The sequence below is a fragment of the Arvicanthis niloticus genome, chromosome 6 (genome assembly GCF_011762505.2).
Source record: "Arvicanthis niloticus isolate mArvNil1 chromosome 6, mArvNil1.pat.X, whole genome shotgun sequence".
NCBI classification, from domain to species: Eukaryota; Metazoa; Chordata; class Mammalia; order Rodentia; family Muridae; genus Arvicanthis; species Arvicanthis niloticus.
In genome coordinates, this window is record NC_047663.1 from 12,834,721 (window position 1) to 13,071,161 (window position 236,441).

The 236,441-nt window shown below is 46.1% G+C and overlaps 4 protein-coding genes and 1 non-coding gene across 23 annotated transcripts; 3 read left to right on the forward strand and 2 right to left on the reverse strand.

Moving 5' to 3' along the window:
- The first annotated feature begins 38,515 nt into the window (after positions 1-38,515).
- Positions 38,516-76,074, forward strand: Wipi1 (WD repeat domain, phosphoinositide interacting 1). 2 transcript variants are annotated; one of them, XM_076935557.1, is made up of 13 exons: positions 38,516-38,704; positions 43,247-43,329; positions 45,124-45,293; positions 52,464-52,560; positions 63,884-63,981; positions 64,900-64,992; positions 65,701-65,771; positions 66,361-66,468; positions 69,560-69,724; positions 70,912-71,019; positions 71,637-71,755; positions 72,242-72,342; positions 75,021-76,074. In XM_076935557.1, the coding sequence occupies exons 1-13, from the start codon at positions 38,625-38,627 to the stop codon at positions 75,132-75,134; spliced, it is 1,407 nt and encodes a 468-aa protein (XP_076791672.1). In that variant the 5' UTR covers positions 38,516-38,624; the 3' UTR covers positions 75,135-76,074. The 2 variants fall into 2 exon arrangements, with proteins under 2 accessions (XP_076791672.1, XP_034361551.1); XM_034505660.2 differs by having other exon boundaries at positions 38,518-38,704; positions 75,529-76,074.
- Positions 76,075-76,405: 331 nt separating this feature from the next.
- Positions 76,406-210,169, reverse strand: Arsg (arylsulfatase G). 8 transcript variants are annotated; one of them, XM_076935550.1, is made up of 15 exons: positions 209,847-210,169; positions 199,581-199,890; positions 163,595-163,646; positions 160,440-160,675; positions 158,506-159,405; positions 131,449-131,636; positions 125,338-125,385; positions 121,594-121,705; positions 119,096-119,233; positions 112,007-112,203; positions 110,764-110,844; positions 98,765-98,873; positions 90,091-90,211; positions 84,895-84,985; positions 76,406-77,314 (listed from the first exon to the last, which is right to left on the reverse strand). In XM_076935550.1, exons 5-15 carry the CDS (start codon positions 158,721-158,723, stop codon positions 77,040-77,042), a joined length of 1,578 nt encoding a protein of 525 aa, XP_076791665.1. In that variant the 5' UTR covers positions 158,724-159,405; positions 160,440-160,675; positions 163,595-163,646; positions 199,581-199,890; positions 209,847-210,169; the 3' UTR covers positions 76,406-77,039. The 8 variants fall into 8 exon arrangements, with proteins under 8 accessions (XP_076791665.1, XP_034361550.1, XP_076791669.1 ...); XM_034505659.2 differs by lacking the exon at positions 160,440-160,675; XM_076935554.1 differs by lacking the exons at positions 199,581-199,890; positions 209,847-210,169 and adding an exon at positions 163,779-165,158.
- On the forward strand, positions 149,152-149,261 carry LOC117712118 (U6 spliceosomal RNA). Its single transcript, XR_004607194.1, has one exon. It is a non-coding gene; the product is annotated as a U6 spliceosomal RNA (small nuclear RNA).
- On the forward strand, positions 178,013-200,749 carry Slc16a6 (solute carrier family 16 member 6). 4 transcript variants are annotated; one of them, XM_034505654.2, is made up of 6 exons: positions 178,013-178,105; positions 187,899-188,137; positions 191,612-191,755; positions 193,268-193,396; positions 196,299-197,111; positions 198,273-200,749. In XM_034505654.2, the coding sequence occupies exons 1-6, from the start codon at positions 178,059-178,061 to the stop codon at positions 198,521-198,523; spliced, it is 1,623 nt and encodes a 540-aa protein (XP_034361545.2). In that variant the 5' UTR covers positions 178,013-178,058; the 3' UTR covers positions 198,524-200,749. The 4 variants fall into 4 exon arrangements, with proteins under 4 accessions (XP_034361545.2, XP_034361546.1, XP_076791663.1 ...); XM_034505655.2 differs by lacking the exon at positions 178,013-178,105 and adding an exon at positions 178,189-178,415; XM_076935548.1 differs by lacking the exon at positions 178,013-178,105 and adding an exon at positions 178,215-178,848.
- Positions 210,170-212,712: 2,543 nt separating the features above from the next.
- On the reverse strand, positions 212,713-222,838 carry Amz2 (archaelysin family metallopeptidase 2). 8 transcript variants are annotated; one of them, XM_034506061.2, is made up of 9 exons: positions 222,673-222,838; positions 222,099-222,199; positions 221,543-221,693; positions 220,612-220,894; positions 219,850-220,023; positions 219,624-219,752; positions 215,952-216,115; positions 215,156-215,332; positions 212,713-213,146 (listed from the first exon to the last, which is right to left on the reverse strand). In XM_034506061.2, the coding sequence occupies exons 3-9, from the start codon at positions 221,561-221,563 to the stop codon at positions 212,994-212,996; spliced, it is 1,101 nt and encodes a 366-aa protein (XP_034361952.1). In that variant the 5' UTR covers positions 221,564-221,693; positions 222,099-222,199; positions 222,673-222,838; the 3' UTR covers positions 212,713-212,993. The 8 variants fall into 8 exon arrangements, with proteins under 8 accessions (XP_034361952.1, XP_076791673.1, XP_034361954.1 ...); XM_076935558.1 differs by having other exon boundaries at positions 222,745-222,827; XM_034506063.2 differs by lacking the exon at positions 222,673-222,838 and adding an exon at positions 222,296-222,475.
- Between the last annotated feature and the right edge of the window lie 13,603 nt (positions 222,839-236,441).

Below are 236,441 nucleotides of genomic sequence, written 5' to 3' on the forward strand. Positions count from 1 at the left end.
GGGGGGTTACAGGACGCTGGGAGGACAAGGAGATTCCTGCTGTTTTCCAGCCCTTGGAAGAGGAGAAGGCCCTAGGGGATCTGCCAGAGCTGAGTGCAAGCGGATGCTGGGATGCTTCTGATGGACAGAGTGCACATCCTGTGTAGACCCCCGCAATACCTAGGGTTCCGGGCTCGGCCTGTCATCCGGTCCAGGAAATCTGAGCCTCTATCAAGCATCTGCTTAGCTAATCTGACTGCTGTCTCCTCTAGTGAGCTGCCATCAGTGGAGGCCCCACAGTGCCTACAGAAGCACCAGACATAAGAAAAGACTTCCAAGAGGAGCCGAGAGTTCTGATAATGCCCTATCCTCCCTATCATGCAGGACTGCGTGGTGGGTAGGACAAATCAAGTCATTGACCTAGCAAGAAATCTGAGCTGCATGAAAAAGCAGGAGAAAAAGAGACTTCGTTATTCCTTCAGTCAACTTTCCCCTTAAGTATGTGAAGATGAAAGCAGGAGACAATTTTAGGCATATGTAATTAAATAAATAAAGTGAGCCTAAATAAATACATAAATAAAATAGACCCTCGCCATGTATGGTTCTGAGGAGCTGCAAGTTGTTAACAACCTGGCTCGTGTATGTTCGTTCTAGGGCAATGTGTGTAGAAAATACCATGAATTTAACACTTCATACCAGAAAGGGTTACAATATCTCCTGCATAATTTTCACGCTGGTCCCCAGTTAAGATATTTGGGCTAAATGGTGTTTGGAAAATTCACCTTTTTAAGCCTGTCTTTGTCCCCGGGTACCCCAGACTATGATAAGGGCCCTGAATATTAGTTATGAATACCCCCTGGTAGTCAGAGGAAGGAAGGGGGAAGAGAAGGAAGTTGCTCCCTCTGCAGCTTCTCCCCAGCATGTTGGCTATTGGCTTTTTTTTTTTTCCAGAGATGGGTGGAATGGAAGATGAAGGACCTAGACTCAGTCATATAGACTTTCACCCTCTCCAGTGCAAAGAAAGGCTGATACACTCATCCCTAAGCTGGCAAACGGGAGAGGAAATCTGATAGCACTGAGCATGCCTGGTCATGTTCTGAGGAAAGGGAAAAAAAAAAAAAAAAAAAAAAAAAAAAAAAACACTGCAGATAAATCCAAGTTTGTTTGCAGGCTCTGCCATCTCCAGTGACAAACTTAATCTCCTCGAGACTCATTTTCCTCCATCCCGAAGGGATAACTGGGACTGTATTAACATTGATTAATAAAAGCAAACAAGTGTAAAGCACCTACTACATTTGTAAACTGTCCTAGGTGCTTCAGACAAACTGATAATCATTCTATGATGTTATCGTTTTGGAAAGAACGTGACACAGAAAGACTGTAGTTTGCATGGGTCAAACCCAGGCAGTGATTGTAAACCAACCTCTTTTGCAGCATGCAACACACAAACACACACACACACACACACACACACACAGTGCCCTCCATACAGTGTAGGAAACATTTAATGAGAGTTTTCTTCCTATTCCTCTCCCTTCCTAACTGCAAGGTTAAGTGCCAATGATTTTATGTCCAACATTAGTGTTAACCTTCCTAAGGCAGCTAAGCCAGGTTAGAAGAAGGAAACGAGCAAGCTGGAAGACATTGAGCCTGATGTTTGGAGTAACAGCTGCTTCCCTGCTAAGACCTGGCTGTGTGTCCCCCATTCAGCTGCATGCAGGCACCAGTCCAGCCACCACCGTTTCCTGTGTCAGCCACAATCAACCTTGTTCTGGCTGCCAGATTCTCATATGCTAGGGCTTTAGGAGACAAAAAGGGAAATGGGCAGCGGATAGTTGAGCCCGGGAGGGTTCATCGAGACAGCTGTTGTGAAAATCCAACAGCCTCCGGCTTTCCAAAGGGCACAAATGTGCTTGCAATGTCACTTGGCCACTCTGAGAATACCAACCCACCAATTACATGGCAGAAATAACAGTTGTCTGACTGTAACATCTTTAAGAATTCCCTTCCCCAGAGACCCTTTGCCCTAGACTCAAAAGCTCTGTCATTTATTTTCTTTCAGCTTGTGCCCTTAAGGAGCTTACATTTCTAAGACAGTAAGCTTGTAAGTAAATTTCGTTCTTTGAAACAGAATTCCACAATTGCTATCACAATGGTTTGTGGAACAATCGAGAAAATAATTTCCCTGGGACATGTAATAAGCAAAAGAAAACTGTAGCACAAAAAAAAAAAAAAAATGGAATATGAGAATCTAGAGAGGTGTCTCAATGGTTAAAATCACTTGCTGTTCTTGCAGAAGCTCTGGGGTCGGTTCCAAGCATGCACATTTCGCCTCACAATCTCCTGTAACTCCAGTTCCAGGAGACTTGACACTTCCATAATCCTCAGGTAAGAGACATGTATGGGAGACCTCCAGGCATGCACATTGTATGCATTCAAGCATACAGGTACTCACACATACACCTAAATGGAAAAAAAAATCAGTCTTTCTTTTTTTAGAGAATATGGGCTGGATGGTTCAGTAGGCAAAGTGCCCCACAAGATTGACAACCAGATTTCTTTTTAGCCTCAGTACCCATTTAAATACTGGGTTGACTTAATAGTGTACCTGTAACTCCATGGCTCAGGAAGCAGAGACAGGAGATCCATCTCAGAACAAGTTGACTGGCTGGAATAGTTGAATCAGTAAGGTCTGTGATCAAGCAAGAGACTCTCCATAGATGAGGTAGACAGAGATCGAGGAAGACACCAGAAACAGCTACACACACCACATGCATTTTTAAAAGGACTCCTCTGGTGGGTCACTTCTTAGTGTTTCTTATGCTTAAAGTTCTATTGACTAAACACAGATCCACATACTCCCAATTTCCGAGGAAAACTTTATAGACTGTTGCCACGCAGTTGGGGTATGTACTGGTCTGGGTATTTATGCTTCCTAAGGGACCTTAAGTTATGATTCTGAATAAAACCCAATTCCAGCACACAGCCTGATGCCAAAGGTTGTCTTGTTTTTTTTTTCCCCCCAATGGAAAGTAAGCTGAACTAAAGAGGAATGTTTATCTTGTTCACGTACTGAACCACTTAAAAAAGGATAGCAAGCTTGGGCCTCACCCTAACAAATGAGTTCCAAAGAAAACTATCTTTACCCCAAACATATTTCCATCCAAAATAGTGTATTGAACCCCACCATGCCCAGCAACAAGAAGGAATTACATTAGTGGGGGTTCACCAGAGACTTGGAACCCAGAGGGTATGTGGACAAAGATTTATTTTAAGGAATTGGCTCACACAACTGTGGGAGCGGACAAGTCTCAAATCCACAGGGCAGGTGCAAGACAATCCGGCAGGCTAGACCCAGGGAAAAGCTGATGCTGAGTCTGAAGTCTAGGGTAGTTCACTTCCTCGGTCTTTGGAGACCTTTAACAAAGCAGATAAGGCTCACCCGTGTTATGGCTGGAGGGGATCTGCTTTATGAAAGTCTTTGGTTTGAATGCTTATGATATCTTTAAAGAAAAATTTATGGCATCATCTAGACCAGTGGTTCCCAACATGTGGGTGGCAACCCCTTTGGAGGGTCGACCAAACCTTTCACAGGAGTCACAGATCAGATATCCAGCCAGCAGATGTTTACATGACAATTCATAACAGTGGCAAAATTGCAGTTATGAAGTAGCAACGAAAGTAATTTTATGGTTGGGGGTCACCACAACATGAAGAACTGTGTTAAAGGGTCACAGCGCTAGGAAGGTTGAGACCCACTGGTCTAGACTATAACCTACCCTGGTTAATAACAAGGTAACTCTCACAAGCATGTAGCCAGCAGCCCTGAGCAGGGAACTCAAACAGGGGCCATTGTTTTCAATTCATTGTTCTGACAAGGACTGTGACCACCACTGTGGAGGACAAACACAAACAAATCTCTCCTCTAGAAACTAATGAAGAGAGAAAAGAATTTTTAAAATGACTAAATTTTTCTGTTTTTAAATTTTTTTATTGGTTATTTCATTTATTTACATTTCAAATGTTGTCTCCCTTCCTGGTTTTCCCTCTGCAACCCCCCCATCCCATCTCCCTCCTGTTTGTCTCTATGACAGTGCTCCCCCTACCCACCCATTATTCCTGCCTTAGCACTCTAGCATCCCCTTACAATGTGGTATCTAGCTTCCATAGGACCAAGGGCCTCCCCTCCCATTGATGCCAGATAAGCCCATCCTCTGCTACATATGCAGCTGGAGCCATGGGTCCCTCCATGTGTACTCTTTGGTTGGTGATTTAATCCCTGGGAGCTCTGGGTGACCTGGTTAGTTGATATTCTTCCTATGGGTCCCCTTCAGCTCCTTCAGTCCTTTCCCTAACTCTTCCATTGGTGTCCCTAGGCTTAGTCTGTTGGTTGGCTATGAGTATTTGCATCTGTATTGGTCAGGTGCTGGCAGAGTCTCTCAGGGAATAGCTATACCAGGCTTCCATCAGCAAGCACTTCTTGGCATCAGCAATAGTATCTGGGTTTGGTGTCTGCAGATGGGATGGATCCCTAGGTGGGGCAGACTCTGGATGGCCTTTCCTTCAGTCTTTGCTCCATTTTTTGTCCCTGTGTTTCCTTTAGATGGGAAAAATTCTGGGTTAAAATTTTTGAGATGGGTGGGTAGCCCCATCCCTAAATGCTTGGCTTCAATGTGGGGAAAACAGAAGATTTATTTATTATTGGTAGGAGTACAAATAGGTGCAACCTCTATGGAAATCAGTCTGGGGGGAAGGAAGGAAGGAAAGAAGAAAGGAAGGAAGGAAAGAAGGAAAGAAAGAAGGGAAGGAAGAAAGAAAGACAGACAGTTATATGATCTGGCTATACTAACTCCTGGTCATATGTCTAAATGACTATATCATACTACAGAGATACTTTCTCATCCATATTTATTGCTATTCCATCCCCAACAGTCAGAAATAGAAGCAGCCTAGTTCTCCACCAACTGATAGATGGATAGTAGAAATGTACACATATACTGAATGAAATTTTATTCATCTATAGAGAGAATGGAAATTATGGAAACTGCAAGTAAATTGATGAAGCCAGACCCAGATCCAATGGCAAATGTTCTCCCTCATATGTGGCTATTAACTTTGAACTTTACATATGTGTGTTTGAATTGGAGTACCTATAGAAGACAGGGAACTAGTAAGGGGCCATGCTGGAATTTCGAAAGAAGCAGGGGAGAATATATGTGGTATGAAGGGGGAAAGAGGAATTGGGGATTAAGGATTACGTGGCCTGCACAAGGGAGGGCAGGGTGAAACACTAAAGACCTTTGGAAGGGCCATATGGAAACCTACCATAGACGGTTCCTAAGTTATATACATAACACATATATAAGCAGTTTAAATGAAATGACCTTGTAATCCAGGAACGATGGCTCTCCCACACACTACGACAAGCCATCAAATTAAAACCCTAGCACCAAGTATAGGTTGCCCTTTGCAAGTCATTGCTTGGTATGATTCCATAGACGCCACCACCCAACAGAACACTCAAGGCTGTTTCCATTGTTCTTGGTCACCCTCCAGAACTTAGTGGTAAGACACTGCTGCTGAAGACATCATGAACTTGAGTAATAGGACAGAGAAGAATCAAGCTGTTGCAGACCTGGAAGCTTCATCCCTGCTGGCTAGTTTTCATGGTGCTAGAAGGTTCTATGCACACTCCTGGGGGAGAAAAATAAACAGGCATACCCATCTGCAAACCCAGTGAACTAAACCAACAACAACAACATGACAAGATATGCTGATTGATGCAACCAGGGCATGACTGTTACAGGAGCGACAGACCACTGGCCCATCAGACTTAAGGCCCCTTCCACAGTCATGCCTAGCATTGTTAACTGGGCCAAGAATGGGTGCCTAGCTAGCTCATAGGCCCTGAAGGAGAACTTACTACAGTTATTCTGATCCATGAACATAGTATTAAACTGCTCCTTGAGTACTTCTCTTTATACCCACACATTAGTGCATTTCTTTGCCTTCAGAGAAGTTACTTTTGGCAGTAAGAGGTAATTTATACAGAGACCAACAACTGGTCATCGTGCTGAGAATGAGAGGAGAGTGAGTGGGATTGGATTTGGTCAAAGCACATTATATGACAATCGCCAGCTTTACACTAAACATCTCTGTGTAGTAGTCTCCGTGATGGTCATGGACGAGCCTTAATAAAGAGATCTTAGCACTGGCAACCCTGGAGGAATCTCAGCTTGCAGCCTTAGACTTCCTTGCTCCTGGATTTGGATCTCAGGATGGAATTTTCTCATACTTTGGTGTTGACTGGTCTTCTCCACTTGTCTATCTTCTCTCTCTCTCTCTCTCTCTCTCTCTCTCTCTCTCTCTCTCTCTTTCTCTTCTCGCTCTTTCTCTCTCTCTCATCTGTCTATTTTGTCTCTCTGTCTCTATGTGTCTGTCTGTCTCTTCTATCTGTCTCTGTCTGTCTTTCTGTCTCTGTCTCTCTCTGTATCTTTGTCTCTGTCCCTGTCTCTGAGTGTCTGTCTGTGTGTCTCTTTGTCTATGTCTCTATCTCTGAGTGTGTGTCTGTCTGTGTGTCTCTTTCATCTGTCTGTCTCTCTCTGTCTTTCTGTCTCTGTCTCTCTGTCTCTGTCTCTCTGTCTCTGTCTCTCTGTCTCTGTCTCTCTGTCTCTCTCTTTTGCGCGTGCACGCGTGCGCACGTGCGCACACACACACCACAGAAGGAAGGGGGATAGCCCTGATCTCTGCACTGAGTTTGGCTTTCTGCATTTGCAGTTGGCTTCCTAGCCATGACTCTGGTTTTAAAGACCCTTCACTTCCTCCAGTATCCGTGATGCAGCCTAAGGCCCTACTCCAGTGTCTGCCTGCTCTTTGTCATTTTTCTACCATTTATTAATTGTTCCAGATTGCTCTTCAGCACTGTTTGCAAGTGTGAGGTGTCAGCGGTATGTGATGCATAAGTCCTGGATGCTTGTGACCTATGGCTAAGTTGGTGGCCTTGGGTGGTTAATAGCCAAAATGGAGCCATCGAAGGCAAAAGTGTAAACAGAAGCTATGAGTCACTCTAGCCTTCAAAGTCCAGTTCTCCAAAAACACTAAAACCCAGCAATGCTCAGAGCAGCACAGTCTTAGCATCTGACCCTGTCCATAGATGATCCCTGACTTAGAATGGTTTGGCTAACAGTTTTTCGCTTTACAATGGGCTTAATGGGATGTGAGATACATTTTCAACTTACAACTTATTAAAACATACTTCCATTAAGCTGAAAGCATCTATACTTTAAATCAATACAAATAATATGTCGCTTGTTGTTATATTTTTATTTATGGAAAATGACAAGGCAAAGGCCGTACGTGTTCAGAAGATATGCTGAAGTGTGCTTCTAGTATTTTCTATTCATGGCTATTGACTCTTCAGAGGATAAAGCCCACGGGTACAGAAGACCAGCAAACTGCAAGCTGCTGGGATTTAATGTCACCTGGTTTTAGATTTGAACATTCTAGCTCATGCATGTGTGCCTACCCAGCACTTTGACTTGTTGCCTCTGACAGACAATAAACATCAGGGTTTCCCAGAGAAGGTGGCTCTAAACAAATGGAAAGACACAGGGAGCGTTGGCAAAGGCATCCATCATCATAGAACTCGAGAGTCTGAAGCAGAAACCTAAGGTCATCTAGGGAAATAACAACGCTTCATTCGAGTTTACAGATCCTAATGGCTACAACGTGAGCTTACATCTCAAACCAAACAAACAAAAAGATGATAAAGAGAGAGAAGGAGCCTGTTTTGAGCAGAAGAAGCAAGCATACGCTGAAGTAAGAGGTTCTTAGTGGAGTGCATTTGGAGACCCAAGTCATCCAGTTGAGTGTCAAATTAGAAAAACTGCAAGAGGCGATTTGGTCACTACAATGTAGACAACACTCTAGAGGGTGTACCCTGTGCCTGGAACCACCGTAGTGCTTCAGGTGTGTTACCTCAGCCTATAGGTACAATTTCATGCTCATTTCATAGGTGAGTCATTCAGGTGCCTTGCAGAAATCACATAGATATGGGGTATGAGCCAGGCTTATGATCTTGGCCTTTCACCAGGGAACTACTGGAACCCTTCACAGAGGGGAGGGTCTTGGTGAAAGGGTACGGTAGACAGGCAAGGGGATACCAGCCTAATGACAACAGCAAAATTGAAACTGGGAACCATGGGGAGTTAGCACCCATAGAAGATGCCAACAGGCCTTGGGGCCAGTCTGAAACTGAAGGGGGCAGAAGCATGGTTAAAATTAAGGTCATTTGTCCGGTTTCCAAGAACTAAATAGGGACCTGCCAAGATCCCAGCCAAGGCTGTGGGAGATAAGGGCATGGGAATCGCGCCTAAAAGGCTCAGAGCTATTTGTTACAGGCAGGAACCAGCCTACTAGTGCCAGCCCCAGATAATTATTCAACTTTTTTTTTTTTTTTTGCAATACTAAGACCTAAACCTGAGGCTTCATACATGTTAGGTACATGCCCAGAAGTCAACTGACTAGAACTATGGCTTTGCCACTCACTAGCTATGTGACTTTGAGCATGCGATTAGTCTCTTTAAGTTTCAGTTTTCCCAGTTATGGGATGAGGGGAGAAGAGAGGTATCTTTGTTCTCGGAGCACAGCTCCTGGACACTATATCAGCCTCTTCACAATCATCTGCTCATCCTCTCAGGAACATCCAAGGTGGTAGCCACAGACCCAGAGAGCTCTCCAGACTTAGAGTTAACTGACTAGAACTCGAAGGTCATTCCCTGATAACAATAGTCTCATTTCAAATGTCACTCGTGGGCAGCGGCTTCCATGCTGGACAAGACAGTCCAAGCATATTTGCACGACCAGGGAAGTATCTACAGGACAGTCGTGTCTATGCAGGGCTGTGTTAGCTTTCTCAGCACTGTGACAGGATGCCTGGCACGATTTCAAAAGAGGAAAGATTTATTTTGCTTGGCTTTCAGACTATCACTCCACTGTGACAACAAGGGGCCCTGGTGCAACAACTGACATCCTTGGTGGTCAAGAAGCAGAGCAGAGACGTGGTAAGGAGGGGCCAGGACACAATACAACTGTGAAAGACATGCCCTCCCTTGGTGACCTACTTCCTATAACCAAGACCCACTTTCTACAGTTACCGCCTCCCACTAGTCTATTCAAAATTTGAATCCAGCCCTGGAGGTAATGGTTACACAGAGAAAGGCATTTTCCATGCAAGCCTCACAACCTGAGTTTCATCCCCAGGACCCACGTGGTAAAAAGAGAGAACCAGCACCTACATGTTGTCCGCCAACATGCACATGGCATTCATATCCACACATATGCATACACACACACACACACACACACACATACAGAAACACACACCACCACCACCAGTACCAGCACCACCGTCATCACCATCATCTTCTTCATCATCATAATAATAATTTTTAATCTTTGAATCCATTGAGTTCATCAGGTGAGAGCTTTGATCCTAGGGAACCATCCTCATACAAACACCAAGAAGAACAGCTCACTAATCTCCTAGGCAGTTTTCATCCCAATCAGTTGATAATCAAAATGTATCATCACCGAGATTAACAGCATTTTTTCCCTAAAAGGTCCAGATATTTATTTTAGACTCTGTGGGCATACAGGTCTTACTTATAATTCCTCACTTTTACTATTGCATCAGGGAACAGCTATAGACAAAACAAAAGAAGAGTAAGTTTTGCTACACCCCTATGAAATTATTATATATATATATATATATATATGTGTGTAGTGTATATATACTTTAATCTCTTCTAATTTTTATGTGTTGCAAAATATCACACACATACACAGACACACACTCATATGTGTATATATAAACTAGCCTAGTAAACTGCACAAAACAAGTGGTACATTATAGTTTATATATTTTGTTTAGACTAAGTTACCTCTTTAATGCTGACTTGATGGCTAATCTTCACTCTCAATTACCTGGGATTTTGAATCACCATGGAAATACATTCCTAGGAATGTCTATGAGGGTTTTTTGAGGAAGAATTCATGGAACAGGGAAGATATCCATCACTCCCAGCCCTGAATGAGGACAGCATCATCCCCATGAGTTGAGCCCTGGAGAAAAAGGAGAGAATTAGGTCACCAGCATTGTCTCTTGGTTTCCTGACTGGATACAATATAACCAACTGCCTCAAGCTCCTACCAACCTGACTTCTCCACCATGGAGGACTGCAGCCTCAAAACTGTGAGCCAAAACAGTCCATTCCTCCACTAAGTTGTCAAATATTGTTGTTAACAGCAAACAGTAACTAGTGCAAATATCTAAAAGGCTTCTGATATACCCTCAGGGAGAATGATACAGAAGTTGTGAGTCTGAGTGAACTAGCTCACCAATGAGCAAGAAACATCCATCCCAAAGTGTCACAACCTACTCCTCAAACCTGCGAACATATCGTGATACTTAGAAAATGGAAATTGACACATTAGATGGGTTTAAAAATTGATCATCAGATGACTTTATGATAGATAAATTATCCTGGGTCATTTAGATTAGCCCAAAACAATCAGGGGGCCGTCTCTGTGGAAGAAGAAGGTGCAAGAGCCCGTATCAGAATGAAAAAGCACGAGGAAGACTCATCTTTACAGGTTTGAAGATGAGAGAAAGAATTACCAGCCAAGAAATGCAAGCTCCTACCGGAAAGTGAAAAATGTTATGGTTTCCATTTTAAGTCCCCGCCTCCCAAAGGCCCAAATGCTGAAGCCTTGGCTGATAGAATCTCTTGGAGGAGGATCTGGTAGAAGGAAGTTGAATCATTGCAGTCATGTCTTTGAAGGAGCTATTAGAATCCCAGACCTTTCTCCTCTCTTTGCACTGCCAACATTCTCTACCATGATGGTCTTGCTTTGCCATAGCAATGAAGCCGAGCAATCCAGGGCTGAAACTGTGAATTAAAATAGTTTCCTTCCTTATTAAGCTGATTGATCTCAGGTATTCTGTCTTAGTTACAGAAAGCTAAATACTGCAGAAAAGAATGGGGGTCTTCCTCCAAAGCCTTCACAAACGTATACAACACTCACCAGCATCTTGATCGTAGTCTAGTGAAAACTACTTGGGATTTCTGACTTCCAGAGTCCAGATAATAAATTCATGAGGCTGAAGGCAAGACATGAGTACCACTTGTTACAGCAGCAAAAAGAAACTAATACACAGAGCAGTGTAAGAGCTAAATGTATCGCCTACAGGAGGAGTGAGTGATGCTAACAGTGTATGCCCAACTGTCTTAGTTAGGGTTTTACTGCTGTGAACAGACACCATGACCAAGGCAACACTTATAAGGACAACATTTAATTGGGGCTTGCTTACAGGTTCAGAGGTTCAGTCCTTTATCATCAAAGTGGGAATATGACAGCATCCAGGCAGGCATGATGCAGGAGGAGCTGAGAGTTCTATATCTTCATCTGAAGGCTGCTGGAAGAATACTGACTTCCAGGAAGCTAGGATGATGGTCTTAAAACCCACACCCACAGTGACACACCTACTCCATCAGGGCCACACCTTCTAATAGTGTCATTCTGTGGGCCAAGCATATGTAAACTATCACACCAATGTACACCATTAACACAGAGGCAAGAGATAGGATCCTATTTGAGGGGCAGAGAAGAAGATAAGTTCCCTTAGAAGAACCGTTAGAACCAGACTTTAAGGACAAGCAGGACTTTACCAGGATAATGGAGGAATTGGTAGACTGTAAAGAAGAAGCAGAGGGGTGGGAGCTAGGGTGGGGAGAGTTGTATAGGCAAGGGGAACTAGGTGAGAAACTGAGGCTGGGAGAGAGCACATCACAGAGGGTGAAGAACATTTGGGAACCTCTATAAAGCCTGAAATTACAGTATTATGGGAAGGGAAGGCTCGTAAGAAAGGAAGGGGTGATGGCAGAGCAGATCTGGGAGAATTGAGCTCTGAAAGAAAAAGTCTTTTTCCATTGGAATGCCTATGACCTATTGGCACCTAACAGTTAACAACGCTTCAACAGCAATCCCATTCTATGTAATGATTTATGGTTTGGTAGGCTCACCTGAGCAACCCTTCTGTGACTGCAGTCAATGGATGCTATTCAGCTAGACTCAAGCGAGAGCAGCGGTTCTCAACCTTCCTAAACCCGCGACCCTTTAGTAAAGTTCCGCATGTTACGGTGACCTCCCCCCAGTCATAAATTTTTTTCACTGCTACTTCATAACTGTAATTTTGCATAAACTTTGACTGTTTCGAATGGTAATGTAAGTATCTAGAATGCAGGATATCTGATATGCGACCCTGTGAAAGAGTCGTTTGTCTCCTGCTTTGCTCGTTGCTGCTGTGATAACACACTCAGATGAAAAGCAACTTGGGAAGGAAAGGTGAATCAAGGCAGGAACCTGAAGTCATGCCAGCCTGCTATTACACACAATATTACCTCCAATCCAAGAACCCATCCACAGCCAGGGAAGTACAGCAGAACCATGAATGCCTGCTGGCTCATGCACAGGCTCATACTAAACTAGCTTTCATATACAGTAAGAACCACTGGCCTAGGGAAAAGTGCTGCCCACAGTGGACTGGAGCCTCCCACATCAATTAACAGTCAAGGTAATCTCCCACAGACACACCCACAGGACAGTCTGGTCTGGGTAATCCCTCAGTTGAGACTCCTTTATCAGATGCTTTAATTTGTGTCAAGTTTACTTAAGCTAGCTAGGATACCATAACCTGGGACTCTTCTTTCCAATTGCACCCTTCCCTGTGTGACCTCTTCCACAGGGAGAGTCTAGCTGAATAACATATTTATCTACTTGACATAATTATTTCACTAGTTTATTCTCTCTCGGTCACTTACACACACACACACACACACACACACAGAATGAACATGAGAGCAAGACGATTTTGTTGTTCTCTGTTGTACAAGAGCAGTGTCTGGTTCATAAGGATGATGGTGATGATGATGATGATGATGGTGGTGGTGGTGGTGGTGATGATGATGATGACGATGACAATGACAGGCATGGTTGTGCATACCTTGTAATCCCAAGCACTAGGAAGAATAATACCAGAAGAACATCAGTTTGAGGCTAGCCTAAGATACACTGTGAGCTATGCTGTGAGTTCTAGGGTGCCCTAGGATATACAGAGAGATCCTGTCTTAAAAGGAATGCCAACAAAAAGTGCAACACTTCTTTTTAAAATAAAAATTCTGTTAGAATAACTATAAATATATAATCATTAGCACAGAGAAAAATCAAACAAGATTAATTTAATAATCTGTAATTATGTATTGTTCATTATATACCACTGTGCCAAGGTAAATAAATATTGATCATTCCAGTGGTTTACACTGAACAATTCTAGAATTCAAGAACATGTACTTACTGATAAGGTTTCTTTTCCAGACATTGAATTATAGGTAGTTTTAGTGAGCTCCATTTCCTGGGTTTTGTTAATAAAACAATACTTTGCACTCCCACCACTCTTGGCACATATACATATGTTCATTGTACACATGTGTTGGGCACCAGTGTGTGCGTGTGCGTGTGCGAGTGCGAGTGTGTGTGTGTGTGTGTGTGTGTGTGTGTGTGTGTGCGCGCACACGCATGCGCACACACACACACGCACACACATCATGCATGTAGAAATCACAGGTCAATGTTGAGTGTGTTCTTCAAACTCCTACAGCTTGTTTTTCAAGATAAGGATTCTCTAATTCCTTCAGACTAGCTGGCCATCGAGGTTCAGGAATCCTGTCTCTGTGTCTCTAGAACACTGGAGTTACGGGTGCATGCTGCCATGCCTGACTCTATCAGTACAGTAGATCCAGCCTCATGTCCTCATGCTTGCACAGAGAGCCCTTTACCAATTGGGCCGTCTCCCTCAGCCCAAGAGAATGCTAACGTAAAGCCAAGGTTTGTTTCAGAGCAACAGTCATCCCATGCTGTGTGTTACTTTCTGCAGTGAGCCTACTTCATTCTTATGAGGAAGGGGACTTTTTATTTACAAAAGGGAGGAGGGAGAGAGACTGGGTAAAGGAGGACCCAGAAAATGAAGATGAGACGGAAGACGAAGAAAGGAGCTAGGGAGGAGGAAGAGGAGGAAGAGGAGGAAGAGGAGGAAGAGGAGGAGGAGGAGACAGGGTCAGGAGAGAGGGAGTCTCAGAGCAGAGAGCTAGTGACTCCTGATGCAGTAAATGGACTTCAACCCAAAGACTGTCATGGAACGGTGCCCTGAAAGCTATTTACATTCTCCAGACTCTACTGTCATGGAGACATCAAAAAGTCTCTTGGGGTCTTCTCTGCTTAACTGAAGTATCCATCTGACTCATTAAATTGACTGCAAAATTGGCTGGTTCCCAAGGAACCTTTTCTTTCATTTAGAAACGTCAGCCATCTCTGACTCACCAGGAAGTGGGCTTGGGACTTCAACGCTAAATGCAAAGGATCTGTGCAATGCAATGCATGGATCTGAGTACTGGCTGTCGTGGCACTAGCTCTGTAGACCAGGCTAACCTCGAACTCACAGAGACCTGCCTGCCTCTGCCTCCCGAGTGTTGGGATTAAAGGGGTGTGCCACCATGCTCAGTTTAAATGTCCTTTTTTAAATGAAGAAAAATGTAGTTCTTCAGGCTTTTCAGGTAAAACCGGGCATTGGGGAGACAGTCTACTTAGTAAGGCGCTTAGTGGGTAAGCATGAGGCCCTGAGTTTAACCCCTGTGCCCACATAAAGAGCTGAGAGTAGCTCTGCTTGCCCGTAACCCCAGTACTGGGGAAGAAGACAGAAGGGGTTCCCTGGACTCACTTGGCCAATCTGCCTGGCCAAATCTACCAGCTCCAGGTTCAGTGAGAGACCATGTCTCAACGAAGTGAAAAGTAATTGAGAAAGACATGCCACATCAACCTCTAGCCTATTCACACAGGCACGCACGCACGCATGCACATACGTACGTACGGACGGACCAATGGATGGACGCATGCACACGAGTAATGGAAACATTGTCTTTTCTATTTATACAATCCCCACCCTTGCAAAAGTTTCACATATAGAGTGAAGTCTCCCTTTCAGTGGTGCAGACATTGCCACCTTTTCCTAACACAAGAGGGAAACTGAAAGCTTGAAGCATCCTCTCTCTCTAGAGCCAAAGATCAAAGGGCTGAAGAAACACCGGGCCGCTGAAAGAGAAATTTTTAGACAGCTTAACTCCCCGAGGAGAAACAGATGTCCTCTCTCTCTCCTTTGCCCTCCTCCTGTTACAAAGCAAGCCCACTACCGCAGTATTCCAGCACAACCCAGGGAGGCCCAGGTCTGAGATCTGGATCAAGAGTCTTTCGCAAAATGGCCTTGGGTTTAGAGGCCCGTCATTCCACTCTCCGTTAAGTCAGTCACCATCTCCCGCTCTGCATCTGCACTGAATTTGAGTCCTTGGTTAAAACAAACAAGCAAACAAACATACATCTGCAATGTCTGTTTATGTTCCGCACAGCTTACAAACCAGACTGCTAATGTGTTAGTCGTTATTGGGTGTTGCGATAGAACATCCATTTACTTTAAAGCAAATGCAGCAAATGGCACTTTACTCTAAAAAATTAAACATGATGTCATCCGATGAATCCCCACCTTCATTTACCCAACAAATTTGGGGAGGTTTTTTTTTTTTTTTTTTTTTTTTTTTTTTTGGTTGGTTGTTTTAGTTTGAGCTGTCTCCGTGATCAAGACTCACCCACACATGCTGTCTAAAGCCTGGTGAAAGACGTCATTTTGTTTACCACCCCTTTCTTGCTGACTTGGATGAGAATCCAAAACTAACCCAGACGCAGCTCCCTCAGTGTGAGAAAAAGCATCTGTAGAAGCCATCGTGAGCCTGTGGGGCCAAGTGCTTTTCATCCAGGATCAGGGACAAGTCAAGCTGTCAGCCTCATCACCTCCGCTCAGCACTGCGAGGAAGGTTCTAGTTAGTTCAATAAGGCAAGAACACAAAGTAAAAGGCATCTATATCAGAACAATGATTTTAGGAAAGTTTATACACACCCATACACATATTCACACATGTATATAATATATAAGGTTAGTAACATTGTATAACAATGTAAAACTACAAAAGTTGATTGTAGTTCTATGCGCTAACAATGAAAACCGGACAATCAAACTTTAAAACAATAACCATTCATAATAGCATCCAAACTGTGAAATATTTAGGGGCTGGAGAGATGACTCAACAATTGGGATCACTGGATGCTCTTCCATAAGACCTGGGTTCGATTTTCAGCACCCACCCACACGGTAGCTTACAACCATCAGTAACTCCAGTCCCAGGGGGTCTGAATGCCCTCTTCTGACTTCTGTGTGTGCCAGGCATGCACATGGTTCACAGACATGCAGGCAAACAAAACACTCCTGCACACAAAATAAATACGATTTTAAAATTTTAGCATACTAATGAAAAAATGTAAGATATTTAAAGATAACTCTACCAAATGATTCTTGGCAGATATTGGCAAGTTGATTCTAAGGAACTAGAATTTCTTTAAAACACTCACACACATACACACATGCAGTGGAGATTTGCCAAAGCAATACCAGAAAAAGAACAGAAGCGAAGACTAATATCATATAAGCCTAGCAATAAAATAACATATTACTATTGGCATCAGTATAAACCATTAGATCCAGGAGCTGAATGGAAACCCCATATCCACACTTCTATGGGCATCTAATTGTTAACAAAGGAACTAAGACAAGGGCTGTCGAGGTGGACTAGCTGGTAAAATACTTGCAGTGCAAGAGTGAAGACCTGAGTTCAGGCCCTAGGTGCCACACAAATGCCAGGTAGACCTGGCAGCCTATCTGTAATCTCAAGGCTTGGGAAACAGAGACAGGGGATCCCCAGAGCAAGCTGGCCAGCCCACTAGTTGATCCAGCAGGCCCTGGGTTCAATCGGTAGACCCTGCTCGAGAATGAGCAAGGGAGGTAAAGGATGTCAACCTTGGACCTCTACATACTCACGCACACACACACACGCACGCGCACGCACACGCACACGCACACAGCTATATACATGGGAGCACACGTGCACACAAAAAATAAATTTAAAAATTTAAATTAAAGAACAGACAGAAAGATGATATAATAAGGCAGGGCAGTCTTTCTAACAAGAGATGCTAGAACAATCCATATGCTGAAATTAACATTGGATCCATTTCACACCATATGGAAAAGCCAAAAATTAGAACACAGATCTCCACATAAAACACAGAGGTAAAATGAATACAAAAAGGACACAGAGAAAATTTTCATGACTTTGGATTAGACGGAAGATGTCCCATGTGGAACAAAACGATATGATTTGTTTGAAAACCACATGCCTTTAATTCCAGCACTCAGGAGGCAGAGGCAGGTGGCTCTCTGTTAGTTTAAAAGCCAGCCTAATCTACATAGAGAGTTAAGGGACAGCCAGGGCTACATAGTGAGACCCCATCTCAATAAATAAATAACCATGTGTTTCTGCCACTGTGGTATCTTGCCCAAGTACAAGGAGCCAAGCAACTAGGCTCTGAACCTGTGAGCCAAAATCAATCTTTCCTAATTCAAGCGCTTCTGTCAGGTAATTCAGCCGAAGCAACAAGAAGACAATGACTATGATAAATAATTCATGCAGTAAATTGTCTTTGATGCATGAGAGAAGTTCTTCTAATAGAAAAAGACAGGCACTCAGAATATGAAGAACACATAACATTTCTGATATTGTGATTTTTTTTTTTCAATACTTCAAGGCAGGTCGGTTGTTTGTCTTTTCTTTGTCAGAGACAGGATCTCATGTAGGCCAGAGTGGTCTTGAACTTTTGGTTCCCCTGCCTCCACCTCCCAAGTACTGGGATCACACCATGCCCATCTCTTTGTTGACTGTTTCTAAGAGATTAAAAATAAGATAGAGAGCAGAGAACAGCACACGTAGTGTAGAAATATTTGTGTTAAAAGAAAAGGGAAAGGAAGGGAGGAAGTGGAGAGAGACAAAAGAGAAAGGTAGGGGAGGGCTGATCTGAAGAAATCGCTGGAAGAACTCAGAAGCAATAAGTGTATCTGGGTGAGAGTAGCAACTCTGTAGCTTTCCCCTTTGTGTCTCAGGTGTTCAAAGTAAAATGTTTGCCACAGGCTCATACTTTTGAACACTAGGTGCCTAGCTGGGGGCATTATTTTTAGAAGGTTGTGGAGCTTTTAGGTGATAGAACAAGTAGCTGGAGGAAGTGGGTCCCCGGGATGGGTTGTAACGGTTACAACATGGCTTAACTCCTAACCCAGACTCTCTGCTTCCTGACTAGTAGAGACGTGGGCAGTCTCAGCCACACCGTCCTGCTGAGGTGAACATCCATGGCCTCCCCACCGTGATGAAGCACATCTCCTCGAACCCTGAGCCACAGTAAATCCCTCCTCCCTGGAGTCACTTCTACCAGATATTTTGTTACAACGGTGAGAAAAGTGATTAATGTGTTGTGGTTTTCAGTTCTTAAATTTTCAACCATGTGTGCATGCTATCTATTCCAAATATATCTTTTATAATTAAGAAAGGGGGGGGGGAATGAAGGTTTCTACTCCTTACAATACAACAGACCAGATAGTCTGAAATCCTTCTGCCTACAAAAAATAATTGGTACTGCTAAATATGATATGACCACAAACTGTACAACCAGGCTGGGTAATTTTTAACATCCAGCCAAGCAACCTAAAACATAAGCAAGGAGATTCAAGGTTTGGAAAAATAATTTAAATATTTTTATGTATATGTCTGTATGAGGGTATATGCTGGTGCCTACAGAGGCCAAAACAGGGCACCAGATACCCTAGAGCTGGAGTTAGGAGTGATTATAAGCTGTCCAACATGGTTTCTGGGAGCTGAACTCCCGTTCTCTAGAAGAGCAGAAAGTGCTAACTACTGAGCCATCTCTCCAGCCATGAAATAATATAATTTAAAGGCTTGGCCTCCTAGATAATGGAGAATTCACACTCAGTCATTCTAACTCTTTCTTTTTAAGACTTAGTATTTTTATTTTGTATCTATCAGTATTTCGCCTGCATACATGTACTTACTCTACCATACTGTGCCCGTGGAGGCCAGAATAGGGCACTGGATTCCTCCAGAAATAGATTTAGAGACAGTTGTGAGCTGCCACGTCCATGCTGGGAACAGAACTTGGGACCTCTGAAAGAGCAGCCAGTGCTCCTAACTATTGAGCTACCTGTCTTCCTCAAGGAAAGATAAGGAAAGATAAGCCATGCCCACGCATTCCCATTCTTTTTAGAGCGTGACAAAATGTTTATCAAAACCGATCAGTCCCTGTACACACAAATGCGTTGGGTCATGAGCAGATATCAACAAAAAACCTAGCAACCATGTTCCTTGCAAAATCTAAAATCAACCTTTAAAATATCCAGTAAGGACTGTGGGTGCTACGGCCCCTACGTGGGGCCCGGAGGATGATGAGGGAGGCTTCATCGCTCTGATAGTACAAGTGCCCGTGTCCACCAGCATACCGAGGATCATAAAATAGAGGATCCTAGCAAGCTGGTGGAACCTCAGAATGCATTGAGAATGGGGCAGTAGCTGCTTCCCCCACCTGCACGGAAATTCCTTTGGGTGCCAGCAGCCTGGCACCTCTGCATAGTGACAGTGGGATGGTTGGCTACTCCAGAGCTTTTGTCGGTTCCCCATTGGTCCAAAAGCTGTATAAAAACACTTGCTGCTGCAAAATACGGTATACCTGCATCCTGATGTTGGTCTCCGGAGTTTGTTTCTCAGGTTTCTGACTCCGCCTCTCTCACCCACTTCTGGACCCTGGTTCCCCAGGGTCTCGCTATGTAGCCCTGGCCTGGAACTTACTATGTAGACCAGACTGCCTTCAAGCTCACAGAGATCCATCAACTCTGCTGTCTGAGTGCTGGGATTAAAGGCATTCACCAGCATACCTGGCTGAATATTGTTTCTTTAGATCATGTTGACTGATAAGAAATTTTAATTTATCCATTTAGTTGCTCTGTTGTGCCAAGAATACCAATCTCCTAAATAACTCCAAGGAAGTGCTCTCCGTGTGTCTCCAATAAACACACTATTTGCTTCAAGTTCTTTTCATTAGATTTGGCTCCGTTTAGTTGTGTTGGGGATTGAACCCAGGACCTTGCTCATTCTAGGCAGGTTCTCTACCACTGACCTACTTTTTATTTTGAAACAAGATCTTCACTAAGCTTCCCAGGCTGTCCTCTGGCTTACACTTTGCCTGTGTCCCCTGAGTAGCTTGGATGACAGGCCTGTGCCACAGCACCAGTCTTGGCTAAAAGTTTTAAGCAGTTAATTTTTATCTGATTATGGACCTCCCTTTGCATTACCATCTGACTGAAGATTCTTGTCATTGAATGCCTTGAAATCTGTCAGTCCACTAAAAGATGCATTGATGTGAGGTTGGAGAGATGGCTCATTGGGTAAGAGCACAGGTTGCTCTTCCAGAGGCTCTGGGTTTGATTCCCAGCACACACACAGCTCACAACCATCTGTAACTCCAGTTCAAGGTCAACTAACTCCCTCTTGTGGCCGCCAAGAACACTGCATGCATGTAGTGAGCAGATTACGTGCAGGCAAAATACCCATAAACATTTACTTAATAAAAGAAAAAAAAAATACTTGGCTTTTGAACACTAAGCATCCTTTTGTTACAGAAATAAGTCCAGCTTGTATTTTCAGATTTAAAAACAGGCACTTTAAAACTGTTTTCTTCACTTAGTAAAGCAAATAGGACAACTGAGGGTGGAGACTAGATGTTGGTGTTCTACAGTTTTCTCTTGTTAAGGCACTAATTGGGAAACCTTGGCCCGGAGCTGGTTGACACTGTGCTCTGCTGACCATCACGGGACAGACCGGAGGTTGGCCATCCTACCTTCCGGCTGCCAGCCTTCTCACTATGTGTGATATCAGGCAGCCGGAGATCAGCAGGCCCCTGGGACATTACTGTGTAAGTTATCCAACTCTCAGAATACTTTTGTCCACACAGATAGTGGCCAGGGCAGGAAATCACCTCCTGTCAGCATCGTCTCAGTCTCTCCGTGTTAGGAAGCGTCCTTCGCCTGGTTAAAAACAGCCACATGACAGTCAGCTGCCTCCTCTTCCTCCTCTAACCAGTTAGCATCAGGAAAAAGCAATGTTGATCTGACTTAGTGCCTGTAATCTGGAAGCTTGCCAATGTTTTCTGGTTGAACTGAAGCTGCTTAAGCTATATATAGTTGTATGTAATCTAAAATGAATTTTATAATACGCCCAGTCATATTCGAGAGATTAGCAAGAATCAAAACACTGTTAACGATCAGCTGAGCATGAAGATTTTAAGTGGACATTTCTTTAAGAGTCTTTTTTTTTTCCTTTTTAACAAGTTCTTAAGTTGAAAATGTGCATGTCTTTTGTTTAAAAAAAAAAGATTCTAACAGTGGTGCTAGGGAAATGGTTAAGTACATTAAATAGTTTCCATGCAAGTGTGAGGAGCAGAGTTCGGATCCCCAGAACCCACATAAAATGTTGGGTGGGTGTCCCATGAGTGTTAAAGGCTTGTTCTTCAGTTAGCACTTTGGGAAATTAGGGGACCCTTTAAAAGGTGAGAACTGGTGGATAGGTCACTTCAAGATGGTTGCAGGAGTCCAGTCTGTTCGTCTATTTTACCCTCCTGTCATGCCTCTCCCACAGCATGGACCCAAAACAACAGGATAAGTCTGACGGTGGGGATCCAAGCAAATCTTCCCTCTGTAATAGTTGATGTATCTCGGGCTTTGTTGTAGCTGATTGAAGAGCTAGCTGATGAACACACAGGGAGGGGTGCTAGCTGGGGGAGGCACAGAAGAAGCCTGCTCACTAGTCCTTCACCCATATCAGAAGGCAGTGTGAGTGGGGGGCACGGAAACCCTTCAGATGGTCAGATATGGGCCCCTAGGGACGTCAGGCTCTTGGAAGCATTTGCCACACACCCTGAAAGGCATTGAGCAAGAAAGGATGACAAAGACACTATCTCCTTCTTTCTATCTCTCTTTTGGACTCCAAGTCAGAAAAAAGATGTTGATAAACCAGAGAATCGGGGAGCAGAGAAAAAGCTCCCTCTGGCTCACTCAGTTCCTTTTTATACAGCCCAGACCCCTAATCTGCCTAAGGGATGATGCTGCCCACAGTGGGCTCTGCCTTCCTACAAAAATCATCAACCAACACAATCCCCCACAGACATCTGACCTAGCAATCTGGTTCAGGCAACTGACTGAGTAAAGAAGCCTTGAGTTGAAGAAGTCACCACTCTCTCACTTTCAGACCTTGTACTCTTGCACAAATTATTCAATTGTTTTTTAAGATTTGTTATATATTCTCTATCAAAGTATGCCTACATGAATGTTGAGTGTACTATGTGAATGCAGTGCCCATAGAGGCCAGAAGAGGGCATCAGGCCCCTGGAACTGGAATTATAGAAGGCTGTAAGCCACTATGTGATTTCTGAGACTTGAACTTGGGTCCTCTGCAAGAGCAGTAACTGCTTTTAGCCACTGAGCCCCCTCTCCAGCCCTTATTCCAGTTTTCCAAGTTGCTGTTTCTTTGTCTATGAAGCGAGACTGATAATGCCTACCAGGAAGTATTCTTGTAGAGTAGTGGAAGCCTTCAGAAAAGACAGAGCATCAACACGTAGTTAATAAGGCATTTAAAAAAATCACATTGATTTATACATCGGCAGTTGTGGGGATGGGGTGTGTGGCGTAGTGCACATGCAGAAGTCAAAAGGCAAACTCCACCATATGGGTCTGTCTTAGATTGGGTTTTGTTTTGTTTTGTTTTGATTTGATTTGATTTTTCAAGACAGGGTTTCTCTGTGTAGCCCTGGCTGTCCTGGAACTCACTCTGTAGACCAGGCTGGCCTCGAACTCAGAAATCCACCTGCCTCTGCCTCCTAAGTTCTGGGATTGAAAGCGTACCCACCAATGCCTGGCTTAGATTGGGTTTTATTGCACTGAAGAGACGCCATGACCACAGAAACTCTCATAAAGGAAAACATTTAGTTGGAACTGGCTTAACATCCAGATATTTAGTCCATTACCATCATGGCGGGAAATATGGTGGCATGCAGGTAGGAGAGGGACCTGAGAGCTCTACATCTTGATCTGCAGGCAGCAGAAGGAGACTGCGTGCCACATTGGGCATAGTTTGAGCAGAGGAGACCTCCAAGGCCACTTCCACACCCTCAAACAAGACCACAGGTACTCCAACAAGGCCACGGCTCCTAATAGTGCCACAACCTATGGGTCAAGCATTCAAACATATGAGTCTATGGGGGCTGTACCTATTCAAACCATCATAGGATCCCAGGAATCGAATTCAAGTTGGTAAACTTAGCAGCAAGCATCTTCCAGTGGGCCCATTTCACCAACCATAAGACACATATTTATCACTGTCGTTTTTCTTTGTGTGTGGATTTATTTTATGAGCACAGCAGATTAGTGATTTTGGTTCATTTGTCTACCACTTACAATAGGCATCTTGGCCACCTTTGGCCATCTTGAAGAATATAAACATATTTTAGTACCAAGTAGTAAAGGGCACTGCAGAGAGAAACACACTATGTACTTCCAGGTCACACACTAACTCCTCTCTGCCTATGTTAGTCATTTGTCCCCAGTGTGGTTTTCAAGGCTCTCTGGGACTACCCAAGGGATTTCTCAAGGCATCTGTGAACTCAAAGCACTTCTCAAAGTAAGCCGAGAGGCTGTTTGCCTTTGTCGCTCTTGCCCTTTCACACCCAAGTGTTGCACGCAGAGACAAATGTGAGGAACCATCTGACGTCTATTAGGTCATGCTTTACAGAGATATGCGAGGGTCGGTGGGTCAACGCGCTCGCTGTGAAGTCGGATGACCTAAGCTCAAACCCAGAGCCCCGTACTATGTATGGAAGGAGAGAAAGAAATTCTGCAAATGTCCTCTGACCTCTCAGTGCTCATGTGCACACATGATAGATAGATTAGATAGATAGATAGATAGATAGATAGATAGATAGATAGATAGATAGATAGATGACTGATAGGTAGGTAGGTAGATAGATAGATAGATAGATATTAGATAGATGATAGGTAGATAGATAGGTAGAGATAGATTAGATAGATAGACTATAGATTATAGATAGATATAGATAGATTAGATAAATTAGATAGATAGATGATAGATAAAATTTAAGAATATGCAAAAATGTTAATTGTTTCTTTTCTCTCTTCTTTGGAAACAGAAATAAAACTATGCTATTAACATTAACATATAGTGAGTTTGTTGTTAGTTAAGTGAGTTAATGAATATTTTAGGCCGTGTCAGTTTTACTGTCTGTTTCACTGAACAGTGATGGATGGACATTACCCACAAACAGGTCTGTGGAGCTCTCAGTGCTATTTAAGAGCAAGGAAAGATACGAAAAGGTTACGTGCACTAATATAGTTAAGTGACATTTGTCAACCAAGCTGGTTAAGCTTAAACAAGATCATTGTTTAAGAGAGACAATAGGAGTTCATGAATTGGTTCAGGGTAAAGGTGCCTGCCAAGGCCCGATGACCTCAATTCTGAGTTTGAGCCCTGGAATCCACACAGTGAAAGGACAGACTTAGTGCCTGAAAGCATCCTCTGACTTCCATATGCATGCTAAAGCAGGAATGAGGGTATATCTACACGCAAACAGTGCATATACATGCACACACACACTAAATACCTAAATGGAGAGGGTGGTGTCTTAGTGTTCTATTGCTGTGAAGAGACGCCATGACCAAGACAACTCTTATAAAAGAAAGCATTTCATTGGGGGCCGGCTTACAGTTTTACAGGGTTAGTCCATGATGACCATGGTGGGAAGCAGGCTGGCATGGTCCTGGAGCAGCAGCTGAGAGTTTCACATCCTGACCTGTGAAGGGTGGGGGCGGGGGGGAAAGGGAGAGAGAGAAAGAGAGAGAGAGAAAGAGAGAGAGAGAGAGAGAGAGAGAGAGAGAGAGAGAGAGAGAGAGAGAGAGAGACTGGGTCTGCCATGGGCTTTTAAAACCTCAAAGCCCACCCCAGTGACACAGCTCTTCCAACAAGGCCACATCCACCCCACCAAGGCCACACCTCCTAATCCTTCCCAAACAGTTCCACTAACCAGGGACCAAGCATCTAAACATATGAGTCTAGGGGAGGGGAGCACTCTTTTTCAAACCACCACAAGGGATACTTGGTGGGTTAGGGAGATGATTCAGTGTTTAACACCAGTGAGGGCAAGAGTTTGAATCCCCGGCACCCATATAAGTGATGGGTAGATGTGATAGCCTGTCTGTGTCTGTAATCCCTGTGTTTGGAAAGATGGAAGAATGGATCTTGGAGCAGGCTCACAAGCTGCATTAGCTGTATGGGCCAGATCTGGGCTCAGGTGAAAGACCTTGGCTCGGTGAATGAGAAAGAAAAGGAAGAGCCCAGACAATGCCAATCTTGGGCCTACAGATACATGCACATACACATGCCCCTGCACACACACACATGTGTGTATGCCCACGCACATGAGAACATGCATACACACAAACACCACACACACATATTTTTGAGAATAAAAGCAGCTAAAAGTTTTTTTTTTAATAAATCTCTCTCTCTCTCTCTCTCTCTCTCTCTCTCTGTGTGTGTGTGTGTGTGTGTGTGCATGAGTGTGTACGCGTGCGTGCACTGTCATGCCATAATGTCTCAGAGGACTACTTGTAGGAATCAGTTCTTTCTTTCACCACATGGGGCCCGGGGAGACTTACCTGGGAAGTTAAGTGTTTCAATCCGCTGAGCCATCTCCCTGGCTCTGAAGCCAAGGTTTTTATGACATTTAAATTACTGATTCTATCATAGTTAGTCAGCCACTGAAGGCTTCACAAGCACCTACTTTGAGGTCAGACATTGTGCTGGGAAGAGGGAGAGCCTGGCAGAATTGACCTTAGAGATGTAGGAGACTGTAGACAAGACATTTCAGGTTGTAATCAGTCTTGAAGCAAATACACAGGCTAATGTAACAAAATTACCTGGAATGGAAGGACCGAGGGCTATATAGTCATGAGAAACTGTGCATGGGACCTTGTATTATATTCCATAGTCACAAATAGGGAGGACAGAAGACCATCCCACTAATAAAACAATCAATGACCAGTCTCTTTTTCAAATCACAGCTCTCCCACTATCTCAAGACCCCTTGAAACCAGATTCCTTTAAGGCCCCAGGCACAAGTGATCCACCAGGAATGCCAGCAGAAGTGTGTGTTGAAAGTTCATGGAACTGAGAATCAGAGGCACGCAGAACATTCCAGAGAGTGGGTCACTCCGGGTCATGTGCAGGTAGAGGCTGGGCAAATCTCTGGACAAGGGAGTCGGGAAAACTGGAGCCTAGGAAGGTGCCAGCGTGGAATGTTTTTGAGATGTGCTTTCTCTACTTGATGCTTTTCTTGAGAGCACTTAACAACCTCTGGGGCTAATGTTCTACAAATAGACATACATCTATAATTACTAAATCATTCATATATATATATATATATATATGTGCCCCAAAAGCATCCCTATTTTAAACCACTTCATCTCTGCCACAATAAAAGTGGTCTTATTTTTAAAGAGTGCCAATAACTGTGTCCCTTTTATGTAGTATCCTTGATAAGGAAACTAGATCCCAAACATTCTAGGTACTGACGTTAGCCAGACCCTCGGTTACAGTCAGTGAGGGCCTGCCAGTTCACGTTTCCATTTATAACAAAGATCCTCACTCATCGGCGACGTGTGATTTAGAGCCAGTGCAAGCGGCTCAACTCACAAGCCAGCAGCCTCCTTCCTGATAGTGTTTCTAAAATTAAGAGGATACTCAAATCAAACCGGGACACCGCTTCCCAGTTCTTTGCCAGCTGACACGTTTTTCCATTGCATCTCACCTCCTCTCCCAACTTCAGCCCCTACAGCTCAGATTACAATCATTTCCAGGTCTTCTGATCCCAAACATTGACCTACTCTAAGCCCCAGAGTCCGGTACCAGCTGTCTCCTAGATGTGACTTCTGATGTCACTCCAGGTCTGCAGAAGGAGATGAAAGCTTCCAGTGTACAGAAGTGGTGATCTTTCTGTATCATCGATATGACTGGCCCTGGTCTCCAGCCTAATAAACTCCCCACAGCTGAGCCTAGTTTGGATGACATCATGTCCTCCTTTATCTGAAGATCTGGTGGCACACTGAGGCATTTTAGCAAGAGAATAAAGGGGGTGGTGGCTCAGTTAACACGCATGAGGACCTCATTTCAGATGTCCAATACACATATATTAAAAATAATTTTAAAATAATTAAAGGTAAGCCCTGCAGGTCTCCTCTGTAAATTCAGGTCTGAAGAGACAGAAGGATGCTAAGGACTCACTGGCCAACCAGTCCTGCCAAATCTGTGAGTGGGTTCAGTGAGAGACCCTGTCTAAGAAAATATGATAGTAAGGATGGAAAGATGGCTCAGTGGGTAAGAGCGTGCACAGCTCTTGCAGAGGACCTGAGATTGGATCCTAGCACGCACACTGAGCAGCTCACACTTATCTGTTACTCCAGTTCCAGGGGATCAGACACCACTCTTCTGGCTCCCAAGTGCACTAGGCATGTGCATGTCAGCTGTACCTGTAGGCAAAAACACTCACATACGCAGATCATGTTTTTGTTTTTGTTTTTGTTTTGTTTTTCAAGACAGGGTTTCTCTGTGTAGCCCTGGCTGTCCTGGAACTCACTCTGAAGACCAGGCTGGCCTCGAACTCAGAAATCCACCTGCCTCTGCCTCCCAAGTGCTGGGATTAAAGGCGTGCACCACCACTGCCCAGTGCAGATGATGTTGGTTTTTTTTTTTTTTTAATTACTTTAAAAAAAAAAAATTCCCAGTGGCTTTGGGGGGGGGCAGGGAATAATTGCCTAATGGCTGTCCATGTAAGCTGGGATGAGCATAAACTGCGCATCTGTGAAGGTCATCCACGTGAAGGTCAAAGGGGAAGTTTCGGAAGTTGGTTCTCTCTTTCCACCATGTGGGTCTCAGAAATCAAAACCCAGGTCTGCACGTGGGCGCAAGTGCTTTCATCTGCTGATGCCATCTCACTAGCCCCGGGTTTTCCTTCTGAGGGGTATCATTTGTGCTTGCTTTTTCCATAGTACGTATTGAACCCGGGGCCTTGTGCATGCAAGGCAAGAACTCTACCACTGAGCTACAACTTCCTCAGCCCTGGGGAATTGTAAATGTATGAAACTCTAGGAGGTTCTTCGCTTAAACAGGTAACTTAGTGCAAACTTCACCTCGGTAAAAAAAAAAAATCATTCAGTGTGATTCATTACATTACCATAAGATAGGGGGAAAAAAATGTAGACATGATTGAATTCATGAGATGATCCAGAGAAGAAATCTCTAATGTTGTCCCAGTAGACACCAGCAGGTGGCAGTAACGAGGCCCTGATTCATAGTCACTGCCTACTTCTGCTGAAGATTCCATTGGAAGTAGCCACAACAGACAGATCCTCTTTACGCCATTTGCAGGGACTTCCTTCCAATAATCACTGGGAAAGTCTATTAAGAGGAACTGAACGGCCTATGAATGGTAGGAGCAAGAGCCGGGGAAATTTTGATAACCCAGTTGCCATTAACAAACTAGCAAGACTCCACTGTGGGCTGAGCTGTGTCTCTTTCTCAAGTCATTAGGGCCGCGGCATCCTGCAGATGAGCTCAGGTGGCCCACCCTGACCGGTGCACCAGCCTCTCTCCTCATCTCTCTCACCATCCTTCAAAACAGAGCAAATCTGATCTCCCGCTGGTCCAAGGGGAGTCCTGGCTTGCGGGCTAAGCATGTAGGCTTATTTTAAGCTTTTAGTCGACTCAAGACAGCCAAACAGTAAGCGAAAAATGTAAGCTTGGTGAGGGACCAGACAGGCATGGTGCAACTCACAAAAATAACCCATTCTTTCTATTTTAAAATAGTGGTCAATATGGTCGTCATATTTTTGTTCCTAATAGACTTTTCTAACTGGCACACAAAACATCTCAGCTAAGCCACAGGATTTTGTACCAGGAAGGAATTGTTTCATCCGGCTTTTCTCAAGCTTTGGTGTATGGGATCCTGAGCCCTGCTTGTCCTATTAAATTACGTCTACAGGAGAATGCACACCCCAAAGGAACCACGGGGCATCTTGGTAAGGGAGTGTGAGAAAACCCTTTGCCAGGTTCGTGTTAAATAATTCTAGCAGTGAAGGGTAGAAAGAGCTGGAATCAGGCCAGGATAGAATGTGGCGAGAAGCAGGTGGTTTAAAAGTTGGCATCTCAGAAATCAGGAAGTGGGAGAAGCTTGGGTCTGGGAAGAGCATCCATACGGAGTGACTCATTTAATGCCACTTCACAGCTGCTGCTCGGCCTTGACTTAAATGCCATCCTGAGCAGCTGAATTTACCCTGGTTGGCCTTGTTGGGGACTGCCAAGGCCAGTACAGTCTGCTTACCGGAGCTTTTAAAGGGGATTTCCCAAGACTCCTTCGATTTCTTTGCAACACAGCTAATAGAAACGAAAGGGCTGGGTCTAGCTCAGGTGGTGGAGTGCTTGCCTGGCGTGCACGGAGTCCTAGGTTTGAGCCCCAGTAGCTCATAAACCAGAGATAGCAAATGCACACGTGTGATCCCAATGCTTGTGGCAGCAGGAAGAACAGAAGTCAAGGACATCCTAAGCTACGTAGCAAGTTCAAGGCCAGGCTGAAATACGTGAAACCCTGTTAACAACAATAACAACAATAATAATAACAAATGAAAACATTGGAGCTTTCTCACCTCCCCCAAACCTTCACCACCACACAGGAGCTACCTGAACCTTTTTTTTTTTTTTTACTTCCCTTTCTACCCAACACCATATTTCTTTGCACTGCTGAGAGCACTTTGGCCCCAAATGCTTCCTTGCCTTCCATGACTGCATAAGCCACTTCCTTCTCCCTCTTGTTCTTTTATCAAATGGGACTTTCTATTTTTCTTTCTTTCTTTCTTTCTTTCTTTCTTTCTTTCTTTCTTTCTTTCTTTCTTTCTTTCTTTCTTTTTTCCAGACAGGGTTTCTCTGTGTAGTCCTGGCTGTCCTGGAACTCACTCTGTAGACCAGGCTGGCCTCGAACTCAGAAATCCGCCTGCCTCTGCCTCCCAAGTGCTGGGATTAAAGGTGTGCGCCACCACCACCCGGCTCTATTTTTATTTCTAAGGGGGGGGGGGAACACTGTGTCCCCACCAATCCCTGACCTCCTTTCCCTTTGTCTCCTCAGACCAGTATCTAAGGCAGCACCTACTTTATCTCCCGTGTCTGGTTATGTAGACAGAGATTTTATTTTTATTTTTATTTTTATTTTTATTTTTATTTTTATTTTTATTTTTATTTTTATTTTTATTTTATACAGTGATTTATCCTTAGGACCTAGAGCAATCGCTGGCACATAAAAGAACACTCAGTAAACCTGAGTTACTGACTAAATACGCAGACGCCTTCCGAACTTCTTCTCCTATGAGAAAGTGGCGAAGGAAAGTGAGCAAATTTCACACTGACAGAAAGAAAAGAGATTTTAAAGGAGCAAGAGAGAGGGTCTTCAGGTCTCTTCTTGCAGAACTTTGACATCCAGCTGGTCTCGCTCACCAGGTCCACTCCATCAGCCTGGAATAAATATCGAGCCCTATCACTAGATGGCGCTGTTCGCCAAGAATCTCTCCATTCTTGTCGCCTACACCCAACCCATCCCAGGGTGGCGGCCTGAGAGGAAACCTTTCACAAGAATAAGACAAAATCTTGTTCTGTTGTTGTTGTTGTTGTTGTTTTATTGAGATGGGTTCTCATTTAGTCTATACTAGCCTTGAACTCACTATGTAGCCAAGGATCACCTTAAACTCCTCACCCTCCCACCCCTACATCCCGGGTACCGCGATTATGGAACATGTGGCCACTAGCTTTCATGGTGCTGGGAACTGAGGCCAGGACATCGTGCATCCTAGGCAAGCACTCTACCAACTGGGACATATCCTCAGTTCCCAAAGCTCGTTTTTTTTTGAATACCATTTATCAGCTATCCCAGGCTCACCCAGAAGCCCGGGTTAACCCACAGAGCCTGGAAATAAATGAGGTTTTAAAGTCTCTCTTGGCTAGAGCCCTTGGTAAATGCAAAGCTCTCCTTTTGGAAAGCTGCATCTCCTTGAAGCTTCCTGCTTGTGCTTAGTGTATGGCATCCTGACTCTGTCTCACCTCTTGCCTCCTGTCTCTGTGCAGATGAAGCACAGGTTAGATGTTAACTGTATTTCTAACCTTAAGCCTCCCAAGTGCCCAAATGCTGGGGTTGCTGATGTGCGCCACTGTGCCAGTTTCATGCTATTTCTGAGGGCTAACTTGGGGTTCATGCACACTAGGCAAACACCCTACCAAGGGAGGTACATGCCCTGCCTGGTTTTGTTTCTTTCTCTGTGACAGACAATGGCCTTGAACTTCTGATCCACCTGCCTCCACATCCCCAGTGCTGGGATTATAGGCACACACCACCATTCCTATTCCCCTCATGTGCATGTGTTCTACATGAATGTGTACATGCCTGTGTGCAGGCTAGACACACAAGTGTGTGGGGGGGGGGGGGAGACCAAAGGTCAGCCTCAGCTCTCATTCCTCGGGCACTGTTCACCTTGTGTTTTGAGACACGGTCTCTCACAAGCTTGGAATTTCCAATCAGGCTCAGTAGGAGGCTAGAGAGTCCCCAAGGGACCCACCTGTCTCTGCCTGCACAGGGCTGGGAATAGAAGTTCACAGTATCACTTCTGTCTTTTTAATGTAAATTCTATGGGTCAAACTCTTGCTTGTAAGGCAAGCTTACCAACTGAGCTATCTCCCTAACTCAGTTTCATACTCTTAAGAAGAAATGTTCAAGTTGAAGAATGTTAGGGTGCTTGCTAGAATTTCTTCCTGGTCCTTCAGATATCATTTATCTGGGTGGTAGTGACCAGGTGTGCCTGTGTTTCACACACATGTGAGGGGAAGAGGATGGCCTGATGATGTGTCTTTCCTCCCTCCACTATGTGGGCCTTGGAGATCAAAAGTAGCTTCACCCTGTGAACCACTTCACAAGCCCCATGTCCTTTCCTTTTTTACAAAAAAAAAAAAAAAAAAAAAAATCAAGAGCTAGGGCCAGCAAGATGACTCAAGGTAAAGGCACTTGCTATGCAAACCTGGCAACCTGTGTTCTATTCCCAAGAACCCATGTAAAGATGAAAAGAAAAAACCCTACAGAGTTGTCATCTGACCTCCACATGGGTGCTGTGGAGCCAGTATGCCCTCCCCACCACATACTATCACAAACACATACACACTCACACACTACCATACACACACATGCATGCACACACACATACACACTACTACACACACTACCATACATTCACACAATATCATATACATGCACACATGCTCATGCACACACACACACACACATGCACGCGTATGCACAAACACACTACCATACACACACACATGCATGCACACACACAATATCATACACATACATGCACACGTGCGCATGCACACATACACACATACACAAATAAAATTTATATTTAAAAAAAGACAAAAAAATTAATCCAGAAGGAAAGGCTCCAGTTGGGTGCATTCGTTCAGTTCCGTCGTGCTACCTCGTACAGACTGCATAGAATGAAAAACCAGAAAAGCCCAACTGTGCTTTTTGCCCAACCATCCCAAATGCTTCCTGTTTGCAGTTTAGGTCAAATTATCTCCTTTCCCAGAAGTGCAGCCAACCCCTCCCCTGTGCTCTGGAAGGTCAGGCTGACTCTGTCAGCTCTCTCCCCATGGAGACACAACCTTCCCTCTTCCTTCCCTCACCCTGCCTCCACGACCTGAGCCCCTGCCATCCTTGCCTCTGTGCCAAATCTCCAGAGACTGGCTTATTAGGGTCAGAGTTTCTTGGGTCCCCCTTCTGGTTATTGGAACACAGCGATAAAGAGAAAGGAAATTTACCATGGCTTGGTTTTATAAAAATAGAATGGATTTCATAAAAAGAAGACAGGAGCTTGTTCACCCGGTAGTTACTCTAATTAGTGGCAGCCGAGTGGCATGGGCAACCATATTGGGTGACCGGAGGCTTGCGTCAGACAGGATGTCTGTCTCATTTCCAACTTCCCTGTTAATGGCCCCATGCAGACCCTAGTCAGCATCTTAAAATTAAAGCCTGCTCATTACCCAGATAAGAAGTGTCCCCATTAGGCCAGTCAAGGTCCACAACCTTGAATTACCAATAACATTTAATTCCCAGAACCTGGCTTTGTTCTCAGGAAACTTACCGTTTCCCTGGATATAATGACTATCTGTTTATGAAAAGACAGATGTTGAGGAGTTTTACCTGGAAGAAGATAATAAGCAAACCTTATTCCTACTGCAGTAAAATCATGTTTTTCTCCACTGATACCTTTTGCACTATTTGGTAGTGAACTTGTTGCAAGGACGTGGATTAGAAGCTGGGTGCATGCCTGTAAGGCCAGCAATTAAGATGTAGAGGCAAGGGGATCAAGAGTTTAAGATCAGCCTTAGCTAGGTAATATGTTCAAGGCCAGGCTAGGCCCCTTGTGAGACTGTGTCTGAAAAAGCAATAAAGTGTTCTAGTTTGGTTTCTATTACCGTGACAAATACCATGACTGGAAGTAACTTGAGAAGGAAAAGTTGTTTGGACTTATACTTCCAGGTCACAAACCGTGGTTGAAAGAAGCCAAGGCAGGAGCCTGAATGAACCATGACGGAACCATGAAGCAGGAATCATGGGAGAACACTTGTTCTCAAGCTTACATTTAGCTACCTTTCTTATACACACTGGGCTCATCTACATAGGGATGGTGCTGCTCACAGTGGGCTAAACCCTCCCCCCCACCCAACTCCATCAATTAGACATATAAACTAATCCCAGGAGACAATTGAGGTTTTCTGTTCCCAGGTGTGTCAAATTGACAACCAAGATTACTATCAAAGAGAGAAAGAGAGAGAGAGAGAGAGAGAGAGAGAGAGAGAGAGAGAGAGAGAGAGAGAGAAAGAGAGAGAGAGAAACAAGAAAGGAAGAAAGAATGTGGGCGGGGCTTGGGAGAGAGGAGGACTAGGATGGTACAAGTCCCAAATTTAAATAGGGATTATGCCATAGAACACAGAACTTGAACTTGAAAAAGGAAATCCAGTCTGACAGTCAATATATTCAGCACCTGTGAGCTTATTTATAGTTGTTTCCTTGGCTTTTTATATGAATGGACATCTTGGATTTCTTCTTAGGGTGGGGTCATTCCAGCAGGCCTGCTTACTCATTACCTGGCACTCCACAAACCACATTCAGACCGACTGTGTGCGGAACTTAAGCCAACACAGTGCTTTTAAAAAAATAAGAATTAGTTAGTTGTCACGGCGAAGCCTTGGGTGTCTCCTTCCCAAGCCACCTAAAAGGGCCACTTATTTAATGCACCGGTACCTGCCAATCCAGTTTCTCTTCTGACTTCCTGCCTGGATAGTAGTAGTCAGTTTTCATGGTGAGACAGAGTATTTCTGTCTGAATATTCCTGCATCTCTTTGAACTGAACCTTCCCAGGACCTGAGACTCTCCCTTGACTGCCTAGTGTGTTGTAACTCTCTCTGCCTCTTCTTTCTCCTCAGCGTGCAGGGAGTCTGGTTCCAGAGCATGGCTTGTTTCTTTACGTCCATCTGCCCTTCTCATATAAAATACATAGAACTTTTACATAAACTAAACCTAGGTTTCTATTAATACAGATTTGTATGGAAATAGTTTACATGTTGCTTAGGAAACAATAAAATCGGAGGCTCGGAGGGTGTGGACCACACCCTGTAGCTTAGTCACTTAGTGCTTGAAAATAAAATATAATCTAACTGAATGATAATTTTATATTGGAGCTGGTGAGATGGAATATACATACATACATACATATATATGTATGTATGTATATTCCAAGACTATATATATATATATATATATATATATATAGAGAGAGAGAGAGAGAGAGAGAGTCTTGTAAACTAAGTTGGATCTCCTGAATCCACATAAAGGTGGAAGGACAGACCTAATCCACAAAGATGTCCTCTGCCCACATGTGACTATAGCACAATCCCCCTTCAATGTCACATACACACAATAATAAGTAAAAATAAAATAAATACATTTAAAATAATTTTATATTGACTATTAAAATTATATATTTTATACATCATATATAATAAAATATATTAATATATATGATATGTACATATCATATATATTAAACCAGATCGTTGGTCACAGTGCAGAAAAGAACTTTAGGATGAGCCTATATGAAGCAGAATTAGAGTTCATTGAGAGACTTTTTTTTAAGATTCACTTTGTAGATTTCACTTTTTAAGATTTCATTTATGAGGGACTGGAGAGACCTGTTGGCTCAGCATTTAAGAACACTGACTGCTCTTAACTGACTTCAATTCCCAGCGACCACATGGTGGCTCACAACCATCTGTAATGGGATCCGATGCCTTCTTCTGGTGTGTCTGAAGACAGCTACAGTGTACTCATATGCATAAAATAAATAAATAAATCTTTTTTTAAAAAAGGATTTCATTTATAAGAATGTGTGTCTTTATGTCTTCCCCGCCCTGTGTGTACGTGTGCATGTGTGTGCGCACAAGCACACACACATGCATGAGCACACCAGGAGAGGGCGTCATATCTCTTGGAGCTGAGTTACAGGCAGTTGTGAGCAGCCTGATGTGGGTACATATGCATGAACCAAACTCTGGTCCTCTGGAAGAACCAGAGGCAAGTGCCAGCCCTCCAGCCCCATCTTTTAAATTTGAGAATATTTCTAAGTAAAAAGAAGCTTGTCTTTTTGTTGGCAGCCTTACAGCAAATTCCAACACTCAGTGTGTTGGAATCATTGATTCTCAGAGTGAGGTGCCCCACTTCTGACCAAGGTCCCCTAATTTTCCTATTTTTTTTCCATCCTTGCTTCTTATATATTGAGTTAAAAAAGATATATTAAAATTAACCTACCTGTTTATTTAATTTACTGTCATGGGGGTGGTTATGAGAGGTGCACATAACACAGAACATGTGTGGAGGTCAGGGGGAACTAGGTGAAGTTGGTCCTCTTTTCCCATCTTTGCTTGGGTTCTTTGTTTGGGTTCCCAAACTCAGGTCTCCAGGCTTGTACAGTGAGCACCTTGACTCACTGAGCCACCTGGCTAGTCCTAGTGCCTGTTTACTCTTCTCTTTTCAAAGCATATCTTCTAGAATTTTTCAGATTATATATGTGTGGTCTCCATTTTTATTGTTGGGCATTGCTGCCTCTAAATTCCTCTCGCATCTGTCCTAACCTTTCTGGTCTTGGTATAATCACATTACCCTAGTCTCCTGTTCCATCACTCCCAGAATGTCATCTCAGTTCCCTAAAGACTTCTAAGTCTTCTACTTTGATCTGCACACACCAGCCAAGTTTATCTGCCTACAACACGGCTTTTATCATGACATGTTCCTAGACAAAAACTAACCCCAGCTCCCATCGCTGCCTCCCCAAAGTCCAACTGCCTAATTAACAAACCGATAATAGGTCCAGCTTTAAAACCGTACTGTGAACTTCATCTAATACTTCCAAAACTTAGACTGCCAGGCTCTTTCCTCTTTCAACCAAACAGAAAGGGTGGTAGCATTCAGCAGAGCTGGGGGGTGGGTAGAGTGGGGGGAGGTGCAGCTAAGACTGAAAAGGCTGCAAAGATAACCAGAACATCCAAACAGCAATTCTTTACACTTGGGTTGGTTTATACAGTGACTCACAGCTGACCCTAGAGCAATCATCAGGGGCAGATCTGTGAGTTGACAGAACAATGGACTTGAGGAAATAAACTGTTACATTTTTATCTGGGAAAAACCAAACTGTCTCGAGAACCAATCAGAGAAGCTTGTGCAGAACAGGGCTCTCTTACTTATCCGTTCTAAATATCAGTACATGACATGTATCATTTTGTCAGGAATTGAGGAAATGTGGCTGGGTATGATGGTTCACCCTTGGAATCCCAGCACCTGGGAGGCTAAGGAAGGAGGATCAGTTACCAGATGCTTGAGGAGCGGGCGGACTATAGCCTGAGACAATGTATCCAAAATAAATAAAGTGGCTGGATATGGATTGAATCGCTACAATCTACAGGACTGTGATATCATAAGTAATAATAATGGTGATGATGATTTCAGAGACTGGAGAGATGGCTCAGCACTGTTCTTCCTGATTGATGACCGGAATTCCGTTTCCCAGAACCCACTCCAGGCACCTCACAGCCAATTGTACACAAGCGTAGGAAGCAAATCTCCAGTTTGCTTCAGAAGGCATCTCAAAAGACATGAGCTTCAAGCTATACTGTCTTTTACACTCTTCTAGTTTCTCTCATTTCTACAAACCAAACGTCTGGCCAAATACTGTTGAGCCAAGTTGTGTGGGAGCAAGTCTTGAAAGAAGAGCAGTTCACATGCCACTGTGTATTGTTGGTTTTAGAGATACATAGTCTAGCCAGTGCTTCAGCCGGGTCTTGAGTACACCGGGGACAAAGCTCGGGGTTAGCAGGAGCGCTTTCTCAACTGTAGGACTGTAGATGGCTTCTTATCGGCTGCGGAACTTTCTTTCCAAGAAGCTTAAGGGCTCTCCAAAAGGGCTGGACTTTGATGACTACTGATTTCAACTACATTCTGTAAGCTTAGCGGGCGGGAGAGGAAGCAGGCGTCTGCCCGCCTCCTTGGCGTTGTCCCTGACGCCAAGGCAGGCTTGAAGCCTGCAGCTCCACTCCTCCTCACCCTCTGGACGCTCTGGCAAGGAAAACACCACCACGTGGCCTGCTGCCTTTGCCTCCAGCACCTTTGACCAATGGCAAGCGGCGTCTCCGAATAGGGGGCGGGCCGTCAGCAGTTGTTCCGTCCACTAGCCCCATTGATTGACTAAAAGAGGTGGTGGCCAATCGTACTTGTCTGTTCTGTCACTGTTCTGTCAGCTGTTCTGTTCCCTGAGATAAGAGGCGGGGTAGGAACAGGACCTGGCTGGAGAGGGGGCGGGGGCTACCAAACTAGGTGGGAGGGGACAGGGGAGGAGCCTGGTTAGATTGAGGAGGGGCTAGGCTTGTGAGTGGGTGGGGCTAGGTGCCTGAAGGGGAGAGGGCGAGGCTAAGTGGGACATGTGTGGGGCGGGTCCTAAAAGTCCTAGGCAGGGCTAGAGCCGGGAGGGGCGGGACTCGAGGCAGGGGCAGGAGCTAAATAAGATCCGGGCAGGGGCGGGGCCTGGTTGTTTTAGGACCCAACTGCTTCTTTGAGGGTACCGGGGGCGGAGCTCAGTGGGAGTCGTGAGAGGGCGGGGTCTTACGGTGGGGGCGGGGCCAAGTGGTATCTGAGTGGGCGGGAACTGTCTGGGACGAGCACGGGGCGGGACCGAGGCGGCAAGCCGGCCCACGGAACCGGCGCGGGCGGGCTGCTGAGGTGGCTGTCCCCCGCTCAGAGCTGCGGCTTCTCGGGTCGAGCCCCCGATGGAGGCCGAAGCCGTAGATACCCCTCCGGGCCGAGTGGAGGCGGCGCTCAGCTGCTTCTCTTTCAACCAAGACTGCACGTAAGCCACAGCTCCAGCCCCCTGGCCAGGGAAGTGGGGGACAGAATGTCGCCACCAAAGGGTGTTGTCCTGTAACGCAACTGGTGGCTAGCCGGGGCCTGAGAGCCGACGGTACCTCGGCGGGGCAGCCTGTGTCGCGGCGTTGCTCAGCAGTGGGGCTTGAGCCCACCCAGACGGCTGCCAGCCAGAGCCTACCAGAAAGAGGCAGCCAGGGTGACCCAAAGAAGTCAGCAAGAAGGGCGGAGGGGGACCTTGAATGTGGGGGAGGGACTTGGTGTAAGCCACCTAGTGACCGAAAGGGAGATCAGGGACCAAAACAAAGGTGAGGGTAGGGAGGAATCTGCTACTTGACTCAAGAGGGAGGATGCAAGAGTCCGGAAGATGGGGAAAACTTTACCATTTGTCCTTGAGTATCTCAACGTGGCATTTGGGCAGGGCCTCGGACAAACAGCCAGCCTATCCCTGTAGCCCGGCCAGCCCCAGCACTGGTCATCTTGGCTGGTCCCTTTGGCCGTAGGAAGCTTTTCTTTATTTACCTTTCTGTGTTTACTTACTGTCCACCCAGTCTCAGGGAATCTCCTGTAAGCTCAGGAGCCCTTTCTCTGCCCCAGACGGCTTCCCATCCCGGAAGCAGGCTCTCCACCCTGTTGCTTTTTGTTGAGGCCCACATTCTGCCTCAACACTTTTGGGGCTAAGTGCTCTGGTCAAGAGAGAGTGTGGCTCTTGGGGCAAGCAACATGGAGAATGGAGACCAAGACAGGGTGTGATTCAGTCTCTTCTATTTTCTCAAGTCTCTCTTATTGAAGGGAATTCTGAGGTATTTATATACACAAGCAGGAGAACACAGGTGAAAACACTTTACCACGTGCACCATACAGCTGAGGTCACTAAACAGCAAAACAAGCTATGTGGGATAAACAATATATTTATCAGAGTGTGCTTCAGCTGTTATAGGCTTTTGACAACCAAGTCTTTCATCAGGGTATATGGTTCCAGATGGCTGCAAAGTTGATCTAGCCGCTTTCTACTAAAGTCGGCTCCCAACAGCTTTTTAAGTGGATTTTTAATGTTTCACTATGATGGTCAACATTTAGACTTTGGTCCATGAACAAGGGTTTGCTAGCCTGAGTTGTAGGCATCTGAAGGATTAAATCTTAGACGCAAACTACTGTTTCCTTCCCTGTTTTTGTGGAAGTCAGCCTGGGGACCATATGGAATAATCTCTTTGGAATGTGGAGCCCTGAGGCATGAGAGCAGAGATGACCACTTCCCAGTGTCCCACTTCCGGCTGTACCAGTTTCTGCTCTGTTCCTTGTTTGGATTCAGCTTCAGGCTTGTGCCTTGGCTGCTGCTGGCTGAACTGTGCTAATATTGAACATTCATTCGTTGGTGTAATTAAGGCCATAAGCAGCCCTGGTTTTCATTCCCTTTGTGTTTCTGTTTGGAAACCCCTGCTCTGAACAATATGTCTTTGTTTGAAAAATCTGTATGTGTAATCATGTAATCCAGTAACTCGACAGCTTGTCTAGATGAGTGACTCTCAGGCTGCCTCTGACCACAACCCACAAAAAAAAAAAAAAAAAAAAAAAAAAAAGGACATCTTACAACATCTCCCAATAGCCATAGACATGTAATAGTCACAAACCATTAAGTGTGGTACCCTGTGGTATTTTCTTGGTATTTTGTTCTTGTTTTGTTTTGAGACTATAATCCAGACAGCCTCAGATTCCCTAGTAGATGAGGGTGAATTTCAAATTCTGATCCTCCTGTCTCCCGTCCTGGAATACTGAGATTACAGGAAGTATCATCATACTGTTTAATCAGTGCTGTCGATGGAACTCAGGGCTTTATACATGCCAGACAAATCCGGCCCCATTTTCTTGTGTGGGTGGGTGAGCAGGGTGGGGGTAGAGGGGATGTAGGGTACCAAGCATAAGACCCAATGTCTCAATCACCCTGAGCAAAGACTCTACCACTGAGCTATATCCTAGCCTTCAGGCACCAAAATTAGTATGTCTTTGTTTTTAAGGCTGTTGTAACCTGTTGAGTTGTTTTGGGGGTTATCTTCTAAAATGAGACTTAGATGCATGATAGAATAGATAAAATTCTGAAGTTTTGTAAGAAACTTTTGCAAGAGTGTTCTGTTGCACTGTCTGTGAAACACTGTTCAACAGAATGTCTGTTGAAATGCTGGACAGTGTTTTCCTTCTCAGGAGGGGGAGGTGATTTACTTACAAGTAGTAAAACATCTAAATTACACTTAGTGATATTATTGGATTTGGAAAACAAATGCTGTTGTCTACTCTAGTTATTAAATAGTACAGAGAAGCAGCTGGATAAGAATGCTGTCTTTCAAAAACCCGTAAGGTGCTTTGAAAGTTGATTTCCTCTGTCCCCACCGTCAGCTCTGCTTTTCTGGATGAAGTCTCTGCTGGGCAGCTCTGCCTCGCCTATAAATAAAAGGTCTGTCACAGTCAGTTGCTTGGAGCCGTGGAGGGTATGACATTGAATTTTAAAATAAATCATCTTCCTTGCTGGATCCATTTAGGTGAATTGGTGTGTCTTTCTCTATATGTGTGGGCTGAGTTGGAGCTCTAGTCTTTCTAGAGAAGATAGATAGAGAGTCAGGTGCCAATGTTCACCACACTGATGCTTTGTAACTGGGCTAGACACGGTAGCTGAATTCTAAAGCTTGGACAGTGCTTGGGAGTTGTCTCCAATTCTACTTCTATGAGTGAGTAGTAATGAGAATTTTGTTTTTCTAGAAAGGTCTTACAAGATAAAAATAAGATATGAGGCCAGGCAGTGATGGCACACGCCTTCAATCCCAGCACTTGGGAGTCAGAGGCAGGTGGATTTCTGAGTTCAAGACCTGCCTGGTCTACAGAGTGAGTTCCAGGACAACCAGGGCTACACAGAGAAACCCTGTCTTGAAAAAAACCAAACAACAACAACAAAAGACATGAATTTGAATTCCTTAATATGGAGTCTTTTCTGGTTTTCTGGTCACAGAGCAGTCATTTAAAACAAAGGAGTGATCTCCAAGCCCCTTTCTCATAAATCTCACCCTTCTGAGCTGAGTGTGTCAGCTTGTGAGGATCCCTAGATACTCCTGAGGCAATCGTAAAAAGACCACTTTAACCCACAACCTCAGAGGCGGCATGAGTAACAGAGACTCTTTTGCAAGCATAAAATGAAGAAACAAAGAAGAAACCCATTTGTTCCGAAATCAGGATTTGCGCCTGACACACATGATGGGGTGGGTAACACATTGGCCAAAGTGTGCATGTGAAGGTCAGAGAACAACTCTGGGGAGCTGGACCTTCTCCTTCCACCTTTACATGGGGTCTGGGGTTCAAATCCAGATTACCAAGCTTATTGTTGAACCACTTCCCCAACCCTTGACACCCACTTTAAATTGTTAAGTCTTTTGGTTGGTTTGTCGGTAGTGTTTTGGTGGGACTTGTTGTTTTCTGTTTGATGGGGGGGGGGGGGGTTGGAAAGAATTGCTTTGTGCATCCCTGGATGCCTTCAACTAACTGGAGATCCTCCTGCCTCTGCCTCCCCTCCCGAGTGTTGGGATTACACATCTCCTTAGTTCTGTTTTAGGGCTCTGCAGTATCTTTTCTCCTTACTTGCAAGCGTTACATCTTCAATTGGCAACTGAATGCATCTACACCAATAAGAAGAAACTGAAAATCAACCTCAGGGCTGAGGCTGCTACTAAGTTAGATGTTTGTCTAGTAGGCATGAAGCTCTGGCCTCCATACCAAGCGTATTTTCAAGACCAGCCTGGACTACATGAAAACTCTGCATTAGGAAATAGAAACCTGAAAATAGTAACCACTCTAGTATATTTTAGAGTTCAAAGAATTCCCCTTGCCTACTTTTTCAAGTGCTAGTGTTTGTTTGCAGTGCTGGATGCCAAACCCTCGTCCTCCAAGGTTGGAGGGCTAAGGCCTAGAACCTGCTACCTTAAAAGCTGATAGTAGTTTCTTGTTCCTACATCCCAGGAAAGAACAAATGTTTGTATAGAAAAGGGAATTTTGGAGGTGGGGGGGATCAGGCTTGCCTGTCCACTGAGCTCCCTTGACATGTGGACAACACCTGGCACACACCTCTAACCCTGCATATTCGTGAACACATCACACATACACATGTGAGCATGTACACATACGATGATAACTCACCCTCCGGTAAAGGTCTTTTCAAACAAATGACAAGGCTATCTCCCCCAGGCGTCGTGGAGGTGTAGATACAAAGACTTCCTGAACATTCCTTTTTTTCCTATGCTCACCCAGCTGGGAAGAGAAGATTTATAGGAGCTTTAACATTTTCCCTGGTGACAGAGCCCAAGCAGTTTCTGTCTCTTAAAAGTCGCCTTTGACCTTTTCCCTTCATGAATGTCTGCCAGAACATGCTTTGTCTTGAGTAAGTTATCAGAGGTCCGAGCCCTGACCTGTTTACCTGAACCTCAGCAGCCCCTGGAGGAAAGGGATGCGGTATCTGTTGTCATTCCCGTGTTGTCCTTATCTTCCTCAGATCCCTGGCGATTGGAACCAAGGCCGGTTATAAGCTGTTTTCTCTGAGTTCTGTGGAGCAACTTGATCAAGTCCATGGAAGCAGTAAGTGTGTGTGTGTGCACATAAGGATTGTTGTGGGGATATGAAATCCTCTGTCTAGATGTTAATCTTTCTTTCTTTCTTTTTTTTTCCTTGTCTTAATTTTCTTCTTTTGGAGTCCTGGGGATTGAGCCCCAGGGCCTCTTAAAAGCACTGGACCACCAAGGCTACACCCCAGCCGTAGACTTCAGACTTGAGCCTGACTTCTGTCTTAGCCATCAACCTAAAGAGCTGGTGTTGTGCAGATTTGAATATGGGCCATTGTCTCCTCTTGTGTAAAAGCCACAATGGAGCTCTTATGGAAATTTGGCAATAACTTGGGTGACATTTTCTTCTTTGTAAGAAAGCCCTTGTTTGAAATCATATTGTTGACACCTTTCTATATATCTGTGCTCATGGTGACCAGTTTATGGCATTGTCAACCCAAAGGCATTGTCTCTTCTTTTGGCTCTCACTGCCCCTGTAGCCTGGTGACACTGTTCACTTAGTAGGGACATGTTCTATATGTTTGAATGAAGTAACATGAGCGTATCAACATAACCCATATTGAAGATGTTGAAGTATTTCTAGTGAGTATGAAGAATAATTCCACTCAGAAATGTGACTGTGACTTTTCTCAGGGGTAATAATGTCTGCTGTTGCCATAGTGACAAGTATTTCACCTCTGCATTTTCTGAAAGAACACAGTTTGGTAAATAATAATTGGGGCTCCTAATTTCTTTACTTTGTATTCACTTTTGATCTCTGCGTGTAACAGAGATGTGTGTGAGAGAGGGTGTGCACCTACCCTCCACCTTATCTGAGATGTGTTGTTTGCCATTGTGTATCCTGGGCAAACTGGACCATGAGCTTCCAGGGCTTCTTCTGTCTCAACCTCCCATCTCATAGAACACTGGGGGTCTAGACCTGTGCCACCACATCCAGCTTTACATAGGCCATAGGGCTTTGAGCTCAAGTCTTCATGTATGCAGGGCAAGCACTTTATCCACAGAGCCATCTCTTGCACCCTTGGCCCCTAATATATTTGCAAAATGTTGTTATTATCATATCATTTTGGTGAATATTTTACTGTGAAGTATGTCACATGTCATACTTCCAGTGGGATTTCCTATAAACAAACAAGAAAGACACTTGACAAGATGGCCTCAGAAAGTCACCAAAGGCCTGTCTGTCATATTCTGGTGGCTTACTGCTATTCTTCCCTTCTGAGTACAGACATGTTTTCTTGCACCAAATATGGTGGTGCACACCCATAAAACCTGGCATTCATGGGGCTGAAGCGGCAATATCAAGAGTTCAAGGCTAGCCTGGGTTATTGAGCAAAATTCTGTCTTAAAGAGGGAATGTGGCAATGTGGCTTAGTGGTAAAGTCGTTCAATGCCAGGCTTCACAACCTGAACTCATTCCCCAAGACAATGGTGGAGAGAACCGACTCTTGCAAGGTTTCTTCTGACCTCCACTATGTGTGTTGTGGTATATGCACATATACAGTCAGTGTGTGTGTGTGTGTGTGGTAATTATACTATATGCTATGGTGTTCAAGGTGGCTCTGGAGTCTCAGTTATTAGCATATTCTTTGCTTTAGGTATTTGGGAAGGTCTCTGGGAGTGTTATCCCTGGAGACAGTTAAAGCTTGCTGTTGGGGCCAGGGTGGGGTCATTACTGATGAAGGGTACCCAGTAGCAAGACCCAGATCCTACTGTAAACTAGCCTGTGTGGTACTCAGTGTTACAAAGGCCAGTCTTTCCCTCAGGGGACATCCGTGTGACCTCACCTCTGCCCCTTCCCCCTCCCTAGATGAAATCCCTGACGTGTACATTGTGGAGCGCCTCTTCTCCAGCAGCCTGGTTGTGGTGGTCAGTCACACAAAACCTCGGCAGATGAACGTGTACCACTTCAAGAAAGGCACTGAGATCTGTAATTACAGCTACTCCAGCAACATTCTGTCTATTCGGCTGAACCGACAGGTGAGGAGATGGGACACCCCCACCCCTCAAGGTGTCTAGCCTTCTGCTAATTGGAGCAGAAGAAAACCATCTCTAAAGATGAATGTCTTTGGGTTGGCTAAATGTCTCACCAAGCCTGGTCAGCTGAGCTCAGTCCCCACCACCCACATGGTTGAAGGCAAGAACTGACTCCTGCAAGTTGTCCTCTGACCATTGCATACATGCAAGAGGTGCATGCACACACAGACAGAAATAAAGAAGTGTAATCAAAACTTTTAAGATGAACATCCTTGAGATATAGCTCAGTTGGTGGAAGGCTTCTCTGGCACCAGATCCTCAGTTTGATTCCCCAGCCCCCACAGACAGAGCAGCATGGTGGTGTGAGCCTGTGGTAGCAGGAGAAACTCAGGAGGGAGCCGGTGATGGCGGCGCTCAGAGGAGGTAGAGGCAGGAGAGTCAGAAGGCCATCCTTCTTGGCAATGTGGCAAGTTTGAGCCTGGCCTGGCCTATACGAGACCCTGTCTTTAACAAAAACAAAAACCAAGTCTCTAAAGCAAGAATCAAATGCTGAAGGTAACGTAGCAGAACTTTTAACAGCAAACTTGGGATTGTGGGCAAAGTATAAAGAACATGTCCTCTGTGCCTTTTCCCTCGTCATACTGGCTCATGGTCTCTGTCAAGCATGGCCATTGCCTGGCCAAACTCACCGCCTACTCTTGGGGCAGGTCAGAACCTGCACATATAGGTTGGGTCTCTGTCCTACCAACTGCCTCAGGACATCCTAAACATGCTCTTGGCCCAAGGCAGTAAGATTTATTGTGCACAGTGGTCTTGCCTCTAAGAATGGCATACCTGAGACTAGGGTGTGGTCCCCCTGGGTCAGCTCTTAAATCAGTAGGTGAAACTGACCCTCTGCTCTCATGTGGCCCTTCCTAATCAGCCAGCTCCTCGGTTTCACGTTTCTGCTTTTGTAGCTAACACCCACCCCTTCCCTGGCACACAGGGGAACCTAGGACATCATAAATGAGAGGTCTGTCCCTGAGCTAGACCCACAGTTCTCCAGCTAGCCCTTAAGCATGTATCCCTCCAGTGTTTTCATTGCTGAAAGGAACTACTCTCATCTCAAATATGCAATATGCCTTTTTAAAGCATTAACACTTAGGATGTGTTTAGTGTGTTAGCTGTCTCCCTAGAGTGACTGAGTTTTACGTCCCCTGAGAGCAGGGGCTGGGGTGGTTCTGTTCATTGCTATGTAACCTGATGGGAGAGAGCTCCTGAACATTGTTTCCTGCCTGCCTGTTAAATAACTGGATAAAACCAAGAGGCACTGCCTGGGACAAGCAGTTACCTACTCTGTTCAGTGTTCCCAGTGGCATTCCTTGAGGACAAGTGGTTTCCTCCTCCTCCTCCTCTTCCTCATCCTCTTCCTCATCCTCATCCTCTTCCTCATCTTCTTCCTCTTCTTCCTCCTACTCCTCTTCTTCCTCCTCCTTCTCTTCTTCATCCTCTTCCTCATCCTCATCCTCTCTTCCTCCTCTCTTCCTCTTCCTTCTCCTCCTACTCCTCTATCTCCTCCTCCTCTTCCCCTCCTCCCCCTCCCCTTCCTTCTTCTTCTTTTTGAATCTGAACTATTAAGTGCTAATCAATAACTTTTAAAACTTCTCTTTATTTTATGTATGAGTATTCTGCCTACATGTATTATGTACCACATCTGTGCAGTATCCAAGTAGTCCAGAAGAGGGCGCTGGGCCCCCTGGAATTGGCGTTACAGACATTTGTGGTCTGCCATGTGGTTGCTGGGAACTGAACTCAGATCCTCTGCAAGAGAAGCCAGCACTCTTAACTGCCAAGCTATCTCTCCGACCTATGATTGGTTTTTTTTTTTAAATAATGAGACCAAATATGTTGTTAAGTCTCTGAGAAGGAAAAGATTGTTACTTTTGTTGTGTTGTTGAGATGGTCTCAGTCAAGTAGCCAAGGCTAGCCTGGAACTCAAAGCAAACTTCCCCCAAATGCTGCAATTACAAGAGTGAGCACCACACCTGGCTCGTTGCTTTAGCCAATCAGCTATTTTAACTGAGGATCCACTGAAGTTCATAGAAAACAGCCACAGAAACGAGGGAGGAAAACCTCAGTGGCCAGGAGCAGACGAGAGGCAGGAAAGAAGCGGAAGTCTTAGTAAGAGAAGGGAGGGCAGCTTAAGAATTTCCTACTTGAGGGATTTTAAGTGGGGTTCTTGGCTCAAGGGTGTCCTCGGGCCTGTTGCAAGTTTTGTTGCAGAACCTTCCAGCTTGTAAGTAGTAGTATCCATTATATGACAGCCGAATTCGGTTCTGGTACCTTGCCAGCTTTCTAAGATGACATAGTCAAATGTTATCCCAACCAGAGCTCTCAAGTAGTGCCCGTGGAATTTGCTGGTATGATTTCGCACTTCCTCTCAGGTAGTCTCAATGGCGTGAAGCAAGGAAGGACTGCGCCTGTGTCTGAGTCTGTTAGACCTCCGGCAGCACCTCCACTGCCCAGAACACCCAGTAGCTTCAGGTCCTCACTCCCGTCCTCCAGAGGACACGGGTATAGGCAGCCACATTCACAGTGCCCGAGCTAGCAGCAAGCCCAAGCTAACGGCTTGCCTTCCGTTAGCCTAATGGTTCTAAACAGTCCTAGTGCCACGACCCCTTAGTATACAGCTCCTCACGTTGTGGTGACCCAAACCATAGCGTTATTTTCATTGCTACTTCTTAACTGTGACGTTGCTACAGCTATGAATCATAATGTAAATATCTGATGAGCGACCCACAGGTTGAGAGGTGCTGCTCAGACTTTTGTCTTCCAAGATGGCTTGAGGCAGATCGGGAAGGGGGGTTGGTTTTTCTTTTCTTAAAGTTGCCAGTCTTTGGACTTAGTTTTTGGCTTAGGAGATTCATCTGGCGCAAGGGAGCTCTTGCAGTGCCCGCAGAGCCACCTGCTTAGGGGAAAGGCAAAGGACACAGGATAGGCGTGTGTCTTTGTTAGGGTTTCCATTGCTGTGAACAGACACCATGACCAAGACAACATTTAGTTGGGGTTGCTTTATGGGTTCAGAGATTCGGTCCATTATCATCATGGCAGCATCCAGGGAGGCATGGTGAGGGAGGAGCTGAGAGTTCCACCTCTTGTTCCAAAGGCAAACAGAAGACTGTCTCCCAGGCAGATAGAAGGATGGTCTCAAAGCTCACCCCTACAGTGACACACTTCTTCCAGCAAGGCCACACCTACTCCAACAAGGCCACGCCTCCTAATAGTGCCACTCCCAGGGCCAAGCATGGATTCAAACCAACCACCACAGCATGCATTGCTCTACAGTAATCAGCCTGCCCATGTCAGGTCTTCAGGCATGTGGCTCCTTTCTAAAAACAGGGAAATGATAGATTTGTATAAGAAGTTACAAAGAAACAAAAATCCATGTTTCCAAACAGGATACTAGTGCACTCCTGTAATCCTAACACTCAGTAGGCCACTGCGGGAAAATTGCACATCAAAGGATAGCCTGGGTTATATAGAGTGCAATTCTGTCTCCGAACAAACAAACAGGACCCTTGTTTTCAGCGCCAGGAATACAGCTCAGCTGGTCTATGAATGCTTGCCTACCCTGCACAAAGCCCTGGGTCAGCCCCCAGCGCCACAAAGAGCCAGGTGTGATGACGCATGTCGATAATCCCAGCACTGCTGAGGTAGAGGCAGGAGGATGAGAAGTTCAAGGCCATTCTCTGCTGTATAGCAAATTCCATGGAAGCCGAAGCTGCAATGAGATCTTGTCTCAAAAACAAATACACTCGCACAAACCAACCAAAACACATACCAAAAAAAAGAAGAAAAGAAGGAGAAGGAGAAGGAGAAGGAGAAGAAGGAGAAAAGGAAAGACCCACAAAACCCCAAGGGCTAGGAGACAGTCCATTGGGTAAGCATCCTTATGCTATGCCATGAGGGCCTGAGTTGAACTCCCAGCCAACTATGTAAAATGCTAAACATGGACACACACACACCTACGCTTATAACTCTAACGCTCTGGGAAGCCAGAGACAAGAATATTTCTGGGGTCAGCTGACCTCCAGCCTAGACGAAAAATTCAAGCTCCAGATTCAGTGAGCCACCCTGCCTGAGAACAACTAGATGAGCATGGTGGCGAGGGACACCCGACTTCCTTCTTTGGCTCTGAATGTCACCCTCACGCACATGTGTGCATGTCCCACACATGTAACCACTTCACAAAATCCTACATATGCAGAGAGGAAAGGTGCTCCGGAATCCTGGTATGTCCCATTTTCAGTTAATGTCACTCCCATTGTGTTTAGTGCAGACGTGTATTTTCTTGAAGAGATTGCTGGATGTCGTTAGCTTTGGAAGCTTTTATGGTTGTTTAACCGTCTGCCTCCTGTTGCCCGACTGGTTGTTGATTGGATTGAAGCCTTTGAGGCTACATCGTGGTGCAGATTCTTTAATTATCTGACTCTTTAATTGATAAAAACGATTAATTACCTATAAGACATAGAATGAAAGAGTGGGCTGGGGGTGTAGTTTGTCGGAGTGTTTGCCCAGGATGCTCGAAGCCCCAGGTTCAGTTTCCAGCACCACAGAAAAGCAGAATTGGCGACGTACACCTGTAACCCCAGCTCTGGGAAGTGGGGGTGAGACATCTAGAAATTCAGAGTCATCCTCAGCTACATAGGGAATTTGTGGCCAGCCTGGGCTATCAGGTGAACTATAATGATCAGCTAAGGCAAGGTGGGTGTGCTGAGCAGTCTCTAGCTTGTACTTGTCCTGGAAGCCAGCTCTTGTGGGACTCAGGACAAGTACCTCCCCATTCCCTTCCTGCGTTTCCTGTTTCACTCCCTTTGCGTTCTTGTCTCTGACCTGCATGGTGATGACCCACTGGGGTCCAGATGAGTGGCCCACAGAGCTGACAGCACTGCAATCATGCTGTTCAGGTCAGACTAGCCTGAAGGCAGTGACGTTCCTACAGGATGCACCTGTCAGGGCCTCCCTCTCCTGAGGACTGGGTGCAGGGCTGGAAGGGGATACCAGGGCCTGTCAGAAACCGAGAACAGAAACAAACACAGAAAGGATAAAAACAAATCATGGTGTGACTGGCAAGTGATCAGGTGACTGACTACTTTCCAGAGACGTGGCAATGTCTGTCACCCATCTTGAAATTTTATTTTAAAGTGAGTTTTTAAGAACTGCTTTCTGTGTATGAATGTTCTGCCCACATTTATGTGTGTACCACATTCATGCAGTGCTCAAGATGGACAGAAGAGGGCGCAAGGTCCCCTGGAACTGCAGTTATGGACAACTGTGTGCTATGTAGGTGCTGGGAACTGAACCCAGGTCCTCTGCAGGAGCAGCAAGAGCTCTTAACTGCTAAGCCATCTCTCCAGCTTCCCTTTTTTGAGTTTTAAAGTGTGTGTGTGTGTGTGTGTGTGTGTGTGTGTGTGTGTGTGTGATGGGAGATGTGCATGTGCCTCAGAGAACACGTGAAGGCCAGAGGACAACTTTGCCTGTGGAGTTGATTCTCTCCTTCCATCTCTACGTGGGGTCCAGGGGTCAAATTCAGGTCCCTTTTCCCACTGAGCCATCTCACTGACCCCAACTTTGAGATCTAGTTAGAATCTTCTTTACTTCTCCTACACAGCTTTAGCACTGTGGCCAGAGTTTTAATTAAAATTGAGAAGAGTGCCTGCAGGTAGGGTCAGGGTGGGGGGAGGGGCAAGGTGTCTCAGCACTGTTGTCCCAGCTTCTCGGGTATCTGAGGACCATGAGTTCAAAACATGCCTGGGCTACAGAGTAAAGCTGAGGCTAGCCTTAGTAACTCAGTGACACCCTATGTCAGAATACAAAATACAAGGCGGGTGGGGCGTGTGGCTTAGTGGCAAAGCAGCTGCCTATGATATGCAAGACCCTGGGTTCAATCCCTAGAAAAGAGTCTCCCTTTGTTGAGAAAACATGGCTTTCCTGGAAGAGGGTCTGCAGCCTTTTAATAATGTTTAGTTATCTTCCCTTCCTGCTGATGGGAAGCAAAGCCTCACAAACTCTTGAGTTATCTCTTGGGTCTTTGTACAGAGACCTGGACTGGTCCTTGGGGGACTGGTGCTCTTCCAGGCTTAGCAACACTGGCCTTGGGGAAACTGAGTCAGGCTGTGCAGGGGCAGGGGCAGCTACTAGGGACATAGAAAGAGCTGTTGAAGTGAGTGCCCTCCCAGGACCTCCACATAGCACCCACCCCTCCACTTGCATGGTGCTGCATCCTCATCACAATGCTTTGAAGACAGGGCACCACCTTGGGAAGACGCTCTGCATCCAACACACATTCCTGAGGAGGAAGAGAGTGGTCTGCCATAGTGGGATGAAGAGCCTGTGAGAGGGTCTATGCCCAGACTTTAGGGGTGGGAATGGGGGACCTGGGAAGGATATCTTCATGGGGCTGTGGGCTGTGAGGAGTGAGGTCTAAAGAGGCGAGTCTAGAGAAGAGTGGGAGGGGAAAGGCCCTGGGATGGGTCATCTCATGTGAGGGTGCCAAATGCTTCAGACCAGATCTCAGCTTTTTCATATTTTGAGATATTTACGCAGACTTACCAGATCTGAACAAAGCCCAAGACTTGGAGCACCATTGCTCAGACTTCACTGGGGCATTATGGAGGTTTTGAATTAGTGATGCACCACCTGTATGGAGACAAAGGGATAAAATCGAAGATTTGGCAATGCAGAGAATGTAAAGAAGCTTGTGTAAGAGGGAGAGCCCAGTCACCAGCACTGAATGTGGGAAGGGAACAAAAGAGGCTCCCTGAACTGTCTTATTCTAAGGAGGTGGGAGGAGGAAGGGGGGAGAAAGGAAAGAGCGTGAAAGAAGGGAAGAAAGGAAGGGAGAGAGTGAAGGAGGGCGAGGGAAAGAGGAAGGGAAGGAGAAGTGGGAGAGAGGAAGGGAGAGAGGGAGGGAGAAACCGACAAGTGAAATTTAGGATCTCATATTTTAAGCATCTGCTGAACTAAGGTGGGCTGTGTCTGTTTCCGTTCACAAGCAGGACATTCAAAGGGCTTCCTTAATGTTCTTCCTCTTTTAGGCATGAGTCAGGTGAGGGCTGAGAGGAAGTGGGCAAGGATTAGAGAGCCCTTCTCATGGGCTCTGTTAGGGAGGCTGATGGCTCTGTCTCATTACAGAGGCTGCTGGTCTGCCTGGAAGAATCCATCTATATCCACAACATTAAGGATATGAAACTATTGAAGACCCTCCTGGATATCCCCTCAAACCCAACAGGTGAGCCCCAGGAATAGACCCGAGCCCCTCTGCTCCCCAGGTAAAGATGATTCCTTCATTCCCAAGCTGCGTTCTCACCGAGCCTGGCAACCCGAGCCCAGGGTTTGCTTTGGGGGTCTTTATGATGTTTGAGTTGAAGAAGTATTTGAATGGTGACAGATTCCAATTATGAGAATCTGCGGTCCTTGCAGGAAGGCTGTGCAGCCTTCCTGGGAGCCCACAAGAAGCATCCTTCTTCAGAGACCCAAGTAAACAGATGGGCCAGGGCGTGCCAGACAGATGCGTGGGCGATTCCATGTATCCAAGGTTGAAAGGTGTTTACCCCTAATACTTTTTTGTGACTGTTCATTACAGAGTGGGTGTGATAATTAGAAGCAGGTTTGGACTTGGTATGTCTGCATGGTTAATTAGCCAAACTACAAAGAAGGTGTTTTTATTACATGATTTTTTTAAAAGTATATTTCTCAATTTGGGTGATATGCTGGAATACTGAATTTGGTTAAAGTCTCGAAACTTAATGTTGTACATTAAGTTTCTGGCGGTTAGGATTGGAGGAGCTTGTATGTGGTAGGATGAAGTCACAGGTGATTGACATCTTACCAGTTCACTGAGCTGAAAGTGAGAGTGAGTCTCTCCATTGTGGTGTAGATGGACACACACACACACACCCCCAGAGCAGTCTGTGTCTCCATCTAACAACCCAGGTTAATATTTATAAGTCTATAGTTAGAGCACGTACTAACTATACCTGTACTCACATGGTGGGTCACAACTCTCTGTAACTCCAGTACCAGGGGACCAGACACTCTCCTCTGAGATCAACAGGTACCAGGCACATACAAATATGTAGGTGTAACATGTACACGTGCAGGCAAAACATTCATACACATAAAATCTTAAAGTCTAAAAAAAAATTCTAATGAAAAAAATTAATGTTTAATATAAAAGCCGGGTTCTAACTCAATGTCACCAAATGACGTTTTCATTTTACTGTAAGTTTCCCAATTCTGTGACTTTCGATGAAATTTCACAATCTGTGTGGCCCACACGAGTGGGCTTGTGAGCCTTGGTTTCTTTGTTGGTAATAAGAATAATGAGATAACAGCCATCTCACAGCCTATGCTGAGAATTAAACCAGGCAAAGTGTGTGAAGCTGGCGGGCCCTGGGTTTGCTGCCAAATCCTCCCGTGTCCCCTCTCCCTCCCTTCTTGATGCTATAAATGCCCCTTGCTGTTGATATCAGGACTGTGTGTGCATATGTGGTTCTGGGGATTAAACCCAGAATCTCACACATGCTTGTTGATATATTCACTAGCACCAGGCTACTCCTGTGCCCTCTAAGTCTGGAGGCTGGAGCTGGAGAGATGTCTGGGTGGTTAGAACTCACTATTCTACTAGGGACCCATGTTTAGTTCCCAGTACCCACATGATGGCACACAACCATCCATAACTCTAGTTTCAGAGTATGCAGCGCCTTTTTCTGACACATGCAGTACACATACATGCAGGCAAAATACTCATGTGCATAAAAATAAATAAATAAAAATGAGTTTTGAAAAAGATGTTGAGGCCACCATAAAGTTGTGAGAGAAGCTGGGAATGCTGGTGGTGGTAATGTGGTTGGCTGGCTACCCAAACCTGTCTGCTCCATCCCCAGCACTGAAAAAGAAAAGCATGAAGTTCACGAGTTAATGGCTTTGAAGCACACTTCACCAGAAAGGGAGTCAATGTGGAAAGTTACCATTTTAGGAATGAAGGGTTGAACCAGTCTAGAAGAACAGTTATCATAAAGGTTCTAGGTGCCCAGTGCCAGCCAGGCCCCAACAAGGACAGACAAAATCTCTGCTTACCAGGAACCCAATCCCAGCTTATGTGGGCCAGTAGAAAGCAGAGGCCCTAGCAGCAGGGTCTGAAGGAGTGAAGGTGCCCTCACTGTAACAACGCAAAGGAAGCTACGTATTTGGGGTGGGTATTTAAAAAATCCCCGGATCTGGGCAGAGACCCAAGGAAAGGGCCTGAGCTGCACTTTGCTGGTTTGGGAAGAACGATCAACACACAGAAAGCTATGCTGCACCTTGGCTCTCATCTCTCTAAAGAGAGCATACTTGGGGTGCAGCCAACCCATCTCCTGCCTCACACTCTTTCTTGGCCGTTCTGGCTACAGGTCAGAGCAGCTTCAGCATGGAAGTGCAGCCCACCATAAGAAAGGAGAAACCACTCTTACTCTTAATTTTAATCCAATAAGCAGACATGTGTCCCGCAATAACCGAATGAGTCCCAAGAAGTGTGACGTTTGTTGGTTTTGTGATTGTGCGAACCTCACAGTCTCCTTGTGCAAACCTAGATGATGTAGCCTAGAAAACTCAGGCTGTAGGGTGAAAACTGTTGTGTAGATAGTCTATCCTTGGCTGGAATGTTGGTGTGCAGTGTATGATTGTGGTCGCTTCTCTGCAGCCCAGAAAACTCATTGGTGGCCTAATTTTTGCAGTGAGGTTAAAAACAAAACAGAACAAAAAAGAGAGTTGAAAATGAATTAAAAGCAAGAGGTTATTTGTGCTCTAGGTGAAAAGGAATATGTCTTGTTTGTTTGTTGAGACAGGGTCTTACTGTATAGCCCAGGCTAGCCTCAGACTCTTGATACGCCTGCCTCTGCTTCCTGAATGCTGGGATTACAGTGTACAGCCCAACCCCTGCCAAAATAGAATACTTTTATCTTAAGAAAAGTTAGACACAGGAGTGGTGATACACACCCATAATTCCAGCTCTCAGGAGGCTGAAGCTGGAGGATTTCCTGTGAGTTGGAGGCCAGTCTGGGCTATAGAGTGAGTTCCAGGGTGGGTAGAGCTATATAGTGAGACCCTGCTTCCTGCCCCTCTGCAGAAAAACATGAAAGATACTTTCTGGGTCTCAGATAAACATTACAATAGGATTCATGGATGTGTTGATTCATCTAAACGACGAGGGGCAAGTTAACCACAGCACATCCATTTAGGTGCCTAATGTCCTTTTAGACCAATGGCCCAAAACAGTCTCAAATCCAAAATGCACAGCTGCCACCATTGCTTCCTCTGAACTGCCTTTGCATGGCAGTGAACTGGGGTGACGGCTTCTGACTTGTGAGAACTGACAGCATGTGTGAACAACACAGGGTCCTTTCTGTGTATGTCTGATCAGCCAGCCCCACTCTCTAGTCCCCTTCATCCCAGACTGCAGCCCCTCTCAGGACAGCACATCAGTTTCATCAGAGGCCTGTGTACTGGGAAGAGCATGACTCACTGGATGCCCAGGGCCTTCTTGTATGCATGCTTTGTCTTGTTTTCTATGGAAACACTGGCCTTACCACACAAGCTCCGAATGTTTCCGTCTAGGGGCTGAGGGTCAGTAGGAATATAAGGAATTCCCTGCTTGTTTGGTGCGCAGTGTCTAAGGTGACTGTAAATTTCCTTCCTTCTCTCTCTGTCTGTGCCATGCCAGTTCCCCTTGTGTCAAAGATGACAGGCTGTTTCCTTTAAAGAGTTTGGCCAGACAGAGCTGAGAGTTAATTTCCTGCCAGCCAGCAGTCTGTGTGTGCCCTGAGCAGTAAAGAGTAGAAATCTCCATGGAAACCCTGCCAGTGGTAGAACAGCTGGATGGGGTGGACGGCCCCAGACTGACCACCTCAGACAGACAGACTGACCATTTGGACAGACAGACTGACCACCTCAGACAGATAGGGGGAATGTTCAAGATCACACATCCCTGTGCTCACAGAAGAGAGCCCAGGATCCTTGCCCAGCACACTGCCTTTCTGCAGATGGCAACAGTGGGACACAAACAACCTCCAACCATGGCAGCAAAAAGTGCTTGCAGTACATGGGACAAGCTCTCCTGTTCTGTTCTGTTCTGTTCTGTTCTTCTCCTCTCCTCTCCTCTCCTCTCCTCTCCTCTCCTCTCCTCTCCTCTCCTCTTCTCTTCTCTTTTCTTTGTTTCCTTTTCTTTTCTTCCGATTCCTTTGAGATAAGGTCTTGTTCTCCCAGGCTGACTTCAAAGTTGCAATCCTCCTGCCTCAGCCTCCTGAGTGCTGGGCTGACAGGTGGGTACCACCACACCACACCAGTCAGTGGATTTCTTGACGTTCTATCTCTGGAAATTGGAAAGCATGCCGAGTAAATGGTGGTGGGGCTGGAGCCCGGGGCCTTGACCAGCTGCACACGCTGTATCTGAGCTGCACCCTCTAGCCCCGAAAGTGTCCTCTGAGGACTAACTACACTTTATAAAGCCGTCCCTGCTGAGCTGCCTAAAGTTGGGCATGTGAAGAAGAGGGATGGAGGGGCTTCCTTACAATTCCGATCATGTGATGTTTGAATTAAGAATGGGCCCTTCTTTTCCAGATGTGGGAGAATTCTAGGCAAACAAACTCAGCAAAATAACAGCTATTTACAAAAATATGCATCAAGTCTAAAACAAGGCCAGAAGCCACATTAAAACCCCATGCCTGGGCCAGTGAGATGGCTCAGCAGGTAAAGCCACCTGGCCCTAAGCCTGAGGACATGAGCTAGCTCTCTGGGACCCCACAAAGGAGAGGACTGGCTCCCATGTGTCTTCTAACCTCCACATGCATATCATAGCACATGCGTGTCTCCCCTGCACCTCCTCCCCAACAAATAAATAAATATAATTTTTTTTCAAGTCAGGGTTTCTCTGTGTAGCCCTGGCTGTCCTGGAGCTCACTCTAGACCAGGCTGGCCTCGAACTCAGAAATCCGCCTGCCTCTGCCTCCCAAGTGCTGAGATTAAAGGCGTGCACCACCACTGCCCGGCAATATGAAAAAATTTAAACTTCATGCCTACATAGAAAAATGGCTTAAAGACTACATACTCAAATGCTGAGAGAAAACCCGAGTTTCAAATCTGGCTGCCTTTTTATTTCTTTTTTTCCTTTTCCCTTTCTCTGTGTTTTCTGGGCTTTGTCACCAGCACTTTTATACTAGGAAATAATATCAAGGAAAGAGCCCACTTTGATATTAAAAATGACTTTGTGTGGCACCAATGACAGAAACAGAAAGCTGTGGGCTGGTCATGGCCATATGTGGAGCAGGTCTTCCCGATTCCCAGGGTGCTTTGTGAGTCAGAAAAGAGATCCTTGCAGCTGGTTGGAACTGCTCTGAGACTTGGATGGTAGCGGGTTGGGGTAGGGTACCCGGGGCTGGGACGGACACTGAAGGAACTTCAGTTAAGCAGCTTTGGGGCACTTCACTAAGTTTGCACAGGTCTGTTCAGGATCTCTCTCTGAAGTCACATGGGGTGTCAGAGTGTAAGCCTAGAAGCAAAACTGTCTAGTAAGGGGTTGAATGTCACAGGACGCCAGTCTGTACCATCATCCTTTGTTCCTTTCTTCTTAGAGAAACTCTATATCTGATTCTATGCTGGGTGTGCAGTAAGTTCAAAGTTAGCTTAACGTGTTCGAGCTTTTCTTCCTCACTGGGTTATTTATGTCTCTACCTATAATTCCAAAAGACAACTACAAGTGTTTGGCCAAAGGCTCCTGCAGCCACAAGGATGCTCTCCACAGTTTCCAAAAGTGGGGAGGGAGGTGAGTGGAGGCCTGGTCCCTTAGACAACTCCATCATGGGAGCCCCTTCACTTCAGACTGGAAAACAACTGGCCTGAAAGAGCCACGTGGTGCAAAGCGGGTGCCTGTTGGGGCGCTGTATCCTTAGCCTGTTCCCCTCACCCAAAACTTCCTGCACTTCTGTACTTCCCTGAGAGGGGGGCAGAAAAAAATAGAGAAAGAGACAGGGGAGGGTAAGGAGGGTAATCAAAAATGTCCGGGCAGTGGCAGTACACGCCTTTAATCCCAGCGCTCAGGAGGCGGAGCCAGGTGGATCTCTGAGTTGGAGACCAGCCTGGTCTACGGAGTGAGTTCCGGGACAGCCAGGGCTACACAGAGAAACTCTGTCTCAAAAAAACCGAGAGAGAGAGAGAGAGAGAGAGAGAGAGAGAGAGAGAGAGAGAGAGAGACAGACAGACAGACAGACAGACAGAGACAGGTAGTAAAGGCAGCAGCGAGATGGACATAGAATGTTCACGTTTGCAGGAGATGGTCATAATCGCTGCATAATTAACACACACTAATCACAATCATTCCTAGCCAACCCAAAGCTGTGTTGATACATAATGCACATATCATAGAACCCACTCATTTAAAGTGAATAGTTTGTGGCTGGAGAGATGGCTCAGCAGTTAAAACCTCTTGCTGTTCTTCCAAAGGACCCTGAGTGTTGTTCCTAACCCCCACTTCTGGTGACTTAACCTCTGTCCCTAACTCCAGCTCCAGAGAATCCCATTCCTTGGTTGGCTCCCTGGGGCACCTGTGCACACGTGGTAGACTACACACGCGCACGCACGCGCACGCACACACACGCACACACACACACACACTCATATATAAAAATGAAAAAGAAAAAAAAAAAAAAACAAGTAAAGAACCTAACAGGCTTTGCTCTATTTACAGAAAGGTATAGCCAGTGTCATGATTTTATTACCGAATATTTTAAATGTTTTATGTCTGTTATGTGTATTTTATTACACTTATTTGCACACATGTGTGGAGGTCAGAGGACAACGTTCATGAGTCACTTCTCTCCTTCCACCACGTGGCTCCCGGGATCTAACTCAGGTTGTCAGGCTTGGCAGAAAACGCCTTTACCCACGGAGCTGTCTCACCAGACCACATTTAATTTTAGAACATTTCATCACCCTCCCCCCAAGACATCCTATGCCTCTCGGCCGCTGCCTCATACTCCCCTAGCTCTGGGTAAGGCCCAGTCTCCTTTCTGTCACTAAACATTTATTTACCTGTGCTGACTGTTTCACGTGGTCTTTCGTGACCGCCTTCCACTTCTTGCTGTTTCCAAGGCTCTTCTCTATTGCTTCACGTAGTGGGCTTCACACCTACTTCTTATTGGCAAAGAATGTCCTATTGGAAAGATATGGTATACCCCCATTAGTTAGTTCACATGTTTCCACCTTTTAGAAAATAGAATAGAATGTCGTTGTTTTCATTCTTTGGCGATTTCATCCCCCAGTTCTTGCTTGCTTCGTTTTTTGTTTGTTTGGTTTTTTTGTTTTTTGGGTTTGTTTTTTTGTTTTTTTTGTTTTTTTTTTGTATTTTTTTTGTTTTTTTTTTTTTTTTTTGTTAACTTACTGAGTTCATTAGTGCTGCCCTATAGGAATGTTGACTGATGCTGTTGGCTTGATCTTGTGTGAGTCTCGTGCAGGTCAGCACAGCTGTGGTGAGTTCCTGACTACAACAGTCACGTCACATCCAGCAGACAGCATTTTATAACGCTCCTCTCCCTCCTTACGTTCTTTCTGCCCCTTCTGTGATGTTCTCTGAGCCTCGGGGTAGAAGCAGGTTCTCATAGATGCCCCAGCTTGGGCTGAGCACTCTGGGGTCACTTGGTCCCAGTACTTTGTTCACTTACGGGTCCGCCTTGTCTGATGATCAATGCAGGGAGATCCTTTATGGCTGAGGTTGAAGGCAGCACTATCTGTGTGTATAAACATAAATATTTAGAAGGCAGTGTGACAACACTCACAGTAGAGTGTTGGCTACCCCCATAACCTTTGTTCCGCCATTGCGACGATGGGCAAACCTTGTCTGGTAGGTTGCTATTGTAACACGCAGGATTTCCTACTGGGTCATAATACTATTGATGACCTTTCTCCTCCTGCACAGAGGAAGTTTCCAGGTCAGTTCAAGCCTGATTTCCTCGTAACCTGCAGCCAACGTGTGTTGAGCATCAGTAACAGTATCTTACCACTTAGTTATGGTGAGCAACCAAAAGCCTGTGTTTTGGGGGGCACTTCAGGGTTCTCACCAATCAGTTACTTACAGAGGGATGCCCCATGCCCTACACTGCGATTTTCACTTAATAACCCATGTCCTTGGGGAAGCATCATCCACCCAGAGGGTAGCTATATTCAACTTCCCCTTTTAAGAAAGAAAATGCTCTAAACTAGTTTACAAGTGGTGGCTTTCCATACACCTTTAGTTTTGGTTAAACTACCCCCATCTCTCCCATCCCCTGGATTTCTAGTTTTTGGTGCTAGTGGATGTTGCTAAGTGTGTCCATTCATATGAAAGTTGTTGTGTGGACGTTGCTTTTATTTCCTTCTACACTTGAGAGTAGACTTTCTAGGTCATGTGATAACTGTGATTAACTTCTGAGAACTCCCAGGTTGCTCTCTAACACACTGCCCCAATTCATACCTTGTATACAGCCTTTCGATTTTCCATCTCCTCGCCTGCAGTTATTAGCTTCCTCTAAAAAAATTTGTATGTATATGGGTGTTTTGCCTGCATGTGTTATCTGTGCCCCATGTGTGCCTGGTACCTGTGAGGGCCATAAGAAGGCACCAGATTCCCCTGGAACGGAAGTTAAAGACAGCTGTGAGCTGCCATGTGGGTGCTGGGAATCAAACCTGGGTCCTGAAGAAGAGCAGCCAGTGCTCTTAACCACTGGGTCATCTCTCTCTGGTCCCTAGCTGCCCTTTTAAATTATAGTAGTTATCCTAGTAATTATGAAGTGCCTACTCATCTCTGGTGTGTGTGTGTGTGTGTGTGTGTGTGTGTGTGTGTGTGTAAAGCTAAGTGTTCATTTGTTTGTTTATCTGTTTGTTTGTTTGACATGGATCTTAGACTCTGAATCCAGACCCTCTTGCTTATAAAGGAAGCATTCTGCCCAGCTCCCTTCATTATGCTTTTAAGGCTTTTTTTTTTTTTTCCAAGCCCACCTACTCAGAAACCCTCACGCTTAGCGCTTCCCTGTAAGATCACAATCGTTCCATTTGGACATCAAGTTCCTCTGTACTCGGCTTCTCAGTCTCTTCCACCACTGTCCCTGCAGGCACCCCACCCAAACCCATGTAATCTCCTTTCCTCTTCCCTGTCTCAGGGCCAGAGTGCTTCTGTCCCCCTCCATCTTCCCTGTCTCAGGGCCAGAGAGTGCCTCTGTCCCCCACCCCAAGCTGCCCTTAAAATTACATCTGGAACATTCACAGAGTGGGGAGCCGAGGTTCACAGAACAAGCAAGGTGGCCTCTCATGGTGCCAAAGGCCCCAAGTGACTTTGACCAGGTAAGGGGCTCACAGCTGTGCTGGCACCTGCAGTTAAGGGCACCCAGCCAGCCTCCTCTTGGAGTTCTGTGTAGCAAGAGATAAGCGCAGAGGCTTGGCTGTATGCTCAGTAAGGCCAGAGCAGGAAGCAAGACCCAGTTTCAAGTCATAACTGTTTTGTACCCCCTCTCTGGTCTCCTCCCCTATAGGGTAAAGTAAAGAGCCTTTTAGCCTGGGTCCAAAATTTTACAAATGCTTTTTATAAGAACCCACTGGATACACCAGTTGACAACAAAGCCAGCCAGCATTATTTTTTCATTATTATTTAAAAAGATGTCTCTCATATAATCTTGAAGATCATTTTCCAGTTATGTGTTGGCTCCAGAGTTCCTACCATGTATGACTATTAATCCCAGTCATTGGTATGAGATGCCTCCCCTCAGTACTACAGGAACAAACTGCCCCCCTCCAGATTATCCTTGTAACAAAAATGGCTCCTGTCACTTCCAGAGTTTTCTTGGCTTCCTGTACTTCCAAAAGATGTTGAAGCATCTTCCATGCAACATATTTCATTGGGAAGTTTCTCTCAAAGGCCCTGCTTACTGCCTCAACCAAAATGCAGACCTCCAGTGACTTCGCCTCAGAGGAGGCTCCACCCTCCCTTATCAGAGTGGATGTTGTGATAGAAACAAGGTCATCTGCCTTTCCGGCAGTTCATCGTAAAGTTCCTGGCTAACTGTATTTAATCAAGCTCAGAAAAAGCTAAAGCAGGCTGACCTTTCCTACTGGGAAGTCCTGTCCCAGTTATGAGTAAACCCTCGCAGGGTTCTAGAGGGTGATGGGATTGGAAGAGAGGCAGCCTCTGTTTCTGTGCCTTGGGCTGAAAAAATGTGAAAGAGAATATTCTTTGTATTCTGAGGTCTGATTGCTTAGCAGTGGACTAAGTGGTCACTGCCTGCGTGAAGTCAGGAGGTCTCCTGATTCAAATCCTTTGTTCAGAACAGGGTTTCTTAAACTTTTCCCACTAATAGCCCCTTCTCAGTGCAAGAAAAATTTGCATGCCTTCAAGCATATATGCAGATAAAATAGGTATACATATCAAACATTGGCTGATTATAGATCATAAATTTGTTTTAAAAATAATTCTCAAGCCCAATCTCTCCATTTATTGAAGACAGTAAAGTTTCCACACTAATGACACAGAAGGGCTTGTTTCTTTTCACATGAGTAATCAAATCTCAGCTGAACATATGACACTGTAGGGCACAGATCAATATTTTTATTTTATAGTTGGTAGTGCCAAAAGCACTACTTCAAAAAAAAAAAAGGAATAAAGAAAAAACTTCAAATAAGCAGAAGTATTCTTGGGAGCATGCTGTGAGTTGAGTTGTGTTCCAATCTCAAGCCAAGGTTCCTTTAACTTTCTGGCTTGTTTTGTTTTTGTTTTCCGAGACAGGGTTTCCCTGTGTGACCCTGGCTGTCCTGGAACTCACTCTGTAGACCAGGCTGGCCTCAAGCTCAGAAATCCACCTGCCTCTGCCTCCCAAGTGCTGGGATTAAAGGCGTGCGCCACCACTGCCCAGTTCATTTAATCATTTTAAAATGAAATTCAGATCAGCAGCTCAGAGAATAATTCCTAAAATCAACAGTTCCAACACAAGACAATATCAAGCTATTTACCAATTTGATAGTAAGATTCCAGGCAGTGTAGCAAACACTGAACGTCTCTGTTTCCTATTAACTGTTACCTTTTCTGTAAGAGCAGGGAAGTTTATGTACAGTAAAACCCTGCAGCTCCCAGCATATGCTAGCCACAAGTCTGAGCCAAGGTGCTCAGAGGGTTGTGTGTGCTGGTGGTGTGGTAGGTAGCACACACGGTAAGGCATGTGAATATTGTGTGTTCTGAACCAAGGCTGCAGCGAAGAGATGCAAACCTGGCCGGTGCTGCAGAAACACCCCAGAACCCATATGTACCTCACTTCAAATTAATCTTTGCCGGTTGTGCATTCAGAACTTTTCACTGTTGCCAACTTCTTGTGACCATCCCTATTCAGTTACAGGAGCCTGGTGTGTGGGTGACAAAAAGAAAACAAGGATTAGAACAAGCTACAGAAATACTCAAGCATGTTCCTCCCCTTACCAGCAGGTGGCACTCGAGACACATGGTTTTCAGGTGCCCTTTCCAACCATGCCCCTTTGGCCTCATGCCGTGTGTTCTTTGCCAGGTCTCTGTGCCCTCTCTATCAACCATTCCAACTCTTACCTGGCCTATCCTGGAAGCCAGAGTACAGGCGAAATTGTTCTCTATGATGGAAACTCCCTGGTAAGTTCACAGCGGTCCCTGGTGTATCAGCCTGCCTGCCCTGGCCAGCTGGTTAATAGACCCAGACTCGATAAGGAGGCCCTGTTGCGGAGGGGGGAGTAGTATGGGGGAGCTCTCTAGCCACAGCAGTTGGGTGAAGGAAAAGAAAGGGCATTTGTGTTGAAGCTCACAGTCAATATTAGTCAACGTCTCTGTGAGGCAGGTGCCAGAACGAGGCAGAACACCTGCCCACAGTGGAATTGGTGAGACAGCTCACAGTCCATCTGTATATGCTAGCTACCCTCTGCTCCCCGACGCTGCATAGAGCAGGGCAGGATCACTCTGGGAATCCCCTAAAGGAGATCCCCTAAAAGCCTGGCTTTGTGTCAGCCACACAGCTGGTCATCCACCTTCCCAAAGGCAGGGCAAGGAATAAACATGATTACACACACACACACACACACACACACACACACGCAGCTCTGAGAATGTCACAGAAGATGGAACAGGAAGGACAGAAGACCCAGGAGAAAGGGTGCATTGCTATAGAATGCTGCCTTCTGGACATGACATGGATTGTCAGTAACCCGGACGCCTGCATTAGACTGGGCCTGTCATGGAAGGGGTGGGGGAGGGGCTTATGAGTACCAGCTCCATCTAGGCTATTAATTTGCTATGGTAGGGATAGGGGAGACATTTTCTTCAGTACCATAGCCACCGCTAAGTTGCCCATGACCCTGTAAGAAGCCCTAAATAAACGGATTGGTTCACCAAAACAAAGAGAGAGGTGGGAGGGGGAGGGGCCTCTACTAGCAGAGAGCCATAGGAAAGGGTGGCCCAGTGGTGAGCAGGGAGACAAAGCAGAGAGCAAGGAGAGGGGAGGAAACTCATCTTCCCTCTTCACCAGTATTGATCTCCACTTCTCCCCGACACCAACAGAAAATGGTGTGCACCATTGCTGCCCACGAGGGAACTCTGGCTGCCATCACCTTCAACTCCTCGGGCTCCAAACTAGCAAGTGCATCTGAAAAAGTAAGTGTATTCTGGCTCCTGCTCCTGCCTGGGGCTTGCAGAACCCCTGCTGAGGTGCCAGTTACCAGCAGACTGCTGCTGGACCAGTTATAGCAACATGAAGACTGGCGGGTCTTTAGACCTGCTCAGAAATGGTTTCAGAGTGAGACTATCTGGACCCTGCCTGTGGTGGTCCATCAGTGGGTTTGTCCCTATCAAAGACTGACAGTAATGCAGACACAAGACACTTGGCATAAAACTTTGTGGTTTTATTGAGAGATACCTGTGCCTGTTGTCCCCAGATAAGGATACGTGTCCCTGTTGTCCACAGATGCGGAGAGATTGGACTCTATTGACCAGAATAAACAAAGAAGGTGATCAAGTTACATTTCAAATGCCATGTAAACCAGATATATTTTAATAAGCAGAGATAGAACAGTCTATAAAACCAGAACAGTTTGTGATCACACACACACAGAGAGAGAGAGAGAGAGAGAGAGCCTTGAACAAGGCTGGGGAGGGAAAGACAGTATTCAACAGAGTACACAGAGTAACAAGAATCCCTAATTTGGCACATATACAAATAAAAATGGCCCTGCACCCAGTGCTTTGTCCTTCCTCCTCAGAGGCAGGTGTTCAAAGCCAGTAGAGCAGACTGCCCCAGGAAGGGACATCATCCCTGTGTGAACCATTTGTGGTTAGGAAAAGACCACCTGCTTTCTCTTCCAGGGCACTGTCATCCGAGTGTTCTCTGTTCCTGATGGGCAAAAACTCTATGAGTTTCGTCGAGGAATGAAAAGGTCTGTGTTCAGTGTCAGTCCTGTTGTAAAAAAAAGTCCTCCCTGGCAGCTGGCTAGGGAGGGGGCGGGGCAGGCCCCACAGCCTCCTCCTAGAGGTTAAATGACTGGGGGGGGGGGGGGGGCTTTTTAAAAACAGAAGGCAAAGAAGAGGGCCTAATGCTGAAACTTGAGACCAGAAGTCAGGGTCTTTCGATATGGCCATAGGAGGCCAGCAGGAGAGAAAGCAGACAACCAGCAAATCACACTCCAGAAACAATTTCCGATTCCTCCACAAAGGGACATCAAAATGTCATCGGGTGGGACCTTTTTTGCTGTGAGGTTTGCAGCTGGACCTGTTCAGAGCAGCTCGGAGAGGTCCACACTCGAAAGAAGCATGGCTCCCATCCACTGGCTAGGAGGAAGGACCAGGACCTAAGACCGTGGCTCTCCCTGAATCTGTCCCATGTGGCTTTTAAAACATGGACAGCATACTGTTGGGGGATGGGGAGGTTAGAACAGCTTGGCCCTTCAGGACACATCTTCCTCTCAGAACTGTGGGGTGATGCCCCTCACTGTTCCGGCTTGTCGACCGGTGTGTTGCTGTCTCTAGGTATGTGACAATCAGCTCTCTGGTGTTCAGTATGGACTCACAGTTCCTGTGTGCTTCCAGCAACACGGAGACCGTGCACATCTTCAAATTGGAACACCTGACTGACAGGCAAGTGCGGGGCCAGGCAGAATTCCCATCAGACAGAAGGAGTAGGCCCCGGGTCTCTGCATGCGTTGGAACTTGGCTTTTAAACTCAGCCCTGCTGCTGTGTCGTTGCCAGTGTAGCAGAGTACGTGCTAGCAGAATGTTTTGGGGTGTCCTGCACGAAAGTACAAGATCCATGTCTGTGATCCTGAGCTTTACATCTCAACTCGGCCCCCTTTGCGCTGTGAGACGCTGGGAAGCTCATTCATCTCCGATGTCTCACCATCCCTGCCTGTTAAACAAGCACATAATTGTGTTTGCACCTTGAGCTTCGTGTGGGGCTCAGTAAGTTTGTTGCTGGCATGAAGCATTTTGTGTCGTGCCTGGAACCAGCACACTCCAGCTGAAGCAGCTGAGTTAACCAGGGGAATGATAGAGAGGTGACAGCTTTACTGTCCATGTTGTGCCAGCCTTGAGTGCTTGGCAAAGGTGCTCCCTCTGTGGGGAATCCTGACATTTCTTGTATTGGTGACTTTCTCGTCCCTGACCATGGTGTCTTCCTGAAAGAATGTAGACTGTAGGAGAGGAAAGTCTGGTTTTAGCTCACTGTTTCAGGGGGCTTCAAACCCAGCATGGCGGCGGTTGGTGGTTTAGAAGGGCGGGAGCCTGTGGCCATGGCTCTTTCCTTCTTTGCAGACCAGAGAGTAGCCTGGAACAGAGACTCATATGACCTTCCAAGATCCACTCCCTCGTGACCTTCCCATAGCCCAGTCCTTGCCTCCCAGAGGCTTTGCCACTATCTAAACAGTGCCACCAACATCAAAACATGAGCCAAAGAGGACTTTTTTATTTTAAGTTAAACCTAAGATTTTTATTCTGTGTACTACCCTCAGATTTGATCTACTTTCTAGACTCTGCTTAACAGTCTCCAAATCTTCAGTGGCTGTGGTGGCAGCCGGGGCTCGGGCTCTAGAGGGCAGCAAACCTATTGCAAACCTTTCACTATTAAGGTGCCACACAGGAGCAGTACACCCATCCCCCCTCTCCCACCCCTACCTCGTCCTCCCACCCCCACAGTCATCAGTGTTTAGGATAGGAGACTCACTGCCCTCTCCCAGCCCTGCTGTGTGTGAGTGGCCATCAGTGGCCATGGGCAGGACCGTGAGTTCTCAGCATGTCTGAGAAGCAACAATGTGTCCTGGGCAAAGTGGCTTCCATTTTTATCTTAGTCCCGCCTGCTGGAAGAGAATGTTTCAGTGCTGAGGTGCTGCCTGCCACACAGTTCCAGCCCATATGTATCCTCTTGCTGGAAATGCTCCTTTGAACGTGACAGCCCCTCCCAAACTCCTTCATTCTCTTCTTCCTTGATAATAAAATCTAAGCTTCTCCCTTACCTGCAGGATCCAGGAGCCAACCCAATCCCCCATATTCCTCCACCTCAGAGACACAGACACCCAAACCCTTCCACCTCTGAGACACCAACACCCAGACCCTTCCACCTCAGAGACACCAACACCCAGACCTCTCCACCTCAGAGACACCAACTCCCAGACCCTTCCATCTCAGAGACACCAACCCCCAGACCCTTCCATCTCAGAGACACCAACCCCCAGACCCTTCCATCTCAGAGACACCTACCCCCAGACCCTTCCATCTCAGAGACACCAACCCCCCAGACCCTTCCATCTCAGAGACACCAACCCCCCAGACTCTTCCAACTCAGAGACACCAACACCCAGACCCCTCCTCCTCAGAGACACCAACCCCCAGACCCTTCCATCTCAGAGACACCAACCCCCAGACCCTTCCATCTCAGAGACACCAACCCCCAGGCCCTTCCATCTCAGAGACACCAACCCCCCAGACTCTTCCAACTCAAAGACACCAACACCCAGACCCCTCCACCTCTGAGACACCAACACCCAGACCCCTCCACCTCAGAGACACAGACACCCAGACCCTTCCATCTCAGAGACACCAACACCCAGACCCCTCCATCTCAGAGACACCAACTCCCAGACCCTTCTACCATAGAGACACTATTTATTATTTACACACACACACACACACACACACACACACACACACACACACACACACACACACTTGCTGGGCTGCCTGCTATGGTTCCCCTGAGGAAGTCTGTCAAAGGCTTTAGTGACTGTTCCCACTTTCCAAATGACAAAACAGAAATGGATGTTAAGGACCCCCATCTACCTCTCTCTGCACTGTGGCCCTGTGTGGACCATGAACATAGCCTCTTGGGTTGCTTGGCCTTTTATACATCTATGCTATGCCCCAACTTAAATATAAAGTCCTTAGGTTATTCCCCCGATAACCCCAACTCTGGAGCACAAGGCTCTAGGACCATCAGTACAGGTGTGTCTAGAACATCAAGTCCCAGACAGGTTGGTCTGAAGGCCACACAGCTGTATATCCTGCTAGGATCAGTTCCCACAGATGAGTGACCTCATAGCAGGTGATCCCAAAAACACACCTAGTGGCACCAGTCCCCAATGTGCTGGCCATGATATGGGACACCAAGACAGCCATGTCTCTCTCACTGTTCATGGACCTCTTTGTCTGACAAAGGCCCTGAGATGAAGCTCAATGCATGCAGGGAACCTCCCAGATTCACATGGAGCACCTGAGTATTTTCAGTGCTGGGTACCAGATGGCTCTGGAGCCAAGTGTCTTGTCTGCAGGCCTGCTTCCTACTGAGTCTGGCTCAGGAAGCCGTCACAGGGATCTGTCTGTTCTTCCCTGAGCCCACTTTGGGCTTCTGAGCTGATTTTACAGGGTCCAGATATCTAGTCCATCTGAATCTCTACCCTTGCCTTCTTTTGGAAGTCCAGCGATCATCAGTAGCCCTCTTTTAATGTAAGAAAGCAGCGGCACGGGAAACCTCTTAACAGGGTTACAGTGGTTCTTCTGAAGGACACACAGGCCCTGGTGCTCTTTAGTTTTTCCTGGAATAATATGTCTCTGTGGCCAGAACACTGTGCTCAGGCACAGCCTCTGCCTGGCAAGGTCAGTGCTGGGCTGTGGCAATCACTGGCAAGGTGCCTGTGGCCACAGCCCAGGCCCACCCTTGCCTCTGCATTGCCTCCCCTAGTCGCCCAGAAGAGCCTTCCACCTGGAGCGGCTACATGGGAAAGATGTTCATGGCAGCTACCAACTACCTCCCCGCCCAGGTGTCGGACATGATGAACCAGGACAGGGCTTTTGCCACAGGACGTCTGAACTTCTCTGGGCAGAAGAACATTTGCACCCTGTCCACGTATGTACAGTGCCACCGAACTCACAGGTGTATGTTCCCAGGACACAGAGTCCCCAAGTATATGAAAAACAAACAAAACAAAAAGATGGGGCTAGGAAGATTGCTCAGTGGTTAGAGCCCTTCTTGCTCATGCAGAGAACCAGGGGTCAGTCAGCACACATGTCTGATGGCTCACTGCTGCCTATAACTCCTGTTCTGGAGGGGTCAGAGGTGTCTGATGCCCTCTTCTGGCCTCTGCATGCACGTGGTACACAGAGAGGCAGGTATACACACACACACACACACACTCCAAGGAAGGGAAGGAGAGCAGAATCCGTCTGCTAGTTTGAATGTGGATTCTCAGGGGGTAGCTGGAAGTTGGCATGTGAATACCAACCCTTGGTCCTAATGACAGCCTTACAAACCAATCCCCGTTTACGTAAGATGAAATAATGGCATTCCAGTTACATAGTCTATGGGACTGACTGGTGTCTTATATTCATAAGCTTAGGGGCATTTGTTAAAGAAATCACACACACACACGCACGCATGCACACGCACGAACGCACGCACACGCAGGACATGGTGGTGCTCACCTGTAATCCCAGCACTCATGAGACCTAGGCAGGGATTTGAAAGTTCAGTTCCAGGCCAGAATATGCATCAAGACTCTATCTCAAAAGACCACAAAAAGAAGCATTTTAGGGACCAGGAAGAAGACTCAGACAGTAGAATGCTTGCCACAGAAGCAAAAAGAGTCTGGGGCTCAAAAGAATCCTGGGCAGAGCCTGAGAAACCACATGTCAGGCTGGCCTCTGGCTTCCTTCCCCATGCAGGCCCACCTGCATACATGTGAGCCCACACGTTTACAAGCCTAGCTAGCAAAGACGTTGAGCCGGCTCTGATCTCTTCCTCTTTCCGTCATCACTGAAGGCAGATGTGTAATATAGAGGCCACATCCTATCTAGGGACAGCAGTAAGCTGGCAGTAGCCTTTCACGGGTACTAGTTAGTGTCTACTTACATTGCTCTCGTCCCATCCCAAAAATAATCTTGAAAGTAAGTAATCAGGTCAGAATGTAAAGGCAGTCCCAACTCTGGATCACTCAACTCTGGCTTATCAAAGGCGGAAGCGCTGAAGGCAGTTACAGGGAATGGAGCTTTGCAGGCTGACTTCAGATCTGTAGCGATCCATCACTTCTCTCTCAGGATCCAGAAACTGCCGCGGCTGCTAGTGGCCTCCTCCGACGGACACCTTTACATCTACAACTTGGACCCTCAGGATGGAGGAGAATGCGTCTTAATCAAAACCCACAGGTGAAGATTCTAATTGTCTAACAGCTGTTCAGGGACAGGGTTGCAGCGCTGTCTCTGCTGGGGACAGCTGCGGCCTGCTTCAGTGTTGTGGCTGCCATCCTACGTCCTCCTCGAAGTCTCTGTGCCAGGCCCTCAGCAGGCTTGTTGCTTCAGGTCAGGCTCATTGTCAGGTATCCTTAGTTCAATGTTCCTTTGAGGCAGTCCCAGGCAGATGACATAATACCCCAAATGGGATGTTTTCCTGCTCAGCCTGGCCTCCCACCACAGCCCTTAAGAACACAGTAGACAGTCAAAAAGTGTTCACAGAATCAGATTTAAAAACTTCTAAAATTCCGTGAGCACCTTACCCACGGACTCATTAGCATGTCATTAGCATGACCTCATTAGCATGACCTCATTAGCATGTCTTAACCTTCCTGCCTCAATACACCAGAGGAGCAGAGGGCTGCAAGCCAGGGACATGTTGCAGGTGCCCGGCTGACCCACTTGGGTACATGCTGGTCATATAGAGTGCTGGCAGGTCTGAGAGCACGGGCCTCTTCGCCCTTCTCCCGCGAAGGTGTTTTGGGGATGCACTGACTTCTTCTATTCTTCCTCTCCCTGATTACTGCACATAGCTTGCTTAGCTCAGGAACAACAGAAGAGAACAAAGAAAATGACCTCAGACCTTCCTTACCTCCATCTTACGCCGCAACTGTAGCAAGGCCCAGCGCATCCGCAGCCTCCACGGTACCAGGTGAGGCCAGGTCCCTAATACTGAAGGATAGAGCCCAAAAAGGTTTGGCTCCCTCCTTCCTTCCTTCCTTCCTTCCTTCCTTCCTTCCTTCCTTCCTTCCCTCCCTCCCTTTCTCCCTCCATCCCTCCCTCTCTCCCTCCCTTCCTTTCTTTCGATAGTGTCTCACTCTGTAGACCAGGCTGGCCTCAAATTCACAAAGATCCACCTGCCTCTCCTCCCAGTACTGCAATTAAAGGCACGAAATAAAGAAGTAGCCAATGACCCTTTACTTCTCGAAACATTCCAAAGAGCTGGAGTTTCCGACAGGAGGTGGCTGAGACCTGCCTGTCTCTCACAGACCTGCCTGTCACAGCCCAGGGACTGTGAGGACTTAGGCTCATTCTCTTCAGGAGGCAAAGTGCAGCTACCCTCCCGTGCTCTCAGGTCCTGTCCCTCCAGCACCTGCCATGGGGCGTCTCCTGATTCATTTCTCCCTCCTGCCTCCAGGATACTCTGAGGACGGTGGGGCGCTCCGAGGAGAAGTTATTCCGGAACATGAGTTTGCAACGGGACCAGTGTGTCTTGACGATGAGAATGAGTTTCCCCCTGTGAGCATTCGGAACCCTTAACAGAGTTACTCCATCTATATGCCTGGAAGGAAGCTTTGTCTCCCACAAGAGGCCAAGTCACTGCCCTGTGCTCTAACTCCTAACGACTAAGACTAATCCTCTTTACAACCAGAGCCTGGGGCACCCACTTTGCAGTTTCAGATCCTGCAGGCTAGCCTATTGGTGTGGTGCTTGAGGCCTGACAGCATTACCATAACCAAATACTAACCCGGGGAGTGTGGATGGCTCAGAGACCTCTAGACTCCTTGCCTCTGCCTCTATACATACACTACTCTAGCTCCTTGTGAGGTCGGAGTTTCTGCCTGTCTGGTTTTCTGAAACGCCTTAAGAATGCTTTTGTAGAATGCTGCCTGTTACTTGTTATGATGAGTTCATGGGGCTAGGTCGTGCTGGGACTCTGAGCTGGCTGCAGGAACTGCCATGCACCCTGCCTGCAGCTCTAGTACTGTGTACTCTTGATCCTCTCCCACAGCTACAGGCACCCACCAGGAAACACATGTATAAAGCCAGGGTGGGAGTCAGGAGCTCACCTGGAGACCTTCAGCAAGGCATCCTGCTTCAGGTTGCCCGCTGTGAGAGATGCCAGGGGTGCTGAGCACTGGGCTTGGCTTCTGTTGACAGCTGGAGGGAAGGTTCTCTCACCCAGCACTGGGGACTGTCAGGGCGTCCTTAGGTGCCATCCCCGTCTAGAGAGGAGCAGTGTGTGCCTCTTGTGTATTTCAGTCAGGAAACATCACAGTGGCCAGGGATGTGACTCAATTGGTAGAATGCTTGCCTGGCACACATGAAACCCTAGGTTCAGTTCCTGGCAGCACTTAAAATTGAGCATAGTGGTACACACCCGTAATTCCAGTACTTGGAAGCAAGAGTATCAGATGTTCAGGGTCATCTGAGGTACATAGTGAGTTCAAGGCCAGCCTGAGTTATATGATGCCTTGTCCAAAAAAAAAAAAAAAAAAAAAAAAAAACCCTCCCAGATAGTCAACTTGAGATCATTTCAGCTGGATGGAACAGAAAGGAGTGGTCCTGTGGGCTCTGGGGTTGGTGAGGCTCCTTTTTGAGTGAACAGGGGGCGTTTGTGACGTCCATACTGGCTTTTGTAGATTGCAGTTTGAAATGAACATTTTTGGACTTTCATAGGCAACTTGACAAATACATTGCAAGCAAGTGACAGTTATGTATTAATGGTGCAAAGAAGCAGTTCTTTAAAACAAAACAAAACTAATTATACATTTTAAGACAGCCACTGGCCCACTGCCTAACAGTTGCTCGTCAGTCAGCAGTGCCTCTGGGCTTCCATGATGCTCCCTAGAACTATAGAGTTTGTCTGTCTTCTGGAAGTTGGTTATTTAACTATTTAACTGGCATTACATCTTCTGGGAGCCTGAGCGCTCTCGGTCAGACTGTGGGGACAAACATGGCCAGAGCGTCCTGTTCTGTGACACTCAGATGTTCACTCAGTTCTGCTTTAGCAATTTCGGTAAAACCCTGAGGCTGCTGCAGAAGATTGCTACATCACACATTTAGTTAGGGTCTTCAGTATAGACAGAACAGACCTTGCAACCTCCTTGTTTACAGAATTTGAGTAATTTGAACATCGGCAGGTAGGAGGTAGCCCACTGTTAGAGAAAACTCATATAAAATAATAACCCCAAATGAGCTACTTTCCTCGAGGGGAGGAGGCTCAGAGAGGCTTAATTTGAGAACTGGTGTTGACAGGTATGGATTAATGATGGTGTGTTTGCCTAGCATGTAAGAGGCTCTGAGTTCCATGCTCAGTGTCCTCCCCCTCCCAACACGTCCAAAAACACTAATGTTTAAATGTGCCTCGAGGCAAGCTCACCAAGACGTGAAAGCCAGGGTGCAAACCAGCTGTCCTGTCTCCCTCTCCTAAGGAGCAAATCTGTGAAAGTTGACTTAAGCTGCACTTAGAACTCTTGTCTGGGCTAGGGGTGTGGCTAGTTCAGTAGGCAATGGGCACTGGGCTCCAGCCCCAGCCTCAAAAAAAAAAAAAAAAAAAAAAATTGTGTGCAAGCAATTTGCCCTGTCAGTTAAGTATTGGTCACTTGTCAAGTTTCTAGAGTTGTTGGAGTCCAGCTAGGATGGGATAGCCTCTGGGTGCCACAGGTGCTAAGTGTTATATGGTGGCTGCCAGGCCCAGCCTGTCCCACAGCCTGCAGGTAGATGAAGAGGAGGAGCCGATGTTCAGACTGAGGTCCCAAGTCAGCAGCAGGCAGGCTTCTATATCTTCAGGCCCAAGGACCAGAGGCAAGAGCGATGCTGGCTGTTGGTCAGTGTAGCCATCTCAGCCAGGTCTCTGTAGCTTCAGTGTTCGGCTGGGCTTGCTAGGAAAGCCCCCTTCTGCCTTTATTCTGAAGTGTATGCCTCTTGCAAATATTTCCCCAGAAACCATATCTTCATTCACAATTCTTTAAAAAGCCTGTAAGACTACAAAAGGATCTTGAGAGTCTCAGCTTAGCCAAAATCACTTCGCTTTCAGATAGGAATATCAGACTCACTACTGGAGAGGCCCTCTGGGCCTCTGGGCCTCTGGGCTCTGCCTTAAGCCTGGGAGTCATTGCTAGTTTTCTTTATAAACTAAACTACCACTGCCCTCCTAACACCACTCTCCTCTCTGGGATTGACTTCGCCTCAAGACCAGCAAGAGAAAAGCACGCTCATCATCCCTGGTCCCCTGGGAAGAGGCTTTGAGGAGGGCCAGCAGCTTCTGCTTCCGTAGCAAGCCAGCCTGCAATCCGTGTACTCTGTGACACTAATGTTACCATTGTGAGCAAGAGAATGGCCGGTCGGACCAAGAGCATATGCTGCCTTTCTGTGTTCTCTCTAGTTGTTTTGCAGTCAGTGGTTTACAAATAAGATGAGCCTTTTTTTTTTTTAATGCACATATGCCTCCGAGCACACGTGCACACACCCAGTCTGTAAACAGTATTTTTGGGATCTGTGCTACAGTTATATACACCTTCAAGAGATGGGTGGATTTTCCCATGGCCATGAGTAAGGGTCAGTCTGTGGTCATACAGAAAAATCCCAAAGGTCCAGCCTCCCCTGCTGACCCACCTAGCACAGACCCCTGGGTAACCCAGCCTGCCTCCCTGAAGCCTCTCCTGAGAAGAGTAAGGCCATATTCTGTTTTGATTTTGGTAGATAATCTTGTGCCGTGGAAGTCAGAAGAACAAAACGAAGCAGTCCTGACAAGAAGCCTACCTCATAAGTCAGGAAAACCCCTGTCAGGTGGTTTTGGAGAGAACAAGGAAGAAACGGAAAGCAATCAATGTTGTGGGCAGAGAGGGGAGGGAGGCAGGAATCCTGGGTGCCTCGCTGCCTGAGCCATAGACCGTGGTTAGCCCATACCCAAGCCCCTCAGCCTTGGCTACCAGTGGGCAAGGAGAATGCTGGAGTCACACCATGCTATTTAAAAGACCTTCAAACCACAGTGTAAATGCTAACTAACCATATTGGTATATAACCGGAATTTTATATTAAAAAGGGCATCCCTGTCAAATGTATGCTGTGTAAAAAAAAAAATGTATGTGGCGGGAAACCTCTTGGAAGTATGTTCCATGTATATTACAGACATAGAGAGAGAGACTATTTTAGCCAGGCCAAGTATTTTTGCAGTGATTGGAATAAATCGTTTATTACCTTGGACTCCCATTCAGGACACTAATTAAATAAAATCATGGCAATGCACTTGTGAGTTGTTTACATTTTTATTTTATTTTATTTTATTTTTAGAAGTTTTAGGGGCTGGGAAAAAATTCCAAACCTTTTTTTGTTTGCAAGGTTATGTTTTAATATATGAGTGTTTTACCTACCTGTATGTACACCGTGTACATGCCTGGCATTCTAAGAAACCAGAGAAGAGTATGAGGTACCCTAGAATGGAGTATAGATAGTTCAAGCTACCGTGTGGGCACTGGGAACTGAACAGGTCGAGCTCTTAACCAACAGACCACCACTTCAGCCCCAAACTCTTAAAATTTTTATAATACACCCATTTGACGTTAACAAGAAGGACGGACCGTGAGTTCTGCTCCAAGGCCTGGGAAGACCTCACTTTGGTTTGGCTGTGCTTGCTCAAGGTATCTCAAAGGAATCGGGTAACAGAGTAGGCTTCCAGGTCCCTCCCCTCCAGAATGTGCATTTTGCAAGATCCCCAGGAACTTGTATGCACATTGAAGAGGACCAAGCTCTACGTACCAGATAAGAAGTTTATGCTGAAATGGCTACTGAAACTGGGGGCACAAGATAGAAACTAAAATATTGAGGTTCTGCCTGGTGTCAGGGAAACGCACGCAGCCTCATGTGTTACGTTAACCTTCAAAATCAACTTGCAATTGAGATTTAAGTCACTGCCCAAGCTTAAAACCTAGGGCTTGGACCTAGGCGGTGACTCCATAGCCCCCTAGTGCTGACCTATACCTGTGTCCATTCTTCCAGTGCTCAGTGCTTCTCAAGCCGGCATGCAGAGAAGACAGTCCACACAGAGAGAGCTAACGCTGGAGCTTCCTAACCAAATGCCGCAACTTCCTTTCTAAATAGACGTCCATGACCAAACTGAAATTTGGAAGTAAACCCACCTGCCTAAAATTTCCAGAGAGAGTATTTCTCATGCGGGATTAAAAACAAAAAAAAAAAAAAAAAAAAAAAACCTATCAGACCGGTTGGCAACGGCAGGTAATTTGATAAGGGTTACAGCATGGAGTCACTGAAGGATCCTGAGTATAGTCTGCTCGGGAGCTGTTGTCATCAGCAATGTCTTGGAGGACATCTGCAAGAACCCTGGTGACCTTCGGCAGCACCTCCTGGTACTCGGGGCTTCCCTTCTGTAGAGGCACGGCCTCAGCAACATCATCTTCTAGGTTGAAAATGAGAGGGGGGACGTGGTGCTGCTCAGGACCCACACTCCCGTCACAAGCTTTGGCTCCACCTATGGGAAGGATGACCAAAAATGTGAAACCCAACCTTCACCCTGAGCTGCAGAGGAGGACAGGCATCTGTGGTTGATTACACGTGAAAGGAACTAAGCCTAGGAATTCAAACGGCTGCTCTCCCTGACAAATAAATGCCCTTGAGATTGTAGTCTGTCTTTCCAGTGATGATTGTCTGTCCAGGGGGATTAGATCTGGCCCCTTGGACCTGCCTTCAGAACCAGTGAACATCTGTTCAAAGACCATGTGTCTCTGGCCTTTGAGAGCAAGATTTGTGGTTGTTGTTGTTTTGGTTTTTTTGGTGGTTGGTTGTTTTGTAATTGGTACACATATGAAGGTCAGAAGACAACTTTCTGGAGTCTTCTACCACTGAAAGTTCAAGTCATCAAACTACTAAGCCATCTTGCTGGCCCTCGAGTCTGATATTTTTGAATACTGATTTCTCCAATGGCAACTGTTGAACTTGGTGGCTGACAAGAAGGTTAATTTCCCTGAAGATGGTGAGGTTACAGAGATTAAGAATCTGGTTATTATGTCACTCTGAAAGAGGAGAGCTAAAAGCATCTGAAGCATTTCTCACTTTTAAAGACAATATTTATTTTTTAGGTGTACAGAGGTTTTGCCCAAGTATAAACACCTTGTGCATGCAGTACACATAGAGGCCAGAAGAGGACATCTAATCCCCTGGAACTGGGGTTACAGATGGTTGTGAGTCACTGTTCAGGTGCTAGGAACCCAACCTGAGTCCTCTGGAAGAACAGCAAGTGCTCTTAACTGATAAGCCATCTCTCCAGCACCCGGCACTGTATCATAATGATTCAAGTGATTTTTTTCCCCTTCCTCTTTCTATGCAAAAAGTAGCTAGGGTGTCTAACAGAAATCTATGTAATTAAGTAACAGTTTGCTTCTGGGCATCTTGATGGTAAAACATTAATGAGATAGAAACATCAATTTCTTGGGAGAAAGAGAGTTCTTTCCCTGAACGGATGTCCGAGAAATTCTTCCAGTGGCCCTTCCTATAGAAAACCCTATATCATGGGCTTATACCCTCATTTGAGTATAAGGATAGAGTAGGGTTTTACTATATATCCTGGGCTGGCTTCAAGCTCTTTATCCTCCTGCCTCAGCCTCTCAAGTGCCAAGATGACAGGTGTGTACAGCCTTGCCCAGTCTGATGACATTCTTACAACAGACAAAAGGGGTCCAGCTGTGGTGTCTTCTCACCACATGATGACAGCACAATGCCACAGCTCAACTCAGCAAAGACAAATCTAAAGGGACCCAAGTCAGCAATCCAGGACACAGCTTTCTCGTTCAATATGGATGGAAATGAAACCAGAACTCTCGAGAAGAATGAGTGTGTCCCATTGCCCTCTGACAGACCAAAGCCTCCAGCAGGGGTTCCCTCCCCTGGTAGACTCTCATTTCAGCAGGGATAAGGAATTACTATCTTTGTCTAGAATTGACAAAAATTTGACTCCAGCATCAGCAAGCAGCACTTGAAGTGACACAAGCTTCAACAGTCAACCAAGGAAAAGGTGGGGGTGACTCTCATAAAAGTTAAGTGATCTACTGAGTAAGGAAATATAAGCCTTTAATCCCAGCATTTGGGAGCCAGAGGCAAGAAGATCTGTGAGTTCGAGACCAGCCCAGAGCTACACAGTGAACCTGCCTTTAAATGTATATTATCCAAGCTGGGACATAGTGGAACATGCCTGGAATCCAGCAGTAGAGACATGAAGATGAGGAGTTCAAGACCAGCCTTGGCTACAAAATCAGTTGAGGCTATCCTGAAGTACATGAGACTTCATCTTAAAAAGAATTTTAAAAATACAGACACGAGGCCCATAAGGGGTGTGGCTCACCACATAGAAATACTTGCCACATGGGCCACACAAACCAGAGTCAAAACCCATACAACTAAGGGTACATAGTTGTCCACTGGCCTCTACATGTATACCACACACCTGCAAATATACATCATACACAGTCATGCAAATAAATATACATCATACACAATCATAATAAGTTTCACTTAAGGAAACAGTACAGTGGTGTCCTTTGAACTACCATCCTCTAGATAGCAAAAGGAATTCTAGGCAATCTCTTGTAGCAAATCAATACGAAAGCACTGTAGCGGAATGATCAAGACAGGCAAAGACTGGAAGGGACCTGAACCTGTAAAGAAGCCACACCGTGTTAGACCTGGTCCCACGTTTCCCTACCCTGGAGATGCTGCAACCAGAAGTGTGGAATAGGCAGAATTCCTGAGGAAAGCTGAGGTGGTTTAAGATGTCAGTGTTTAAGGTCACCACAAATGATGAAAACTGACAGGTGAAGTTCTACGAGGAAGACTGCCACAGATCACCAGCCTCAAAACCTTCATATGAACTCCTGTGAATCCTTGGCTGACCCTTGAAAGAGTCCCCAGAGAGAGCCCAGCTGGAAGACCAAAATAGGCACTTTGGTGGCAGCCTGCCACAAAGAAAACATTTGGAGTGTGAGTCCAGTTAGATGAGAGGAATGAACCAGGCACCTTGGTACAAGCCTGTAACCCAACACCTAAGATACAGAGACGGAGACTTCCAGGCCAGCCTGGCCTTGTAGTTCAAGACTAACCTGGACTACAAAATGAGACTCTCTTTCAAGAGAGAGAAAAAAAATAGATATGAAACAGCAAAACAAAACCAAAATTTCCCTTATTCACTACTGACACCTCCCCTCCCCCAAAGCTCAGGTGAGAAACGGAAATCAGAGCCTGGGGGTTAGGGACTTTTCTAAACTAAGGGACAAAAATCTGACAGGCAAAAATCCTAAGGACACAGAATAAACCCTTCCTCCCAAGTTCAAGAGAATGAACTGAAATCGACTTCCCACGAAGCTCAGAAGTCACTCCCCAGGACTTCACCAACAAGGCACAGTGCATGGTTTTTAAACAACCAACCAGGAGGTGCCACTATGGCCCAAAAGCAGCATGGAAGCACTACTCCTTACATCAGCAGAAAGAAAACTCGACATACTGAAAAAGGAACAGTTTCCATTAGCTCTGAGAGTGCACAGACAGAGCAAGGCCATGCTCCATGTTGAAGAGGGGCTGGGCAGAGAGGACTGCTGAGTTACCACAGCAGAGACCTCTGTTGGTGTGACATGGCAGGGAGCAGCTTTTGACGGACAGGTCTGGGAGAGAAAAATCCCAGAGGGATCTTATCATTGGTACTCCATCCTTTATGGATGTTGTTAGTCTCTCCTCATCATCGGGGCCAGGGAATTGAGCCCAGCAGAAAGCATTGTACCACTAAGCTGCATCTTTAACTGGGCGCCTCCTACTTTTGTAAATTTAAACTCCAGGAACTCAGGCGGGTCCCATAGTAAACGCTATAGTAAAATGCCACGGTTTGGGAGCAGGAGAGGAAAACTAACATTTTAAACTACAGCAGTGGCGGGTGCTAGAGAGAGGGCTGAGTGGTTAAGAGCCCATATTACTCATGCAGAGACTTAAGTTCAGTTCCCAGCACCCATTAATTTCCAAGCTCCTACACTGGGTGGCTCACAACTGTCTGTAAATCCCATTCCACGTGGATCTGACACCTCTAGCTTCCATGGGTTCCTGTGTTCTTACACACAGAGATACACACAGAGGTACACAAGCATACTATTTAAAATTGTAAAAGTAAATATTTAACAAATGCAACAGTGGGAACTGGAGAGGTAGTTCAGGGTTCAGCTGTACTCTTACAAAAAAGTCAGGTACAAAAGTTAACCCCAAACGGCTCCAAGACCTAAACTCAAGACATAAAAAAACCCTTAGAAGAAAACACAGCAATAGTTTTACAACACTGGAAATGACAAATAGTTTCACAGACAAATTCAATCAATCAGGAAAGGAGTGGACCAATCTTAGGAAGCCCTTTTGAGAAAACAGAGACTTCTCCCAAACTCATTTCATGTGACCAGCAAAACTCCTGCACCAAACCTTGACATATGCTTTACAAGAATGGAAATTATAAGCAAACTCCTAGCAAATCAAATCCAATAATATATGTGTGTGTATTATATAAAAATATATACACTCATATATATGAGTGTATTGTACATATGTGTACAATACATATATACATATATGTATATAAATATATGTACATATATGTATATATGCATATATACACATATGCATACATATACATACCTGCACATATACACACATATGTATATGTATACATATATATACACACACACACACAATATCATGACTGAGTGGGTTTGTTTAGGAATGTGTGTATGTGTGTATTTTATATATGTATGTATACATAATAGCATGACTGAGTGGGTTCCTTTAGGAATGTGTATAATTGTGTGTGTGTGTGTGTGTGTGTGTATTATGACTGTGTAGGTTCATTTAGGAATATACAGTTGGCATAACAACTGGAAACCAGTCAATGTTGATTGTACTCTCTAGCTTTTAGTTGCTGTGACAAAATGCTTGAGGTAAACAACTCAATGAGGAAAGATTTACATTGGCTCATGCTTTCAGAGGTTTTGCCTGGCTCTTGGGGTTTTGCAAGGCCAAAAGCACCAAAGAAAAGCTGATTACTTTAAAATGGACAGGAAGCAGAGAGAGGGAGAGGGAGAGGGGGAGGGGGAGGGGAGGGGGAAAGGGAGGGGAGGGGGAGAGAGAGGGATAGGGAGAGGGAGGAAGGGAGATGGAGAGGGAGAGGGGGAGGGAGGGAGAGGGAGAGGGGGAGGGAGGGAGAGGGAGAGGGAGGAAGAGGGAGAGGGAGAGGGAGAGGGAGAGAGAGGGATAGGGAGAGGGAGGAAGGGAGAGGGAGAGGGACAGGGAGAGGGAGAGGGACAGGGAGGAAGAGGTAAGATATGCCTTTTAAGAGTACACCCACAATGACCTTCCTCTGAACTGGCCTGCATCCTAAGAGCCTACTGTGCAGCAAAGCCATCAATGGGTTAATACACAGGTGACATTAGCATTTTCATGATCTCAGCAGCTTCCAAAAGTCCCACTCTTATAAAGGAAGACATTTAGTTGGGGCTGGCTCACAGCTGCAGAGGTTCAGTCCATTATCATCATGGCAGGAAGCATGGCCGTGTCCAGGCAGACCCGGTGCTGGAGAGGGAACTGATCTGCAGGCAGCAGAAGGGGAAGTATGTTCCACACCGGGCAGAGCTTGAGCATAGAAGACCACAAAGTCCACTCCCTAAGTGACACACCTCCTCCAACAAGGCCACACCTCCTAAGAGCGCCACTCCCCATGAGCAAAGCATTCAAACACGTGAGTGCACAGAGGCCTTTCCTATTCAAACCACGAGAGTGTGGAAGGCCACCAGTAAGCCCAACACTCAGGAGTCAGACACAGGGCATCTCCAGAGCAAGCTGGCCAGGCTAGCAAAGTCAGTGAGGTCTGGATTCAAATGAGCAATCCTGCCTCAGTGTGTAGGAGACAGGGTGATCACGGAAGATGCCTGAGAGGAAAGCCTCTGGCCTTTATAAGTGTGTGCTTGTGTGCGTGCAGCACACGAACACACACCTACACACACTGAAAAAAAAAAAAAAAGAAAATGAAAAAAAAAGAGAGAGATGATTTTTGAAAACAGGGAGGAAAGAAAAGCAGTGAGGTTTCCCAGTTCTAGGCCACAGACTAAAAGACTGGTTACCTGTCAAGGCCACTCCAGTTCATGACCAAACACCATCTGCCCATCATAGAAGAACATATTGTTCTCTGTCCTAATGGAGTAGATGCCTATTCATCTGCCTTTCCCAAATGCAGTTCTAATAATTAGGAAGCCATTTTTTAAGCCATGTAGGGAGGACACACAACACGGTGGCATCTTACCCTGTTAGGCAATTTTCCTCAAATGTAGTGGGAGCCCAGTGCCCCGCTCCCTACCCTGGTCTCCTTTGGGCTTGGGATTTTAGTTTCTGTCTGACTGCAATCACTTTACACAGCTCTATTACTTCATGGTAAGGTTTACGATTCCAGTATTGCGGTGCCAAGGGCTCTCTGGCAGGGTTCTCCCTGCATGAAATCACTTCAGCCTGGAGGGCCCATGCCTCTTAGATAATGTAATGTAAGGACTCTGATCCCCGAGCTTTCCCTCGGAGACCACAGCAAACAGCTGAGCCCTTTGTCTGAGGTTTAGGAACCAAAGATTCTTGTAGCATTTCTAAGGTCTCTGGAGCTGTGAACTCAGAGGGCTTGTTCTAGTATTGCAACCACATCTCACGCTCAGGAAATCAATTGTGCATTCACGCGCGCTCGCGTCTGTGTGTGTGTGTGTATGTCTGTCTTAATTATATAACTCTTTGAAAATCTCCAACATGAAATAACAAGCCAGCTGAAATCTCCATTGAGTCCTAGCCAGGACTGAATGTGTTTTGTTTTGTTTTTCATTGATTAACTTCAAAATGTTAGTGTTCCAACTAAGTGCGAAATAACGGGACAAGCATTTCGGGATAATGAAGAGTTTAATTTAAATTTTATTAGTGTGCAAGCATGTATGCATTGTGTGTTCGCGAGTGCATGTGTGTTTACCCTGCTGGTAAATACTTTTACCCACTATAATAGTTTTATCAGTTTGACACAAACTAGAGTCATTTGGAAAGAGGTAACTAACATCAATTGGGAGAAAAAGTCTCCGTAGGATCTGCCTCTTGGCAAGTCTGTGGGGGCATTTTCTTGATTAATGATTGATATAAGGGGCCATCCATCATAGGTGATACCACTCCTGAGCAGATAGTCCTGGGTGACATAAGAAAGCAAACTGAGCAAGGCACAGAGAGTAAGCCAGTAAGTCACATCCTCTGCCTCAGTTCCTACCCTGGTCTGACTCCCCTCAGTGATGGACCGTAACCTGGGATGTATAAACCAATTTATCCTTTTCTTCCCAAGTTGCTTTTGGTCATGGTTTTTCATCACAATGACAGAAAGCAAACAAGAATGGCCACCAGGCCACCTCACTAGCCCCAGTATGTCCTTTCTAAAATACATTCTTAGTTTTTAAGTCTCAGTCACTGAGCCAGGGAATGGTGGCGCACGCCTTTAATCCCAGCACTTGGGAGGCAGAGGCAGGCGGATTTCTGAGTTCGAGGTCAGCCTGGTCTACAGAGTGAGTTCCAGGACAGCCAGGGCTACACAGAGAAACCCTGTCTGGGGAAAAAAAAAAAAGTCTCAGTCACTGAGTGAACCAAGGAGAGGGGGAGAGACTTCTGTGGGTCTGCTTTGTAGACCTTTAAGATCTGCCCTCTGAAACATTTTATTGCCAAGCAAATGACACTATTAAACGTCTCTGCGCTTCTGTTTCATCAACAGCCAAACTGGCATCTAAAACGTAACTGGGAGCAAATGTTTTCTCTCTGAAAAGGGTGAAGAAGAAGATTCGTGGGCCAAGAGCCCGCTGCAGGAAGGCCCCATTTTTGTTTTGGTGGGTCTAGAATGCCTTTGCTGGCCCTCCAGCCAAGCTTAAAGTTGGGTGGCAAAGTCACAGGTGAAGGATGTGAACCCCTCAAAAAAGACAGCCACACCCACTCGGGAACACCCGAGGTATGCACATGGTGAAAGGTTCCACTTACCAGTAATGTAGAAGGCCTTGTAATGGTCCAGGCGGACAGTCTGCAGGGCGCCATACTCTCCAGCAGCCCCACTGTTGGGGTGGAACAGTACCTGAGAAAGAGAGCAGAGAGCATGGCCTGTGTATCAGAAAACCACGCTAGGCCAGCAAGATGGCGCTGAGGGAAAACATGTTGGATGCACAAGCCTGGCAACCTGAGCATGATTCCAGAAACCCACATAAAAAAACCTTAGTCGGTGTGTGGCTGTAAGTTCAGAATCCATATTGCAAGATAGGAGGTAGAGTGAGAATCCATTAGAAGCTCAGTTAGGACCAACTGCATACACAGCACAGCAACAGGAGACCCCACCTCAGCAAAGTGGAAGGTTAGAACCGAGTTGACAGTGACCTCCACATGCAAATGTGAGAGACATGTGCCACTTAAATACCTATATACATACACCTCCCCATACATGTACGACATACATACCTGTATATACATGAAATAAAATCATGCTAGGTGTCATGGTCTACTTCATCTCTAACATCCCAAGTACCCTCTGACAAGCACAGGCCTGTAGCTGATGCTGGCCTACTCCTGGGAGCCACTATGAAATAGTCCTGAAGAAGGGTAAGCTACAACTCTGTGGGGCTGCGAGATCTCACTGGATAAGTCAGTCAAATCATAGGTCCAATGGTTCTGGAACCTTCGGGGGTTTGAGTATCAGCGACTGGTGCTTTTTAATTCGACAAACAAAAGAATTCCAACACAGCCATTGCAGTGCTTTAATCAACTCTCAGGCCCTTCTCTCGGCTGAGTGTCTTATGGCTACCCAGGTCATGCACCCAGGAGTCCTACCCGCACCTGCCCCTTAGATGCAGAAAGCAACCTGCCAACAAAGATGGCTTCCATATATCCTGGGGCTGGCAACGAAGCCACCTGAAGGTCTCCATAAAAACTGACTTCTTACGCCTCCAGCAGTCTCTCTCTCTCTCTCTCTCTCTCTCTCTCTCTCTCTCTCTCTCTCTCTCTCGCTCGCAAGAATGCCTGCCATGAGAAACATTTCTCCAGCACCAAGCATAGCTTCACTCTGAACCTTTTACTGCAGTACAGGGAATGGAACTCAGGCCCCCACACACGCTAAGCAAACACTCTACCCCTGCACTACAGCTCCAATCCAAGCCCAGCCTGAACGAGGACACCTATGACTCAGTCCTAGTGCACTGCTGAGGACATCTTTCCTGGTTCAGTCAGACATGGAAGAATTACCCTAAAGAGTGGAAATAGCTAATTCAGAGGTCCCAAGGGAAAGAGCTGGTAGGAAATAAAAGGCCAGCATCCTTGGTAGGTTGGTGGGTTTGGGCTGGAGGCATGAGACTACCCTGGTATGAATCATGCCCGTATATATGGCTATGGCTAGGAAGGCACTTACATGATTCAAAGTTTCCGTGGGGCTTGGGGAAAAAAATAACGAGAAACATCTGTTGGAGAGGGAAACAGCTGCCCACCCACCCCCATCCCCCAGTTTCAGTACCCTGAGTGGATGCCGCCCTGGGAAGGACTCCCCAACACCTGCTGCTTCCCTGACCCCCATCAACCCTCCAAATACCCCCAGCAGACTTCCTCCAAACAAGAAAGGAAGTCATTACTGCAAACCTCACTTCTTCCATCCCAGAAAGCCATGCCTGACACTCCCTTTTTTTTTTTTTTCTTGATAAAAGCAAAGGTATCGAGGGAGGGGAAGGACATGAACCATTCTGTGTCCCCCATCTGTGATATGTTCAGACCCCCTCACACACAGAAAACACAGTCAAGGTTGATCTCTTCAGACCATGGGCATCCTGTGGGAATTCAGCAACAGAAATTCCCTAGGGAGATCCTGCCACATTCAAAGGGTAAGTGGCATTAGCAGAAATTTCCAGAACCTAGGAAGGAAGGAAAACTGGGTTTCTACGCTTAGAGTTGGAGGTGGGTTTCCAGACACTCATATAAGCCACCCCACTCTGAGCAGACTGTTTACATCAGCAGAGGAAGAATACTGGTAAGCTTACACGCAATAGTGGCTGAACACATTTCCTCTCCAGATGTCTGCTCCACGGTTCAAAGCCCGCTGACTTTATCTTCTACAAACTTGTATAGAATCCTCGGCTCCCTGTCTCTCCTATGTGCTAGTCTGCCCTGCTACACTTTTGTTGTTTTGTTAAGTACGGGGAGCGTCACCCTGTACAGTATTGTCCTCAGAGGTGTTTCTCCTCCACCCCATCAGGCCAAGGCCTGCACAGCTTCAAAGCAGGGGTGGGAGAGGGGCGGCAATCATTCACACGTCATGCTTGGTGACATTTTTCGCCACTAGGGGCCTCCCTAAGAGAAGTGATGGCTATTCGAGTTTCCTTGATGCATTGGCCTCTGGAGTGCCGAACTGTTTATAGCCCGCAGCTGCCCCATATTGGAATGGACTATGCCGTTGCAGACATCCTGAGGTAACTGTCCCTTAGTTGACAATATTTGAACCTGGTCACGAAGGACATGACTCTACCACCCATGATGTCACCACCTCCAGCTTCCATCTTGGAGTCAGGAGAATAGAAAGTGGGTCAGTAGGTCCTGGAATGTGTACCCCTCCCCTCAGGCTCTCAGCCCTCTCTTCGAGGTTCCTCTCACTGCCCTATTCATACGTCCATCGGTGTCGGATACAAGGAGTTAAAATATGCCAAGCATGCAGCTGCTGCGGGCTTGGAACATCACAGACACAACCTTCCTAGAAGGAATGAAATAGCTCATGAGGTCATGGATATGAAAACTAGTAGCCAGTGTTTTTCCCCAAAGCCTTATCATCCCATGGCCCTGGGAGATGGATGAAGATATGTGGTTCTAAGCTGTTTCTCTCTTCATCTCTGGGCTATCCTTGTAATATAGACAAGCCAGATGTTGAGAGGCATCTACATAGTGTTTTGAGCCAGCCATCCAGGAAGCTTTTTGGGTTTCTAGAAACTGGAATGGTTTTCAAACAAGCTGTATTAGAATCTTTCTAAATGGAGGATACACCTGTGGGTGGATACAAACTGCACTGACTAAGAGGACGTACATGGGTGGGAAAGATGGCTCAGTGGCTAAGCGCAATCAATGCCTGATCTTACAGAAGACCTGGGTTTGGTTCCCAGCACCCATACTGAGGCTCACAACTGTCTGTAATTCCACTTGCAGAGGGTCGTATGCCTTCTGATGACTGTGGGCACTGTGTACATATAGCATACACACATACGCTCAGGCATACACAATGAACATAAAAATAATAAACATTTTAAAGAGATACATATGTACTGTACAGAGAGATGGATGGATGTGTGGGTATTTATAAAAATTGTTTGTTTTGATCTCCTGGCTGCCTCTAAAGCCATGATAAACCCAAGATAATTCAGTCTCTTCATTTCAACAGTTCAGGCTGACCAGAAAGGACCAAACTCAAATCCGTGGCCATCAACCAGCCCTATTCTTAAATTCCGAAGTGGTCTTATCTGCAGCATCGAATGCACACTGGAAGAAGCCGGTGTGAGGCTGGGCACGGAACCCACATGGTACCTTTGAAGATATCATCAGAAGCTCTCTGCAGGCAGCAAGCTGGCCGCCTCTTGCTAGGTCATAGGGTGTGATAAGGAAGAAAACAAGCTCCCACTTGAGCCAGGTCACCAATACAATGTAGGTTTCCCGAAGGTGTCAGGACTTGTGTCTGCTTCTCCCACCTAATTCCTGGACCTAACCCAGGGGCTCTGCGCAAATCGGATGCTAAAGGAAGACAGGGCTCTGTCCGGGAACGGAAGTAAGCCCATGAAGGAGCTGGCATCCACAAGAGGCCTGACAACGTCAAGATCACTTCCTGGTGACCCCAACTACTCCATCAGTAGCCATGGCGATAAACACTCAGGAGCTCCTCTCCAGAGAAGACTTGGCTAATACTGCCAGCATCATACGCTACTGACTTCCAGCTGACGGCGGAAACTGTCTTCCTGTTTCGTGCTGTTCAGAATGACCAGGTCTGGACAATATAACACTCTACAGAGACAGGCATTCTGGGGTGACCCAAGAATCCTTCAGAGGACTGTTCGGGTCTAATCTGACAAGCCCTAAGAACTTCATCTATGTGTGCAGGAGTGTTGTGGTCCACTCAAGGCCCAGGTTCTGGCTGACCTGGGAAGGCTTCGGTAATTACCACTGACAGTACCCATAAGAACATCTCTCCCGTGTGACCCCTCAAAGATGTAAATAGACCCTCTGAAGCATAGGTTTCCAGCTGGGGAGTTGGGTGCTCACTGGGCCTTACTGGGGCGGGGTAGTGGGAGTCTCTGATCTCCTCCAGCCTCCTTCTTTCTCTGACTTCCTCTTCCTTTTAGGAAAACACAGGGACGTGACAGGGAAAGCCCACAGGGACTGACATTTCCTGGCTGCTAATTTGGTGCTTCTGAGTACTGTGAGGAGGGGACAGCAAGGAGGTGATGCTGGAAACACAGAAGCCCAAAGTCATTGCCAGGGGCTGCTGATTCAGGAACAGGAGGACAGCTACGGTGATGTGCATACCTGCAATCCTAACTCTCAAAGGGCTGAGGCTATCAAGAGTTCAAGGTCAGCCTGTTGCAAGAGTTTCTTTTAAAAGTAAACAAGTAGACAACAGCAAAATAACAGGATGCAAAGCGTGTGCTGAGCCCCCTCGGAGCTGGGAAGATGTTGGGAGTACAAAGACCTTGCTGACTTTCATTCATTCATTTGTTCATTCATTCACTTTGCATGCACTGGATGCTGGCTAGGTACAGATGCTGCTGGGTACATGAAAGCTGAAACTTGAACCCAGCAGATGGGCTCCTTGCTCCCCCAGAGAGTTTCCATTCTAGAAGAACCTAGAACTGGACAGGAATCTTATCCAACAGAAATTTGCTGAGTGTTCAAATGATGTCAGAAAACTGAATGCAGACTGAAGAATAAAACTGAGCCTTAGAGATAATAATCACACACCTCTACAATAATCCAAAATGTTAAATACAAGTATAAATCTGGACTGATAGACTGAATTGGTGGTTGAAGTTCATCTCTGAAATTCGTCACTGGGATCTTTGCCCAGGGTCTTCACCAGCATTGGTATGCACCTTCGGGGGGGGGAGGGTGTCATTTGTATCAAGATAGCAGGCATGAGATGTGAGACACAGGCCAGACACAACCTCCACTTACCCTGTGCCCCGTCTGTGACTTGCCAAAGAGCACCTCAGAGGCATCCAGTCCATCAAACTTCCGATTTGGGGGCAAGCTAGCTCCTGTCAGAGCTATCACAGTGGGGAAGATGTCAAGCAAGCTGAAGAAAAAAAACAAGACACAGTTTACCTCAACTCTTCCAACCTTTTGCCCACTCCTCCTATGACCAGAACCTACCTGCACCAGACCAGGGCAAAATCAGACTGCCTCTCCTACAGCCCACACTGTCTATCTCTCTTAGGAGTTCTTCCTGAGATCTCTGCTCTAAGAGGCAGATGTGGCCAGATGTTGTATTGGCTCAAGTTCAGTTTTATCACTTATGTGACATCTACTGCCTCAGTTTCCTGTCCTGTAAACCATGTGGTTTAATAACAATAACTGCCTCACAGAGTGGATGTGTGATATGTGGGCAAAACACTCGGGGAAGAGACGTAAAAGAGGAAGCCTGGAGCTTGCTGGTTGTTTGTCTGATAATTACTAACAGCACCACACCTTTGAACCCCCAAACTAAGAGCTAGCCACTGTGTTATCAGGAATAGCATGTGGCGGGGTGCCGGGTGTCTGCAAGAAAACACTCAGTTCATTTTCCACTGGCCGCGTCTCTCTCATGAAAATGTAGTCTTTAGGTGAAGAATGTGAGATTTTAGTTTTGCTGTGTGAAACGCTTCACGTCTGTCACTTGCCTTCGACTCTTTTTCTCCCCATTACAAAACAGTGAATATTTTAGTTGTTAAAACAACAACAACAACTTAGGACACACAGAAATACAAAAAAGAAAAAGTAAACCCACAAAACTAGTCTGTCACTTGAGACTATTAATTTTAATATTTAAAATATTAATATTAATGTTTTAAACATTGGAATTCTTACTAGTGTGTGTGCAGGATATGCATGTGAGTGCTTGCCCAGATGTGTCTGTGTGGAGGTCAGAGGTCACCATCAGATGTCCTCCCCCCCCCCCTTTTTTGAGACAGGGTCTCTCACTATTTTAGCTTGTCTGAACAGTAAAGTTCCAGGATCGCTTTCCCTCCAGCACTGGGGGTTACAGGCTTGGTGTCCAGCTTGTAAGCAGATACTACAGATCCAAATTCAGGCCTTCATGCCCACAAAGCAAGAACTTTCCCCACAGAGCCGTCTCCCCAGTTTCATCCACTAGTCATATTTTCGGTGGGTTTGTTAATATGATTTTATTCATTTCCATTTTGTTTGTTGAGACAGTTTCTCGTACCCAGACTTGCCTTGAATTCCTTACCCTCTTGCCTCTACTTTATGAGGGCTAAGATTGCAGGCTTGTGATCTGTGATGTTGTTTTAAAGTCATGTGGAACTTTACCACACTGCATACCTCCCACAAGCCTACTGGGCTCATAGCACGAGATAGGGGTGGGTCATCAGAAAGAGCAGAAGGGCCGACGAAACTGACAGCCAGTGGGACTTTGCCAGAGCCAGGGGGCTGGGCCAAGATGGATTCTGTCATGGGTTGGGAGGTCCTGGTACCCAGAGACCAGGACAGCATCAGACTTCAGGATCATGGGTGGGAAAGCCCTCAGAGCCAGGTCTTCCCAACAGATCCAACCTGGGTTCTAGAGAACAGCTCTCTGCCCTCCACAAGGCTGCAGAAAGGACCCACCACATGTGTGGCATCATCTCTAATCGGCCCACCTCCTTCCTCTCTCCAGGGTTCTGCCTACAAACCTGAGGCAGAATTTCTCATTGACTATGGGACAAAGTGTTTCTGTTTGCCTGTAGCTTTCACAGTTCACAAAACTGGTAGCTTATCTCTTGAGATAGGCATTCCGGGAGCTGGCATCCCACACTGGTGTGCAGTCAAGGCATGCAGAATCAGCACACACCTGAGTGCAGAGAACAGTCTGGAAACCTGTCCAGAGTCCAAGGTCCCTGCCACAAACCAGGAAACACAGAGGTCTACAGTGTGGTCTGAAAAGGTTGAGATGGTGTAGAGCTGTTCAAGTTTCTCTCTCTCTCTCTCTCTCTCTCTCTCTCTCTCTCTCTCTCTCTCTCTCCCTCCCTCCCTCCCTCCCTCCCTCCCCCTCCCTCCCTCTCTCTCTCTCTCTCTCTCTCTCTCTCTCTCTCTCTCTCTCTCTCTCACACACACACACACACACATACACACACACACACACACACACACACACACACACACACACACACAGAGAGAGAGAGAGAGAGAGAGAGAGAGAGAGAGAGAGAGAGAGAGAGAGAGAGTTATATTTGAAATGCACTTGGGAAGATAGCTCAGTAATTAAAGTGCTTCCCTTACAGGTCTGAAGACCTATGTGTGGTTTCCAGAACCCATGTTACAAAGATCCCAGCACTGGGAAGGTGGTGACAGGAGGATCCTTGGGTCTCACTGGCCAGTCAGCCTAGTCTAATTGATGAGTTTTAGCCAGTGCCTGAAGAACAATATCTGAGGTTGTCCTTGGCCTCCACACACATATGTGCATACACACAGATACACACACACACATGCAGATACACACACACAGACACACACACATGCAGATACACACACACACAGACATACACACACAGATACACACACACACAGATACACACACAGACACACACACACACAGACAGACACACTTGAAGTAGACTGGAGCCTTTCCTTTGCCATCTTCAGAGACATCAGCGTCACAGACAGGTCAAATCAGCAAGTCTGGGAAACAGACGGTATTAACTTTCAGAAAGAATTACATACTTTCCTTTTTCTGTCTTTTTCCTCCTCTGCATCATGAGGTTTGGCATTCTCCCACAGCACTAATCCAGATCTAAACACTCCAGGCAATCCCAGTGTGTCAGTGTCGCATGCCCTTCAGAGGCTTCTAGTCTTCACAGAACTCAAGAACTGTCCCACACAAAGAAAACTTCTTCAACAGGTTTGGTGACTCTCATTACTCAAGGTAGCCAAGTCCAGCATGGGCATGCCTGGGCTGTCAGAAAGTCATTCGTCAGAGAAAGGCGGGAGCCCAGCCCCTGAGGTTAGCCCTGTGACCAGGAAATGCTCCATGCAACACACAGACCTGGGCTTTCCTGCACGTGAACCTGGAGGGCAGATCTGTCATACAGAGCTGCTGAGTCTTAACCTAAGAAACAGGTCCTGGAAGTCTTCAAAACCTTGAAGAAATAGAAAAACAACAACAAAAAGCCAAACCCCAAACCTGTAAGACCAACCCTGCTCTTCCAATGTATTCACCGTGACGCTTTGCTTCACGGATGGGGTTATCCTTGCTTTATGGGGTTTCTTCCTCTATTTAAAAAAAAAAAAAAAAAAAAAAAAAAAAAAAAAAAAAGGAGGGGTTGGAGAGACAGCTTGGCTCTTGCAGAGGAGCTACATTTGATTCCCAGGACCCACATTAGGCAGCTCACAACTTCCTGTAACTTCAACCTCTGTGGGTCGCTGTACTCACATGCACATACCCCATTATGCATAATTTAAAGAAGTCGAAAAGAAATTACGTTTTATAGCTACTAATATGACGACAAATACATAAAGAAACCATTTTATCCCACTTTAAAGTACTTTTTCTTTCTTCTTTGTTTTGCGCGCGCGTGTATGTGTGTGTCATATGTACATGTATGTCCAGGTGTACGTTTTAAGCATGCACACCAGAATACAGAAGAGAATGTCAGATGTCCTGCTCAGTCACTCTGGGAGGCCGGAAACAACAAGCCTCAGTGACCCTTACCATCTCCATCCCCCAGAGTATTGGGGTCACAGGCAGGCATTGGGCTATTCTGATGTGAGTTCTGGGGATTCAAACTCAGGTCCTATGCTTGTATAAGTGTTCCCATCCGCTGAGAAGTCTCCCTAGCCCCCTCACATAAATATCTTACGGGCTCTGGCACTATCTTTCATGGGCATGATGTCTAATTGAGTTTCTGTCCCACAAACACCACTTCACAGGCCCTCTGATAGTGGCAAGGAAAGCAGGGCCCACCCATGAAAGGAGACAGCTGAGACAGAGGCCTCCGTATGGTGACACAACAGAGCAGGCAAGGTGACCTCCCAAAGCAAGCAGGGGTCCATCTTCCACATTCTTCCATCCTTACAAAACTATTGTCTTTTTCGTGTTTCTCTGAAATTTGTTCATAGGAGATTGTGTGTTTCTGAAACCTTTAAAAAAAAATAAATAAGATCTTGCTGTGCTGTCCAGGCTGCTTCGGAGTTCTAAATTCAAGCAATTGTTCTCCTGTTTCGGATCCTCCCAGGGGGCAGGGACCCATCCAACTGGTTGATGCTTTTATCCAAACAAGATATCAAAGGGAGTTGGTTAGGTGGTGGTGAGGAGGGGTGCAGAAGGCTCTGCCTGCTGGACCCCAAGCCATGTGAGCAAAGAGTAAAGGGTCACATGGGGGCTTCCTTTTAGTAGAACAGCCCTGGGCTCCAAGGTTGGGTGAGCATCAGGGAGAGGACAGGAGGGAGGGTTTCCATAGAAGCTGAGCACAGTTGGACTAGGGGGAAATCTGATGGGTAGAGAGAAAGGGGTGTGGTGGTTTGAATATGCTTGGCCCAGGGAGTGGCACTATTAAGAGGGTAGCCTTTGCTGGAGTAGGTGTGGCCTTGTTGGAGAAAGTGTGTCACTGTGGGAGTGTGCAGTGAGGCCCTCCTCACCATGTGGGAGCCAGTCTTCCACTATCAGCCTTCACAGAAAGAAGTGGAATTCTCAGCTTCCCCTGCACCGTGTCTGCCTGGATGCTGCCATGTTCCTGCCTTGATGATAATGGACTGAACCTCTGAACCTGTAAGCCAGCCCCAATTAAATGTTGTCCTTATGAGAGCTGCCTTGGTTATAGTGTCTGTCCACAGCAGTAAAACCCTAAGACAGATGGATATCAGGGTAAGGGTGGGGATCGTTGGACCCGGATAAAGGAGTGACTCTTATCTTCTCTCTCCCTGGGAGATAAGTACGGAAAGATGCCAAGAATAGAAGAGTAGAGAACAGAACCACCTCCAGTGGAGGAATAGAACTGTCCCTAGGATACAGAAACAGGTTCTTTTTTAGCATTTAATTGTAATTTTCTTTCTGCATTGTTTAGTCCCTCTCATTATCCCTGAAAAAAGCTAGGTCCCCACCCCTTCCTGGTCTTAGTCACACTGCAGAAGCTTCAGGGACTAGCCCGCGTTCACATTTGACTGGCAGCCCATCTCAGTAGCTCCCCACCCTTGAGTCTCTCTTACAGACAAGCCTGGCCCCCAAAATCATCTACTTCAGAGGTGCCCCAAGGGAATACCTCTCATGGACATTGGCCCAGCAGGCAGGAAAGAGACATTGGTTCATCTCCCTCAACCCTCATCATGGCCAGGAGGGAGCAGATGGCCTTGAAAGGGGATGCATGGGTGGGTACCACCCAGGGTGTATCATATAGACCACAGGATGTGCTGTGGACAAGGTATCTTTACAGCTTCTGCATCTGGACCTAATCCTACACCTGCAGACAAGACAGGGTCTACCAACCTTTAGCCCTCCCATATGACCACTGTCTTATTAGTATCCGCAGAGCCCCCCAGGGTAGCCCAGGGCTCCTCTGCAACTCTAGCTGATTTTCCAATGAGATTATCAGTCCAGCCAGCTCTGCCTTGCCTCTGTTCTTGTGGGATGTGATACTCCAACCAGAACAGGGATAGGGATAACCATCCCAGGCACCACATGTGGTCAGTCCTCCATTGACAACGGGGAAAGAGATGTTCGTCTTCGGCACAGAGCCAGGTGTGGTTCCCCATCGAGAAATGGGATGGCAATGCTCGTCTCAGGCACAGAACAAACCCTTCACCTTCTCTCATTAAGACTAAGAGAAATTTCCCTAAGGTTCTTTTTGTCCTTTCAGGGGACATAGTACTGCCTGGAGATACGTTGGCTTTCACTCACTGTTACCAGGAAGAGGCCTGGCGTTGTGCTAACTATCTCAAAAATGCACAGAACAGACCCCACCCATCACAGAGAAAAATTATCTGGCTCAAAATATACACAATGTTACGTTCGAGAAACCCTGAACTAGAATTGCAGGGTAAAACTATGGCGCCTTTTCTACTTTGCCCCCAAAGCCATTCTTCTGAAGGTAACTTCTGGACACCCAAGCTGATTTGCTCATCGCTACTGCTCCGTAGTCTCCAGAGCAACGTTTTACCCATAGCTGGAAGAAGCAACAAGTATAAATCGTCTCTTTTTGATAATTGTGTCTTCAGGCTTTACGGAGGGTGGGTGGTCATGTGCAAGATCTTTCTAAAATACTATTACATCACTCAGGCACACATCCGAATATTAATGCTAAGTCTCTCTAAAATGCAGCCTGCGAGACTCATGCTGAACACTCTCCAGCACACCCTTTTTACATTTAACTTTTATTACATTTGTTTGTCTGTTGTGTGTATGTGTGTGGACACAGCAGTACTACAGTGTTCACGTAGGGTCAGAGGTATCAATTCACTCCTTCCACCATGTGGGACCTAGGGATGGTCTCTTTAGTCACCAAACTATGGCCCCCATCATTGTCCTCTGATGGTCAACAAGACAATAGCCTATTATGGTACAGTAATTGTTGGTCATTACAAACACAGTTCTCGGATGAAAAGCCTCTGCTTACGTTTAGGCAGTGAAACCCCAAGCTTTGAAGACTCTGTGGAGTTATTTGTGCCTGTGCAGCCCAGCGCTTGCCCCCTTGATAAGAAATCTGGATACACTCCAGTCAGATCTATGAAAGCAGCCCTCCTGGCCCTCTTCCAGCCAGCCTGACATCACGGATCCCAAGCTGTGTGGTTGTTATCACACCTGCTGGCTCCCACGGACTGCACACTGCCCCTTCCTGATAGCTCAGAGATAACCCACAACCCTTGAGGGAATGGGAGCTGGAGGGGGGTAATAACTACTCCTCTGGGCCGTCAGATCTGCTCACTGCCGTTCTGTTCTTGGCTTTGGTCTCAGCCCTTCCTTCCCACTGGGTCTGGAGATGTTGGAGGTCGCTGCCGATGCTTGCTTTCCTCTGGTTGGCGTTATTCTCCTGCTAGAACCTGTCAGGTCGGTGCCAGAGAACCTTCCAACCAGGCAAACGGTATTGTTCTGAGTACATGAGTAAGAGCTGCTATGGAGGCTGTGCCGTGTTGGTGACTACAGGGCAGAACCAGATAGGAATGACCCATCTGAATCAGTGAGAAGTCGGGCTCAGGTGACAGCACAGTTGGCAAAGTGCTTGCCATACCAGCATGAAGAGCTGAGTTCAATCCCCAGTACCTATGTAAAAGCTGGGTATGGAAGTATGTGCTTGCAATCTCAGTGATGGGTAGGCAAAGACAGGAGTGTCCCTAGGGCTTGCTGGCCAGGTACCTGACCAAATTATTGATCCCACGGATCGTAATGAGACCCTGTCTCAAAGAGAAAGGTGATCTGGAGAAATGTCTCCGTGATGAAGAGCACTCGCTGCTCTTACAGAGGACCTATGTTTGGTTCCCAGGACCCATGTGATGGCTCAGGTGACTCCAAGTTCCAGGAGATTTGATGTCATCTTCTGACCTCCACAAGCACTGCAAGTTCATGGCAAGAATAAACCACGTATAGACAAAGCACTCTTGAACGTACAAACCTTAGAAACGGAATAAAGTCACAGGGAAGAAATACAAAGTGGGTGGTTTCAAAGAATGACACCAATGGCCTCTCTACACACATGCATGTATAGGCTCTCTCTCCTTCTCTCTCTCTCTCTCTCTCTCTCTCTCTCTCTCTCTCTCTCTCTCTCTCTCACACACACACACACACACACACCTGCACATGAACACATACACCAATGGTTGACCTCTGGTCTCTCTACACACATGCACATACAGACACACACACATAGACACACATAGACACACACCTACACATGCTCACATATACTAAGCACATAAACAAATAATTTTTAAATGATTTAGTGAGGGGTCCCAGCTATAAGTCAGGGTTCCTTAGTTTTCATGGCAATGTTCCCAGAGACCCACTATAGCCAAATTCCCTGCCAAGAGATTGGCCTTATCTATTAGTGTTAATACATTGAAGAGATGTCACATATAAGGCTCCTGATAAAAGACGTTCCCGGAGACTACGACTGGAGGATGTGCTGCCCAAGGCTGGACAACATCCTTACCTAACGGTTAATTCTTTCCCTCTTAGTCCACTGGATGTGGACTAAGATGTCTCCTTCCTAGCCTCCAGGGCATTCCGGTGTCTGTACTTCTTTCTTGGAGCCATTGATCACTATTTTGATGCACAGGCTTCTCAAAGCCACCTGGGACATCTGTCCTAATCCCAGGGATGAATAAGTAGAGTTCATGGGACTTCACTCTGGCTGCCATCTTAGGCTGTGTCTCTCTTTAGCACACACTGCTAAGAACCAAAGCTGAGGGTTAGAGACCAGCAAGGTTCTTCATTTCCTCAAGGCTCACCCCCAGGGAAAGGCTCAGGCCCTCTGCAGCCTACCTTACCAAACAGAATTGCTTTATAGGCAAATCCACACTGCTGCCATGAGAGCTCAGGAGGATGCAGAATTCCTACCTAACACAGGTAACCAACAAGCAATGAGTTTGCTGGGATCTCCAGTCACCCCTGTGTCCACATCAGCTCTGGCTCTAACCCCCACAGATAAAGGTCATTAGGATCTCCTACCTTAACAAGGCGGTGCTAGTGACATTGGCTGGAACTCTGCCAGGCCAGTAAGCCAGTGCTGGGACCCGATGCCCACCTTCCCAGGTGGTCTGCTTAGCTGGACTTCCCCCTATGAGAAGAAGCAGTTGTTTCAGGAACATCAGTAACTTGAGGCCTCTTTTTCAGCTAAGAGATGGCCTGTGGGTAAAGAGTCTCTCGCTAGGAATATCCAATAATTTCAACAAAGAAATGTCTTTCTTAAAAAGAAAAAAAATAATTAAAAAACCGGGCAGTGGCGGTGCATGATTTTAATCCCAGCACTTAGGAGGAAGAGGCTGGCAAATCTCGGAGAGTGGGGCTAGCCTGGTCTACAGGGTGAGTTCAGGATGGCCAGGCCCACACAGAGAAACCTTGTCTCAAAAAACAAACAAACAAACAAACAAAAATAAACAAACAAAAAGAAAACAGAAAAGAAAAACTTTAATTAGTTTACTACCCAGCTACGTATCCCTAACAAATAGTTAACAGCTCTCAGGACATCCTTCGATTTTATTGGACTTAAACAGAGACCTCTGTTAATTTTAGCAATTCCTTTCATGACATCCCCCACTCTAAACTGTGTTATCTTATTCCTTCTTGTGTGTCCCCACACTACGAGACTTCAAGACACCCCATGTGCTTAAGGAATCTTTGTTGAGTGAGTGAATTTGTCCTCCAGTTGATCACGTCTGATTAGGATGTAGAGAGAGAGAGAGAGAGAGAGAGAGAGAGAGAGAGAGAGAGAGAGAGACCCCTACAAACTGGCCACACCTACCTAGCGTGCATGAGGCCATCAATATTCAATCGCTAGTACTCAATAATAAATAGAATCAACAATCCTTTGAAAGAGGGAGTCTCCTCAGCTTTTTAATCCACCCAGTGCCTGGCTGACCTTGTGCGGATTTGTTTTGTTTTGTTTTTTTCCTTGAGTCAATGAGTTGTTCTGATGAGACAGTTATCAGTCATGGCTCTGAGTGCTCGCCTCTTGGCGGGAGGCAAGAATAGCCCATGTGCAATCTATGAACTTTAGTGATGAGAGGCATTATTTTTGTAGCCAAGTCAAGAGTGACCACCAATTTAATGACAGCCCGTGGGCTGGAAGAGATGAGGTCATGTTTTATGAAAACATCCTGAATACACATGTTGCATTGAATTAACCATGACGGGCCCCAGCACTCCCACACACACACACACACATACACACACCCCACCCTCATCCCTGGTTGAGCCAGAGGCCAGAGATTCCACAAGGTTCGCGTGTAAGAAGTTCTTCCAAGACAAGTGCTGTATGCGGCTCACACACACTGTGGTCATGCGACTTCCCCAAGTTTGGCTGGTATAAATAATAGATGTGATCACGGGTGGGGAGTCGGGGCGACTAGGATGAAGGCTTCCTCCCTCTGTATTCTCACTGCCTCAAAAAGAACCTTTGATGTCCCTGGCTCAGCACACCATCCCGGAAAACCTCCAAATTCCTGGGGCTAGCACATAAGGAGCTCCGGAGTGTTGCTATAAGGAGTTGATATAAAGAGCTGAACACAAAGCAGCTCCCACCCTATGGATTGTTTACATGTAAGCCTGTTAGGTTCAAGAAACCGACTGACTCCTGTCACTGCAGACTGAAAAGCTCTTTGATCTAACCCAGCCATTTCTCAAGTGTGGACTTTCCTCTGGAGCCCTTTCTTTAAAAAAACAAAAACAAAAACAAACAAACAAACAAACAAAAAAAAAAAACACATAAGACCACTCCGATTATTTACGCCCGTGGAACAGAAAATCTAGAACTGTGGCAGAGCACAAAATGAATTTCCACGTCTGGTTCAGAATGCCCGGCGTGCTTCAGTTTAAGGCCAAACAGCAATGAGTGCACACGCAGACATGTGCTGTGGAATCTGTGGGTCTTTCCAGCCCTGGGAGGGACATTTGCGTGGACACTTTGGTATGAGTGGGTGGAAATATGGGGCCCTTTAATTTACAACCCATGATGCTTGACATTCAAAGGTCCCTGCTTAACCTTTAAGGCCAGCTGCTAAGGCAAGACCAAGGCTTTGGATTCAAGAAGTAAATCACTGTCTCGAACCAGAAAGCAGGAGGTGCAGCTCAGCTCTGCGACAGGCAAAGGGGCACCTGTTCACAGTGATACTTCCGGCAGCCCCTTTGCAGATGACTGACCTCCCCCAGGGGCTTCTCAACGGAAACGGTTACATTGTGCTTGTCATCTCTCAGCGGAGGGTCAGAAGCTGGAGGGGTTAGAAGGAACTGTGCCAGCAGCAAATGTAGCTGTTAACATAGTGGCAAGTTCAGCAACTGATGGAGAAAAGGTTGGCCCAGAGAGGCCCCTCAACATGGCCACGTGGGTGGAGCTCGTCAGCTAATCCAGCTGCACCTAAGGTTCTAATTTTAGTCATGATTATTTATTCCAGCCATCCAAATGATCCCTGTCCCACAGTCCCTGTACAGCAAAGGAATTAGCTTGAGTCCTGAGTGTGGCCAAGCAATCACCAAAGTAAACATTGATCACCTGACACACACACACACACACACACACACACACACACACACACACACACACGTGTTGCTCTACTCCAAACCCCAGTTTGGAAGAAAAGTCTCCCCAGTATCTTCTTCCATAGGCCTTCCAAGTGGTAGAGTGCTATTGTCAGCCACGTGTGCTTATCCAACTGGCTTCCTGTGGTTTGTCTGTGCTGGCAAGGATAGAGTCCAGAATAACTGCCTCTATAGAATAGCTGTCTCTAGGCAACTATTTTAGTCCTCAGTCAAAGCTAAAAATAATAGTAACAGTAACAATAACATCATCTATTAAGTGATCCCTTATCAAACACTGAGTGTTCCTAAATACGTGGTTAAGTGCTTTTCTACAGAATTTCATTAAATTTAGCTAACAATCCCTTGTACGTTTATTTGTGTGTATGTGCACACATACACGCATGTACCCACACTCATGTGTGCACCAAGGTTTGCATGTGGAGGTCATAGGACAACTTTGGGGAACTGGTTCTCCTCTCTCACCATGTGTGTTGTGAGGATCAAACTCAGGTGTTTGGGCTCCACTGCAAACACACTCATCCACTAAGCCGTCTCACCACCCCTGTATGACAATCTTTTATACTACACACTACCATGTCTGGCTTTTATTCTAATGAAAATGCTCAAAAAGGTTAAGTAAATTTTTTTTTTTTTCAGTATTGAGGTGTGAACTTGGGGCCTTTCCTGTGCAAGGCTAAGTTACATCTGCAGCCCTGACCCTTCTTTTTTTTTTTTTTTTTTTAATTTTTAGTTTTGAAACAAGGTCTCACTAAGTTGACCGGGCTAGCCTTTAATTCACTATGCAGCGTAAGCTACTCTCAAATTGTCAAATGTCCTGTCTCAGCTACCGGAATAGCTGGGATGGCAGGAATGTGCTACCAGCCCTGGATGAATTTAAATAGTTAGTAAATCCAGATCAAACTACATAGCATAGTGTTCCACATCCAAAATGCATGTCAGAATCACTTCTTTTAAAACACCATGGTAAGGCCCGGCTCCTAGAGGCAGTGACTGGCTGGCCTGACTGGTGGGAGGAGGGGGCGCATCAATATCTTATAAAGCTCTCAGTAATGCAACTTGGACAGGGCTAATTCCCAGGGTAGATGGGGAGCAGACACAATGCACTTCGAAACCAAATGTAGCTTGTGTGCTTTTTCGTATGTGATTGTCCATATGTAGGTAGGTATACCTGTGGCAATGTATGTACATGGGTGTGGGTGTGGAGGGCAGAGGTCAGCCTTTTTGGTCTGGGTTTGGTTTTTCTTTTTGTGACCCAGAGAAGAAGCTAAGCTGCCTTCTCCCATTCAGATCATTTATTTCCAAATAAGGGGGGGAAAAAAATCTACCAAGCACAGTAGCTCATACCTACAAGCCCAGAATTTGGAAATCTGAGATACTTCTAGTTCAGTGTCAGCCTGGGATATATGGTAGATTCTAGGCCAGATTGGGCTACAGAGTAAAAATAGCCTCTCAAAAATTAATGAATTAATTAATTAATTAACCCCTCAGTAGACTTGACGTATGACCAATTCATTTCTCACCTTTTCCTATCCACTGATTAGTAAAACCTGGACTGTTTCCTGATCACTCTGGGGACCTGGGAATTGTCAGGAAGCTAAGACTTTGGGGCCATGGCGGAAACACAAGAGACCAAGCTGTTGTGTTTTTTTTATTGGCCTAAGATTCTGAGGGGGTCAGGAAGAGAAGCCCCAACTGAGGCTTCACCCTCCTTACCTAATTTAAACATCTGGGAACTCAGCAAGTGCGGTCACCGCCCAGGCTTTTCCTCTGCCTCCCAAACCCTCCACTCTCTGAGACATCTTTTCTTCTCTACTGTGGGTTTCAGGACAGGACAGGCGATCTGTGACCAGTCAGCTGGCTTGACCATGTGGAAGCAGGTCTGACCCCTGCTCTATAGTCTGCATCAGTCCCTACCACTGCTCCTCATGTCGAGGCCTTGGTGCCTTGCAGTGACTCATAACCTCACACAGCCATCCCACTTCGTGAAGAGCTGGCTGGCTGCCTAATTCCCACATTCAGATCAGGGTCTCAAGCCCCGGCCAACACACACATCCAGGAACCACTAGCCAAGCACAGCAATGGCGGGAGAGAATGGGGGGAAGACCTTAGAGTCTCCCGGCCTTTGCTCTAACCACACAGCAGTCAGCTGATTAGAGTGGAAGACCCAGGTCAGCTGACCTCCCTCTGCCTCCCCATTGGCTCAAGATGATTAGCTAGAGGTCAACCTTGGGTACCTTCTTCAGGGGCTATCTCCCTTATTTTCTGAGATGTACTCTCTCACTTGACCCAGAACTCAGTTGTTAGAAAGCAAGGCTGGGCTCCAGAGAGCCGCTTGCCTCTGCCTCTCCAGTACTGGGACTACAAGCATCAGGCGCCGCATTTTTAACACGGGTTCTAGGGATAACTCGGGTCTTCCTGCTTAGAAAACAAGTATTTTTACTGAGTTAGCTCTCCATCATGTGTGCTTTCAACAGACCACACCTTTATCCCGTATGCCTGCCATATCCTCGTAACCATAACCTCATAAGTTACAGTAGAAAAACAGCTAAGTCCACAGCTTATAAACGACTACGCACTCTTCGGTATAGAAAGCTGTTTGTTAACTTAGATAAGCTTTAGTACTTTGATCCATGACTCCGGTACATTAAAAGTGTGAGCTGTATTTGGCTTTCTGTCCAGAGATGCCTGTCTACGGCTGTGATGCTGTATTTCGATGCATTTGTGGTTAGCTATGACTTTAATTAAAGCAGAACCTCTTACTTAAAGCAATAAATATTTAGCCTCAGCAACCAAAACATAAACAGAACCATGATTCATGAAGTTGCTTACTTGATCTCCCCTCCCTGGCCTCTGAAGTAAAGTGCCATTCTGCAATGTATCACGGCAGGGGCAAGCTGACCACGGCTCCCTGCTGCCTACGCCTAGGAATAGCAAGCAGCCTTTCCCGGAAAGGGTCCAACTACCATGTTTCACTGAGTCAGAAAAACAAGCAGCTAAGCAAGACAAGTGTGCCAATCTCTTCATACAAGAGCATGGCCCGACGGGGGCTCATGTAAAATACGGACTTCCGAACCAGTGAGGCGGCTCAGTGGTTAGGGGTGCTTGCCTATGACCCCCGAGGACCTGAGTTCTACCCCTAAGACTCCTGAAGGTCGTTTTCTGACTTCCAGACACGTCCTGTGCCCATTCAAAAGATGCTTATACTGAGGCTGGAGGGCTATCTCAGTGACTAAGGAGCGTGTGGCCAAGCCTAATCAGCTGAGTTCAATCCCTTGGATCTGGATGGGGGAAGGAGACAGAACTGATTCCTGCAAGTTATCGTCTGGCATCCACCTGTGAACCCTCTCTCTCTGAGAGAGAGAGAGAGAGAGAGAGAGAGAGAGAGAGAGAGAGAGAGAGAGAGAGAGAGAGAGAGAGAGAGAGAGAGAATATAAAAGTTTTTTTCTTTCAAACATTCAGATTTTTGGGTTCTCTTCCCCCCAGAAACTCTGACTGACTAGGAAGCATGAAGGGCAGAAGGATCCTGATTTGAGATGATTCTAACGGCAGCAAGGGTCTAAGAACCAGATTTTGAGGTGTATGAACAGGGTGGTCAGAAGGGCACCTTTGGAACTTGGCAGATCCAAGTCCTGACTTGGGGGCCACTCCTTTAATCAGATAGTCTTGGGAAGAATTCATAACCTCCCTCAATCTCCATCTCTTAGCCACAAAGTGGAAAATGACTATTCTTATCTCACAGGGCCTGTGGGAACAGTTACATAAGATCAGGAATATATAAAGTTCACAGTAAGGTACTTTTACACGGCACCTGCCACAGATGTGGGCAACAGAAAAACTCAAGATACCCAACGGATGAGAAGCATCTCAGTGGCAGGGAACAGGGAAGAAGGCCCACCTGGCAGCTGGAGCACTAATACAGCTGTCTTCTGAGGGACCAGCATATCTGATACTCTCCTTAAATAATTCTGAGTATCATGGACAAGGCCAGTTTGCCAAATCTCTGTCTGCAGCTGACAGATGTGAACGTGCAGTTCTTTAACTGGCTTGCTTATCCCACACTGGCACCTCCATGAGCGGTTTCTGGAGAAGCCCACTGAAGGGCATCCCTATATAACGTTCCAGAGAAGCAAGTCTCCTTCCTAAATATAAATACATCTCCTTGCCAAGGATATCCATAGACTACCAGTTTCATAAAAGCACAGAGAGGCCAGGCTTCAGTGAGACCCAGCTGGGCTGGCTGAGGTGGCCCTAAGTCTGGTGACTGGAACATTATGACAAGCCAGTGACCAAAGGCTAGAAAAAGACAGACTGCAACTCCCACAGAGTTCTTACCATCAAACCATACCCTAGCTAGACCCAGCAGCTAACAGTCCTTGTCCCTGCCCTATCAACTTGTATGCAGTATCTCTGACCTTTTTCCACCTTCTCTTTAATCCCACAGCTGGACAGAAGGCCCAGGATGCCAGGAGATCTGTGTCCCAGTGGGAAGCTTTGTGCAACAGCCTGATAGGGTCAGATTACAGACAAGCAAGGTCTCTTAGAAGTGCAGGCGATGCCAAGTTAACTGTTTTCTCATCACCAAGGGAGAGGAAGGAACACTTCTGCTCTTCAAATAAAACAAAGAAAGATTTTTTCCAGACAGAGGAGCAGTCAGATGGGGAGGGGAGGGACAAGGTGTAGATTCTGGACCTGGTATGAGCCAGGTTGTAGGTGATAAGCTAGGAGTCAGACTTCCTGCACGGGCAGGTGACTGGAGTCTAGGGAAAGCAGGGACTAGAGCCTGGGGACAGTCAGGTTCTTTTTCTTTGGGAAAAGGTCAGCCTGACTTGTAGCCTGTGCATGTGTGCTCATGATTCTCTCTCTCTGCGTCTCTCTGTCTCTCTCTGTCTCTCTCTCTGTCTCTCTCTCTCTGTGTCTCTCTCTCTGTCTCTCTGTCTCTGTCTCTGTCTCTCTCTCTCTCTTTCTCCTCTCATGCACATTCTCTCTCATGCATTCTCTGTCTCTGTCTCTCTCACATACACACACAGTCTCTCATGCACACTGTCTCACACATGCACACCCTGTTCAGTTTCTCCTCATCCTCATGCTGCCAGGTACAGCATCCTCACTCTAGCACAGGGTGAAAAGATGACTCCAGGAGACGCTGCCTCATCGCATCAGCTGAGCTGGATGGACTAGCCAAGAAAGAAAGGGAAGATGAGAAGGGGGGGCCCTGGGAACAGGGGAAGGTAGCACGTGGTCTGACGCAGCAATCTGGCTTGGGGAGAGAGAAGCAAGGCTCTCAGGACTGTTTGTCCCACTCTGTTGTGAAAACATTGTCTTCCCTTTCGTGGGGCTATTGAGACTGGCCTCACAGCGGGAATGGAGGGGGTGGCTTCCTAGGACAGAAACCTAGGTCAGGAGGAGCAGGTGGTCCAGAGGGACCCAGCTCATCACTCACAGCTCCGTTACAGCTTCGGGAAGGCTTCCGCCAGGCTTTCCAGCATTAGTCTCCTGCAGCGGTCCAGTCTGTGGAATCATAGGCAGGAAGCTGAATGGAGTGCGGTGTAGGGAGAGGTGCTCTGACATATTTTTCAGGTGAGTTTCACTTTGAGAACTCTAAAGCCAAGGGAATGGCACCCAGCTCTGATGCCCCCACCAACCAAAGTGTTGTGCCTGCAGATACCACAAGTCATAAAATCTATCAGAAAGCCTTCCTCCAAAACAGTGTAATAAGAAGGTAGCTGAGCCCAGCTCTGAGCCATTTCCTGAGACAAGGTCATGGGACACTCTGAGGTCATCTGTGCATCATCTGTCTTATAGTTCTGTAGGAAAGTCCTTCTGAGGGCTTGCTTCAGCCTCCGTTCAGAGAGGGATGCCCAGGTTGTTTCTGCTATAAATAAAGAAACTGAGTGTCAGGGAGTCCCCGGTTAGGAGTCACACGCACCACACTTGGTGCCTGTGAAAAGCTTCCATCTGATTACACTCACGTAATGAAGAGGGTCTATCACCTCCCAACATGGAAGAACAAGGTTTTCCTGTCCCCGTTACATAATTAAGACTCAAGCCCAAGTGAAGCTCCCAAGCCAACAGGCCTCTTTATCTCTCCGCCCCTCCCCCTGCTGGTTTAGAATGACTTGGGGATGAGAGGAGGCTAAGGATGTTTTCCTTGACAACCAAGTAGTTCAAAGAAACAGCACGGGATTTTCCAGGCAGCTAAGCAATGATCAGGTTTTGAAAGGTGGGAGCAACCACAGTCACATGGGCTGTGGAATGAACCCAGATCACTTGACCCTCATCCATCACAAGCTGGCCTGCAGCAGATCTCCTCAGCCTCCACTTCCTACCGGGAAGTGAGTAGGAATATAGATTCCAAGTTCTCTCCTGACCTTTGAATGCTCAAGATCCCAATTCTGCACCTTAGCTTATTGGATACGGTAGCACATGCCTATGATCTCAGAGTTCATGGAATGAATGCGGAGAAGCTTGAATTCAAGGTAGCTGGGGCCTCACAGCAGGTACACACAGACACACGCGCGCGCACACACACACACACACACACACACACGAGCATACACATGTGTCACAGGCACATACCCATACACATACATGATCACATACAAACACACACACATACACACATGTGCACACACACACATATATACACGAGCATACACATGTGTCACAGGCACATACCCAGGCTTACACATACATGATCACACACAAACACACACACATACACACATGTGCACATGCACACACACACATGAGCATACACACGTGTCATAGGCATATACCCAGACATACACATACATGATCACACACAAACACACACACATACACACACACATGCACACATGGGCACATATCCAGACACACATACACATGAGCACATTCTCCCCACACACCAGCACACACAGGCGCTGCTGGGATCCATTTTGCTGTGAAGGATTCACATAGGTAACAACCCAGGGAACAGTGGGTTTTTTTGTTTGGCTTTTTTGAGACAGTCTCCTTACATATCTCAGGCTGGCTTTGAACTCACAATGGAGCCCCGGAGCCCCGGCTGACGTCCATCTAGTGGCAATCCTCCTGCCTCAGTGTCCTGAGTGCTAAAATTACAAGCACTGTGCCACCATGCCCAACTCGGGGAGCCATGGGTCCAGAGATATAAATTATAGGTTCAGGTACCATAGACAACAATGTTCTAGGCTGGTGGTTCTTAATGTGACCAGTGAAATCAGCATTGTCCTGGAGTGCCACAGAAATGCAAAACGGCCAGCATCAACCGATGACCTCTATTGTCCTGGAGTGCCACAGAAATGCAAAATGGCCAGCATCAACTGATGACCTCTTAGGTTGAAACTTCGTTTTAAGCAAGATCCCCGTAGGATCTTGTTGTGTCTACTGAACCCACCCTGAGAAGTGCTATTACAGGCCTGGATTCCTTCAGATCAGAGGTTTTGTTAGTCTTTGTATCCCTGGGGGAGACATATAACAGATGCTCAATAAGTAGGTAGAACGGGAAACAGCAGGTGCCAAGCAAATGCTCAGACAAGGAAAGAAGGGCAGAACCGGGCTTGTTTCGTTTTTTATTGTTGTTTTGAGACAACGTCACACGCATTCCAGCTGGCCTCGAACTTACTATATAGGGTCAACGGTGGCCATAAACTTCTGATCCTCCTGCCTCCACCTTCTGGCTACTGAGATTACAGGCATGCACCACCACACTTGGTTTCTGTGATGCTGGAGGTTGAACAAAAGACTGAGCTACACGCTGAGCAAGCACCCTACTAACTGAGCTCATGCTAGGCAAGTACCCTAATGATGGAGCTACACACTGGACAAACACTCTAGAGACTGGGTTACAGCCCCATTCCACTCCACACTAACACAGTTTTAATGGTGATTTTTCCGTGTATACCAAACTTGCATTGCGAAGCAGCCATTCTAACCCTGAGCTAACACCTCCAATCCCTCTTTTTTATTTCTTTTTATTTATGAAACAGTAACGGTTCATCACGGGAGGGAAGGATTACGCATCACATGTAAACTCCATCTTAATCTCAGAGGAATCATTGCTAATTTCCTGTAGTTGTGAGACCTCATTCAAGATTTTTCTGAGAAGACATAAGCTTACTTTTAGGTAATAAAGCTTATATACTGTGCACAAAGTGGTTACGCCAAGCACATGCATATGCTTTGCATACTGTTTTATAGTTTCTCTCAATCACTGAAAAAATATTTAATGTAAATACTTCCAAATCAATCAATGTATGTCCATCTGCTTCCTGTTTCTTTGGTGGTTCCTCTAAATGGATGTAACTCCTTTAAACGCTCCCCTCGCTGAGGACTTGAACTGTGTCCAGCTAACTCTTTGACTCAGTGCAGACAGCATCGTATAGGCGCCCTGTGCCCTTGGCTAATGACTTCCCTAAAACAGATGCTTCCAGGAGGAGTCTGTGCATCAAGAGGCACGTGGACCTTTCCAAACCTTTGCTCCACACACCGGACTGTCCCCAGTGTGGCCGCTCCCTCCGAATGTTGGAAACATTTCTAAAGCAGGTGGGAGCTGAGTTTCAGGCGCAAGTGTGTTTTACATGGAGCCAGTAATGGCTGTTGGGTGTGTGGAGACAGCACCAACTCTGAGTACAGAGGCAAACCTGGCATCTTCTCATCAACTGTATGACCTTGGACAAGTGACTCCATTTCTTTGGGATCCCCTTTCCATCTGTAAGTGAAGCCATTGCTGTTACCCTCCATTGTTATAAGGTGAGATATATATATATATATATATATATATATATATATATATATATATATATATATGCCTTGCAAAGGCTCAGGCATGCTGGTAAACACCATTAACCCCAGTGCTCCAGAGCTGGGGCAGGAGGATCTCTGTGAATTCGAGGGTGGCCTGGTCTACATAGTAAGTCCTAGGCCAGGCAAGGTCACATATTGAGACGCTGTCAAACAAAAACAACAGCAGTACCAAATCCCAACCTTATGGAAACGTGCGCTAAATATTTCTTGAATGGATAATGTGAACTAACAGTTGAACGGAGGGGGTTGGGGGAGGAAGTGAAGGGACAGAGAAAGAAGACACAGGCAGCCACATGAATTAAGGCAAAACATATGGACTGGAAGGTTTATGGACTGGTTTGTCAGTTCAAAGCCTGGTCCTTTGAAGGAAAAGTAGAGAGAAAAGACAGAAAGAGATGGGCCATAATGAATACACACTTTCTCTCTGTGTCACCTTGTTTCTTCTCTGAAAGTTGGTGGCTGGTGAACCACTGTGTCCCTGCTTCATAACAGTGTCCTGAAAGTCAGGACACAAGCAAGGCAGCTGTCCCCCAGACAAAGCCCCATACACAGCCAGCACTCAGCTTCCCAGGTGAGATCTAATCACACTGAATGAGGTTCTCTGATACCTTGATGGGTTTGCCACAATCCGATGAAGGGACCCACGCTGCCTGCCAGCTCACACTTCTGAGCCCATGGGCCATTGTCTCCTGGAAACCAGAAAAAGAGACAAGAGATGGTCAGTGGGTTTCTGAGAGGAACCTTTTCTGACTCCCCCTCTGGTCATAACCCTATGTACAACAAGCCTCAGACAGACAGACAGCCATGACTCTCTACGTATGTAAAGAGTTCCTTGAAGACATGAATGTCAGTGCATGGCAGAGCCGTGGACTCCCCTTCCTTTGCTTCCCAAGTGCTGGACTGACATATCCCTCCCTACTCAGTTAAAACTCTATCAGTGAGCCCATCTCTACTAGGCTCTAAGAGAGAGGGGGAGCTTGCCTTCACCCCGTGAGCTCCATCCTTAACCTCTGCTCCCACATCCCACTTACCTGGTTTTAGCAATCCATTACTGTGACTAGCCTCAGCCCAGCAACTGTCACCGAGCACCCGTGGTCCACTGAGATCCACACCCAACATCTTTCAACCTCACAGTACCAGTGGGGTAGATTCAACTCTCCCAGTAGCATATATTCAAAACCAGATTTCAATTTAATCCAAAGTAGCTGCCACTGTGCTACATAGAAACCCAAGGTACAAACTATCTATGGAATGACCCCCACCAACATACAACACACACACACACCTTTGGATTTTTCCGAGACAAGTGTCTTGCTGTATATAGCCCAGAGTACCCTTGAATTTACTCTAATGCCCACCCTGGCCTTGAACTGGAAATGATGCCTTAGACTCTGAAGTGCTAGAATTCTAAAAAGTATTGTGCATCTGGCTACATGTGGGCCCTTTAAATGGACAGTTAACTCAGGTCTTCTGGGACCACCTGACTACAGATATGACCAACAGCAACCACAATCAGTGGGACCAGGGAGGAGATAGTGAAGGACTACACAAGTTCACAGTGGCAAAGCCATTCTTTAACAAGAAGAGTGAATAGTTGGAGGGTCCTAGTCAACATTTGTGGGGCCAGCAAAGCATGTGCTCTGTCAGCACAAACCTTTCTTGTGACTCGGTCTTGTAGAACCCAACAGACAACAGGAACATGCTCGGCACGCAGGCAAATGATCAGGGCCCCAAGTTCACAGTGAACCCTTCCCTGTTAAAGATGTCATATGACTGGACGCTGCTCTCCATAGTCCCTTGTGTGGCCATATTTTAGATCCCAGCCAGATCAGCTGGATATTTCTACCTTACCTGTAAACCAGAGGAGTGTGTTTTCTTTCGCCACGTGGTCAACTTTGTTCTTGATCTGCCCTACCAGACTGTCCATCTCCCAGAGACTTGCACGGTACAGCCTTTGGTTCTGTGGGTGTGCCAATGGTAGAGTTACAGACAAAGGCACATGCATGTGGGCCAGGCCCACGTAGAGCAGGAAGGGTCTTCCACTGGTGCTGGAATAAATGAGAAAACTCAGAGCCTCTTGGCAGTAGGCTGGTTTTGTCCAGGGCCTTGGCAGTCCTTCCCAACCTCAGAGAAACTCCACCACCACCCCTCCACAGGACTGGCCCTCGGGATCATGAATAATTCATTTATCTAATTCTAAGGAAATGCAGAAATTATGTGGCTGGCTGGTTAGAAAAGTAATGCCTCATAACGACGGCTAATATTTTGAAATAGTAAGAGGTATTACACAGGAGTGGTGCCTAAGTCCATCCTTAAGATAACCCCAGTTTCTCCTTTCGGGCATTGAATCAGAAACTTCGAGGGATTTAAGGACTTCTTTCAGGTTATTCAATTAGCATGGATTTAAACTCTAAGACTGCCTAGAGCAAAGCCTGTGCTCTGTGCTGCACTTCAGAGTCCAAGCATCCAGACCACCATGTTAATTCCTGAAGATATAGCCACAAAGAATCCCAGGATGCATGTGGTTGTAGGGATGGTTCTGATGCTAAGGTCCTGTTTCCCAATTGGTTCTTGACCTATCCATAAAAATGCCATAGGCTAATTGCAGAGTGGAAGGAATAGTCAGGACTTGGAGGTTCCCCCACAGGCAAGCAGGAGACACAGGAGAAAGAGAGAGAGAGACAGAGAGAGAGAGAGAGAGAGAGAGAGAGAGAGAGAGAGAGAGAGAGAAAGTCAGCCATGCTTCAGAGAGAAAAAAGCCAACCGGCCATGGTGAAGCGACCACAGGCCACTTCTACAGGCAGGAGGTTGGGGATATTGAGCTGGTATTGAAGAAGGCTGAGCAACTGAAGTCGAGTGCAGATTTAGGGTGCTGAGCTGGGAGTTCTCGTAAGGACACACTAGGTGAGGTAGATTGGAGGTGCCCAGAAGTTGAGCCAATAAAACACAATGACATTGAACAACTGGGTATGTCTGTGGTTTTCAATCAAGGGCCCAATATTCTCTGGGCAGGTAGCACAGCCCGTTCCCGCAGCTTAGGCAAGGTAGCAAAAGCTACACAGAACATATGACCACAGGGGCAGACATTTAGATCAAGGTTCTGTTCTACACTAAACCTGATTCCTCTGGCAAATTCAGAATGAAAAGCTTGAGGGAGCTGGTGTGGACAAGCAAAGTCTCCCTGATCTCACAGGGGCCTGCCTGTAATCTCAGCTACTTGGGAAACTGGGGTAGAAAGGTCACAAGTTCAAAGCCTGACTGAGCTACATAGTGAGATCAAGACCAGCCTAAAAAACTTAGTGAGGCCCCTGTCTCAAAATGAAAAGGAAAAAAAAATGGCCTGGGGATATGACTTAGAGGTGGCATTCTTGCCTGATGTACAGTAAGACCTGAAGTTTAACCTCTAACACCACTACCATCACCTCCACATGCCACTGGACCCTGACAGCCTCTTCTGGTCTCCACAGGCACTGTGCGCGCGTGGCAAAATACACGCAGGCAAATACACACAATAAAAATAAGTTTTTACAAAAGCTTTTTGAGTTGCTGACTTTTGTTCCTTTTTATTTTTTTAGATCACTCGATGAGTTTGGCTCAGCATCAGGACAGACTTCCCAATCAGTTCTAAAATGCTAATTGAACATGCTTCTGCCACTTTGTCCTGCCTACACCACAGAGGAGTTACTTCTTCAGGTAAAAGTAAACAAATACGCCTCATCTTTAATGAATGCTTAAATTACATACATGCCACAGAGTTGTTTGAAAATGATCTTTTTGCCGGGCAGTGGTGGCGCATGCCTTTAATCCCAGCACTTGGGAGGCAGAGGCAGGCGGATCTCTGAGTTCGAGGCCAGCCTGGTCTACAGAGTGAGTTCCAGGACAGCCAGGGCTATACAGAGAAACCCTATCTCAAAATACCCCTCCCCCCAAAAAAAGAAAAAGAAAATGATCTTTTTATGGTTTATTATTGGTACATGTTTGGTTTGTATACCTATTTTGTATATGTACATATGGGGCTGTTGTAAAAATGTCTTGGGGTGGGGCTGGAGCGATGGCTCAGTGGGTTACTCCTCGCCCTGCTCACCCTTACCATGGTGATGTTCCCTCTCCATCTTCCTTCCCACCCCAGATGCCACCCAGCACCAACAGACCAGGGTTCTAGATTCCCTTTGAAGACCCATTTTCATCTGATGAAGGTAGTGGCTAATTTGCACATTGCAAATCAAGGGAAAGAGAACAAATAAAAACTAAACCTAGGCTCCAGCTCTTGAAGGTCACGTTTTCATCTACATGCCATCAGGTCCCTGTTCTGAATGACACCTATGTCTTAGCTCAGGCTGCTTCGACAAAAATACCACAGCTTGAGGGAATCGAAGCAAATCTTTATTCTTCCAGTCTTAGCACCTGGGAACTTCAGCGTCTCCATCCTTAGACTCTACCTCCCACCTTTTACCCTCAACAGAGAGAGAAACTGCTCTTATCCTCACCTGATAAGAACATTAAACCAATCACAGGGGCTCCATCCTCCTGACCCCACCTAGACCTAAACACCTTCCAAAGGTTCCCACGTCCTAATAATATCCCACTAAGAGAAGGTGTGCCCAACCCCCCGCCCCGTTAGGCCACATGCACACACGGTATCGATGAATGCTACCGAACATAAACTTACTTAAAACATAAGATTTGTGTGCATGTGTGTGCGTGTGTGTGTGTGCACATGTGTGTGCATGTGTGTGTCTATGTGTCTGCTATGAAGCCCCAGCTACCTTCTATTCAAGCTCCTCCTTCATTGGCCCCATGAATGGAATGCTGAGGTCACAGGCATGTACTACCATATCCCCTCCCACTGTCTTTCAAAATTTGATTGTGCACTTTATAAATGACAACTTGTATCATAAAGTTGAATATGTCTTGTGTGACTAAGGGCTAGGGTGTCAACTTGTAAACTGTAACAGACATAGAAATACAGTTACAACATCCTGAGTATTGACTCTGGTTTTGAACACAGAGTCAACATCTATTCTTCTGCCTAACTGACCCACCCTTACTTGCCGGGCTCTCTATGCTCTATTCCCAGGAAGCAACACAGGGCTGGTTGGCTCCATGCTTTCAGAGCCCATGCCTGTACGGGTGATATTTAGAAAACAGCACCTAGTCTGGCTTGTTCCTGGGCAGCCACCATGTACCCGCTGCTCCTCGGCTCTGACCAGGACTCCAGCTAGTTAGATGCACAGGCCCCAGCACCCACAAGGTGCCAGCGTGGGGGATGGTTGTGACAATCCCCCATGCTGCATCCACAAAGCTTGGCTGAACCCCAGACAATACCTGACATCCTTGCAGTACCCAGGAGAAATGAGACTCTTAAAGCTTAATGATTATCTAAGGGATTTATATATTTAGAAATGCTCAATCAACAAGATGCTCACACAATTAGAGTTGTTACCCAATATCTAACCTTTTGATAGAAGTTGCTACCAAGAACAGCTTTCGACCCATTCGTGGTTTTCCATGGCTGATAGCCTCCTTCTTCTCCTCCCCTTCCTCTTTTCTCCCCTCTTTTTCCTCTCTTTCTCTCCCAGCTCCACCTCCTCTTCTACTGCCTAATCACCAAGCTTCACTGCAAATATAATGTAGCAGAATAAGTATCCTGCCAGACTTGCCACTCTCTGCCTGCTCCCCTCTTTAGACCTTTGTCAGAAGCCTTAAAAAGTCACATGTTCTGGTAGTTTTGACAAGCAGGTCCAAGTGGAAGGCAGATAACTGTCTTAGTTACAATTACTGTTGCTGTGATGACACACCATGACCAAAAGCAAGTTGGGGAGGAAAGGGTTTATTTGGCATATGCTTCCACAGCACTGTTCATCACTGGAGGAAGTCAGGACAGGACTTCAAGCAGGGCAGGAATGTGGAAGCAGGAGCTAATGCAGAGACTGTGAAGAAGTGTTGCTTACTGACTTGCTCAGCCTGCTTTCTTATAGAACCCAGGACCACCAGCTTAGGCATGGCACCGTCCACAACAGGCTGGGCCTCCCTCATCAATCACTAATTCAGAAAATACCCTTAAGGATGTCTTCAGCCAAATCGTACAGAGGAATTTTCTTTATTGAGGTTTCCTCCTCTGGGATGACTTTAGCCAGTGTCAAGTTGACATAAAACTAGCCAGCACAGATGTGGGCAGGTCCAAGGGACTTTTGTGCTACAGTGAGAAAAGTCATGGATGAATTGGCAGGTCAAATCTTAAAGAAACCTGTATGCCCTATGATTATTGCCTTCCGTAAAGTTTAAAAGCCAATGACTCAATACTAGGGAAATGGCCAATTCTTCACTTTTTTTTCCCTTTGATACGAAGAGAATATCAGCTGATTTGTCTTTCAATGCATTCCTTAACTGATGGATGCCCAGGCTCCAACACCCCTGCAGAGCAAGCATTACACAGTCCCCAACCCTAGCCGGCTGTCCTCCCTCCTGCTTAGAAGGCTGAGACTCTGTAAAACAACAGGAAACTGCCTTCGCCAACTATGAAGCATCTGCCTGTCACAGGGCAAAGGAAACTAGAACCATTTCAAAGCCGCAGGGAGCTGGGAGATGCTCAACCTTCCAGATCAGAAAAGCTTTGCTCCGTCTCTATCTGAGGAAGACCCATTGGCAATGTTTCTCAGATGTCCGGGAGAATTGTTCAGACGAACCTCTAACATCCTGGGATGTTGCTCTGAGATTTGAAGCAATGGGATGTGTTCTACAGAGCGCACACAGACAACTGAGTTGTCTACCTCACCTGCCATGTCTGCCCTCTTTGATGGTGTCTCTAGAAAAGTCCAACAGGGCAGAGCAGGGCTCAGCTCTCCAGAGATGACGCAGTTTTAACTCTGCGTGGGCAGGCACATGGCACATTTTCGTGCTGTTACTTAAGCTGTGGCTGTAGACCTAAGAAAAGTGTTCCACTGTCCTTGAGGAGTTTGAGATCTTGGGAGAAAGATGAAATCAACCGCACATCTAGCTGCCATTTGCCAGGATGTGGCAAGGATGTACAACAACAGCCCTCACACACGGTGGGATAGATTCTGTTGTCGCCTTCAACGTTTGCTTTCTTAAACATTAATCTAATTTATTCAGAGGTACCATGGTTTATGGAGGTCAAAGAGAAACTTTTGGGAGTTGGCGCTCTCCTTCCACCTTCACAGCCCCAGTGATTCAACTCATGTTGTCAGGCTTAGCAGCAAGTGCCTTTATCCACCGAGCCATCTGGAGCCCTCCTCCTCCTCCTCCTCCTCTTCCTCCTCCTCCTCTTCTACCTCCTCCTCCTTTTTTCTTCCTCCTCTTCCTCCTCTTCTTCTTCCTCTTCTTCCTCCTCCTCCTCCTCTTCCTTCTCTTCTTCTTCTTCTTCTTCTTCTTCTTCTTCTTCTTCTTCTTCTTCTTCTTCTTCTTCTTCTTCTTCTTCTTCTGATTTATTTACTTTTATTTTGTGTGAATTGGTGCTCTGCCTGCATGTATATCTATATGAGGGTGTCCGATCCTCTGGAGTGTACAGACAGTTGTGAGCCACCATGTAGGTACTGGGATTGAACCCTGGTCCTCTAGAAGAGCAGCCAGTGCTCATAGCCACTAAGCCATCTCTGCCGCCCTCTTTTGTTTTGTTTTTTAATTAGTAGTTTCTAACATTTAAAGACTGTTTCCTGTCTCTCCCACAAACTGGAAAGATCTGGTACCTGAGGCTTGCATTCTAAGTAGTGACTGCTTACTACAGATGGGGCCTACTTTCCACTTTTTAAAGTGTTTTCTTTAAATTCTATGTTATATGCATGAGTATTCTGCCTGTGTGTATGTCTATGTGCCACATGTGTGCAGTGCCCTTGGAGAGCAGAAAAAGCAGATCTCCTGGAACGAGAGTTACAGATGATTGTGACCTGGGTGCTAGGAACCAAACCTAGACCTTTGGAAGGGCAGACAGTGCACTCAACTATCTCTTCATCCCTGCATTGTGGGGCCTGTAGATGTGTATATTTGGAGTCCTGTGTGGGAGACTAGCTAACAACCCTTAAACACACCTGAAGTCTAGTCCCTGGAATCAGGGGACTTTACCTTCCATGGTAAAGGGGAGTTTACAGGTACAATGTGTTAAAGATCGTGAGATGAGATCACCTTCTTCAGACTTCCTGGTTGACCTTCCCCCACCTTTTTCCTACCTTCCACCCCCACTTCGGCTGGCCATGAACTCTGCCTCCTGAGTGCTGAACTGTGTCACCCCATCTGGCTCCTGGTCTATTAATCACTAGTGTCCTTAAAAGAAGCCTGGGTGTGGTGGTACATTCCAACACTTGGGAGATCAGGAGTTGCACAGCCTGGACTATGAGACGCTGTCTAAAAGCGGGAAGGCACGGGTATCTGACTATGCAAGGGATCAGAAGTAGAGATCAGAATGATGTGGCCATAAATCAAGGAAAAGCAGCAGCTATTAGAAGCTAAAAGAATCAAGAAACAGTTATTTCTGGAGAGGCCAGAAAGAATGAGCCCTGCTCACCCTTTGATTCTGGCCCTTTAAGACTGGCTTCAGACATTTAGCATCCAGATCTGAGGAAAACTCGTTACTGTTGGTTTTAGCCACTTTGGTGGTCGTTTGTTATAGCAGCAACAAGGAACTCATACCCGCTGCTAACAAGTACTCTGAGTACCCAGAATGCAGTGGGCAGGCATATCCCTCAAGGAACTTATACTCTTAGTAGGAAAAGAAAAAATGCCCATGACCATGGTGCTAGCCAAAGCAGGATAGTCAAAGAACATATTTGAGAAACTTCTAATCCAGGACCATTTTCCAATGTTACTAGCATTGGGAGACATGTATGAATAACTGGTAAATCATAAAACTCTGCCTCAGCCCTGACAGCTCAGGAGGACTTGGTGAGTGTGGAAGAGGGACTAGGGATGGGTCCCTGTGCTCCTTACCTTGCCTGCTCAATGAATTCCACTGCCTTTTCTGCATACTTCTGTGCAAGGCTGCTCAGGTTCACTGGCTGCTCTACGATGTTCAGGTTTTCATAGAGAGGAAGGGCCACGTCTGTGTAACAGTCTCTCTCGGGGCTCCTGGGTGGAAAACACAGAAGGCTTTAGCGCAGCGACACACATAAGATACGAAGCACTACATAGCTTGTCCCAAGGAATTTGGCAGATCAGCCATTTGCTTTTCCAGTTTTGAATAGATGCTGGTGTTCCTTGGATGAGCCAGCCACTCGGCAAAACTTTGGTGAGATATGCTTATGAGCCTGGGATGTAAGAGTTTCCATCTTGCAGGGAGAGACACTGAGGTATGAACAGGTGTGAACAGTTCAGTAGTCTACCAACAAACACTCTCCTCACTGACTTTCTCTATTGTCCAGCTTCAGTGAAGCCTCAATCTAGAATGAGCAACAATGGGTACTGTGGGTACTGTCCTAAGTCCGTGACAGGATTTCATGTGAGGGGAAAATCTAGTAAGCAGATGGAATGTATAAGATGGTGGTTTTAATTCTGAATCCTGTTTAGAAAGCATGAAGAAACTTGGTGACACTCAGTTAAAAGAAGAAGAAGAAGAAGAAGAAGAAGAAGAAGAAGAAGAAGAAGAAGAAGAAGAAGAAGAAGAAGAAGAAGAAGAAGAAGAAGTCAGAAGGATAGCAATTCCTGAAGAAAACAAATTCTACCATAGGTCCTAAGGTTGAAGAGAATCTGAAGATTGAAGAGAATCATGGCTGCACACCTTCTCCTCTGGACATGGTCTTGAGTGAGTTGTTTTCAGTCTTGGAGTCCTCCACTTGTCTAGCATGGGGTCACCTGTGCCCCTTACAGGGGATTCTGGGAGGACAGAAAGCAGCTCTCTGCCCTGGTCACCACCAAGAACTGGGTGAAAAGGTAAGAAGTGTGTAGTGTCACATATGTCCTGCCAGGGACAATTAGAGATGGGCTGGGGATAATCGGAAACCCCACCACACCAGATGCATACAATACCCTGTTGTAGAAGCGTAGGGGATAAGGTCGACATGGGTAAATCATTGCCAAACACATTTTTATTTTAAAAAGAAAAAAGTTGAAGCTAAAGAGATGGCTCAGCAGTCGCTGCTCTTACAGAGGAGCCAAGTTCAGTCCCCAAGACCCAAAAGAGGTGATGCAAAACCACCTGTAATTCCAGGTCCAGGGATCTGATGCCCCCTTCTGGTCTCTCTGGGTACCTGCTCTCACATGCACAAACCTATACACAGATGCACACATTGTCACATAAAAAATAAAATAGATATTTACCAAAAAAACCACAACCTCGTGATGTTGGCTTGATTGTTCCATATTTTGTGGGAATGTTTAGCCTTTTACTGCCTTGATGGAATTCCACCATCATTCAGAGTCTAAGACAACAAGCCAATGCCTTGTTCTGTTTGATTGTGATACAGGTTGATGAGAAAGAGAGAGAGAGATTTAGAGGGAGAGACAGAGACATTGCTTGAGATATCTCAGGACATGATATGGCCACATGGTAGGCCACATACAGCTGTGTAAGAAAGGCAGCAAGACATGCCTCAGCCTTTCATACTGTCACCTGCCCTCTTGTTAAGTGCAGACCTGGGAGAGACATCTGTGTGTCTAATATGCACCCAGGTAATGACAGTGACGATGTCGGTCTAATACCCACACACTGAGAAGCAAATCTGCAGGACATGGGCCCTGGACTTAAAGATTCAGACTGCAATCTGGATTCTTGTCTCCTGCCATCTCTGCTGTGACCTGGACAAGGCAAATTGGTCCTATAGATTACAGGTTAAGGGTAGGATGGGCCTTGAATATAACAACCTCTCAACAGACAATCATTATTATATTATCTATTATGTTATTAATGAGTCAGCTGAGACCTTCCCTAAGCAGTCCAGACACCTGCGGCCTTAGGAACAACCACAGCATAGGCTCTGAGAGAGAGGAGCTTAGACACTGAGCTAATTTGTTGCCTCAGGAAGGCTTAGCAACTCTCTCTTCCTCTCTGACTCTGTGTCTCTCTTTCTCCCTTTTTATCTGTCTGTTTCTTGTGTCTCTGTCTGTCTCTCTCTGTCTCTGTGTCTCTGTCTCTCTCTCTGTCTCTTTCTCTGTATGCCCCATATGTAGGCCTGGCAAAAAGCTAGCTAGTACTCCAGGAACAAAGCCAGCAGGCAGAGGAGGAAGGAGGCGGCATCTGTGTAAGATCTTGGCAAGCACAAGGCTCTCCCCAGGTGAGCTAAACAATTCGGTCGTTCTGGAAAATTCCAATGGAAAAAAAAATTGTAGTTCTCATCTTTGCCTTAGGACATAAATGAAAACCTTTTCCCTGGGTATAGTCTCTATCTGTGTACTGTCTTGACTCTTCACATCCACCTCATTCACTTATTCTAGAAGAACTCAGGTCTCCACTTCAACTTAAAGCCCATAGCCAACACACCGGACAGTCTTACCTCCATAGGCCATCACTCTGCGGACATGCTGGACAAGGTGGGTAGTTGAAGCCTGGGGCATCGGTACAGCCCATATCATTGCTATATGGAATTCCAAAGTAGTAATCGAAGCCTAGAAGATGGGCGATCAGTTAGCACCCCCACTCACCGCTGCTCAGCATGCCTGCCCTCTCACACTCACGATGAAAATTTAATTTCCCGTGATTTAATATTGTGGTACTCTAGAGTGTTTAATTAAAAGAGGATTTGACTAATATCCCTTCGAAGTATGCAAAGAAAATCACGTTGCCGGGTTCTGCCCATAGGACTAGCTTTGTGCAATGTTTCGTGGTGGGAGTTAACCTAGAACAGGAGGATTTCTGACCATCTCGCATCCTCCACGAAGTTATGAATACACGTGGGAAGTACCTGATGAGATGAAATAAATCCACTGCCTGCATGACAGTTTAAGGAACCAAAATTCTGCCTTCGAAGAAGCTTTCTTTATGGGGCCAGTGAGATGGCTCAGCAGGTAAAGGTGCTTGCCCAAAGGACTAATGATTTGAGCTCAGTCTCCAGAACTCTATGGTGGAAGGAATGACCCCCAAAAGTTTTCCTCTGACCTCCATATGCATCCTACAGCACAATGTGTGTGTGTGTGTGTGTGTGTGTGTGTGTGTGTGTTTGTGTGTGTGTGTGTGTGTGTGTGTACACAAAATTAAAGTACATATATCATTTTTTTTTAACAAAGAAAGTAAGGTATGTTTAGCCATGAGAAGTGGATGAGCCAGGCATGATGCTGTAAGCCTACAATCCCAGCATAATGGAGACAGAAGATCAGAGGAGGAAGTTATTCCTAGATGCAGTGGGCTCTAAGCGTTGAGATTTGGGTTTGGGAGGTGGAACGGAAAGAAGTAAGAATGTGAGTGCTGGGATCCAAATCCCTTTCTGGCAGTCTCCCTCAGCCTGTCTCTTCTGCAACTCAAGTTCTTAACTGGGCCCGGCAAGCAGCAAGGAGGGTTGTCTCTTCAGCCCCTGCATCTGCCCCTTGCCTGCTTTATCTGCTCACTTCCAACCCTAAACCAGCTGTCTCCTATTACTCACGAGACTCATACCCTGCAACCCCAGTGGCTTTGCTCTGAATTGCTTTCTCTGTAACTCTTACCAATGAGACTGCATAGTCCTAGTGTGGTTTCCTACAAAATGCCCCACTCCTTGTCAGCCTGAGAGCCCCCCCTCTTTCTTCTTTATAGTCCTATCACAGCCTTCAGACTCTCTGTCCGCATGAATGGCAAGATCTTTCCTTTCAGCACTGCATTCCTTAAGTTGGAACATTAGCTCCCACTCACCAGTAGGTGCTCTGTGTCCCAGTGACCTTTAACTGTCAACTTGACAGAGCTTAGCGTGGCCTGACAAGGGGGAGGTCTCATTGAAAAGATTTCCCAGGTCAGATTAGCTTGTGCATGTCCATGGGCAGCTGTCTTGTTTCTTCATTGATGTAGAAAGACCCAGCCCACTGTGGGCAGCACCATTTTCTAGGCAGGTAGTCCCGGACTATACAAGAAAGCTAGCTAAAAAGTAGGTCTGCGAGAGAGCCAGCAAGCAGAATTCCTCTGTAGTTTCTGTTTCAAATTCCTACTCTGACTTCCTTCAATGTTTGAACTGTGAGCTGGAAGTATAAGCCAAATAAACTCTTTTCTCTGTAAGTTCCTTATGGCCATGGTGTATGCTGCAACAGCAGAAAGGCAACCAGACTAGTATAGAACAGCTGGTAAATGTTACCAGTACTGAAGAAAACCTGATAGCTCCACGCCAACCTTGTTTGTACAAACAGATCTGAATGTCGCACAGGTAAATGAGAGAGAGCCCTGAACTGTGACTTCGCCTGTTGTCAAGATGAGTAAATATTTCCCATTTTATTGCCAAGATGAACATGTTTGTTCTCCAATAAAAAAAAAAAAAAAACTGTATTTACAGAAACTCTTAGCCTGTTGGATTTGGCCCATGCTGTATGCTAACTTCTCATTTAGACATCAGCTATCCTCAGACCCAGAGCTCGTGAGAAGCCTTGGTGTTTACTGGACCCCTGGTCTCTGAAATAACCAGGAGTAGCGGGGGAGTGTGGATGCCTATGAGGAATGTGTGGCTGTTTGACATGTTCTATGCTGGGTTTGTAAGGGAGACGAGTTCATGGGAACCCGGATAGTGTACATGGGCAGGGTACAAAGCACAGGAGAGGACAGAAAGCAGCAGACAAGAAACCCCATCGTGTCCAATCAAGAAGGTCTCCGGCACTATCTGGGTCAAAGGCAACAAGTATGTAAATCATTCTTCCTACTTCCCACTCCCGGGTCAGACTCACAAACCCATCCTGGACCCTCTTCTAAGCAGGGCTCAGTCTCAGTATGCCTCTCTACCCAGGGACTCCAGGAACATCGATCAAAATGTCATCAACAGATCTAATCCAGCCCCTCATATGTGAAGCGAGGCCTGAAGGCTGAGATTTGTTGTTGTTGTTGTTGTTGTTGTTGTTGTTGTTGTTAGTGGACAGGCTTGGTATTCAGGTCTTCCACTGGCCATTTTTAAATGGCACAGCTTCATCTTCTGCCCTCTGTGTCCCTATAGAGGGATCCTTGAGGCACAATGCAGGCCTTTGCTGTGGTTAGAGACACTGGGAAAAGGTGAGGGAGAAGTCTGCAGAATAATCAGAGAATCACACTAAAGGAAAAGGTCACCTATTTGTGTATAAAGTGGCAAAAGAAGACAGATGGGCATCTGTAGGACCAAGGGCTGCATTTGATGACATGGCAAACAGCTTCTAAAGGACAGTGTGTGGGCTCCCATAAGGGCCAGGGAAGGGGCAGAGGCACAAACTACAAGTTGAAAAAAAAAAACTTGTATTTTAGCAAATCCAACATTCAGAGGGGGCGTCCTCTGAGTGATTACTTTAAGAACATCCACTTTGACACCGGGTCTTGGCCTTCTTCTCCAAGGTTGCAGGAGGAGGTCAGGAGACAGCTGCTTCTCTCTAGGTCCACAACACAGGTTCATGCTCCAGTAAACCCCTCAGGCCACAGTTTCTCACTTCTTTTTACCTGTGCCTTCGGGACTTTGTAGAATGTTCCCTAAGGTACCAAGAACTTGGAGATGGAAGGAAATGGACGTTCTGTGGTGGTTTGAATCAGCCTCCGTAGGCCCACGGGCAATACGAGGAGGTGTGGCCTTCCTGGAGGAACTATGTCATGGCATGTGTGAGGCAGGCTTTAAGGTCTCCTATGCTCAAGCTACACCAGTGTGGTACACAGTCTCCTTCTGCTGCCTCTCAATCAATATGTGAACTCTCAGTTCCTTCTCCAGCACCGTGTCTGCCTGCACTCCGCCATGCTTCCCACCATGGTGATAATGGACAGAACCTCTGAAAGTGTAAGCCAGCCCCAATGAAATGTTTTCCTTTATAAGAGTTGCCATGGTCATGGTGTTTCTTTACAGCAATAAAACCTTAACTAAGACAGATCCACAGTGGACTAGTCTTCGAGCTGACAGCCAGTAGAGAGCCAGGGGAGGTTCCAGAAAGAGAGATGTGAGGATGGGGGCACTGGTACCCCACATGTACCTAAATGACTTTGAAAGTAAAGATGCCCTAATACAGATTATCCCCAGGGCTACAATGGTTTCAAATGTGCATAGCCTTCTTTAACATAAGGATCTCTTTAAGAGATCCTTATTTTCTGTTTCCTAGGGAACAAACTCCAAAAGAATTCTTACCACGGAAATTGGGGTGATAAGAGCCATGATGCCCAAGATGCCACTTGCCTGTGGAAAAAGAGAGAGAGAGAGGCATTTAGAGGGGGTCCCTGTGGGAGCATATAAACCCTCAGAGAAGCAGATCACACATTCAGTTCCCATCAGCTCCACCCTTCTGTGAAGGCAAAGGGAAGCTGCCAAGGCCCTGTGCTTGCCGAGGTTTGCTCTCTGGGACCCAAGGAAACCTACAGGGAGACAGAAGACAAGCAAGGACTGTATGACTCAGGACCACACAGGAAAGCTAGTTAAGGATGGCCCCTCTTCCCAGCAGCTCAGTGATGCTGCCCAGCTGAGCCTCTGTTAGGGTCCTGCAGAGATGAGGATGGGTGCAGGTCCCCACCCTGCATGGTCTCAGAAATGCCTGGTCTCAGCATCTTCCTCTCCGGGTAATGTTGTCAGCAGTTTGCAGAGAGGAGAGAGGTCACTTCCCCAGTAGCTCCCGCACTGAGACACTGAGACACCTGCAGGGCAGCAAATGAGAAAGTCAGCCTCCTGCAGATCCTGCTCCACCAATGCCTTCGTTCTGGGTGGATAATTAATTGGGTGATGTGGGGCAGCGCTCTGACAACATGAGAACCTCTAATCTGATCCTTTGCTCTGAGGACTGGATCCCAGGAAACTGCTGCCAAGGCAAGAGAGCCAGCGATACATCATCAATTCAAAAATCTAAACCGTGGTACCTTTGACTAAAGGAGGGATGCTGGCAAGCAGATACAGGGTGTGACTAAGTAAACTATTTGATATGGCCTTAATAAAATACAACCAAACTACCTTTAGAAAAAAAGCATGCAGAGCAAAAAAGTAAATTAGTGAATCTAGATTCACTTCAGCATGAGACCATTGTCCCCTTTTTGTAACTGCAAGCTGTTTCATTTAAGACAGGGTTTTACTATGTAGCTCAGCCTGGACACAGAGTCAAGACCTCCTTTATTAACCTCCCGAGAGCTAGGCTTATGGCCATATACCACCATGTCCAGCTTTATTCTGTGGATCTGAAAAACAAGTTTTAAAGAAACAAGCACTCAGGAGACAGAGGGATGGATCTCTGTAAGTTCAGGTCAGACTGGTCTACACAGTGAGTTCAAGGCCAGTCAGGATTACATCATTGTGAGACCCTGCCTCAAAAAACCAAAAACAAACAAACAAACAAAAATTGAGGGAAACCACAGCACCCAGAGCTGATCCTGTGACACAGCACTCCATACTCAAATACTGCCATGAGACAGCTGGTCTCCCAGGAGTGCTGGCACACCTGTGAGCACAGGTAACACCACCACTTCTGCTCAAATTCCTGGCTCAAGAGGTACCAGCCCAGAGTCATCAGGACACAAGAACCAAAGAAAAGCCGGGGACAGGATCCTCCCAGTTTCCATCTACATCCTGGAGCTGACCCTGTGTCACAGCTCTCCATACCCAAATTCCTCCTGGAGGGAACTGGTTTCCCAGGAGTACTGACACTCAGGCTTGCAGGAGGGACAAGCCACAGTCAGAGACAGCAACACCAGCTAACACCAGAGATATCCAGATGGGGAGAAGCAAGGGCAAGAACATAAGCAACAGGCTTATAAACCAGGCTACTTAACATCATTAGAACCCAGTTCTCCCACCACTGCGAGCCCTGGATACCTCAACACACCAGAAAAGCAAGACTCTGATTTAAAGTCACATCTCATGATGATGATAGAGGACTCCTGTATTTCCCTTAATGAAATACAGGAGAACACAGTAAACAAGTAGAAGCCCTTAAAGAGGAAACACAAAAATCCCTTAAAGAATTGCAGGAAAATACAACCAATCAGGTGAAGGAATTGAACAAAACTATCCAGGATCTAAAAATGAAAATAGATCAATAAAGAAATTACAAAGGGAGACAATTCTGGAGATAGAAAACCTAGGAAAGAGATCAGAAGTCATAGATGCAAGCATCACCAACAGAATACAAGAGATAGAAGAGAGAATCTCAGGTACAGAAGATACTATAGAGAACATTGACACAACAGTGAAAGAAAATGCAAAATGCAAAAAACTCCTAACCCAAAACATCCAGGAAATCCAGAACACAATGAGAAGACCAAATCTAAAGATGATAGGTACAGAAGAGAGTGAAGATTCCCAACTTAAAGGGCCAGTAAATAGCAACAAAATTATAGAAGAAAACTCTCTTAACCTAAAGAAAGAAATGCCCGTGAACATACAAGAAGCCGATAGAACTCCAAATAAACTGGACCAGAAAAGAAATTCCTCCTGTCAAATAATAGTCAAAATACCAAATACACAAAACAAAGAATATTAAAAGCAATAAGGGGGAAAAGGTCAAGTATCATATAAAGGCAGACCTATCAGAATTACACAAGACTTCTCACCAGAGACTATGAAAGCTAGAAGATCCTGGGCAGATGTCATACAGACCCTAACACATCACAAATGCCAGCCCAGGCTACTATACCCAGCAAAACTCTCAATTACCATAGATGGAGAAACCAAGATATTCCATGACAAAACCAAATTTACACAATATCTTTCCACAAATCCAGCCCTACAAAGGATAATAAGTGGAAAACTCCAATACAAGGAGGGAAACCACACCCTAGAAAAAGCAAGACAGTAATCTTCTTTCAACAAACCTATAAGAAGATAGCCACAAAAACGTAATTCTACCTCTAACAACAAAAATAACAGGAAGCAACAATCACTACTCCTTAATATCTCTTAACATCAATGGACTCAATTCCCCAATAAAAAGATATAGACTAACAGACTGGATATGTAAACAGGATCCAGCATTTTGCTGCATACAGGAACACACCTCAATGACAAAGACAGACACTGCCTCAGAGTAAATGGGCTGAAAAAAATTTCCAAGCAAACTGTCCCAAGAAACAAGCTGGAGTAGCCATTTTAATATCGAATAAAATAGACTCTCAACCAAATGTTATCAAAAAATATAAGGAAGGACACTTCATACTCACCAAAGGAAAAATCTACCAAGAATTCTTAATTCTGAATATCTTTGCTCCAAATGCAAGGATACCCACATTCATAAAAGAAACTTTACTAAAGCTCAAAACACACATTGTATCACACACAATAATAGTGGGGGACTTCAACACCCCACTCTCATCAATGGACAGATCATGGAAACAGAAATTAAACAGAGATACAATAAAACTAACAGAAGTAATGGACCAAATGGATTTAACAGCTATCCATAGAACGTTTCATCCTAAAACAAAAGAATATACTTTCTTCTCAGCACCTCATGGTACCATCTCCAAAACTGACCATATAATTGGTCACAAAACAGGCCTCAACATATACAAGAAGATTGAAATAATCCCATGCATCCTATCATATCACCATGGACTAAGGCTGTCAACAAAACCAGGAGCTGGTTCTTTGAGAAATTTTCTCTTTCTCTCTCTCTCTCTCTCTTTCTGTCTTTCCTTCTTTCCTTCTTCCTTCCTTTCTTCCTTCCTTCCTTTCTTTTGTTCTTTTTGTTTTTTATCAAACATAGTCTAACAGGAGTCAAACTGAAAAAAGGAAACTTCAGTTGAGAAAATGTCCCTATCAGATTGTCGAGTAGGCAAAAGATCATTGAGCATTTTCTTGACTGATGATTTACTATTGCAAGTGCCATCCCTGAACAGCTGGAATAAGAAATCAGTCTGCACAAGATAGTAATTCTATTCCTTCATGACCTCTTCTTCAGTGCCTGCCTCCAAGTTCATGTTTGATTTCCTGTCCTAACTACCATTCATAATGTACTGAAAGATATAAAATGAAATAAACTCTTTCCTCTCAAAAAAAAAAAAAGAATGAAAAAAAAAAACACACTATCAAAGCAGATGAAGAGTTTAGACCCTGCCTTGTATAAGGTTCCCAATTCCATGGATAAATGGATGAATCTTATAGGTCTATCTAACTGGCAATCCCCAGGGGGAGCTTCATGTGTCCTCTGGGAACTGATGTTGTTGGCATAATTATACCCCAGGGTATGGGGGAAAGGAGTGATTATCTTAGTTAGGGTTACTATTGCTATGATAAAATACCGTTACCAAAAGTGACTTTTGGAGGAAGGGGTTTATTTGGCTTACACCTCCACATTACTGTTCATCAGTGAAGGAAATCCAGACAGGCGCTTAGACAGGGAAGGAACCTGGAGGCAGGAGCTGATGCAGGGGCCACAGAGGGGTGCTGCTTACTGGCTTGCTCCTCATGGCTTGCTCACCCTGCTTTCCTGTAGAGCACAGAACCACCAGCCCTGGAATGGCACCACCCACCGTGGGCTGGGCCTTCCTCCATCAACTGCTGATTAAGAAAATGCCTTAGAGCTGGATCTTACAGAGGCACTTTCTTAATTGAGTTTCCCTCCCTTCAGCTGACTCCAGCTTGTGTCAAGTCAATGTAAAACTAGCCAGCACAGGGAGTTAGAGAGAGAGAAGAATCACACTTAATTGGTCGCTTCATTCCACTATCTGGGGCTTGTCCTTCTGAGACAATGAATGTCACCCGGTGTAGGGAAGGAAACACCAGAGATGCCAGCCTTTGGTCTGAGTAAAGCAACATCCTCCAAGCTAACACGGAAGGCTCAAGAGACCAGTGTCTCCTCCACAGGGACCCTCGCTGTCACAAGCCCTCCCTTGCCATTTCGCTATGGTATAGAGATGCAGGAATCCCACTGGAACGAGCTCTTTGTAAGTAACTATGCTGGGGAGACTGTAGGAACTGCTGGGTTGTCTCAGCATCTTCCAGAAAGGCAGTGAGGCCCCAGTGTCTCGAGAAGGCTGGGGTCAGATCCTGTGCAGACTCTACCTGTTCTAGCCAGATGCTCTAGCTAAACATAGTTCTCTCGCTACAATAAGAGAATTATGATCCTGTGTAAACGAATGCATCCTTGTGGCTAGAACATGATGCACGCTGAGTGAGAGGTACCTTAAAAATATACACAAGCAAAAGGAGCCTGGAATCCCAGCACTCTAAGGCTGCAAACAGGACTGTATGTTTGGGGCTAGCCTGGGCTATATACTAAGACCCTGTTTCATAAACAAAGGAGGTTAGGGATGCAGTTGGTAGAGTGCTTGCCTAGCACACATGAAGCCCTGGGTTCCGTGCTCAGGACCATGTAAAACCGGATGGTGGCACATACCTAAAATTCCAGCACTTGGGAGGTAGAGGCAGGAGGATCAGATGAAGTTCACTGTCACTCATTCTCAGCTCTATAATGAGTTTGAGGCCATCTTGGAACACGTGAGACTCTATCTCAAAAAAAAAAATAGAGAAGAAAGGAAGGAAACAAGGAGGGAAGGAGGGAGGAAAAGAATCAGTTGAGCAACAGGAAATCAACTGCTGCCTTCCTCTCCTATATCCATGCTCTCATTTATGGTGGGGTGGGGACAGGGTTGTGGCCGCTTGTCTACAGAGACGGTACCCAGTGCGCTGTGCATTCTCGGTAGGTGCTTCATCACTGATGCGTTCCTAGCCTAGACTGTTAGTTTGTTCAAGATGACCACGCCCAGGGCCGCGTCAATGATTACAACCCGATCCCAAGTTTCCCAGCCTTCTTTGCAAGCCAGGAGCCTGGCCACCCATCTCTGGGCAGTAAGATTTAAGCCCAGCTCTTGGGAAGAAGGGATACTTATCTTAAACATAAGATTCAGTTTCTTGATAGAAGTGGGTGGGTCCATGGGCCTGCCACTCACTCTCTTCTCCCTCCTTGAACCTAACTATAATGGAGGACCCTGAAAATGAGCCATTGCAGCCACAGGCACGAGAACAAAAGCCAGCATGTTTCTCAATAGCAGAAGAGAGTCTGGAAAAGTTCCCAGAGGTATCTTTGGGATAATCTGACCCAATGGACGCAATAACTTACCACAAAGCTTATTATCATGGGACAAAAGAACTACAAGTGTTTCCGGGGCCAGAGTCAGGTCTTTCCAGTTACTTAAAGCTAGCTGAGAACATTCCTACCACACCCAGCAAGAAACCCACAAAAAACCCCACGGATGTGAGCAGAAGAGGTAGCAGCCATTGAGAGACTCTGAGACCTTGAAGCAGCTGCCAAGGGCACATTACCTATCATGGCAGTGACGTAACCAGCCTGTCGCAGCACCTCTGCCAACGTGGTCTCGTTGAGTGGGAGCCCCCCTACAGAGGTGACTGCAAAGTTGTGCGTGACTCCGTTCCGCAGACCCAGCCGGCCAGTAAGCAAGGAGGCTCGGGACGGGGAGCAGGTAGAAGCAGCTGCGTGGAAGTCTACAAACCTGTAAGGAAAAGGGTAACTAGATCAGGACCTGGGAAAGAGACTAGCAACTTAGAATTAGGAATTAGGACTTGAGACTTATTACGGCTGGAACTGGGATTGGGACTTGAGACTTGGTGCTAGGAATTAGGGACTTGGAACTAGGGACTTGGAGAGAAGAAGAGAGACTGAAAAATAAACGGGATTGAATCACACTGTCTGGTCTCCATCCCCTCTCTCTTGCTAAATCCCGACCCGCAGATGGGAGCAGCTTGGGGCAGTGCGGACTCTAAGAGTTTAGCCCCCAAGTTTCCAACATTGACAGAGCGGTCCGAGACATTTTGGCCCCCAAGCGTGGGGCAGAGCAGTCCACGAGACAACCTTTGATGCCATCTCCAAGACCCACAGCTACCTGGCCCCCGACCTCTGGAAAGAGACTGTGTTCACCAAGTCTCCTTATCAGGAATTCACTGACCATCTTGTGAAAACCCACATCAGAGTCCCCACTCAGAGGACCTAGGCTCCAGCTGTGGCTACCACATAAAAGTTTTTATACAAGGGGAAAAAGAGAATTAACTCTGAAAAATAAAATTTTAAATTAATCTTAAAAAATGTAATACAGTTACAAAAACTATGAGTAACAGGGCTGGGATGAAAGCTTAGTCTGTAAATTGCTTGATGCGTGAGCTCAAATTCCCAGCACCCATGTACCCAGCATAACAACATAACACATGCATACAACACGTAACAACACAACACATGTCTATAATCCTTGGGCCAGGGAAATAGAGATGGGAAAATTCCCTGAGATTGATGGCCAGCCTTCTAGTCTTTCTGAAGAAGGGAACTCCAGGTTTGGTGAGAGGCTTTGTTTCAAAAAATAAGTTAGGGCCAGACTGATAGTCCCATAGGTAAATGTGCTTGGACCAAGCCTGATGATCTGAGTTCAAGACCTACCCTGGCTCCCCAAAGCTGTCCTCCACACACCGTGGCATAAACATGCCAACAACCATACACAAAATAGATGCAAGAAAAAAATTTTTTTAATAAGATGGAGAGAGCAATCTAGAAAGACACCTGACATCATGCACACATAACTGCACACACACTAACACATGCAAACGACACATAGATGCATACGAGGGGGGGGCACCTGCTTCAGTGCATGCATTCCTTATTGAGGTCAGACAAAATAGACCAAGTGGCTCTGCCAACCTGTTTCAGCTCTGAGGTTATTAGTAAGTATCTTCTGACCTCTCTATTGACCACCATGACTTTTACTTTTCTAATGATATCTTTGTGGGTGATTCACTATGTGCAATGGCTCCCCCAGTGAAGTGCCAAGTGGTGTCTGGTGCTCCTATGCCCAAGAAAGCTTGTGACGTGCTTTACAAAGATGACATGCATGTTCCCCAAACTGTGCAGGAATGAGATACAGCTCAGTCAGCTGGGTGCAACACTAATGGCTCAGAAGTATGTATTAAACAAACAAGGTGTCTTGTGTCTTCAGACAGAATCACACATCAAACAAGGTTATGAATCGACTGGCTGATAAGAATGTTGCATCCAGGGGCTCACAGGAATGTAGCTCTGTGTTTCCAGTCAGAATAAGGTTGCAGTATCTGCTGTTTGCTGTGTGCACGCAGGATGTAACCATTGCTAGTGGGAAGAACCGCCTGGCTCTATTACGTACGATTGTGTTCCCAAGCCTACTTTAGTACCATGAAGCAATATGAAAAAATTCTAGAACTCCATATGTAAAGGGGCCTGCCACCAAGCCCGAGGATTTGGATTTAATTCCTGGGATGTACATGGTAGAAAAGAGAACCAATTCCTACAAGTTATCCTCTGACCTCTACATGGGGTACGGCAGGCATATGACACCATCTCTAACATGTCCACAAAATAAATAAAATGTAATATAAGCATGTCCTTTAAAATTCTAGGCATAGCCCAACCCTTAAGGAACACACAACCTGGTTAGAAAACAAGACTAGGGGTCTGAAGAGATGGTTTATCAGGTAAGAGAACTTGTTGTCCTTGCAAGGGACTGAAGTTTAGTTCCCAGCACCCACAGGGTGGGTCACAACCATCAGTAATTCCAGTCCCAGAAGATCCGACGCCCTCTTCTGGCCTCTAAAGGCACCAAGCACACACAAGGTGTACATGCATGTATGCGGGTAAAATACTCACACACATAAAGTAAGTAAACATAACAAGAAAAGTAATTTAAAGAAAGCAAGGGTGGGGTAGCTTAAAGAGCAACAATGGATGAGTGTAAGACCCCAAACTCATGACAGAGAAAAGGGGAGGGAGACAAGCGTGTTTTAGAACTGACAGGGAGAAAGTGAGCTAAGGAACCCTGGTTAGCAAGAGAATCCACAAAGTGGGTGGGATTCACAGAGTGGGCGGGATCCAGACTGGAATCTGAAAGATGACGCTGTTAGGGACACTGAAAATCACAAGGGCCGACACTGCATGGAGGAACAGTCTGACTGTCTATTTGGTAGCATTTAGAACCACTTAGGAGACAACCTCTGGGTATGTCTGTGACGGTATTTCCAGGGATGTTTAACTGAGCCTGAACATGGCTGACACAGTCTCATGGACTGCGGTCCATGACTGAATTCATCTTGCTCTGTTTCCTGCCTGAGAACACGACATGACCAGCTGCGACACGTTCCTTCCACCACGCCTTCCTGCCTTGATAGACTGTACCCTCAAACTGTGAGACAAGAAAAATACCAGAAAAACAAACCAACCAACCAAACAACCAAACAAAAAACCTTCCTTGCTTACATTGTCTGTGTGTAACCAGTAGATGCAAAAAGTAAGCCAAAACTTTAAAAATAAAATACACAAAAGTTCCTCACAAGGGACAGGAGAAATTGCCTGGGGTAGAGGTCTGGGAACAAGATCCTTGGAGGATATATGTTGTTCTAAGGATTGATTTCTATACCATGTAGATGCCTGATCTGGGCAAAATTCAAAGTTAAACTGCAAAGGAAAACCAAGCAGACTCTATAAGAAGAATCAAAACAGAAGTAATGAGTCTCACTACACAACATGTTTTAAATAAGAATGCCCAGAGGGAAGAATCATTTCAGGTAACATTAGTACTTGGTGTTCTAGCTGTCCACCCCAATGGAATTAAAAAAAAAACAAACAAACTAAGAACAACAACTAAAATGTATATTGTAAGGAAATCTTAAACTTTACACAGCAGCTACATGATTAGTCAAAGAGTTAGTACTGGGAAAATAAGCAATTATATTAATGTTCCTTAACAGAGAACCAAGAGTTTTACTGTCGGAAAATACAAGAGCTATAAGATGTTAAGAAAGCCTATTATATACAAATTACTAGCAGCGTTAAGGACAGGGATGGGAGACAACTCAGTGGTAGAGTGCTTGTCTAGCATGTGTGAGGCTCTAAATTCAACTCAATACCACAAGAAAAAAAATTTTAGTTAGAAAGAAACAAATGTCATTATGAGTTCATAACTTTAAAAAAGAAGGAAAAAATGCCAGGCATGGTGTGGTGATGAATAGCACACTTTTAATTCTAGCACTTAGAGGGCAGAGGCAGGTGGAGCTCTGTGAGTTTGAGGCTAGACTGGTCTACAGAGCAGGTTCTGGGGGCTACACAAAGAAATCCTGCCTCAAAAAAAAATTTAAAAGATATATGTATATCTCCTAGCTACTAAAATGAAAGAAAGAAGCATTGCTTTCCCCCTTCACTCCAAGTAAAATGAACATACCTGCATTCGGTCTTTCTTTTCAACACTGTCCCATATGAAAAGGAACCATATCTTTTTGGAGCAATACCTAATTCCAGGTTTGAGACAATCTGGGCATCAGAAGACTAGATATGTGCTGGGGGCACATAATTCATTGATACTAACCTTGCATGCACAATGCCCTATATGGGATCTCCACATATGTGTGTGCACATGTACACACACACACACATAGACACATGCATATACACACACACGCACATACACACATGTAGCTAAGCATAGGCAGATACATGTAGTTGAGCATTTTGGTTTCTTAAAAAAATCCAGATATGTGAGTATGTTTTTGCTTTAATCCCAGTTAATAGGATCAGAGACTGCTTCACAGCAGGTGACTATGATTTGTCTTGTGCTCTAGGAGGGGTGTAGTTTTTGCCAGCTGCAGATAGTTTATGTCCGGAATTCTGAGGACTCTTGAGAGGGTATAAATATGAGAGTCCCAAGAGGGTCTGTGGCTTTTACTGCTCCCTCTCCCCCTCAACCCCTACTGCAGCCATTGCTACTGCTAGATTGCTGGTTTGCAGCTTTGCTGGGTTGCTGGTTAGAGATACACTGGCAATGGAGATTGAACTTGCCCCAACAGCTGGATGCCCCTATGTTGGGCCTTGGACGAGGTAACTCCATTTAACCTGCCACCTTCAGTCACGTAGGACACAGGTAGAGGGCGTGATTAACAAGTCTCCACCTCCAGAGATTTAAATATTAATGAATTATCAAAAGGCCAGGGGTGTAGCTAATTAAGTTATTCCCTCCCCTTTTCCCCCTCCCTATAAAATTAGGCTTCCTTGGCTTTTGGCGGGGGAAGCACGTACCACCTATATCCATTTACCATGCCATGAACAATAAAAGCTTTGGAAAACCGGACTCCACATGTCGCCTGATCTGCCTGATCTGCCTGATCTGCCTGATCTGCCTGATCTGCCTGATCTGCCACTGCCAGGTTCCCAGCCTTTGGAAACTTGAGCCCGCGGCGGCTGTACCAATGTGGGACCCTCCGCTGGCAGCATGGGAAGCCCGCCCGGGAACCTGATGCCAGACCGCCTAGACCCCACCGCCAGACTCCCTCTTCCCCCCACCCGGGAGACTTTTTTCCCCACACCCCTAATCAACAGGAAGCAGTCTAAAGAAGTCTATGTCCCCTTTCCCCTTTAACCTTTCTCTCCCACCTAGTTTGGAAGGGACTGGGGTGGAATAAGGGTTTGAAGGATGGCAGATAATAGAACCCAAAAAAGTACACCAACACAGAAAGAGAGTGAGAGAGAGAGAGAGAGAGAGTCATTTTTCAGTACTAGAGAACATGATACTAATCCGAGAGAGAGAGAGAGAGAGAGAGAGAGAGAGAGAGAGAGAGAGAGAGACAGAGACAGAGAGAGAGACAGAGAGACAGAGAGACAGAGAGACAGAGAGAGACAGAGAGAGAGAGAGAGAGAGAGAGAGTCATTTTCAGTACTGGAGAACATGATACTAATCCCAGAGTCTATAAGTCCATAATTAAAGGAAAATAATTAGGCACATGCCCTGACCTGCCTGACTGACCCACAGCCTCTGCTAGGAGACAAGGAGAACACTCCTTGCAACAACTAGCTCATACCCAAAGCACTGCAGTAGCCTTGGGAAATGGCCATGTTTGCAAGCTCCCAAACAATAACTGGTGGCCAATGGACATGGGGTCACACTGCCACACAGCTATTTATAAATTGGACAGAATTGGCAATTAGCTCCCTTCTAAAGGGATTCGATTTAGTGTCACTAATCATTTGCCTGTGACCTTTTATGCCTCCTAATGGGATGAAATATGAAGTGTATAAAAGCAAGAACTCTTTGCCAGAATCTAATCAAACTTCTGAATCTAATTTCCAGGTTACAGGAAATCCAGCTATGAGGACAACAGAGTCAACTATGCCACAAGGAAATGCTGAAATAAACCGGTGTTCAGGTGTTTTGAGACAAGAGAGGTCCAGCTGCTCCAAAGAGTCAGGGAGAGAGCAGGGGTTGGAGACAGCGACAGTCTTCATTAAAGGAAACCGGAGACAGAGAAACCTCACTTCAATAGACTTAACAGCACATTTGAGGAACAGCTAAGTAAATCTTAATGTGAGGTGGATTTTAGATATTAGGGAACTGTCGGCCATTTCTAATGAAATGATGGCACGACAGGCATATGGAAGAACATTTCTTTCACATGTACTTACTGTATGTGTGTGTACTAGTGTTCTGCTTGCATGTATGTGTATGAGCGTGCACTACTGTTGTGCAGTGCTGACAGAGGCCAGAAGGCAACATTAGATCCCCTGGAGCTGGAAGTCCAGATGGTTGTGAATCACCGTTTAGATGCCAGAACCAAAGCTGGGTCCTTTGCAAGAATAGCAAGTACTTTTAACCCTTGACACATCTCTCCAATTCCAACATTCTTATCTGAAGAGACAGATACTCTGCTATTTGTGATGAGGGGGCATGATGTCTTCATCCTTCAAAGGCTCAGAGAAGGAGTGTATTAACAGGTAGACCTATGAATATAATCAAAACAACAAAATGCTTGGGTGGATGATCTTTAAATTTATATGTATAAATTTTAATGAAAATTTATGTTTTTTAAACTATAGAGAACTGAGTCCAAAATGACTGTAACCACAACAGAGGCTTTGTGGGGTCCTGCTCCAGGGAGGGAGAGGCAGATGAAAGGAGAGCGTCATCCATCTCCAGGCCTCATGGTGTCATAACCATGGAGACCTCAGCAATCTGGCTTGGAAGGGAAGCTGAGACTGGGAAATATGAGCAGCTAGCTCAAAGTAGAGGCTGAAATGTACCATTGAAACAGCTCCAGGTAAAATTAACATTGTAACATAGAAACACCTCCAGGTAAAATGTAAGACTGTAACACTGAGACAGATCAAGGTAGGAGTGAGGGACTTGACTCCATTGGTAAAGTGTTTGGAGCACCCACATAAGAGCTGAGCATGGTGGCCCTCATCAGTAATCCCAGTGCTCGGGAAAGATGACAGGGAGGTCCTGGGGCTCATTGGCCAGCCTAGCCAAATCAGCAATCCCCAGGTTCAGTGATAGACTCTGACTCAAAAAAAAACAAAGTGTAGCGCTATAGGGGACCATATCTGACATTGACCACACAACATGAATGGCTATGTGCATCCAAATATATATGTATACATATGCATACAACACACACACACACACACACACACACACACACGAAAAAAAGAAACAAAACACTTCCAGTTGAGCACTTGATGCCAAGATCTCCAAGTGAGTTAAAACCTATGACTCTAATATTTTCACACTCCTCAGAGATGTCTCCACGGAGACGCCACCTGACTAACTAGAGTGAACAGGACTCAGTATCCCTGCCCTTCACCATGACCTCGACATCGGGAGAGACAGTGACCCAGGAAGGCAAATGAGATCTTTGTACCAAGAGTGTGGAGGCCTTCCTTTGCTCATCTCTCTTCCCTTTTCTCACTGCCTTTACTTTATTTTGCATTCAGGATGGAGCACGGGTGTACTGCAAGGCGTGAATGCCTTCCACCTTGTAAGTCCCAGGACTGAACTCAGGTTGTTGGGCCTGGTGACAGGCAACTGTAATCACTGAGCCATCTCACCAGCCCATTAGTTCCTTCATTTAAAAAAAAAAAAAAAAAAAAGATTTATTTATTTAATTTATATGGGTGCACTGTAGCTGTCTTCAGATACACCAGAAGAGGGCATCCAATTCCATTACAGAAGGTTGTGAGGCACCATGTGGTTGCTGGGAATTGAACTCAGGACCTCTGGAAGAGCGGTCAGTGCTCTTAACCACTGAGCCATCTCTCCAGCCCTAGTTCCTTCATTTTTAAGGGGGAAAAAAATTACACTCAAGGCTAGAAGTCTTAAAGCCAGGCATCTTTTAAATCATAAACATTTAATGTTGACTGGAGAGATGGCTCAAAGGCTAAGAGCAGTTGCTGCTCTTCCAATCATCTGTAATTCCATTTCCAGGGGATCTGATGCCTTCCTCTGGCCTCTATAGTCACTATGCTTGTATATGTAACACAGATATAACATGAAGGCAAAACACCTATATCACATAAAAAAATAAACATAGTTGCCATTGTGATACCCAGAAATTCTATACTAGGAATTACTCAATGCTAATATTCATAGAACCCTACTTTTAATAACCAAGAGGTGAGACTAGCTCAAATGTCATTCTACATGTGAACAGATATCTTTTACAGTGTGGTATGTCTATGTAGTGAAATATTACTCAGCAATGAAAAAGGAACAGAGTTTTTTACACAAGTAGTATGATGTCACTTAAAAACATTACAAGTATGAGGTATGATGGTACACACCCCTGATCCCAGCACTCAGATGACAAGACACGAAGATCACCAGTTTGAAGCAAGCCTGGGCCTTGCAATGAAACTCTGTCTCCAAAAAAGGAAAAACAAAAACAAAAAAAAAAGCAAGTAACGGGTCTATAGAACCTTTGCTTAGCATGCTTGAGACCCAGAGTTCAATCTCCAACACCAGACATACACAAAAAATAGTGATAGGTAAGAGAAGTTAGACACAAAACTCCACCTAGTGCTGAGGATGTTTCTATCTAAAGTATGCAAATGCAGTGAGACACAGAAAAGCTTGCAGATGCCAGGAGCTTGCCAGAGTGGGAGATGGGTGGGGGCTTTTCTTTTAGAGTGAAGTGGTGGTCGCAGGGGACCTGTACTATATGTCACTGAATGGCCATTGGTTCTAACTGGTCAAGAGGCCAGTTTGTGCCGTGTAAATAGCTTTTTGTATTTAAATAAATAAATAAATAAACTCCTACAGACTAAAGAGAAAAATACCCAGAAATCCTTGCAGGAGGGGCTGAGGGTTCTACTGGTCTGGATGTCAGGTCTTACTGACACAGTTATTTACTTAGGTGTAAGTGAAGGGGGTCACACTGTGATCAGCAGAGAAGGGGCAGCCTCACTTGCTGTGGATTGAATCTAGAATGTCCCCCATAGGCTCACACCATTTGAGAAGGTGGTTTCCAGCTTGTGAAAGGTGTGGAGACGGTGGAGCAATAGTTCTCAACCTGTGGGTCGTGACCCCTTTGGCAAACTCCCACCTCCAAAACTATTTATATTAAGATTTATAACAACAGTAGGAAAACTATAATTATGAAGTAACAATGAAAATAACTATGGTTAGTGGTCACCATTAAAGGGTCGCAGCCTTAGGAAGGTTGAGAACCATTCTTTAGGCATTAGTCCTGGCTGCTGGCGGTAGATCCCCAGGAGTGAGCCTCAGAAGGTTGTGTCAACCCTTGCTCCAGACTGTCCTGTGCTTTTTGGCCAGCCAGGATGTGAACAATCCAGTGTTAAACTCCCGCTGCCACCAACAGAGCCCCTCCTGCCACTCTGCCTCCCAACTATGATGGAACTGTCCCTATGAAACTGTAGGCCTAAATAAACAAGTAAGTGTGACTTTTTAGAAAGAAAGTAAAGTAAATGGTGTGCCATCATCCTACATGGAGCTGGCTCCTTAGCCCCGCAGGCAATTATACATCTTTTGACATATTTCCGACAGCACAGAACCATAATTCTTTGCTTTTCTACTTAGGGCAGTTTGAAGCTGGCCACTATTTTGACACACCTCCCTTTGTGAAGTGGGATTTATGTCCCCTCTCTGGGATCTGGGTTGGGTTAGTGGTTGTTTTTCTGACCAATAGGATAATAACACAGAAGCAACACTGCCAGTCTCTAGGCTCTGGCCTTACGAGAATGGCAGTTTCTACTCTTTATCTCTTGAAACACTCAGTGAGCCACCATATAAAAAGTAGGGACATCATGAGACCACCATACTGGAAAAGCTATCTGTAGACGCTCTGGCCAGTGACCTCAGCTGAGGTCATCACTGTGGAGACAGCAACCCTGTGAACAAAGCTGTCCCCAGAGCCCTGTCCTGATGACCTGCTTGCTGAATTGTACCCAGTAACCTTCAGCAACACACTGAGAGTGACAAATACCCAGTTAAGCAGGTCCTGAGCCACAACAAAATGGCTGCTGTGTGAAGCCCAGAACATGGGGAGGTCAAGGCAGTCGGTTATGCAGGTTCCACTGCAAGGCAAGGTCTAGCTCTCTTACTTCACGATATTTGGAAACACACCCACACTCCCCCACCCCCACCCCCTCATGGGAGTAATCAAAGTGGGAGTATGAAATACATGCTGATTGGACAATACCAGTAACCTCTGAGTTTGTCTACATTATAACTTATCTGGTTTTGTTACATTATAACGAAGTCTTTTTCACTACAGAGACCCAGACCTCATTCCCAGAAGACAGGTTAATTCTGAATCAAGCTCCTCTTTTAAAAAAGAAAAGAAAAAGAGAGACAGATTCTCACTGTATAGCCCAGGGTGGCCTGACAATCTCTATGTGGCCCAAACTGGCCCTGTCTACCCCTCCTGAATTTTGGGATTACAGGTTCATGCCACCACACCTGTCCCTAAAGTTGTATGCATGTGTGTGGTATTCATATATGTGTTCATGTGTGTGCATTATGTATGTGTGTGTATGTGTGTATGTATGTATGTATGCATGTATGTATGTATGTATGTTGGTATGTGTACCTGCTCCTGCATGCATTCAAGCACATAGGATTACAAACATGGACCACCACCATACTTGGCTTTGTTAAAAAAAATATATATATATATATATATATATATATATATATATATATATATATATGGGTTCTAGAGATAAAACTCAAACACATTATCAACTCAGCTTTGTCATCTCCCCCAGCCTGAAACCATTTTTATTAAAGGGACAAACAGCAAAGGATACCTCCTCAGCAAGGCAACTGTGCTGTGAGATCCCAGGCCTGCTGGTCAGGAAGCATGTTCCAGGCCTAATGCTCCACTCTTGGCAGCAGTCCGCATGATACCTCCTATGATGCCTCCCTGCGACAGAATGAGGTCAAGGATGGTGCCTGTGCTGACACACACTGCCAAGTTTGCATAAAATTTGGTGAGGCTCTCCCTTCAGATCTTCCGGGAGATCCGGGACTCATAGCTAGGGAGTTCCATCCTGCTGGTACATCCCTTCTGGCCCCTCAGTCTCCTGGGAGCTCAGGAAAATGTACCTGTGCCCTTCTTTCCCCTGGCACCCAGGTGCCTGGGATGACATTTCCAAACATGGGTTTGTTCAAAATACTTCCAGCAGCCCACACGTATTAGGATCCCAGGGCTCAAACTCCTGAGGGAAACCTTGGATGCTGATATTGCAGGCAACTATGAATGGCTGACCTAATCATTGCAAATGGCTTCATCTGTAGCTCCCAACTTCTAAACAACAGCTTTTCTTCTAAACAAACACCCATTCTCCCTTCCCTCTTAAGCGTGACGCACAAGGGTCCACCTAGCTCCCACTCCAAGTGGCCCTCACGATTATTCTGATAACCCTCACCTCAGATGCTTACAAAATACCTCTCCTAACCCCGGGCACACTTCCAAGCACTTCACACACATTAAGTCATAAGCATCTGTTGCCCTGGGATTTATTCTGTTTTGAATACGTAGTTCTGAATGGGATGGGCGGAGCTTGCTAGTGTCACTTCTACATCCAGCATAGTGGGATCCACTGCACAATTCACAGCCCAAGTGTGTGTGTGGGGGGGGGGGCAGAGCCCCACTAGCCATTCAACGTGATGGCAGCAAGGATATGATCCAGAAGAACTTTTAAGTCTAGGCCTCTCCGCACCTGCCTAGACATCATGCCTGGAAATTCAGGGCTGCCTCAAAGCATCAATCCGGGCTTCCCAGGGCCAGAGAGAAATGACTGTTGGTCCTGAAGGCTCCAGATAGTTCTCCCACGGGGCCCGAGATTGTCTGCTTTGCCCTCCTCTGCAAGAATGACTGATTCTTTTTAATATGTGTCTCGAACACCTGTTACCCCTCTCTAGGATTCTGTATCTCAGCAAACACCACCGCCTTTCACCCAGTTTCTCACGACAAAGCGTAACCTAAGCCTGGCACACCTGAAACCCAGTTCACGGAGGATGGCAGCAAGAGGGTCTCTAATGCTGGTGTGAGCTACAGACTGGGTTCTAAGACAAGCCTGGGTTTCACAGCAAGACCCTGCCTCAAAATAAAACAATAACAAAACCCATAATCTTTTCCTCCCTCTCCTGATTCCTTCTCCCCAGCATGCCCTAACAATTCTACTTCCAAATTGCCAAATGATGCAGTGATAAACACCATGACCAATGACCAATGCTAACTTAGGGATTAAAGTGTCAGGTCACAATCCATCACCAACAGATATCAGGGCAGGAACTCAAGGCAGGAACCTAGAGGCAGGAAAGGAGGAAAAACCACAGAGGAGCACTGCTTACTGGCTCACTCCCGCTTACTTGCTGAGCCTGCTTTCTTACACACTCAGGACCAACCGCCAGGGACAGCACCATCAGGAGAATGCCAGGCTTTCCCACATCAACTATTAATCAAGAAGATGCCCCAAAGACTTGCCTGCAGACCAACCTGGAGGCATTTTCTCAACTGAGTTTCCGTCTTCCCAGATAACCCTAACTAACCAGCACAGAAATCTAACCCCATGTCTCCACCTGTCTGCAAATGGTCCTCTGCCTCATCCTATCCCGTAGGGTAATTCTGCTGAGTATCATGTGTGCTGTGGTCTGGCGTTGAATAGTGCATAGCTAGCCCAGACCTGCTCCCTTACTTCCAGTTCTAGTCCCGTCTCCACTTCCACCCACTCCATATTTTTTTATGTCGACTTTTTTTTCAAGACAGGGTTTCTCTGTGTAGCCCTCGCTGTCCCAAAACTCACTCTCTAGAGCAGGCTGGACTCAAATTCAGAGATCCAAATGCCTCTGCCTCCCGAGTGCTGGGATTAAAAGTGTGCCTGGCTGAAAACCCTCTATCTGGGTGGTTTTGTTGTTTTGTAATCAAAGTCAACCCAGTGTAATTACCATGGTCTGCAGGCCCTCTCTCAGATCTTCCCAACTAGGAACCTGGCACCCAGGTCTGTACAGGCTACAGGTTTCCTGAGATATTTCTGCCAGCCTCCGGGGCAGCCAAGTGTGGTCCAGAACAACTAGAAGTGCCAAATTGGTGTCCTATGCTCTAGAGAGCATAGTCTCCTTGAGTACACAATAGAACCTTTAAGGCTAAATTGGGCACTTCAAGAAAGAAAGGAGCCCTAGCCTTCCCATCACAGAGGCTACAATCTGGGTTGGAGTGATGGCTGATGTGGTAAATTGTTTGCCATGTATGCATGAAGAAAGATCTGAGTGCTATCTCCCAGAACTCATGTTAAAAAAAACACCACCACCCTCGGGTTCGAATCCCCCTAGCTCCCATGCCTCTCTTCCCGAGTCTCATGGGGAAAAAAAAAACCACAACAAAACAAACAAACAAAAACAGCTAAGCCCAACCCTGACATCCTCCTTCCCAATCTATCCCAAGTCTATCTCCTTTCCAATCAACCAGGCCGGAAGCCGAGGCGTCACCTTCATTTCTGTGACTGCTTAATTTATTTTATTTTTTGAGACAGGGACTCACTGTGTAGTGTGTTGGAGCTGTGATGGTGTCTGGAGTCCGTGTGCTAGAGGACATAGACACAGGGCTTTCTGGTCAGCCAAGACAGCCAAACTGTGAGTTCCAGATTCAGTGAGGGACCTCGTCACAGAAAGCAAGGTAGAGACGCTGGAGAGATGGTTCTGTAGTTTATAGCACATGTTGTTCTTGCAGAAGACCCAGGTTCTAGTCCCAGCAGCCACGTAGTGGCTTGCAACCATCCATAACTCCAGTTCCAGGGAATCCAACAGTCTTTTCTCACCTCCTCAGGGACCAGGCACACACATGTTGCATGGTCATGCATAAAGGCAAAATATTCATCCTCATAAAATACATGCATGTACACTCATGAAGGCAAGGCATTCATCCTCATAAAACAAATAAATCTTTGAGGTAAAAAATAAGGTGGACAGCAACTGAGGGGTATCTCTGCCCCTGCATGCATATGCACATACATATGTATGCACTTGAATACGTACATGCATGCACATATGAACACACACAGAGACACAATCTTCTCTTTTAAGTGCAAAGACGTGTGGATCACAATGTAAAATGAGCCCAATGTGAGGAGTATAGAAAAGATGAGACAGGAGGCTGAGGCTAAAAGCACTGAGAAACATGGATGCAGATCAGGCAACCCTTGCTAATAGGAGGCTTGACAGGGAACCTGCCCTAAAACTCCCTCTTCTTCTGGAAGATGAGTGGGGTTGCATCTCCCTTACCAGATTACTTGAGAGATCTGGTGAGATGAAGCACACAATGCAAGTAGGTACACAGCAGGCTTTCAAACCTCATGTTGTCGGTTGATAGCCCCAGTCAAACATGGAGAAAGAGAACATTCCAGCATGGGGTAAGGGAGAGGAGGCAGAAGTGAGCAGGGCAAGCATGAATGGTGGGAACAGAGCATGGAGGTCCTTGTGCCCACAGATCTCCAGGGAAATCAAGAGTGTAGAGCACATAGACTGTTCTTTCCTGTGGGAAAGATTAAAAAAAAAAAAAGTTCTTCCATCCAGACAGCTGAGAACCGGAAGTGACTAATAGCAGGGTGATCTGTGTTACCTGGTGGGCCAGGCCATATAAATCTCCCACAACCAGGACCAGAGGTAGCTAGTAAACTAAATGACTCTTAGAGCCAGAGGCTCCCTCAACCTCTTACAACTAGGACCAGAGATGGCTAATGGTCTAGATGACCCCTATGCTATCTGTATAACAGACCAGACTAGACCCTAAAGCCTCTAAGCTGGTAGAGGTAACATATCTTGAACCCATCTTCTTGGAAGAAACTGAGTTTCAGTGCAACTACCCTTCCTTGTGCAACAGGGATTGTATCATACCAGAAAACATTTTTCCAGATTATGCTTGGGCTTAACCACACTGGGAATAAGCAGCTTCTTGGACTCCCTGAAGTCTGATCCAGGTTGACCAAGTCAATCCGCACCTGGTTTTCATTCTTATCTCTGCATGGTTTGCTTGCCTGTGATACCTGTAGGGACCTCCTCCTTCGAGCAAGTGACATTCCAGAAACAAGTGTGACTTAGCTGCTGGTCATCCTGCACTGGGCCTCGTGTTCTTGTCACAAGTTGGACACAGAGAAGCCATGCTGTCCTCATCCCAAACTCCCAAGTCTACCTACTTCAGTGAACCAACTAAAATGTCTGAGACAGGGTCTTCTCTGTGTAGCCCTGGCTGGCCTGGAACTCACAATGTAGATGAGACTGTCCTCAGACTCAGAGAGATACCTGCTTCTGCCTCTCAAGTGCTGGGATTAAAGGTGTCAACAACAGCACCACTCCTGGCTGTGTACATCACTTTAAAAACTATTATTGTTGTTCCTGGTGGTGATGGAGGGGGTGAGAGGACAGTAGGGGAGTTGGTTACCACTCTCCTCCTCCTCCTCCTCCTCCTCCTCCTCCTCCTCCTCCTCCTCCTCCTCCTCCTCCTCCTCCTCCTCCTCCTCTTCTTCTTCTTCTTCTTCTTCTTCTTCTTCCTTTTCTTCCTCTTCTTCCTCTTCTTCCTCTTCTTCTTCTTTTCTGTCTTCAGACAGAGTTTTTCTATGTAGCCTTGGCTGTGCTGGCACTCACACTGTAGACCAGGCTGGCCTTGAACTGAGATTCCCCTGCCTCTGCCTCCCAAGCACTGGGAATAAAAGCATGTGCCACCACATGCACACTTTTTTATTTTTCTTTCCCCTTTTACATGAGTTCCAGTGATTAAACCTCAGTAATCAAGCTTTCTGAGTAAGTGCCTTTAAGCTCTCTCTCCAGCCCTGTACGTGACTTCTTGACTCTTCCCTCTCAGTGCTGCCATGGAGACTCCACACGGTAGCACCCCCAAGCTCCACGCTCTGATCCGTTTCAGCAGGCTGACCAGACATCCCACCTCTGGTCTCTACCTCTTCAGTGTCTAACTTCTGCTCATTCACCAGAACCCACTGTGCTCTGCCTCAACCCCACCTTTTAGGATCTTGAGCCCTCACTGCCTGCCACAAGTTAGTTCTGTCCCTCAGCAAAGACATACTGAGGGCTGGGGAGACGCTCAGTCAGTACCGTTCCTGCCATGAAAGTATGAGGGCCTGAGAATCCACATAAAAAGGCACATAAAAATCCACATAAAAAAGCTCTGCGGGGTGAAAACAGGAGAACCTCTGGGTATCCCCAGACAGACCAATCAAGCCTAGACAAAGAGGTGAACCCCAACTCTTCACAAAAGACCCTGGCACAAGAAAATAAATAAATAAATAAATAAATAAATAAATAAATAAATTGGGACAGTCTGGCTAGGGGAAGACCAACCAATAATAAATAGTAAAATAAGTATCATCTTTTAAGAAAAAAAATCAATCAATCAATCAATCAATCAGGGACCAGCAGGAAGGCTGAGAAGGCAAAGCCCTCAAGCTTAGCAGTCTGAATGTGAGCTGAGATCTACATGGTGTAAGCACCTCCCACAGGTTGTCCTCTGACACAAAGGCACAAAGAAGCATTTTTATTTTGTTTTATTCTATTCTATTTTTTTTTTTTTTTGAGACAAGGTTTCTCTGTATAGCCCTCACTGTCCCAGAACTCACTCTGTAGACCAGGCACCTCAAACATCAGAGATCCTCCTGCCTTTGCTTCTGAGTGCTGGGATTAAAGGCGTGTGCCCACAGCCATAACCCCTACCACACCTGGCTAAATAAATAACTTTATCAATAAAGTGAAGTGGACAGGTCCTGAATCCTCACACTTGAGGATGACCTCTGTCCGTATGCATGCACGCGTATGCATGCTTACCCACACCAATGTAAAAGGATCTCTTGAGGCTCAAGCCCAGTATCCCCAATTGTGACTTCTGTGGAGCAGGGCCATTGAGTGTGTCTCTAGTTTCAGCAGAATCAAGCTGGAGTAGACTAGGTCCTTACCTAGTTTAACTGATGCCCTTGTTCAAAGAGAGGCAAGAGAGAAGACAGTGTGCAAAGACCCAGATACGTACAGAGGGAAGATGTCACGTGAAAAGGGAGACAGATTGCTGTGAGGTCACCATCAGTCCAGGTGGCCTGAAGCCAGCAGAAGCTGGAAGAAACCGAGGAACCCTGCCAACACTTTTGAAGGAGCAAGCCCAAACCACCTTGATCTTCCAGCCTGCAGGATGCAGAGGGCCAATTTCTAGGGTTTCCAGCTACTCAAAAGCATTAAACAGACAAACAGCTATCAGGGCGAGTGGCATAGGCTTGATCTGTGCTACTTGGAAGACTACGGAGGACGGAAGTTCAAGACCCAACAGTGCAACAGTGAGACTTTGTCTTTGGCTGTGGGCAAGGAGGCTGTCGGAAACTCACTCTATAGACCACCTGTCTTCAAACTCAAGAGATATGCCTGCCTCTGCCTCCCAAGTGCTAAGACTAAAGGTGTGCCACCCAGTGAGACCTTGTCTTAAAAAGACAAAATGGGCTGGGGACAGAACTCAGTGGCAGAGCACTTGCCTGCTGTGCACAAAGCCATGAGTTCGACACCCAGCACCACACAAAGCACGCAGACTGGGTGTGATTGAGCATGCCTGCCATGTGTGGGGTGAATGTGGGAGAAGGGTGAGAGATTTAAGGACATTCTTGGCTACAACACAGTGAGTTCAAGGCTAGCCTGGACTACAGGAGATCACGTGTTTCAGAAGAACGTTCAGCTCAGTGGCACACATACTGAAATTAAAGCAATACAGAGAAGATTAGCATGGCCTCCTTCTGCTGCAAGGATGATAAGCAAACCTGTAAAATGTGTTATATAGTTTTCACAATAGCCCAATTGTAGATTTGACCTAGTTTTCCAATAAGACAGTCACAGGTAAGGAAGACATACACATATATACATACATACATATATACATACACACATACACATATATACATACATATATACCTATATACACATATATAAATACACATACATACACATACATACATATACATACACACATACATAAAAATATATACATACATATACATACATATATACATACACATACATATATTCATACATACATATACAATGTATATTTTTTCTTCAGTCAGAAAGGAGAACAAAGTTTTATGTTTGCCAGAAAACAGACACAACTGGGAATAACCATAGTAAGCAAATTCAGCCAATCACAGAAAGACAAGCATCATGTTCGTTTGCTTATTTGTTTTCACAGTTATGGTTCCTAGATATTAAAGAGAGAGTTTGTTTAGGGGAACCAACAGGACCAGGGAAGAAAAACAGAGCAATGAGGGGAGGGGAAATGTGTTCAGCATTACAATACATATACTACGCAAACTTGAAAGACTAAAGTACACATTTTAAAAAGGAAGGAAGGGTAAAAGAATAACTTGGCTCATCCCTTTCCGTGACCTTTCAGATTCCCAGCTATCCACACAAACCTATCATTTTCACAGTCTTCGCTTGAAGCCCGGAGGGCTAGCCTTGGCTTTGACTCTGAGAGTTGGAGTACTCACTCATCAGTCAACATCTGTACCAGTGCCATTAGAGTCCCGAGTGGTGTTTTACTGCATCCAGCACACCTACCCTCCATGTGACTCCTGGATCTGCTGGTGTCTGCCCCACCCCCACACACAAATGCACATACACACACACTCATAGACACACTGTGGCCTCAGGACCTTCCCTGAACCAATCAAGCAGCACGACCTCCGCTGACCTTGCTGAGCCCATGACTCAAACAGAAGACCAAATGTGGTGACTCATGCTGTTGGGGCACTGAAGCAAGAAGAGTGCCTGAAGTTCAAGACCAGCCTGGGCTACATAGTGAGTTCCAGGCTAGCTTGGGTTACAGAATGATATCTTGTCACACAATAAAACACAACAAAGACAAGCTAAGCCTGGCGTTTTCTGAATCAGAATGGAAAATTACTCCTTTCTCCCGGTGATTCTCAACACAGAAGGATGTATGTAGCGTTGGAAGAGGAAAAGCCACATTTCCTGTCTCATGGAGGCACTCAGAGAGAGAACAGGCGAGCTAAGACAGCCCCCCCACCCCCCAACGAAGTCCTTGAGCCAAGCCTGTTATTCCTTTTGTCCATGTGCTGGCTGAGCCGGGTTGTGCCACGGTTGTGGAGACCTGGGAATGACAGTGTGGAGAATGGAAACCTGGAAACAGGGGAGCATCCCTGTCCTCAAGTTGCTGGTGGCTCACTGAGAAGGTGGACAGCTCTGCTGCTGCGGGAGAACAGAAAACAGTGTGTGCACCAGGAAGCACTCAATCAAAGAAGTTATGTGTGTTTTCAGGCTCCATCGCAGAGGGAAATGTGGCCCAAGCCACACGCTGTACGTATTTATTATATCAATCAGCCAGACATGATAAAGTAGGCCGGGAAGGAAATACCTTGATTAATGGTTATTCCAGCTTGCCTGTCTGTAACTTCTGTCCCGAGCATGATGTCTCCAAGACATATTAATGTCACCTTCTTGTAAACCACCACAGCACACGTGTATCCCCAGCAGACATAGCCATGAGCTCCTTTACAAATCGTGAATTCTAGACAGAGAGACTTCACATGGCAACTCTGGCCCCAGAGGCACCACCTTGGTGGACTGAGGTTCCTCCTCCAACAATATCTGGTACATGAGAAACGACTTCAAAAGAGAAAACTCAAGCGGTTTGGTGAGGTCTTTGGAAAGCCTGGATGGTACCTATCTCTCCACTTCCCTAAAACACACAGCTTCAAGACATGGCCCACGTGTTACCTTCCCATCACCCCTCCAAGGCCACCATGACCATTTGCTGGGGACTAATGAATAAACATTAACCCTGCCTTGTTATTTGGGAAGTTTTTTATTTTTTTGCCTTGGTTGTTCTTCCCCAAGTCTATCTGGGCAGGCTCAGGCCAGTTCACCAACAGGGGTCCTCATTAAAGTCTGCAAATACATTGTAAGGCAAAGCTGGAAACAGGAGGCCAGACATTACAGCAGGCTGCTAACAAGAAAATCAGTACAAATTAAGACACAGCTAGGCAGTAGCCAAGCAACTTGCCGTTGCATAAATTATGTGTATTAGAATTAGGGAAAGAAACTGCTGGAAAGGGCCACTAAGAGACACCACACTGCAGACTGCAAGCGTGCCCAGCCTTCACTTACAAGGAATTTAAAATAGATGACATGAAGGGCTCTCGGTGGCAACTGTCTAAATTGCTATGTGACCAGAATAAAAACTACCTTCATTCCATTCATAATTTAAAGGCTGAGGGGGAGGGGAGAAAATAGGTCCTTAAGATAATCCGTTGTGGCTTTTGTGTGTCAAGGGGACAGGGTTGGGAGATGAGTTAAAGAGACTAAAGGTTGGGTTCGGCCTCCGACCAAGTCTTTCCCACGGATGCCCTCATATCAACCAACTCGGATAAACGATACACAGACCTCCTGTCCACTACAGGCAAAAAGTAGGTAAAGGTGGTGACTTATAGTTCACTGTTCTTCCCCTGCCCCATTCATGAATGAACCCACTGTCTAGTTTTGTTTGTTTGTTGTTTCCAAATAAGATTCCTGGAGATGAGTCCAGTCCTAGGCAAATCTTTTCTCACATTCCCACTGTGAGTATATATGTGCATGCCCAATCACAAGGCATGCTGGGACAGGTCAGTGCCTCCTGAACCTCACATGGTTCTCCATCAGCAGCACCCTGGATGGCACTGTCCTGGAAGGACCCCACAACATGTTCCTTTGCCTTCCCTGCTAACATTTTGAGCCATTCCAAGTATTCTAGAATATTCTATCCATTTGCTGATCCCAAAGTACCTTTTCCCTCCTTTGTGTGGCTAAGACTTGCCTTTAAGGCCTATGACAATTCATCTTGACTCTCACCTTAGCAGGAGTTAGCATCACCGTGGGAACAGAACCCTTGGCTTGTCTGTGAGGGATTTTTAAAATTAGGTTAACTGATGGTGGGAAGAGCCATCTTAAATGTGGGCAGGGGACGCCATTCCATAGGCTGGGTTCCAGACGAAATAAAAAGGAACGGAGTTGAGCAAGTGCACTCTTCTCTCTCTGCTTCCTGCCCGTGGCTGGCGGCCTCAGACTCCCTGACACTGTGGACTATGCCCTCAAACTGTGAACTGAGGTAAACTCATCTTTCCATGCAGTTTTTGTTAGGTGTTTAATCACAACCAGAAAGTAGCTGTGGCAGACTTCCGCCTCCCTAGTTTGTTTTACCAAAGCATCTTTGTCTTCCTAGAGCCCCAGTGTCCCTCTAAGGTTACCGAGCAGAGGGCGAGAAGCCCAGCACAGATTCTTCCTCCTTTCTCTTGGGACCAAGGGTGTGCTAGCTCTAGTCTCTAAACTGTCAAGTGGAGTTACATCCGGCTCATCCTGAAAGCACCCCAGTGAGGGGGGATGGGCAGCGGTTTCTGTCCTGGGTACACACCATCCCGCATTTCAAAAGGTTTTTTCTTATCTTTATTGACCATTAGGAATCTAAATCTATAAGGTGAGAACTGGTCTCATCACTCTTGGAGATTTACTGTCAAATGGCTGCACTCCTAAGTCTTCAAGAGAAACTCATGACATTTGAATGGGAGTCTTTGATCTCATGCTTGGTTAAGCAGCCCGATATCAAGGCCCCACTGGTTAATATTTCAGTTCCTTTTTTCCTCTTTTTCAGTCAGAGACTCATTACCATCTAGGTCACTGTGCCTCTCCGTGGCTCCATCTATTAAACAGAGCCAAAAGGGAAAAGCATGCATGCAGTTCTTCTTGTTATCTTCCTCTTGTCCGGGTTGATGTGTGCCTGTGACGTGACTTTTATGCCCGTTTGACCTATTTACTCAAGAGCAAAGATGGAAGGCTGCCTGTCCAGCAACGCTGAGAGCTCACAGGGAGACAGAACGGAAACTGCTGCAACAAACGTCTTGAAGTTGATGGTGATGGTCAGAGGAAAATGAGAATTTCTCCCAGTGAGGAGCCTTCCATCTCTGCACGTGTGTCAGCCTATGGAGGGGTTACATGGTTGGAGGTGGGAGGCTTTCTCTCCCTACCACCAGGCTCACTCAGAATGTCCCGCTGGTGTTCATAGTCATGGTGCGTACCAGACAGCAAGAGTTCAGCCTGGTTGACACGCTCCTTTAGGTCACTGTAAACACACACACACACACACACACACACAGGGCTGCCAAGGCTTCATGTCAGGAGAAGACAAGGAGTGAGAGGGAGAGGGGCAATGGAGGGAGATCGTTGAGATGAGATGACAGGAAATGTGGTCAATTCTGAGAACAGAAATTTACCTAGGTCTTTGGTTGAATTGACAGCTCAATTCATTACTCACTGAGACCCTTTTTAGAAACACTTCTCAAGTCCCTGGGAGCCTCTGACCTTTGAGTAGTGACTATTGATCTCTGACGCCTGGCTAAGCTACCTCCCCAAACCCCCGCTAGCTGCATTGACTTGACCGGGAACTAAACTGGGGGCAAGAGAGCAGCCAAGTAAGAGAGAGGTGAAAAGTGAGCGTTTGCTAATCGATGCCCCCCGAGTAAGCGTACGCATAACAGGCTTTCAGCTTCACCAGAGTCAGCCTGGCGAGCAGGAAGGGCGATGTGTGGGCTGGGCTGGCTACGAGCACCTCTCTCATAGTCACAGAAAGAGGTCATTCTCTTTCTCTCCCATTAAACACCTGTGGGTGGGCTGCGGCAATGGCCCAGTCAGCGTGATGTGTGCCTTGCAAGCAGGAGGACCTGAGGTCAAGCTTTAGCATCTGTAGCGTTTTTAAAAGAAAAATGTCAGGTGTGAAGGTGACCACTTAAGGGAAGCGAGCGGATCCCTGGTCAGCGAGGGAAGCCTATTTGGTGAGTTCCAAAGCAGGGAAAGACCTTGTCTCCAAACAAACAAACAAACAACAAAAAGCCAGTCCCAGTCAGAGGGCTTGGTAAGTGCTTGCTGACAAACCTGACTACCTGAGCTAATCCTAGCATAAATACGGTGGATGGAGATGACCAGTCATCCTCTTACCTTCACATGCTTTCCTTAGCTCAGGGCTTCTCAACCTTCCTAATGCTTCAACCCTTTAATACAGTTCTCCACTCTGCGGTGACCCCCCCCCCCCGCCCCGCCGCCAACCAGAAGACTATTTCGTTGTTACTTCATAACTGTAATTTTGCCGCGGTTATGAATTGCAATGTAAACAAAGGATATGCAAAATACTGGATATGTGACCCCTGTGGGGGGGGGGCGGTGAGATTCACAGGTTGAGAACCACTGCCTTAGTGTAAGCGCCTGCCTCGTATATATTTTTTTTAATCAAGAAATAAAAGAATTAAGAATGGAGACAACATTTAAGGAATGAGCCCTGCCTCAGCCATGGCTTAGCTGGAAGCCTGCCTTTCACTTAGTTAACACACACAATGGAGCACCACCCACCTGACCATCGTCACAGCCTCAGATGCCCAGAGTAGGGTATCAGTGGAACAGCTTGGAAAAGAGGTGACTGAGCCTCCCAGATCTCAGCTTAAATAATGATCCAGATGTCTCTTGGAGAACCCACTGGACTATTCAAGTAGAAGCTCTTAAAAATTTAGAAGCCAGGTACGTGGGGGGAGCTGTCTGGAGAAACTGTCTCCCCAGGGTGGTGGGGAATTCAACATATAAAACTCAAGATGAACAACAAGCACGGTGGTGCATGTCTTTAATCTCATTACTTGGGAGGTAGAGGCACACAGAACTCTGTGAATTCAAGGCCAGCCTGGACTACAGAACATGTTCCAGGACAGCCAGGGATGTTACACAGAGAAATCCTGTCTTGAAACAAAAACAAACAATAACAAAAAGATGACATTTTAAAAACTATTGCAGCTAGCTCCCACATACCCTATAGTTTTTGAGGTAAGATGGCCTTAGGCCTGCCGTCTTCCTGACTCAGCTTCTAGCGAGCTGAGAGAACAGGTGAACCTCATGATGCCTGGCTCTAAAGTCCATATATTGATGAGCAGATATTAATTGCTCGTTATACAGGAAGCCTTGTGCTTGTGCCAGGAGTGGGGAGAAGACAACTTACTTTTCTCTCTGAAGCCCAGAGCTAGGAAGGACCTGTGTGTGCGTGTGCGTGTGCGTGTGCGTGTGCGTGTGCGTGTGCGTGTGCGTGTGTGCTTTCTGTTGCTGATGCAACAACTTACAACTGCATAGCTTGAAGCCGCAGTGCAGGAAGCCAGAGATTTTAAATGAAGGTCTCAGCAGGGTTGGTTTCTTCTGGAAGCCAAGGGAGGATTTATTCTGTCTGTCTCTCTCCAAACTTCCTGTGGCTGAGAGCAGTCATGTTTGGTAGACATATTCCTCTGATCTCTTTCTCTGTCCTTATATTTACTGCTTCTGTATCCTCCTTTTTTCATTGGGTTTGAGGTTTGGAGGCGGTAATGGGAGTCTATGTAGCACAGGCTAGCCTTAACTCTTGATCTTCCTAAGACTCAACTCTTGATCTGTCTAAGACTCCTGCATGCTAAACTCACAGGCCTATACCACTGTACCCTGCTCCCCCACTGTACCCTGCTCCCCCACTGTACCCTGCTCCCCCACTGTGCCCTGCTCCCCCACTGTGCCCTGCTCCTACAGTGTCCCCTTCTCCCCCATGATTCATTTTTTTTTTACCAACTTTTGAAATATTTATTTATTTACTTCATGTATATGAGTACACTGTAGCTGTCATCAGCCACATCGGAAGAGGGCGTCTGATCCCATTACAGATAGTCGTGAGCCATCATGTGGTTGCTGGGAATTGAACTCAGGACCTCAGGAAGAAGAGTTAGTGCTTCCCCCACCCCCCTCCTTTAAAAGATTTATCTTCTTAGAGCTCCTTCATAGTTACAGCAAAATTGAGGGTGAGGTACAGAAACTTCCATAATCTTCTGACCTCCATGTAAGCAATCTCCTCCCCCCACCCCCACTAGTCATTGTGTTGCTTCCACCTCTAAACCCACTGTGTTCAAATCATCAAGATCCTTCACTAGCTGCAGTTATGAAGACTCAGGGGTTCTGGGTGTAGGATAAAAGGTTGGAGCTCACCTCCAGGTTTGAAAACCCACCAGTCGCTGAACTTGGGAACCCACCAATCCCTGAGCTCAAAATCCAGCTAATCCCTGGCTCATCCCAAACTCAGAACTCGAAATCCCACCAATTCCCACTGCAAAACTCCACCCCCAAGAAACCCTATGTAAGGCCTGCCTCCAGTTCAGTTCCTTGCTCCTTCTTACCTAAGCAGAGGCATTCACTCTCTTGTGTCTTTCCCAATATATCTTGTATGAGGTTTGTTGTGCAGTGGGACTTTATGGTACTCTTTGACTTCCGGTTGCCAGGATACCTTTCCTTTCAGAGCTGCAACACTTCTATCCCGGAAACCTTTCCCCCTCAGAACTGTAACACGTGATAGATGTGAATTAGGGAAGGGGGCACTGCCATTTAACACAACCCATGTGGTCAGCTATGCAAAGACTCACCATGTAAAGCCTCAAAGGGCAGGGCACACCTGACACATGGGGAACTGAGACTTGAGTGGTGAGCAGCAACTTGGAACAAGAGGACAGAGAGCACAGGAAGTTCCCACCACACAGGTCAGTTAAAGGGAGGCTCACCTAGGCAGGTGACAGCTGAAGCCAGCCACAAGATGGAGAGGCAGAGGAGAAAAACAGTTTGTGAGGTGTTTTATGGGGTTTGGGTTTTAAATGCCTCTGAGTGATTGGAAGCAGAATAATCCAGAAAGTTCACCTTGGCTGGGATAACAAATATGATGGCTGGAGAAGGTGAAGTCAGATGCAAGGGTCTTTATCTCATGGGGGAAAGCTCCCAGTTCTGAAATGTATGAGGCAGAAACTCTGAGGAGATGTTCCCCAGGCTGTCCCTAGCAGCTACCATGAGCCATTCCCACTGAGCCAAATGTAGGCATTTCACAAAACACAGACAGGATCCATGCTGGCCAGCCATGCCCCTGCATCCAGCTGGACCAACACTGACCACAAGAAGGTCTGGGAGACTCAAAGGAGTCTGCAAACTCTGACACTTGTTCTCCATCTAAGTGAGCAAAGGAGCTGGGATTTGAATGAGACTTTGCAATGGCCGCCGTCTAAACACTATAGCTGTCAGAACACACTTGCTTCCTTTTGTCATCCCTTAGACGTACGTGCCTTAAAAGCTAGTTGAGTCTGTTCACAAATAAACGTGTGTGCTCACTGGCTCTCAGTTAGCTCATCATAGGCCATCCATGTTCTTGAGCATTCTTCACCTCTGGACTCAAAAAAAACAAAACAAAACAAAACAAAAAAAAACAAAAAAAAAAAAACAAAAAAACCCCAGTGTGAGCACATGTATAACTTGGCTGTCTGCTTTCCTCTTAAAATGTCTCCCTTTTGGAAAGTGAGTAACTTGGGGGAAGAGAATTTTGTCTTGTCCACCTCTAAATTCTCAATGCCTAACATACATACATCCTACCAAGTGAATGGCTAGATCTAGATCGGTGAGTGGGCGGATACATGGATCGGCAGATGGAGAGGTGACAAATGGATGATGGGTAAATGAAGGGATGAATTCGTGGATGGATGGTTGATTGGAGGATGAATGGACGATGGGCAGATGGATGAACAGGACATACGGAGGGATGATAGGCAAGTAAGTATATACATGGATAGATATCTATATGATGCTATACCAGCTTCAAATACAACAAATCAATAAAGTAGTGAAAGTGACATAGACTCATCAATTGCTTATTAAAGTGCTTTATCAGGACTGGAGATATGGCTCATCAGATAAGAGTGCATGCTGCCCTTAAAGGGGACCCGGGTTCAATTCCCAGCACCTATTTGTTAGCTTATAACCAACTGTGACCCCGGTTCTTCGGGGGTCCAACAGATGTGCACGTACATGCACACAGGCAAAACACACTTACAAAGTAAAGCAAATAAATCTTACGACAACGACAACAACAACAAAAACACAATACTTACACTGTCTGCACCCCCAACAAAAAACTGGAACGACAAAGAGCTTTTTGCTCGCCATTCTCAAGACTCACCTCATTCCTTCGGAAGCCATCTTGTCAAGATTGGTGGTATCCTTTGTTTCTGCCCAGTTTGCTCCCAGATCACCCCATCCCATGTCATCAGCCAAAATGATCACCATGTTTGGTTTGAGGGCTCTTGTTTTCCCACTGATAGAGAAATCCACAAGAGGGTAGAGGAATCCAGAGAAAGACATGCCAACCAACACAACCTTTAGGAAGAGCCAGCCCATGGTAGGACACAAAGGCTCCCGTTGTCTCGGTAAAGTGATAACCGACCACCACTATGAATCTCTCAGAGAGTTTTCTCTTTGTTCACCTTCAGTGCAGGAAGTCACCAAGGAGTCTGGTTGTCAAAAGCACACTGGTGTTAGTTAGTAATGGCTATGGGGATAACAGGGGCTACAGAAACAAGGTCCCCATATGGAATCCTAATCCAAGAGAATCAGGAATGTGTCACCCCTAAGTTGGGTTGGCCTTCTCAAGATGTCTTCTCATCTCAGCTTAATCAGATGACTGTCCGGGTGCAACATTCAGACATCAGTGTCAATAACCACTCTTGGCCACTTAGCAAAGAAGTGACCCTTTGCACTCAGGGTGGCTAAGGCCGCCACACAAGCCTTGCCTTGCATCTATTTAGGACTTCATCTGGTGACCTCGGGATACATTCTCACATCTGCAGAACACCTGGATGTTCTAGAAGCCACAGTCAGCTCCCAAATGAGTTTCTGAGTTCCAGATGGTGGAGGTTTCTGTAAGGTTTCCTGAAAGAACAAAATCTGACAAGAAACCCGAGTTGAAACAGCCAGGACTGTTGTGTTTTACTCGGTAGCTTGGGAAAATAATCACTTTTCCATGCCAACAGATGTTTTCCTTCTTCTTCGAGTGTTTAACTGGCTCAACAGTTTCTTCCCCCTGGAAAACAGGGATGGCAATAATATTTGCAATGGACCTATAGTAACAGGGTTGGCAGTAACATTAGAGATGACTCCTTTGCGATTCACACACGCTATAAATGAAGATAACTGAGCCCCAGTATCCTGGGCCAGCTGGCTCGCAGTCTGCTAACCCCTCCCTGGGTACCACCCCACCCCCACTACCACAAATGGTCAAACTCGAGACAGGGTTTCTCTCTGTAGCCCTGGCTGTCCTGGAACTCACTCTGTAGACCAGGCTGGCCTCGAACTCAGAAATCCGCCTGCCTCTGCCTTCCAAGTGCTGGGATTAAAGGCGTGTGCCACCACTGCCTGGCCTCATTGAGAATTTTAAAAGAAAGAGTTTTTTTTTTTTTTTTTTTTTGTTTTTTTTTTTTTAAAGTCCCATGATCAAGACACAGTTGTTTAGAATGACCATGTTATGACCTAAATGTTTCCACAAGGAATTCTTGGCATGAGTTAATCTAGGAAGCTGAGGTTATAGCTCTGTTCGTACAGGGTTTGCCTAGCTTACACAAAGCCAGAGGTTCGATCCCCAACACTTCATAAACCAGGTGGTTAGTGTTTAGCTGTCGTCCCAGCACTTGTGATGCAGAGGCAGGAGGATCAGAAGTTTAAAATAATCCCCAGCTACTGTGAGACCAGCCGGGGACACATAAGATGCTATCTCAAAGCAAACAAACAGCCACCCCTAGAGAAATTAATTTGGGTAAAAGACAGAGAGAGAGAGAGAGAGAGAGAGAGAGAGAGAGAGAGAGAGAGACTTGTGAAAACAAAATTTATAATAAGTCACCTCCGTAGAATGATTTCTATTTTTCTGTGTTTGTAATTTTCATAATTAAATGCTGCCCCCAAAGTCCCAAAGAGTAAATAGAAACATGTCTCTGTACATCCTCATCATGACATTTTTAGTAAGAAAATCTAGGGCTGGAAGGTGTAGCTCATTGTAATTTAGCATGCACAAGACACACAAGGCACTGCTGTCAAACACCACTTAGCCAGTGATTCTCATACCTGACCGTGCATATGAACTAGCAGATTCAGAGCTGGGGATAGAGCTGACTGTAGAGTGTTTGCTTAGCTGGCACACTCACAAAGCCCTGGGTTCAGTCCTCAGCATGCCATAAACTGTACATGGTGAAGTGTATCCAGCATCCCAGCACTCTGCAGGTAGGAGCGGGGCAGAAAGATCTGAAGTTCAAGGTCATCCTCTACTACATAGGCAGTTGAAGACCAACCAGAGGCCCACTCTTAAAAAACAAACAAACAAACAAACAAACAAAGCAACAAATTCAGTGGGAAGGCTGGGACCATTTTCTGTTTGTCGGACTGATTTTTCAAGACGGGATCTCATGTGGCCCAAACTCAATATACAGCACAGGACGACCTTGAATTCCTGATCCTCCTCCTCCTCCTCCTCCTGCTTCTCTCCCTCTGGGACTGCAGGTGTGAGCGTCACACCTGGCTTTGAGATATGCACTTGAGCAAGCTCCAAGGTGAGAGCTACACCCTTTGTCCTCGGTTCGCTCTTGGAATAGTAAAATGTTGGGAAATAAAAATATCACTCCAGGCCTAGAAGCAAAAGGAAACTGCGCGGCCTAACTGGAGATGACTCAGTTCCGGTGGGCAAACCTGAAAGTGAAGGATGTCAGATTAAGTTCTGAGACATGAGGTTAGATATCCAGCTGGAAGGGGCAAACAGGGCTGAGAATACAGTCAAGTCACTCCTTGTTTACTTAAAGGCTCTAAACCTGCAAGGTGAGGCAGTGTTGAAATCCTAGAGCAAACAATGGCCTTCCACCCACGGAAGATAATCAAAGAACCAATCTGTAATGTATAAAATTACTACAGGCTAGAGTTCTTTCACATGCTATTTCTTTTTTAAAAAAAAAAAAATGATTTTTTTTTTCAAATTATGTCTCTTTGTGAGCCAGACATATCGGTGTGTTTCTTTGAAGCCAAGCACTTGGGAGGCAGATGCAGGTAGATCTCTAATGACTTTGGGGCCAGGGTGGTCTCTGTAGCAAATTCCAGGCCAGCCAGGACTACAAAGTGAGATCCCTATCTCAAAAAGAAAGAATAGTTACAAGTTTCTGAGCCTATGTTCCTATGTTCCTTCACACAGACCATGGCCCTCACATGTGGGGGCTAGAGGGCAATTTGCAGGAGTCAGGTCTCTCCTTTCATCCAGTGGGTCCCAGGGATCAAACTCAGCCTGTTAGGCTTGGTGGCAAGCTCCTTTACCCACTGAGCCATACATTATCCCCATAGCCAGACATTATGACCAGCTAACCCCACTGTTAGCTTCAGCAGATGGGAGTTCTAGAAGTTCTCAATAAAAAGCAAATGAATGGACAGAGACATCCTCATTCAAAACGAACGGAAGTCCCATCTGGAGGCCCACGAGACAACTGTTTGGAGACGCAAACCCTTCCACCCATAAGTAAGTCCACTTCCCAAAAGGACTTACTCCACACTTGAGTACTCAAGTGGTATTCACTGATCTTGAGATCCCAAAGACGTCTCCCTTTCTGGAAGACTCTTGCATAAGGAAGGTGTTCAATAAATACTTGTTCACCTGCCGGTTAATTCCCAGCGTCCTTCTACTGGCTCTTACCCATAAGCAGCAGCCACGGGAGACTTCTCTCCTTAAAGCTGTTTGGTTTAGGGCATTAGTATGGCCTCATTTCTGGTCAATAATCCATCTCTGGATGACCTGACCTTACAAGAATTCCAGGGAGGGAAACTCATTTAAGAAGGAAGCTAAGATTAAAGTGGAAATCAAACTAGATTTGTTTTCTTTCGGGGTGTTCCATGGCAGGGCATTCTTTTGAGGATTTTCAAAAGGAGGCATTAACAACGCACTGTGAATTTTCATAGACTAGAAATGAGTTCACTTAGCCAGCAGACTACTGCAGAATTCTTCACATCCATACCTCCAAGGAGACATTTAAGCCCTTTCTGCTCATCTGCTTACTTTCATTAACCAAAGGGAAGAGACAAACTAGTCGATCAAGGGATGGACTTGAACCACAGGGTTCAGTAAAGATTCATACTGAGATTCTAAACGTCTTTGTCCTAAAGAAAACGGACCACCTGTACTCCCCTGGGACATGATCTGATGTCATTTTCTCAACTCAGTTTTAATGAATGAATCTCTTTCAGGAAGGAGGGGCTAGAGAGACGGCCAAAGTGATTGAGATAGTTCTGTTGGTAAAGTACTTGCTATGAAAGCGTGAGGATGTGAGTTCAAATCCAGAACCCACAAAAAAGACCAGTGTGGTGCTGAGGGGTTGCTCCTCCGAGCACACAGACCCATGAGGCTTTCTGGCCAGCCAGTCTAACAAAATGATCAAGTTCCAGGCCATTGAAAGACCTTGTTCGTTTTGAACGAGGATGTCTCGTAAAACAAGGTGGGAAGTGTCCTGAGGAAAGACATCTGAGATTAACCTCTGTTCTTGACATACACGTGCAGCCACGAACAGACATGCGTCACATAAATATGCCCACAGGAAAAAAAAAGGGGGGGGGGGAAGGGCAGGCACAGGCACGGAGCTCTCCCGACAGTGCCAGCAGAGGAGGAGTCTTTGAGAGACTGAGCATCCACGCTTCCTTCCACTTCAGTGGAAGGTACTGAGCCACTTATCTCTCTACACGCCACAAAACAAAGGCCACCTGCTCCACCTGAGCAGGCATCATCAACTCTACTTCCCCAGACACCAGACCATACCTCAGCTGCCAGTCAACTTCCCCAACAACTCTTGTTCTCTCTACCCCGGACTTGGTTGGTTGGTTGGTTGGTTGGAATTCTGGAGGCTGTACACAGGCCCCTCACACATGCTAAGCAGATGCTATTCCATCCTCCCCCTCCCCCACCCCCTGAACCTGGCTATGAGGCAAGACTGCTCTGAGTGTTAAAGGTTAGCTTCCCTTTAGTTTCCAGGCTTGCCTATGGGCTGAAGACAGAGAAAGGACCCACAAACAGGCTCTCGGCCGAGAGGCATGCATGCTCTAAGGCAATCTGCAGATGTGCTGAACAGTGTCTGAGTGACCTCGGGCTGGACGTCCACTCCATCACCTGACCCTGGCTTCCCACAGCCCTCCCTGTGGCCAAGCATCCTCCTAGAGAACCTTGAAAACAGCTGAAACAACAAGGAGGTTGGACAGACCTTTCTGGCTCCGGGCTCTGTTGGTTTTCCAGAAACGAAGCTTTCGGATGAACTGAGGCCAACAAAGACAAAGGAGAAAGGAGAAGTCAGTGTCTGATTGCAGAGTCCTGTTGTTTGTTACGACAGCCAACTCAGGGCATGGCCTATACGCTGGCAAGGGGCCAGGAGTCACATGGGGACTTACCAGGAGGGGCCTTGGGCACCAGCTGTCCACATGAGGTCAAGGGTGGTTCTCCCAGGCACTGGATCATTGGCGCACCACATGTGTGCTAACGCTTTAACCTGGGTAGTGTGCATGCAGCCGTGAATGAAACAGACACAAATCCCTACCCATGCACTATTTTGGTTTGCTCTAGGGGAGGGGAACATGGAGAAAGTAAAACAGAGGAGCTGTGGAGAAACCACCGCAGAAAGGTGTCAGATGTGTGGGGTGGGCAGGTGCACAGTCAAAAAGGGGTTCCGGGTACTCCCACCAAAAAAGGCGGTTGAAGAGTCTTAGGAGACAAGGGTATGCAATAAACCAAGGGTGCCGTGGGCAGAGTGATCAGGAAAGACCAAGATCTAGAGCAAGTGGCAAGCCGCAAAGAGGTAATTGTGAAGACAAGCTTGCTTCCTATTGCTGGGATAAAGGCCATGACCAAAAGCAACGTAGGGAAGAAAGGGTTTATTCCATCTTATAGCTCAGTCCGCTACCAAGGGAAGTGAGGGCAGGCACCTAGAGGAAGGAACTGAAACAGAGGCCACGGAGGGAGGCAAGCTTGCAGGTTTGCTCTCCATGGCTTGCTCAGCCTGCTTTCTTATACCATCCAGGACTGCCCGCCTAGAGACAGCATTGTCCACTGGCCGGGTCCTCACATGTCAGTCATTAATCAAGAAAATGCCCTCATGGACTTGCCTACAGGCCAATCTGATGGAGCCCTTTTCTCCACTGAGATGCCCTCTTCTGAGATGACCCTAGTGAATAGTGAAGTCAGAGCAACGAAGACGGGAAGGCAGAGGGGGGTGGTGAGAGGGCGTGGTGAGATGGTGAGATGAGACAATAACAGAATCCCTGGGGCTGCTACATTGAGAATACAAAGATGTATCTGTGAGATATCAGTAAGGGAAGAAGCTGAGACATTCTGGACTGTCTGGGTGAGGAGTGTGCAGGCTGAGGGAGGTAGAGGCACCTAGAGTGTAGGAGACAGAGGCAGCCCACGATCAGGGGACATCCTGCACTCACAGAGCCTAAGTGTGGTGACTCCTTAAATTTTGCTTCTCTCCTTGGTGGGGATGGGAGGTTCTAACTCAATTTTTGTGGTTCTCCAGCTTGAACTACACAGATGACAATGTCCTGTCACTCTCAAAAGATTGACTATGCCTTCTAGCAGGCCAAACAAACCCTTCCTCCTCTTCTTCGGTTCCTTTCACCTGGTATTTTGTCACAGGAAGGAAAATATTAACTGATACATCTTTGATAAAATGCCTTCACTGAAGCCATGCAGTGGTGGCGCACACCTTTGATCCCAGCACTCTGGAGGCAGAGGCAGGCAGATCTCTGAGTTCGAGGCCAGTCTGATCTACAGAGAGAGTTCCAGGACAGCCAGGGCTACACAGAGAAACCCTGTCTTGGAAAAAAAAAAAAAAAAAAAAAAAAAAAAAAGGCTATCTTCACTGAGGTTTTGAAAGTAATTCCACTTAATTCACTAAGGCCTTTATTTATGAATTTATTTATTTATGCATTATGCAGCTCAAGTCAAATCCTGTTTTTCCTTTCCTGGAGTCATTGTTGCCAGGAAAGTCATCACCAGGAGGGAAAGGACATCCTGTCCAGGTTTAGGCTAAGACCACCTGTGGTGACTGTCACAGACGGAAACCATGTGGCAGAAGCCAATCTGGGAGCGCCAAAGTGGCTTCACGCCATGCATCTAAAAGCCCAGGAGCCCTTTGGAAATTATATCTGGTTCTTGAAGCATGAAAGACCTGAGGGGGCAACTGGTCCTCTGCATCTCATCTTGTCTTTAAACCTCTCTCCCGAACTGGAGAAAGCAAACCACCAAGGGGAAAGGGCTTGGGGCCACATACCTGAACCCCACCTCCAGGACACTGAGGTTAATTTTAAAGATGTTTTTATAAGCCGTATTTGCTTATTATTTGCTAAATGTTTCATTGTGGGTGTGGCAAAACACACCAACCTTGAGAAACTTACACCTACTTATCCAGGATGTATCAATACTTAACCCAACAAGTATCAATTCATAGCCAGTCTGATCAAGACATCGCCCCCTCCATGTCCCTTTTTGTCCCTCCCCTCTTGAAACATACAGGATTGTTTCTGTTTGTTTTTTAGTTGTGTGTGTGCATTTCTTATTATTTATTTATTTATTTATTTATTTATTTATTGTTTTCTCGAGACAGGGTTTCTCTGTATAGCCCTGGCTGTCCTGGAACTCACTTTGTAGACCAGGCTGGCCTCAAACTCAGAAATCCTCTGCCTCTCTGCCTCTCTGCCTCTCTGCCTCTCTGCCTCTCTGCCTCTCTGCCTCTCTGCCTCTCTGCCTCTCTGCCTCTCTGCCTCTCTGCCTCTCTGCCTCTCTGCCTCTCTGCCTCTCTGCCTCTCTGCCTCTCTGCCTCTCTGCCTCTCTGCCTCTCTGCCTCTGCCTCCCAAGTGCTGGGATTAAAGGCGTGCGCCACCACTGCCCGGCTTTGTGTGTGTGCATTTCTGTATGTGTATATGGCATATAGATGTAAGTATTCTCAGACACTGGAAGAGGACATTGAATCCTCTAGAGCTGGAGTTACGGGAAGCTGTGAGCCTCTTGACTTGGGTATTGGGAACCAAACTCAGGTCCTCTGAAGGGCAGGAAGCAGCACTCTTATCCGCTGACCCATCTCTCCAGACTCACTCTAGAGTACCTTTTAAGTAAATCCCAGAAACCATGTGCTACGTTTTGGAATAAGAACTATCCTCACTCAGAGGCTCCTATGGTAGAGGTTTAATTGCTGCTGCTCCTTTTCTTTGTTAAATCTTATATCTTTATTCTTATTGTATGAATGTTTCCCCTATATGTATGTCTGTTTGTCACATGTGTACCTGGTCCCTGTGGAGGTCAAAACTGGACATCAGATACCCTGGAACAGGAGTTACAGGCAGCTGTGAGTCACTGTGCAGGAGCTGGGAACTAAACCCAGAACCTCTGCTGGTTAACTGCTGAGCCATCTCTCCAGCTTCTGCTTTCAGATCTATTTATTTTATGTATGTGTGTGAGTGTGACTGGGTGTATGTATGTAGATCATGTAAGTACAGGAGCCTGCAAAGGTCAAAAGAGAGCATCAGGTTCCATAGAACTGGAGTTACAGATGGGTGTGAGCTACAGTGTGGATGTGAGAAACCAAACTCAGGTCTTGTGTGGAAAATAGTGATCTTAACTGTTGAGCCATATTTCCAGACCCACAATGAGCTTTCAGTGACTGGTTTATGGGGATACCAACGTCATTAATCAATTAACTAGCCAATGACTTCAGAACTAAATGGGCATTAGAAAGTGAGACCTACTCAATGGCTGCCAACCGTGCTTGGAATCAATTACCAACCAAAGGGGATCTCTGTGGGAATTTATCTGGTATTAAACAAAGCCCTGATAAACTGTTTCAGGAATTTGTGTATAGGCTGCTAAAAGCGGCTGGTAGAGTTTTTGGAGACCCTCAGATAGGAATATGACATTGGGCCATGACAAGGAAGTAAGTTCAGGCAAGAATCTAATTTTAGGCTAAAACAGGGAATCTAAATATTAGGCTAGAACAAAGAAATAAGCTTCAGGCATGAATATGACCTTGGGCTAGGACAGGGAAGTAGGATCAGATATTCTGGTCATCCTGATAAGCCCTTAGAAATAGTGATCACAAGACTTTTTTTTTTTTATTGCCTTGCTTGTTCCTTGGGGAGGAGGGGCCTGCCTCAGACTCCAAGGCACTCACAACCTGCAACTCATGGGCCAGGAGTTATAGATAATGATTATGGGGGAGAAATTAAAATTAAAACCACTAGAGGCTTGGGGTATTTTCTGTAATGGCCACTATCTTGCGTGCATCCCATGCTGATAAAATTCAGTGGCTTAATAAGGTTCCAGTGTGGGTTGATCAGTGGCCTTTATCTAGAGAAAAAAAATTCCTTTTATATTGGGCATATATGTGCTCATTCTGATCTTCCTGGATGGACCTTTAGCTGCAGGCAATGATTGCATTGACAGAGCTTTAATAGAAGAAGCCTTAATTTTGAATCCTGTTGCATTGGCTAAACGTGATCATAATAAATTTCATCTCTCCAGTCACATTTAAGGCTCTGACATGAGATCACTAAGGAGTAGGCTAGAATGATTGTAAAACAATGCCCTATTTTACATTATCTCCAGTCCCTCATTTAGGGGTTAATCCAAGAGGCCTTATGAACAATCATATTTGGCATATGGATGTAACTCATTATGCAGAATTTGGAAAACTGAAATATATACATGTCTGTATTGACACTTGTTCAGGATTCCTTTTTGCTTCTCTACATGTGGGAAAAGTTTCTAGAAATGTAATTGATCATTGTTTACAAGCCTTTAATGCTATGGGATTACCTAAAGTCATCAAGACAGATACTGAAAACAACTTTACATCATTTTGTAAGGAATTTGGCATTGAACATAAAACTGGAATTCCTTATAACCCAACAGGACAAGGAATTGTTGAACGTGTGCATCCCACTCTGAAAAACTGGCTTTTAAAAACAAAAGAGGGGGAGTTATACCCTCCAAGGTCACTGAAAGCACACCTTGCTTTTGTCTTATTTGTTTTCAATTTTTTGCAAACTGATGCTAAAGGTCAGTCTGCAGAGGATCACCATTGGCATCCAGTCACTTCCAGCTCATATGCCATGGTTAAATGGAGACACACCCTAACTAATACATGAAATGGTCTTGACCCTGTTTTAATTTGAGCTGAGGTTCTGTGTTTTTTTCACAAAAAGATAATGGAGCTCAATGGCTGCCTGAAAGATTGGTTCGTCAAGTGGGCATGGATCCTGAGCCTAATGATTATGATACTAATGATGAATTCCCATCAGCCAACTGAGTTAACCTGGAGTGTAGTCTACACTCTTACTGGAGAGCAAGTGTTTTGGGTTTTTTTTTTTTTTTTTTTTTTTTGGTTTTTTTTTGTTGTTGTTGTTGTTGTTGTTGTTTTTTATCAATACTCAAAGCTACCCCCCATATACCTGGTGGCTAGACTTTGTGTTTGATCCCTGCCAATTAACAGTGGGATTAGATACCTGGAACATTCCTACTTACAACTTTAATTTCTACACTGCTTGGACCATTAATTATAATCTTGTTGCTTTTAACTCTTGGACCTTGTATCTTAAACAGATCAGTTGCCTTCATACAGGATCGCTTTCAGCAAGCTCAGCTATTCACCATGGCAGTTAACCTCGCTATGAAGAAATGCATTGAATTCATGCTCACGGGTCCTTTGGTCTGAATGTGGCTTTGGTCTGTATGGAAAACAGTGTGCCATAGAAGGCTTGTAGTCAGAGATGGGTAAGAGTGTTCTTGAGCTTCTATAGACCTAAGACAGAGGCATACATCAATAGTGCTATGTATGTTCTCCATGACGGGTAATAAGGAGCAATATAGACACCAACCTAAGCCAGATCTAATATAGTCCGCTGGCCATTGTAGCCTAGACAAGATGATGAAAAACAAGTAAATCTTGTGCACCACCACCACTACCACCACCACCACCACCACCCCACTCCCATCCAGCTACTGGTACTGCTCATCTTTAAAAAAATTTAAAAGGGTGAACTGTGCCCTTTCCCAGCCTTGAGCAGGCCAGAAAGAATTTGACCTTACTGCAATAGAACCTAGGTGGAGTTATCTGCCCTGGCTGCACGTGCAACTTCTTACAGGAACTTAGTAGACTGCCCACTGACTTTGACTTTCGACATAATCCAGCTGAAACAAAGGATGGGTTAAGTGGGGCTTTCCCTATATATACAAGAGCTGAATATTAAATCTTGAGCCTTGATCAGAAAACAAAGAAAAAAAAAGAAAGAAAAAAGAAAGTAAGACCTAATTCAAGGAAGGTCAATATATATCTTATCCCCAGTTGCTTCCTGTCTCTCTGCTACCTGGTTGTACTTTCTAGCCTGATGCTCTGCCCTTCCACAGACCCAAAGCAATGACCATTGCCGAAACCTCTGAAACGAGAGCCAAAATGGAGCTCCCTTACATTGCTTTCTGCAAGCATTTTGTCACAGCAATATTGGCTTCAACCACAAATATTCCTATACAGTGCTCTAAAAGATGAAAATTTTAAATAGCTACAATTTCATTAACATGGCATTTTATAGATTAATAATTGTTTGTTACTGGCCCAAAGCCAACAAATATTCATTTTGTGTGTTTGTTTTGTTAATTTTATTTTAAAAATTTTTAGTTTGATCATCTGTGTGTTCATGCGTGTGTGTGTGTGTGTGTGTGTGTGTGTGTGTGTGTGTATGTGTACAGGACTCCACCTTGAGTATTATTTCTCAGGAGTTAGTTGTCCATCTTTCAGGCTAGGCTGGCTGGACAGCAAGCTCAACCCCCTCAGCTGGCTTTTTTTGTGGGGTGATAGGCAATGGGCTCACACCTGGACAGCAAGCACCTCACCCACTGAGCTGTCTCCCAGATACCTGGTTTTGGTTTGCTTTTTGTTTTGAGATAGGCTGGCCTGGAGTTCATTGATGAAGTTGTTATCCCCATAAACCAGTCACCACTGAAAGCCCATCCCAGCAAGCACTGGGATAGCAGGTTCATACTGCCACACGCAGCTCTCACAAGCATAACACAACTCTTTATTACAAGCCAGATCTAGACGAGGTCTCCCTAACGTGCAATGCATTCAGTTCCTGTTCTCCCTCATTTGAATGCTCCCCTCTCTTTGTGCCTGCAATATACATTTTAAAAACTGGACTTGTTTGCTCCATACATTTTCCCAACTTGGGTTTAGCTAACTTGTATGCCCTATGGTATCATTACATAAAATGTTTCGTCAGCTCTCTCCTCCTCTGCAGTTGGATAGAGGGTGTAGGAGTGGAATCTGATTCAAGTTTGTTCTCGGCAGACTCCTGAACCTGGGATGACAAGGCTGTAACTCCCCATGAGACAGTGGTACCTAGGGAAGGTAATGAGAGCAAGTGATGTCACCAGGATGGAGGCGGCCTGACAGGATTAATGGGGAGAACCAATGTAGCCGCAAGGTAGCCACATACAAGCCAGGGAAGGGCTCTCGGGGGCTCCTGAAAGCCTGCCATGTACACTCGGTGTTTACATGGCTGATAGGAATCTGAACCTGTTCTCAAGCATGAATGCTAAGTCCCTAACCACTGAGCCATCTCCCCAGCTCCCTTCTCTTTCCTGGGGTGCTAGAGATCAAACCCTGGGCCTTTTGCATGCTAGATAAGATCTCTGCCACTAAGCTATATCTTATGCCCCATGTAGGGTGTTTCTAGATTGAGTTCAGCATAATCACCTGCTAGCTGGGTGACATTGGCTATGTCACAGAATCTCTGTGTCTCTGGTTTCTCACTTGCCTGGAAACAAAGCCACAGTTGATGTCCTTCAACTCCAACAACATAGGAGAACAAAACAACCCAAGCTGTACTCGGAAAGGCCAGCTCTTGTGCGTCTGTCTCTCCATTGCTTTGAGCATTAAAATGGTACCAGAAAAGAGGGTGATGAAAGCCCAGCGCCTTACTGAAATCGCTATTGAATAAAAGCACTCGAAGCTCAGGTGGTGAAATCCAGACTTCCTGCAGCTATTGTCTTGTGCGTCTTTACTGGAGCCCCGTGTGTCAGCACGTTCTGGTGGTGGTCTCCCAGCAAAGGGAGAAGTCACAAACACCTGGGGCCTGAACAATGCAGAAAGGAGAGCGAAAGGCCGTTCTGGTTTACACTTTCCAGCTCTCAAACTACAGCTCCTTGTCACAGGATCCCATCACTGTGCTGTCTCTGCTAACCGTGAGCTAGGTCCCTCTGCTGGGCAGAGCCGGTTGACAGCTGACATTGGTGGTACAAGCTCTCTCTTCCAGCAAATCTGGTTTGGGGCACTAGAGCTATGATGTCTAAATGACTGGCGGGCGGGCGGGAGGTGGAAGGGGCATTTCCCTTTGGCTGGTGCTAGCTGAATGTCGGAGCTGTACGACTCATCCCAGACACTTGTCTGAGCACGCTAGCAATTCAGCAATGGCAGGAACTTAAGTATGTTTCAGGCACTGCCCAACCCCAGTACCTTGCCCAGAGAGTGCTCAATCAGTATTTGCTGAATGAGGGCATTCAAAACCAAACAATGAAGCCCCAGCCTGATCAGCCCTGCCCTGAAAACCCAGCTTCATCATCTCACTTTCTCCTAACCTCAGATGACCCTTTTTAACTTCTCCTTCCAGATAGTCACTTGTAAAAAAAAAAAAAAAACAAAAAAACAAACAAACAAACAAAACAAAAAAAAAAAAAAAAAAAACAAAAACAAAAAAGCTACAGGTTGAAAAGCTGTCTTAGAGGGCTGGAGGTGTGATTTGGTGGTTGAGTGTTTGCTGAACCCGTGCCAGGCCTTTAGTTCCATCCCCAGCTCCAAAGGAAGAAAGAAAAAGAAAGTCAGGGACTCAAGCGATGGTAAACTCGGTAAGGTGACTGCTGCACAAGAATGAGACCCTGAGTTCAGATCCCAGCACAGACATAAAAGCTCAGGAAGGCGGTATGTGTGTGGTGTAATCCCGGGGCAACCGGGAGATGGAGACAAGAGGAATCCCCGGGGATGCTGGCAACTCAGCCTAGCTGAAAAGACGAGCTTCTGGTTTAACAAGAGACCAGATCTCAAAAAAAGTAAGGTGGAGAGCAAATCGAAGATGCCTGGCCTCTGATGTGTATGTACATATGTGTACACACACACAGACACACACAGACACATACACGCACCACTCACACTCCAAAGAAAAAGAAAAAAAGCCTATGTCTTCAGCAAGACATTATTTCCTGTCATCTGAACTAGATAATAAATAATCCAGAAAGGCTAGAGAGATGGCTCAGCGGTTAAGAACACTGACTGCTCTTCCAGAGGACCGGGGATCAATTCCCAGCACCCATATGATGGATCACAACTGTCTCTAGCACGAGTTCCAGGGGACCTGATACCCTCACACAGACACACATGCAGGCAAAACATCAATGCACATAACATAAAAATAAACAAATTGTTTTAAAATGTAAATAATTCGGAGAATGGAGCACACCCCAGCCATGGTTTTTGTGGGAAAAAAAATAGCATTCATCAGAGCATCTGGTCACCTCTCCCAAGCCCACCTAAGGATGGAACTCTTCACAGACCACAGCAGGGTTCCAACTAGGTAGGGCCTCTCCTGGCCTCTTCTCCAGGGGACAGTCCTAGAATCACATGCTAGCTGTACCAGGAAGCAAACAGCTGTCTTGCTCCTAAAGAGTTAAAAAAACAAACAAAAAAAAAAAAAAAAACCAGGCTAAGACTATCTGTCTTCCAGGGGACCCATGAGCGTCTGTTTAGACAAGACAGAGGAAGCCAGGGACTCTCTTTGAGGTAAAGATAGTAGAAGAACAGGCTTTCATTTCCTTAAGCCGGGAGGAGCACAGCAGGTTGAGCCACCTGGGTGTTTGTCCAGGGGGGGAATGAGACTTCACTGGGGCAAAGGTCAGTGTTTCAATACACAGTTTTCTGACATCTCAGATCAGCTATCATGACCCAAAGTGGCATTATAAAGCTGACGGTCACATGGATTCATTCGTAAGTGCAATGTGATTAACACTTTGTTCTGACAATTTGGGTTTGTTTTTTAGGACGTTTGCAGCAGGCCCAAGGCTATGTTCCCTTTCGTGTGGCTGGTTTTTTTTTTCTTTTTTTCTTTTTTTTCTTTTTTTTTTTTTAAGCACCGAGGGGATGACACACTACAGGAGCCGTAAGCTAGGAAGACTGAGGAGGCTGGAAGAGAAGAGGAATGGTGTTGAAATCCAAGTTGCTCCAGAGTTAATGAGACACAGCCATGGGCAAGTCATCAATAGGGCACCGGATGATAACCGGGTGTGATGAACATCCCCAGTGGCCTCCACTGCTCTGAGTGACCTCACTGTCCCCAAATACAGCATGCTCTCACCCACTCCTGCCTTCCTGTCATTCCGTGCAGCTCTCCTTTGGCTCACACTCCCTACACACACACACACACACACACACACACACACACACACACACACACACCATCTTCCCAAGATCCTCCCTGCTGGTTCTACACGCCACAAAGCTCCATTACACTCAACTCCCCAGGAGCCACTGAGTGTGACACTTTCTGAAAGGAAGCTCCTTGGGAGACCAGCACAGCAGCAAGCCCTTATAAACTTTCATTCCTTGAGCCTGGGATACTGTGGGGAATACTGTCCTGTCTTTGTCCGTTACAACTAACCCAGTAAAAGAGACACCCAAAAAAGACACTTGTGTCTCTCTGTCTGACTATCAGACTATTGAAACAATGGATACCACTACCACCACCCAAACCAGGAGATGCCCCTCCCCAGAACCTCATGCTGGGTGACGGAAAAGGCACCACCCAGAAGGAGGGAGCTTGTCCCCCAGATGTAACAACTTGTCAGACCATCTTACAGTGTGGGGATGAAGTTCAGACAATGCTGGGCGATGGTGGGCAAGATCACACCTTAACAGGAGTTTCTAGGATGTCTCTGGCCCTTTGTTTAAGCTTCACTCTCACTTCAGGACTCTGCAGATTGACTTAAAGTCAGCATAGGAGCTCACTAGATCTCTTTTTTCCAATTTCCAACATGACTGTATTGAATAAATTGCCCCTTTCTCCTGTTCCTATTAATTCAGCTGCTTTAATTGGCTTCCTTTAATTGGACAGGTGGCTGTTCTTGGCTTTTTGGGGGTACAGACTGTGACCCCCAAGTTCGGTAACACCATCAGTAGCCGTTCCTCTCCAAATAGCCACGGTTCGTCAGAGCAGTTTCTTCTCTCTCCTTTCTACAGCCCATCAAGTGGGAGTCAAGACCACAAGATAAACACACGGCCCCTCTACCTGGATCCTTCAGTTCACTGAAGAGTCCTAGATGACACAGATGTGAGCTTCTCTGTCAACTAGAGAGACGGATATTAGCGTTTTTTTAAAAGCAAGAATTAACTATAATAGGATCTAAGCCACTCAAGCAGAACAGAAGCCCTTAGGTAGGCGACCTGTAGGTGGGAGACAGGAAAAGGGGAAGTGGAGCCCTGAGGGGCTGAAGCCTTTCCTCATAGCCTCTCACAAACTCTCCTCTTCTGAGCAGATCCTGAAGATTCAGCAGCCCAAAGCAGGCTTGCAGGACCCTCCCTCTGAGACTCCTTTTAGTCTGCTTCCCAAGATGAAGTTCTCACAGGCTGGTAAAAGCGATGAGCTTATTTGCAAGCCGGGGTCATATCTGCCTAGCAACCCAACCCAAAGACTATAAGTGTGGACAGGGAACAGGCAGGCCAACTTTGCACAAAGGAATCTGTTCTCATGCAAATGACCCTAAGCAAGAGGGCTAGGAAAAAAAAAAGGGAGCCTGGTGCAGCTCTGAAGAAGCTGTTCCCCCAAAGCCCCCCCCCCCCAAAAGATGCTGAGGGACTCTCACAACAAACTTATTGCCTTGCCTGCTGCAGAGAAGAGCCAGAGGGGGCTCTGCCTGCGTGGCAGACTCCCACTGACCTACTGAAGAGGACAACCGCACAGCCAGGCCCTTAGCCGAATTTCTTGATTTTTCTGGTCCTGTACTCTGAACTGCAAAGGTCTCTTTGTTCTTATTTAGGACTAAACAAAGTTAGTTCTGTCTGGGGGCTTTGATTAGCATGGCAATGCAGTCCCGAAGAAGTGAGAAAAACAGGGGTTTTCATTTTTTTCCCTGGATCACTAGGCTTCAAGGGAAAAAGGTGAGGCCCATCTCTAACCAGCACTATTGAAAGTTATCAGCCTGTGGCCAGCAAGGCTGGATTCCAACCCTCTCCTTATCCGAACACCAGTAGCCCAAGTCAACTTTGGATCACTAGTTGCAAGCCAGGCCTGGGGGCATCTACAAATGTCATGTGACCATTGCTTTCACCTCAATCTGCCTCATCTCTAAAATGGGAATCATGCCTATCCTTTGCACAGGGCTACTGATGGGATCAAATCAGACCAGGACAAGCCAAGCATGACGGAGGAGCAGACCTATAATTCCAGCACTTAGGAGGTGAATTCAGAGGGTCAGGAATTTAAGGTCACCCTCATGAGATTTATCTCAAAAACCCAAACAAAACAGGCATAGTGGCCCTTGCCTTTGGTAGGTCTGAGTTTGAGGGCTGCCTGGTTTACAAGGATAGCCAGCGCTGTTATACAGAGACACTCTATCTGGAAAACCCAAACAAACAAACAAACACGTAAACTCACATGGGTGGTACTTAACCCCAGTATCAGAACCAACACAAATATAAAACAATTAAGTTATAATAAAATAGTAATACATTTTTAATAATTCTACCTGGTTGTTGTTACTGCCTCCAACAGCTCGATTTTATCCGGCCAATCATTGATGGCCAGGACATCGAGCACTGTCTAATTTTTAAACTCAAAAGGTTGAAAACGTAGGCATCATGGCGCATGCCAGCATTTTCAGCGCTTGGGAAGCTCAGGAAGGAAGATGCAAGCCCAAGATCAGCCTGAGCGCCATCTTTAAAACACGTCTTAAAAGCCATTGCACAGCTACTGTGCAGGGTAAGGCTGGAGGATGGAGGCGGTACAGACCAGTAACAGACCGGCCATGGTTATGAAAGCCTGTGATCCCATCACTTTGGCGGCCGAGACAGGAGGATATTTGGTTTTAGGCTAGTCTTTGCTTGGCTAGTGAGATGTGTCTTTACAAACAAACAAACAAACCAGGATGTGGGTTCAAATATAAGTTTGAAGCCGGCGTGGACCACACTTGTCTGGAATGGGGGAAAGGTTTAATTATTCCTACAAATTTGCCGGCTATTATCCAGTGGTGGCCTGGCCGGGCTACAGTGACCATAGTAACACACCAATACACCTGCTTTCCCACTTAGCCCACACCAGAGCCTATTAACAGCACTGGATGACTGCATCCCCTATTCGTGGGGAAAATCATAGAGCAAGGAAGGGTTTTTTATTAAAATTTAGACCGGGGGCTCCTCCCTGTGGTGACCCTTTAGGCACACTCCCAAAGTAGGTTCTCTGGAGTTTCTAACCTCAGAAAGACAATCTCTGAACCACAACCAAGCAACAGGGATTGCCTAAATCTGAGGGGTGGGGGGTAGGGGTGGGGGGGCGGGGGAGGTGCAGAGAACACAGCCTTTGCTGCAAGGCAATTCCCAGTTTTTCTCTAGAAGTGTGAGATGGAGTCCAGGAAACCAACTTTGCGCCCCTCTCTGGCTCTGAACAGTCCCTAATCCTCAGACACGTGTTGTCCTCAGGAATAACTCAGGCTTCCTAGGAAGCATCCATTTAATTCATAGTGACCTTGGGGTCAAGGGGCTTGGAGGTGTGGGGCTCCCGATCCCCTACAGAAGCCTCCAGTGGGGTAAGGCTGCAGTGCACCTGTGCTCTCGCCGCCTCCCGCCTAGGCCGGTGCACGCGCACGGAGGAGCGGAGATGCTGACTCAGCCAGGCTTCTCCCATCCCTTTCGCGCGCAGCGCGGATGCTGGCGGCTGGTGGCTGCTGCGGCTGCAAACAAGGCGGCACGGAGGGGTGGCGGGTGTGGGGGGGGGGAGACCTTGGGGGTGGGGGACGACAATACACCGGTAGCAACCCGGCCGCGGGCTCCTTGGGGCCCATTGCGGCACTCCGCCTCCCCCCCCCATGCCCGGAAGGGGAACTGGCGGGGCGCTCGAGTTGACGAAATTTTGGGGGGAAGTGGTCTCCAGAGAAGGAACTCGGGATCCCGCGCGTGCTCCGCTCACACCCAAACTGGAAGGAACCTGTTCAGTCCGGGACCAGCGACGCGCGGGACCAGCCCAAACGCGCGCCTCCCCTACCCCCTTCCCCCCCGATCCTCCTCACTGGCTCCCCAAATCCTTAGGGCGCGGGCGGACACGGGAGCTGTGCTCGGAGAGGGGGTGCAGGGACGCACTCGGTCGCCCGGGGCTCGATCGCGCTCCCGCTCGCACTGAAGCTAAGTGCGGGGGTCCGATCCGGCCGGGATCGCACGGGCACGCGCGGATGAGGGGATGAGGGCGTCCGGCCCAGGACCCCAGAGGCGTCGGCGGGGATGGGCGACCCGCGATGGCAGCGCGGTTACCTTCCGTGACCCCCGGCAGCCGGCAGGCGGGGCGCGTGCCTTGCGCGGCCCCGATCCACGTGGGCCCGCGCGCGCGCACCAGGCCGGCCCCCTCCTTGCAGGCGCTCGGCGCTCCCAGCACATGGTCGGCGGCGCGCCCCCGAGGCCGGCGGAGACCGGCTGCAGCCGGTATAGGATAAGAGATAGGCAGAGAGAAGCGGGGCCGGGGCGCGGGCGGCGGCACGCACGGCCCGGGAGGAGGCGACAGGGTTGGGGGGCGGGGGGAGGGTGTGGCTCGGGTGGCCGAGGCTGGCGTGGGTTGGGGGCCAGGGTACTCCAGGCTCCGAGGCCGGAACCAACTTGATAGAGACTCTGGCCCACGCCCTAAAGGGTTAAACCTTTTTTCTCATGTTACGGAGCGGTTTATAAGAAGGCTCCGGAGGCCCAGCCTCCGCCTTATTGGGAGCCTTTGGGGTTTATTCTCTTCCCTTCTAACTTGGTGAGTTGGTTTTATTATTTTACATGCTTAAAAGTTTGATTGTGGGGTATGGGTTGTTTGTTTGTTTGTTTTTGTTTTTTAAATATATGTTGGGTCCTTTTTTTTTTTTTTTAAAGGGTGGGGAGGAGGAAAGCACTTAACATTTTAACATTTTGAAGAGGTTAATCCGAAAAATATTCTGACAGTTGGGAGTGCTCGGGGCCACCGGGATGACGCGCTCTCGGGCAGTTGTGGGCAGCTGAGAGTTGAATGTCCGTGACCCTAAGTATAGATGGGTTCTGGGAAATACCTTAAAGGGTGCCCTGGCCTTTAATCGTCCCCAACTCGGTTGAAAGGAGCCGGGCTGTGAGGCTAGTCCGGCGACCATCTCAGACCCTCTGTGGATTTTCCTCATGAAGTTGCCTGCGCGTCGTCAGAGCGAAATGTCAGAGAGGTACCTTCCTTCCCCGGGCTCGCGCGCGCACCCAAGGCGGCCACTGAGGCAGCACGAGGGGAAAGTGGGACTCCGGGTCTCCATCCCTGTTACCCCCCCCCCCCGACCCCAGGGCGGTCCTAGAGAGAGACAGATTTCCCTTCGGAGCGTGGGTCCCACACCTTGACGGTTTGCACTGTCACCCGCTGCCCGCTGGTCCCGCACAACTTACAAGGTTCGCCGGGCTACCAGCTGCAGCAAAGTGTCTTGCAGCTGAGCGGCTCCAGACAGGGGAAGAATGATTTTACAGAGGAAATAGGTTAATTTCCTTCTGGGCTGTTTTCAGTCCCTGCACCTCAGCAGACAAGTGATAGAAGTTTGTTAGACGGCGTGTAAAAAAATGTCATCGAACAAGAGAGTAGGGGGAAGATCGTAGGAACTGAGGAACCCGTTACAACTCCTTAACCTGGAAGATGGTGGTTTGTACAGCCAGATACTGCCAGCTGCTTTTACGGAAGAAGATGTTTTTACCTTAGGATTGAGATTTCAGCCTCTGGTGATCTGACTGTTTTTGCGAACCATACTGATGAGTGTCTAGCTACAAGAAAATGCCTATGCTAAGATCTCCCTGTGTACCAAGCACTATTATGTGGCTCTGGGGGTTGGGGAGAATACAGTCGAAACACCTTTTCTGGTAATTAAGGGAACGGCGTCTAAGCTAGAAACTGACAGTATGTAAATAAACAATGCAGTCAAGTGGAAAACTGGTCTTGATGAGTACCACCGGCCCTGAGTTTTCCTTGTGCGGTTTCCAGAAACAGGACTTTTCCTCTGTGGAACTCCAGAGGAAGACACTTAAATTAGGGGCTTGGGTTTCAACTCGATGGTCTTGCAAAAAAAAAAAAAAAAAAAAAAAGTGAATTGGTTGTAGCCAGTGATTCACTCAATGTGTCTGAGACAGTTTAGCAGATTAGAGTTGGGATTTTGGTTGTTTTTTTTTTTTTTTTAATAGAGAATTCAAACAAACTGCCCCCCCCCCCCCCCCCCCCCCACACACACTCAGACTGGTCCAGCCAACTGAGGCTAGAGACAGCTTGTCAGAAGCTGTGTTCTCCGGGCTACACCTTGAAGGAGCCTCCCAGTACGTCTGTTCTGCTGACACCAGCAGCCAGCCTTCTAAGCTTGTCTTTTGGACTTCGCCCAGAACTGACCCTAGACTAACCCCAGAGGCTGCATGATAATCCAGTATCTTTATGCCTTTTGGCCAAATCCTTACAGCAAATGAAATCACTGTGAATGTCCCAGGTAATACGACTCTCCAAGTCTTGTAGGATATTCATTTATTTAGGCCATGCTTCCTTCCCCTCCTTCAGCGAGACAGTCTTATCCTGTAGCCCAAACTGGCTTGAAACTCACTGTGTAAGGAAGCATGGCTTCCTATCTTGGCCCCCTGAGTGCAGCCATCTATAGGTCTAGGAGCAAAGAACCTCACTCCAGTTTGTTTTATTTTATAATCTCTCCTTTTTCCTTCTTGAAGGAGACACGAGGGTAACCAAAAGCTACTAGGAAATACTCTAAACTGCCCAGCCTTCCTTTTCTTTTCCCCCAAAAGGACATTGGGGGTCTTGGGAAAAAGCCAGCAGGAGCCCACTCAGAATAACGGAGCTATCTAATGGGAAAATACCCTAGATACCGGCCTTCACAGATGCAATTTAGCCATCAGGAGATCTCTGCCAGTTCCTAACCACTGCCCAAGGGTTTCCAGAAGATAAAGTGACTGGACTTATCTGTAGGTGGTAACTCAGAGTCAATCGGGGTCAAAGGTCATCCTTGGAGTTGCCTCTTCTTAGGAGACAAGCTCTGGACTCAGAACTTAGTTAGGTTCAGATTCTACGTATCGGGGAACACTGAATATCAAGAAGTGAAGTGGTGGCCAGAGACCATCAGGTTGTTTAACCAGCCCTGCCATTTAGAGCCCCACAAGGTATTTCCTGTTAGATGCAAAACCAAACGGGCAGGTAGTTTTGATATCTGTATGTAATTTGCAGAGGCTTTTGAGTCGCCAAGTTAAAAGGTTAGGCCTTGGTTGCTTTGTGCGCCGCCTGATGGTTTGTGGAGCCCGATGACCTGCTGGGTAAAAGGCAGAAGGAAGACTGGAGCAAGCTGCTTATTCTGCAGCCAGACACTTCCTCATTTTAACATTCCTTTTTAAAAGGCATGAGCTGTGTTGCTCTGGGGGTGCCCCAAGACTTATTTTGTTTGGTAAACTTTGAAGGGGACTAGTTTTGTTTCTGTTGCTTGTTAGTGCTCATTTCCTTTACTGTTTGGGGGAAGGTTTGCTTTTTGTTTATTTGCCTTTTTTTTTTTTGTCTTTGTTTCTTTGGGGGTTTTTTGTTTGTTTTGTTTTGTTTTTTTTTTTGTTTGTTTGTTTGTTTTTGCTTTTTCGAGGTGGACGAGAAGATAGACAGGACTGTAGCCCAGGCTGGATTTTTTCTTTTTTCTTTTTTCTTTCTTTCTTTTCTTTCTTTCTTTCTTTCTTTCTTTCTTTTTTTTTTGTTTTTTTGACAGAGTCTTGTTGTGTAACTAGAAGCTGGCAATCCTCCTGCCTCAGTCCTCTGAGTTGGCCACAATGCCCAGATTGTTCAGTAAACTTTCAGCAAGCATATGTGAAACACAAAAAGTTGTTGCCCTCTAGGAAGCCCGCCTCACAAAACCTTTTCCTCTAGGGGAGGGAGGTTGACTTAGGGTCTTATGCAGCCCAAACTAACTCAGACTTGCTTATAGCAGTGGGTGTGACTTTGAGTGAATTCCTGATCCTCTTGCTTACATATGTATTAGGTAGCACGCTACCGTGCCCGAGCTTTTATGTGCAATCTTAGCTATAACCTGCCGATATTAGGTATTATCTTCTAGGAAGGCTTGTACTGCTATTGTGCCGTACTGTGGTCTTATCTCACAGCCACCAATGGTAGGATATAGGGTGCCCTGGGCTCATAACAGGAATAAACGTTAGAGTTGGCTTGGGGAGGCCATCTTACCTTCATGATGATTCCAGTAAGAAGGTAGAAAGCTTTATTTCCCTTAAACCTCAATTGGTTGGGCATGGCTGGTTTGTGCCTTTAAGCCCAGGCAGGAGGATTGCTGCAAATCTGTATGTATTGAGCCTGGGGCTATAGCATGAGTGTGAGTGAAAGCTGTATTTAGTTGTAGCCAGAACAGAGATGCACAGACATAAAGCAGGACTTTAAAGCATAAACGAACCAACTGATTATCCAAAATGGGCTCAGAAAGTAAACAGAAGCCAGAAGTTCGGTATCTTCTGAGCAGCCATGGTGGATCAAATCCAACACCCAGCTGCTTCACACTGCTCACTCAAGACTCTTCCAGAGTTAGCACTTTGCCGCCTAGCTCAGTTTCCTTGGGCCACCCACTAGGTTCAGCCTGAAATAATATCAGCTGATGAATAGAGTTTAATGCTAAAGTCAAAAAATATCAAAGCTGGAGGATGGACGTCTTAGAGATTCTCCAGTCTCTGCTGTCTGAGATGAGTACCTTTAATCCCAGCCCATGAGGGGTGGAGGCAGGCCGATGGCTACAAGTTCAGGGCCAGCCTGGTCTACGCCTATATCAAGTTCCAGTATAGCCAGGTCTACATAGAAAGACCGTGTCTCACTAAAGAACAACAAAGTTCCCCAGTCCCTTCTAAAGAGGAGTGCCTGCCCAGAGATGGGAAGTGACTACCTCAAGTCACACAGTTGTGTGGCTATAAACAATCCAAAATCTCTATACAAGGTTAAGAGTAGTTTGGGGGTGGGAGGCAACTCTGCAGGTAAAACCCACCGGGTGAAAAAGAACCAACTCCCACAAATTGGCTTCTGACCGCCACAGCCACATGAGAGTCGGTTACAGCATGAATGCATTACACTTGCCCTGAGACATACATGTAAATAAATAAGTTAATATAAAAACAATTTTTTTAAACTTTTTTTGCTCTACAGAGTGAGTTCCAGGACACAGAGAAACCCTGTCTCAAAAAAAAAAAAAAAAAAAAAACAAAAAAAACAAAAAAAACCTTTTTTTTGCAGAGTGCTTTGTCAGGCATATTGGACTCCCTTGCAGCCTAAACCTCCTGTAATTTTAATTTTGTTCGAAGGAAATAGGTTGATCCTAGTGCCACCTGGCTTTTTCAAGAGTAGTGTGATCAGCCTCAAGCAGAACTCTGAGGTTATCTGGACACAGCCTCGGATGATGGCAGGAACTTCAGAGCAAACCACAGTTGCAGTTTGGACCCACCCATCCAAATAAAATACAAAACTTTAATCAGGACAGAGGCTAAATACTTGCCTGGTGTGATGTGACACATCTTTAATCCCAGCACTCAGGAGGCAGAGGCAGGAGGATCTCTGTGAGTAGAAGCCAGCCTGGTCTACATAGTGAGTTCCAGGATAGAACAGCCAGAGCTAATAAGACCCTGTCTCACAAGAAAAAGACAGAGAGGGAGGGAAGGAAAGAGAGAAGGAAAGAAGGAAGGAAGGAAGTTGGTGTGAAGTGATATTCAAGACATAAAAGTCAGATTTTTGTGGCCTTAGAATATAATTGAGCAAAAAGGGCATATTTATAAAAGTAAACAATTACCCATTAAGGGGTTCTCACGTGAAGATGAGGCCATGTTAGTTGAATTTGTCAGAGGAAGCCTGACAGGAACGGAAGACCAGAAGGAGCAGGGCTGTGGTGGCTGCTACAGCAGGTGTAGAGACTGTATGCAGCTTGGAGAAATGGCACAGTGACAGGCAGGAGAGCTGGAGACCACAAGAGCCACCAGGAGACTTTGACTGTGGCAGGTGAGTCAAGCTTTAGAACCAGAAGGAAAAAGGCTCCACAGCTAGGTTGGGGTCTGATAATGGGTCACACAGAAAGTCAGACTCATTAGATTTTTTTTTCCTTCAGAGAGAGAAGAGTGGTTGAAACACACACTCAGCAATACAATGTTGCCAATAGAACCATTTTTTTTTTTTTTTTTAAAGCCAGGAGAAACCTGTGAGCATCACAAGGAGAAGGTCCCTTAAACAGACACACAAGAAGGCTTTGACAGCTGTAGGCTCACCACCCCTGGCTTCCCTTCCCACCAGCATCCTTCCCCAGGGAAAACCACTGTCCCAAAGCCAACACCGAGGAGCACTTTTAAACCACAGCTGGCTGCTGTTTGCACTCCTCTGCCCCAACTGCCTGTCTTCAGGGCGACTTTGGAAAGATTGATGAAGGAGAAGGGTTGTGGAGACCTCCCTTGCTGGCAGACTCCCGACTCCCGTTGTATTTCCAATGCTTTCCATGTCACTCTGCTGAAGCTGCCCAGACTACATCCTGGAGCTCTTTCTGAGCCTGTGCTGCCTTTTCCTTCGTTCTCAGGTGTAATACACAACGGGAAACTGCTGCAAAGGACACAAGCCTCTTAAATTATCCCATCCCCTGTTTCACCTGACCAAATATTTAACAGGGCCAGAATATGAAAAACCAAGGGTTGCCGGGCGGTGGTGGCGCACGCCTTTAATCCCAGCACTTGGGAGGCAGAGGCAGGCGGATTTCTGAGTTCGTAGGCCAGCCTGGTCTACAGAGTGAGTTCCAGGACAGCCAGGGCTACATGGAGAAACCCTGTCTCGAAAAACAAAAACAAAAAACAAAACAAAAAAAAAAAAAAAGAAAAAGAAAAAAGAAAAACCAAGGGTATAGCTCTTTCAAATTCCAGGCTATTGTGGGAAATAACAGTAGGATGAGATAGGTTAGACATGTCACTGTTTACGATTTGTGAACTAGGAGCCAATGAGGTGTTTACATTCTGCCAAGCTTGTCAACCTGCAATCGATCCTCAGAACTGCCTCTTCAAAGTTGTCCTCTGACCTCCTCACACACTCAGTGACACTCGGGCACACAAACATCCACAGAATTATTTTATTTATAATTTATTTATTTCTATTTTTATGTATATTGGTATTTTGTCTATATGTATGTGAGATCCCCCTGAAACAGGAGTTACAGACAATGGTTACCTGTGATGTGGGTGCTGGGAATTGAACCCAGGTCCTCTAGAATGCTCTTAACTACCGAGCAGTCTCTCCAGCCCCAGAGAATTATTTTTGTTTGTTTTGCCTTGCTTTTGGGGACAGGGTTTCTCTGTGTATTCCTGGGGCTGTCCTGGAACTCTCTCTGTAGACCAGGCTCACCTCAGACTCAGAGATCCACCTGCGTCTGCCTCCCAAGTGCTGGGATTAAAGGTGTGTGTTACCACCACAGAACTAATTTTTAAATTCATTTTTAAATTAAAAAAAAAAAAAAAAAAAAAAACCTCACAAGTCTCTGCATACATACTAACTTTTAGGGGGTCGTTGTCGCTGTTGTTGTTATTTTTTAGAACATACATAATATAATCCCAGCCAGTTGGGAAGGTGAGGCAGGAGAATCTCAAGTTTAAGGCCTGTCTGCTAAGATTCCCTGCTTTAATGTGTACAAGCCCTGCCAAGCTCAGTACTGTAAAAGCAAAGAAACATCTTTGCTTTATGCTTTTGTTGTGTGAATCCGGCCACCAAATATCAGGACTATGTAAATACCTGGAAAATTCAGTGGTGTTCAATGATACAATCAATTCTTTGTTGTTTGTTTTTCTTGGTTTACTTTGGGGGAGAGGGTGATCTTTGGTTTTGGATTTTGTAATTTTTTTTTTTTGAGACATGGTCTCCTATAGCTCAGGCTGGCCTTGAACTTGTTATGTATGTGCCCTGGCAAGAATCATTGCCAATAAGAGGTCTGAAACTATGGGTTAACCACTGCTATTCATTGGGCTAAAACTGCTGTGCTCGTTTCAAAAGTCTCTGTAACTGAAGAGGCTATTAGAGTCTTTTCCTTAGCTGTGGTGAGGCTCATCCCTGCTCACCCTGTTGAAGTCTGAAGAGAGAAGCATAAGATCAGGAGTAACTCCCTTAGGTTGATATGCTCAGGCCCCGCAGGCCTATGACGTCCCATTTAGCCCATGTTAAGTATTCGTCACACATTCTGAAATTAATTAGCTCCTGGTGACCAACTTGGAGCAACAGAATCTACATTCAGAAAACTCTTTCTTGTTGTTGTTGTTGTTGTTTGTCTGTTTTGTTTTTCGAGACTGAGTTTCTCTGTATAGCCCTGGCTGTCCTGGAACTCACTCTGTAGACCAGGCTGTCCTTGAACTCAGAAATCTGCCTGCCTCTGCCTCCCAAGTGCTGGGATTAAAGGTGTGTGCCACCACTGCCCGGCCATTCAGAAAACTCTTATGTTTTCATGGAGAATCACTTTCTGTCCGTGAAGATACCTCTGTGTAGCATACCAAATAGTAATTAGGATGCTGTTTACTGAGGGGGAAACAGGAGCTGAAAGGGTTGGGTGGATGACTGGATGCTAAGTGGACAGGAGTGGGAAGTCTCAAGCACTTGCTATGTGGAAGGCACTGGACAATTCTCCCCATGTTGGGCTTCTCTTCCTATAAGCATGCCTCGTGGCCAATTCATTTTCTGTCTTCCTTTTTTGTTTATTTTGGTTTGTTTTCAATACAGGGTTTCTCCACATACCCTGGCTATCCTGGAACTCGCTCTGTAGATAGACCAGGCTGGCCTCAAACTCAGAGATGCACTTGCCTCTGCCTCCTGAGTGCTGGGGTCAAAGGTGTGTGCTGCTGCCCAGGCTCCAGTTCGTTTTCTTTACCTAGTCTATATTCTCTGACATCAGCATTCATGCTTGGTCCGGTGGGCATTCTGCGTCCTTCAGAGGGCCTTCACGTATTCTGCCCAGGCTTATTTGTGGTTTTGTGTATGGTTTTTCTCACTTTTAATTTTGACAGAGAAGTCTCATGTTCAGATTCTTTGTGGGTTTCATGTATAGTATAAAATATTGTACAGATATTGTGGGGAGCTGACAGAAGGCAGCTATCATCCTTGCAGCCATCTTGAGCCATGTACCCAGAAAAGAGACTTGATTACATCAGCCTGCAACAGCTGAGCACACTCTGATAACATCTTGCTTTAGATACCCAGGATCTTCCCTTGGGTGTGTGAGACTTAAAGGTGTGATTTAGAGCTTAAGGGCATGACTTAGAGATCAGATTTAGAGACAAGGCCTAAGGGCATGACTTAAAGGTGTGGCTTAGAGGCGTGGCTTAGAAGTGAGACATATAAAAGGCAAGAGGCAGACAGAAGAGTTCAGTACAACTTGGAACTAAGAATTAGATTAGAGAGTACAACTTGCAGTACAGCCTGGAACTAGGAATTAGGTTAGAGAGTACAACTTAGAGTACAACTTGGAGTAGGAATTAGGCATTGAGGAAGAAGACTTTTTAGGTATTAGGCATTTGGCACTTGGAGGAAGAACTTGGAATTAGACATCAGGCACTTAGCACTTGGAAGAAGTAACTTGGAACTTGGAGGCACTAGGGACTAGGAACTCAAGACTTGGGACTTGAAGAGAAGAAGAGAGACTGAAGAATAAACAGGATTGAATCACATTCTGTCTGGTCTCCATTCTCCGCATCCGTCCTCACTCTGTCTCTCTTGCTGAACCCCCACCCTCGGACCAGAGCAGCTTGGGGCAGTGCAGTTCAGCCCCCAAGGCTTTTGGCAGTGCGGGTCCCAACATTGACAGAGAGGTGCGAGACATTTTGGCCCCCAAACTTGGGCTAGAGCGGCTCTCAACATTCTGGCCCCCAAGTGTGGGCCAGCTTGGGCTGCAACAAGATATAAAATTGTACGAGGCTGTAACTAATTCTATGGATTCAAATACTTAATAAGTAGTTTTTGTGAGGTGTGTTTGCTAAAGATGAGAATCAGCCTGCTGTGGTGGCAGTGGTGCCATAGGCCTTTAATCCCAGCTGTGGTGGGAGACAGCACCAATAACCAGCAGTGGTCATTCTTGCATACATGCAGTTCAAATTCAAGGCCAGCCTGGGCTACATGAAACCCCCACCTCACAAAAGAGACAGAGACAAAAAGAAGACAGGAAAATGATCAAGCCTTATATTACTTGTCTGAATTCTCTTTCTCATGTTTTTATTGCAGATCAAGAATGACCCAGAAGAACTCGAAGCTTTGCTGCAGAGCCAATGTGTATACCCAAGTGCCTGACGGAGGATGGGGCTGGGCAGTAGCTGTGTCTTTTTTCTTCGTTGAAGTCTTTACCTATGGCATCATTAAGTCATTTGGTGTCTTCTTTAATGACTTAATGGACAGTTTTGATGAATCCAACAGCAGGATTTCATGGATAATATCGATATGTGTGTTTGTGTTAACATTTACAGGTGAGTACATAGGTGGCATCCATATGTCTGTTTGTGTTAACATTTACATGCCAATATATCTGTCAGTACAAGCTTAGCCTGTGCACCTGGTCCTTTTAATCTGCCCGCCTACCTGTGACAGTCATCAGTGGCTCTGTGATGTGTCCTCTCATATGTCCTGTTGGACTATCTAGCATCAATTAAGGAGTGTGTTTTTTAGCAGGCTGGGGACCAGCAAGAATTAGGAGACAGTGAAGAAAACATCATGGTTTCCAGACGTAGTGTCTGTAGTCTAACAAACATTTTAGACACTGTACTGTCTGCAGTCTGGGAGGTAGTTCAGTGGGAGAATGCTTGCTTGGCATCCGTAAGGCCCCAGGTTTGATTCCCAGTACCACAAAGAAGGAAGATACATATAGTATCCATGTGCTTGTGGTCTGTAGAGCATTTTGAAGACAGTGGTAAACCCCAGTCCTCCAAGAGCCTAGGCAGTGGTTAAGAAAGAACACCCAAAAATCCCTAGGTACTAGCCTTGACCGCACATGCACTAAAAATGGAGCCACACAGAGTCAGCATGACTCCTGAGCAAGGAGAACATGCATATCCACGAAGCATTTCAATTTTCTTAATGACTAAGAACGCTTTGCCGGCATGCATGTCTGCACACCACTGGAGGCCAGAAGATGATGTAGGATTCCCAGGAACTGGGATTATAGATGAGATGGTTTTGATTTGCTGAGTAGGTGCTGGGAGTTGAACCGGGTCCTGTGGAAGCCAGTCAAGTGCTCTTAATTGCTGAGCCACACCGGGCGGTGGTGGCGCACGCCTTTAATCCCAGCACTTGGGAGGCAGAGGCAGGCAGATTTCTGAGTTCGAGGCCAGCCTGGTCTACAGAGTGAGTTCCAGGACAGACAGCCAGGGCTACACAGAGAAACCTTGTCACGAAAAACCAAAAAAAAAAAAAAAAAAAAAAAAAAAAAAAAAATTGCTGAGCCACCTCTCCAGCTCCTCTATATGTTTTAAAAGGAAAATCATTTAGCATGCTAAAGCTCTGGGCTCATAGAGACACGCTGAAAAAAAAAAAAAAAAACAGAATAAAAACATTTCAGGGTGGACACGGGAAAGAATAAGATGGGGTGAGTAAGGGTGGATAGTCGGTCCTGTATCTCAGGGTTCTTCACTTACAGATTCAACCAGCCAGGCTGAAAATGTTCCAGGGCTATTGACCATTGCTGGGTCTACCGTGGTTAGCACATCCAAACGTCTTCCTTGTGACGTTCATTAATCCGCCCTAAGCATAGTGCGACAACTGTTGGCATGCTCTTGCCTTCATTTAGGGACTGCAAATGGTCTGGAGATGATATGAGTATATAAAGGATGTGTATAGGTTTTAAGCAAACACTGTGTCGGCATAAGGAACCTGAGTGAGCACCCATGCATTTGGGTCTCCTTATTGGGAGACTGCCCTTAAACTTCCCTGACTCGTGTGTGCCCTGTCATGCAACATGACCTGTGAGTTAGAGCGATCTTAAGTGTAGTTCATTTTAGACATAGAATATGCTAAAAGGCTGCTCCATCCTGCTGGGTTTTGAGACAGGATCTCACTGTGTAGAAGTGCTCCCATCAGCAACTACAGTCAATACAAGCTTGCAGACGCTTGTGGCCAAGCTGATGGTCTGCGTTTGATCTCTGAGACCCATGTGGTAGAAGCAGAGGAACAACCCCCCAAAGTGGTCCTCCAGCTCCACTGGTGCTCCCACATACATATACATACACATGCATACACACATACACACACATGCATACACATACAAACACATACATACACATATACACACACATGCATACACACAGACACATGCATACATACACACATATGCATACATATATACATATACATACATACACATACACACATATACACATGTATACACACATGTATACGCACATGTACACACAGACACATGCATATATACACATATGCATACATACACATATACATACATATACACATATACATAAACATGCATATACACATACATAAACAGAAACATGCACACATATGCACATATATACACATACACACACACACACACACACACACACACACATACATACATGCATGCATGTTTAGTTTTATTTTGGTCTTTTGAGACAGGATTTCTCTGTGTAGGTAGCTCTAAATGTCCTGAAATTCTCAGTTTGTAAACCAGGCTGTCCTTGAACTCAGTCCCTCTCTGCCTCTGCCTCTGCCCCTGCCCCTGCCCCTGCCCCTGCCCCTGCCCCTGCCCCTGCCCCTGCCCCTGCCCCTGCCCCTGCCCCTGCCCCTGCCCCTGCCCCTGCCCCTGCCCCTGCCCCTGCCCCTGCCCCTGCCCCTGCCCCTGCCCCTGCCCCTGCCCCTGCCCCTGCCCCTGCCCCTGCCCCTGCCTCTAGTGCTGGGACTAAAGCCATGTGCCATCACCATCTGGTCATACATGGAATTTTAGAATATATATATATATTTACATTGTGGAAACTAACAGTAACATGCATATTGATTCAACAGAATCCCGCCCCTTCTCCCCTGCCCTTCTTTTCTTCCCTCCCCTCTCCTCCCGTCTAGTGTGTTCCTCTTTGACCCAACTTTGAGGGGTTCACTTATCTTAGTGTTGAGGCAAATGTAAGTTGGAAAGAATTTGCTAGATTTCAGTGTCCCCGGGACAGAGTGTTTAGAAGCCAGACAGACTAAGCTCCAAGTCAGTTGTCCTGTGGCTATTGTCTTTTAAATGAGCATGCCTGAGAATGTGTCTTCTTTTCATCCTGTATTATTTTCTGTACAGTACAACAGAACTAGGTAGACTTTGACCACAGACGGGGTTCTTTTAAAAAAAAAAAACAAAGCAGTGAAGATAGAAAAAGTTGTTAGGAAAATGACCCTAAGGAGAGCCAATGTATGCTGGAGAGCAAAATAAAGGCATATACAACTCTGTATTGAGCAAAGATAGTTCACCTAAAAATGTATTTCATGTGTCTACCTCACAGATGCTGGAATCTAAGGTCTTGCTCATGCTGGGCAAGCTTTAGCCCCAGCTCTACCCCAGGCCTTGCTTCCCTCTGACTATTTGTCAATAAAGTACTGGGGAATTGAACCTAGGGTCTGGGTAGCGTTAGCAACTGCTCATCCCATGAGCTGCAACCCCAACCTTCTTTTTAAGTTTTTGCCCAGGACTGTCTTGAACTTGGCAATCCTTCAGCCTCAGCTTCTTAAGTCGCTCAGAATGTGCTCTTGAGCCACCAGGACTGGCTCTTTGCGTTTTGAATCTGAACAAACGCTAAAATAACCTCTGGCTCGACCAACTGACCGACCGACCAATAGCCGTTGCAGAAATCACCCCAGGTTCTTACATCACCCCGTGATGTATAAGTTCAACTTCACACCGTGTGGGAAGGAATCGCAGTGAAAACTAGCACGGAAACCCAAGGTCAAAGGTCTTCTTCCGTTCCTTTCCCTCACAGCTCCCCTCTCCACAGTCCTGAGCAACCGCTTTGGACATCGGCTGGTGGTGATGGCAGGGGGTTTGCTCATCAGCATGGGAATGATCGCTGCCTCCTTCTCCCAAAGGGTCTACCACATGTACATCTCCATAGGGGTCATCTCGGGTGAGTGCCTCTCCTTGGCTCAAGGGCTCTGTGCATGCTGAAGAAGGGAGGGATGAAACCGAACCCAGATCGTATTGGGTTCTCTCTCTCCCCCTCCCCCTCCCTTTCCCCTCCCTCTCCCCCTCTCTCCCTCCCCCTTCACTCTCTCCCTCTCCTTCTCCCTCTCCCTCTCCCTCTCCCTCTCCCTCTCCCTCTCCCTCTCCCTCTCCCTCTCCCTCTCCCTCTCCCTCTCCCCCTCCCTCTCCCTCTCCCCCTCCCCCTCCCCCTCTCCCTCCCTCTCCCCCTCTCCCCCTCCCCCTTCACTCTCTCCCTCTCCCTCTCCCTCTCCCTCTCCCTCTCCCCCTCCCCTCCCCCTCCCCTCTCTCCCTCTCCCTCCCCCTCTCTCCCTCTCCCTCCCCCTCCCTCTCCCCCTCCCCCTCCCCCTCCCTCTCCCTCTCCCTCTCTCTCTCCCTCTCCCTCTCCTTCTCTCTTTTTCATTAAAGTTAATTATGTCTGAGAAGTGATTTTGAACTGGGTGATTTGGATGGATACTGTCCCCATGTGAAAATACATTCTCAACCATCCAAGAGCTTTTGTTTTGTTAGGGAGAAAAAATTTTTTTTTACTCAGAACTTTTCTTCCTCTCTAGTTTGAAGCCTAGATGCATCATTTGCACAACATAAGATTTAAGGTCTTAAGCTAGCGTTTCCCAGATCAGGCGGTGAGCACTCTGGGCTCTGTAAACGGTATGCTGGACTTGGTCTTGGGGGTGTCTGAGAAGACACTGATGGTAGGCGATATATGTGTATGCCTAGTTTGCATACTTTAAATTTTGTATAGAGCTCTGCCCACATCAGAAGCCTTAGTCGGACAGACGGGGGTGACACATGCCGGTAATTTCAGCACTCGAGGATTACGCTCAGGCCGGGGAGCAATGATTGTGAGGCCAGCCTAAGTTACATGTCTCAAAAATAAATAAATAAATAAATAAATAAATAAATAAATAAATGAGAAAGACTTATTTCTACATACAAATATTACATAAAAACTACTTTGGATAATTTATTCTACTGTGAATTGTATAAATTTGGGGAGTTCTGGAGAACGGTTCTCAGTCCTTATGTCTCAGCTGCCTACATGACTGTAGCTGCATTTCTTTGTTTATTTATGGTTGCAACAATCTCATGTATCCCAGGATAGCCTCCAAGGGACTATGCAGTAGCTAAAAGGTACCCTTGAACTCCTGATCTTCCTGAGTGCTGGGGTTATAGGTATGCCCTACCATATCCAATTTCACATGGTACCTGGGGACTGAACTCAGGACTTTGTATATACTAGACACACACACTACCAACTGAGCTATACCCACAGTCCTCCAGCTCAAAGGTGAAATCCATTTTCTTTGCCATCGTTTTTTCTGCAGAATGATTGGCTTGGCTCCCGGACTTCTACAAAACCCTCTGCTCTCTAACCATGCCCTCCGGGCTCCAAGCATGTCTGGTACTCACCGGCCCTTTTGGTTTTCACCCACAGGTTTGGGATACTGCTTTAGTTTCCTCCCAACTGTGACCATTCTGTCACAGTACTTTGACAAAAGGCGTTCGGTAGTCACTGCGGTTGCTTCTACGGGAGAGTGCTTCGCAGTGTTTGCTTTCGCACCAGGTATGTGAGTGATGGTGGCTCATTGGCTGGGGACTGGGGAAGCCAGTCTGGTGTTATTGCTGTACTAACTTGGGCCAACAGCGTGGGTGACTTGTAATGAGATGTCCCAGGCTCTCTCTTTCAGCCCATTTTTAGGATATCCTCCTCCTCCCCTACTGCAGGAATTCACACCATTTTAATCTTAGTCCAAGTTTATATAAACAGATATGTGTTCAGTGGGATGGCTTTCTTGAGACATGAAAAAAAAAATCCCTAAAGCATTTAATAATATGGGTTCTTCATATTAATACTGCTCCCTTTCCAAAAGTGCTATACTCCGTGTAGACGGAAGTTATGCCAATGAAATCAGCGTTCTCGTGTGCGTGTGAGGAATCTCACGGTAACACTTTCCCCCTGGTTTATTTCCCCAAGTTAATGTTAATACATGAGATACGAGAAAAGTTAAGTCGCGGGTAGATAACCTCCCAGACTCATTCCTATTTTTCTCCTTTCTTCCCGGGTGCCCTGCGCCCCCTCCCCTTCTGCATGCCGGCGAATTCTCCCACTGAGCTGCGGCCAGCCCGATGCTCTCTCCTGACAGTGCATCCGTGGGTTGCAAGGTTGCAAATAGAAGTGATTAGGAGCTAAGTATTATAATATCTGAGGCTTTCAGGTAGTTCAGAGAATTGTGTTCAAACACACTCACACACAGACACACACACACACACACAGAAGGGGGAGAGGAAGAGACTCAGAGAAATCATGTTGACTGTTGAATTTAGATGAAGGCTGAGCATATGCCTGCCATTCTCTCTGTTTCTATTTCTTTTTTAAAATTTTTGTATTTATTTATTTTATGTATGTGAGTATACACTGTAGCTGTCTTCAGACATACCAGAAGAGGGCATCAGATCCCATTACAGATGGCTGTGAGCCACCTTGTGGTTGCTGGGACTTGAACTCAGGACCCCTGAAAGAGCAGTCAATGCTCTTAACCACTGAGCCATCTCTCCATTTCTTAAAAAAAAAAAAAAAAAAAGAAAAAAAAATTCTTGACTCAAGGAGTCAGTGAACCACGAGTGCCCTAAGCATAGAAACCGTGGATTATTCAGCTGGCACTGGGCACACCGTTCCTGGCACTTGGTTCATGCTTAAGATGTTACATGGGGAGCTGGACACATGGATGTGGTTACAAGTGCTGACTGCTCCTGCAGAAGACCCACGTTCAATTCCCAGCACCTGCACATCCACATGCTGGCTCACAACCAAGTCCTGAGGGAGCTGGTATTCTCTTCCAGCCTCTGAGGGCGCTGCATGCATGTGGTTGCATAGGTACACATTCAGGCAGACACTCTCATACACATAAAACAAAAAATAAATAAGATCTCAAAGTAAGGTGTTTTTTTTTTTGTTTGTTTTTTTTTTTTTTTTTTTTTTTTTTTTTTTTTTTTTTTTTTTTTTTAATTTAAGGAGGTAGGGTGAATAGTTTTGCTATTGGGATGGAGACTCTTGCTCTCTGTGACCACCCCTCACTGAGCTGCCTCTGGCCAGTAGCCTCTGCCCTGGGTTCACAGTGAGAGAGGTGAGACCCCAGGATGCTAAGGACATACTCAGGTAGAAACTGGAGCACCGAATCCTTTAATGCTAAAATAAGAGAGAAGTGTGTGTCTTTTGAGTTAGAGTTCACAACGGAGACCTGCAAGCATCTGTAGAAAGGATGACCAAGACCTTGGGACACAGTGAGAAAGCCCAGGGTGTCACAGCAGACATGCTTAGGACTTTTTTGGTGTCCAAAGAAGGAGGCAGGCGAATGGAAACGTTACGCTTTAGAACTCAGAAAAGCAGGCAGGCTTCATGTAAGGATCTTAAGCAACTGCCTCTTATTTGAGTTTTTAGTTACTTTTCATCACAAAGATTGAGTGCGCAGGATGCATTGTGATACAGTTCAGAGTTGGGTAAATTATTTTTATAAGAGGTCAAATAGTAATAAAAAATATTTATTGTGTTTTCATGGTATCTGAGCCTCCTAGTATCCAGAGTATCCTGCATGCGGGTTTTCTAACCACTAATATGTCCTCAGCCCCGGGGATACGTTCAGCTTTGGGAATTACATGTGTGTGTTAGAACTACTCAAGTCTGCCGTCTCAGGGCAAAAACATCCTCAGACTATGTGAGTGCACAAACATGGTTCAATTCCAGTCCAGCTTTATTCAGTGGGTCAGATTTGGCCACTGTGGGCTATTGTTTGTTGAGCCTTAATGTGGGTGACAGACAAATCTTCCCTCCTAGGCCTCTGCCTGGAAAAACCCACTGCCCTAAGCTCTTTTGGAAAGCTGGGCTGACCGTTGTTTCTAGCATATACAATAATAAGTGTGCACATTTTTTTATTCATTTGTAAAATGCACCAGAAATCAGAATATCCCTATGTTTACAGGGATGGGGAAACATCTCCATGCAATGTAAGCGTGGGGCCCTGAGTTTGAATCCTCAGCAGCTGTGTAAGAAGCTGAGTATGGGGCACATGCCTATAATCCCAGTACTAGGAAGATGGAGACAGGTGGATCCCAGGGACCAGCCAGTCTGGTCAATTCCAGATTCAATGAGAAAGTCTGTCTCCGAGGGTAAAGAGGCTTGGGGTTGTAGCTCTGTGATAGAAAATCGTTAAATTTAAACCCCATCACCCCATTCAAAAGAAGACAGAACAGTCAAGAAAGACACCGGGCGTTAACCTCTGACCCCTACATGCAAGTACACATTTATTTACCCCCTCCCCATATAGTATAGAATGTCTGCATTCGCCCTAATTGAGCAGAATTTATTACTGAAAATTTTAATTCACATTTCTCCTGGCTATTGCCTGCTGGATCTGGAGTCTGCTTTTTGACCTTGGATTTTTTTTTTTCTTTGCTTCTGTCTCTTTAAGCCATCACGGCTCTGAAGGAGCATATTGGCTGGAGATACAGCCTCCTCTTCGTGGGCCTTCTGCAGCTAAACATCACGGTCTGTGGCGCCTTGCTAAGACCGATTATTATCAAAGGGCCAGTGTCGCCGAAAGCAGTCACTCTGGAGCCCCGCAGAGAAGTTCAGTATATGCTTGAAAACGAGAAAACGCGGACCTCAATAGACTCCATCGACTCAGGAGTAGAACTAACTACCTCACCGAAAAATGTGCCTAACGAAGCTAAGACGGAGCAGGAAGCCAGAGCCGAGCAACAGCAGACGCTGGTGGCTGGCCCCAAGCACAGCCGGAAGAAGGCTCCGCTGCTGGACTTCTCCGTCTTGAAAGAGAAGAGCTTCATCTGTTACGCGTTGTTCGGCCTCTTCGCCACCCTGGGGTTCTTTGCACCTTCACTGTACATCATCCCTTTGGGTATCAGTCTAGGCATTGACCCTGACCGAGCCGCATTCTTACTGTCTACAATGGCCATTGCGGAAGTGTTCGGAAGGATCGGGGCAGGGTTTGTCCTCAACAGGGAGCCCATTCGCAAGATCTACATCGAACTCATATGCGTCATTTTACTGACGGTGTCTCTGTTCGCCTTCACTTTCGCTACGGAGTTCTGGGGACTCATGTTGTGTAGTGTGTTTTTTGGCAGTATGGTTGGGACCATAGGAGGGACCCACATCCCGATGCTGGCCGAGGATGACGTCGTTGGGATCGAGAAGATGTCGTCTGCAGCTGGAGTCTATGTCTTCATTCAGAGCATTTCGGGGCTCGCGGGACCACCCCTGGCAGGTGACTAGACTGCTTTTTTCTTTGTTGATTAGTGGGTGTGCATATGCCACAGTTTGCATGTAGAGGTCAGAGGACAACTTGGAGGGAGTTGGTTTTCTCCTACCACCATGTGGGTCCCAGGGATTGAGCTCAAATTGTCAGGCTTGGCAGCCAGCGCCTCCACCCACTGAGCCATCAAGATGGTTTCACTGGTTAGTACAGAATGTTTCTTTGTTGTAGGGGCAAGTTATGTGTCACATCCTAGCTGTGATATGCCCTTACACTTTCTGTGATTAAAGCCAGGCTTAGTGGCACACATCTGTCACACCAGCACTCCAGAGGCACAGGCAAGCAGATCCTCTGAGTTCAAGACAAATCTGGTCTAATATATTAAGTCCCAACCGAGCCAGAGCTACATAGTGAGGCTCTCTCAGAAAAATTAATTCCTGTGATTAGAAATTGTGCTCATTAAAAGATTCCTCAAGTAAAAGCAACATATCCCTTCTTTCTGTTAGGAATACAAGCTTGTTAAGCCAGCACACAACTTTAATCCCAGCACACTTGGGAGGCAGAGACAGGTGGCTCTTTGTAAGTGTGAGGCCAGCCTGGTCTACAGAGCGAGTTCTAGGACAGCCAGGGCTACACTGAACAACCAAAATAAATAAATAAATAAATAAATAAATAAATAAATAAATAAGAATACTAACTTGTTAAGATACCGGCATCCAATAGTCCTGTCTTTTTGATTCTCAATAGGATGGACTTAGCCAGCAAAGAACTAGTCAGTAACTTAAAACTCAGTTTTGTCAGGTGCTAAGTATATTGTGTGCTTCATTGCTTTCTCCAGCCCAGCAGGTTTCTGCCTTTGACTATGTTTCCTTCAGAAAATTAAAACCAAAGAAGGAAGCTAGCTTGGCATGGTGGTCCGTGCCTGTAATCCCAGCACTGGGAGGTGAAGGCTGACAAGCATAGGAGGTGGAGGTTGAGCAACATAGTGAGTTTCAGGGCAGCCTGGGCTACTGCGTAAGACCCTGCCTCAAAAAATAATAATAGTAAAATAAAATAATAAGATGGTAGGTCAACCTAAGAGATGGAGAAGTTTGTGGACTGGATAGAAGCCCAGGCGTGAGGATGTACGTGGTGGTGATGCCTGTCACTAACGGTGCCGATGCTTTCTTCCAGGCCTGCTGGTTGACCAGAGCAAGATATACAGCAGGGCCTTCTACTCGTGCGCAGCAGGCATGTCACTGGCTGCTGTGTGCCTCGCCCTGGTAAGACCCTGTAAAAAGGGCCTGTGCCAGCATCCTCATTCAGGTGACAACCAGACAGACAGGCATCGTGGGAAGGCATTACAGGACATACCGGAGGACTTTCTGGAAATGGATCTTGGGAAATGCGAGCACAGGGTTCACATGAAAATGGATCCTGTGTGACACATTTTCATGTCGTAGCTTCTATGTCGCCTGGGAATGGAGCCCCTGGGGATACAGGGAGGGGGAGCCACCAACCACTAGACCCCACCTTCAAAACTGCATGAAGGCACTGCCTGTCAGACAGCAGGACCAGCAGCTGTCTCCTCCCCGCCAGTCCCTCTTGCTTGTTCTTTAAGCCAAAACCAAAACAACCAAACACTTTCCAAACGGGAATCCAGCCTTGTTCTGTAGCAATACAAACCTAAGCGGAAGGACCTGGTTGACATTCCAACACGAAAGCAATGCCAGGAACTGACAGACTGCTGTTAAAGCACTCACTCCTGTGACAAACTACTATTTTATAAGGTGACACCCAGCCCAAGTCACAGAAATGAATTGGCCATTCCAAAATGACAAAAAGAAAAAAAAAACACAATCTTGAACCATTAAAGACATTGCTAATTTTAAGAAATACAATTATTTTTAAACGATTCGAAAAAAAAAAAACTACTAAAGTTTACATTGACGAATTGTGGTCTCTGGGTTTTCTGAATACCGCATGAAAAGAAAGCAATGCTTTCAAGCCGAGCATTTGATTCATATGCAAAAAAAAATTAAACACGTATAACAACTTGAACTTCATAAACATGAAGATTATTGCTATTTTTCATGGCCAGTCATCATCACCACAAGTATTTCAGTTAATGTTAAATGTTAAATTGCTTCCATGTTTCCTATTTTTCATAATGTAAGAAATAAATAACTGTTGTGTCTTTAATTTAAACCACTATTTATTATTAAGTTATTCTAGGATGATTAAAACAATCAAAACAAAGGGCCAGCGAGATGGCTCGGTAGGTAAAGGTGCTTGCCACCAAGTCTGATGACCTGGGTTCAATTCCTAGAACCCACACGATAGGAGAGAACTTCTGTGAGTTGTCCTCTGACCTCCACACACATGCTATGACATGCATGCACCCACACACAGATACACACACAAAAACTATTTAAATGTAAAAAAAATCTAATAATGAAAATAAATAAAAGGTGATTGGAGATATACACAACATATTTTTACCTCTGTTCTGTAGTTCTATAAATGCTTCGGAGAGCTTTTCTGGTCTCATAATGTCAGTTCTCCACAGCCCAAGTTGTAGCAATTCTTCTGGTGTTGTTAAAGGCAACATTGTGCTATTTAAATGGGGGTGGGGAATAAGAGACGGCAAATCGCCTCAGCGTCTACACTATCAGCTAAGAATACTTGAGGATCTTCTTCGATCAGAATTATATTTCATTGAATTGTTGGAACATTTCCAGTGGTTTTGTTGTTGTTGTTGTTGTTGTTATTCAATCTGTGACTCTGTTGTTGAAGCATTTCTTCATTTCGTCTGAAATGGGAGAAACGCAGACATCACCATCACTGAGTTACAAGTTGCAATTTACATCTTCTGTAGAACTTGATTGCCCTAAGTTGCCATGGGTACCAGGTACCTGGTCACTGCTGTTGGAGAGTTACACTACACTTGTGTATAGTGTTCTGCATTCTAGCAGATCTCTGTAAAGGGGGCAGTGTAAGGATGGGGAGAGGGGGTGCTTCCTCACCTGTTTGAAGGCATCTCACAGACAGGGTGACCGATGCTTTGCTGCTCTGCCCTTCCTCATCTTTACTGTTAAGGACCACTCAGGGGGAAACGTAGAACAAGCCTAGTCTGGTTACAAGTACACACAAGCTTGAATCTTTTCTCTGCACTGAGATGGAGGGGGTGTGGCTTGTCACCACCTGCCACATTTAATACAGCATCTTATCAGCCATAGAAATAGGACAATCTGTAAAACTTTGGGGAGGGTGAGTGACTGGAAGACGTTGTCTGTCCAGAAAAGCAGAAACACCTGAAACCGGATGGATGTAGCCAAGCTCTGTGGGGCTGTCCCCGAGAAATACTTCAGGCTCGTGGGCAGGTTTGCAGATGTATGTGACTTCAGCACTTTACAAGTTATTTTGTACTACGAATGTTCAAGACGATTTAATATTTATAACTGATTTCTGAGGGATCTACTCTTAAGTTCAATCTGTATACTGCATGAGACAAGAAAATGTATACCCATTTCAGTATGTCAACAATCAGGGGTGCAAATGTTGAGAAGCAAAAAAAAAAAAAACCCACCACAGGATCACTGATCTGTTCTGTATGAGTGACATTCTGGTACTTAATGGATTTACAATAAATTTATGGCTTTTTATTTAAAGAGTGATGTTCTTCTGTATTGAAGTGCTTTTTATTGATCTCAGAAACTGTAAAATCCTGGAGCTACCCCAGGACACATAATGACTAACTATTCTCATCCATAGTCAGGACACAGAAAAAAAAAATGATCAGAAACTTTTTAAAATACATTTTTCTTAATTATCTGAGAAAAATATAGTATTTTTTGATCATATTCAGCCCTCACTCCTCTTTTTAACTCCTCCCAGACTCTCCCCACCTCCCTCCCACTCCTACTGTATCTTGGGGTTTTCTCTTTTTTAATTGCTTTTTCCCTTCCCTTCCCTTCCTTGTTTTCCTTTCTTTTGTTGTTGTTGATGATATTTTATAACCCATGGAGTCCAATCTGTGTAGTTATGGGTGTGAAGCAAGGTGGACCTACCAGAGCCCACACACCATTAAAGAAAACAGAGGTCCCTTCCACCGCCTGTCAGTAGCTCCTCAGCTAAGCTGGGGACTAGGCTCCTCCCCATCCGTGCTCAAAGGGTGCCCAGCTTGATCCTGTGCAGTCAGCTACAGCGACACAGCCTTTGCTCTGGTCCTCCCTGACCCCCTGGGTCTTACAGTCTTTTCACATCCTCTTCCGAGATGGCTCCTGAGCCTTGGTGGTGCATGACATAATGGTCCTTCTGTCTGAGCACTCCCCTGACACATACTCACTGCACAACACTAAAACTGCTCACTTATTTTTTCAGACAGAGTCTCGCAGGCTGGCCACAGACTTCATAGCCCTTCGTCCGGCAACACTGTCTTCAGCTGACCTTTCTTTTTTTTTTTTTTTTTTCTCCCCCCTGTTTGTTTGATTGATTTTGTTCTGCTTTGTTTTTGAGATAGAGTCTTACTACTTTGCTACATAATCCAGACTGGCCTCTAACTCATGGTGATCCTCCTGCCCCAGCTGCTGCCTATATACAGGACTTAAAAGTAAATGCCACCAAAATCTTCATTTGTTTTTCTTCTCTCTCTCTCTCTCTCTCTCTCTCTGTGCGTGCGTGCGTGCGTGCGTACGAACGTACGTTCTCTCTCTCTCTCTCTCTCTCTCTCTCTCTGTGCATGCGTGCGTGCGTGCGTGCGTGCGTGCGTGCGTGCCTGTGTGTGTGTGTGTGTGTGTGTGTGTGTTCACGGGCATGCTATGTAGGTATGCTTGTCTATGTATCCACACGTGTACACCAGCAAGATTGCTCAGCTAAGCTTAACAACCTGAGTTTGATCCCCAGAAGCCACATAATGGAAGAGAGAACCAACTTGTACAAGCAGCCCTCTGATGCCCACACATATCCATGGCACGTGTGTTCTTCCACTGCCGTGCACACAAGTTAACCCAAAATGTATTTTTTTTTTTTTAAGATGTAATCACATCTGGGCACTGGGGTGCATACCTGTAATTCCAGCATCTGAAAAATGGGGGCAGGAGGATGGCTGCTAGTTCAAGGTCAATCTAGACAGGGCTACATCTTAAGAAAGCATTAGAGTTTAAAATGGTGTGATGTTAAAGGTACTTCAAAGGCCACGCCCTTATTGGGAGGTGGGCCTAGTGAAAGGAGTCCGATATGGAGAGCAGGTGCTAAAGGGGGCTGTTTGTCTCAGCTATTTTTGCCTCAGTGATAAGAAACTGATATAACTACCTAAATTCAGTTACAGAAAGCCCCAAGAACTTTTCAAGTCTCTTGTTTTGTTCCATGTGTTTATTTGCTTGCTTGTTTTTGAGACAAGGTCTTATGTAGCCCAGACTCACCTTAAACTTAATATTTAGCCAAGAATGACCCTAAACTTCTAATCCTTCTGTCTCCACTTCCCAAGTGCTGGGAATACAGGCATGCGCCACCCTGCTTGATTTACATGGGGCTGGGGGTTGAGACCTGGGTTTTGAGCATGAGAGCTGATCACTGTGTATCAACTGAAGCACATGCCTTCTCTGAATGCTAAATCTCTAAGTAAACATCGCAGACACCCAATGCCAAGGGCTGGCAAGCCTTTATGATAAAGGTCTAGATAGTAAACTCTTGAGGCTTTTCTTAACACTGGATTCTGCCAAAACTATTCAGTTGCCATTATAGGTCTGAAAGCAGGCACAGACTGTAAACTGCATAACTGCCTTCAACAATATTTTACCATGGATGCAAAGGTCTGAATTTCATAGAAATGACCATATGTGAAATATTTGACTGGGGGAATGGTAAGGAATTTTTAGCTCACAAACTATTAAAATAAAATTCTGGAGAGATGGCTCAATACCAGTCTTGCAGAGGACCCATGTTCAATTCCCAGCACCCAAGAGAGGCAGCTCACAACTGCCAGTAACTACAGCTCTGGGAGACCTGACACCCTCTTCTGGACTTCTTATCCACAAACACACACATATACACAAATACACATAACTAAAAACAAAATAAACCAAGAAAGAAAGAAAGAAAGAAAGAAAGAAAGAAAGAAAGAAAGAAAGAAAGAAAGGAAGGAAGGAAGGAAGGAAGGAAGGAAGGAAGGAAGGAAAGAAAGAAAGAAAGAAAGAAAGAAAGAAAGAAAGAAAGAAAGAAAGAAAAAGGGAGGGAGCAAGGAAAATTTGGTGCCAGACTTGGTAGCACACACTTATAGTTCCAGAACCCAGGAGACAAACTCAAGAAGATCATGAGTTCAAGGACAGCCTGTTCTATACAGTGACTTACAAAGTGGCGGTAGCTCTGGGGAGTACGTTCACTGGGGAGCACTCTGGGTCCTGTCATCACAAGAATAAAAATGAATACATAGTGGACTGAATTTAGCCCGCAGACCATAGTTTCTTATCCCTGCTCCATGTGTCTATGTCATTGCAATGGGTCAGAGCACCCCAGCTCTGAAAACTAAGTTCTGACAGACAGAAAGGTATTGCTGTTCCTGGTGGTGGCTCACACCTGTAACGCCAGGACACAAGGAGGCTGAGACAAGACTGTCACAAGTTCCAAGTCAGTCTTCAAAAAGAAAACATAATAAAACTAAAATGCTCCGAGGGTCGTTATAGGGGCTTAAAAGACACCTAAGAGTGAAAGGCTTGCTGCACGGCATGAGTTTAACCCCTACTTTAACCAAGGAAGACAACTGTAACCTCAGCCCTTGGGTGGGGGAGTGGGGCTCAACTGCCAGCCAGTCTAACCAAAAGAGCAAGCCCCAGGCTCAGTGACAGACTGTGCCTCAAAAGAATAAGACAGAAAATAGAGCAAGGTACCCAGTTGTGACCTCTGACATCCACACACCCAAGCACAGCAGAGCCCACCTTTACAAATGTGCACGCCCACATACACACACAGGATCATCGAAGTCCCTTTTCTAAATGTTTATTATTTTGATACTAGAGAGATGGCTCAGGAAACAAAAGCACTGGGCGCTCTTCCAGAGGAGCCGGGTTCGAGTCCCACCACCCACATAGCACCTTACAACAATCAGTAAATCCAGTCCCAGGGCATTCAGTGCCCTCTTCCATCCTCTGAAGGCAACAGGCACAGATACGATGCATAAACATACATGCAGGTAAAATACCTGCACACATTAAATATGTTTTCATTGTATTTTATGTGTGTGAGTGTTGTGCCTCAATGTGTGTCTGTGTATTGCTTGTGTACAGTGGCACAGTGCCTGCAGAAGCCAGAAGACCTGGACAGATGCCCTGAAACTGTTGTTGCAGACACTGTGACCTTCTTTGTTGGCACTCAGAATGGAACCTGGGTCCTCCCTGGTAGAGCAGTCAGTGTGCTCTTAACCACTGAGCAATCTCTCCAGACCCTCACCGAAGGTGTCAAAAACAGGCAAGATCAGACAATTGCCAATGTATTGATGATTGCCAATCATCAATTGATGCTTTTCGATTTTCTTTTTTTTTTTTTTTTTTTTTTTTTTTTTGGTTTTTCGAGACAGGGTTTCTCTGTATAGCCTTGGCTGTCCTGGAACTCACTCAGTAGACCAGGCTGGCCTCGAACTCAGAAATCCGCCTGCCTCTGCCTCCCAAGTGCTGGGATTAAAGGCGTGCGCCACCACTGCCCGGCGCTTTTCGATTTTCCATGACGATCCTTTTCAGCTCATTACTTTCTGTCCCTGTACTTATACCGTGTTCTTTCTGTACAAAGGTAGGATGCGTGCCTCTGTCTAGTTGTTAAGTTTATGTGCCCTTTTGAGACAAATGTATGTCTTCATACTATGTTTCCAAACCCTTTACCAATTTATTTATTTATTTATTTATTTGTTTGTTTGTTTGTTTGGAAGCAGGGTCTAGCTAACCTTAAACTTTTGATCCTCCAGCCACCACATCAGTGCTGGAATTATGGACATGGTTACTGTGCCCAGTTTTATGGAGTGTTGAGGATTAAACCCAGGGCCTGGTGTATGCTAGGCAGGTACTCTACCAACTGAGCCACGTTCCCAGCACACAAAATTATCAATTTTACTCTCCACCAGTACATAGCTTCAGGGCATTTATTTATATCTGGTGATGGAATAGGAAATACATCCTAAGTCTGAGCTTCAATAGACTAAATTCAAGTCACTTTAAGATATTTATTACAGCCGGGCGGTGGTGGCACACGCCTTTAATCCCAGCACTTGAGAGGCAGAGGTAGGCGGATTTCTGAGTTCGAGGACAGCCTGGTCTGCAGAGTGAGTTCCAGGACAGACAGCTAGGGCTACACAGAGAAACCCTGTCTCAAAAAAAAATTTAAAAAGATATTTATTGCACATAAATAAAAATGAAAATCATCATAATTCAGTTTCTCTCTTTCTCCCTCTCTCTGACTTGTCTAGGCTGGCCTTGAACTCACTGTCCAGCCAAGGACAACCTTGAACTTCTGACCCTCCTGCCTCCACCTCTCAAGTGCCAGGATTACAAACCAGTACTACCATGTCCAGCGTAACTCTTACTTTCAAAAGCTCCCACACTCTGGAGTTCACTGATAAGCAATCTAGTGTTTAGAAGACACTGCTCTGAAGTTTTAAACAGTCATTAAAATCAGCCCACACAAAGAAAATTCTAACACATTCCGGCCTTCCTCACTCCTAGAGAGATACAGAACCCCTGAGGAAAGGGTGACGTTCTTATCAGGTCCACCACAGCCAATAGGTGGGCCAGCCACCAAGGCACACTAGGTCCCCCTGGTGTTCATTTTTATAATGCTTCTAAAGACACAAGACAAAAACAGTGCTTGGGTTTTCATGAAAAAAAAAAAAAAAACTATGAATTAAAAGCCAAATTAAAATTACTTCCATGCTTTTGGATTCCTTCCAGAGGAATTTAGACAGCAAGTCTGATGCCCCAGAATGCATCACCAACGAGCATTGAGACGGAACACAACCTGGACCATGCATGTATGTCATATGTTCCCCTTTCTCGTCTCTCAGGAAGACAAACATGTTAAGGACCCTCACAACTTCCTTTCTTAGACTCAAACATGAAGTCCCTCCTCTCCTGACTGTTAGTCCCGTCTTTGCTGAACTCCAGCTGTGTAGGAGCCACAGCACAGTAAATATACTCTGGCCCCTCTTCTAAACTACACCAACCTTTGCTGCCTGCAAATCCCATCAGAACTGCTGTTTGTTTGTTTGTTTGTTTGTGGTTTTATTTCTCTGGGAGGTGTTGTTGAGACAGGATCCATGTAGCTCAGGGTAGCCTCAAACTTGCTACGAGGCAAGGATGACCTTGAACTGATCCTCCTGCCTCCACCTCGTAAGCACTGAGATTACAGGCTTGTGCCCTGACACCTGGCTCCTCTTTCTAAATATATCCAGGATCTGACTGAATTGCCATCCCTGCTTCTCTCTCTGATCCAAGCTAATATCATCTTAACTGCATTATACCAATAATCTTCCAGCTACACCCTGACACCTTAAATTCCCACACAACAGCCATACTGATTCTTTTAAAGCACGCACTAACCACAACTCTTCAAGGATGAACCCTAAATAACCCATGTGATGCTATTACTTTCCTCTTTGGTTTGACTATGCTGACCACTGATGGATTCCCCACCCCCACCCCTTATTTCTAAGGGTGTTTAAACCTGCATGTGTGCCAAAGGCATGCAGTGCCCAAAGAGGCCAGAAGAGGGTGTCGGACTCTCTGGAACCGGAGTTACAGATGTTTGGAGTTACAGAGGTTTGGAAGCTGCCGTGTGTCCACAGAGCCATCTCTCCCTTCAGTGCGAATATAACCTTTCAATTTGCTTGATTCCAAATTCCAGCCCTATGGAGGCATAGCTAACTGCCCTGTCCAAAAGGATATTTGGGGCTGGGGGACATGGCTCAGTTGGTACAGGGCTCACCTAGCATGCAGGAAGCCCAGAGTTCAATCCCCAGCGCTACATAAAAGCAGACTTGATGGCACATATTCATAGGATGAGGACCTCAAGGTCGTCCTTGACTACAGAAAGTTTGAGGCTTCCTGGATGACATGAGACCGTCACAACCCCCAACCCCAAATGAATTTGCTTCTATTCTTTCACTCTGGCTCTATACCATAAAAGCATTGGTTTCTTCCTTGACTCTCTGATTCTGCCTCTAGAAAATTAGCAAAGGCTTTCCCCCCCCCCCATCACTGCTGTATCCTGAAGGGTTTGACACATAGTACCTGGTATAAAAATATTATTAAGAGACTAAACATCTGAATGAGGCTTATTCTTTCACTGATTGACAAACCCCTTTGTTACATGAGTTTTTAAAAATGGTATCTAGGGGCTGGAGAGAGATGGCTCAGTGGTTAAGGGCACTGTTTGTTCTTCCAGAGGTCCTGAGTTCAATTCCCAGCAACCACATGGTGACTCATGACCATCTGTAATGGGATCTGATGCCCTCTTCTGGCACTCAGGTAGGTGTCCATGCAGATAGAGCACTCATACATAATAAATCTCTAGGGGTTTTTTTAAATAAATAAATAAATAGTATCTATTTACAATGATAGCTCAAGAGTCCGGTGCTACCATGAAGTGCTTGATAAGCCACTGGAGGCTGAAAACACTGTGCACAGAAACCACTGTTATTCCAAGACAGGAAGATGAGGCTTGAAGTGCCTATCACAGGTGTACTATATGGTCTGTTGGCTGAAAGGACCAAGTATAAGGCCCGCCAGGAAGGGAGAAACTCCCTCTCAACCCACGGGAATTCACGGCCACTCCAATAACTGTAAGACACCGAACTTGATGCAATCAACACAAGGTATATTTGATTTCAACGTGTTGAGGTCGCACTTCTGGCCTGTCTTACGCAGAGGCAAGCAATGAAGTACGACCCCCCTTAGAGAAGAGAAAGGGCTTTTTTTGTTGTTGTTTTTTGTTTTTTGTTTTTCAAGACAGGGTTTCTCTGTGTAGCCCTGGCTGTCCTGGAACTCACTCTGTAGACCAGGCTGGCCTCAAACTCAGAGATCCACCTGCCTCTGCCTCCAAAGTGCTGGGATTAAAGGCGTGCGCCACCACTGCCCGGCGAGAAAGGGCTTTTTAAAGGAAAAAACCGCAACCCAGGGAGACAAGGAGAGGAAATCATGATTAAGTATCTATAGAAGGCACCTGTCCAGTGTTCAGCTTCCGTGACAGGTTCAAGAAATGGTCACGGGGAAATATCTGTTTCTTCTGTTAAGATTCAAATCCTATCTAATTTGTCTTATGGTCAGTTCTATTCCTGGTATCCAGGGTGCACAGGCACGCTGACCTGAACTCCCCATTCAATCTATCTTGTGGTTAGTTTTTAGTTCCTGGTACCCATAGCGCTTGGTCACGCTGTTCTGAACTCCCAGCTCTGAACTCCTAGCCTATCTATTTTGTCTTGTGGATAGCTAATTTCCTGGAGCCCAGAGCGCAGAACAAGCTGATCTGCACTTTTGACTCCATCTATGAAAAGTTTAAGAATTCTTAACTCTTTCACAAGCACTGACCAATGAGCAGAGCCTAAAGACAGAAGATGGAAGAGATGAATGCTAAGTAGGGATACAGATGGAGGGCTGTGAGATTAATACCTTACCCACGCAGATTTTGTTTCAATTTAGTCTGTTTCCTATCTGTGTGCATGCCTCCACCCACCTTGGACCCACAGCCCTGTAGCCAAAACTGGCCCAGAGCTTTCTAGATAAGAGTCCCACCTATGCATAAAGTCATGATTCTTCTGCTAGAGCTTCATAAATCCTGGCGTTTCGGGTTGTATAGACCCATGCCTGAAGCCCAACAGTTATGTATTGACACATGGAAACTGTACATAGTTATGGGGCTTGGGGTGACATTTCAGTATAGGTATACAATGGGTAGTGAGGTCAAAGCATAGTAATTAGCATGTCTACCATCACAGACATTTCATGTCTTTGTGCTGATAGCGTTCTGAGCCCTTTCCACATGGGTACGTGGCTCCGTGGCTCCGTGGTAGAACTCTTGCCCAGCACACAGAGAGACCTGTGCTCAAAATCCAGTACTATACAGGAACAAATAAAATAGCATCTTGGCTTTTTCCCTTTCTCTCTCTTTCATTTGTATGGTGCTGGGGATGAAACCCAACAGTTTCACAAATGTCAGACATGTACTCTTACCACTGAGGGGTCACCATAGCACATAATTCACTTCGTGTGTGCGATGGTTCATTAATATATATTTGTTATATATACTAACATATATATCATACATAAATATAACACACACACACACACACACACACACACGTGTGTGTGTGTGTATTGTACTACCACGCACGGACGCATGGATGAAAACCAGAGGATAACAGAATCTGGAATAAACGAATCCCAGCTGCTTCTTTTTTCGGCTTGTCAGAGGGGCTAGCGGACAGTTAAAATTACACGCATAGTTTGTGGTACTTTTCTGTTAAACAGAGTTGCTCCAGATAAAAGAATGCAAGTTAGATTGGAGGGCGGGGTGTGTGTGTGTGTGTGTGTGTGTCCATGAATTTGTATGCAAGAGGACTACCACTGGGCTACACCCCCAACACTTGAGCTTTACAAGTTCTCTAAAGTAGACCTGATTCCACTCACGGTTCAAGTGCCCGCGCCATCCAGCCCGACCAAGGCCCGGCTGTGGGAGTGGGGGTGGCCCAGGCCTCCCCGCAGTGGGGTGCGTCAGGCCATGGTGGTTTACCTGGGTTCCGGACGGCCGGAGGCCAAGCTGCCAACTCCGCTCTCCTCCCAGGGGTGGCCACAGGTGTCGCCCGCCACCGGCAGAGTCGGATCCGCGCGAGGGACGGACTCCGGGCGCAGCTGGGGACGGCGACGCGCTTCCTGCCAGGGAAGGGCCCGACCGCTGGCGATAGCAGTCCCGCGGCTGCCTGCTTGGATTTTTATTACCAGGCTTTTGGAGAGGAAACAACCAACAACCCAGGCCCTCTGTTCCTCAAGGGGTGTGAGATGAGTCATAGCCCCACGTCAGGGAAATGCAAGGTCCGAAAAGCAAGCGCTTGTGATCCCAAGCCCAGGAGAGGCACCCAGGAAACAGAAGGATGTCAGATCAAGGCCAGTTTGAACTACACAGTGAGAATTGATCCCGAAGAACCAGTAGGAGTGAGAGAATTTAGGGATAAAATACAAACTGAACAAAAATCCTTGCCATTACGTCTGTTTGGCCGTCTCTATTAAGTTTTCGTGGATTGAGATGTTAATATTTGATCCTTTGCTTGATCGGTGTGTGTGTGTGTGGTGGGGGTGGGGGTGTCCCTTGAGGGGTATAACTGTTGAAGCCAAAGAACAGGACTTGTGACATAAACAAACGGTATTTACACTCACGTATTTCTAAGACAGTATTTAGGCATTGGAAAACTAGTCTCATCAAATAGTTAAATCCACGGGCAGAGCAAAACCTGCTTGGATTCCTGGCTAGTGTGAAGTGTGTACATGAGTGTTGAGCCCAGGCTCTCCTGCTTGCAAACAACACAACCACTGAGGTCCAGTTACTGTACATTAGACATTCCTCAACGTCTCTCTTTCTCTTCCCTTCCCCTCCGTTTTTATTGTGTGAGCTCATGGTACAGCATGCATTAAGGACAACTTGAGAGAGCTGGCTCTCCTTCTACCTTGTGGGTCTCCGGGATCAGACTCAAGTCTTCAGGCTTGGTAGCAGCCGACCTCACCTGCTGACCTCACCAGTCCCTAAATTCTGTTTTAAAGTTAATCCTTAAAAATCCTCCAGAAGTCTATACAACAAAATTTGTTAAAGCATCATTTATTGCTTAATAAATGCTTGTTACATAAATTTAGCTGCTCGGTCCATTTTCATCAAGAGCAATTTCTTCCAAAAGATCTTAGTTCTGGCTCCTTGGCAGAGTGGGCTCAAATGGACTTTTTATTTCATTTTTCCCGGTTTTTGAGACATGTTTTCTCTGTGTATCCCTGGTTGTCCTAGAACTCTGTAGACTAGGCTGGCCTCAAACTCAGAGATGTGCCTGTCTCTACCTCCCAAGTGCAAAGATTAAAGGCTTGTATCGATACTTCCCAGTGTCAAGTGGATTTCTTCTCTTGTTCAGATCATTATAATTCCCAAGTTTTTAGCCTAGGCAAATCTCTGTCCTAGGTTTATGACTGTTGACCCACAGAAGAATTGCTTTTACTTGGTGGGAAAACTAAAGAAAATGGAGAAGGGGGAATAATTAAGAGTAATTATTCAAGGAGGGATTACATTTCATAACAGAATCTGGGAAGCCTGCCCACTCCTTTTCGACATTAGAAGGACCAGGAATAGTCTCTAACCGATGCCAGTGACAAGATGCCATCTCCAAAACGGACTTAGTCGCTTAACCAAGAAAGCGAAATGACACTGCTTCAGTTGTCAGCATGCTTTTAATTACACTGTAAGTCACAACAATGATTTCACTTATTTAGATTTCAAATGGAAAAAGAGAGCTGGAAATAGCCCAGCCGGTAAAGGGCCTGCCGCGTAAGCAGAGGTCCATGTGTGCTACCCTGTACCCATGGGGTGGGGGCGAGGACAGCAGGCAGATGGATCTCTGAGGTTCACTGGACAGCCAGGCTGGCCTAACTGCTGAGGAGTGATACCTGAGACTGTCCTTGAGCCTCCCCCTCCACCCTGCCCCAGCATTAAAATAAAAAAGAAAAGAGAGAGGAAGTCTTAACTTAAAGAAAAAAAAAAAATAGGAAAGTGGGAAGCTGGGGCCAGGGCTGTTGCTCAGCTATAGAGTGCCAAGTTTTCACAAGGCCCTGGGTCAAACCCAGGACCATCAGGTGTGGTGGTTCAGGCCCAGCTCTTGTGAGGCAGAGCTTCACAATAATGCTCCTGCATTCACGGCCAGCTGGGGCTACTTAAAGAGACCCTGTCTCAAAGAACAACGACAACAAGCCAAACAAAAACCAGTACTACAAATAAGGAATACACTACCAGACCACCGACACAAGTAACGTACCTTTCCGTTTTCCGAGACACATTGATCTTACAGATGAGTTGAGCCTCAGGTTGTCAGTCTGCTTACCACAACTCACGGATGTCCAGACTGACAGACCACGCAAGTTGTTCTTGGCATCCTGACGGGTAAGTTATCTGTTCACTCCCTCCCTCATCAAACAGGTCACAGTCCAATGAAGTAGACAAAAGACTGTAAGAACAAACTTCAGTTCCACCTAGCCCTATAGAATGAGTGCAACCCACACAGACGACATAAGCACCATTGAGGCATCAGTAAAGGCCTCAGACGTAGCCATAGTTACAGCTGAGAATGACTCTCTAACCCCTCCCCCTACCCCTCTCCAACCATGACCAGCTGCTGTGGGAAAGGACCACAGCTGTTCTCACTGCTGAGAACTGACATAAGCAGGTCGCTTCCTGCAGGGACAGGCTCAGAAATGGCCAGGAAAGAATGGAGGGCACCCACGGATCACAAGGACGACAGCCTGTGCAGGGTCAGAGCCCTGCTGACTCGGCTGGGCCACAAGAAGCAGCAACTCTTCTCAGAGCACAAGCGACCTGGAAAAGTTCGAGTCATTCCTAGGGCCACACAAAGTGATTTTTAAAGTATTTATTTGTTTACTGTCTAGCGTCACCTAATCCTATCTGAGGGGCGGAAGTGATGGGGTTCCTGCCACAGACCAGCTAGTGATTCGGAGAGAAAGGCAGAGAGGGTTTTGTTGTTCTTAGTGAACCTTATTCCGGTCCAGGGCTTCAGTTCTAGTCTATCGCCCGGCCTCAGTGCAGACTCAGCAGATGGTTTGTTCCAATGAAGAGCTCTACCCACAAACGCCTAGTGTGCCAGTATTTATTTCAGCTACTCCTGTCACAGAGTCCTTATTTTTCAAGAACAGCAATGCATCTGATTATCCATTCTCTCCAATCCTTAAAGGCTTCCACAGGCTTCGGCAAGTGCACATGCTCAGAACTACTCTTCGGAGTTGTCCCTGAGTCATCGCAGGATTCATCGTCAATCCACTTCACCAGTGCCTTGAAAAACACACACACTGCATTTTAACAAATACCAGGGCTGCACGGGGAAACTGTCTCGAAAGACAAAAAGCAAAACAAAGCATAAAAGCAAGAAACAGGAAAACAATCTCAGGCTCCATAACTGGCATCGGAGTCAGGTTCTCTACATCTGTGGTTTGTGGCCAATGGAGTGGGTTATGAGTTCAAGACTCGAGTGACACCCAGCTCAGACCAAAACTATAGAGACCACATCGCAAACGATGGTCAGACACTCAGTTCCTCACGTCTATCATCTCAACGCTCAGAAAAGGCTAAGCCAGGGAGACTGCTACAAGTTCACAGTTACCATAGTGAATTCCAGTCTAGCCTAGGCATGAAATCCCACCTTTCCTCAAAAACAAAAACAAAACAAAAAACCCGTAAAAGAAAAATAAACTTTAATAATTCTTACACTATTTTAGGATGACAGGATAATCATAATTTCTTTTCTCAATTTGCTTAATATCCCCTAAGGAATTATGGCATATAGTCCACTGTGCTGTTAGCCTATGTGCACATAAACATAACCATGTCCTAAGGCAAGGGTAGACATATGTACATAAAGACATGGTTGGAGAGATTCAAGCGCTGTCCCTGCATGAGCAGGCAGACCACAAGTAACCACAGGGATGTGTGCTAATGTGTGCATAAAGACAGCAGGAGTCCCCACTCTTCCTTCTTAAAGACATCATTCTTTTTTTTTTTTTTTTTTTTTTTTTTTTTGGTTTCTCGAGACAGGGTTTCTCTGTGTAGCCCTGGCTGTCTTGGAACTCACTCTAGACCAGGCTGGCCTCGAACTCAGAAATCCACCTGCCTCTGCCTCCCAAGTGCTGGGATTAAAGGCGTGCACCACCACCGCCCGGCCAACATCATTCTTTTCTAACAGACTTGTGTGTCTGTCTCAGATTTGAAAAGTTCCAGCCACAGTTATATGCTCACATGGATGAACACCACCACATCAATCAGGATGCACTCTGCTCGGGAGAGTCAGCCCCTTTTGACTTAACTGGACAAGAGACAGAGATTTCCTTTACTGTTTCTCACTGAACTGTAAGACAGTCACTATCCAGGATGGAGAGATGGCTCAGTGGTTAGGAACACTCACTGCTCCATCAGAGGACCGGAGTTTGGGTCCCTGCACCCACATCAGGTGGTTCACAAATGCTTGTAGCTCCAAGGAATCAGACAAGCCCCGGTGGTTCAGCCCTAAATTGAAGTTTCTTTTTTGTTCTTTTTGAAATGGCCTCAACCTATAGCCCAGGCTGGCTTCAAATTAAGGGTAACCCTTCTTGCTCAGATTCCTAAACGTTGGGATTACAGGTGTAAGCCATTATGAGAGAGCTTTTTGACCTTTTTGGGTTTATTTACATTGCTGAGAGGGAGGGATGCATGCTATGGCGCAGAGGTCAGATGACAACCTGCAGAAGCCAATTCTCTCCTTCCACCAAGGGCTCAGGGATGTGACTCCCATCTTCATATGGTGGGGACTGCGGGGTTCGAGGACCAAGCACCTTTACTGAGGAAGCTGTCCCTTCCACCCTAATTGAGGGTTTTAAAGCGGTTCTTCTCTGCATGGGTTTTTTTTTGTTTTGTTTTGTTTTTTTTACATAGTGTGTTCAGTTTGCTTTCTTTATACATTGAAACAGAGTTTCTCTCCGTGAACCCAAAGCTTGCTAGTCTGCAAGTCTGGCCAGCCAGTTTGCTTCTGGGAGTCTGTTTCCACATCCCATGTACCAGGACTAGAGAGGGGCACTTACGTGGCTTCTAGGGACCCACACTCTGTTTCTCATGCTTTTGAGGCAAGTCAGCAAAGGGTCTACCCACTGAACCATCATGCCTGCTGTCTTTATACTTTTTTAAAACCACAGTTTCCTGCTGATCTTTACCTAATTTCCTCTGATAAATCATAGCTCTAAAGGACCTAATGGGAAACGCCCTTTGTGACTTGAGCTGCTGCTCCCCTCATCTCTGCACCCCTTCCCACTTACTTTGTATCTCTCCACAATATTGAAGCCAATAGCACTCTGCAGCTTGCGTAAGCAGATGGGGCAGACATTTAGAGGACGCCGGTCAGATTCCTCCAAGTGATTGGAGCCTTGCATTAAGCACGCAAGCCACTGGCAGTGTCGCAGTCCAAGTATGTGTCCGATCTCATGGGTTAAAGTCTGCAAGACATTTATGTCACCACTCTGACACTACCATCAGCAATTACACAACAGGTCTCCCCCGACCCCCAGCCACAAAACTCCTGCCCAGACCGCCTACACTTAGTCGTGGTCATTCCCTTACTTCCCTGGACCGGGTCCCCCGTGCAGCTGATGTGTTGGCCGGCGGGTTCCACGTGTGGGAACTGTCACAAGTGGGTTCTACCCACAGATGACAGGATAATGACTGTATTTGTGACTGTCAAAATGTAGTGGCACATGCCTGTCATCCCTGTCTGTACTCGGGAGGCTGAGGCAGGAGGATAGTAAGTTTGCTTTAGGTCAGTAGGGTCCTAACAGTTCAGATTCTGGGCTCCTACACCCCCAGAGACAGATTCAGTAGCTCATGGAGAAGGGGCTGGATTTGCATGCTAGTGAGCACATGGGGCCCTGTGAACACACTCTCAACACACACAGGGCCCTGTGAACACACTCTCAACACACACAGGGCCCTGTAAACACACTCTCAATATGCATTTCTAGGAGGGGCAACTTGCAAGCACCTACAAATAATCCTGGGGCAAAGTAAAACTTCTATCTACAAAAGATAAAAAAAGGAAGATTTTTCTAAGCAACTTACCTTACAGGATCGCAACAGCAAAACACTAGTGATTTCAGGGATATAATAGTTATCAAAAATGGAATAGTCAGTGGAAGACTTTAGCTGTGGGGTCTTCACACTGCCTTCATACTTCGAGGTGTAGAAGTCCTTGCCGTACCTGGCGAAGCTGAATATGCCCACACCTACAAGGAGAGCCCAGGCAATCAGTGGGTAAGATGCACAAAGGGAGGACCGAGACAGCTGCTCAAACAGCTGGCCACACACTGCACATCTGCACTGTTTCCACACCACTGAAAAGACTTCAAAGATTTGCTGACATGAAGAACTTTTATCCCAGACTTCTCCATCAAGATCTTTACCTGCCAGTGAATTTTGTAATTCACTGCAGACAGAGGGGCCCACCAGATCCAGGCTCCTCCCTGAGGACCGGCTGGAGGAGGAAAGAGACAGGTTCCTTACCGGTGTAGCCACAGCTGAGGTGCTTGTGCTCACTTGATAACCCCTCATTCCTGCTGCTACAAAGAAACATACTTAAATTCACTGATTTCCAACACACACACACACTCACACACACACACACGCATACACACACTCACACATACACACACTCATGCACACACTCATACACACTCACACATACACACACTCACTCACACACATGCACACACTCACACACACACATGCATGTGTATGCACACACTCACGCACACACTCACACACACGCACACACACACAGACGGTGGAGGGAGTAGAGGGGACTATTTGAGAAGAGCAAAGGACTCAACAGGAGTGGGAGGGGCACCTGAGAGAGGAACAGGATGAGGAGGTGAGTGTGACCTAAGTACATTATATACATGTATATTAAGTCATAATAAATCCAATCCCACTACTCCAAATAATTAAGACATGCTAATAAAAACATATTATTTATACACACACACATACCAAAGGATGGTTGAATTCTAGAGAAACTGAAAGTTTCAGAGTTTCTCCTCAAAAAAAATCTTCAAAGTCAGGTACTCCAAAAGAGTCAAGATAAAACAGTCCCGATTTGCCATCAGGGCACAAGGGCAGACTCTGCCTCACAGGTCAGTGACTTTCTGGCTTTCCCGACAGTAGCACCTGCTGTCCCTCCTGCCACTCCATCTATAGAGAGAAGAGCCTCTTCTCTTCCCCTATTTGCTTTTTAAAAGCTCAAGAGGAGGGTAACAGGTGACCAGAATGAAACACTCCTGGCTGATTTCCTGTGTGAGACCACAGAGATGTACTGAGGTCTTTCAATTGTTACTGTTAATGACTGCCTGTGTGTGTGTGTGTGTGTGTGTGTGTGTGTGTGTGTGTGTGTGTGTGTGTTACTTCCTTGGGCTCAAGGCCAGAGACTCAAGCACACAAAGCAGCAATCCATCTTACACATGTTTGCTTTTGTGTGCTAGGGGGCAAGCCAGGGCCCAAAGCACGCCAAGCAAGTCTCCTACCGCTGAGCTTGTGAAATTATTTGTGAGTAAGTAAACTCAAGGTAATTTTGTGCAATTTAACCTTCTCACCTTCAGGAACTGCAGCTTGTTTGAAATTTAGGGAAAGAGTATTCTAAAAGAAAAAGCAGATCTAATCATGCATCACAAGTGACCTGCTTGGATCCGACCTCTGGAAGCTACTTCACAGGACCCCTTCTGCCAGAACAGTTTAAATGTTTCTCTGTTTAAAAAGTCTCTACTCTTGGAGAAAACCAGGCTACTTGTGGTAAAATATACTCACTTTATGTCAGATCAACTGTTACCCTGGCCTGCCTTGTTTTATGTCATGTAATATTTTTAAGACTTACCCCTGACCCGGAGAACAAAAAAAATTAAAATAGAAACAGTTTGGGTAATGTTTCCTGACCCACTCCCCTCAAAATGCATATAAAAAAATTCACTAGAGGTATTTAGGTCAATGATTAAATTGTTTTGCATTTATTTTTAATGTTTTCGTTTCTATCGTGTTAATAAGAGGGGACATCCAATAAAAACACACAGCAGGGTAGTAACCCCAGACTTCAAACGTGGCATGCTGGGAGAATCCAGGGTGTGATGAAGGACCTCGAGAGATGGGGCACTGAGGATGAAGTAATAAAAGAAGAGCCAGCTCCGCCCACCTCTAACACAAGCATCTGTCAGGAGAAGCCCCTGCCACAAAGCCTCAGCCTGGCCTACATCCAGACAACCCATCAGGTCTCTCCAGCCCTTGTGTTCACTGCCCCATCCCCAGGAGGCTCATACCCACTCCCCTTAGTTTACTGGTCTTTTCCCTTCCAGCTGGCCTTAGATCGTGTGTGTGTGTGTGTGTGTGTGTGTGTGTGTGTGTGTGTGTGTGGTGTGTCTGTGGTGTGAGTGTGTGTGTGGTGTGTGTATGGTGTGAGTGTGTGGATGTGTGTGGTGTGTGTGTGTGTGTGTGTGGTGTGTGTGATTGTGTGTGTGTGTGTGTGTGTGTGTGTGTGGTGTGTGTGGTGTGTGTGCACATGCACATGAAGTTAGAGGAGAGTAAAAACTAGGGGAAAGAGAACAAAGTAGAGAAATGGGGGGGGAAAGGAAAGAAAAGAAAAAAGAAGAAACTGACTCCCTTTCAGACCCTCTAATATTGCAAGGCAGTTTCGAATGAGTTACAGTTTATTGTGTCCCCAGACGAGGTCCAGGTTGCTTTTCTTTCCTTTATTCTCATCTTTATTTTTTCTGACAGGTAATGATATTGTATAGCTCAGGCTAGCCTCGAACTTATGATCTTCCTTCTCTGCCTCCCCAGTGCTGAAATCACAGACATATGCCCCAATGCCAGAAAAAACTTTGGTTTCTTTCTGTTGCTGTTTATGTTTGGTTGGGCTATTTGCAACAGGATATTTTATCCCAGGCAGACCTTAAACTCTTGAGGTAGCTGAGGCTACCCTTGAACTCATCAACCTCCTGCCTCCACCTCCCAAGTGCTGCAGTTACAGGGCCATGTTACCACATGTAGTCCAAAGATGGCTTTCTAAGCAAGCACTCTGCCACTGAGCTACATGCCAAATCTTCTTAAGGTAAATAAATAAATAAATAAATAAATAAATAAAGCCATGTATAGGTTGAAAAAGAAAATATGTACTTATATATTGGTGTATGGCTATTCCATCTCTGCTACATCGAAAGTGCAAAATCAACCAGCCAGGGCTAGGGATGCATGGGATTCAGTACGAGAGCCTTTGCCTTGAACCAGGCCTGTGTGCAATGACATGTACTGTGCATGAGTGATCATGCACACACACACACACACACACACACACCTTAGAATTAGCATATGTCGTTAACATATGTTAACGACAGCTCAAATCTCCTTAAACTGTTTGTCTTGTTAATACATAACTTAAACTCCCAGGCTGTTGAGCTGAGAGCCTGTAGAGGAGCCAGGCATCTCAAGCACTATTTATGGGTGGGAACTGTTCTGCAAACTACCTCCAAATGACTCTGAGCCTAGTAGTGTTCCGTCAAGGTCAGGTAGGGAGGACCAATCATCCATCTGTCTTTCAAAGCACACTTCCCACTACAGCATGCGTGGCACCCACAGAAAATACCAGTTTTAATGATTAAAAATATTACTGGTGGGAGTTCTTTTTCCTGCTCTTTGAATACCTTCCAATACCCTTAGGCTGAACAGCATCCAAACAGTATCAAAAAGGAATACCACTTGATAAGGAGGCCTGTCCAAAGACGAAGTTCCACGAGTCCCGAGGATAAAGATCGATCATTGTTATCCCCACGATGCAGAAGGCATCTTCGGGTTTATTCTTTTTCAAGAATGCCAGGATATGCCCTATTTCAAAAGAAATGCATGTGTAAGATTACTATTATGATTATGACACACAGACGTCCGTTCCGCTGCTTTCTGATGGCAAAGGCGCGTCACTTGCCTGTATGGATTTGCAGGTTTTGTGTGTGCTCATTCACCCTAAAGGAACACTTGGTTGCGGAGACTGAAACTGGTTCTAAGAACTTCACCTTCAAACCATAGAAGAATGCTTCACAGTAACCCTTGAGCCATTTAATATATTCTTCGCTGATTACTCTGGTGTTACCTAGAGAGCCTATGGTGTGGGGGAGGGGAGGAAAGGGAGACAGACTGTAAAATGACCGAAACGTTCTATTGCTGATTCCATAAACTGTCTGGCATTAGAAACAGAATTCACTAGAAAAACCTAAACACATCTTAATCAGTCATTGAGGACATTATGAAGTCAAAAGGTAACCACTTCACTGCTAAGTCAATTTGGCTACAACATCCCTACACTGAAGCAACTGTCAACAGTGATCATACCCAGGGCCAACAAGATGGCTCAGCAGGGAAAGGAGCTTGCGGTACAAACCTGACATCTCTCACCGGAGGCAGAGAACCAGCTCTACTACAAAAACTGTCCTTTGTTACATGCTCCATTTAGCACGTGTGTCCTCTCCCATGCCATACACACGATACTACTGCTTTTAATTACCACATATAGTATCTAACATACTTAGAGCCCTGGCTGCAGTTCCTAACACAACAACAATAAAAAGGGAAGCCATTAAAAATTACTCGATTGAATTAGGTCACCAGTTCAATTTCCAAAGCACCCCCCCAGTGACAGTGACGGCACTGCAGAAAGCCAAACCGAAACCTTCATGTTCCCAGCTCATACCAATGGATTGAATATAGATAATGTGTTTCTTTGGACAGGGTGCCTTTCTGTAGCGGTCAGAGAAGAACTGTTCGAAGTCTTGGGGAGCCTCAGGGTGGGAGGAGATCCAGTCTGACTGTGAATGCACGGTAATGGGTTCAAACAGATTATTGCGTGGCTGGAAGGCCTCATTCATCAGCCGCTGTTCCCCGGCATCTAACTTCTCGTACTGGGAGACAAGCACTGGGTTCTTTGAGAGGAGAGCTGTTTTCAGTGTGTGTTCGGAGTGCCGTAGAACCTGCATCTGCCAAGAAAGAAGAAGAAAAAAAAAAAAGAAGAAGAAGAAAAGAAAGGAAAACCCAGAGAAGACAGATATAAACGTCATCCATTTATACAAAGGACTACCCTTCTCTTCAAACACATCTCTAGTTTCTCTCAAGAATAAATGACCTGTTGCTAATGTTTTCAAATGCCACACTTAAGAGTGGTTTCCCCACGTCCAATCAGTTTATTGGGGTAAAGTACCTAAAGAGTTAAAAAGGAAAACCATTAAAGCCATTCTTGCATCTCCTACCCAACCTGTTGCAAGTTGGGCATAGTGCCGACACCTGTAAACCAGTACTCGGGAGACAGAGGCAGGAGATTGAAAGTTGAAGCTCCTCCACCTGAATTATATAGCAACATTGTCTCAAAAACAGTAACCAACAGCGGGAACAAAATCCAAGAAAAAAACTAGCAGTGACTCGGAAAGCCTACTGATGTCCAACATCCTCTGTCATCCGACAATAATCAAAATAACATTTCGAGCTGGCTCACTTGGGCTACACGAACAAGGCATCCCTTCTAGTGTTACTCAAGGGTATTCAATAATGAAAAGAGAAGTAATGTTAAGTGCCCAGTTCTGTTATTTAACTGCGGGCTGGCAAGATACATCTCAGCCCCTTAAGCTTACCGCGCGCGTCCTGTCGGTCATAAAACACTGAGGGAGATCTAAGATGACCAATGAGATGCCAGACTCATGGTGACAGCCCTTTTCCCGTTCATATCGAGTCCCTACGTGGTGCGCTCATCCTTCCTCATCAAGCAGATATTCCACCACGAGGCTTTATGAGTTAAAAAGAAAAAAATAGGAAGATTTCTGTCCATTTAGTTTGTGTTTTCTAATTAAGGGCCCTTTTCAATTTTTGGTTAGTTGGCTGGTTTTCTGTTTTGCTTTGTTTGGGGGTGGGGGGTGGGGACAGGGTTTCTCTGTATTTCTCAGTTTATTAACAACTGATTTTGAAACTTCAGCTAACTCCTGTGCTCAGTGAACTTCTGAATTCTGGAGCTCAAGAGGGTGGCACAGACTGAAAAAGGATTCTAGAGACTACATTGTGAGAGTAGCTCACCCTCAGTACTTACTGCACATCTGGGCTGAGATTTTAGTTTTACCGGATGAAATTTAAAACAAAACAAAAAACAGCAACAACAACAAAAAAATCACCATGGGCCCCCTTTAGTCTACCTACCGTTACAAAGGAGACATCTCCAGCTGCTGTTTCTCCATTTAAGTTTTTCTAAGGACAATGCATGTCTGGCAAAGGGGTGTGGAGAGCGGGGAGCCTTCACCCTAATAAAAGAGACAGAGTGGAAAAATCAGAAGGCCTCCACATCCTAGTCCAATGTGGATGGTGACGCTGGGTAAGTGTGCAGGGAGTCATCATACAGTCACTGCAGGGACCAGGGGCCTACGATGCTTCGGTTCTATCACCGGAACATCCCACGTAAAGTGGGTCTCGCCAGACGTGCTAGCTGGTTGCCCATAGCAACTTGCACTTGGGGCAGGGCCGGTGCAGACGCCACCCAGTCTCTGCTTGAGTGAACAGTGGGGGCCTCCCCGGAACTCAGTGTTCGTTCGTGTCATCTACTCGGGGAGCAACCGGAAAGGCCCGTGTCGTTCCCAGGAGATATCTGCCCCCGAGGTCCCCTCTGCTTCCGCCGCAGCCATCCCTCCCACATCCGCCCCTCCCCAATGATCAAGACCTTCCTCCTCCTCCTCCTCCTCCCCGGCCCGGCCCTGATGGTTCCTTATAGCACCCTCACCCGGACAGGCCTCTAGGCCACACTCAAGCTCCCACGGTGGTCCTAGCGCGCATGCGCCTCGCGCGGACGCACCTCGCCCTGTCACGCATGCCCTGTGTCTACATAGCACACAGGACGCGTCTCCTGCCCCTCAACTATCACCGCGCCCCCCATCTGTACTCTTCCCTCCTAAGGCTCCTCCTCCAAACTCTAAGCCCGCCCCACTCCTCCAGAAAGGCCCCGCCCATCTGCTGTAACCCCTCCCCGAAGGCGTGGCTCCGATCCATTTCACAGCACTCCTGTAGTGTGTGGTTGACTACGGTAGCAAGGGGGCGGCGCAGTGCCAGACAGTCCCCAGTCGTCGCTGTTTCGCACTGGCCCTCGCGGTGGCGCCGCGACCCGCTCCTAGCGGGCGGTGCAGGTTCACGGAACCACCTGCCGTGGGCTGAGCCTGAGTAATTTAACCACTGGGTACAAATAAGTCAGCCGTGTCCGCGGCTTGACATATCACCCGCTGGACTTTCCCTTCTTAGTCGGTTTGCGCTATTGTCGCGGCCTCACCGCTGTCAGGAAGCAGGGTTGCGTCCAAGGGCATGAGGCCTAGGGTTTACTTTGGTCCTTGGGGAGCTAAGAGCTTAGAGCTGGGACCCCCAGGAGACCTCAGCCCTGGAAGGGGAAGTCCCAGGGCCTGATCTCCTGATCCCCGCCCCCAGCGATCTCCTATTCAATTTTGAATCTCTGGGCGCTTCAGGCCCCAGGATGGTCAAACCAGGGGATGATGCCACTATTTTTATCAACATCCTCTCATCTTTGGAAGTTAAGGACCTCACATGCCACATCTCTGTACCCCTCCTCCTACCCAACTCCCAAACTTCTGCTGTCGTCTTGCCTTGTGCACACTGTTCTAATTATCCTTGCCCAGCTATTATAACAACACCCTTACGGTTTGTCCTTACTGGCCTTACCAAGTTGACAAAAGTGGTTTATTTTGGGAGGGTCTCGTGTGGGCCAGGCTGGCCTTGAACTCACTATGTAGCAGAGGATAACCATAGGTTCCTGTGTCCGACTTCCAAGCACTGGAATTACAGTATGAACAATCAGGTCCATCCAAAACTTTATTTTTAAATATTTTAAAGCTGGGTTTGGTGGTACGCATCTGCTATCCCAGCTCTTGTAAAGCAAAGAAAGGTAGGAGCATCTTTAAATTGGAGGTCAGTCTGGTCTATACAACAAGCACCAGGCCAGCCTGGGCTACAAAGTAAGGCCTTGTTTTTAAAATGAAAAATTCACTCTCAAAGAAGAGTGGTAAGAGTAGCAATTTAAAAAAAAAATCTTTATATAGCTGGGCCGTGGTGGCGCATGCCTTTTAATCCCAGCACTCTGGAGGCAGAGGCAGGCAAATCTCTGGAGTCAAATCTCTGCAGTTTGAGGGTAGCCTGGTCTATACAATGAGCTCCAGGACATCCAGGGTTATATAGAAAATTCTGCATCAAAAAAAAAATGTTTTATATAATCTTAACATAAAAACACACACACATTCTTTCAAATTTTCATACTTATATAATATACTTTGGTTATATTTCCCCAGGACCCCCTCTGATTCTCTTCCCCTCCCCATGAGATCACTCCCCAACAACCTGATTATTTTTTTTCTCCTGAGACATTTTTAATCAGCTGTAGACATGATGCCCCTTTAGTCTAAATACTCCAGAGCATACTTCTAAACAAGTAAATTTTCTTAAGTAGTCACAGGACACCTGCACTGGGAATTCCTACCAATCTCTCTGATTACAGTGTAACAGCATAGGGTCACTGCTTTCCAGTTTTCCGTGTGCAGTGTTCCCTTCCGTACTAATGAAAAGTCTGTCTCCCACTATTCATAATTCACTTCTGCATTTAACTGCTCTCTGATACAGTATGCACTGAGAGTAATCTCAGAATAACAAATCCATATCATTGCAGACAAATAGTCCTGCCAATAAACAGAAATTATCCATGGTCCCGTATAGCCAGGGGATGCATAGTATACCATGCAGTTTACATCATCTGGGTGAATTCTTCCCTACTCAGTCCGGCACGACATCTGAGCTGAAACTTAGTATGTAGCCTAGGCTGGCCTCAGGTTCACAACAATCTTCCATCTCAACCTCTGGAATGGTAGGAGCGCAAGTATGTATCATCACACCCATTGTTAAACGTGTTACAAAATAAATAAATAAAAAATAAATATGCACTCTCTTTTTTTTAATGGTATACCATGGCAGATGTGGTACTTTTAAACCCAGCACCATGGCAGGCAGAGTCACTTAGAGACAAGCTTTAGAATCTCCTTTGAAACACACCTCCCTGCATGCCTGTGAGGGAGTTTCTTGATTAGGTTAAGTGAGGTAGAAAAACCGAACTTAAATGTGTGTAGCACCATCACGTGGTCAGGAGGCCTGGGCTGAAGGCAGACTCCAGTATCCATAGCTCTCTGTTTCCAGACTGTGGACACAATGTAACTAGCTGCCTCTGGCATAAGCTGCCCCACCTCTCCCCCGGTAATATAGACTGGGTCCTTGGAAACTATAAACTAAAAGGGTTTTTTCCTTAATTTTCCACTCCTCAGGCATTTGGTCACAGCAATAAGAGACGTGACTAGCACAGGAGGGGACAAGATGGCCACAGGTGGGCCCCCATTGTTGGGAGCCGACTTTAGTAGAAAGCGGCTAGATCAACTTTGCAGCCATCTGGAACCATATACCCTGATGAAAGACTTGGTTGTCAAAAGCCTATAACAGCTGAAGCACACTCTGATAAATATCTTGTTTATCCCACATAGCTTGTTTTGCTGTTTAGTGACCTCAGCTGTATGGTGCACGTGGTAAAATGTTTTCACCTGTGTTCTCCTGCTTGTGTATATAAATACCTCAGAATTCCCTTCAATAGGGGAGACTTGAGGGAGACTTGAGAAAATAGAAGAGACTGAATCACACCCTGTCTTGTCTCCATTCTTCGCGTCTCTTACTCCAAGAGCCACACTCTCTCTTGACCAGAGCACTTAGCCCCAAAAGTGTTGAGGAAAAGTGTTGAGGCAGAGTGTGGGCCTCAACACCCCATGAATTGGATTGGTGACACTATGAGAGAGACTTTAGACAGCAGCATATTACCTAAGAACTGAAAAGTGGGATTGACAGACAGCACCTACCAGCACGCTGATCTTGGGTTCCCCAACTTCCAGAACTGTGAGAAATAAATTTCTGTTGTTTTTACAGGCATGTGGAGAGGTTTGTCAGTCTGTTAAGATACCTACCATCTGGAGGTGGAAAAGGTTAGTGAAGGACTCGGTGGTCAGGGTTATGGACTAAGCAAGCCCTGGTTCTCGGAGGCAAGCTGGCAGAGGGCCAGCTCATCCCCTGAGAGGAGGCCCCAGAGTGTGTATGTGGGAATGGCTTCCCTGAGGCCATCCTGGGTTTCTCAGGAAAGGGTAATTTCCCAACTGACTGTGCTCTGAAAATGGCAGGCAGTTAATAGCCTGAGAGTGCCACAAATGTGGACAAAGTCTAAATTTTCTTTCTGTTTTTAATTTTTCTTTTTTTTTTTTGTTTTTTTTTGTTTTGTTTTTTTTTTTTGTTTGTTTTGTTTTCAAGACAGGGTTTCTCTGTGTAGCCCTGGCTATCCTGGAACTCACTCTGTAGACCAGGCTGGCCTCGAACTCAGAAATCCACCTGCCTCTGCCTCCCAAGTGCTGGGATTAAAGGCATGCGCCACCACCTGCTTCTGTTTTTAAATTTTAAAATATTTATTTGCACGTGTATGAGTGTGCATTTGCGTGTGTGTATGTGTGTGTGTGTGTGTCTGTGTCTGTGTGCTGCCACAACAGACAAATGAAGGTTAGAATTTCAGGTCTCTTTCCATCATGTGTGCTCTGGGATCAAACTCGGGTCCTCGGTCCTGTCTGCTATCAAGTGCCCTTACCCACCGAGCTATCACTGCCCTCCCCCTTTTTCAGGTCTTGCTATTGATCAGGTCTCACTTTGTAGCCCAGGCTAGCCTAGAACCCATTATGTTGCTCAGGTTGGCCTCGAACTGATGACTATTCCTTTTGCATCTGCATTCTAAGTGTTAGAGTTATAGGTGTGAATTACCTCATCTAAATCTTTTTTTTTTTTATTTTTATTTTTGAAAATTGTTTTAAGCACACGGGTAGGAGCTTATACAACGGCACATGCATAGAGCCTAAAAGGGGTGATTCTCTCCTTCCATGGTGGCTTCCAGCAATCAAACTCAAGTCTTTAAGCATGTGCAGCAAGCGTTTTTATCCACTGAGCCACCTCACTGACCTAAAATTCTGAGTCTGAAATTACTAGTGTTTTTTTTTTTTAATTATGTGTATGTGTATGTCTGTGGGTGTAGATACATGAATGTGAGTACAGGTGCCTGTGGCGGCCAGAAAAGGGCATCCAATCCCATGGAGCTGGTGTTCCAGCTGATTGTGAACTGATTAGGTGCCTGGAAACAAACCTGTGTCCTTTCTAAGACCTGTACACACTGAACTTCTGTGCCATCTCGCCATCCTCCTGCCCCCGCACACCTTCATCTGCATTCTGGGGCACAGCTCTCAAGCCTCACAGCCAGTATATTTTATGCTTCTTCTTCTTCTTTTTTTTTTTTTTTTTTTTTTTTCCGAGACAGGGTTTCTCCGTGTAGCCCTGGCTGTCCTGGAACTCACTCTGTAGACCAGGCTGGCCTCAAACTCAGAAATCTGCCTCTGCCTCTGCCTCTGCCTCCCAAGTGCTGGGATTAAAGGCGTGCTCCACCACTGCCCGGCTTTTGTTATTCTTTTATCTAAGATCTTCTTCTGTAGCTCAGACTGGCTTGGAACTTACTAGAAAACCAACCCAGGTAAGCCTTGAACTTAAGGCAGTTCTCCTGCCTGTCCCTTCCTAGGACTGGGGTTATAGGCATGAATCACACCCAGCTGGCTAACCTATTTTAACATAGAATATACTAAAAAGGTTAAGAGGTTCTCAACCATTTACTCCCTAGTATGAATTCATGCCTGCTATGTTCGTCTTTTTCTCCAGCCCTTAGCTGAAATCTATTAACATTTCGTCTAGGCTCCACCCCACAGTTACCTGGCAATGGCTAGGTGTGCCTGACTCAGTATAAAAGAGGCTGTTTGCCCCCTCTGCACTCTTTTGCTCTTGCTCTTCTTACTCCCTTTCTCTCTTCTCTCTCTTCTCTCTCTCTCTCTCTCTCTCTCTCTCTCTCCCTCCCTCTCCCTCTTCCCCCCCCTTTCTCTGTCTCTACTACCCCCTCAACTCCCCTTCTCATGCCCTAAATAAACTCTATTCTATACTATACTGTCCTGTGTGGCTGGTATCTCAGCGGGAAGGGATGTGCCAGCATGGGCCCGAAGAGACACCCCCTTCCCCAACACCGTACTGCTTGCACCTCCACCAAACCTACCCCTGGCTTCTTTTTCTTTTTTATAAAACACAACACCTACTACCCTCATTTTCTCCAGCCCTTAGCACTGCCCTGAGGAAATGAAACTTGGCTTGGTCAGGAAGCAGGAACAGGTGGGTAATTTAGGGTTGTAGACAAGCCAAGCAGGGTAACAGCCTAGAGGTAGGTACAGCACATGGGGGAGGATGTTGTAACACAGGAAATAAGATGCTAGCACCATATACCAACAGGGAGGCAGGAATATAGAAAATTATTTGATAAAAACAATTTTAACCTGTGTTTCCGTTATGCTCAGAGCAAAGGCTGCGTGTAAAGGAAAAAGAGTTGACCACCTTCTCCCTCCACTGCAGAGAACTTGCCCACTGAGGCCTAGAACTCAGAGCCCATGGGGCCCAAACAGCATCATGCAGAGGAACCATAGAACCCAGAACACAGTTTTTGTTCCAAACAGCTAATGTTGTGGACCATGTGATGCTTGCAGACAGAGACCAGATTCTTCCATAATGGGCTAGCTTTGGGAGTGCCCAGGGAGAAGGGCCATTAGCCAAAATGAAAAGCAAGATATCTTTTAGTCCATTAAGTTAAAAGAGGACTTTTTGTCTCTCCTTTATTATTTATGACTTGTGACTTCAGTTACTGTTTCCCGGAACAAGTATTACGGTTGTACTGTTTACTGGAGCAAAATAGATGCTTATCAGTGGGCAGGCAAGCTACAGCTTGCTAGGTCGTCGGTCCTGTGGCCTCTGGTTGTCCTTTGATGTCATATGAGGCAAGTTGTTTTCTGTGCCTCTGACGGTTCCTAAAACCTGTCACAATCTGATATGAGTACGTAAAGACGCACATATCCATGTACATGTCTGCCATTTATATACAAATTCTGAAACACACACATATATTGCATATGGATACAGTAAACCAAATTGAAAAGGAGGTAAGCCTTTAGTTTTCACTTTAAGAATATCCACCTGCAAGAAACAGAGGTTTAGTGTATGAATGGATGAGGGGAACAAGCTTCAGGGCAGTGGCCCCTGTAACCACTGGAGGATGCCCACGATTCCCCTAGCGACTTCCCCAGCCATGGCTCAGACCGGTGCTATACAGCTCCTTCTTAAAAGGTTTGGTTTTTTTGTTTTTTTAAATTTGGGTTCCCCTTTTTTTCAGTCTCTAAGGTGGGGTGGGAAGGTGTCTGCCTGAAGGAGACACACAAATGAAAGAGGAAGTGTCTCGGCACTCAGCAAGCGCAAAGCAGCCACCCACACTTGTCTGTGACCTCTATGGAAACACTGCACACGTACTACTCTGTGTCCTTTTGGACTTTCTTGGGGCGGGTGCAGCTTGCTACCCAGCAGCAGCCAGCTTACTATGGGCCGGGTCAGGGTAAATAAAGCCAATCCAGACAGAGCTCCTGCCTGGAGACCAAGACAGGGCTTCAACGCTTACTAACCCCGAGCATACCTCAATGCCTCTCCTGCACGAGCTGAAAACCACGTAGCCCCAATGACGTAGTACCAGGGACTGTCTTGCTGGTTGTACTGTCTGAGGAGGCCCGGAGCCACCACACCCTGCCTCATGCTCACTATCCAGGAAGTCTTCTGCGTCCTGGTGGAATTTGACTGTGGGGGGAATCTTTTGCCCTTTCCCTAAATCCTGACACTGGACTGCAGGTCCTGAGCACCTTGGGGCGGTGGATGGAAACCTACGTGATGAAGAGGAAAACAGCAGGTGTACCACCAGGTGTGACATTAGCATAGGTTCAAAACACTTCTTGTGCAATGTAGAAAATTCAACTTCAGTCAACAAAATGAAGGTAGGCAGTAAGTCGTGCAAGAAATAGAAGACCAAGCTAAAGAACAAATGAAATCACACCTGGCCCTTCTGCCCAGAAATAACACTTGTGAACACTGGTTGAGTGTACAGCTTCCTTCTGATTTGCATTTTTTGTCTGTTTCAACAAAATTGGGACAATGAGGGAGTTTGCAAATAACACGTTCTAGTATTCCAGTTTAACTTCTTACTCCAGAGAGAACATGGCTCTTGAATTTAAGAATGCTCACTACTGCCCTGTTTATAAATATGAGAACTAGAGGAGTCATAGTCTCCTAAAAGACTCTCGTCATTAATGCTGCAGTGACATACAGGAATGCCCCCAAGGTCTCCAGTTTTTGTTTGTTCTGGTTTGGCTTTTGGAGACAGCACCTTGTTGTGTAGCCCAGGCAGGTATACAGCTGAGGAACTCTGACTTCAGTCTCCCTGAATGATGGGATTACAAGTATTCACCACTATGAAAAATTGTTTTAAAATTTCAAAACAATGTATAACTTTGATACTATTTATATAAAAACATAGATGTGCATTATGTATGTTTGCAAAAACATCTGTCTAAAAGGTGGACTTTCTGTGCTATTCATTCATGTTTTTATTATTATTTTATAGTTCTTCAGTTAGCGGTCTTGGTTTTATATTTTTAAAAAAAAACCTATTCGCTTTGAAAAATTATCGTCATCTCTGCTTATTGATATGAAGTATATACATTGTATAATGAGTATCAAGGACAGCCTCACTTTCTGGTTCATAGGTCACTCCTACCTGTCTGGGTTATTTATTTATTTATCTTTAAGATCTCTATGTTTCACTGTGTATTGGGAAAGGGGTATGTGTGTGTGAGCCCAGGTGCAGCTAGCGGTGTGGTACCCTGTGGAGCCAGAGTTACAGGTAATCGGAAGCCATCTGACATAGGCAGCTGGCAACCGAACCTGGGTGTTCTATGATAGCACTTGCTTTTAACCTCCAAGCATCTCTCTAGCCCCACCGGGGTCTCTTATAGTGGCACTGATTCTATTCATACGGGTCTCACTGCTATGGTCCAATTGCCTCCCTGCTGGGTTTGATCTTCAGCACTGTAAATGCAAAAGAAACTACTTAGTTTGATCTCAATTGGTAAATAAGAACATTAACTTGCAATACAATTGTTATACACACACACACATATATATGTATACACACACACACACACACACACACACACACACACACACACATATATATATATATATATATATATATATATATATAATACTGGTTATTTGTTACATTTTACGCAATGAATATATTTCCATGTTGGTAAGAAAAATAATAATATTTGGAGCTGCACTGAGGAAGAGCACAGACTGGTCGATGGCAGCAGCAACTGAGGGAACAGCAGGTGCCCAACACACAAAGTCCAATACAGCTTGGATCCTTTGCTGGCACCATTTACTCTGCTATTTGACACTATGCTTTTGGGTTTTCTGGGTCACTGTTGTCCCTAGGCTCCCAGCCAGCCAACTAGGGACCTACAAGGGCCCTGAGGGAATGAGATGCAGATTCCCTGTGGTTTTGTTGAGTGGGGGCTCTGTGAGGAGTAAGCCAGTCTATTTCCCTATGCTCCCAGACTCAGGCCTCAGCACAGAGAGACCACGGGATCTGTGAGAGATGAGCTTGCATTCAAACTGGGGCCCTTCCGGGGCCTTGGCGTCTCATCTCAAATGAGCTACTAACGGTTGGTCCTTTTGGTGTCTTCGTTCCCAAATGAGATCAGTAAGAAGCTCTGCAGAACAAGGATGGAGAAGAGTCAGTAAGACCTGAAGACAGCAAATCACACCTGCATACCAGCCAATGGTTCAACCACCGTAGTAACAGCATTGTGGTAAAAGCCTGGTGCCCGAGAGCCAGTCGGTCCTTGTTAGCTAAGAAGCCAGCAGTAGCCACAAAGCACTCATGACATAGTCTCGTGGCTGGACACATTGGTCACAAAGTCTAATTACAGAAGTACTCTTTGACAAAAACGGCCTGTTGGTGTGAGTCATCGGGGTGATTAACCCTCAGGCTTGGGGTGTTCCTGGGAAGGAGCTGAAATACACACATTTCTATGAAACAACAGTGCCCGGGGAGATTTCAGAGTCCACACAGTTGCTGCTCTGACAGCGGGTGATAAAAATCACTCCACTCCAGTTTAGACCTCATTTCACACTTATACACATCTCTGACGATTCCAGGCTCTGACGTAGCCTGGGGGTGGGGGGAATGGAGGGGGAGATGTTTTAAAAGGCAATTCAGATAACTTCAGGTCCTACTAAATGCAAACCGGAGGATGCGCTGTTCCACGTGGATAGCCAAGGCTGTCTGTAAAGAGGCTTTGGCCATGATTAGGCTTCTCTGTACAAGGACCCGGGTGGGAGGAGGGTGATGACGTCACACTCCTCCTCCTCTGATTGGGCTTCTCTGTACAAGGACCCAGGTGGGAGGAGGGTGATGACGTCACACTCCTCCTCCTCTGCAATATTTGAATTTCTTATCTGGAGTCTCCTCAAGCTTATTGACTGTCCAAGTATTTGTTGACATTTGAAGTCTGTCTCCCTGTCTCCGAGGCGTGGTGGTTGGGAGAGCAGAGGGAGTCCTCAGGGAGGTACAGCAAAGTTTTGGTCCCCTCCTAACTGTGTGACTGGGATAAGGGATTATGAACCGTAAGTCTGTGTCTTTGCCTCTGGAGTTGGGATGCAATGCTGCGACAGACATTGCATTAGGTAGAGGAAGCCCCCAAGAACTGCTATGTAAAATTTGTACTGAACACTTACACCCCCCGCCGAAGTGGATTATGCCATTTGTCGGAGTAGAGGTGCAGAAATGCAAAGTGTACTAACTGGTTGTGACTTTTTTTTCCCCCTTTTGAGACAGGGTATCCCTGGGTAGCTCTGACTAGTGTGAAACTTGCCATAACTGGCCTCAAACTCATGGAGACCTGTCTGCTTTCTGCTTCACAACTGCTGGGATTAGAGGTGTGCACCAGCAGGGATGGTTCAAAACGTATTGATTGGAATAAATTGTCTGACCGACACATCAAGAATGGTCTAGCCTCATCTTAATTACCCAAAAGAATATGGTGTTAAAGAGACTCTAATGTTATCTGTGCCTCTCTTTCTGTCTCTCTCTCTCTCTCTTTCTCTCTCTCTCTCTCTCTCTCTCTCTCTCTCTCTCTCTCTCTCTCTCTCTCACACACACACACACACACACACACACCAGGACTGAACACATATGTTCACAGGTCATTCCCTTTGATGGGAAGGCAACTGCAGCAAGCACTCTGTGAAGACCGGCCTTAGCTGGATAATCCTTATAGCCCCTGACATTCAAACTTGGTTCTTTCTCTTTCCTCACTGTATGGGAGCATAGCAAGAAGCTGGCCATCTGGCATCAGGGAAGAGGGCCTTCCCTAGAGCACAACCAAGATGCCACTCCAATCTCAGACTCTTAGCCTGTACAGTGAGTCACAAAAGCTTGTTGGGTGTACCGCCAAAGGAAATCTGTGATAGCAACCCAAGGACATGAAGACTCTGTTATGAGCTCAGGCAGACCTGGAATCCAGTATTCTGGGATCAGTTTCTCCCTTTGACCTCCCATTTCTGTTGTGGACCAAACCCTAGATTGGCACAATCTTATGATACAAAAGAAAATTAGAAGAGTTTTTGAAAATACGTTTTCCTTACACTCCAGTTACAGTGAAACCCTGCTGAAGGGCTTACTCTGTCTGGCCTGCGGTAATTTTGGCTTCCTAGTTCTGACCCATGAGTGTTAAAATTTTTAAAGTTTGAGTTTCTAAGGATTTCCAGACAGCACAGGGTTCCCTACCACATCTAAATTCTACATAAATAATTAGTGATTCCTTGGTATAAACATGTTCCAAATATTTCATAGGTTATATTTACATTAAAAATTATTTTTGTTCACCTGAAATCCTAAGTGGATAAACCTTTTGTGTTTTCCCCTGTTTTGGTGCTATCGAAGGAACCCACGGCACTGTGGACGCTGAGCTGAAGCTGTAGTGCTGAGCTAGGTCTCAGTCCAACATCCTGTACTTTTATTTGCTCAGTATGACAGCCTTATTTCCCAGGGAAGTCTGATTTCCTTTTTCTAAATCCTCAGAGGTGGCAGTGATCTTTTATGGATGTCACATAACCTAGAGACAGTTCTAACATGCTAAGTGCTCTACTTCTCTCTCTGTCCTTAGGATAAAACACTCTGGCCTAAGGCAACTACGGGAGAAAAGGATTTATTTAGTTTATACTTTCAAGTCACAGAACCCATCATTGAGGAAAGTCAGGTCAAGGGCTTGAAGGCAGAGACCATCACCACTTGCTGGCTCACTCGCTCAGCCTCCATTTGCTTTCTCATACATCCCAGGACCACTAGTCTACAGATGCCACTGCCTAAGCAGACTGGGCCCTCTTACACTGGTTAACAACCGAGACGGTCTCACACCGATGGACCCATAGGCAGTTACTCAATTGGGGCTTTCCTCTCAGCTGACTGTAAACTCTGTCAAGTTGATAGTTGAAGCTAAGAAGGACAGGGGTCTGGAGAGATGACTCAGCAGTTAAGAACACTTGCTGTTCTTCCGGAGGAGCCAGGTTAGTTCCCAGCACTCATGACAAGTGGCTCTCAGGCATCGGTAATCCAGGGAGTCTGATGCCTCCGGCATCCTCAGGTATGAGGTACACACCACCACCACCAGAAATAAAACAAAGGCAGCTGTGGGAAGTTTCCTTCAGTCAGTCAACCCAGAACAGAAAACAAGACAGCACTCTGGCATAGAACACTAGGAGAGCCACACAAGGGCCACACAAGAAGGAATTCAATACAGGACCTATTGAGTAGGCAGGGTGGGCCTCACAGGCAGGCACAGAGGCCAAAGACTGCATGGGATTCAGAGGCATCGGAAGGTGCAGACTTCTATCTTCGGTGGACACAGGGGCTGCAGCAGGCTTGTGTGGGTGGCAGGAAAAGCAGGCAAGAGACCTGACTGCCAGGCCTCAGCAGAATATGCAACAGGCAGTGGCTGAAGGCTGTGCCTGCATCTGCCTTGTCTCCCAATGGTTAGTCCAGAACATATATTCAATAAAGTTTCAACAAACTGGTGGCCTTGCCTCTTGGCCACCAGAAGATACTGAAGCTGCCTCTCAAGAGGTTGTCAGGATGGAAACAGCACAATGGAGGCAGAGAGCTGAAGGAGAGTGGACCAAAAGGAAGACTGGACAGAATCACCTAGGAGACTTCTGGAGATTCCTGAGAAGTGCTCAAGGCTGAGCTTTGAAGGAGGCGGCAGGGATGGAGCTAAGGATGGAGAGAACCTCGCCCTCAGCCACCTGCCTGGTCAGCGTGGTAGGGGCCCAGACTGTTGTCCTGCCTTGCCCTGGGTAATCAGGGCACGTCACTGCCTCTCTAGGGCTTAGCTTCATCCGTGGAAAGTGAGGAGGGAAGCGAGAAGTTTCCCTTCTGCTCTGGGACTATGAGGCTGAGATTTGGTGACTCATGTGAAGGGTGGGTGGGTGGGTGGGTAGTGTCAGGGAAAGGAAGGAGCCTGAAAGGTCAAAGATAGCCCTATGGAGAAAATGATGTGTCTGTCTGGAGGGGAAAAAAAAAAGGAAGTGGAGATTGCTGTCTGTCTGGAGGGCAGGGAGGTGACATCTTTGATGTTAGGGAATTTTACAGACATGAGGACACACGTCTTTACAGCAAACAGGCAATGAACTCAAGAAGCATAGTCAATGGGGTGTGCTCTCTATAGCAGAATGTGATGAGAAAGAAAAGACCAGTCACCCCTCAAATGTCTCGATCCTAATCTAGAACCTATGGATATTAATCATGTTAGTCATCTCCTAGGGAAGCATTTTCTCAGCCTCAACCCAAGTACTCAAATATCACTGCAGCTGTAGTAAATGAGGGCAGGCTATCTCCTGAGCTAGCAGCATCACTGCCCACATGGTACTGATTTTGCAGGCATGAGAATGGAAGTTGTAGGGTCACAACACTTGTACCAGATTCTGGAAAGCCCCTGAAGCATGACAATTCGTGGCAGTGTTGGATTTCCTCCAGGGAGGCCTGGAGAGGCCACTGTGTGAAGCTGTGAAGGTAAGCACTAAGACGCAACAGAGACCCACGTGTGATGTTGGAGATTCCAGGACCATGGGACATCTACAGAGGAAAGCAGCAGACATGGAGTGGAGCCTGCCCAAGACAGAGGCTAACATGTACTTAAGGTGATACAGCTAGAGTTAAGTTGGATGAATAGCTAAGTCCACTGGAGCCCAGAGGATGCCACCAAAAGATCCTGGATGCTCACCCAGGATGCTGGACATGGAATTACAAGGTTTGGTATTTTCCCTACTGGATTTGGTCTTGCTTTGGTGTCTTATGGTTTCCATTGCTGTGATGATCTCCATGGCATGGGTACTAGAAATCAAACTTAGATCCTCTAGAAGAGCAGCAAGTGTTCTTAAGCACTGATTCGATGTTCCAGCTCCTGG

Bases quoted from the DNA above. Each gene is read 5' to 3' on its own strand.
- Wipi1 (XM_076935557.1), top strand. From the start codon at position 38,625: ATGGAGGCCGAAGCCGTAGATACCCCTCCGGGCCGAGTGGAGGCGGCG. The intron at 63,982-64,899 runs GTAAGTTCACAG...CGACACCAACAG, and splicing joins TCTATGATGGAAACTCCCTG to AAAATGGTGTGCACCATTGC. The intron at 66,469-69,559 runs GCAAGTGCGGGG...TGCCTCCCCTAG, and splicing joins TTGGAACACCTGACTGACAG to TCGCCCAGAAGAGCCTTCCA.
- Arsg (XM_076935551.1), bottom strand. From the start codon at position 158,723: ATGGGCTGGCTCTTCCTAAAGGTTGTGTTGGTTGGCATGTCTTTCTCT. The intron at 131,637-158,505 runs GTGAGTCTTGAG...TTTTCCTTACAG, and splicing joins ATGGCTTCCGAAGGAATGAG to GTTTGTAGACTTCCACGCAG. The intron at 112,204-119,095 runs GTAAGGAGCACA...CATTTATTCCAG, and splicing joins GAATTCATTGAGCAGGCAAG to CACCAGTGGAAGACCCTTCC.
- Slc16a6 (XM_034505654.2), top strand. From the start codon at position 178,059: ATGGTCGGCGGCGCGCCCCCGAGGCCGGCGGAGACCGGCTGCAGCCG. The intron at 178,106-187,898 runs GTATAGGATAAG...TTTTTATTGCAG, and splicing joins GCGGAGACCGGCTGCAGCCG to ATCAAGAATGACCCAGAAGA. The intron at 191,756-193,267 runs GTGAGTGCCTCT...TTTCACCCACAG, and splicing joins CTCCATAGGGGTCATCTCGG to GTTTGGGATACTGCTTTAGT.
- Amz2 (XM_034506061.2), bottom strand. From the start codon at position 221,563: ATGACCGACAGGACGCGCGCG. The intron at 220,895-221,542 runs GTAAGCTTAAGG...CTTTCTTGGCAG, and splicing joins TGACCGACAGGACGCGCGCG to ATGCAGGTTCTACGGCACTC. The intron at 220,024-220,611 runs GTATGAGCTGGG...CCCACACCATAG, and splicing joins TATCTATATTCAATCCATTG to GCTCTCTAGGTAACACCAGA.